A 258,012-nucleotide genomic window follows, 5' to 3' on the forward strand; every position below is an offset into this window, starting at 1 on the left:
AAGTGAGGTTCTGATGATTTTCTCTGCTGTCCTCACCGCTCTCTGCTCTGAGGCGGTGCAGCTGCCATACCAGACTGGGAGGCTGCTGGTCAGAACGCTCTCTATGGTGCCTCTATAGAACATTGTGAGGATAGGAGATGGAAGGTTTGCTCTCCTCATCCTTCGCAGGAAGTGAAGGCGCAGCTGTGCCTTTTTGATGGGGGAAGTGGTGTGTATAGTCCATGTCAGATCATCTGTAATGTGCACCCTAGAAACTTTATGCTTCTCACTAACTCTACGGCAGTACCATGGATTGTGAGTGGAGTATGTACCATGTGCTCCTGAAGTCAACAATGATTTCCTTTCTCTTGTTGACATTCAGTGACAGGTTGTTATTGTCGCACCAGATGACGAGTTGATTTACTTCCTCTTTGTATGCCGAGACGTCGTCATTGCTGATGAGGCCCACTACCGTGGTATCATCTGCAGACTTGATGATGTGATTCGAGTTGTACTTGGCACAACAGTCATGAGTCATCAGGATGAGCAAGAGCGGGCTTAGCACACAGCCCCGGGGAACTCCTGTGTTCATGATGATGGTCTCAGAGGTGTTTACTCCAACTCGTACTGTCTGTGGTCTGTCTGAGAGGAAGTCCAATAACCAGTTGCACAATGGGGTGCCAATGCCTAATTGGCTGAGTTTCTTTACCAAGTGTTGGGGTATGACAATGAAAAGCATCCGCACATAACTGTTCTTATTCTCCAGATGGGTCAGGCTTCGGGGAAGCACTGCTGATATGGCATCATTAGTGGAGCGGTTAGGGTGGTATGCAAACTGGAGCAGGTCAAGTGTTGCAGGAAGTCTTGACATTATGTGGTCTTTCACCAGTTTTTTGAAGCACTTCATCATGATAGGAGTGAGTGCCGTGGTAGTCATTGAGCGTTAATGCTAGTGACTTTTTTGGCAGTGGCACAATAGTAGTGGCCTTGAAGCACTGAGGAACAATGGCTTGGCTCAGGGAGATGTTATAGATGTCTCTGAGGATGTCTGCCAGTTGGTCAGCACACTCCTTGAACACATACCCTGGTATGTTGTCAGGACCTGCAGCTTTCCTAGGGTTGACCCTGCGTATGGTCCTCCGGACGTCAGCTGAGTCAAGACCGAGTACTTCATCATCCTTGCTGAAGGTTGCTTTTGTTATTGTGGTAGTATTTGCCTCCTCAAACCAGTTGAAGTAGATGTTGAGTATGTTGAGGAAGTCAGTGTCATCATCGCTGGGTACTGGGCATGGTTTGTAGTCCGTGATCGATTGGATGCCTTGCCACAAGCGCCTGGGGTTTTTTGAGTCAGTGAAGTGACTTTTCTGTCCATATGCACGCTTTGCTGCTCTCACACCCCAGTTCAAGTTGGCTCTAGCAGATCTCTAGAGCATCTTTGTCCCCAGACTTGAATGCAGCATTATGTGCTTTTAGAAGTGTAGGCACCTTTCTAGTGAGCCAGGGTTTTTGGTTGGCACGTGTGGTGATATTTTTGATAGCGGTTACATCTTCCACACACTTGGATATGAATCCCATCACAGACTCAGCATACTCCTCTAAAAGGATGTGCTAATTGACATTGGCAGCCTCTTTGAACACATTCCAGTCAGTGCATTCAAAACAGTCCTGTAGTGCTGAGACTGCTCCCTCTGGCCAGATCCTTATTTGCTTCCCAGCTGGCTTGCCTCTGGTTAGCAGTGACCTGTATGCTGGAATTAGCATTACAGAGAGGTGATATGAATTTCCAAGGTGGGGGTGGGGGTGCCTTGAACGCCTGCTTGATATTTGTGTAAGCCTGGTCTTTTATGTTTTCTCTCCTGGTCGCAATGTCCACATGTTGGTAATAATGTGGCAGTACTGTCCTCAGGTTGGCCTGATTAAAGTCTCCAGCAATTATATAAACAAAGTCCGGGTTGGCATTTTACATCGTGCTGACATAATTACATCATGCATGTGAATTTCTCATGCACATGAGATGGTTTAACTTTTCACTGCCACCTCATGGTAGAATATATAACCTTATAAACATTTACATTTGTACCATCAACTCATAGTTACTAGTTACATTCCAGCAAGAGGCACAAGTGACTTTTGGAAACCTAGCCAAATACCTATATCCGTAAATCACTTCATCTTGCTATTTTTAGGTGCATATATCTGCACTATTACCGAACATTTAACAAAAACTAAATAGTAGTGCATACCTGGTAGCAAACACCCAAAGAAATTACAAATATTTTTTCAAATGGGAACATGTTCTCAATGAGCACACTCATTCAGATGTAAATTAATATGAACACTGGTTTATCAGCTGATGGTCTGGTCTGACCTTGTTTGTCAGTGATTGGGTAAAGAACGTTCAAATATATTGGCTGTCAATAACCAACAAATGAAATAGCACTTTTAATGTCTTGGAGGGACACAAAACTGTAATTTACACTTCCATTAAAAAGTGTTTACAGCATAGACAAACTATAGGGCAGTGGTAGCTCAGTGGTTAAAGTAATTGACTTATAATTGGAAGGTTGCTGGTTCAAGTTGCCATTGTTGGGCCCCTGAGCAAGGCCCTTAACCCTCAATTGCTCAAGGTGTACTCACTCATAATTGTAAGTTGCTGTGGATAAAAGCGTCAGCTAAATGCCGTAAATGTAAATATAAGATGCAGAATGCTATAAAGAAAATTCGTTTGATTTGAGACGAATATTTAGACTACCTGGCTTTCCATAGTATTGTGACCCATTTGGTTTTCCATATTCGTCTGCCTATGCCTGTAGAAATAAAAGTGTAATTGGCGTTCTTTATAAAAGGACTGGAACAAAACGGCACAACAGAGACGTTTGCAGCGTTAGGTACTCCTATGTTTTAGGTTTAATGAACATATTGCCCTTTGAATACAGAACAGTTGCGCGATTTTTAAAAAAACGTTCGTGTTATTTTTATGGTTTCCTTTATTCAACAATAAAGAGTGCGATTATAAATATTTGCGATTTGAAGGTCTCTCGAGCAAGACGGCTAGTCTGTAGCACACACACACACACAGAGAGAGGGAGAGCGAGGGAACCCGTCAACCTGTTGCGCTCGTGCTTTGGTATTTTAAGTAAACGCCACGTAATCGCATGAAAAAAGCAGATGACTAAACGTTCAGTCTGTCCGAGAACGGCGAGCATATCAGCACGTCGTCTAGAGACGAGGGTCAGCCAAGTCAAACACTGCTGGGTTGCTACTTGACCATTATTGAGGGCTAACTTGAGGTTAATTTATCTGTACTGAGATATATCCAAGTTCATTTTATGTGTAACGCTTCGAATAGACTAGCGCTGTAGCAAAAGTGTTTGGAGAGAAATCTAGTCGCTTTCAGTTATTTTCTGCTTATCCAAAGTCATCAGTATAGGTTACAGATTACAGTCTATTAATTTATCGCGAAGGTATTTGGGAGAGCGGTTCGGCACGCGTCTGTAGAAGAGTGGCGGTCGGATCAACATAATAATTCGGGTGCGCTGGTCTGTCACCGAGAAGTTCAAGCATGTTTCCTTCCGAGGATGGCAACTTTTGGCCCGACACCGGGACCTTCTTGCCCAGAAAGATGTCAAATGCCAATCCAAAAAATAATCGGCCAACAAGAAGCAAAATGGAAATGCTCATACTCTACATCCCAGATATCCCGTGCGACGCGAGCGGGCAGCGGATGTGGTGGGCGTTTCTTGCCGCATCCATAATCACTTTCTTTGGAGGTCTATTCTTAATAATGTTATGGAGAACTCTCAGATATGTATGGACCGTTTGCTGCCAATGCGGCAACAAGCAGGTAAGATAATTAACACGTGTTTATAACAAGTGAAACATTTATGCTACAGCTCTTCTACCATATCCTCAAACGAATTACCGAATACTTATTTAGATGTTCCAGGGGTGGCACCTGTTGGTTCTGCACCATCAAACGTAATTCAATCAATCACTCTTCATAAAATGTATACCACCAAAACAGGAAAACGTGATCTGAATATGAGGATTTTCAACAGGCCAATCTTACTAAAACTATAATATGTATATATTGCAATTACTCAAAAATTAAGAATAGTGTGTACACATAAATTCATATATATAAATTAAGTGATTTTAGTGTTTTATTCATCCACATGAATTTGCTGTAGCCTTACAAAATATGTGGTGCAACTGTGATTTATCTTAAAATTAATTTCCTTAACATGTTGAACATTTTTACAGGTTCTCTGTAATATAAGGTGTTTTCAAACACAATACAATATAACAGTTACCTTCTTAAATGTACTCATTTTCTTTCCTGTAAATCACATATGACTAAAAATACCATAAGTAATTAACTTCAACATACTGCACCGGATTCATATTTCAGCCACACAAATGAGATATTATGTTTGGAATTTAATACAGTTACTTCTCTTATTGGTCATGCCACGATGAGTAGTTGCTCCAAATGACACACAAATCTTTAAAAATCTATTTGAAGAGACCAATAAACAATAAGTTCCCTTCAAAATTTTTTACTTGCGATTTTATTAACCTTTAACAAAATTGTCACAAATGTTTGATTTCTCTGTTGAGGACACTGGTGGGTTAAAATCATTTTGAGAGGTATATGGTAATGCCATAAATCTACAGTGTGTAGTCTTTTATTTTGGAAATGACAGCGGATGAACATGTTAATGAAAAATATATTTCCTCCAGGTAATGAAAAAATACCCAAGCAGTATGTACTTCATTTTTGTTTATTTATTTATATTTAAATATTATTACTATTCTCTTCTGCCAGCAAGATTTTCAGGTCTTGCTAGAGGTCAGAATTAACACAGCATATGGCGAATGTTTTCACCTTGCTTGGTAGTGGCATCTGGTAAAATAGATTAAAACATTTTTAAAAATGACAAAAAATGCATAATTAACAAAGTGAAATTACATGCACTAAATTTTTTTTTGCATTTTCTCATGATCTTGTCATGATAAGTTTAGAAATAAATTGTTTAGAAAGTATTAGAAAAAATGACACGATATTAGAAAAAAATGATAGATTGCATTAAAATCTATTCCAAAAATACTAAAATAAAGTACTTAATGTATTTAAATCATTGAATATAAATGTACAACAACTGCTAATCTAGGCCATATATCTACCATGGAAAACACTCTGCAATGCTCGCACCACATAATATTTTTAAGTTCTATCCAAATTTACAGGCACAGAATTGGCCACCTAAACAAAATAAGCTAGCGTCCCACAAAAGGTAATTATGAAATGTATAAACAAATATATATTTGTTGAAATAATATTAATTATTTTTTTGAGGCCATACTACATGATGTCTAAATGTGGCAACTACATACAAGCATTTAAAAAGGAATATAAAAGTCCCAAAGTTGCCATTTATTCATGTTCGCACCACATGATATTTCATAAAATGGACATTAGCAGATAAAGTTTGCTTGTATGTTATGATGGAAGTAAAAATAAATTGGTTGATATACAAGGCAGGGATTCAAACAGATTTATGTGCATTTGTCAAATGCTCAACAGGGTTGTAAACCATCCACAATTTGGGACATGTTTAATAAAGCTTGTACCATGATTTGGTGGTAAATTGTTATTTAGAAGTAATCGGGCTTTAACAATCTCTTTGTTTCTGTTGAAGGTAAGGATAGGTATACCATTAATTAGCTACATCATTGTCATTGGAATGTCCATACAAGGAAAGTAAAAAAAATTGTGTGTGTGTGTTTGAGAGAGACTATATGTGATTTTCTTCTCTAGAAAAGCACTGACCCTAACTGTCATTAGAGCTAATTAAAAAGCCACATCGTACCTTGTATGATTAGAAAGTAATTGCAACTGCTAAAACAATCATACCTTTTAAATATGTAGCTTGTTTTTGAAAAAGAGAGAGAGAGAGAATTCGTGCTTACTAGAATTGGTATCAGCTTGGCAGCGAGAGGAAGGGACTGCTCTGATAACTTCTCTAACATACTAGAGCTACTTATGTATCCCATGTTTGACATCTTGCCAAGAGCCATAAATAGGTTTGATTAGCTTAGCCATTGTGAACATTACATGCACATATGAACACTCACGCCACAGCTGATGGCTTCATTGTATGCCCTGTCATACAATGAGTGTAAATTCTCAATGTCCCATCTGAAATGTGGGCCAGGTGGGTAGGACTGAACATTCTCAGTGCAATATTGGAGGGCAGGATAGCGCATGTTCAGTATACGTGTTAGTAGTACTCTGATGGGAGTTGGCTGGTTAGTAATGGACTCTATACATTTCCTTTCTGTTCCTCTCTATTCCTTTGAATAAAAGCAAGCATGTTTTCCTTTTGTAGTTGTTAACTTCAGCAAAATGTGACATCTGCTGTCAGTCAGGTTTTGTTCAAGTGGTCTTTAAAAGTGATATCACTAGGCACTTCACTGTTTATTATGGCCACCAGTGGGGGCAATAGAGTGGCAAATGGATGTCAACCCACCAACTGGTGTGAGGTTCAAGACGTGGTGTACCATGCAAAGGCAGATTGTGTCCAGGTCCCAATGGAGTGCTGTTGTACAAAAAGGCATCTGAGGACCTGGAGTTTTTGAAGATGATGGTAGTAATCTGGAAGAAGGAGATTATTCCAAAAGAGTGGATAAGAGCAGGGGGTATCCTTATTCCAAAAGAGAAGGATTCTGTGGGTATAGAACATTTTTGGTCTGTAAGTCTTCTTAATGTACAGGGTAAGATTTTTTTAGTGTAATAGTGGGACTGGCAGCATACTAACCCTAACTCAAATGCAAATAAATTAATTGATACGTCAACACAGAAGGCAGGGATACCTGGCTTTGCAGGTGGTTTGGAGCACAGAAAGTATGATCTGTCATTAGATTCAGTCAGCAAAGAAAGAGGATAGGGACCTATATTTGGTTTTCTTAGATTTAGTTCATGTATTTGGTTCAGTACTGCATAACTTCTTATGGAAACCATTTGGATTCTTCCGGGTACCTGATCAGATGGTTAAAGCATATTGGGGATATTCAGTTTATTCAGTCCTGCTTAAATACAGAAGAGTTTGTTATCTTACCAGTAATTGGAATTGGGTATAATGGCTGGTTGAACCATTTCACTGTTAACGTTTACAGTGGTGATGGAGGTAATTTGGTTATTCTGCCTCTTTGGTTAGTAGAACACCTAATCCCATTCCTTCACCTATTAGATAAGAATTACTACAATGAGATGTACAAACTGCAAGGAGATGGCTTCATTGGGAAAGTGTAGAAAATAGAAAAATCAGGTGGATGCGTGTCATATCAGGTTTTTGCTAGGAGCAATTTTATTTGTCCTACAAACTCTGCAAACCTTGGACAGCTGGTAGGTAAAGACCCTAATTGTAAATGATGTGTGGGGGTTGGCATGCTGAAGCATATTTTATCACCGCATAAGTTTAGTTTGGTGGATGGTCGATATATGTGGAGACACAGTCAAGTGCTTGCATGAATGTTTATTTGATAGTTAGCATTTAGAGGTTAAGATGTTGCCTAGTGGTATTAGTAATAAATCAATTAGGTTTGTGTGTAAGGGACTATAAATATTGGTAGATGAGGTGCAGTGTAAGATTGGAAATTGCTGGTGGATGTGGGTAAAAAACTACAGGCCCCACAGTGTATTGCATTAACTACAGTGAGGCCAGACATGGTGTTATACTCTTAAAGTAAATGGATAGTTTATCTAATATAGTTAACAATTCCATTTGAGGATATAGTAGGATGTAGCTGAAGACTGGGTGTCTGAGGTGAGAGATTGTGAGTAGCAGGCACATATAAGAATGGGAGAGATGGGTTTTTGGGGATTGGTAGCCAAATATGTCACATCATTGCTCAGCCTTAGAGGCTATAAATTAAGGGTAGTTGTGAAAGAGTTATCAGAAGTAACTGAAAGGTGCTAGGCCTTTCAGTGGTTGTGGTTAAGGAGAACACAGACTAGTTGGGGAAATGCATTGCAAAGGTGGAATGGCTGAAGTTGTGTCATTGTGTTATGTGGTAGGTCCGGATGGAACCAATGGCACTGAATATACATTAAAGTATTCGTGGCTAGTCACCAGATAGGCCATGATCGATCTATGGTGTTGTGGAATGATTGGTCAAAAGTAAAATCCATGTGGAACTGAGTATGCATTAACGGTACCAGTGGGGCTGGGTATGGCTTTAGTCACTGGGAAGGCCAATATGGATTTCACGGGTTGTGTGGGCTAGTGGCATAATGCATTATCCCATATGGAACTGGTGGCACTGAGTATGCATTAACAATGTCAGTTGGGCTGGGTGTGGCCTTATTCATCGGGGAGGCCAGTTTGTGTTTATCACTGAGTATCACTGATTAGTTTCACTACCTTGAGTTTGACAGAATACCTGGAACATACACAATCACCCTGTCACACTTATGTCAAGAGTTCAGTAATTCAAAATGAATGAATTGTCTCAAACTACCACAGCAAGGGTGTGTGTGAGTGTGTAATTTTATTCCTGACTGTTGAAGACAATGTGGACCTTTCTAGAATGTTTTTGTTTCTCTGCTGCTGTCCACAGTGTTTGGCGTCAGATGCCCTCTTACTCCTCCAGCTTTTAGCATCTGTGTGCGTTTGTGCGCATAGATAAAATATCTGTTCTGCTCAAAGCATGCACGCACCCAATTACCCTGTCACACTTATGTCAACAGTCCAGTTAACGGAAGGCCATTTTAGCAATAGGTCAGCTCTAATACCAGGATCAGACTACACTATATTTTTGTCTTTCATGATGATGATGTCGATTATTAAGCTATCATAGTGACAAATTCTTTCTGTGTCTTAAACCAGGTTCACACAATCATTGACCTGATTTTGTTGTTGTATGCCAAATTGTGTATTGCATACAAATGTCTTTGGTTGTGAGTTAAGCTCAGTGGACATAGAACACACAATGTGACATACTTTGCATTAACTGATTTAGTGCCTTTTCAACCAAAGACGGATGACTTTTGAGTTCTGGCAGTGCCAGAAAATTTAAATGAAAAATGAAGTGTGTGACCACACCTAAAAGGCTTGTCTAAAAGCCACTAATGAGAGGGCGTCATTAGATGATGTGAAGCTCACAGAGCAACTACAAATGAAGGCCATGGCATGCTCATTGATGCCATACACTGAACATAGCCATTTGCTTTAATCGCACATCTATTGTTAGAGAATCTTTATTATACAGTTTGAATTGCATAGTAAATATAGAATTCTGCCAGGATTTTTCTGGCATCATCTGGCATTACAGTCTGTCATGTAATAGTCTTAGAAGACCACTGAAATCACAAATGGTAATCCCATGTTTTAACCTGGAGACTGGCATCAGAACCTCTAATGCTGGCATTTGTGTGTTTCAAAAAGTTAAAGAAAAGATGATTGTGGACCTATTCCTGTGTGTCACATAGAGGAGAGTGTGGACTGAGATTATTGCCACAGCTTCTATATCTGTTTCCTCTGTTGTTGTTGTTGTTCCACCTGACATCTGCAATAGCAGCATCCCTCTTTCTCTTCACCATGGTTACATATGTGCACCAGTGAGCACGCTCTCATCCTATTGGTCAACATCAAGGAACACTGTAGGAGTTGTTAAACTAAGCAGGAAAATACAAAATATTTTGACATGCCAGACTTTGTCATTGTGCTGTGTGGCCTCCCAGATGCCACATTATTGTTCATTATCTCACGCTACAAGGCCTGTTCCATGTTCACAATGCTCATATCTGGAGCGAATTATGGTAATTAGTCAGCTGATATGATGTAAGAGTTCTGAACTGTGACTTGAGAGAGCATTTGTTTGGAGGGTGAGATGATGCACCTCCATCTCTCCTGCATCGACATTTGAAATCTGCGTCACTAGCATAGCTAAGTAGTTACTGATGCCTACATTCTTACCAAGCAACCCATGAAGATGGGTTGATGTCTGGATACCCAAATGCAGACAGTTGTCTCAAAAAATCTGATTTGAGACCAAATCTGACTTATCTGCAGTCTGAACAGTCTGAGCCTTATTTGTGTAGCATGGTGAATTTATCCAGACAGGGGAGTAAACTCCAGTGCCCCAGGGGAGAGGCAGCATTAAGGTACCACTAAGGTAGGTAATTTTATGCCCTCAGATAGAAAAATAGAATAATAATGTTGGTAATGATAATCAGTGTAACTTGGCGAACACTTTAGAATGTAGATGGATGTAGGGTGTAGGATGTAGATCTTGATTGAAAATAAATGTTGTGTGTATTTAAGATTTATTATAGCATTTTAGCAAATAGTAAACTAGTAAGAAGTTTGAACTTAAAAATAATGGTCATTTATTTGTGTATTTGCATATTGTTTCTCAATTACCCTTTTGGTGAATACTAATTAGAGTGACGGGCAGTGGCTGAACTATCACTGCAGCGGTTGCAGCTCCTGTTTGTTCTGGTAGCTGTCTGCAGCCACCCAGAGGAAAATTTCATCAATGTGTTTCCTTTGTCTCATACGAAATGTATTTTTTGGTGGTGGGGAGGGGGAGATTCTTATGAGAAAATGAGCAGTGAGATTTATTAGGGGAATATTCAGAATCATAATCGTTAGTATAGTCCAGGGTCATTGAGCCAATGCAGAGAGTCTGGGAATACATAAACACAAAACAAACCACACAATGAATACAAATAGAGGCTAAGAATAACAATGACCTGCAAACTACCAGGGCACCAGACAGGGTTTAAATACATGTATAACAAGATTTAACAAGATACAGGTGATGCAAGAGAGTGAAAACCAAAACAAGACCTGGAACAGGAATTAAGAAAATGCAACAATTACATGAGACAGGGATACTAGAATGGGCCACTAAAATGCATAAAAACAAAACAAACAGAACAGACCAAGAACAGGACAAGGACGAGACACCGACAGAAACAGAGCAGGCAAGCCAAGGAGCAGGGACAGAAATGGAATGAGACACAGGAACAAACGGACCAGAAACGGGAGCAGAACATGGGACACACTGAGTAGCAGGCACATGAGAAGAAGAGAGATACTGGAGACACAACAGGAGTGGACGTGAGAGCAAACATAGGAACCGGGGAAACAACAAGACCAGACAGAACAGCAGAAGAACCAGGAAGATGCGGATGTGGGAACAGGAACAGAACACTGAACAGAAACAAACTGAGGATGACAAAAGTGCCAGGAGGGTGGACGAGGAGTCACAAAAAATATAAAAAATGAGGGATGACCGGAGGCAGAAAAGGACAAGGAAAACAAAAATGCATTATAGACCAGGCTAGGGACAATGGGACAGGAACAAAAACAGACATGGACGGGCACAGGGACAGAAACAAAGGGCGACACAGGAACTGGAACAGGCAGAGAAACAAGCAAAGGGAAAGACACAACAACAGGGGCAAAAACAACATAAGGCACAAGGGAAGGCAAAAACAAAGGAGCAGCAGAAGCAGGCAACAATGGAGACACAGGAAGCCCACAAGGAACATGAGACACAGGCTTGGGTGGGACGGGCAGGAACCATGAGCTGGAGGCAGCAGGATACACAGATGGTGCGAGACAAGCAGGGAACACGAAACAGGCGGGGAACACGAAACCTGCTCTGCAGGTCACTGCTCCCTAGAGTGTTGATCAAGACGGGCAGACTTATAGTGCTTACCTGGGATCTTGTGGCAAAATCGGCTGAAAGTGAAACTATCTGTGGAGCTTTCTGTGAACAATGAGTCACCCTTATACCCTCAGTGCCAAGGGATTTGCTGTCTCTGGTTTGGTGGCACAAAGATATGGCAGGCTTAGACTGTGTGGAAACAGTTTTGTCCTAGCGGAACAACCACATTCCAGAGTCTCACTCCCTCGCTGCGTCCTTGGTAGGCTAGTCATTCTGTATTGATGAGTGGTTGGGAGGCAGATGCATATGCTGAGAAGAGCAAGATTTATTATGGGAATCATAATCCAGAATCATAATCGTTGGAACAGTCCAGGGTCAATGAGTCAATGTGGAGAGTCAGAGAATACATAAACAACATGAAAAAAACACGATGACAAAAAGGGGATGCAGGCTATAACAAAAATACAATCAACACAAACAGGCTAAGCAGCATGGGCACAGCAAACAATAAGGGCTTAGAATACAAGCAGAGACTAGAAATAACAATGACCAGCAAACTAACAGGGAACTAGATGGGGTTTAAATACATATATAAAGAGAGTTAACAAGACACCGGTGAGACAAAAGAGAGTGAAAACCAAAACAAGAACTGGAACAGGAATGGAGAAAATGAAACAATTACATGAGACAGGGAATCCATGGAGACAGGGATGCAAGGAGGGGCCAACCGTGAGAACTGAATCTTACCTATTTTTCCTACCCCACCCCCACCCCACACACTTAGGAGAAATAAGCAGCAAATGAATAAATTAAAGACAAATTAAAATAAATTAAAATAAATTAGACAGTCCTGCTCAATTTGAGAATAGCAGGAAAAACACAAGAAAAGCAGGATTTATTGTTTTGTGCTCATAAGCATCTAATTAACCACTTTATGGAGCAATAAATAGACAAATCAGAGACAAGGACTTGCATGATTTGATCTCAAAATTGTCTAACTTTGGTATTAGGAATATCTTGTCTATGTCTGAAATTGGTAACTAACGTGAGGAGGCTAAACAGGATGCGGGGAATGAATCACATAGAACAGACACATACGTTTATTCACACAGAGCGCAAAGACTACGTAGCACATATGCTAACGTAACGTCAAACACCAACAACAGACAAATGAACAATAGCGGTTATCATACACACGTAAATGATGAGCATAATTACAAACAGGTGTGACACATGGGGGGGTGGACAAGCGGACGAACATACACACACAAACGCACACGAGGAGACGTTTGGGAGGAGGGACCATACCGTGACAGGAACAATAAGAAGCACATGAGAAAATGTGTAAAAATTAAATGTGCAGCTCACTTTAGGTGTTTTCATATATAACAACATACCAGAAAAATCTTTGAACTTGATTCATTCTATATTTCTTAATTTTTTTAATCATGGTCGTTTAATAAGCACATGTGGTTGAAGCCACCCTTATAAGGTGGATTAATAATGTTTCAGTGAGAAAGAAAGAGAACATTGTATGAAACTGCAAGTGGTTTCCACTGTTCGTACAGCATTGTTTCCTTTACATTTACTCAAATGTACATCACAACTATCATGATTAGTCCCTCCCAGCTTCCATGTTCCATCTTTTTCCTGTCTTGTGTATTTTAGTTCCATGCCATAGTTTCGTTTTCTCCGCCCCTCGTTTGATTTCTCACACCTGTTCCTCGTTTCTACATTGTTAAGGTCATGTATTTAAACCCTGTCTGATGCCCTGTGTCTTGCTGTTCATTGTGTTTGTATCTTTGAATGTTTGGATGTGTTAGAAAGCCTGTCTGTTTTTCGAAGCCTGCATTTGTTAGCCCATTTGTTATTTCCTAGTTTCTGTTGAAGCCTGCTTCCCCTGTTTGCCTTCATGTACTTGTGTTTTTGGTTCATAATGTATCCTCGTAATCTCTGTATTGGCTGAATGACCCTGGACTACTCTGACGACTACGACTCTAGATTTGCCCTTAATAAATCTCGTTCTTCCCCACACATGCGTCCTTGCCGCTCAGCTTTACTACAGCAACAACTGTATAAAAACCACCAAGTTACATATAAAACTAACAAAATGTATTTCAACTTTCACCAAGCTGCATGAACAGGCTGAGGCCCAGTTCTTAAATATTTAACCAGAATCAAATGACCTATAGAATGTGAGAGGTCCCAGGTTCAAATTCTGCATGAGCCCCCATGTTGTTATGTAGTGGGCTCCATCTGGTTTATAACAGACAACTGAGGGAGGTAATAAGAAGTAATTGCAATCATATGTTAATTTTATTTCCACATTAAGCTAGATAACACCACTTAAAATGATATAGTTGTCCCTGACAAAAAACCCGGGCAGTAGTCATCCCCTAATGGCACTGTTGTTTAAGGATCCAATTAGGTCCAACTCTGCCTCCTCACAACAATCCTTACAACAATCAAAGCAAAACAAATAAGCGAGACAGGCCATAGGATTGTCACAAAATAGACAAGTTTTAATACCTCAGTATGCACTAAAAATTCTCACATGGCAGTTTCCTAATGATCAGCCATAACATTAAAACCACTGACAGGTGAAATGAATAACATTGATTATGTCATTACAATGGCACATTGATTGTCATTACAGTAGTCAAAGGCTGGGATATATTAGCAAGTTAATAATAAGTTCTTGAGTCGTATGTGTTGGAAGCAGGAAAAATAGGCACATAAGGATCTGAGTGACACTGACGAGGGCACAATTCTGATTGCTCAACGGCTGTGACATTTATGGCATTCGGCAGACACCTCTTATCCAGAGAGACTGACAAAAGTGTTTTGTCATTTACTCGTAGAATACATCCTGGCCAGTACAGTATGTTAGAGTCCAAGAAGCCAATGAACTAGAATGCTGTTGAAAGACCAGCAAGTAGAGAGTTGCAGTAGTCTTGCTTTGAGATTGCAAAAGACTGCACAAGTAGCTGGTCAGCTTCCTGCGAGAGAAAGGGACGCATCCTTTCTCACCTGCAAAGCAGCTGTGAAACATCGACTTGTCGGGTGTTCCCACTATGCAATAGTGAGTACCTACCAAAAGTGGTCCATAAAAAACTCTGATTACCTAAGCATTAAGTTTAACTGTGTACAAACATTTTTTCCAGTGAACAGAGCACACAGGCCATTGAATAAATGTTCTCTGAATTGCTTTATCTTTGACTCTAAGATGTTAGTATGGGGACCATCCTATGCTAACCTCTTTGTTGTATTCCTTGAGAAACATTATTAAAGCAATATACCAGCCCTGTACCCTTACAATTTCTGAGATACATTGATGACTACATTGATACCATTAATACCATTTTGTCAGTCTGTAACTGAGAGTCCCACAGAATCGTAGCACGGTGATTCTCCACTCTCTTGTATTAGCCTCCATTAGTCTCTGTATTTAGACCCCATGTTTATGTTCAGTCTTTGCGAAGTCTCGTCAGCTCTGAGCTGTTTGTCATTGTGTTTGGGTTTGTTGAATCTCTGCCAGTGTTATGGATTACTCTATGCCTGTTCCCTGTTTGTTTGCATCGTGGACTGCTTTTCTGGATTACGACCTTGGTTTATGTACTTTGGACTCTGATTGTAGAATAAGCATGTTCCCTATTAAAGCTGTATTTGTCTTACTGCAAGCGACTCCATCTCTGTACATGCTCAGAACATTACAATCTCGTATTCAGAGCTTGTTCATGTGCTGCTATGATTAGTACTTCTGTGCTGTCTTTCAACCCAGCCTTTTCCAGCCATTAATAGGATTTCTCCATATTACCCAATTCCACCATTTGGTAGATACCGTGGAGGGGCTTATCCTCCCATGATGGTACCTGCTGTTCCTCATTTACATTCTCCTTGGGTTTCTGCTCCCTGAGGTACTCACTAAGCACCTCATCATTTCATTCTGGTGTACTCCTGTATCTTGGTTGTTTTATCCTGGATAGTGGCTCTAACGCTCACTAATCCTCGGCCTCCTTCCTTCCGCTTAGTGTACAGTCTCAGAGTGCTGGATTTGGGATGAAACCCTCCATGCAATGTAAGGAGTTTCCTTCTCTTGATGTCACTAGCTTCTACCTCCTACTTTGGCTATCTTATTATGTCAGCAGGGTATCTGATGACTGGCAGAGCACAGGTGTTGATAGCTCAGATCTTGTTTCTCCTGGTTTTGTTCCTTGCCTCATTCTTTTTAGGTATTTGGCCTGAGGGATTTCAAGGTACTTGTAGCTCTCCTCAACATCTGTTATATAATCTTCTGCTAGTGCGAATGACATTCCAGTCAGAATGACATTCCGATGTCGTTGCTGTATATCCTGTTGAGATGGATTAGTGAGTCAATGTCTCATTCCCTTTTGGCATACAGTTTGTGTAATGTAACTGAAATATTTTAAATTGCCATCTGGACTCATGAAAGAAAATGTTTTTTAGACCAACAAGCTCGAAACAAATGGCCCTCTAAGTAAGCTATTTTATAACAAAATCAAAAGGGGGCCTTAGAAAACATGGCCTATCCGTGTATCACTACTCAAGATATGCCAAAGTCAATTAACAGAAATAGAAATAGAAATAGAAGCATTGCAGGAATACTTATGGATAGACTGCGAAGTTGTCCTTGACTACATAAATAACAATGTTCGAAGATTTCTCAGGAGTAGATCAGCAGTTAATGTACTGGGCTAATCAAAAGGTTTCTGTTTTAAGCCCCACCATTGCCAAACTACCACTGAGCAATTTCCTTAACCCTCAATTAAACAAATTGTACATGATCACAATTGTAAGTTGCTTTGGATAAAAGTGTCTTTTAAATGCTGTAAATGTATGTGATGTCAGAAGAGAATCCATCAGATCACTCTTCCAGAGGGCTTACAGCAGAGCCGCTTATAGCTTCCACTTGGTTCATTAGACCAGAATTTCTTCGAATTAAGGAAAAGTGGAAAAGTTAAGGTGGGAGTGGTTGGGGAAAATGACCCAGAACTATGGAAGTCAATGACTCAACCAATGCCTTTACCAATTAAGATGATCTAAGATAAGGCAAATAAGTTGTTCATTTATTCATGAGCAAGGCATACTTGGGGTGGGAGGTCTCTTACCACATGCTGCTCGTCATTCACATTTGTGACATCCAGCAATCCTTCCAAAGGATATCCGCATCTCAATGTTGCATGTCAAGTACTATCATGAGCAATACAACACCAAGGACAAGGAATGACTATGAATGAACTCATGGATGTAATGGAACTTATGGCATATGGATCTATGCATGTAGCCTCTTCATACATCTACAACTGTAATAAATGCAGGAAATGTAGAAGATGCATTGAAGGAAAAAGATGACAGACCTCCTGGAAGAATACACAGAATCAACTTCTCATTATGTATTGTGGAATGGACTGCTTTGGACCATTATATGTGAAGGATGAAAAAAGAGATCTAAAGTGCTACAGGCTGTTACTAATCTGTATGTGTTCTAGAGCAGTGCATATTGAAATGTTCAAGGATCTAAGCACTGACTCCTTCATTAATGCCTTATGATGTTTCATTGCTATAATAGGTGCTGTTCGTCAGATCCAGTGTGATTGAGGTACCAAATTTGGGGATGCAAGAAATCAGTTTAATGAAGCTTCAAAGGGAATGGGTCAGGAGCAAATGAAGGCACTAGGATTTATGTTTTTCATGGGTTTCTCATACTCCATCAAGTCATATGGGTGGTATTTAGGAAAGGCAAATGCGTACCATAAGGAGTGTCCATTCTAAGTCATTCTGTAGAAAGGCTCAATAGTGCTTCTCTATGCACCTTCTTATATGAAGTAATGGTTGTTATAAATATAACCCTTGCTACTGCACATCTGAACAACCCACATCCAGAGGTCCAGAGCCTCTTAAAACAAACCACATCTTGACAATGAAGATTATTTCAGCACCACCAGGAAAGTTCATTAAGGAAGATCTTTACTTCATAAGAGATGTTGCAGCACACAGTACTTGGCCAAAGACCTCTTGTCTCAGTGGAAGAAGGACTATCCCCGAAGTCTCCAAGTTAGGTAGAAATGGAACAAGGTTTGCAGAAATTGATCAATCAATTGATCAATCAAGAACTGTTGTTGCTTGTGGTTACTGAACAGAATTATAGAAACAAACAGTGAATTGATGTAGCCTGCTTGTTTATTTCTCAGTTTTCATGTTTCTTGCCAGGAAAACATATTCACTTTGTCTAGTTTAAGGGAAAGACCTGAACAGAGTGACAACTGCACTGAATACATGCTCTGAAGGAATGCTTGCAGTACATAGTAAATTCAGGATGGTTAATTCTAAAATGTGATTGTTGTGCAAAAAAATCCAAGCACTCAACAGGAAAGGAGAATCACTGTCCAGGGTGGTAGAGAAAATCAGATGATGATCTTTACTGACATTGACAAGGTATATAACAAAGGAGTAATCTTGCAAACAACTAAAAACCTTAAGTCTTGGATCTTCTTTTATCTTTATTTTTATCTCCTAGAGAAGTGCCATCCTCCAGTCATGGCCCTATCACTTATCTTTTATTGCCCTGTGGGGGCATGGTTTCACATGGTGTTCAGAAATAGCACCCTGTCATAACGTAACTCTAACGTTTTTCTCACAGATGTAAGCAGGCTAGACCATATGTGGATATGAGAGATTCCATGCTAGTCACTTCACTGGTGTAGCTATACCATACAAGGATGAGTACCATCCTACGCCTTACAAGTATGAAAAAGATCCCACAAGATTACATATATTTCCTCACCATTGGCGGAGCAGGATGCCACTTCTTGTGCTAAAACCACAAATGTTTGCCCCAAATCTTTCTTAGTATTTAAAAACAATTTAAACTTTTGTCATTTCCCTTCAATCTCTCTGACTGGACCAGCAAATCACTTCTATTACTGGGGTAATATTGCCATCTATAGGCTGCCCTAACATTGCCATGGAGGGTTGTTTTCTTGCGTTTTGTTTTTTTTTGTTTTTTATTCAGTCTGTTAGCTAATTATTTAGCTGTTGTGAGCTAGATAATTATCACCATGTTTTTCAAGAGGAGTCAACCTCAGCTGCCATCCATAGAAAGTGGTTCAGCTTCAGCAGCATCAACATGAACAAGTGAACAATGTTTCAGGTTTGTGAATCCACAACTGCTCACAGTGCTAATAGCACTGAGTTAGGGAGGTGACAATGCCTAATGGTTTGCTGTTGACTTACTGGTAACATTAGCTGAGGTTAACTTGATAGCTAAATGTTAGTTGATTTGACTGTGTTTTAACATAGTTATATGCAGTAGAAGCTGCATTGGCACTAGTGAGATACATCTCTGCAACTGCTGTTTTCCAGAAGTATAGTGTCTAGTGTACAAGACACTATGCTCTTGTTTTGGAAGAGAACCCATTTGATAGCTAGGGGCCTTCTAACCCATCTGCCCAGCAGAGGAGGAGGACAGAGTTGTGTGGTGGAGCCGGAACTCCAAGCTCTGCAGTGTCCATCCCCTCCAGCTCAGCCCACTCACTGTCCCCAAGACCCAGGCAGCAGAAATGCTGCTCTCCCTCACCCACTCAGCTTAGCTAAAGGTGTCATTACACAGCAGCAGTTATGCTCTTTCAAACATCATCTTAGAGTTTGAAGTTCTGAAACTGTAGGTTAGCATGACTGAATATATTAAAGTTGTCATGCTTCTAATATTTGTAGTTTATGTGCGTTGTTGGTTATGATTGTAAATATATGTTTAAATATATTCTAAATGTGTTTTTTTTTTTTTGTTTTTTTTTGTTTTGTTTTTTTTGTGCGTAGGAGGCCCAGCACGTCAGTGACTCCATTGAGGCTGATGACTGTTCAGATGAGGGCAGTTGGGAGAAAAGTAGTAAGAATGTGAAGCTCACAATTGACTGGACAAACTCAGTGAAGGACTGGGCTGGGGTCATGATCTGTGCCCAGAACTTGACTGGACGCATGATGGTGAGTCCCACATCTCCTGACTTACATCAACATTTTATCTCATGACTCCTAGATGACCCCTGCATTCTCTCTCTCGCTCTCTGTTTTGGCCTTTTTCTTTTGCTTTGACAATGTGTATACTTTCTGTGGATTTGCTGGAAAACAACAATAAAAACAATACTTTTTAAATGGACAGTGTGATACAATGAAATCTGAATCCAGTAGCTGAATCCTTTTTATGGTATTGTTTAAATGTTTTACATACATGAAATTGTTAAGAATTAGAAAGTGTACAATTAGTTTTCCTTGTGGTCCTTGTAATATTCTAAGTATGGGCTGTGTGAAGATCTACGCTTACCTGATGCCAGGCATTTGAACTGTCCTTTAATGAGCATTTTGAGACGGAATCAATTAGCTAAAATATGATGATGCTACACTTTGAATTTTTGGATACCAGCCCCATAATTTTATCACTAAGTCTAGAGTAATCCTTGGCAAAACTCAGAAACAGATACATGGATAATTATCTCTCTCTCTCTCTCTGTGAGTCTGTGTGTGTGTGTGTGTGTGTGTGTGTGTGTGTGTGTTGGGAGGGTGTGACAGAAAGGTGAGGTTAGGGCATCAGGAGCTCTGAGGATGCTGTGGGCGGTATATCAGGCTTGCTTACCTCTACTGAACACGTTGAGTAATGTCTGTAGTTCTGCTTAGCACAGATTATAGTGCCTGTAGCTCTACTAAGTTAATGTGGTAGCTGTACTGAGTTAATGTGTTATGTCGATAAAGTTAATGTGGTAGCTCTACTGAGTGCATGCATCATATCATTTGATCACACCCCCTTTTTTTGGTACAGGTATTAATCCTTGCATGCTGATGAATACGCCTGTCTGGCTCAGGCTGCGCATGTACTGCAGTATGCAGCCTCCTCTTCAGTTGTAATGAATGATCTCTCATTGGCTTTCCTTCTGCTCTAGCCTCCTCTTCTCTCACCTTAATTTTTAATTTTATTAAATAAGACCGCTGGTATTTATTACACGACAACACGGTAGTCTGTGGATAAGAGTGTGAGATGAGTCTCAAGTCCCCCTTAGAATTTGTAATTTTTTTTTACATTTTTTATTTTTGGTGGCTGTGTCATTATTTATCTGTACTATAGTCTCATTTATTTATGCGATTGCTAATGTCCATTCTTTATTGCAAAGTCAGGGAACAGTGCCTGAAACCTAATGTTAAATATACCCTGGTCTGCAAACTGATATTAACAAGAAAATGGCAATAGGACAATGGAGCATGTACAAAAGCTAGAAACTCGTTACTGCTTAAAATGATATGGAGTTTACTAGTAAAAATAGCTATCGATTTAGTTGGTTAGAACACTGTTTATCCCAACTTCAGACAAACAACTTGCTGTCAATACCAACCTTTCGATGTGTTTTTATAAAATTCGAGATCAACATGCTGCATGTAGCCCTTCCACTACGTCCATGTGACTCAAAGGAGAGGGGTACACTCAGCGGAAGAGCGAGTCAAAACTCACTTAAAGCGGGGGATACGCGACTTTGACTTCCATTCTCGGTCTGGCCGACTTTGTGTCGGCTCTAGTCTGCAGATTTTGGGTCATACTGCGTCAACTGTTAAACAGAGAATTGAGTAGTTCGTGAGGCACAGACTCAGACTTTTGACCCTCGTTTGCGTTTCAGTGCATTCGAAGCATAGGAAAGTTTTTTTTTTTTAGTTTTTTTTTAAAAATTATTATTATTTTTTTAACCGACTCTGAGCGTAATCTAATATATTGGTCATACTGTATAGTGGTCAGCGATTCAAACTGAACGGGTCAACAGCCAATGAAAATTGAGCAAGAGAAATAAACACAGGAGTTAGATAAAGAATATAAAAGCGTGTTTACGCATGACATGAAGTTAACTGAGTTGTGGAAGAAGCATAGGTGTCTGTACAATATCTGTACAGCCCATGCTGACTCTTCCCACCCACGAACTCAATTCAGAGGCGTCTTTCAAGTTTCTTTCATTTTGCGTTAGCACAAATGGTGGCGCAAAAAATGACAGCAGCAAGCTGTTGTACTGCCACGTTTCGTCTACGTCTACTGGGTAACGCGAGGCAGGCGGGTTTTGGTGCATGTTCAGTTCGCTTCAGCAACAGGTATATCGCTAGTCCATCAGCGTGCGATAGAGATTTTTTAAAGATCAGTCTAGAAGTGTGCGACACCCAGTCTTTTTATAATCTGTTATGATTTTAAAAGTCGTGCAGTGTATCCAACGCTTAAGCAAAAGTCGGAATCCATTGGTGAACCTGATAAGTAAAAGTCTGAGTCTAGAGTCTTTCAGAACATGTCAGAAGTGCGATTCGAGTTCCAGTCACTGACTCCAGTCGCCATCTCTGGTATATAGCCGATGATGAAAATGTAGGCGGGAAGAGTGCAGGTGTAATGGATTTACGCCTCGTTTATTATAATTTAACAGTGATGACGCTAACACATCATCTTAAATTGGAGGGAACTTTCTTTTTTTTTCCACATAAAGGGCACGCAAGGCAAATACACAGGCTTCATTGGGCTTTTTTGCTCTCTCTCAACTGCGCCTTCTCTCACAATGACTTTTTTTCAAAGAGTATCTAATTCATCAATTATCCATAAGAAAACAAAACGATGATTAAAATACATATCAATGTTTAAGCTCCCTATTTACTGAACAGTATGAAATATGCATTCACTGCATAATTTAACATACTTGCATAAAGAGCACACATGGCAAATACACAGGCTTCATCCGGCTTTTTATTGCTCTCAGATGCGCCTATTAGACACCCGGAACTCTAATTACACAAACCAATTATACTACAAAAGCGAATAACTAAACTATCATTCTGTCATCAGTGGTTTGCGCCAACAAAACGGCTCTAGTTCATTTCAAAATAAAAGCCCGGAATCACAAATCACACTGCTACAGAGATAGAGAGAGACCAACTGATCCAGTGAAGAAACAAAGTACTACTTTAAACCACAATAGCTAACGCAGAAGCCATGCTAGAGGAGCATCTAAACAGCCTAATGATCATATACTCACAGAAATGCAACCACAAGTGATTTTAACTCATGCATGCTGGGGAAAAAAAAACCCTGCATCACATAATTTCTTTCTGTGTGCTTGTGAGCATCTCTTCCATGTATAATTCATCACAATGATCCAACAAGCAACTTAATTCAGACTTTTATATATATATATATATAATATGTTAGAATAATTATACCGTATACCACCGTTGCACTGATATTGTCTATAGTCCCATTAGTCCTGCATGTTGTATACCTGCTGCTATTTCACATTGTCACCTTCATCATGCTCCCTAACACTAGAGAGTGTATATCACTAGGGGATGGGGTAGCACTTGGGCAATTGTGTATAATATAATAATTGTCCCCATAGTTTTAATTTAAAAAAGAAATTCTACCTATAACTCTATTTATTCTGTGCTGGAGCTGATGTATCACCCGAATTTAATAAAAGGCAAACTTATCCATAATATTACCATGTCGTATCAAGGGCACATCACTGTGTCTTTGTTGTATTGCAAAGCATGCTACAGATGCACATATCTTCCTATAGCATTTTCTCACATTTCTTATGTTACATTAACATGCATTAACATGATAATCTGATAATAACCTGACTGAATATCTTAATTGGAATAGACTCAGTTGAAAAACACCATATTGCTAAAAGTATTCGCTCGTCCGCCTTCGCACACATATGAAACTGAGTGACATCCCAATCTTAATCCATATGGTTTAATATGATGTTAGCCCACCCTTTGCAGCTATAACAACTTCAACTCTTCTGGGAAGGCTTTCTACAAGGTTTAGGGGTGTGTTTAAGGGAGGTTTTGACCATTCTTCCCAAAGTGCATTTGTGAGGTCAGATATTGAAGTTGAATGAGAAGGCCTGGCACCCAGTCTCTGCTCTAATTCATCCAAAATGTGTTCTATCTCTCATAATTTATAATTTATCTCACAATGTTTGACCGTGTGTGCGTGATTGGCTTCTATGTCTGGAGCTTGTTCCAGTGTGACCTCTGTGTGAAAACTGCCCATGCCCCTGCACCCCTGGCCTGTTACCCATTGTTGCAAGTCGCGTGGGCTAACATGCAACCAAACACTCCTACCTAGATACATCACATGCATGCCTGAACATGTGTGTACACACATATACACACATACACACTCTCTCTTGCTGTGTGCCTCTAACTCACTCTTAGGCACATGCAGCTGTTTTTAAGGACTGCTTTGGCTGTGTGTGTACAAACGTGTGTGAGTTTGAACTGCATATGCCTGCTTATCTAAAACAGACAGGGTTTGCTTCAATCATTATGCATACAGTGAGCTGTCTGGGGGAAGAGGCAGGGAGGCAGCCCTTTGTGTAATATAGAAACAGGTCCAGATAAGCCAGGCCTGCCCTGCTCCTTACACGTAAAAGACCAGTTTGCAGTGCCTGTGGTATAAACATTGTCTGATCTCTCTTGTCCTCTCTGGTCTGATGTGCTTTGCCCTCCTACACTGCTTTATCCAATCTTTTCTACACTTTTCTTCTTTTTTCTTTTTTTTTAAACTTTGTTTATTGGATTTTGATGAGATGTACAATTGTGCCCTGAAGGGACTCACACAACTGGAACTGAATATTGGACAGACACAGATTAAAAGTGAATAAATAAGTAATAATAGATATATATTAAAACCAAAAACAAAACAACAACAAAAAATATCAGTCAACTAACCATAAGTAGCATAAATAATCATTTATAATCAGAATGGTTGCTTGCCACTTATGCCAGAACTATCAGTCCTATAACATCTTTTTTTGAATGTGGAAAGGGAATGCAATGAGAGAATAACCCCAAACAATGCATTATAAGGATTTGACTGTATCTGTTCTCCAATTACCTCTGACCAGGCTTTACAAATTTCTGTGCAATAATCACAGAACTCAGTCAGTCAGTCAGGCTTTAGCAGAGTAAACATGGTTGTAATTGTTAATTAATGCTTTGTCAGTTTCATTCTGAAAAGTTCAAAATGTATGCAGTGATGTGAAGCTTCTGGTTTAAGTATACTTTCCACAATGACTGGTTCAGTGACTAAATGGGAAGTTTATTTATTCAAGAAAATGTATATATTGTAAGGCAGAGTAAATGTGACAAACAGATGTGGCTTAGATACATGTGTAAGGTGAGAGGTAAGGAGGCGAATGCATGTGCAGAGAAAAGCGAGATTTATTATGGGCAAATCCAAAATCTGAGTCAGTGTAGCAGTCCAGGGTCATAGAGCCAACACGAAGAGTACGGGGATACATTACAAACAAACACACAAGAAGGCAAACAGGAAGCAGGCTATAACAAAGACTAGGGAATACTTGGGGCTAAGAAACACGAAGGATAGGATACACTGAGTACAAACAAACATTCAATACAACCAAACACAATGAACCTAACACACGCATTCAAATAAACACATAAATGCAATGACGTAAACACAATGAACAGCCAAGACCAAGGGAACAAGGCAGGGTTTAAATACATGAACTAAATGAGGGACAGGTGTGGAAAATCAAACGAGGGGTGGAAAAAACTAAACTAAGGCATGTAACTAAAATACACAGACAGGGAAAACATGGAACATGGAAGCTGGGAGGGACTAATCATGACAACATGGAACTAACTAACCAATTTAAAAAACTTTAAGGAAAATTAAGGAAAATGCCTTGAGATGGGATGCCTAAACTGGTAATTCCTAATGGGAAAATGTGGACCTAGACTTAATGGCTTTATCCATAATACTTGAGCTTAAAGGGGTGATAGATCTAATTCTGTTTTGAGAACAATTATGGGGATAACAGAAAACTATATCTAATGACCAAATTAAACTGATTGATTGATTCTATACTAGGAATAATTATAGGAATAGCATTTGGCTTCAAATGTAGAACAGGTGAATGAAAGAAAGGCCTTACTTTGTGCTAGTAGTTGTTAGCTCAGTTAGCTGTCCACCCATGCCAAGAAGGAAGGGATGCTGACTGACTCCAGGTTTCAATGAACCATTCTTAATCTTAAAGCTCTCGCTGGCACCACGAAGACCCGGCTGTACACTGAACTGTTCGGAGATACTCACAGATTAAGTATTAAGCAGGTCTGGACTGCTCTGGACTACAAGGCCTCCGACACCATCCAAAAGGTTTGCAGGTGCTCAACTGCTAACGTACGCTAACCTGATGCTGATTTTACTGCTGAATAGTTGATATTAATTGCTGCCTAAAATTTAAAGTGATGGCGTGGTGACAAACAAATTAAACGATTTTAGACAAACTAATATTAAACTGGCGAGATGACGGACAGACAAATTAAATGCAATTCTAAGTACTTATTTTCTCTAAGTAGTTAGTTTCTCTAAGTTTCTACTTGTCAACACTGCACACATAGACTAACACAATGCCGGTGTGGTTACGACCAAAGATCCTCCCACTTCACGTGGTGGGCCAAATTACAGGACTTGCTGGAGACGAGCATTCCGTGACAGAACCCCCTCCCAAGGGCATGGCTCCCAATGTGTCCGTCCAATAAATGCAAACCTCCAGGCGCCATGTATACATAAACACAAACGCAGCACGGCCATGGCCGGTGCCCACCTAGTACCAGGCGGGCCAGCTGCCACCAGCAAGGGACACCTCACGGCAAGAGGGAGAAAGGCACAGTGATGTGGCGCCCACTGTCCGCGCAGGCGCCTTGACGTGAACGTGACCCCAACGGACATGCGGGTGTGCACGTCCACCCCGGTTCCAGATGTGCCACCCTCCCCAACAGTCCTCCTTTTGCCTGCCGCTCTAGGAGTGTACCAGAGGCGGCTTGCCTCCGGGGCTTTGGGCAGACCCCTCCAGTCTCGCTGGCAAGTCCACTGGAGGAAACGCCCTCTTTCTGGTTGGTGTGGTGCCCCTCGGTCCTCCTCGGCCCAGGCTCAACAGCCCTAGGCCCCTCCCAAAAAATGCCTGGGCGTGTTCCCCTCCGCTTCTGGAGAGGACACGGACACCAGTCGTGGTTCTCTCCCCAATGTCCTGGGATCTAGGCAGCAGTGCGGGGGGTGCCTATGCAGTTTTTTTTCCGAGGGAGCTGGCGTCCTGTGGTGGTTGGTCATTGTGTAAAGTGGTACTTATTCATGATTAATCACAATTCTAAGTTGTAATGCAACAATAAAGTGTTTATAATGAGGTAACGCACAGTTTACTTATTCAGGTTGAGAATCTCATTGCAGTCACTCAATGGCACAGTAGGTCCACAGTTGAAATTGGTCAGATGTGTAATTATTGGTCTCTCGATGGTAAATAGGCAACTGTGGTCTCATTCAAATCCTTCAGGGAGGATTATAATCTGAAAGATATCCAAGAAAATAGCGTTTTATAAAGCACTGTATAGTGAAGATAGACTACAAATTATTCCCATGATGAAACTTTGACCTGGTCAGGGTAGGCTTTTTCTCACCCCTGAGCCACAGAGAGGACCCAGGACCCCACTGGTGCCTTGATGCTGAACTACAAGGCCATATATGACCTATCTTATCACACTTGCCTGGCTTTCTGACCTTTCCTCCTCTACTTATGTGTCATAAAACCCACAGATTGGAAGCTCTTACTAGCCTGAATATACTTTAAGGAACTGTGACCATAAATTCCACCAGACTCAATCCCTTACCAGGACAACTTTTTTCATTCCACAGAATTATGTTCACAGATATATATGTGTCATGCCACTCATTTCCCCAGTACACTACAAGTCCCAACATTCTGTTCATCATCCAGAGGAAAACCCAACCAATCAAATACCTTCCATGTCCACATTATCTTTGTGAAGTATTGCCACTAATGTTTTCAGTGCATACCGAGCATTATTTTTCCTGATTGTCCATTTGTTATTCTGACCTTTTTCCTATTGCTCTCTCCTGTTTTTGCCTGCCCCTTTGTCTGCCTGGATTTTTTCCTTTCTGGATTTTGACCTGGACTGTTTTTTTTGGATCTGTTTGTAATATAGCTCTGCTGATTCTGTCTTACTGGTGTTGACCCTTGCCTATGCTTTGACTAACATTTTGGATTATCCTGTTCTGATTAAATTTGTACTTCATTTTATCAGCGAGCATCTGATGTGGCTCTGCAGCGCCACAGTATATTTCTCATTCCCAAAGATTCACAAATGAACAACTTGCCATTTAACCTAGTATGATGTCAAATGATAATCAGCCAGTAATGTGTGGCTATTTTTATTTTAATAACTACACATTATTACATTATTAAACGTCACTCCAAGTAGTGACGTTTGCTCCTATTATTTGATAAGTGGCTAGTGATTAATTATTCTGTTCCTTATCTGTGCCTTAATAATTTGCATTATTCACCCAAATCACTTCATGGGTATATTGCTTACCTCATGCTTACTGTAAACAAATTGTTAATCACTCCTAGTTGTGTATACTAGAAATCTTATATGAACATTTAGGCAATATATTAAATTAGTAATTTGTAACTTCCAGAAATTACGGAAGTAATTAAGTTGATTAATGTTAATTAAGACTGGAATCCCATTATGCTACAAGCAGAGAATCCAAGCTCCTGCTTCAGAAAGGCTTGCCCGCAAAGGCCCATGACTCTGTCCAAGCCAGCTCTGAAGAGCCAATCCCTCGGACTGGAAATCCAGTCTTTTCACCGTCATTGGCCTTCATCGCTCGTACACTTTTGAACCAGCAATGCTGGGAAAGGGCGTCCTTTTTTCAGTGCCAACCCTGTGGTTTGTTGAAAGACTAACCATCTCTCTTAGTATGACAACCTGACAGCCCAAAGTTAGATGGATGCTCTCTCTTACTCTCAGCACTATCCAGATAACTCCAATGGAACACATTCTTCCCCTGTACCCCCCCACCCAGTTTTACAGAGTCAAACACCAGGGAGTCTTAAGAAATTGAATATCCCTTTTGAAATTACCAGTTGGTATCAGTAGTAACTTTATTGTTTATAAATCAATTAGATCAGTCAATCTTTCCTCTAATCTGTGATGCAGCCTCCTCAGTTCTATAATTAACTTCCCCTCTGACTGTTTTGCCATGGATTTCCCTCTTACTCCTGATTCTTCTATTATACTTTGGGCATACTTTCATCAAGAATTTTGCTTGATTAATAAGTTTCCTTTGTTGATCTTGCAGAGTCAAAACTGGTGACAGGAAAACGTCCACAGCTGAATTGACAGGTACATTGGGAAATGTGGAAAATGTATTATGGACAAAACTGAGAACCTGTAAATATCTGAGAAAAAAAAAATGTTGCTTGGGAAGTGAAAACCTGAAAGTTGCTGAAAGAATGCAAAAACATTACAAAAATACACATCCTTAAAAGTATTAATACAAAGATTTACCCATCTTAGAAAAATACCATCTACTAGGGAAAGAGAAAAAGAATGATTAGTGGCCAGAGGAGCATGGATAGAGAATGACTGCAATCTTAAATTCTAGATCATAAGAGAGGTTTTAATATTCATGTTCTTTGTATAATGCAAACTAGAAGTATGAATAGGAAAGTGTACCCAGAGGTATAGGCTTGGGAGAATTTGCTTGACCAGCAGTAGTTCTGGGTGGGGGAAGATTTGGGGCAAAGATTACATAATAAAGCCAGTATTTACAGATCCTAATATTAGCAACCCAATAATCAAACCTGAAATCTAGTAATCCCATTCCTCAAAAAGGCCTAGGCCTTTGCAAATGCTGCTTATGCAACCTGGTTTTCTTATTCCAAATAAACTCAGACCAAGCTATCTGCTTTATGAAAAAAAGATCTGAGCGTGAAGGTATAGTATTTATTGAAATAAGCAGGAGAACAGAATTAATTCAGGCAACCAATGATAGATTGAGTGCAGACCAGTATTCACAGTCCTCCAAAATTTTGGTCAAGAGGCGCAAAATTAACTTTCTAAAAGTCCTTAAATTTACGTTTGACATGTACACCAAGATAGGTAAAACTATTTTTGGCAATTGTGAAGGGTACGATGTCTAAAGTGTCATTTTAGCAGCTATATTAATAGGACAATGATTCACTAAAGTTAAATTTATACTCTGAAATTAGACCAAAACATTGCAGTGGCCAGTGCAGCAGGGGCTGATACAGACAGCTTTGATACATACAAAAGAAGATTGTTCACATAGAGGGGAACCTTCAACACTATACTATTCCTGAATATGCCTGTGATACTAGAATTAGAACTAAGCACAATGGAAAGGTGTTCAATACTAGTTGCAAAGAACATAGGACTCAAAAGGTATCCTTGCTTCGTAGATCAACAGAGGTGAAAGTACACAGACTGAATGATTTCTCCTGATGGAGGCTTGCAGAGAAGAATAGAATAACTTAATCCAAGAAATGAAACCTTCCCAAAACTCAATTTCACCAATGTATAGAAAACGTAATTCCATTTTATTCTATCAAATGCTTTTTTAGCATCCAAAGACATCAAGGTCTCATAAGTAATTAGAAGAAAAGACATTTTTGGCTATCCTAAATAAATTGTCCTGTTTCCTGTGTGTGTGAATGATTGTGTGTCTGCATGCCTAGTGATAGATGGTGCTCTGTCCTGGGTGTTGTCCTTTCTCCCCTCCCATTTCACAAAGTTTTCTGCTTCGGTTTTTTTATATCCTTTTTTTCAGACGTTTACATGGTATAGTGAAGTACAATTATAAGCATTTCATACATTTTTAAAACTTTTTATTGAGAAATACATCCAGTTTAAGCAAAGACATAATATTTACAGTGCTGACCCTTCTTTTTTAAGACTTCTGCAATTCCCCTTGGCATGCTGTATATCATCTTCGAGTCAAAATCTTGACTGATGGCAACCCACTCTTGTCTAATCAGTGCTTGGAGTTGATCACAGTTTCTGTGTTTTAGTCCATCCTCTTTTTGAGGATTGACCACAGGTTTGCAATGGGATTGAGATCTGAGGAGTTTCTTGGCCATCGACCCAAAATTTCAATGTTTTGTTCACCAAGTCACTTGGTCATCAATTTTTCCTTGTGACATGGTGCCCCGTCATGCTGGAAAAAACATTGTTCATCACCAAAATTCCCCTAGATGGCTGGGAGAAGTGGCTCTTGGAGGATGTTTTGATACCATTCCTTATTCATGGCAGTGTTCTTAGGCAAAGCTTTGAGCAAACCCACTCCTGTGGATGCGAAACAACACACATGAATGGTCTCAGGATGCATCATTGTTGGCATGACACAGGACTCATGGTAGCGCTCACCTTTTCTTCTCCAGACAATCATTTGTCCATATGTCACAAATAGTCTGAAGGGTACTTCATCAGAGAAACTTTACCCCATTCCTATGCAGTTCAATCTGCAGAATGTCAATCTGTCCTTGATGTTTTTTCTGGGAGAGAAGTGGCTTATCTGCTGCTCTTCTTGACACCTAGCCCTCGTCCAAAAGCCTTCGCCTCACTGTGCGTGCAGATTCACTCACATCTGCCTTCTGCCATTCCCGAGCAAACTCTGCACTAGTGGTGACATGATTCCGTAGCTGCATCCTCTTTAGGTGACAGTTCTGGGCACTTTCTTGACTTTCTTGGGCACCCTGAAGCCTTCTTCACTGCAATTGAACCTCTCTACTTGAAGTTCTTGATGATTTGATAAATAGTTGATTTAGGTGCTATCTTACAAGCAGCAATGTCCTTGCCTGTGAATCCCTTTTGATGCACTGGAATGATTGCACTTGTTTTCTTGGAGGCAACCATGGTTAACAGAAGAAAACTTCAAGTACCACCATCCTTTTAAAGCAACCAGTCTGCTCTTCTAATCAGCATAATCAGGGTGATATCAGCTGCCTTGTCCTTGTTAACACTTTCCTGAGCTAATGAGAAGATAACTGAAATGATGTTAGCAGGCCATTTTATGGCAAGGCTGAAATGCAGTCGCTGGAATGCAGTAATTTTTGTGATTGTTAATTTTCATGGCAAGGAATGAGTTTGCAACTCATTGCAATTCATTTGATCACTCTTCACAATCTAGAGAATACAAATTGCCACCATAAAAACTGAAGCAGCAAACTTGTGCTAGTCTCAAAACTTTTGGCCATGACTTTAGAGAGTTCCAAGATTGAGATTGGTCTCTAAAATTCCACTGCAACAGATTGTTCAATAGTGGGACTATCAAGAATATCAAATAAATCATGAATATCAAATAAATCATGGTCAAGAGGAATAGAAATTTGATCAGAGGACTAAAGAGACAATAAAAATCTCACCGACCACCCCCCCCCCCCCCCCCCCGGGAGTCCGCGACAACCAACGACAGGTGCAGAGGAAGCTGATCCAGACTGAGAAACCCCTGGAAGAGGGCGGCGAGGACGACCCCGAGGACGAGTAGCCAGCTTGTCAGGAAACCGAACGTGGAACTCTGAAAGGAGGCTGGGATCTAGAACATCATGACTAGGCACCCAGCTCTGTTCCTCAGGGCCAAACCCCTCCCAGTAGACCAGATATTGGATGGTGCCCCACGTCTCCTGGAATCCAGAATCCGGCACACTGCATATACCAGGGTACCGTAATAGTCAATGGGCTGAGGCGGGACGTTGTCCAGAGACACTTCATCCAGGGGACATGAAATGACAGGCTAGAGAAGAGACACATGGAAAGAACTGGAAATGCAGTAATGTGTAGGCAAATTGAGTTGGTAAGTAACATTGTTTACATGCTTGATGACGTCAAAGGGACCGATGTACTTGGGACCCAATTTGCAACAAGAGCTGGGTTTATGGAAATCTTGTGTAGATAGCCATACCCGGTCTCCAGGATGGTATACTGGTGTTTCTCCTCTATGTCTGTCCACCATTTCCTTATACTGTGCCAAAGCATATTCAATGCTCTGAAGAGTCTCTTCCCATACCTTCTCGCTACGTCGCATCCATTCATCCACGGCAGGGATGTCAGTAGTGACCGAAGTCCATGGGGCCATGGGGGGTTGGTAACCCAGGCAACACTCAAATGGCATAATGCCCGTGGAGGAACTCGTGAGAGAGTTCTGGGCCATCTCTGCCCAAGGAAGGAACTTGGACCAGTCAGTGAGGTTGTTCATACAAAAACAATGTAGAAACTTACTTAGTTCTTAGCACTTTCGCGTTGTCCGTTGGACTGAGGGTGATAACCTGATGTCAGACTGACAGCCACCTCTATATTTTCAAAAAAGGCTGTCCAAACACATGATGTGAACTGAGGTCCAAGGTCCAACAGAACGTCCTCAGGTACACTGAATACACGGAAAACTTGGTTGAATAAGACCTCAGCGGTTTGGAAGGTGGTGGGTCAGTCAGGAAAGACTATGAATCTTATACCATGGGAGAATCGGTCTACTACTGTCAGGATAGTGGTATTGCCATCAGAGCAAGCTAGGTCAGTGAGTCTATGTGGGACCTGGGTATTCAAGTTCAAGTTCAGGTTCAAGTTTGGTTTATTTGTCACATACATAGTCATACATGGTATAACTCACAGTGAAATGGTTTGAGAGTGCTCTGTCCAAACTGAGAAAAAAAAACAGGGGTGCATAAGGAAATATACATCTCTCTCTCTCTCTCTCTCTCTCTCTCTCTCTCTCTCTCTCTCTGTTTTATATATATATATATATATATATATATATATATATATATATATATATATATATATATATATATTTAGAATGTATGTACAATATATGTTTAATATGTATATATACACAATGTACAATGTATATATGGGGATATATGTGTATGTTCACAATGTATAATTCCATCTTACAGATTTACAGTCACATGGTGGTGGTGATGGTCCCCACAGTTTATCAGTTGCTCTGATTCAGGGCCCGAATGGCCTGTGGGAAGAAGCTCCTCTTCAGTCTCTCTGTCTTGGTCTTCAGGGAGCGAAAGCGCTTCCCTGACCTCAACGGACAGAAGAGCCTATTGTTGGGATGGGTGGAGTCCTTCACAATTCTCCTGGCCTTTGGTCTGGCACCGCTTGTAATAGATGGTCTGCAGATCAGGAAGTTCCGTATGAGTGATGCGCTCTGTTGAACACACCACCCTCTGGAGTGCTTTTCTGTCCTGCTTGGTGCTGTTCCCAAACCAGACTGTGATGTTCCCCATGAGGATGCTCTCGATAGTGCAGGTGTAGAATTTCTGCAGTACCTTGGAGGGCAGTCTGAAGTCTCTTAGGCGTCTGAAGTGGTAAAGAGGCTGACGAGCCTTCTTTGTCAGGGATTTGGTGTGGCGGGACCAGGACAGGTCCTGCGAGATGTGAACTCCAAGGTACCTGAAACTGTCTACTCTCTCCACTGTGGCTCCATTTATCCTCACAGGTTGGTAGTGCTGCTCCTGCTTCTTGCTGTAGTGCACAATCAGCTCCTTTGTCTTGCTGACGTTTAGGAGGAGATTATTTCCCTGGCACCAGTTTTCCAGGTGTTTAATCTCCTCCAGGTAGGCCCTCTCATTGTTGTCTGAGATCAGGCCCATGATAACGGTATCATCAGCAAACTTGACAATGATGGTGGAGCTGGAAGTGGCTGCGCAGTCGTAGGTGTACAGTGAGTAGAGCAGGGGGCTTAGGACACAACCCTGAGGAGCTCCAGTGCTGAGGGTGAGGGTGGATGAGACACAGTTGCCCACCCATACTGATTGTGGTCTGTCTGTTAGGAAGTTTGAGATCCAGTCGCACAGGGATGTATGCAGTCTTAGATCCTCCAACTTAGTAGTGAGTAGGGAGGGGATGATGGTGTTAAATGCTGAACTGTAGTCGACAAACAGCATTTTAACATAATTACCCCTCCCTTTGTCCAGGTGGGTCAGTGTGGTGTGGAGCAGATGTGCAATTGCATCATCAGTGGAGCAGTTGTGGCGGTATGCAAACTGCAGTGGGTCCGTGGAGGCTGGCAGTGAAGAGGCGATGAACTCTCTGACTAGCTTTTCAAAGCACTTCATCACGACTGATGTGAGGGCAACAGGGCAGTAGTCATTGAGGCTGGAGGGTCGAGGTTTCTTTGGGACAGGGACGATGGTGGATCGCTTGAAGCTGGATGGGATGGTATTGAGCGTCAGGGAGAGATTGAAGATGTCGGTGAATACCGGGGCTAGCTGGTCTGTGCAGGCTTTGAGGTCTGTCCCGCAGATACTGTCTGGTCCCGCCGCCTTCCTGGTAGTCACCCTTTTAAACACTCTCCTCACGTCACTCTCCATGATGACGAGAGGGTGCTGTTCTATGGTGGGCTCTGCGCATGCGCCGTTGGCTGCGCCGATAGCACCATTAGCGTTGTTAGCGCTAGTGTTGTTAGCGTTCGCCAGAGACTCTCGCACTCATCAGTCCGGAGGGTGATCATCTGTAGTCCGTGATCATCTGTAGTCCCTGCCACAGGGATCTGGAGCCACTCTGCTGGAACTGTGTCTCTAGTTTCCTCCCGTATCACCGCTTCGCCTCCCTCATCACCCTGCGCACTCCGTATGCCGCAGACTTGTACTTGTCCATGTTTCTGCTGATGATCCCCGCGTTGTAGGCAGCAGTGTGAGAGTTCAGAGCCTCGCGGATGGTATTGTCCACCCAGGGCTTCTTGGGAAGGTTGGGAAACTTCTTGATGGTGACTCTTGGAATTGTCGTCCACCAGTTTCCCAATAAATCCCACTACTGCCTCCGTAAACTCACTGACATCATCAGTGCTGTGCCAGAACATGTCCCAGTCTGCGTCATCCAGAGCGTCCTGCAGAGCAGCCACCGATCCAGCGCGCGACCTCCCTCTGAACTGGAGCTTCCCATTTCAGCCTTTGTTTATATTTTATTAGGAGGAAGATGGTGGCATGGTCCGACTTACCAAACGGTGGATGAGCTAGTGTCTTATAGCTGTCCTTGTATGGGGTGTAGCAGTGGTCGAGTGTCCTATTTCCCCTGGTGGGGAAGGTTACGTGCTGGAAAAGGTTGGGCACTGCACACTTGAGGTTAGCGCTGTTGAAATCCCCAACCCCGATAAGTGCAGCGTCCCGGTATTGTGCCTGAAAATGTGTGAAAGACTCATGAAGTTCACACAGTGCAGTGTCCGTGTTGGCCTGAGGTGGAATGTACACGGTGTTGACGATGACTGAAGTGAACTCCCGAGGAAGGTAGAAAGGACGAAACTTGAGGGCTAGCAGCTCCAGGTTGGGTGAGCAGGAGCGGGTGAGAGTAACAACATTAGCATTGTTGCACCAGCTGTTTTTTTACCATCACACACACTCCACTGCCTCTTGACTTTCCCGAATCTGCCATCCTGTCCATGCAATGAACCGAGAAGAACTCGGCCGGCTGGATAGCGTGGCTCGGTACTGCTGGGTTCAGCCACGACTTGGCGAAGCAGAGGAGGTTGCAGTCCCCAATGTCCCTCTGGAAACTTATCCTGGCCTAGAGGTTGTCAAGCTTGTTGTCCAGAGACTGGACATTGGCTAGCGGGATGCTAGGTAAGGGAGCTTGGTGTGCCCGAGCCCTCAGCCTGTTCCTGATGCCAGCTCGCTTCCTTCGAGGCCTTTTCCTCGCATCACGTCCTTTGTTCTCCCTCAGGATCTCCGTTGGCCATCTTGGGTCCTGGGTTAGAGATGGCTTGAGGTGAGTGCTGTGTAGATTAAGAGAAAAAAGAGCATCTCTGCTGTATGAGATGCGCGTCATGGTGTAGAGAGAAGGGCTGTGGAGATATTAGGGATAGCGGGAAGAGCGAAAAGAGCGAAGAAGATGGCGAAAAGAGCAAATAAAGTGCCAGGTGTGGATGGAGCAGTTGTGATGGCAGCCGACCTCGCTGGCGCCATCTTGAAATACTTGTGTATTTCGGGTATGGGGAGAGGCATGAGTTTACCAGCAGGCAATATTTTAGGGGTTTTACTTTGGCTGCACAAACAAGATGCAATATATGTATGTACGTCTTTAGCAAGGGTCTCCCACCAATAATGACTAGCGATAAGTTGTCAGGTACAGGTCTCACCGGGATCACCAGTCGTAAAGGACAAGTGAACCCAAGTTAACAATCGGAATGCTTTAGTAAAGGGGCAGTGGTAAAAGCCTCCTTTAACTGATTGAACGCTTGTTCAGCTTCTTGGCTCCAGCATAGCTTAGTTGAGGCTCCCTTGAGGGTTGTGAGAGAAGCTATATCACTGAAATGTCTAATAAAACGTCTGTAAAAGTTTGCGAAGCCAAGGAATCTCTGAAGTTTCCTAATAGTGGTGGGAATGGGCCAGTTGAGGATTGCCTCTATTTTCTAGTAGTCCATGGCGATCCCACCATGGCTGATGACTTAACCTACGAATGTTGTAGTAGAGAGATGAAACATACATTTTTCTCCTTTAACATATAAACCATTGTCTTGCATTTTCCGTAAAACAGAACGGATGTGTTGTACGTGGGTCTGGAGATTAGGTGAATAGATGAGGATGTCATCGATGTATGCTATAACATATTGTCCTATGTAATCCTGAAGAACATCCTTGATAAAATCTTGAAAAACAGAGGGTGCTATTTTGAGGCCATAAGGCATGACTCGATACTCATAATGACCCCTGGACCCCAGTTTTCCATTCATCCCTTTTTTTTTTTTTTAATACGTACCAAATTGTAAGCACTACGGAGGTCTAACTTGTTGAAAAATCTGGCGGTTCTGAGTTGTTCAAGGCCGACCAGGATAAGAGGTAATGGGTAGGCATATTTCTTGGTGATTTGGTTGAAGTTTCTATAGTCTATGCATGGGTGGAGACCTCCGTCCTTCTTCTTTACAAAGACGAATCCAGATGCAAGTGGGGAAGAGGATGGTTGGATGAAACCCTGATTCAGTGGTTCTTGCTAAGAGAGGAGATTTTGACAATGTGGCTCCTTCTAAGTGTTCTGTGGAGCAATCATATGTATGATGAGGTGGTAAAAAGTTGGCTTTTTGTTTGCTGAAAACCTCAGTGAGATCCTGATATTCAAAGGGAATGGAACAGGTGTGGGAATCAACAGGGCTTTCTATGGTAGTGGAACACAGGGTAACTGTGGGAAGGGTCAGGGTTCTTTTGGCATGCAGATGACCACCGAATGATCTCTTTCTGTGACCACGAGATACTAGGGTTATGTTGATCTAACCATGGGACTCCTAGTTTAATGGGGAAGGATGAGGCTTCTATAACCAAAAAGGATATGAACTCTGTGTTAAGTGCACTGGTGGACAGTTTGATGGGTGTGGTGCAGAAAGCGATGGAACCAACCCCTAACTGGGACCCGTCTAAAGCAGCCAGGCAAAGGGTTTTTGGTAGAGGCTCCACTGGAATGTTCAAGTCCTGAACTAGACTGTTATGAATGAAATTGCCCTCTGCTCCTGAATCTATTAAGGCTGTAAATAAAGAAGCTGGGGAGTGTGAGCCAACATAAACAGGTAAATGAAGGATTTAGCAACCAATCCTTAAACGGGAAAGACTACTACCTGGGCTAGTGGCTTGGTCTCCAGACTTCTCCTATGGGCTGAGGAAGCGAACTGGTTAGGTCTGAGACAGCACTCCCTCAGAACATGTCCTGCAGCACCACAGTAAAGGCACAGACCCTCCTGGAAGTGGCATCTTCTCTCTTCTATGGTCAAACTCCTGGAATGGGGTAATTGACGTGAATATTACTGGTTCTGCGCAGTCTCCATTCTTGAGTAAAATGATCCAGCTGAATGGCTAGTGCGATGCGTTGATCAAGATCCAGCTTGTCATCATGACAAGCCAGTTCGTGAAGTACTTCAGTGTTAAGACTGTTATGAAACGTGACAAGCAGAGCTGCTTAGTTCCATCCACTACCAGTGGCTATGGTGCGAAACTCGCGAGTATAGTCTGAAACTGGCAGATTGCCCTGGCAGAGTTTGGTGAGCCTTTCTCCGCATTCTCTCCCCTCATGCAGATGATCAAAAATGGCTTTAAACTGGGTGATGAAGTCATTATATGACATTGTCTGAGCAGTCTCCCAGATAGCTGTGGCCCAATCCAGCGCCTTTTCCGTTAGCCGTGCGGTAAGGGTGCACTGTAACAAGAAACCCCTACATTTGTCCAGAGAGCTGTCATATTTATCGTGTTTACTCACTGGAGTAACAGAATGAGTAACGTTGGGAGCAGTAGCGGTAGCAACAGCAGGAGGAGGGTAGATGTGCTGGGGAGACGTAGTCATGGACTGTAGTTGAGTAATAAGGTCTCTTAGACACAGTCCGAGTTCAGCCATTTGGGCCTGTTCGTCTGTTGGTTGTTTGGCAAGAGCATCCAGAGACAGTTTGACTCCTTTGAGGACATGTTGATTGACAAGCTGTCCTTGGTTGTTAACAGCCTCTGTCAGAGCCTCCGTCAAAGCCTCCGAATCCACTATCTGCATAATGGCGAAGTATTCTGTAACGCTGTAAGCAAAGTCAGATGCTTGCGGATAAAAGGCAGGAGTTTTATTGTAATCCATATCTGTAGGGGTTAAACCAGCCAGGGACAGAACCAGAGAGATGCAAGGTGATATATATTTCATATATATCAGGGGCTATGTAGACTGTCTTGTTTGATAGTTTGTGTACTGTTGTGTTTGATTTATCCTGCACTGATTTATCTTTGTCATTCCTTATCTGGTGTGGCTAATCTAATCTCTTCTGTTCTGCAATATGTAGGTTCCTTTGCCCTACACTGATCTCCATGTCTATTCTTTTCTGCCTTACAGTTTTCAAGTGCTCTCTTGTCAATCATTCCTGCCTTTCAATTTCCATTGTCCAGTATGAGTCATTGTCTCTTTTGTTTTGCATTGCCTGTTCTCTCCTTCCCTGTCTTGGCTGATTTCACCACCTGACTGTAGCCCTATCTCTGGATATATTTATTCAACTCCTTTTCTGAATCCTTTGGAGTATAATGAAGGGGTGTGAAAATATAGATAACCTGATTTTCAGTTTTCCATCAATTGGACTGCGACATTTATTAGTCACTGGGACTTTCTACCCACCCTGTACCACAGAGAGATAGAAAGAGAGAGAGAAGCATATAGAGAAAGAGTGAGTGAAATAAAGAGACAAACAGAATTACCATAAAGTAGGGGATTATTAAATTGGGGAGGGTAAAGAGAGTGATAGAGGGGAAGTCAGAGAGTTGGATTAGACATAAAGGTTTAGAGAGTGATAAAAGGAGGAGACAGGGAGATATGGGGTGGATATAGAGTGATAAAGGTGAGGAGATGGGGAGAGTTGGGGTGGGTATAGAGTGATAAAGGTGAGGAGACAGGGAGATTGGGTACATATAGAAAGTGATAAAAGGGATAAATGGAGGAGACGGGGAGATGAGGTGGATATGGAAAGTGATAAAGGGGAGAAGACAAGGATATGGTTAGGACAGTGATAAAGAGGAGGGAAGGGAGAGATGGGGTGGATAAAGCTATTTTTCATGTTTATATATATATATATATATATATATATATATATATATATATATATATATATATATATGCAATTCTGAATGTCTTGTAAGACACTAGTATTAATAAAGTACTGACTATACTGCACATAGTTACTCTAATTGCATTTTTGACAGATTTTGATTTTTGGTTTATTATAATCAGCTTAACTGATTTGTAACACCAGTTACACAATGTTTATTACATTTAGGGAGCTTTCTGTTCTGCTGTCTAGAGTGGCAGACCCAATAAGTCTCTTCCTTGTAAGTCACAATAAAAAATTATTTCATTAAACCTTCTTGACGTGCCCATTGATCTCTGGGTCGTTTACCTTTCCCTTTGAACCACAGACCTTTTTTATAAATCTCAGCATAAATTTAGCAATTAAATGTACTGACTTTAATTGCAGGTCTTTCTCACCATGTTTATTAACCCCATCCTTGAACAACTGTAGAAAAACTGATTTACTTGATCACCATAACCCCATATCCCAAATGTGTCTTGTCTAGACATTACCAGATTTCTCATCTTTCCTTTATTAGTGTCAGATATGCTTTGGAGTGTCCAATACAATTTACATGTTGATGAAAGTGTCCTCAGCTCAATAGAAGTCCAGCTTAGCAGATGCAGCCCACACTGAAATATATTATATGAGAATTTCTGCCTGATATTTATCAGTATATTACCAATGCACTAATACCTGCAGCATCTGAAGCAGTGTATCTCAGGCCTGATGAATACTGTAGTGCTTTCCAAAAAGGCACTTGTTAATTATCTTATGAGATGAGCCTGGCGCTGTAGGCAACAGAGGCCACATTGAAATGTCCTGTGCAGAGGGACCTTCTGTGCCAGGCCTGGGAAACACTGCTTTGCAATGTGTGGTGTGTATGTTAGCCAGGTAGTGTTTGAACTGCTATCTGTTTGTTATCCTGCAGGTGGTGCTAGTGTTCATCCTCAGTTTCGTGGGACTGATCATTTACTTCATTGACTCCTCAGAGTGAGTACATCGGTTATTATGTTTTGGGTGAAAGGAGGGGTGGAAAGATGCGTGGAGAGGTGGCATAGTCCTATAAGTGCCCTTTCAAATACGTCTTTTTTCTATTTTTTTTCATACTCAGCAGTACCCTAAAATTTTGTGATCAACATAAATAAACATTACAATGCATTCTTTTTAAGTGTGTGTGTGTGAGAGAGAAGTGTGAGAGAGGAAGAGAGAGAGATAAATAGTTGTCTTTGCATCATATTTGTTTGCCTCTCCCCATTTCATTAGACACCTCAGTGACCTTTACTGGCTGTTACGTAAACATGCAACTAAAGACATTTAGCATCTCCCTATTCTTGTTAAATGCCCTTTACTGGGATCAGTAGGAGCACAGTTTTCTCGAGTTGCACATGACAGCATTCTCTCTGCACTGACTCATCTTACAGCAGCTAATTTACGGGCTCATAATGAGTTTAAATTGGAGCAAAATGCATGCTGCAGTGCTATTCCTGGAGCTGATCCTGCAACACTGGACTCTCAAGATTACACTGTAATTTGATATGGATGTTTTTGTATGATGCAACACCTTAATTAAAGAGAGCACTTAGTTTCAGCTCATCCTCCATCAAAACACCATGACATGCCTCTGCTCAGGCCTTGTGTAGTATAGTGAAGTGCTTGTCTTCAGCTGTACTGAAGCTCACCTGCTGGGGCTGTACCTACAACTACTGCACTATAGAGCTTTTCCAGCAGAGATCATCCAGTGGAGCTTGTGTATTCTGTACTCACTATTCACTGTTTGCTACAGTAGATTCACTGTAGTTTAATGCAAGTTCATTGTACCTATGGCTATATGTATAGTGATAATGTTACCCAAAGATAACTTCACTTGTCTTAATCTGTAAAGAAGGCTGAAAATTCATCATAACATACCAACATAATGTGACAATAAACAGAAGACAAAAACTATATATGGACATATAAATGTTAAACACAGGATAATTACCAAACAAAAATAAATACAAATGCTGTTATATTCAGCCCAAAACCTGTGTTCATATATATACAAGTTCAAGTTCGGTTTATTCGTCACATACATAGTCATACACAGTATAATTCGCAGTGAAATGGTGGAGAGTGCTCTGTCCAAACTGAGGAAAAGAAAACAGGGGTGCATAGAGGAATTTGCCAACCGCTGGCTAAAAAGCAAAAATTGACAAATACATGATTTGATATAAATTGGTCTAAATAGTGTTATGTTCTGACACTGAATTAATTCTTAATGGGCTTTCAGCTCTGAGACTAAACAAAAAAAACAAAAAACATTCCACTGCACAGCTGACAACATATAGTGGATAACACTGAAAGCTTCCATTTTTCTCTTTATTATTCTGTTTATTATTTACAAGCTATTACCAAGTTACAGAGACAAACCACAACATGGACCACACTTCAGGACCACACTTCAGATTTAGTCCTCTTTGAAAACTAAAAAATCTCTGGAGTGTTGTCACTGCAATGTGCCACACAAAACAAACCCTTGTTGCATGCTGTGCCTGAGTTCTTGTGTCTGGGAGACAGGTGCTGACTTTGGATGATGCTGCCTGGTATTTACCATGAGTTTTTTAAACCACAGTACTCAACAATGGTTTTAATGATAATAAAAAAAATTAAATGGTAATGTGAAGAATTTTACTATGAGCCTGGTAAATGTTTCATCTCTAGTCTTTCAACATCTTATTGCCCCACCCCTGGCCATCCACTTCATTTTAGTCAGAGGAATTACAAAACCACCTGCCTTTAATTCCTCTTCTTTAAAATTAGAAATCTAATGGAGTCAGAAAATCATTTAATTAAACCTCCCCGATTGAAATGCGTGGCAACAGAGCAGGCAGCCAGGCTGTATAGCTGGATCTTTCATGGCACTGAGTGTTTTGCCTCTTGCTTTCTATAATGACTGACCTTAGCATGCCTTTGCTGCCCAGAGGAGAACAACTGGCTTTGTTTAGAATACACAGATCCACAGAGCCTGATCTCAATACACATCAACTACCACTTAAGTGCAGACAATGTGTTTTTTATAATCTAAAGTGCTGGCGAGATTGAGCTGCTGTCTGAAACGACTTTGGCCATACTCCTTACCCCATGTTCATTTTTTATGAAGGTTGCCTTCTATGGTTGGAGCTCACTCACTTAGTTTCTGTTGGCATCATCAGTGTGTGCAGTAAGACAGGGTGTGCTCTACATTCACAGGAGACCTATCGGTCACCAGTCCAAAACCAAACACTGCACCAAATGTCCTGCTTTGGACACAAGTTATTCAAGTTTCAAGTTTGGTTTATTCGTCACATACATAGTCATACACAGTATAACTCGCAGTGAAATGGTGGAGAGTGCTCTCTCCAAACTGAGGAATAGAAAACAGGGGTGCATAGAGAAATATAGATATTCTCTATACGTGAAATATATATATGCAAGATAAATATATATATTCTATGTATGTACAATATATGTATATTATGATTATATACACAATGTACAATGTATATGGTTGTGTATATATGTACACAATCTACAGAATGTACAGATCCATTTCGTATAATAACATATCTACAGTTGTTGTGTAACAAGGTAATTGAATATAAATATATATATACAGATATACAGTTATGTTACAGATATACAGTTATGTTACAGATATACAGTTATGTTACATTGTGGTGGTGGTCCCCACAGTATTATTCTTTGACTGCAATGGAACTCAGTCACTTAACAAATCATTAGCTTTCTTTTTTAATGATATTTAAACATTTCAGGATATAATGATTATTGTTACTTACTGTACTTAAATATATATTCATTTGACAAATCCTATCCATTTTTTATGGTGATTTGGGATGTTCTTAAAAATGACTCATTAAGTTCTGTCTTTTGCTGTCTTCATCAGTATGAAGATTTAAATGTGATTTATAGTGTTTAATGATGATTTTTCTATTTTGTACATTTATGTACAGGTCATATGGCGTTTCCAGCTCTGTTGTTGATCTAATTTGGGAATTAAAAAAGTGAAGTTTGCCAATGCACCATTTTACAGTGTTTGTTTTTCTTGTTTTGTCATTTAAGGAACCTTTCTCAGAAACGCATAGAGCAAGCTTGCATCAAATGGCAGAAAGGGGGTGTGCTAATTTGGAATTCAGGTGTTTTAATATTTTGATCAGCAGAACATCAGTCTCCTTTTTTATCCTGCAAAAAGATTAGACCTAAAAGAGGGGCTCTATCATCTCTCTCCTGGTCCTTTCTTCACTAAGCACAACATGGACAGTTAACAGCAAACAGCTGAAAATTGCATTTCTTAATTTCATTAATCCAAATAAAAGTGGAATCTAAACTAATGTCTGATCAATGTGACCATGGTAATAGATTTGGTAATAGATTTGCTACAGTACTTTCAAGCAAGCTTGTGGAAGTGGTCATGAGGCTGAACAAGTCCCTCTTGTTAAACTACAGATGAAACTCAAATTCCTGGACTTTAGAGACAGGAGGCAGATTCCCAGTGCACCTGAATGATGTCATATTTTATCAACAAAGAACCAGCGTTACAAATTCCCTACTATTTCAAGAGTAATTCAGCGAGGACAACAAGCTGGGATAATCACCTAAATATCAACAACATGTGAGACTTTAACTTTTGGGAATAGTTTCATTAAAGGACTTATCTGAAACACTAGTATTTTCATGTATGTGTATTCTAAACAAAGCTATCTTTGTTTAAATCTTCTTAAAATCGGTACACACTGGAAGTTCTTTCACCTCTTTGCACACAATCTCGAGCTCTCTCTCTCTCTCTCATTACTAACATTACTAATTTTGCCCTAGGCTCAGGCACAATGACTTTATTGTTAGTTAATGCAACTATGGCCATTATAATTTGTTCTATGTTCACGTTAGAACAAGCAAGCTGAGCTCATTAACATACAACCATGTTGCTCTGTTGTTTAAATTCTATGCCATTTTATTTGATTTGTTCTCCATAGGAAAACCAAGAAAGAAAGTCCCGACTCTTTCTCATACATGCAAGCTTGCGTGAACGTGTGCACACTTCCACGCACGCATTTGTTCTCCTCCCCGTTTACTTACACACACACTCACGCATGTTTTAGCTTGTTTCACTGTAAATATACTGATTGTTGATGCTGTTGTTTGTGATTTTATAGTAATTGTGTTAATAAATGTATCATTTATTCTCACCAAGTTGTCTTGATATCATTCAGATTGTTGTTGTTGCCAGTATCATCAAAGAAATCAAGTTCAAGTTTGGTTTATCATGGTTATTCAAATCCTTCAGGGATCAAATCAATAATGTTACTTTCTTTAGTTAGAAATTAAAGATTGTGATTCTGATTTGAGTTGAATATATAAGACTGATAAATTGACATTTAATGAGAATCAGTTCATAATTGATGCATAGTAAATCTTATGTATTGTAAAGAATTAGTAGATGAAACCGCTACAATAGCTACACCATATTGTTGGCTAGTGATTGTACTGAAAAGTGAATATCTTCAGGTTCAATAATGTGTTCCTGTTTTCACAGTCCTATAGAATCCTGCCCGAACTTCCGCACTGACTTCACCTTGCAGGTCGACATGGTGCTCAACGTCTTCTTCCTGCTGTACTTCGGGCTGCGTGTAAGGAGCCATGACATAAACATATGCAAAAGCTCAGTAAAAGATCCTATGAGATTCATATGAATTTATGGTTATATGCTGGACACAGTAGATTTTATTTTTACATGATTATAGCCTGTTTTCATTATCTTTCATAGTATCATGTTATGTTAAGGAGCTGTTATAATTTTAATCTGAAATGTAATTGCCAGTTCTATACCATGTTTATTTTAACATAGCCTTTTTTATAGCCTTTCCTAGCAGAATATTACACATAGATATTTATATAGGGTGTATTACAGACTTTTGGAATGCAGGTGAATATTTAATATTTAACAGTGTTTTTATTTATATATATATATATATATATATATATATATATATATATATATATATATATATATATATATATATATAAACAACACACAAATATGCTCTGTCTCTCTGTTCAGTTCATTGCAGCTAATGATAAGCTAAAGTTCTGGCTGGAGGTGAATTCAATTGTGGACTTCTTCACTGTGCCACCAGTATTTGTGTCTATGTACCTTAACAGGAGTTGGCTGGGTAAGTGCTGACCATGAGACTTTGAGTTCAGACCATCTTAACACTGGCCCAGGATCAGACTTGTTTGCCCCATAAATTTATTACAAAAGGCTAAACTGTTTATCATACATAACTGTTCCTGCCTCCTGTTTGAATATATGTGAATACATAAGTGGTATTCAGAGGAGCTCAGTATCCAGGAAGTGCTAGCCTCAATCACCACCTAGTGGCTGTGCCAGTTATGGCACATGAAATAAAGATTTTTGAACTTGTTCCTCCTCCTTTGGATGGTTTAGCACATAGAATTATGGTCTTATTTCCAATTGCAGGTTTTTAAAAAAGTTTTTTATATTTTATTTTCATATAGTCTATTGAGATTAATATGGTTAGGTATTATGGATAAGACTTCTTCTGTGACGCCTTCATGCTGTTATTGATGTATTTATATAAGTTGTTGTCATTTCCTTTAATAAGATGGTTTATCAGTTTATGTTGAACTTGGAGGAACCATCTCAGCCCTAGCTCACTTGAGTGTGTGTGGGTGTGGGTGTGGGTGTATGTGTGTATGTGGGTGAGAAAATCTGTTTATGTCTCTGTCAGTTGCTTATACATTTATTAAGTCACCATTACTGTAAATGGGCTTACTCTATAATGGGGGGATCTGCACTACTGCAGATGTTTCTGGAAGGGAATTTCAGAGAGACTCACTGGAAATGTTCCTTTCATTCCCTTAGTGCATGTCAGTCACCTCAAGTGTCTTTGCATGCTGTAGATCTCAAGATTTTCCTATATGTGTTATTCCTTAACATACAATTACCACCCTGATGGATGCGTGTGTGTGCGTGCGTGTGTGTGTGTGTGTGTGCGCGCATGTGGGCAATAATGGCAGGATGTTTTTGTCTATCTGGTGGTGTTGGTTTGTGTGTGTGTATGTACGTGTTTTATATCAGTCAGTTTTCATTGCATTGAGTGCTTCAGAATCCCTTCTGAGCGTCCAATGGGTCTAGTTAACTGTTTAAATGAAAGATAGACCATTTTCATGATGACTGATTAAACAGTGATTAATGTTTGTGTAGGCATTTCATGATTCTCTCAAATGAGTTTTTGTTTACATCTCATTGAGGTGAGCTTCTGTGTAAAGTAGAGGAGATTTGTAGTATATTCCCTGCCCTAGCTGATCAGTCAGACCTGATTATAGTCACAGAATGTGCCTGCCTTGCCCCTCCATGGGCATCATCGACTGCTGGTCATCACAGTGACATCTGTTATTTTTGTGCCCAGGCTTATTGGACCAGGGTTCTGTCAGGACAGCTGAATACAGGACATGACATAAAACTTTTAATATGGACCCTTCTTGAGAAATTTCATAGCCCATCAAAAGTTTAGTGGCAACTAGTTTTTCAAAGTGCTTTGTATAATTCAGCATGTCTGTCAGTTTGCAATATATTAATACACTGCCTGGCCAAAAAAAAGGTCACCACCTGAATTTAGCTAAGCAAATAGGTAAGAGCCGCCCATTGGATAATTACTGTATGGGTGATTGTTTTAACTGGAAACAAGTTATTTAACCCTAATTGCTGCAGTGAGTAGCTTCCCATTTATTAAACAACCATGTTGAAAGACACATCCTGTGGTTGTGGAAAAGATGTTAATCTGTTTCAGAAGGGTCAAATTATTGGCATGCATCAAGCAGAGAAAACATCTAAGGAGATTTCTGAAATTACTCAAATTGAACTGTCCAACGCATTATTAAAAAGTGGAAGGACAGTGGGGAAACATTGTCTTCGAGGAAGGAATGTGGTCAGAAAAAAATCTTGAATGATTGTGATCGGCGATCACTTAAACGTGTGGTGAAATCAGATTGTAGAAAAACAACAGTAGAACTGAGGGATATGTTTAATAGTGAAAGTAAGTGCATTTCCACATTCACAATGTGAAGGGAACTCAAGGGATTGGGACTAAACAGCCTTAAGAAAACCACTTGTCATGAGGCTAACCAGCAAAAATGGCTTCAATTTGCTAGGGAGCATAAAAATTGGACTCTGGAGCAATGGAAGAAGGTCATGTGGTCTGATGAGTCCAGATTTACCCTGTTCCAGAGTGATGGGCGCATCAGGGTAAGAAGAGAGGTGGCTGAAGTGATGCACCCATCATGCCTAGTGCCTACCATACAAGTCTGTGGGGGCAGTGCTATGAACTGGGGTTGCTGCAGTTGGTCAGGTCTAGGATCAGCGACATTATGTGCCCAAAGAATGAGGTCAGCTGACTACCTGAATATACTAAACGACCAGGTTATTCCATCAATGGATTTTTTCTTCCCTGATGGCACAGGCATATTCCAAGATGACAATGCCAGGATTCATCGGGCTCAAATTGTGAAAGAGTGTTTCAGGGAACATGAGACATCATTTTCACACATGGATTGGCCACCACAGAGTCCAGACCTGAACCCCATTGAGAATCTTTGGGATGTGCTGGAGAAGACTTTGCGCAGTTGTCCAAATTTCCCATCATCAATACAAGATCTTGGGGAAAAATTAATGCAACTCTGGACAGAAATAAATGTTGTGACATTGCAGAAGCTTGTGGAAATTATGCCGTGCTGTAATCAAAACTAAAGGCGGTTCAACAAAATATTAGAGTATGTGACCTTTTTTTTTGGCCAGGCACTGTATATTAAAGACTATATGGACCCTGACTATAAGCATACAAGTGTTTTTCGCTTGTACGTAGCCTTGTAGCTGGGGGCGATTTCTGAGTGTGTGCTTTCTCTGAGGGAGGAGCCTCACAGTTGTGGGTGAACTCTGATCTGGCACTTTCTCTGAGGGCAGAGCTTTGTAAAAGGGGAATGAGTTCTGAGTTATTGCTTTCTCTGATGGTGGAGCCTCATAGCTGTGGATGAGCTCTGAATCTGTACTTTCTCTGTGGGGAGAGCCTCAAAGCTGTGGCTGAGCTCTGACTCATCACTTACTTTGAGAGCAGACCCTCATAGCTGTTAGTGAGCTCCTTCATTTGGAATGCCCTGCAACATCACGCAGAAGGCATTATGTCTCTTGTGTTTTGATTTCTCTTGACAGCTGGGTAATTGGTTGATCCCTTTCTTTGTTAATGTGGTTAGAGTGAACTGTATTTATGTAACATTGACCCCATGTTTTGTAATGAAAATGAATATCTGGTAGATTGTTGGAGGAACATCTTGCTAAAGCCAATATTTACCTCAGGGTAACTAAAATTACTTAACTAAAGGTAAAGTTTAACAAGCTAAATTCATTTTCCTGTTGATTTGGTAACTTTTTTCAACAGGTTACTTTCACATCTTTGTTAGTTTTCATCACAAAACATTTATGAAGTATTAAAAGCTCTCACATGCCACTCTGTCAAAGAGCAGCAAATAAATGGCAATATGTCAATCAGGCAGCCAGCAGGCATAACTCACCAGAAGGTCTTGACAAGACACACAATGACTGATGGGTAAACATCTGTTTCAAATTCCTACATAGTTATTCACTACTCCACACACAGTTTGAAGTTCCCTTCAAACTGAATTTTTTCAAACCATACGGTTTGGAATGTCCTTTAAAAGGGCCTAATTCTTGGTGTAGTCCACTTCACAGGGAACTACCAGAACAAATAGAATGCACTGAGTTGAGCCTCATAGGTGTAAGTGAGCTCTGAGACTGCTCTTTCTCTGAGGGTGGAGCTGCTGAAGTTGATCTTTATTGTCATTGTTGTTGATGGCCTACTGCTGACACAGGCAAAAAATGCTTTACTTTGGAGTCCAGGGAAGCCAGCAAGAGCCACAGGCTCCTCCTCAAACAAGGTCGCCTCTCTGTGTGCCACACAGGATGGCTTGCTTGTTCCTGAGTGGCACCCCCTGGGCAGATCCTTGGGCAGTATTTTAGGTGCCAGAGGCTCGCCGCTCCTGGAGACTGCAGATTCCATGTCCTGGAGACTGCAGATTACATGTCACTGTCAGTGAGAGGCTCCCCATAGAGGACCTCCTCCATCTCCATTGGTGGATCCTCCACACAATCGAACCCCAAGTCCGACTGCAGACCAACGTCGTTGCATTTCCCTCTCCCTCCATAATCTGTATAACCCTCGTAGTAGTCCATGTAGGGGGTCGTAGGACCCAGTGGAGTCCACTTCCAAATACTAATCCCCATAGTCCAGCTGGGGTTCGTAGGACTCTGCAGAGTCCGACCCTGGATCATACCCAGGACCCCCACAAAATCCACTAGGGGCCTTCTCCTCCATTGTGGGAGTATGGAGTGAGGCCAGGATGACAGAGGGTCTCTGCGAGGCTTGTGGAAGGGCGTTTGCTTCCTTTTTTTCCTTTCCTTCTTTTGCTCCCCGTCCCAGGTATCCTTTGTCAGTCGGTGTTTCTGTAACGAGGAGGCTAAGCAGAATGCGGGAACGAGTGCGTAAAACAAAGACATAAGTTTATTAACACATAACACGGAAACATAGCATGCAGGCTATGAGGGTTAAACGGCGACAACTGCAATATGTAAATGATAGACTTTTATACATGCATACTAATGACCCACAATGAGAAGCAGGTGTGGAACACAGGGAGGCGGGCATGGCCACACAAACGAACATATTCACATAAACACACACGGGGAGACGTTTGGGAGGAGGGGCCATACCGTGACAAACCAAATCGAAATGGGAGTGTTTCTTCAGGGAGGTGGGGGCTTTACACCAATACAACAAACAAAAATGTATGAAAGCCAACTCAACCACTAACTTTCCTATTTAAGAAGCATTACAACTAACCACTTGAGGCCCTGTGCATAAAGCCTCTAAAGATCAAGTACACTCATAAGGCTCTATATAAAAACCTAGCTAGACAGCAAAGTACTCCTAAGGCCCTATTCAAAGAACCTGGGACAGAAAAAGGGGTACATTCAAACTCAACACCCTATCTCAAAGAGAGTCTACAACTGACAGTGATTTTACAAACTCAGAACCCTACAGATCTGCGTCTACCATGGCACTCATGGTTACTACTGACCAAGACACCACGGGGCACCAACACATTAGAGACACAGGTACTTAAAGAGTGGTTAATTGTCCCATTGGCCAATCAGGTCATCTGTGTTGTAACGATAAGTCATCTCTGCAGCTCACTGGTTTTGCTATGTGCATCACTGTTGTTGCAAATAACCTGTTGTTGTAAGGCTCTTTGTGCTGTCAGGTTCTAGTTAGTTTATTGTTGTTATCTTTGTGTTTCGCTTTGGGTGTTTTGTTTCATTTTTGTTCCTGTTTTCAGTATGTTTGCTTCATTGTGTCCTGGCTTGACCTTGGACTCTGTAATGGCTAAACAAAACACAGGGTTTAAATACGTGATCTAATGGACACTAAACAAAACACAGGTGCAAATCATGATGGGAGGAGAAAACAATACTAAGGAATGGAATCACAACAGGGAAGTAAAGGACATGAGAGAGAAACCATGGAAACATGGATGCCAGGAGGATGGCCAGTCAGGACAGTATCACACTAATATGTGTGTTTGTGTGTGAAGTCCTATTTAGGGCTGTAGTTTTCAATTGTGTAGTGGATTTAGTAGTTTAGGAAGTGGCACTCAGGGCATTTTACATAATCGTGTATGAACCCATTTGTCAGGCCACCTCCTGTTTTGGTTTACTCCAGATTTCATCCCTCTCCATTCTGCTCTCTCAATCTACAAATAAGAATTAATCTCTATATGGTCAATGCTGTGAGATGTATGTCCTATCTTCTCTTGTAGATGTTTTCTTTTTGTTGGGTAAGTGGTTTTGTTGTAGTTTTTATTATCCATGCGAGCAAAAAAAATCATCATTGCTCACTGTGACTTTTAAACTTGTGCACTGCATTTATGAGATACATCTGGTAGAAGCATCTAACTCCAGTTTGGAAGCTGATAGTGCTTTGTTACATGATGGCTGAGTTTGTTCTTCTTGTGTTTTTTCTTTCCATGCAGGGTTGCGTTTTTTAAGGGCCTTACGATTAATACAGATGGCAGAAATTTTACAGTTTTTAAATATTCTACAAACTAGGTAAGTGCATATTTTGCTTATCTGTGCATGTGCTAGATAAATGCATCTGGAATTAAGTGCCTATTCTGCATAGCATCTAAGCATGACAGTAGCAAAAATTATTTATAGCAAGCAGTTGCAGAGCATTTTGTTGTAAATTTATTGATGTGTTAAGTATTATAGGCTTTTACTATATAAGTAAATGTTTATTATATAATACCCATCTCTCTGCATAAAACAATCCACCATTAATCTCACTGAGGACCTTACAGATCTCTCAACCTTCTCTTTGTGTGTAACAGATTAATTTTAGGGTGCATTCACTGATCTAGCAGCATTTTGTTTTCTGCAGCAAATCCATAAAGTTGGTGAACTTGTGCTCAATCTTCCTAAGCACATGGCTAACTGCTGCAGGCTTTATACACTTGGTAAGTTCATGATCCCAAAATGTTAGTCAAAAGAAAATACTGTTGGCAGATATTCAAAATTTCCCCACAGCCCACTGATAAACTCATATATACATTCAAATGTGGTGGTGTGGAATTGACAAAGTATTTTTTCTTTCACTATAAAATAAACATGTAAATGTAGGTGAAATGAAAATAATTGTTTCAAATAACATTCATAGTGTTATTTTATGTTCCAGGTGGAAAATTCAGGGGATCCTTGGGAAAACTTTGAAAATTCCCAGGAAGTTTCCTACTGGGAATGTGTGTATATGCTCATGGTAACCATGTCCACAGTGGGATATGGCGATATCTTTGCTCAAACAGACCTTGGACGCATTTTCATGGTGTTCTTCATCCTTGGTGGTTTGGTAAAAGAACAAATCCCATAATTCTTTTTCTTTCTTGCTTTTAAGTCTCATGGTCACTGTAATCACATCCTCAGACATTGTGTGTTTGAATACCGGAGCTGGGTGCAGATTCTACTTCATGTGAATCCAGCACAAATCCAAACTCACCCTGCCTAGTGCATACCTCCTAAAACGTGCTTCCTGTGTTTTATACATTGTGTGTTATGGTGCTTAGTAACAGCTCCTCCAAAACAACATTTAATGTTTTATGTACCATCAGATTACTGTGCTTTTTTCCTTTTTGTGTATGTTAATTGGAACCATCAATATATAGATTGCCTTTTACTTCTAAATCAAGTATGCAGTTGTACATGTCCCATCCCTAGTTTTACTTTCCTAAACTCCAACAAAGTGTATCAAGCCTTGCTGCATCATAGCACAGTCCTGATTGTCATAGAAGGTAAAATAGAAAAACCACAACAGATCATAGGTTTACTTGTTAAATTGTTTATTTTTTGCATGCTTTGCTAAGACTTTAGAACTCTAATTTACTATCACCACTTATAATTGAGTTTTGGCCCAAACACATTTCTTATTTTTACCCCTACCCTTTATTTTCAAGTGTCATATTGCGACTTGGATCTGAGCTATGTTACAAGCTGCAGTGGTTGAAATCTTCCCTTTTGAAATGGGACAACCTTTCAATACATGTCAGTAGTCATAGTCAGTGGTTTTTATGTAAACAGACTGCACGGGTCTTTGCCAGATATATTCAATATGCTGTTCTCAGCTGTGTTGATTCCTATGGCCTCCTTTTGAGATTGTCTGAACATGTCATTCACAACTCCATTTTCACGCATCAGTTGGTCACCAAGTGCTCTGTAGGTATCCTTGTCAGTCTGCAATAGATAGAGGAGCAGTAAAGTTCAGCAACCTTGCTGATGGACTTCAGTTATATTTTGTATAAGCTTCAAAGGGGGGGAATGTGATATGAAAATGTCAAATTGTGAAAATATTTCAATATGTCAAAATGGAGGGGTAAGGTTAAGTGGTAGGGGCGAGGGAATTTGATGAACACATATGAATGCTTTTTTTCTTCTTGCTTTATCAAAATATTTCCTTCTACACAAAACCCACAATGTTAATGTAAATATGTTTTATCTCTTATATCCAAATTCTGCAATTAGAAAAATAACATTTTATTCTATTTTATACTTCTCTTTCTCCTGTTTTATAAATATCCTATGTGACCAAATATTTCTCAAACTTCTCTAATCTGTTTTTAGTTTCTTCCTCTCTTTTGTCCTTGTCTCAGGCCGTGTTTGCCATAAAGTTATGTTCCTGAAATAATTCAGGAGAAACTGAGAAATATGGTGGTTCTTATAGTGCAGTAAATGGGAGAAAGTAAGTATTGTGTGTGGCTGTTCTGCCCTTACTGCTACAAAACCTCACCTGCATGCCTCTGTGTCTCTCTGTGTCTTGTGCATGTAGGCCATGTTTGCTCGCTATGTGCCAGAAATCGCCTCTCTCATCTTTAATCGGCAGAAATATGGAGGGAATTATAACTTCAACCCAAGAAGAAAGTAAGTCATGCTAACTGGATAAAGTTTTTCTAGTACACTGATGCAAACAAAGCAAAGCAAAGTTTATTTAAATAGTGCTTTTTACAATAGCTGTTGTCACAAAGCAGCTTTACATATGTTCGGGTTCAAGCCCCAGTAGAGCTAGCCAAAGGGGACAGTGATGAGGAAAAGCTCCCGGACAGAAAGAAAGAAACCTCAAGAGAAACCAAGACTCAAAATGGGGAACCCCTCCTCCTCTGGATGACACTGGATAGCATGAGTACATAGATGAAATATGACGTGGAACAAAAACATGAACTAGGAATAATGATCACTGCAAGTGGGGATATTATATTTCTAATTCTGAATTGTGACATGGCAATAGTGTGTCAAGGGTCAGGTCTGGTGGAAGGCCATCTTGGGAAAGTCAAGGGTTTACTCCAGCATGCGTGCAGTAGCACCTCGTGGTAGAGGCTGGTTCAGAATTTGAGTAATATCCTCAAATTTTCTGTATTGAGTGAGAACTCTGACTGCTGCATTCTGAAACAATTGGAGCGTATTTAGTGATTTACTGGAACAGCCTTCTAGAAGAGCATTACAGTAGTCTAGCCTATAGTTTATAAAGGCATGGATGAGCATCTCAGCATCTATAAGATATAATATCTTTAAGGGAAAATATCTTTCGCAGTATGGCATTATTATGTAGGTGAAATACCTGTTCTGAGTACATTACATGTGTGTGCATCAAATGAGAGATTGAAATCAAAGATGACACGTAGTTTTTTTTTTTACATTTGTGGATGGATTAACTAAACAGCCATCCAGATTGAGTGTGGATGGAGATCTTGTATTTCCCAGATTTAGATCCAAGTAACTAGATCTCAGTCTTGTTTGGATTAAGTAGAAGTAAGTTGTTTGGTAATTTCAGAAAAAGAGTTCCCTCTGAATTCATAGATTCAGCTTCAGCTTTTGGGAGCACCATCACTCTGTGTCTGACGGTCTTGTTGAAATGACATGAGTCATTCCATTGCTTATTTTGTATTGTGTAAGCCACCATTGCTTGCAAAGGTGTATTTGACATAAAACTTGAGCTTTTGTGTGTATCTGTGGTTATTAGCAATATAAATGTGTACTTTAAAATGTTTTTTATTTGCTTTTGTAGTGTTCTATTAATGAAATTATGCACACTATTGGAATTATGCTTTATATTAAAATACAGCCATGTATAGAATTAGTGGCATCTTTGATAAGGATGAACAAGGTTATGGAGCCAAAAATGCAGCACAGAATATAAACTTTTATACAGAATACAGACTTTTATTTTATTAGCGTTATTGCAAATAAAAAAGGTAGTGATGGTGACATTTAACCTTAAGGTTATGCAACACATGAGTTTACACCAGTTTATTGCAAGCAAGAAGCTTAAGGTCATGCAACACATTAATTTACACGAGTTTATTGCAAGCAAGAAGCCTTGTGGTGGTGTGGTGTAGGATCATGATTGAAATTCAATCTTCTGAACCAGTTGCTGGTACATGTAACAGAATATGGTGGCACATAGAGACAAAATCAGTGTGCCATATTTGAATATTACATCCACCACAAGATATAGTGGTTGGCTTTTTTGTAGTTTAATGTGCTTGTTTTAGCCAATCAACGATTCTAGAAATTTGTGGTCTTGACTATACATTCCTCCCTGAAATCTTTTTCTTAGTTATATGACAATATTTGTTATCTGTTTGTGCTTGACATTTTGAGTATTATTTTTAAAATAAAACAAAGCAAACTTAAGTACTTATTGGCTACAGCAGTTAGTAATGATATATAGTAATTAGTTTTGATATGTTTTATTCATTAATTTTTATGATCTATGTGTGCATAATTATTGGGCAACTGTTAGTGTGCAGAATTATTATGCAACTAAATGAAAAATGAAAATTTTCCAATCGCACTTGTTTATTTTCATCTGATAAAGTGAGAATAATAAACAAACGAAATTTAAAAGTAAACATTTCTGACATGACATAAAAAATCAGTGACAAATATAACCTCCCTTCTTCTCAATAACAGTCATAATCCTTCAATTCATGGAGTCTGTCACTTTCTTAATCTGTTGACGATCAATTTTTGTGCAGCAGCAACCATAGCCTCCCAGACACTGTTCAGAGAGGTGTACTGTTTTACCTCACCGTAAACTTCCGATTTAAGAAGAGCCCACAAGTTCTCAATAGGGTTTAGGTCAGGTGAGGAAGGGGGCCATGTCATTATTCTTTCATCTTTAAGGCCTTTACTGGCTAGCCACACAGTGGAGTACTTCAGTGCATGCGATGGACCATTGTCCTACATAAAAATTGTGGTGGTCTTGAAAGATGCAGACTTTTTCCTGTACCACTGCTTGAAGAAATTCTGTTCTTAAAACTGGCAGTAGGTTTGGGAGTTGATTTGGAGTCCATCTTCAACCCAAAAAAGGTCGAACTAACTCATCTTTAATAATACCAGCCCATAACAGCACCCCACCTCCACCCGTTACTGATCCAGCCATGGGCCTATCCATCTGCTCCTTCAAGAGTCACTCTCATTTCATCAGTTCATAAAACCTTTGAAAAATCTGTCTTCAGATGTTTCATGGCCCAATCTTGACCTTATGGGTCTTGTTCAGTGGTGGTCAGGTTTCAGTCTTCCTTACCCTGGCCATGTCTCTGAGTACTGAACACCTTGTACTTCTGGGCACTCCAGGTAGGTTGCAGTTCTGGAATATCACAGCACTGCAGGATAATGGGTTCCTGGTAACTTCATATTTGATTCTTCTCAAATTTTTGGTAGTTAATTTGCATCTTTTTTTCTCTCATTATGTTTATTGCAACCCTGTTGATGATTTGCAACAAAATGTTTAATGCTTCTGTGATCACGCCCCAATATCTTAGCAATTTTAAGAGTGCTCCCACTGAAAGATTTTTTTACAGTTTTTTCACTTTTCAGAGTCAGTTAAATCTCATTGGCCCATTTTACCTGAGGAAAAGAAGCTGCCTAATAATTATGCACACCTTGATATAGGATGTTGATCTGATATGCTTAAATCCAATAATCATTTAAGTTTATATAGCTTGGAGTTGGAAAATATGCATAAAATTATGATATAGTCAAAATACTAATACTAATAATGTACACACAGTGTAGGCCATGCATCCTTCAGAATCCTAACTTTACAATCATGTGATATTACAATCATGTGATATTTATTGTTCAAAATGGTATATAGATTAAATTTAAATGGATTGAAAATCTACAGAAACCAAGATTACCCAAATCCAAAAATGTTTAGGGCTGCATTCCACAGTTCTCCCCCTTTGCCAAACTGTGATGAGGATCTGATGTAATGTCCCACTTGTAACAATTTTGAAGTTTAAAATTAAAATGAATTCAAATTTAGGTTCAAAATGAATCCAGATTGAAATTTTATCTAAAATGCTTTCATATTATGCTAAATGAAACCTTTAATGGATGTTCATCTTTGCACATTGCATAATTTTGCAAAAGATTTGTGAGTGACTCAAAGTCAACCTAACCTATAACATACATGTGACATGTATGTTACAACATATATGCACCTTTTCCTTAATGTGACTACCTGTGAGAGTGAAAGAAAGAAATCCCTAGGCAGCTTATTCACACCATGTCATACTGTATATAGTGTAGTGGATAATGTCTCAGCTGATTTTACAGCCCCGTAAATGTTCAGAAACAATTGGTCATGTAGGCAGTTTTAAGGTTTAGAGTTTAATAACAGTCTGTTTGTTTAAAGGCAGATGGTGTTTCATTTATTTATGAATTAAAGGTGTTTTACGTATTGGAGTAATTGAACTTTAATGACTAATGTTGCTGTTTATTTTAATATATTTTTTGAAAGCAGTTTGGTGCTGTTTACAATGGTTTGTTACATGATTGTTCATTAATTTTGTCTTCCAGGCATATTGTGGTATGTGGTCATATTACTCTGGAAAGTGTTTCCAACTTCTTGAAAGACTTCCTACATGAGGACAGAGATCCTGCTAATGTAGAAATTGTTTTTCTCCATCAGTGAGTACGGTGCAGAAGTGTAAAATTACTGGAACTTCAAAACACAAAAAACTTAGCTACAGTTTTTCATGTTAGCTACAGCTAAAGTTACATTTGTTATATCCTGTAAATTGTAAAAGTTGTAAATACGAATCCTTTTCAACATAAAACCACAGCACACACAATATATACACACAATACTTTTTGTCATTCCTGTGACCACTGTGTTTAGACCTCGACTACATTACTGTAATCAGACACATATATATTCGTATCCCTATTTGCAATACTCTGTTGTTTGTGTGTTTATAGTATTGAACCCGATCTTGAGCTGGAAGCTTTATTCAAACGCCACTTCACTCAGGTGGTGTTCTTACAGGGTTCCATCCTAAATCCCTGGGATCTCACTCGAGTCAAGGTATGAAAGTTTGCTTCTTAAAGGATAGATTTTACTGTATTGTTAGTAATTATAAATGCTATATGATTCCACAGAAAATGTTATTTATTGCAAGCAAAATCCTATAACCCTAAGCTTCTAAAACAACGAAACCTGAATATAATTTTCTTCCAATTCACTCTCTCTGTTCCCAGTGCATCAGTAAGTCTCTGTCAATTTGCATGTCACTACAGCCAGAGTGTACCTACTCCCTTGTTTACAAAGCCAATGAATGTTCAGCTATACTCATCACTTACTGTAGATTTAATCAAGGCTTTCATATGATTAGGGCAGACCACTAAGCAGTCTGATTTTGACACTCATTTAGACACATGACAGGCTAAGGGAAATAGCAGCTCATTCAGCTCTTCCAGTAAGAACACCCACAGTTATGGGTATTTGGCCATAGGCATCATCTTGCACAGCTGGAAACAAACATCAAAAGCTACTTGACAAAAACTTAATCTCTCTTTGTTGTGTACTGTTGTAGATTGAACTATCAGATGCCTGTTTCATTATAGCTAATAAATACGCTTCAGACCCTGATACAGAGGATGCCTCCAATATCATGAGGTATGCGTCCAATATCGAGATGTTTACCAATTTTAAATAATGTAGATTTGAGTTGGTATTTTGGTGTCTCATATGTCTATTAGCAGAACAAAATCAACAAAAAGATGCTGGCCCACCTCTTGTGTGACTTTTACTACTGACTTATTCTCTAGAGTGATATCCATCAAGAACTACAATTCAAGGATACGTATCATCACCCAGATGCTACAGTCTCACAATAAGGTAAGGATGTCACATACCGTGGACTCACTCAGAACACTGTGAGTCTAATGGACTGTCCCAATATTCTATTATCTTAAAACATCATTTCAAACAACAGTAAACACTGACATTGATACATGTACCGGTGTGGAAGGGTTACTACTGTGGGTTTAAATCTAATTTCACTTAATAAAGGTTTATAAAGGTAAAATTGTCTTTATACTATCCAATAAAAGGCTTGATTTGTGTCTAGAAAGTTACATTTTGAGCCTATAACTCATCTGTTTGCCAGACAGAGTTTGCTTTAGCTTTCAATTATCTTCTGACTATAGTTTGCTTGGCATATTTAGGTGGTAGGCCATTCTTAACCCATCAGTGACTTGTGGTCAAAAACAGACTAGTGATGCGTGGGATATAGGATGGCTGACAATCTGTGCATTTCAACATCTGTAACTGTACACCACCAAAACACACCTGTAAGATAATGAAGTAATAGAGTGATAATAGGTAGGTGCTCACAATTAATGTTTAACTTAGCCAGGGTTTATAAATAAGTTTCAGTTTCACAAAACACAACCATAATTAACATATTTTATGATGTTTTTTTTGTCTTTTTTGTCATCAAAGTTTTAGATACTCAGACTATAATTAAACCCACTGCATATGCATGAAAAAGCGTAACTTCTAGGCGAGGAGCCAGTAAACCTGTAAATGGCTCCTGTTAAACCTTTCAGGTCAGGTCAGGCAGCTTATGTTTCAGTGTGTGTATGTGTGTGCGAAAATCATTCTCCTTTTTTGTGTGTATATGTGTGCACACATGGTGGGGAGCTGAAGTTTGAGTGTGAGCATGAGTGTGTCTAGGAACTGAGGGCTCCTCTGTGTGGACATGGAAATACATATTTGTGCGAATGTGTACACGTTTGAGTGTGTATGTGTGCCTGCATGTGTGTAGCCAGAGCTAAGTGCATCTCTGGTTCACCAGGCTCACCTGCTGAACATCGCCAGCTGGAACTGGCAGGAGGGTGATGATGCGATCTGCCTGGCTGAGCTGAAGCTGGGCTTTATTGCCCAGAGCTGCCTGGCTCAGGGCCTTTCTAGTATGCTGGCCAACCTCTTCTCCATGAGGTCCTCCATTCAGGTATCTCCTCCTAAATGGCAAAGTGTTGCCCATTTAGAGTGTTTTTATGCTCACAGGGTGTGCTGTGTGCTGAATTGGGTGTATGGCCATTTGCATAGTCTAGGTCAGAACCAGTTACAGTAAGTGATGTGTACAATGGCTCCATTCATAGGTTCATTACATAGCTAGCTTTGGATTTGGATCTTTCAAAACTTTTTTTCAAAGCTAATCTCATCGAAGGCATGATTGGCAAACATGTAAAACAGACCCATGTGGAGTTTTGTTGTGGTCATGTTGGTATGATAGATCTTATAGGTGTACTACTGATGAGGCTTAAATGTTTACAGTGTGGACTGTTTTACTTCCTGTTACGCAAGGTGGCCCAAGTGCCACAGGGCGAGGGGCAGGACGCACAAACTCCAACGTCTAGGACGTACATTTATTAACATTTAAACATACAACACTAACGGCACTCACAAGAATTAGACACGCTTAATTCAAACAAGAAACGGTTGACATTAAACACGGACAAGAAACACCAATACGTTTAACTTTGACAAAAAGAACAGTACATCAAACATTTACCACGTTACATCCACACGTTACGTCAGCAATGACCAACGATACTGCATACCCTGACGTGGGTTTAAATAAACATAGATGAAACGAGGCGCAGGTGTGTGCAGGCGTGGTCACAAATGAAAGTCCTCCCACTGCACGTAGCTGGCCAAACCACGTGCCTCGCGGGTGGCGAGCGTTCTGTGACAATTTAGGGAAATATAAATCAATTTGGACTGTGTATTATCACAAGCTCAATATTAAATGATGTGATATTGAAACTCAGTATCAAATGACTTGAATATAAAATTTTTGTCAGATTGAAGACGATATATGGCAGAAGTATTATCTGGAAGGAGTGTCCCAAGAAATGTACACAGATTACTTGTCTAATGACTTTGTGGGTTTATCATTCCCTGAGGTTTGTGAGTAAGTATTCTATTCTGTTCTGCTGTATTCTATTCTATTCTTTACAATGTCAATCCCAGACATCACCTTCTCTTTGGTCACTGTTGTTTTGTTGCAGGCTGTGCTTTGTGAAACTAAATCTGTTGCTGATAGCCATTCAGTTCAAGCAAATAGATCACAGAAACGTCAAGTGAGTGAATTTGATATTTTTTAATGTGTGTGTGTATATTCAGTGATTATTAGCCTAGTTGTTACGTGATCTATAGTGCATATTGGCTTTGAGCTTAACATGCTGTGAATATCAGATGCATTGTGTGTAACCTGCAAAATACTCTTGAAATGAAGTATGAAATCAAGAGGTCTAGAAAAGATCTCCCTACCCACTACGCTAATCCTATAAGATGATCCTCTAAGATGATCCTGGGGATGTTGTTGCTAATATTGGCAGTAGATCATAATGCAAAGTACTAACATGTTCATATGTCAGTCAAATTTACACACATGCCAGACAAAAAGTATTCCAAATTGTTATGCAGCCCTCCAGAACCACACTACAGTTCCCAGAATGCAACAGGGAGATCATCATCATCCCTGGAGTACTAATCTCGCACACCTGTGCTTCGCTTCATCGCCTATTCATATGCTCCTCTCACGCTTCCTCATTGCGAAATATTGCCTCTGTTTACTTGAACATACAGAGTGTTATATGTTAGCCTACTGTTTATCTGTGTATTGACCTGTTTACATTTCCAGTCTTTTTACAAGTATTGCCTTGCCATTGTTATACCTGTTTACCCCTGTCCTATTGCCTTGCTATCTTCTCGACTCTGATTTTGTATTTGCCCTTTGGACGCGTTTGTCTCTTGGACTGATTCTCTGGATTTCTATCTGGACTATTTGTGAAGTATATAAACTGCTCCCTTTTTGTTATCTGCAAGCATCTGACCTGTCTTGCTACATGACATGAATCTTGCAGACATGGATGGTTTCTCTAAACTAGTATTTGTGTGTATGTCTATGTGCGTGTTGCAGTATGATGATTAATCCAGGAAAACACGTGAAGTTGCAAGAGAAAACACTGGGAATCTTCATTGCCAGTGATTCCAAAGAAGTGAAGAGGTAAAGAGAGAAAGATGGTGAATTTACATTTACATTTTTGGCATTTAGCTGACACTTTTATCCAGAGCGACTTACAATTATGACTGAGAGCAACTTGAGCAACTGAGGGTTAAGGGCCTTTCTCAGGGGCCCAACAGTGGCAACCTGGCAGTGGTGGGGCTTGAACCAGCAACCCCATGTGAATAGTACCAATGGCATTTTAAAGGGGACATTCACCTTTTGATGCACATCTAAACATAAAGGCTATATCAATTGCTCGAATAATTTGGAATTAAAATAAAGACCCCCCTCCCCATTGGTCTCCATTCTTTTGCAACATCCATATTACACATATTTTATACACACGGCTGATACAGAAAGCTGATACAGACAAGTTCCTCATAATGACTTTGTTGACATTCTAACCTTTTGGATGATTTAGTTTTATTACTTTCACGTCAAAGGCAAGATTAGACATTGGCAACCTGTGAGACCACAGCCTCTTTGGCTAATTAAACTAATTAAAATGTTGGCAATGTACAGATTCACTGAACAGTTTGGCCATCAAAATTGGCTATCATAGGTAGTCCGGGTGCCCAGAGAGGACAAGCAGTGCTCCTACTGCCACCTGGAATTGGTGGAGACAGAGCTGCCTTTCCTAACCAAGTGTCCCAAATAAGAATTAGAAACCCATAAGAATATTTCTAGCATCTCGTCTGCATGTACAGATTGCAGTAATAAAGGAAAACTATCCTGTCATGGAGAGATGTGTGCGCTGATTATGTAAGCAGCAAGAGTAATTATTTTAAGTTGGTCAATATTTTTGATTAACAATTGTAAGTAATTATTTTGCAAGTAATTTACTTTCTTTTTTTCTATTCCTATTTATTTTCCCTTTTTGTTTATGATAATTTGATTTGTTGATAATGTAACTTTTAAGATCCTTGTAAATAAAGCAGCTGAACTGAGAAAGAAACAGAGATGAAGAGAGAAAAAATAGAGAGACTTGGAGAGAGAGATGCAGAGATACAGAATGAGGTTGCTCCTGAATCATACCTCCTAAAACACTACAACTCACCAAATATTCAGCATTCCAAAAGGCTCAGTATCTCTACCCATTACTATGCATCACTTAGACACATCACAATTTTAAAACACACCATGCACTTCAACATCCTAAAACCCACACTATAGAATGCTAAATGTGTGTGTGAATGTGTGAAAATGAAAAATTAATGTATGCTAGAGTGAGGGAGGGTTCATGGAACACTGCACTGCTTAGTGTGTAGTACCTTAAACAGATGGTTGGAAAATGAATTGCAGTGAGACAATTCAGAAAATGCTGATGTTATTTTTCTTTGTTCAGGGCCACAGTGTACTGTAAAGCTTGTCATGACAACATTTCCGACCCAAAACTGATCAAGAGCTGTGGATGCAAGGAAAGTAAGTTTTCAAAAGCAGCGTGTGTTATAACAAGAACACATATTTCCCCATAATTCATTGTAAAAACTGTGTATACTTTTAAATCCTCCTGCCCTGTGGAAGACAGGATGTACAGACTCAGAGATCTTGACATACTGCTGTTTGGTACTTATTTGGCCCTGTGTTGCCCTCCTAATGGCTTTCCACTGCACCCCTGGAACTTTTCCAAATGGAGATGAATCATTTAGAAAATGATTTCCTTACGCAGCTTGAAACCATGTAGGCTGTCTGTTCTATATTTACTGACATACTAGATGGAAAATATAATGACAGAGGTGATACAGTTCTCATTTTCCTTTAAGAAGTTTCTATAAGAGCTGTGCTTTTTTCATGGTAATGCATACTCGTGTAATTAATCTTGTCTTCTTTTTTTTGTTTTGTTTTTTTTGTGGGGATTTCCTTCTGTAAGGAGTAATTGGATTTAGTGAAATCTAATGATACCCAATGTGACATCTTTTTCTCTGTTTGAGACACACAAATACGCAATAAAAATGAATCCCATGTTTTTAAGTCAATAGCATTACTGCAATAGCATTACTACAATTTTTAATAAAGCCCTTGAAGTTCACTCTTACTCCAAGGGTTTCTCTAAACCAACCACTAGAGGGTGACCACATCCCATTTTTGGTGGTGGCCATACTCCTTGAACCTCACAAACCACCAGCAGATAAATCTTTTGGCACTGCTGTCATGCATGTTCTCTATTTTACATGTGCATGATGCATTAAGGCTTGCAAACCTGAGTAGGTTATCCCCACAAGAGAGAAAATGAGCTGAGAACACTTGATATTTGTTCTTGATTAAACACATTTATATGTATGGTATTTCTCTCATGCTTTTATCCAAAGTGCCTTACAATTATGACTGAACACAACTTGAGCAATTGAGGGTTAAGGGCCTTGCTCAGAGGCCCAAAAGTGTTAACTTGGCAGTGGTGGGGATTTTACTTGCAACCTTCCGATTACTAGTTAAATACCTTAACCACTCAGCTACCACTGCACACCAGACACATCCTTACATTTTTCTTCCTGTGTTCCACCACATGTTTCATGTTGCCCTACACCAAGATAAAGAATAAAACATTAATTTCCTCTCATTAATTTGTCATTAACTGTAAGCCAACTTCCATATTGTCAATCTAGGAAAATCTTCAGTCATTATGAAGGTGTGCCTCAGGGCCTAATACTAGAACCTTTTATAGATTGTCCTACTGTCCTGTTAACCTGCTATTCTCCTTTTCTCAACTCCAGCTAGCATTCTAGCATGCTAGCATTCGCCAGGTGCACCTGATGGGCTGTTTTAGATTGCAGCAAGGGGGAGCATGGCTGTTCATATGTCTCCCATAGTGTCTGTAGAACCTGCCACACCTGTGCACAGTGTACATGATGTTGTGACTGTTGCATCTGCCGTTCTGACACATTTGTACTTTTTGGTGTCCTGTAGCTGCCATGGGCTTTGGGTCACTTGCATGTTATAACTGTTCTCTGGCTCAGACAGTCATTATAGCAAATGAATGTCACTGACTAAGCCCATCCTTATTTGCATTTTAGGGGATTAACGCAAATAGTGTCATTCAAACGTTCTTTGAAATGAAATATGTTTTCGCTGTTACAAAGAAAAAAACTTTCTTATATTCTTATTATATATAGAACTTTGAATGAATGTCTTGGCCCAAGTGTCTACTGCAATTTGAGTCATGAATGATCATTGTGCTATAAGTACAATTTCAGACAACTAGTGCTAAAATTTAAAAGTACAAATTGTTTAAAATTGATCTTAAAATTTGGAGGTGTGCATAGAGGTTAAATGTTTCTTTGTTCTGGGGAGATGCAGCCCGTACAGTGTTTTAAAAACTTTGAGGGAATTTGCTTTATTGACTTCTGCAGGTTTAATTTTTATTCCACTGTGGTGACAGTGATTGTATGCATGAACTACATCCTGCACTGTCAGTATTTTGGACATGAATTATGGCCATGTTTTAATTTTCAAAGTTACACTGTTCACATACCAGTGCTTTTTGACCTGTATTTGTAGGCAATTGAACAATATTAGCTGATATATTTTTATTAATGACATAGAAGCTTTGTTAAAAAACTTGGTCTGTCTGTAGTTTTTTTCAGAACTCTGTCTTAATTTAAAATTTATTCATAAGCTTTGGTAACCTCTACTCTGGTCTTGTTTTTTAACACACAAAGCCAAGTATACTTTGATATTATATCTCTAGAGGTCCTAAATGAATCCACCCCTTCCGGCTTTAGCTATACTAATAACTCCTGACTCAATGGTTGTGAAGGTGATATTGCCACAATATATAAAAAAGAAATAGGTGTTTCTCAAAAAAAGGTTAGACCAAAGCTTATTTTTTGGTATTGTCATAAATAATTTAGCAGTCCTCCCTCAAAGTGAGGCGATATCTGACCACTTTCTTAAAATTTCTTATAATAGTGTTTGAACTACAATATTCATCTGCCACCCTGTTATCAAATTAAGGAAATTTACATCTGTAGTGGTGACTGAAAGTTTGTGAACCCTTACAAGTTACTATATTTCTGCATCCAACAAGATCATCAGTTGCCAATAATGAATCTTGATATAATCTAAATTTTTCTTTATTTTACATTCCTTTTAGGAGTGTTTGGACATTCAGCTTTTGTTACATGGAGGCTGAATGTCATTGAGATATATTTTATACATTTTGAGGGAGGAGCTTGATTGTTGACTATTGCCAGGTATTAGACATTTGTTGAGGGAGCCTGGTGCCCCCCATGTGATATGTAGTACCCACATCTTGGACCCATCAAGGACCTAAATGGATTCCCTGTAGTAATAGAGATGGGGGAAACATGCTTTCCTGTGTTTGTGGGTGCAAACATAAATACCCACATCAGTCTTAGCTTAGAAAAAAAGAACAACAAATATAATAGATTTTACATACCTACAACCTCCCAAAACTGGCATCTTTTATGTTTGTTAGTTGGCCAAGATCATTCATGTAAATGACCTTTCAGTCAGGACTTGTGAGCATCATGTAGCTGATTATTACCATTTGCGCAATCTGCAGCTGGACAGGAAGCATGGATATAATTATAATGTGACAAATTTCTGCAATGTGTCAAACACACAGGAATTGCTTTAATAAATAATAGGTCAGGTCATGAAAGGTCATAAAAGGCAGGTTACAAAAGCATAACTGTATATTATCTCTCTCTTTCCTAAGCAAATAGCAGAATGTTAGGTAGTGTTCTAATGTTCTGTCCTTGTCGTCTCCTTTTCATGGTTTTCTCACCATTTCATTTTGATTAACAGCTGCTGCCTGTCTTCTCATGAGTTCATCCATAACCATTAGGCACTTTTAAAGACAAGCCTTCTGTTGGAGTTTTTGAGGGGTCTCATCTTTCCTGTAGTCTGATTTCAGTCATGTCTGTGACTTGCCTTATTTGTTCCACTGTTCATCGATTCATTAGCAACACATTACACCTGATAACTTTTTTGTTTGTCTTTTTTTTGCAGCTAACTCTAATGGATATGCCAAATCCAGTAAGTTCGTTTCCCTCCATTTGTTTCTTATTATTTGTATGTCATTTCCCTTCAACCCAATAGCTTCCTCCTAGAGGAAGCTTGCCCCAATTTTCCAAATTTTCCATTGGCCTTTGACACTGTCTGAAGAAGCTATATTTTTCATAAACAAAAATATGCTTCATTGTATAAGTCCATTTCTCTTAATGTAATTCAACTGTGTATATATCCAAGAGTTAATCTTCAGTTTACTGGAAGTGAATCTAATTCATTTGAATAGTAATATATAGCATATTCCTAGTAATATAGTAATAGTAATATATAATTTATTTTTTTGCCTATTATGTTTCTTCTTTCTTTCTTTCTTTATTTATGTTTATTGTTAGTTTGTTTAGATTTATGTTGTGGTGTAGTAAAAAGTAAAAACAGTGAAAAAGAACAGCATTACAGATGGAGTATGTGGGGCAAAATGTGAATGCTCTGTTGGTGTCCAAAGAGTTTAATGCCTTATCGCATTGATTAAAAAAATGACATGAATTATATTGCCAAGTTTGACCCCAGCTTCCTCCTGCATGGATTTCTTCGTCTCTGAATTACTGAAAGACACAAAGACAGATAATACAATGACTGGCAATATCTTCCAGTGTGCTGAGTGGCAAGTTTCATTTTAAAAGCTTGCAGATGGAAGATTTGATAAAACTAAAGTTGTGTCCACATATTTCATTGATCTATCTGTGATCTATCTTTGAACTATCTATCTTTCCACCAAAGCATCAGTCATCTCTCAACTCAGGTTTAGTATATAGATATGTTTAAAGCAGAGCCCAGTGCCAGCATAGAGGCATGTCCACTACAATGGTGGTCAACATACAAAGGTGCCCATAGTAAGATGGTCCATATTGCACAAAGGTACATGGCTATACCTGCATCAACAGTACCATATTTGTTTTATCTCCCCTCAAAAATACTAGTATTTTAATATTGTATGAAAAATTTGAAACTTTGCAATTAATCATTTTTAATTACAGTCTATTATTGCGATTAACTCAATTAATTTAAATTTTTTTTCTACTCGATTGACACCACCACTCAGGACATATTTCCCCACTAATCAGGATGCTAATTTCCAATCTGGTGTCAATCTAAGCTTTGATTTTCAAAAGGTCTTAAATGAATGTCTGTGTTGGGTTTTACCTTTTCGAACAAGGCTATGTAATAACTGTAGGATTGAAACACAAGAATCAGAAAAGACAGAAGCTGATATGTCCTCACTCGTTCCTTTCCCCAACCCACAAGATTCACCCTAATGGTGTATAATGGAAATGAAGGGGCATGCGACAGGTAGATGCTCTCTCTAGGGCACTTCACACAGTCCTTTGTGAAAGATTTGGAGGCAAGCTCAGTTGACTTTGACATTGTATCTAGAATCTCTGTACATCCGATCTCAGCTTAGCATTAGTTTTTGTATTCTCTATTTTTATCTCCACCACAGTGTTCTTGATGGAGACTACCTTGGATGGTTACTTGTTCTAGCTGTTCTATTGAAGCATTTGTTGTTACGATGATGGTAGCATTTGTTGCCATCTTACTGACATATGCAATTGTCAGTAATCCTCCTTGGCCTCCTTACTGTATTGGGATGAGTGGTTCTGAGAGTTATTGGCAAAAAGGTGGTTAGCAGTAGGGATCTCAGGGCCTTCCAGCTCAAAGGGTGCATTTTCAGTAAGAAATGCAAGTACTTAAAGACTTTTATCCTTGTTATGAAAAAAAGTATAAAAATGTAATTGTATGATTAACACAGTTGATTATTGTGATTATTACATCACTGAATAGCAGCAGCTTTCTAAGGCATTCCACAAGTAATGCTGGAAAGGGATATAGAGTGTACATTCAATATGATCAAAAAACTTTAATCAACAATAGTCTACGGTGGAATGTAACACTCATTATAGATTAATTTAGAATAATAATGATTGCTTTGTTGTATTGTTATTTGCTTATTTTGTTTTTAAAATGTCAGTTGTTTACTGCCTATGAATTATTGTAGCTTTAACAACACACCATCAACAGGTTAACGCTTGCACTTGCTCTACCCATGTAGACACTGTTTTGGTACTTTATCGGTGGTGATATGAGAATTATTTTTAAGCCTTAAAACTGTAGTGTTGGTATGCCACAGATATAAAAGGAGCCAAGTAACTCTTCTTCCAACCTCTTTGGTTTGTGGACATGTTTGCACACTTGTGGCATTTTCATGAAGTAGCCACCTTTTCCAACAGTCTGGAACAGGTTCCCCCTTATGCTCAGTACTTACTAGCTGAGTGGCATATATATAAATAAAAGATACTTTTGATTTTTTTAAATGACATTTTATACATTTTTACATTTTATAGTTTTTAAAAAAAATATTTTAAACAGATTAACTTAGAAACTATGTATTTAGTTTAAAAAAGATTTTGAAAAACAAACCTGCACTTTGGTATGTCCAAACTTTTAATTGGTACTATCTGTCATTCATATATGATTGAATAAAGCTGCACTGTTATAAACACTATTTCATGTATAATGTAATTTCTCAGACACTCAGAATTTATGAAAAAATATAATTTTTAAAAATGTTCATGAAAGTGGATTCAAAACTGGACACTGGACAGTGGATGTCATGTGACCATATGGATTGTCGTGATTAGTTTGCTTAATGTGTAGCATACTGATCAGAACACATCAATTATAATTCAGTGCTACACATTTTAATTCATTAACAATTACTTAATACATTTACTTCAATTGCTTTTGAAGTTCTAGAATGTGAAAACAGTTTATATTAGAAAAAGCAGATATTTAAATAAAAACATTCATCCCATGGGGTTTTAAAGTTCCTTGTGTACTTCAATAAAGCAGTAAATTATGAGAGGCCATGCCTGTGTTGTTTTTATCATAGGTAAAAGCGTGAAAGTGGAGTGCCTCACTCATTCTTACTAATGCCTTAATGCAGAAATTGCCTACTATATTACTTACAAGAGATGCAATCATCTTTAAATTGAAAAACCCAGAGAAGGCTTCCTGATCAGTTTGGTGAACATCTTTGGACCATGGGAATTAAGGATTTGTCAGTTCCAGTGCCAAGGCATAGTAATGCTAATGGACATTGCATTAATGACATCTGTTTGTATTGCCAGTTGTTGCTATGGCAGAAATGAAATTGGGAACCTCAAAGAAAAAGAACTGAACTAAACTCTTTGAACTTTAGAACCACATAACATTAATATTATAATTTAAAAATCTACTTTTCAAATTTAAACTGGTTCTGCCTCTTTTCAAGTCTTATAGAGTCTGGCAATAAACAGCTTGAAAAATGTATCATTTGCCAGATATGCTGGTGTGTTCATACTATTTCTAACTCTAGTGAGTGATATTAGAATCAAAATTTTTCATCAGACTTGTTAGCTTCTGAAAATCAGTACTGTAATGGTGACAGCATTTTCATGTTGGTTGGGCTGTGCAGGTCAAATAAGCAGGTTAGTTTGGTAACTGATGCCTGTGTTGTTGCAGTTGATGAGTGGGAATCCCCTCTGTCATCTAAGAACAAACAACAGAATAAAGAAAATAAAGAAATGAGGATGTCAGTCAACTCTTCTCCACAAAATAGAAGGTAACACTGTGTGTGTGTGTATGTGGTAACACAGCTGTAGAAAATAGAACCTTCTCTGACAAAATCATTTTTGCTCTGCCTCATCACCTATTACTTGTGGGGTACTTCAGGGTTCTATTTTGGGTCCTGTATTGTTGTGTTATACATGCTTCCTCTTGGGTTGATTTTTTTAGAAGTGCAAAATTCCATATCACTGTTATGCAGGTGATGACACACAGCTCTTCCTTCTACTTAAGCCCTATGTGCACCTCCAGTTTTTGAATGATTTGTACTTGTTCACTTTAACACTAGTTATCTGAAATTGTACACCTAGCACAATAATCATTCAGGATTCAAACTGAGGTAGATATGTGGGGCAAGACATCCATTCACATCCAAGCTTATTTTTCCATCATTTAGGCTCCATTTGAGCTCAGCTAATACAGAGGAATTTGCCAAAAAACAAAGTGCTTTTTATTTGGAGGGTGTATAATGTGTACTTGGATGCTGGATATTCATTTTCAGTCAGGCTCTACATTTCCTGATCCATCAGGGTCTTGAACAATTTTGAGCATATACAAGAAATTACTCAGGAGCTACACAGTATTTTCCACTAGACATCTCTAAAGTGTACCAAAACCTCTCCAAATGCATACAGTCATCAGTCACTTATACATCAAGTGTGCAAGATTTTTTGCTAAAACATCACAATGTTCAATGTTCAAGAACCTACTAAAAGACAATATTAGCTTCATTATAGCTTCATTGCTAAAGGCTAAACAATATTATCTTAATTGCTATTAGCTTCATTGCTATTAGGCTAAAATATTATCCTGGGGAAAATACTGTAAATGCTGTAATACTGTAAAGAAATAGTATGCTTTCTCAATTATGCTTACAGTTTGTGGTAGGATTATGAATTTTTTCGTCAGAGAATGGAAACATCCACTTATTTGCGATGCAAGCAGCATAGCTATTCTATCATAGCTAGACACTGAACCGTCTCTCAGCTTCCAGCTTATAACTACACCCAAACAACTCCACATATACTGCAGCTAAAATAAGCCTCTTCATTTTCATAATGTCCAAAGGTATTGGCGATTAAATAATTGTTGTCTTTTAGTAACTTGTTTAACAGTGTTGTGATGTTTTACCAAAATAAAATCTTGCACACTCAACATATAATGACTGATGACTGTGTGCATTTGTGTGTACTTTGGAGATGTCTAGGACTGTGTAGCTTCCAAATAATTTCATGTCTCTTAGCTTCTAGCTCATAATTGCACCCAAACAACTGCAGATAAACTTCAACTAAAATAAGCCTCTTCCTTTATATGATGTCCAAAAGTATTGGCGATCAAACTATTCAATAAAAAAACAATATCCATGACTGCATCAGTTTCCCCAAACAGGATCACACTCATGCACTACACTTTATGTGATTAGAAAGCATAAGCAACGTTTTGCTGTGCGCAAGGATCTATCGCATGTAGTGGGTAACCATATAAGGCAAGTGAGATTTCTACATTTTTGTCTAAGCCTCCTCTATTTGTGGCAACAGCTGCCAATCATGGCAATTGGACCTGGAACACTTGTGAAGTAATTTGATACCCCCCCTCCCCTTCCCCCTTAAGAAGCATTACCCCCTAACTTACTCGAGTCCATGTGAGTAAAGCCTCTAAAGATCAAGTACACTCATAAGGCTCTATCTAAGAATCTAGCTAGACAAAAAGTACTAACTCCTAAGGCCCTATTCAAAGAACCTGGGACAGGATACATTCAAACTCAACACCCAATCTCAAAGAGAGCCTACAACTGTCAATGACTGTACAAACTCAGAGCCCTTCAGAGCTGTGTCTACCATGTCGCATGTGGTGACTACTGACCAGGACACCAGACGGCACAACACATAAATGACAGAGGTATTTAAAAAGAGGTTGATTGTCCCATTGGCCAATCGGGTCATCTGTGTTAAAATAATATCGCACATTATCACTACCTAACATGATTTCGCAAATAAGCTTATTCAACTCATTTGAAGCTAGTCCTCAAACAGGTAACAAGTATAATAATAAAGTTCATAAATGCATTTCTAAACATCGGGATCCAACATCCAGTCAGGAAGAGGGTTTAAGTCTGGTTCCTCGTCCGGGTCGAAGTCATCCTGCAGCTCTAGGGCATCTATCTTCCCGTTATTTTAGGGAAATGACAACAGTTCTGGAGCGACTAGTCAGGCTACAAGCCTGGAACAACAGGACAACACACACGGAGCAAAACACAAAAGCAATAACATCACACAGATGAAAATTTGAAGTAACATCTGGCCCAATGGGCCCCACTGCTGCTGAAGTTGTGATAACCAAGATTCTACTTCTAGAGAGGGAGGTAGACCATCTCTCATGGCCGTAATTAAATCAGTTAATTAATGATGACCATCTGGAATGTGTTGGGCAACAGTCATTGCCCAACACTTTGCACACTCCCCCTTCCTTTGCTAAAATTGTGTTGAGAACAAGCCTGTGTTGAAGCACAGCGGTGCGAATGGCAGACAATTCCCTGTCTATTGTTCCTAAACCCATTTCAGTTTCATTTGCTAAAAGTTGTGTCTGCCATGCCAGCCTTTTTAATTATTGCAAGGTAGCAGCAGTGCTGCCACCAGGTAGTAGGGCCCAACCCATTGTTGCTCCCGGGGTTGTCCAGGGGTCCCACAGATGATACCCATGCCACCAGTGAGTGGTCACTTCTCATTTTGTCCTGCTTGAGCTTTTGTCCTGAATTTTCTCCGATGGAATAAGGACTCTAACGGGGGGGGGGAGCAACACCCGTCCCAATCTGGTGGGATGATATGATGGGCATGCCATCTGCATGCCCAAGCAGCCCCGGGCAGAGTTCGAAAAGTAATGTTGCATGTCCATGAAATGTTATCTGAGGTGCATTGTGTGTCATTGTTTATTATCCTGGTGAGGCAGTTGCTAACCCCCACCCTCATCCAACCTACTCTACAGATGCAGGTTTCACCCCTTTTCTGTGGTATTTCAACCCTGATTGTGGGGGGGTTTGTACAGCCCTGTTCTTGCCCTGTCTTGATAGGTGTAGCTGCTTGGGGTGGTGCCATTTTGTACTAATGCTCCGGCATGAAGGAGTCGTCTCATGCCTTGTGGAAGGGAATTCTTTCCCAGAGCGCCATTTACCACGGGAACCCATTTAAATGGTTTGCTGGCCCATTTGTATGCCATTTGCTGACATATCCAGCAGGGACCACTGGTATTCAGCTGACTATGATGCAGGAGTGCCAATGCACAGGCTATGTTTCCGTTGCATCTGGCTAGCGCGTGCTGGGCTAGTCCTGGAGTGTGGGGATGTTCGCCATCGAGGTCAGACCCCTCTGCCCCTAGGTCATCCCCGTACTCTGGTTCTATTTCCTCAGTCATAGACAGTTGCAGACTCTCCTGTGGTGGAGGAAAACTGATCAGTATGGTGAACCTTTTAACCTATCTGTCTGCCCCTGCCGTTTCTACACCACACAAGTACACGTCTGCATCCGAGAGGAGGACCGGATCGAAGGTGTAGGTCATGGGTCCATATCTCCCCCGGTCTCTGCAGTGCCTTGGTTACCTTGCACCGAGGTTCCTGACAGTTGGCAGTTACTGCCTCTTTAGCATAACCGTTACCCAGCGCTACCATCACAACATCTTTCCAGTCACATGGGTCTCTACACAAATAATTTGGCTCCCCGTTTCCTAAGGGAGTGGCACAAGTGATGAGCCCTTTGGTGCCATTAATGAGGATATATTGGGAGGTGGATGTTCCCAATATCTCTGTGCCCAAACTTGTCAGTTTCAATAGCAAGAGGAGCAGCATCCTGTTGAGGGGTGAGGGTTAACAAATCTTGATTCCCTCAGGATGAGAGGGCAGCATGTGGCCTTTTCCTTCCTTTTCCTCCCTTTTCCTTCCTTACCTTATCACCCCTCAGGATCAGGAGCTCTTTTACAATGCAATGCGTGCATCCAAGTTTTCCTTCCTTGTGTCTTAACTGCGGTGTGAGTAGTTAGGAGAACCTGCGCTGGTCCCAGCCACCGTGGTTTGTTCCACCGGCTTCTTCTAAGGTCCTTAATCACCACCCAGTCCCCAGACTTCAGGTCATGGATTGGTCCGTCTGCTTCACCTGGAGCCGGACCTGAGAAAGAGATGCATGCAGTCTAATACAATAAGAAAGCATGATGTCAGATATGGCTCCTTCCAGCTGGTTATTTGCTCCCATTCCTGTGAATCCTGCATTTGGTGGGCGTCTGAACAGAATCTCATGCAGACTAAGACCATGCTTTGCCTTTGGTTCCATCCTCATGCTCATGAGCACCAGTGGGAGTTGCCTTAGTCCATGCCAGGCCTGTCTCCTGACATGTTTTTGCTAATTTGGATTTGAGTGTGCCATTTTCCCTTTCCACTGCTCCGCCACTAGCGGGGTGGTAGGCACAATGCTGGTGCATGTCTATGCCTTAGTATTTGCTTAGCATGTCTAATGCCTGATTCACGAATGGGGTACCGTTATCGCTGGAGATTCTGTTGGGAATTCCCCACCTGGGAATAATTTCGGTCAACAAAGCTTTTGCCACCACCTACATGTCTTGCTTCCCTATAGGAAACACTTCCACCAATTTAGAAAACATACATACGATAACAAGGCAGTATTTTTTCATGGTGTTAATTCTATGAAGTCCATTTGCAGGTGTTGGAATAGTTCTCGCGGAGGAGGGTGTGCCACCTGAGGCACTGATTGTCCTCGTCCTACATTGTTCTGTGCATATATAATGCAGTGGCTACAAACATTTTTAGAGTAAGTTGTAAACCCCTTTGTATACCAATGTTTCATTATTTGTTGTGTCATCCCCCCTTTGGTAGCCATAAGGAAACATGTAGCATGGTAGGCAAGGTTTGCCATCGGGTCCACACCATATGTTATCACTGAGAGTGCATCCAGCCCTTTTCCAGGTGGCCTTTTCTTCTGCTGCATTCGGGATATTTTGAGAGTGGGAGTAATGTGAACGGACATGGCTTGCAGTGTCACTGGAAGCCTGGTGGTTCTTTTTGCTGTCAAGTCAGCACAGTGATTCCCTTTTGACACTTTGTGCCTTTAAACACAGCTATAGCAGTTGGTAAAGTGATCGCATCTAGCAGGGCCGCAACAAGGTGATGGTGCTGAATATGTTGCCCTGAACTAGTGAGGAATTTTTGCTGTTTCCAAATCATGCCAAAATCATGCACTACACCAAAGGTGTAGCGACTGCCTGTATAAATGGTGACGGTTTTATCTTTAGCAATTTTACAGGCCCCTGTTAGTATGATCAGTTTATCTTCCTTGGCTGAATAATGTGAGGGCAGTGGTTCTCCCTTAACAGTACTATGTGCAGTGACTACTGCATACCCGACCTGCAGCTTCCCTGTCTCTGGGTCTGATGACCGAATCAGGATTCTCAAGGGGCTCGTCCTGGAGGTCAACCCTAGGGGAACAGAGATGATTTGTTAGTGTCACACAATCATGTGGCTCCCCGTCCTCCGGCGTAGGGAGGAGTGATGCTGGGTTCAGCGTTGTACATCGCTGAACCATTGCATTAGGCAATTCCAGCAACGCGGTTTGATATTTTAGCCATTGCTGTGCAGTGAGGTGTGATGTCTTGTGGTTGTTAACAAGTGCATGTACAGCATGTGGCACCAGCAGGGTTAGTGGGGTGTACCCCTCGATGACTCGTGACACGGCCAAGGCCTTTTTAGCTGCCGCTACTGCCCTTAGGCATGCTGGCAGGCTTGCAGCCACAGGGTCTAGTTTACAGGAATAGTAAGCAACTGGCCTATTTCTGTCTCCATGCTTCTGCAGGAGGACTAACGTCATACACCCATTTTGTTTGTCAACTGTCTGGGTAAACGGCTTGTCCGGATTTGGTATACCTAAGGTGGGTGTGGTTTGGAGGGACTGTTTTAACCCCACAAATGCTTCCTCTGCCTCTGGGGTCTATTCCACTTTGGTTTGAGATCCCCCTGTTGGGACTATAGCTCTCAATGGGGCTTCCAATTGTGCATAATTAGGAATGAAGGTGTGGCAGTATGAGCACGTTCCTAGGAATGAAAGCAGCTGGCATTTGGTGGTGGGCCTTGGAATGCGAGTGATCACTGATGAATGGTCAGTGGCTAATGCCTTCCCTTCTCAAGAAATCATTTGACCCAAGAATTTTACTACTGGCTGTACAAATTGTAACTTCGACCTACTGGCTCAGTGGCTAGTCTCGGCCAAATGCATGAGTAAGCACAAGGAATCTCTTTCACTCTGTTCCTGCGTGGGAGCAGCCAGAAGTAAATCATCAACATACTGCAATAGCACACTGCCCTCTGATAACAGGAGTGGCGCTAGGCTGTCTCTGAGGGCATCATTATAAATAGTGGGAGATTCACAATACCCCTGACACAAGCATGTGTACATATAAGGTTTTCCCTCACATTGAAAGGCAAACCAATACTGGCTATCTTTATGCACTGGAATACTGAAAAAGGCGTTAGCTAGGTCCATGATGGGTTTGGGACATTTGGGGTCTTTGTCTAACTGCTGCATTGACTGCTTGGAGGTCCTGTACAAACCTCCATTCGTTACGACCTGGTTTTTTAACAGGGAAAATTGGTGTTCATACAGGCGAATCCGGGCATGGCACTATCACTTCCTGCTTCTCTGAATACTGGTTTAATGGCTTCTGGTTTCAGGGCAAACTGACATTGCTTGGGCCTGTAATCTGATTTAGGTGTGATTTTTTTTTTACTGGTGCTACCCCTTTAATCAACCCTACATCATTCTTCCCTCATGCCCACAACACATTGGGAACCTTTTTTAGGAGGGGGGACTCAGGAAGAGGATTGGAAGCCTGTTCCTGCCATCCCCTGTGTTCTTCTTTCACCTCTACATGTTTTGTAACCTTGAGGGTAAATTGCACCTTGTGTCTTCTTGTTCCCATGCAGCTATTTACCTCCTCTCCCTGCTCATTAATTTCCCATGTACCTTCCTGTTCTGCTCTTACCCAAGGCCCCAAATTTTCCCGTTCGAAGCCTCTCGGTTTTGTGATTGACACATGAAAATGTGAGAGTGCCACGGCAAAACACTCCTTTTTGTAAGTAGGCGGGCCTTCAGCTAGTATCACTGAGGCTGCGCACTTCCCCTTTCCCCAGTACACGTAATCGAGGCAAATTACCTCTCCTGGGAGCTCCTTGCCGAACCACTCCCTTTCATACTCATGATCAGGCCCTGCGGACACATATGTGGTACAGTGCAGGTTTTCTAGTTTTATTACTTCTACCCCTTTTTGTTCGCTTTGTTTGAGGATATCTGACGTCTGCACATAGTCAGTTCTGGTGGGTTCCTGTGCAATCAGCCACCAGTATGAGTACAGTGGTTCAATTTGATCAGAGTACATCTGTTGCGCTGTTGGCTCAATTACCTTTATGCCCTCTGGTTTGGACTCGATTACGATGCATAGCTTGTGCATCAAATCTTACCTCAACAGATTTACTGGACACACTGTGGACATTAAGAATGCATGGGTGAAATTTTGACCCCCTTCACTTTGGCAAGGGAGAGGGTGTAAATAATGTTCTAGGGTAGTGTGTCCAGGGGCCCCTACCGTAGTCAATGTTTTCCCAGATAATGGGACATTTAATTCCCTAGCCTGAATTACAGATTTAGCAGCACCTGAATCCACCAGGAATGACATACGTATACCCTGCACTGTTAGGGATAGTTGCGGCAAGCAAGAGTAAGGAGGTGTGGTATACTTAAGATAGGAGGGAGAGAGAATGCAGTGTGTGTGCTGGGAGGGTGCGGTGTGCATGATGTGTGTGTGCTCTTATCTGTAGCTGTGGTTGACCCGTCCCCGACTCTGCCCCATCAGTCTGCTTCCTCGCCACAGCCCCGCTCCTTCCGTGTTTTACAGTCTCTTGTGAAGTGCCCTTTCTTTCAACACGTGTAGCACCGTCGTCCTTTCACCGTCGTCCTGCTCTGAGCCCCCTCTTCCTCTTCCTCTTCCTCTTCCACAGCCTCGTCCTCGACCACCGCCTCTGCCTCTCTGTCCTGCGACAGCTTGATACATTGTGAGGGCTGCTTGATGTGCCTCATTCTCTTTCCTCATTTGTTTTTTATCTGATACGGTTCTCAGCTGTTTTTCAGAGTGGATGGCATATTGCTCGTTAGTGCTCATGGGGGCCGTTTCCCACCTGACGCATAGCTTGCATACCTCTTTTCTGATTTGGTCTCGCAGATTGTTCATGAAGCTATTGCGGAGGTGGGCTTCCCGTGCTGAGACCTCAGCTGGTCCCACTGCCATCTTGTCCCGTCTTTCTATTCCACAGTGGGTAGTGTGGATTTCTATGAGTCTGCCACAGTATTCTGCCACATTCTCCTCTGGCCCTTGTCTGCAGCCAGCCAGCTATGATGGCAGTGTTAACTCGTATTGAGAATGCCATGGTTGCGCGTCCGTGGCTGACTATCGAGAGCAGCCGCGTGCATAGCTGCAATGGCGCTCATATAATACAGAAGAAAATGTCAAAAAACAAAAAAACACCTTTGAATTTTGGGGTTTATACATGTGTCTATTTATGCTGGAGATTCATTTTCAGTCATGCTCCACATTTCCTAATTCACTAGGATATTGTAAAACAACATGCATAATTTGAAGCAAATATTTTCCACTAATCTATTCAGGCGTCTCCAAAGTGCCCAAAACCTCTGCAAAGTGCCCAAATAAAAAAAAAAAAGTCCCTGGTCACTATGTGAGTGTGCATTTTTATTTTTATGATAAAAACAAGTAAATTTCTTCAAAGGAATCAGAAAAAATATAAAACATAGCAAGTATTAGCAAAAACTATTTACATAAATTTATCTCTATTGGGTCTCTATTAGGTCTTTGGGTCATACCACTCAGTAGATAGCTCACACACCGGAACAGGGAAGCACCCCTGGTCTCTGCTCTGGGACATGAGGGGGAGATGAAGAGGCACTTGGTGCTTCTGCCCGTGGGGATTCCTGTGATCGCCCAACACCAGCCAGCTGTGAACACAACACCTCCCTGAAAGCACTTTTGGTTGAGGGGCTTCTGCCAGTGCCATCTCTTTCTGAATGATGCTGTTCACCACCGCAATATCTATGAAATGTAAAAACAACTTCATATACCAGCGCCTGGTCTTCTATGTCACGAAGAAGTATTTTATGAGGACATCCGACAAGTCAACTCCTCCCATAAACTTGTTGTATGCCTTCACAGTGTCTGGTACAGGGATCTGTTGGGTGGACGAGGTGCAACTTTTAGTTTTGACCTGTCGCTGCAGTTTTCCCACTGTATGCTTTGTGGACAGTGGGGCACATTGTGACATCTTGTGTGTCCCTCCACTTCACAAACAGCAGCGGGCCATCCCTGATCCATCTCATATTGCCACGGGCAGCTTGTTTTGGCAGGGCATTGGCAGATGTTTTGGGAAAACCTCTTCTATTCTCCAGGATGGTTTCACAAGCCCCAAAACCAATTCCGCACAAGTGACAGAATAGCAGCGAACTAGTGTTAAAATTGTCCACATATACTGTGCAGGTATGCACTGATGGCCTCATACTGCTTCCCAGTCATCACAGAAGGAGGAATTGGGTGACAATGCAAATTATCCTTCCTCTACAAGTCCTGAATAGCCAAAGGCTTCATTAGTCCAAAATAAATTACAGTGCTGATAAAGTGAAGCAGTTCATCAGCATTAATGTCAGTTCACTGCCTCTTCATGCCCTACTTTGTTCTCCGTGCTGTGCTATATACTTTTTGGTGTTGTTGCATAGCGTCAGGAGCATTTCTTCTCTGAAGAACAGATGGAATATGTCACAAGGGCTGTCCCTCTGAAAATCCAGCTGAAGTCCTGGGGTCCTCCTGAGACAAAACTGCAATGGAGGAGGCTGCTCGTCTTCCTCCGAGGTGTCACCCAATCAAGATCCCAATGAACTAGAATGATGTTGAAATACAGGGATCAATGCTAATGCCTAGTGCAAAATAGTGCAAAATATACATAAGCTCTATCTCCGACAACGTATATTGTGATACGCATGGCCCTCCCCCACTCTGTAGTGTATCATTCAAAGCAAATGAGGTATCAATGTTTTCGTCTGACAGAATACTATTTGCTGAAAGTGGTTTCAATCATTTTGGTTTCGATGGCCCATTACTGCAAGCTCTTTCGATAGGCCAACCATGAACAGCAACGTAATACAGAATCTTGCCATAGGTAGAAAGACAAAGCAATCAAAGAAAATAGTTATTTGATGGACCAATAACAAACACAGAATCTAAGAAAGAATGGTCTAATACTCTACTCAGGAACAATTTTAGGTTAGTAACATGCATTTTGTGGTAACTAAAGGCTTGCATATTTTGTGTTAGGGTACGAAGGAAATGAACATGTTTTCATGCATGTGAAGTGAAGAAACTAATAAAGGGTTTTACTAGCATTCTATATACTTTCTAAACATGTCACACAGTTTATTTGATAGTAATTGGTAATTGAATTTTCTGTGACAAAATCTGAAGTTGTCATATCCTGGAAGCATGTTTTAAAAGGCCATTTAAAAGGACAGGCACAATTGTTGTGGAAATTTACTAGAAAACCGCAGTGTATTCAGCGTGAGATTTCTGGTGAATGGATGCATGTAGATGGCTGAAAATCCGTAAGCAGGTACTTGCATTAGTCCTAAGAAATGTTATGTTAATAAATGTACTGTACATTAAGAATATTCAATGGTATCAAGTGATTATTTTGAGTATGCCAGTTTGGGCCCGCTGGCGGACCCACTAGGGGGCGTTACTGCATTATAAATTTAACTCCCTTTCACAAAACAGAAATACAACAAAGGCAAAAAGAACACAGCACCCACCCCTACAACTCCAAACAAAAAAATGGAAAAGAATGATACTCGCAATATGTCTGACAAACTCATCACAAGGGAGTAACACCCCAGCATAATCTTTTAGCCTAATTGCAATGAAGCTAATAGCAATGAAGCTAATATTGTTTAGCTTTTAACAATGAAGCTATAATGAAGCTAATATTGTCTTTTACTAAGTTGAACATTGTTGTGATGTTTTAGCAAAAGCAAATCTTGCACAGTCAATGTATACTGACTGATGACTTTGCATGCATTTGGAAAGATTTTTGGACACTTTAGAGATATCTAGCACACTTAGTGGAAAATATTGTGTAGTTCCTGAATAATCTCATGTTTCTCAGTTTCTAGTTCATAACTGCACCCAAAGAATTCCACATAAATTTCAGCTAAAATAAGCCTCTTCCTTTCTATGATATCTGAAATTATAGGCAATCAAATTTTTCAATAAAAACAATATTTATGACTGCATCCGTTTCGCCAAACAGTGTCACACACATACGCTACACTTTATCTGATTACAATGCATAAGTGATGTTTTGCTGTGCACATGGCTCCCTTGATGTATACTATGTAGCTACTTAGTAATTTCATGTATATGCTCAAAATTGTTCACTTCATATTGACAAGACCCTGGCGAATGAGGAAATGTTAAGCATGACTGAAAATTAATCTACAGCATCCAAATACACATTATAAACCCCCAAAATAAAAGGCACTTTTTTTTTTTCTTTTTTTTTTGACATTTTCTTATGTATTGATGAAAATGATCTTAAATTGAACCTAAATGATGGAAAAATAAGCCTGGACGTGAATGGATTTCTTTGACCAAATGAAAATACAAATGAAGTAATCTGGATGAATAATGCAAATTAATAAAGAGCAAGTAATGAAAGAATAATGCAACAACAGATAACGGGAGCAAATGTCACAGAGATTATTAAAATAATCATATGTTACTGGTTGATTATCATTTGACATCATAGTAGATTAAATGGCAAGTTGTTACTTTGTTACTTTATGAATCTGTGGGGTCTATGGGAATCACTCAGCAAAGTGAAAATAAATGAAACAACAAAGGAGACACTGAAGGTGATATGGAGAGAGAGCTCAAAACAGGGAGAAAAATAGAGAAACTATGTGTATGCGCATGCTCACACATGTGTCTTTCCTAGCAGGATCCCTACAACTTAAACAAACTGGAAAGGAGGGAATACATTTGCACCTATTCCACTGGTGGTAGTGGAGTGGTGCTCCCACCATCACCACCATCACAATGGTTTAGACTGCCTTTTTCTCCCTTTCTTCCTGACATGAACCTCTAATGGTCCCCAGACACATGACGGAGGTAATGGATGGCCATGTGAAGAGGTTTGATTCCACAGGAATGTTCCACTGGTGCCCTAGCAAAGACATAGAGGAGGCCATACTGGTGAGTAATTCTGTTGTCGGATGCACAGTGCAGGAGTCATAGTGGTCAGTACTGGTGTCCAGTATTGCTCATAACCTATGACTTACTATGACTGGACTCACATGCTGCTTGTTGTCATTGTAACATGTAAACATAGTAATGAGTGATGCTCTACTCAAGCATGTAATTTTGGATTTCTTGTAATGTGCTTGTAAACAGATTTTCTTTGGATTGTTGAGCAGAGTGTTCATATAAACAGCTCAGACTTACTCAATAATAGAAATGAATTCAATTAGAAAATCTTTGTATGCAAATACATAGTCATCTCATATGAACCATTGCAGTATGTGGTGTCTGGATTCAAATCATGATATACATAGATGAATACTCATCGCCTTTCAGTGAAATTCACCATTTTAAATATTAGATATGCCACATGAATCAGCAGATTCTAAGATTTCTTTTATGCATTATGTGTGTTAGCTCATTACTGTGCAACAGCGGATGTGCAATGGTGAGCGGTAAGAAGGCAGACGCATGTGCGGAGAAGAGTGAGATTTATTAGGGGCCATTCCAAATTCGGAGTTGTCTGAGCAGTCCAGGATCATTGAGCCAATACGTAGAGTACAGGGATACATGATAAACAAGGGAAGCAGGTTATTAGGGAGGCTAGGAAACATGATGGCTAGGATAAACGTCAAAGCACGGAGTACAAACCTACAGATATGGGCTTTCAAATACATAAATACAGTTATGCAAACATACAAACAAACATTCAAACAGTGAATAGCCAAAACAAAGGGAAGAAGACAGGGTCTAAATTCATGATCTAATGAACACTAAACAAGGCACAGGTGCAAATCATAAACAGTGGAAAACGATACCACGGAATGGAATCAAAACAAAACAAGACAGGGAAACCATGGAACATGGACGATAGGAGGGACCAACTGTGACAAGATGGCATCGCATAAACAATCTGAACATCATAAGACAATCTATTGTAGCTAGCTAACAAGTTTAACATTCCAGATAAGGGATTGTAAATGCATTTTGACAAAGTTAAGTAAATTCTCTGAAGTCCGTTTGAAGCCTCGGGGCATTTTCTCTGTTTTTGCATATTTTTTAATCAATAAAAATGAATAATAAATGAACAAATAATTCTTTTTTGCTGTTATTCTGAATACTGCTTATCTGCACAAGCTTTTCTTTTGCCATCAGTGTTGACTTCACATGAAATGTAAATACATTTACTTCAGCTAGGTCCAGTGACCACTCAAAAACAAATTTAAAATGTATGTAATGTTTATATACATTTTTATTCAAATACTATTACTAAGAATAATTTAGAGGAAGACAACTATTCGCAGATGAGTTATTGAACTCTTAAGACATAAGCCATCATCTTGTAAATTATATCTAGCAGTTGATAATTAGCCTACTAGCTATTCAGAAGTTTATTGAATTTCACTGTCAAATGTGTTTGACCGTAATTGGAATAATGGCTCAGAAATCTATTAAATATAATTCACATTTAATTTAATTGAACAATAATAAAATATGGACAATATATTAGAATATAAAAAAGTAATCAAAAAGCATTATACATTCACTGAACGTCATGAACCCCTCTGGAACCCCTGCAAACTACATGCCCCAGAACCCTCCAGGAGATTTTCCTCGATTAACTTATTAATAAACCCTAAAATGTGCAGGGCAAGTGGTACTTCAGAAACAGTGTTGGGAACTTGTGAAGTATATACAGCTACATTTACACCCATTGCTTATTTTATCTGGCCCTCTTACCATATAGGTGCATTTTGAACATCTGCGCTTTAAGGTATCGTTTATATTCATGTACTTTATTCATTCTCTTAAAATGCTATTTAGTACTTTATTTCTTTAAAATATTACATACAGAAATGTATAAGTATTAGAATATGTCCCATACTTGTTGTTTTCTGTTAATTTTAGTCTTATGTGCACTGTCTAGCACGAGGAAAACAATGTAAAAGAGACTAAATACTAGCTATGCAACAAATTTTATCCAAAGTTTTATCCAGATTTGTCCAAAGAAACTGTTTGAGATGACTACTGTTTTGTTTCTTGAAGAGAGAATCTGCTGCCTGTTATGGACTGAGAAAGAGAGAATCTTGCCAATACAACAGCGACACCAGCAGATGCACCACAGTTTTGCGTTCCCTGGTTTCCTTTATACCATCAAACATAACTCAGAGCCTCACTAGAGATCCACTGAAAGAGAAAGGGTTACAATGATTCAAGTGGATCAGATATTAGTATACACTATGTACACTTACTGTCCTATTTAGTTAGAAACCACATCTTGTCTGTTGCACAGTTTGTCTTAATCACCATCTAGTCCCTCATCTGACCACAGGACCACTCACTGTTGGCTGGGTATTTTTGGTAGGTAGGCTATTCTCAGCCCAGCAGTGCTACTGTTGCTAAAAGCAGAAACTGTAGAAAATGCACATATATGCTAAGTGGACCTGATAAAATGGATGATAAGTGTATATACAAGGTATGTGTATCTAATAAAATAGCCGCTGTGTGTTTAGATTATTTACTGACTTTATTAATTGTGATACATTTAAAATTATAGATTTTGAACTTTATAAAATGTTTAGATTGAGCCCTTAAACCATTACTGCTGTATCACCAAAGATGTCCACACCTTCTCCTTGTACTGAGATGGAGTTAGTGACCTAAGACCAGACTACAGGCTTTCCAGTCAGACAATGACAGCTTTTCTACATCCTCTCATCAAGATCATGGATGTGGTCTTGAGCTGGACTTTCTTGTTTTTCTATTTTTGTTGGCAAGCAAACTTTGTAACAGGTAGTATCCAGAGCCTTTGACATAGCCTGCTCTTCAGTGCATAACATTGTTCACAGAGTTGTAAAAAAATGTATAAATATTAGAGCACAGGTTATCTATTTCCCATCAGTAGAGGAGCTGCATGACAGCTTGGTTACATCTTGTAGGCTCCACAACCTTTAATGAAGCCATGGGCATCACTGATGGCTGCCAAGTAAGAATAAAACCTTCGAGTACAGATGCTCAGCGCTACTTGAATCACAAACTCTTTTATTATTTTAGAAGTGGCAAATAGAGCTGTTTTACATGTGGCTAACACAACTATGTTAGTTATAGCTAATATTGCTGTTTGAGTTATAGCTAACAGTTTTTTAATGTTATAACTAAAATATATTTCAGTTATAGCTGCAACTGTTGTTTTTGTTATAGATAATAGAGCAGTTTTAGTTATGGCTAACAGGGCTGTTTTAGTTATAGCCAACAGAGCTCTGTTGTTTATAACTGTTTATTTCATGACTAACCCAGCTGTTTTAGTTATAGCTGACAGAGCTGCTTTATTCAATGATAACAGCGCTATTTGAGATGTGGGTAGCAGAGCAGTTTGACTCATAACCAACACAGTTGTTTTAGTTATAGCAAACACAGCAGTTTTACTTGTGGCTAACAGAGCTGCCTTTTCTTTCCCCCCAGTCCCGCAGCGAAGCGTCTATGACACTTCTGGGCGGCCATGTGGTGGTCTGCATCTTTGGTGATAAAAAGTCAGCTCTAGTGGGCCTGAGGAACCTGGTGTTGCCTCTCAGGGCCAGTAACCTCCACTATCATGAACTGAAGACTATCGTCTTCGTGGGCTCACTGGACTACCTAAAGAGGGAGTGGGATTCACTCAGCAACTTCCCCAAAGTCTCCATCTTACCCGTGAGTCTGCTCCAACGGAGAGCATTAGATTTTATCTGAAGTGCCTTATCTTTATTAATATTTAGGAGATACAAGCAGGCTAATATATCTGAATAAAGTCCTTTCTATGCCACATCAATCTATTACTTCAGTTAAAGAAATAGCTGTATTTAGACTGAACCTCACTGATATTATTACAAAGATCAGTACTATAATTTAATTATAAATGTTAACTGAACTGACTTGTGAGAAAATTATTTCAAAGGTCAGTAAAAGAAATGAATGTGTTTACCTTGCATCAATGTTTGACTATTTTTGTACTGTTGTATATGTGGTATTTATGTGTTTGTGAAGGGCTCTTCTCTAAGCAGAGCGAATCTCAGGGCTGTGAACATCAACCTATGTGAAATGTGTGTCATCATATCAGCCAATCAGAATATTGTAGAGGATGCATCAATGCAGGATAAGGAATGCATCCTGGCCTCACTTAACATCAAATCCATGCAGTTTGATGACACCATAGGCCTTCTGCAGGCGAACTCCCATGGTACTGACACCCACCCAATAACATACACATAACCCCGCCCCCCAACAAGCTCAGGCACAGACACACATATGCACAGTCACACATGCACACTTAAAAACAAATACATGCACTATATTTACAAACAAACATGTGTGCACAACCCCCCCCCCCCCCACCCCCTTTTAATTTCACTCTCTGCAGGCTTCACTCCTCGAGGTATGGACCACTCTTCTGCTGAGAACAGCCCTGTGAACAGCCTGAAGAGACAAACAGTTATTATGGAAGGTAACATCATCATCACAGAGCTTGTTACAATGCACACACACAAACACACACACCACAACTCGCATACAAAAGGACGATATAGAATCTAAAAAGAAAGGAATAGAAAATGCATGAAGTACATAGCCAATACTACAGTACTTATAAATGTACCCTTAATTATTTTATCACACATCAGATCTCAATGAACAAAGGATCTGACCAGCTAAGAGCCAATGGGGTGAAACTGTGATCAGGACAGAATTCTAGCAAGCCAGTCAGACATTGGATAACATCAAACATAGTGAGAAGGTTCCCCTTCTGCAAAATGTTTTGGGTATTTAAGATTATTATAAACAATTAAATGTTAGCTTTTCCTATCAATAATGAACAGCTCCTTGTTGCAGAGAATGAATCCATGACACACTAGTCAATGGAAACCAATATCATCAACCCACTGAGGTCTGAATTCAAAATCACACTGAAAATCAAAGTAAAAAAAATTAAGCCTGATCTAATTTGAGTGGATTTCATCACTACCAACTCATCTGACTCAGTAGTGTGATTGGGGGATCTCTTCCCAGACCTGGATCAGGGAATCAGTAAGCTCCTGGACAGTCTATGACACTACTTGGCAGTGTTCGGTGCACTGATCTCAGAGGTTCTCTGTTAGATTCAGGTTTGGAGAAAATGAGGGCCAGTCAATGGCACCAAAGCCTTCATTATCCAGGAACTGCATACACACTCTGGTCACATGAGGCCAGGCATTGTTCTGCACAAGGAGAAACCCAGGCCCACTGCAACAATGTAAGGTCTGACAATGGCTGTGAGGATTTCATCCTGGTATCTAACATCAGTCAGAGTACTGTTGGCTATCACGTGGTGATTTATGTGACCCGCCAAGGATTTGCCTCTAAAGACCATCACTGACCCACTGCCAAACCTGTCATGCTAAATGATGCCCAGTATGAACTTGCTCAAACACAACAAACCTTCTTGTAATAGCACATATGGATGTGCCATCCTGGATGAGCTGGACTACCTGTGCAACCTGAATGGGCTACAGGTACTTCCTTATGCTACCAGTAGTGACCAGGACACTAGCAAAACACAAAACTATAGAGTACTGTAGAGTCAGGAAGGATAAGGAGAGAGTAATTGTCTTTAGCGCACACCTAGTATTTGGTTAAATGGCCTTTCTCAATTGAACCTGATGCACTTGTGCACTAAATTCTTGTTTTTATCTATGAAAGATGTATGTTGTACATTCATTCTGCCCCAGAAAAACACATAAAAACTGACATATACACACACATTGTAACATAATGACGAGCCGATATGTATAATGCAGGAGGGTATTAATGAAAATATGCATACAAACAAAACCAAAGAGTACAATTGAAAGGTGGGATGACACAAAACACGGGAGAGGTAAACTAGAAAACGTAAATGTATACCACTGCAAAATGAGTGAAAAACAAATTAAACCATGAATCGCAAATGGGAAGGTGTTGCCATGGGAACCGCAATGCTAGAGAGGGGGCAGTTGTGACATATATATTGTTCAAACACACATACAAACATATAAACATGCATATATTGTACATAAACACACAAAACATAAAATCACTCATATATATTGATATAATAGACACACTTATTTTATACAAATAAAACTGACAAATACACATAAATTGCACACAAACACACAGAAATTGACAAACACATTGTACACAAACACATACAAACTGACAAACACAGATATTGTATATGATTAACTGACAGAATACAGAAATATTGCACAGTCATACAAACCAGTGTATAAACTCACATATTGTACAAAGCACACCTACAGACTGACATATAAACATGCATATTGTATATTGTACACTCACAAAGAAACATATAAACACACATATTGTACACAAACATATTAAAAACTGACATATACACATTGTACACAAATACACAGAAACTGACTTAAAAACACGTGTGTATAAACATATTGTTTTTGCCTGCCAATTTCTGTTGAGCCCTTTTTTCCACTAGCTAAATTTAATAAATCGAGTTGCTGAACACTGAATTTGTGTATCTGTGTTTGTGTGTATATATTTTGTCACTAGCTAAAGCAGACAGTGTGAACTCATTGTGTATGATCAAGGGTAAGAGCAGTGGACTCTCAATTCCTATGATCACCGAGCTTGGTAAGACATACCTGTGTGTTTTTGGTGATATTGGTGTTTGAGTATATGCATATGGTGGTTTGTGGTATATGTGTGTATATGTAAGTGCACATGTGCACACGTTGTATGTGTTTGGGTAATATTGGTGTTGCTTTAAGTGGATGTATGTTTTGTAGTTGTTTTTGTGTTTGATTTGTTTTTATAGTATTATGTATAAATTAATGTATGTTTGTATGTGTTTGTCAGTAGTCCCTAGGTCTTTCTCCCTCCTTTCTGTTCTGGTGCCATATAGCCTGACTGATGTATCATTTGGCAGATAAAACTGTCTGATATTAAGGTTACACAGATTTATCAGCATCACTGTAAATCTCACAAAGAACTGAAAATTACTATAAATGTTAACTAATAGAACCATTTTCAAGAATGTAATGCTATTTTGAACAAGCAAATTTTGTGTGTTTGTGTGTGTTCTGTGTGTGTTTGTATTGTGTGTAATTCAATGTGTTTGTATGTGTTTGTGTTCATAGTGAATGATAGTAATGTGCAGTACCTGGACCAGGATGATGAAGATGACCCAGACACTGAGCTATACCTAACACAGCCTTTTGCCTGTGGGGCAGCATTCGCTGTCAGTGTGCTCGACTCTTTAATGAGTGCTGTGAGTGTTCACATACACACAAACACACACACACACACACAAACACACACACGTTATACACAAACACACACACACACACACACACACACACGTTATACACAGACACACACACATACACACACACACACACACACACACACACAAAAGCACACACATGCATGTATGTACACAAACAAGCACACACATACATTTGTGATGAAAGATCTTATTTTATCAAATGCTGTAAAAAGCTCATGTTCTGTTTGTTTCCCTTTCTGTTTCTCTCTCTAACAGACTTACTTCAATGATAACATTCTGACATTGATCCGGACGCTGGTCACAGGTGGATCCACCCCGGAGCTGGAGGGTTTGTTGGCAGAGGAGAACACCATGCGTGGGGGCTACAGCACCCCTGAATCACTAGCCAAGAGGGACCGGTGCCGTGTGACCCAGGTGGCCCTGTGTGAAGGGCCCTTTGCTGAACTCGGGGTGAGACAGAGAAATAGAGATGAGAAGTAAGGAGAGAGATAGAAAGTGAGAGTGTAAGAAAGAGAGAAACAGCTGGAACCAACTTACATAATAAACACCAATGAGGTTCAGTACAACTAAATACTCATCCAATCAGACCAAATAAAACTATAACCAAAGAAAAACAGAAATACATTACTTATTGCAATTAATCCCCAAAAGAAATACATTTCAGTGCTATTTGGCTATAAATTGAGACTATATATTAGCAAATTTTCTGACCACAATAAAAAACAAACAAAAAAAGAAAAGCAGTAACAATGTACAGACACAGCGAACACAGCCTGGTTATTGAACCTGGCCATCATTGGCAATGCTGGCTGTCCAGAGAGAACAGGCTGTGCTTCCACTGACACCTTGCTGTGATAGACACAGAGGTGCACTTCCTAACTTGAGTGTCTTAAATATGAATCAGTAAGAAACATTCTATAAAAACAGCATCTGCCCTGAGATTCTAGATTGCAGTAATAGAGAAAGACTGCCATGTATCTTGGGAGAGAAGAGTGGGCTTATTTTGCAACCAGCAAGGTTCACAGTATCTTGTCACAGCTTAAGAAACAACCAATAAATTGTTTTTATTCTACAGTTCATCAGTATTGTTGATTAATGATTTGTTCTATCACACTTTAATTTGCTTTGACAATAATGTAACTGTCATGGTTGGTCAGCCAGCTAGCAGGAAGGACACGCCCATTCCTGCTAGGGATCACACCCCTTACCTGCCCCGCTCACAATCTCCTGAGTACTGATTACGTTCACGTGTTCCTTAATTGCTTTCTACCCTTATTTAAACCCACAGATCCCAGGAGAGTAAAGAGCACAGTGCAGAATGTCCAGCCTCCTGGAAGCGAGGCGAGTAGCCCTGACTGGGCTATGGAGCAGCAGAAGCAGGAGATGGGGGAAATACATTCTCTGGTTCTGAATCTTGGGCAGTGTGTTAATCGCCTGGCCACAAGTCCGGAGCATCGAGCAGCCCCTCCCGTTACCCCACCTTTACCAGAAGAGATAAAATGCCTAATTGCTACCCCCGAGACGTATGGAGGAAACACAGAGCGGTATGAGGACTTCATCGTTCAGTGCAAACTTTTTTTGGATATCAACCCCAACTGCCCGACCATGCCAAGGTGTCTTTTGTAATCTCCAGGCTCACAGGGAAAACCCTTACCTGCGGAGCCACTCGCATGACTAATGCCTCCCTGCTAATGAATGATTATGCCGGTTTCATTCAGGAGCTTAAGGCGATATTTTTACATCCACGTCAGGGAAGACTATGCGGACAATCCGTGGTATATGGTATTATGCCATAGAGTTCCGGACTCTAGCTGCAGGAACCTGCTGGAATGAGCCTGCCTTAGTAGACGCTTTTATCCACGGACTGAAAGTGGATCTGCAGGCGGAATTGACATGTAACCAGGAAGCTTCTTCACTGAATGAGGTGGCACACCTAACAATCACGTATGACCATCTCCGGCAGCGATGCAGGAACGATGCCGGCAGTTCCACTGGGCTGTGGGCTGTGGGCTGCCACAGCGAGAGAATACCCCTGCGATTGGGCAGGTGAAAGCCCCAGTGGAGCCCATGCTCATGTGTGGCAGGGGTGCAAGGCAAACCAGAGAACTGAGGGAGTTGCCACAATTCAGTGAGTCGTTCCCCAACCCTTTCTATGTGTAGACTGCCAGTTAAGGTCATAAATCAGGGTCGTCGGTGCTAGTTGATTCAGGTGCAGCGGGCAACGTAATGGACTGTGGCTTCACAAGGCGGTTAGGGATAAGAGCCATCTCCCTCCCCACTCCGTTAAGTGTGCAGGCGCTTGACGGAGGACCTGTGGGGTCTGGTTTCATAACGCATGTTACTCCTCGTGTTTTCCTCGAGAATGGATGGGAGCATGTGGAGCATGTTGCCTTTTACCTCCTCCCCTCCCTTTCTCATCCGGTCGCACTAGGGCTCCCATGGCTAAGGGCACACAACCCCCAACTGCAATGGACAGAGAACTGTGTCCTCGAGTGGGCAGCCACCTACGAAGGAAAGTGCCTCCCTCTCTGGACAGTGTTTCTTCAGTCCATGTCCATGGAAAGCCCTGAAGCCGGAAACGACTTCACCATGCCCCAAAAGTATAGCGACCTGGCACAGGTATTTAGCCCCACGAAAGCCACACAGCTTCCTCCACATCGTGACCAGGACTGCTCCATTACTCTTAAGGAAGGCACTGTTCCACCCAGGTGTAGGGTTTACCCTCTCTCCCAGGAAGGGGAACGAATGATCAAGCTGTACATCAAGGAGGCACTCCAGCAAGGTTACATTCGACCCTCCACATCTCCGGCGTCCGCGAGTGTCTTTTTTGTAAAGAAAAAGGATGGAGGATTGAGACCTTGCATGGACTATAGAGGGCTCAACGAGTTGTTGGTGCAATATCCATACTCTCTCCCCCTAGTCCTGACAGCGCTCAAGCACTTAAGGGGAGCCCAGTTGTTCACGAAGTTAGACCTCCGCAGCGGGTATAACCTCATATGGATTAGGGAGGGTGATGAATGGAAAACCACTTTCAGTATATCCTCCGGACATTATGAATTTCTAGTCCTGCTGTATGGTCTAGCCACAGCCCCTTCTATTTTTCAGGCCTACATCAATGAGGTCCTATGGGAGTTCTTGGGTAGATCTGTCATCGCATATATCGACGACATCCTGATCTATTCATCCTCCTGAGGCCAACATGTGCATGACATACGGGCTGTCCTCTGCACCCTCCTGCAGAACCACCTCTGCTGCAAACTGGAAAAATGTGGGTTCCATCACAAAGAGGTGAGATTCTTGGGATATCTCATCCATGAGGGCAGCATACGCATGCAACCGTGCAAGGTGGAAGCAGTAATGGGCTGGCCTAGACTGCAGACTTGCGGGGAACTACACCGTTTACTGGGATTTGCAAATGTCTACTGTCGATTCATCAAATCCTTTAGTACTTTGGTTAGACCTCTCACCGACCTACTCTGTGGACAATCCAAGAGGATAAGATGTAGACCCGAGGTGGAGAGGTCCTTTTCGGAGCTAAAAGCTGCCTTCTCTACTGCTCTGGTACTGCAGCAACCAGACTCGGAGAAGCCGTTTGTGGTGGAGGTAGATGCGTATGTGGGGGTGTGCACGGTGTTCTCAAGACAAGGGAAAAGCAGGACAGCTAAAGCCCTTTGTCTACTTAAAAAATAACTAAACCCTGCTGAGAGGAATTGTGGCGTGGGGGATCGTGAACTCCTCGCAATGAAACTAGCGTTCGAGGAGTGGAGACACTGGTTGGAGGGAGTGCGACACCCCTTTTTGGTCATTGGAATACCTCCAAACCGCCAAGAGGCTAAATTCCAGACAAGCCCGGTGGTCGCTCTTCTTTATGAGATTCAATTTCTGTGTCACCTATAGAACAAGAGAGAAAAACGTGAGGGCAGTCGCACTCTCCTGGCAACACCACGCAGAAGCCCAGTCAACCAGCATGGAGCCAGTTCATTCACCTACCTGTTTCCTGGCAACGCTAAGATGGAACCTAGACTGAAAGATAGAGGCAGCGAATCCACACCTATATTCCCCACCAAACCGTCTCTTTGTACCACTCTGCCACCGTCGAGCCCTTATAATGTGAGCACACACCTCCGTGGGGACAGGCCATCCAGGAACAACAGCTACTGAGTGCTTGCTATTGGTGGCCTGCTGTGAACAAAGAGATTGTCAGGTATGTGGTGTCTTGCTCAGTGTGTGCCCGCAGCAAAACGCCTCGCACACCACCTGCAGGTAAGCTGCTTTCAGTACCCACACCTCTACAACCGTGCTCTCACTTGCCAATTGAATTCATCACTGACCTTCCTGTTTCTGAGGGCAACATGGTGATCTTAGTCATAGTGGATCGGTTTTCTAAGATGGTGCGATTCCTTCTACTTAAAGGTCTACCTACTGCTTGGGAGACGGCGGACCAGCTCTTCCGGCAATTTGGGCTACCAGAGGACATAGTCTCAGATAGGGGGCCACAATTTACATCCAGAGTGTGGAAGGATTTGCTTGGAAAGCTGTACATCACAGTCAGTCTGACGTCTGGGTACAACCCTCAAGCCAGCGGTCAGGTAGAGAGGGTCAACCAAGATCTAGGCAACTTTCTACAGTTGTACAGTCAAAAGCATACCGAGACCTGGAGTGCCTACCTCCCCTGGGCAGAATATGCCCAGAACTCAGTGCATCATGCAGCGGCAGGACTAACGCCATTTTAATGTGTCCTAGGATCCCAATCCCCACTTTATCTGTGGAATCCATGCTTGTCCGACCAGCCGGCAGTGGAGGTGTGGTGTCGGTGCAGTGATGAGGTGTGGGAGGAGGCCCATCAGAGATTGCACATAGCCATCACCGAATACAAGAGAAAAGCAGCTAGGAGGCGTGGGGAAACCCCCCCATTACGAACCTGGACAGAAAGTGTGGATGTCGATGAAAGACAGCCATGTAGGCTCCAACAGGAAATTAGCTGCGAGATATAAGGGTTTATACACCATCACTGGGTGAATTAATGAGGTCACCTACCATGTTGGCTTGCCTGGACACAGCTGTGCTTCTCGGGCCTTCCATGTGTCGGCCCTGAAGCCGGTTGTGGAGGGTCCCCTCTCAGAGGAGGATAGCCCCTTGAATGCTTCGCCTCCTCCTCTAGAGATAGAGGGAGGACCAGCATACAAGGTAAGGGCTGGACACCGGCTTCCCAAATGTTGGACCCCAACCTCACCGCCTCCTATCACAGGGAGCATCCTCAGAAGTTTGCTCCGCTACGGCCGGGCCGGCCACGCACCAGGAGGCTTGCAGGGTATTCGGGGGGGGGGGGAATTCTGTCACGGTTGGTTGGCCAGGTAGCAGGAAGAAGGACACACCCACTCCTGCTAGGGATCACACCCCTTACCTGCCCTGCTCACAATCTCCTGAGTACTGATTACATTCACAGATCCCAGGAGACGGGGCTGCACATTAGTGGACCTTCGACATTAATTCAAGTCTAGTAACTGCATTCACACTATGAAGAAGATTACTTCTATTTTGTGTTTTGTCAAGTGCTTCCCATCGTTGACCGTCTGATGGATAATAAAAAGCACTTTTTCGCAACCCCGCCTCTCACTTCCTCTGTGCCGCCAACATCACAGTAATTTGTTACATTCATGCCAATGTAATGGGTTCCTTGAAATGCTGGCTGTCCACCCTAAGAGGGAGGTCACGAGCTAGGAATTAATCACTGCTCATTAGTCTGATCTCCCACAGGTGGCCTCAGCCACCTCAGTGTGCAACATGTACCCTGAGCCTGCTGGTAATTGGTGGTTTCAAATACAAGATTGTTCTGTCATCTTGTTCTACAAGATTGTTCTGACAGTCTTCCCTCATGTCTGTCTCTTTCTTTCATCCCTGGACTGGGGAAGTCTAGTGGACTTCACTCCTTTTGTTTTTGTTTGTAAGTGTCTGGGGGTTTTCTCACCCATAACCCAACCCATCTGTTTGGGTGAGCCCCCAGGTCTCTTCTTCCCTTTATTTTGCCAGCAAGCACTCCCCTCACCTTTGACCTAAGTAATTTACTCCCAAGCTGCGGAAATGGTAGCATTTGGTCTTATACCATTTACAGAATAAGTATTATAAGCATTTATATTACATTAGTATATACAATTATATGTGTGTGTTATTTTATTTACAGGAAGGAGGTTTATATGGTGACTTATTCTGCAAGGCAATGAAAACGTACAACATGCTGTGTTTTGGAATATATCGACTGCTTGACGTTTCCCGGACCAGTGAGAATGCAATCCGGAGATGCAGACCGAATATACATGAAACACCCCGAGACCATGTTAAGCGGTGAGTCACCTGCAGCTGCAAATGGATGTCACATATTCATGTTAAATGTTGGTAAAGATCTTTGTCACATTTGCGTATGTACTGCTTATGCAAGAGCACTGTGTGCCATTTCTTAAAAACATCAGTGTTCAAATAAATCACACTGTTCACATCACTGTTAGCATCTTAGTGAACAGATCATACTTTTCACAACAGTGTTATCATCGCACCATAGACAATTCATTTAAATAGAAAAGATATAAGAAAAGATATAAAAGTTGAATTTACTTTAAATAAAAGTTAAACACAAAGTGCACAACATGAAGTAAAGGCTAGGAGATCAAAGTTAATGATAAAAGACTACAGTGTAGTATTATTCCTGAGAGGTTCAAGCCCCACCACTGTCAAGTTGCCAGTGTTGGGCCACTGAGCAAGGCGCTTAACCCTCAATTGCTCAAGTGGTACTCAGTCATAATTTTAAGTCACATCAGCTAAATTCCACAAATGTAAATGTAAGCAAGACTGTAGTCACAATACATACTGGGACACATCCCCCCTCCCATATTCAGAATTTCTCAAAATACATCAATAAGAGATGGGAACACGGAGGGATCTTAACATTGCACAAAGCTAGTGAGTATTTTTAATATTTTTAATTTTTTACCAAAATATATTGCCCCCCCCCCCCCCCCCCCCCCCAAAAAAAAATACAATTATTGTGGTAAAAAATTAAAAATATTAAAAATACTCACTAGCTTTGTGCAATGTTAAGATCCCTTTGTGCAATGTTAAGATCCCTGAGTACCACTTGAGCAATTGATGGTTAAGGGCCTTGCTCAGTGGCCCAACACTGGCAACTTGGTGCTGGGGATTGAACTGGTAACCTTCTATTTGCTAGTCAAGTATCTTAACCACTGTGCCAGCATTGCACAAATAAAATTCAAATTTTAGTATTCTTTTCATATAAACACATACACACTACCTCACTCACTCAATCACTCACACTCTTTCTCTCTCTCTTTCGCTCCCTCCCTCTTTTATAACCATTATTTTTTAATCATTTAAATTTTGCTACATTTTTAACAAGAATGTAATAGTCATCAATAAACAAATAAACAAACAACCACATTGGTATACAAGCAGGCAACATCAAGTGTCACATAAAAAGGCAGCTGTTTAGTCACATTCATATACTGGGCACATCCTCTATTACCCTTATGCCTGATCATCAATGTCCTTACGTAGTTGGATTCTTCACTCCAGATATATCCATAGTCTTAATCTTTCATTATCATTCTCTTGCTTTCTTCGCTGCCACAGGTTTATAATTACCAACCCTCCATATGACTTGGAGCTGAAACCTACTGACATGGTGTTCTGCATGATGCAGTTTGACCCTACTGGGGGTCATTCGGGCAACACGCTCTCACACTCCTCCCCGTCCTACAGTTCAAGCAAAAAGAACTCAGCAAGCGCAGGCCCATGCAATGGTCAGCCAAAGAGCCGTTAACCATGGAACAGGCAGAAGTATGTGCAATAAGAGCTCATTATCTGCTAACTGCACCCTCTCTTTTTGACTCTCTCTCTCTGTCACTCTCACAAGCACACACACTCATCCTTCCTTTCTTTCTCACACACACTCTTATCATCTCTGTCCCTCTCTCATTGTTTGTTTTTCTTTCACTTTCCTTTTCTCTATCCTCACTTTTTCTTTCCCTCTGTGTGTCTGGCATTGTGCTTTCAGTGATTGAATGGATCATGATCACATGACCATAAGTGTCCTCTTGAAAGTGTAACCTTACCTATTTTTTTTAACCTCAATGCAAGTTTGTATATAACCACAGTTTACATTACATTTAAATGTGGTACAATTTTAAAGCATCAAGAAACCATTTTGCACTGACACTGCACTTTAATCATGTCATCTCATAACATCACTATGAAATTACTATTTGGATTCTGTCTGTCTATTTCTTGTTGAAATCAATTTATTGTATGTTCCTTTTCTGGGTAGTAGCCCTGTGTTCCTGATGTAAATCTTTTTCTCTGGTATAGGAAAATCACATTTTATATCAAAACCTCCACTCACTCCACTGTTTACCAGCCTACTGTGTAGATCTTAGGAATAATCCCTGCACATACAATCTAGTTCATGGTCATCTTGACTGAAGAACAGGACTTGGTATTAATTTCAGTTTCCATAATTAGTTCCACTCCTCTGTTGCCATCATTATCACCGTGTACACAATTGCAGTGTTACTGAGGCCATGTGTTCTGGACTACCCATGTGTTGAACAGTGCTTTTTCTGCTCTTTAACACCTGACCCATCTATTAATTCCCAAGGCCCTTGTTAGTGGCAAGTCAGGTCTGCTGGAGCAGGGAACATCACTGGTGTGTGCACTGCTGAGAGACACCGAGGACAAACCCTGAGTATCGGAATCTTAGAAGACACAATGTGTTGTGCAATGTGAATAATTGTGTAATGTGAATATTAGGCCATAAGGTGAACTAAGAAAAGTGCATAGAATGTGATTTCTGTTCCCATGTCTGGGCACTACTTTTTAAATGCATTTTTTTGCATATTATTATTATTATTATTAGTAGTAGTAGTAGTAGTAGTTGCATTTATATAGTGTCTTTCTCGAACTCAAGGGCACTTTACAGACAGATATCAGCTTTTACACACTGTAACGTTGAGCGGTAAGTAGGCGGATGCATGTGCGGAGAGAAGTGAGATTCATTAGGGGCAAATCCAAAATCAGAGTTGTTTTTGTAGTCCAGGGTCATAGAGCCCACACGGAGAGTATGGGGAAACATGATTAAACAAAATAAACACACGAAAGCACATGGGAAAGCAGGCTATAACTAAGGCAAGGGATACACGAAGGCTAGGATAAACACAAAGGCACAGAGTACGAAGAAATAACAAAATGTGTTTGTTTCTATACTCACCTGCTGAACATGTTTCTGCCTGTGACCGATGGTGCTTTAGGCATTAGCCTGTAACAATAATGTACTTGTCCGTTTTCTTGCATATTATGTACAAAGCTGGAAGCACAGGTTCAACACAAGCTACTAGCGGGCCTGTCCTGGACCCAAGTTTCTTGGATGGGAAATCATACGTTGCAGGACTCTTTTTCCACCTGTATCTTGAGCTTCAGGACACCTTATGACCTGTTGATTATAAAATGCCTATAGCAAGTGTGATGAAACCCAGCCTCAAACTTGACTTCTATATGTTTCTGCTATCCTTTTACTCTCGTCCTTTAAGCCGATCCACCAGTTGATGCTGTCTCTGAATGTATCCCTTTGTATCTGTGTAAAATCCTTTGCCTCTTCTTTCTTTATGGACATGAGATGCATACAACATTGTTTAAAACCCTTTTTATACACTTTTGAAAGGCTTTTACCTCATTTCACTACTTGATGTTGACAAGCGTGCAAACATTTTTGACAATTTGACAATTTTTGACAATTTGACAGTTTGACAATGGCTGTTTCCATTATAACCAGTAGTTGAGAGAGCTTAGCATTTGGTTGGCAGTTTGAATACACCCCATAGTTAGAAAATGCACCAAATAAGGCTAAAACACACACTGCCTTTGGGCCTCTTTTTTTCTCTCCATAGTGCATCACTTTGCAGAAAAGGCTTGGTACACAGATGAAGCAGAGAATTGCCTCTCCAGAAAAACACCAGTCAGACCCAGCAAACCAACACACTGCTCACACAAACACAGTCTGGCCATGCAGTACAAACCTACAACCACTCATATCCCTCCAATCTGAGAGACAGAAGAGAACTGATGGCAAAATCATGTGCCTTGCTGGCACAATCCAGATGCATCAATCAAGCAACTTTGACTATGATATGCCAAACTTAAGTGGATCATAGCAGTCAACAATATTGGCAAACATATTTATATGTTTTATGTTAGCTACATTTTGCTCATGCAGTAAATAACATGGTGGTATTTGAACATGGTTAGTATATGAATATAGTCAAATTTATTATTTATCATATATTTATGGTCACACTGTAGATAAGAGCAGACAATCATAGCACTTCACTTCACTAGACCAGTTTGAGTTTTATGTGTAAACTATGGCTAAGGGGCCAGAATGTCTTAATTTAAGAGAACAGAGATAAATGCAAAAACAGGTGAGAGCTGGGAGATCTCAGAATGGGGGAAAAGGTAATCAGAGAACTTCGCCTTAAATGTAATAGAATAGAATAAAGTATAAAATAAACATAATTCCATTCAGGGGAACTAAAGTCAGTAACCATAAATGCTACCTTAAATTTGTGATATACTTCTTAATAGCATATGAACCACTTGTTTTTTAGACAAATGAACAACAATAATCACAATTTATAATTTTTAATATATTTATTTAAAATGTTAGCTTTCAAATCATTAAGTGCTTTACATAAAAATAATTTAAATTCAAGTTCCGTTTTAAAAGCCACAAGCCCTATCATGATTGAGCTGTCTGGATCAGACTGTTGTGAATTTGATGCGACATATTACAGAGTGGGCAATTGCAGGTCCTTGTTTGGTCAGAGCCTCCAGGTTGGAATGATGGCGAGATGAGCTTGGATGTTCTTCATGCCTAACCTGAGTGAACTATTTGAAAATAATCTCATCTGTCCAGGAGTTACTGACCATTATCACAGCTCAACCATTGATGTCATAAATGTGGCTTGGGTTCTTTTACAGAGATAATAATAGCTTCATCTGAAATCTGTTTTCTTACATCTTATAGCTGTATTTGATGTTGTTTTTTGTAATTTGCTTACAGTCATCAAAATTTAAATAAATACTGTGTACAGCTAAAGAAAAGTGCAGTTAAGTAATCAAATTAGTTGTTTAAAAAGCTAAACATTTCATATCCTATTAATTCACAGACATGTGTTTTGTCTAGCTTTAATTATAGGTCTCATTAAATTTGTCATGATTCTGTGCATTCCCTTGCCACTGCTGAAAGCAATATACTGCATCACTTAGTTTACTTCACAGTCAGTGTCATTATAGGCTGTTCTGAGATCAGCTGTCTGTGCTTGGCATTTCTTTGGTTTCGTGGATTACTCAGTCTCGTACCGAACACATCAATGCAGAGACAAAACGAGGATCCCCTATGCCAACTCCAGTCAGAAGTGACATCCACTAAACACTCAGTTAATAGGTCAGCTGTTGTGATTCCATACAGCTACAGCATAAGTGCAAAGTGAACAACAATCTGGCTGAGAAAATCAATTTTCTTATGTAATTCTGACAGTTTCCTGATTTTTCTTTCCATGTGTACATTATTTTAGGTTCACTAAAAACTTGAAAAAAGAAAACAAAAATTAATCAATTGACCACCAGTCAAATACATAGTTTCATGAATGCATAAATAACCTTTTTTAAAAGCTGGATAAAAAATTTATTCCACCCAGGAATTCGTTTGTTGTGTGAAATGATTGTATATTAAAACATTGTGCAATAGAGAGGTTTTACGCACAATTACAGTTTTTCATGTACAAACATTTTGCAAATATCATGTACATGATTTTAGTTTGTGTATTCTGAGAATAAAACCAGGGTGTTTTGTGTTGTAAAGTGTGTTGGTGTAATGTTTGTTAGTAATGCCTTCAAATTGCATATGGATGCCACAGCAGTAAAGCTAGTGTATATTAAAATGGACTGACAATCTAGCAACTGCAGACATTTAATATTTAATAACATTTTATATTGGAAGTGTTTTTCAAAAATTGAAAAAAAAAAACACCTAAGAAAAGCAGGCATTAAAAAGTACAAGGAAGGGGAATACACAGAACCAGGCTACTTAGCTTAGACAAATGATAACCAAGACAAAAAGAGGAAATGCAGGTAACAGGAAAACAGAGCTAAACAGAAGACTAGACAGTTACAGACAAACAAAGAAGCTAAAGAGAAAAGACAAGACAATACTTGTGTATAGGAACTGGGGAAGTGTAACCTACATGGAAGCAAAGTGACAGGAGAACACCTGAAGAAATGAAAGAACAGAACAATACTTGGAAAAAAAGGAAGAGAGTAACTTAGACGAGAGCAAAGGGAGACAGTACAACAGACAAGGCAAGAATGACCAGCAAACAAGAGACACGGGAACAAGTTTTAAATAGGACAACTAATGCCAGACAAACAAGGAACAGCTGGAGACAATGAGATAAGGAGACAGGGAACCATGGAAACAGATGAGAGCAGGAAAACAAGAAAGTGATTCAGATGGCTATGGAAATATGGGACACTCCTGTAGTTAAGTGTGACAGTAGTTCTTAACTGGAACTGGTTTCATCACACACAATACTGTTCCAGTTAGCAGTAAGCAGTAGTGCTCTTCATGTAGAAAATATTTCCTTTTTTTGTAATATCAAAAGCTAAGCAAACTTCACAACCCTGTGATTTATTGAAGGGAGCCAGACATTGCTTCATGGGACATTGCTTCATTACAAAACTCTGCTTTCCAGAGTTTTGTAATGAGAACTGTTTAAAGAAACCTAGTTTAGTCATTGCACTGATGTGGAGGCAGAGTCCTGAAAGTGCTGAAAGTTTTTCTGTCCCTGAGGAATACGAGGATCTAGCTGAAGTTTTCAATAAGGAGAAAGTAGCCTGTCTACCTCCTCATCACCCCTATGATTGTGCTATAGATCTGGTAGACGGAGGCATACCTCTTTGTCTTCATCCATATCCCCTATCTGTTGCAGACAACCAAGCAATTGAGGACTACATATCTGAGACATTGGAACAAGAGTATATATGACCTTGCAAATCTCCAGCAGCTGCAGGATTCCTTTTCATTTTAAAAAAGGATAGAGGAATACATCCATTCATCGATTATAGAGGTCTCAATGATGTTACAATCAAGTAGCTGTACCCATTGCCACTGGTACCTTCTGCCTTGGAAAAGATGAGAGGGGCCTGCTTCTTCACTAAGCTGAATTTGAGGAGTGCAATGTAAGTTAAAATGCTATAGATACCAAAACGTGCTTTATTCACAGTTTAAAGTACTTTGGGAACAAAAAGAATTGATGAAAAGATCAATAAATATTAACTAAGAGGTATAGTAATATGTTACTATAAACAGTAACAAAATTGCTATTACTTGATCAGTGAGATTTGATCCCTGATGTTTGAATTTGATGCATTCTAGATATTAATTGTATCTCAGTTATTAAGGAATCATCTACAGCTCTGATTATAATTAATCATTTCATAGTTGTAGCTTTTTTGCATGTTCTATCCAACACTGGAAATTTTGATTGGATATGCTAGAAGAATCAATCAGAAAATAAACAAATACATAAAAATTCTTTCACCTGTTACATTGTGATACTACAGGTTTTGCCACTACAATGCATCATATTCCAAACAATACCAAGCAATGTGTCATACTCATTGCATTTATTGCATTTTTGGAGGAAAGAAATCTCTTGCTATGAGCTCATAATGTGTGGTATCAGTTAATGGCATTTTGTGGTCATTTTCTACATTCATCCAGGTTCCAGTTCCATTCCATGATTACAACATGCATGTCTATTTCTCATGTACCTAGGATGGTTTAGGTTTTCACTGCCACCTCACAATAGAATAATCTATAACCCTATATATTAATGTTTGTACCATCAATCCATAGTTAATACATAGTTACATTTCAGCAAGAAGTACCAATGAATCCAACTGCTTTGGGAAACCTACCCAATTACCTATATCACATAAAACACTTTATCTTGCTATTTTGTGCCACATATCTGCAGTATTACTGAACTATAACAAAGACTAAATAGTAATTAATACCTGGTAGCAGACATCCAAAGAAATTACACTCATTTCCACAAATGCAGGAATTAATGGGAAAATATGTTATCAATGAGAACACTCATTGTAGCATAAATTAATGTGAACACTGGTTTATTATCCTTATTATCAGCAGTTGTTCTTGTCTAACCTTGCTAATGATTGGATGGACATATTTCAAATGCATTGGTTTTCCATAACCAAAATGGAGCTCATTACCTTATGGAGCTCATAAGGTGCTCAATGCTTATATAATATACTCATATAATATTACTCATGAGCTCATAAAATGGAGCTCATTACTCATATAAAATCGCTCTTTTAATGGGGCATAAAAGCACAGTTTTTTTCCATTTAAAATGTTTTATGAGGTTTTAAGCTAATATTTATATGCTGTGCAATACAGAATTTTGATGGCATTTATAGCATATTTTATGACGTAGGGAAATATGGCATATTTTTTGGTGTAAGAACTTCCAAAATGCTATAATTCACGCAGTAAAAGAAATATAATGCGCTTCATTTGAGTCGAATATTTATTTGCTTGGCTTTCCATAGCATTGTGACCCATTTGCAAATACAGAAACAACTATACATGGTGTCTTATAAAAGGCTTGAAACAAAAATGTCAATAAAGACGTTTGTAGCGTTCAGTAGTCCTTTGTTTAATCGAAATGTATCATTTTGAATATATGACAATAAGGATAGCAAAATACTTGTGCGGCATTTTTTAAATCTTATTTTTATGCTTTCTTGTATTCAACAACAACGGGGCGATCAGAAATATTTGCGATTTTATGGTTTTATTCACGGCTACAGACTCAGCCTTTCCATTGGTATAGGGCATTGCAAGTCTCTCAAGCAAAAATGCTAGCTGGCCCCAGCCAACACCGCCAGAGAGCGAGAGTACCCGTCAACCCGTTGCTCTCGTGTTTTGCTCTATTTAAGCAAACGCCGCGTACTCAAATGATAAGAGCGGATGACCGGTGACAGAGAACGACGAGTACATCATCGTATAGGTTACGGAGTAGGGTCAGCCAGGTCAAACACTCCTGTGTCGCTGCTTGACAACCATTAATTAAGTCTGACAAGTTGATTTATCTGTGCTGATGAAGAATATATAACGCTTAAAATAGGCTAGCGCTCTAGCTCAAGTGTTTGGAGAGAAATCAAGTCGTTTTCGAAGATTTACTGCTTAGCGAAAGTCATCAGTACAGGTTATAGATTACAATCTATTCATTTATCGCGAAGGGATTCGGGAAAGCGGTTCAGCACGCGACCGGAGAAGAGGCAACATAAACGGATAACCGTTTTGGGTGGGCTGGTGTGTCGCCTGAAAGATCCGACATGAAACCATCCGAGGATGGCAACTTTTGGCACGATACCGGTGAATTCTTGCCGAGACGGTTCTCAAAAGAAAATACAAAAAAGGGTCGGACATTAAGCAAAATGGAAATGCTCATACTCTACTCGCCAGATATTCCGTGCGATGAGAGCGGACAGCGGATGTGGTGGGCGTTCCTTATCGCATCCTTGGTCACTTTCTTTGGAGGTCTCTTCATCATACTGTTAGGGAGAACTCTCAGATATATATGGTCCGTTTGCTGCGAATGCGTCATGGAGCAGGTAAGATAACTAACACGTGTTTATAACCAGTGAAACATTTATTCTATGGAGCCAATAAATTATCAACTACTTATTTAGACGTTCCATTGCCTCTGGCACCCATTGGCTCTGGATGCAGTCCTCTTAGTATCTTATTTAGTATCTTACCAAGTCACTGTCCCTAAAATGTATATCACCAGAACAGAGAGACTTAATATGAACCCTCCATATACCAGTCTCCAACCCTCATCAAACACCTCCAGCCAGGAAGACTCACCAAGGTGTTCTGTTTATAAGAGTAAAATGTGTTAGCTTAGGGTTGTAGTTAAACCCTGTGGGATAACAGAAATTTTGCATTTGCCTGTTTGAAGTAGGTGTATCCTTGATGTCCAGGTGGTTTTATCTGGATTTATACAATCAGGCACCCTTACTGATGTTGGTCTTTTTTTCTAGTGAATCATAGTGAGCATTCCAATCACCCTAATAGTTCCCTGCAGAGTGAACAACACATGGGAGTCTGCTAATTTAAGTGGGATTCCTAACATTAGGGTGTGAAATTGTTCAGTTTGCAGGGAATTTCCCATTTTGTATATGTACAAAAGAATTAAGGTTTGGGTGCATAAAGCTAGCTGTTGGCAGTGCATCAGTGGAGTGATAAGTTTTTTTTCACATCAAAACTGTAAAATGAATAACATAAATATTCAACCAATCATACTGTAAGGTCGGAACTAACTGTTGTATAATTGATATTAGCCAATGCTACCCATAATTCTTATACTTCAATATGATAACACTTATTTTTGTGTTTTTTGTGTATTTTTATTACTTCTGATTATTAATGAATTTTGCTTCATTTAAAACTCTTCTGTATCTCTCTGTTCATTGATGAGTTTTGCTACTTGTCCTGCTTAAAGGTTCAGGCTGGGTCAGTTAATTGGTCCAGCTCTGACTCCAGTGACTTTCATTTATACATATCCTGCCTGTTATCTGTAACACCACCCCAGATTTTGTTAGTATTCCTAAGGTAAAGTAAACGTTATGTTATATAAATAAAGCTTACTGTGTTGGCTTGACAAAGGCTTGACCTACTTTATAAAAGTTCAGGGACCACCTAGAATACCTTTATAAAAAGTGTAGGAACTATTATATTACCAAAGCCATGAACCAGTACCATAGCTACCACCTGGGAATCACTTAATCACTTGTGTAATCAATTGCATTTGCTTCAAGAAATGTACTTTTCTAGTTCTGCTTGTAAATTTTAACAGACCACTGTAACAAACCACATGTGAAGCATATTAAGGAATAGTATGCATATTTATTTATAGACAACACCAGACTTCTGGTTTTCATGTGGCGGGCCAACAAAGTTGATAGTTTTCCATAAGGAATGAATTGCAGAATGTTCATAAAGGTAAGATTCCATGATGTCACAGTAGGCCAGAGCACACACACACTGGCCCTCTTCTCTCCCTTACTCCCTCAACCAGAGCTACATGGACAGCTAAACATCCCCACGGCCAATACCACTCCTCAGCCCAAATGACCTGACACAGTGCCTCAACCACAACCACCACAACAGCTAAATAAACCCTCAACCACAAATACTCCACAGCCAGTTACCCTTCATCCACAACTACCCCAGCAGATAAATAATCCCTCAAATATAACTACCCCATATCCCACTATTTCTCAACCAAAGATATCCGCTCAGTCTAATCCAACCACAACTGGCCCAAGACGATTTAACATCACTTAACAGTATTTATAGTGTGGTCAATGTTAAAACCAATGGCCAATGTCCAAATAGCCATTTATTCATTTTGAACTGCGTTGTCTTTCTGTTTATTATTATTATCTTTAACACTGTCTCATTTTTCCTGTCTGTCTTCTTACCACTATATAAATTATGCTGAGAGAAACAATCTCTTCCTGTTTTCTCTCACAAATACATGGTTCCAGTGTACAAAATCAGTGTAATTTTCCTATGCAATACACGAGGGTGGCGTTTTTTGCTGTAAAAAAGTTAACTATTGTTGGGTGGGTTGTTATATTGGTGGTAAATGCACAGTGAAAAGCAAAGTATTCAAGTTGCAGTAAATAAGAAATATGTTTGTTTTGATCTCCAGTCTTTGTTTCTTTGAATTGTTAAATTTATGTGAGTGTAATGTTTTAAGAATACAGGTGGCCAGGTGTGTGTGTGTGTGTGTTTTGACTTAATTAGTTATTTGGGTGTCTTGGGCCCAACATGCACAAAGGCAGAGTAACTCGGATTACTCCAGGCAATCTGTACCTTTGAAGATATCAGTATCCTGTCAAATACTTGACCTTATGCTTAGGTGTCATTACAGAAATTAGATCATGTTAAATGCGCTGCACTTTTATTGCCTGCGGCCACAGACACTGGATATAATAGGTCATGTCCTTAAAAACAGTTCAGTAAACTCAACGCTCTGTTTTACAGGGATAATGTCATCTGACAGCAGAACTATGTGCTTCTTGTTGGGCCAGTTCTGTATTATTTATTGATATTAGAAAGTAGGGCTGGGTCCATAGACATCATTATGTTGAGCCAGCATTAGGAATTGATAAATTAATGAATTAATGTAATTAATAGCATAGTCACTGAAAAAAGTGTGTAAGTATATTAAAAAATGTAGTACCTTTATATGACTACCGCAAACACCCCCACACACAAATTTTAAATGGCAAATAACTCATCTGTTTTTAAGTTTACAGCTCTTCTGGTTCAGTGAAGATTGAGGACTTAGAGATTGGAGATATGTCCCAAATATGTTTGCAGCAGATTACAATATTCAATATGTAACAATATTTTTCACTAATTATACCTAATTTACTCAAACAATACTCAAAGAGGTCATATCTTTAAACTGTCTATTAAACTGAGTTTAATTACCCATTTCAGTGTAATGACTTTAAATGAGATAAACATAACAAACATAAATACATCTTACCGATTGCAAGATGCTGCTGGTAACCAAAACACTAGTTTCCTCCACTTGTTAAATTTAGTGGCTTTAGTTACATTAGCAGCTTTGTCTGTGGTAATACAAACTTGTGCTTTTTCAAGATTCCACACTTTAAGTGCATCTCCAAGAGCCAGTGCAGTTGTTTCTGTTGTATGATATCTGGAGCATAGCTTATTTAAAGACAGGCACTCATTTACATTTATCTGACACTTTTTATCCAAAGCAACTTACAATTATGACTGAGTACAACTCAAACAATTGAGGGTTAAGAGCTTTGCTCAGGGGCGCAACAGTGGTGGAGCTTGAACCAACAACCTTTCAATTACAAATCACATACCTTGACCACTAAGATACCACTGCCCTGCATCTTCCAGTTATCAACAGAATGAACTATTAGGTTCATGTACAGTTGCATAGTACAACTAATCCATACATAGGACATGGTTGAAAAATAGCTTATATTTTTAAATTGATTCAGAAATTTCTGTCTCACCTTGTACAAAGTTGGGCAGCACTTCTTCTACAAAATATTTGACTGGGCAGGTCATAATTCAGATCCATTATTTTTGTTTTCTCCACAGAGGCAATGGGGACCAAATCCTTTACTAAACTGTACATTACAGCATCTGTTATTTCCTGTTATTTAACACTTGTGAGTACATTGATACATGGACAGCTCTAAATGTACCATGAACCGGACGATGGCCTGATTGTAAAGTTAAGAATTGGTTGACTGAAGCTTTCCTGCTAATTCTACTTGACTAAGAAACTTAAGATACTGCTGATAACAAGATACAGTGGATCTCACTTATCTTTCTTTGCAAGCCATGTTAGTTTCAAAATTAAATGACTGCCTCTCATTCACTAATCAGTTTGCACTGCGTCTCATGTTGACTGTTTACGAAAGTAATGCATCATTTAAAAAAAAAGAAAAAAATCATTTATTCCACAGGCAATGAGACAGGCAATATCCAGGGTGGCAGTGCAAACAGAAGAAAATCTTTAACACCATTAAAAGTATTACAGCACATTTGTACAGAACAACAACTGAACTACTCTGATGCCATATTTTTTATCCCTGTTACTGTCCCTTAGAGAAGAGCTAAGCGCCAATCTTCAGAAGTATTTGGGAAATATACCACTGTTTCTTTAATGGCTTTAATGTCACACATCACATTTTCTTGGCTTCTACATAGGATTGAATTATTTTGACATTTAATGGTAACATGAGTAGATTGTGAGGTGAAAAAGTCTTACTCAAATATCCAACAAACGTTAATGTGACTTTCAAGGTAAAATCAAGAACATGTCCATCAGTGACATGGTTTACAGTGCTACATCAAATTTAATATCCAAAGGTTGGAATACTTGTATTTTATAAGAAGGAAGGAAAATTGCACCAAAGTCTGGCCATTTGTAAAATTATTACTAGCATGACCAATATTACTATCTGAATAGGTTTGCATTGCTAGTCTTTGTTTGTGCTGCCCTTTTGCAAACTGTGTAGATAAGAGTTTTTTGTTATATACCACTTTCTATTTTGGGCATCAAATAATCTGACAGCACTGTACATTTCTCCCTCCTTCTCAGCCATTGTTGTTATTTGTAACGTTGTTACATGTCACTAGGTGGTTCAAGTTACAAAGGGGAGTCAGTGATGTGCAGTAAATGCACAGACAGAACAATGCATAAAAAGTGATATGATTCATTCATATTCATATTGCATGTCTGTGATATGGTTTTTAGGCCAGCATGTTTGTCCTGTTTACATCCAACTTCACTTTGTGACATGAACAAACTAGTGCCTCAGTGGTTACTCTATCATGAGTGATTGTGTGTGTGACAACTTCCCATTTACGGTTGTTTATTCACACTTCTCTCACTCTTACAAGTGCTGACCCATTACAATCACTAAACAGCTAGATATTGAAGACTAAAGACAGAAGTTTCATGCACTGCAAGCCCCCAATGGTTTGATTATTATTTCCTAATTAATGTGAAGGAAAACTTGAAAGACATGCTTATGTTAAAATAAATATATCTATACAAGTAGCTAGTCATGTCTCTCGCTGTATTGGTTTACACTCTTATGGATGCAAGAAAGAAACATATTCGAATGGTTCGAACCTAGGTGCTTTTTAAAAGAAGGAATAATTAAACATTATTTTTGGCCAAATTTTGACAGCATCATTAAAAATATTGCAAAGGCAAGTGTTACCACTACTGCTTTTACTGCTATTTTATAATTTCAGAACTAAATTGATGTTGCTTCAACTGATAAAACCATGACTGGTACCACATAATTTTACTGCTGCTGTTTCTATTACTGTTTGTACACTTATTTGCCTTTTCAGCTCTTCTTCTGCTCATTCCAGGATTTATGTTTTTTGAATGAGAAAAAAAACACTTAGTACTTCATTAAATGTCCTTCAGTCCTAAGTTGTATATTTATAGCATACATTACTGCAATTGCTTATTACGGGTATTTTACAGTCTCTTCCCAGCATTGTACAAACTGTAAATCCCAAAAATTCTATTGCAGAATTATACTCCAGAATGACCAATGGCTACAGGTTTCCAGATACCAGCAAGTGCATTTCAGTATGAAGTTGATTATCTGGCTGTCCTGGAAGGCCATTTGTTGGACATTTTTCTCTCAACACGCTTGAGAGACTAAAGGACCAGGAATCAATACCTGGCAACAGTTATGCATGGTTAAGAACCCATTTCACATCTGTGCAATTAAATGGCTGGCTCAGCTTGGACTTTTGGACATCACTGTAATGCCCTAATTTCCCCCTTCCAATGGCAATATATCCAAAACTCCAAAATTCCAAAATTGACAAAAGGGTATCAAAGAGTTATCCAGTTATTAGTTAAACCATTAAGACAAACCAGTTATTAGACAAACCATCTTTTTGCCTTTTGCAGTGGCCTTGAAATGAAACATCTGTTCTGTCAGCAGCTATAAACAAAGCAGCATATTTGTTGGATCACCATGAAATTGTATGACAGCATTCATATTGGCATGAGAGTTTGGTGACCACATGACCAGAAGGCCAACAGGGTATCCTCTCTGCTCTTGTCATTGATTAATTTTCTTCATTCTTGCTCCAGTCCTTGCTTTGGTTTTCACCTCATTTGTATGAACTGTACATTGTACACCTCATTTTCCTGTGTATGTAAACCCTGCCTTGTTGCCTGTGTGTTGGCTGGTCATTGTAATCCATGCCTTGTTCGCTATAGCATATGTTTATCCTAGCTACTGTGATTACTAGCCTCCATGTGTTATTCATAGTTCCTGTTTGTCATTGTGTGCTTATTATATATTCCTCGACTCTACGTGTTGGCTCACTAACCCTGGACAAATGACTTTGATTGTGGATTTGCACTTAATAAATCTCACTCTTCTCACCGTATGTGTCCACCTCATGATCACTCCACATTACCCCTTTAATCTGGTTGCTTTCAGGATCTGGAGCACTGAAAATTAATACTAAAATTAATACTACAAAGATCACTAGTTGTTCTGCAGGTGTTCTTTGATATATATATATATATATATATATATATATATATATATATATATATATATATATATATAATTATAAAATTTTTTTTTTTTTTTGGGGGGGGGTGTTCTGGGAAATACAAAAAGAAAAAAAAACATCAATGCATGTATATGCATTTTCCTGTGTATAAATGAGGCAGTTTGTGGTTTTGTTTATAGCTCAGTTGGTCTGATTTATAAGGTCACTTTTTTTGTTTAAGAACATGCTTCTTTGCAATTTTTTGTTTTAAAATAAAATTTTAAGACAGACCTGTAGTATAAAATCTTATATCTCTATAGAATCACTTAAATTTCTAAAAAATAAGATGTGTAAAATTGTGAAAGATCTAGGAGATCCATGAATATGGAGCTTATATGAATCTTCTTCATCTTATATTACTGGTACTGTAATCTTATATTACTGGTACCTCTTCAGGGCTGTGAGTAAGGTCACAACCAAAGCGAGCAGCTACATATAGATGTGCATATCTTAATCCAAACACAGTCAAGATTATTTGTCACTGAGCAATTCATTTGTCTGATTTGCCACTGCATCCTTATACCCAACACGCAGGGTTGAAAACAGCCTTCTAGGAATAAGCACTGCGTTACTTTGTCCTGTACCACTCTCCATGGAGTGTGGGATGGCCCAGGTGAGTGTGGAAATAGAGGCTCTTTGCCGAATCCTCCCTGAGACGGGACACTCCTAGGCTTTGGGCTACAGAGACCAGACACAGCTTGGACCTCATGACTGAGATGGACAAACTTTTCAGCCTCTCGGTTTTGGGCTGCTTCCACCCAGAACAAGGCAACACAGTGTTCTGTGAAAGTCCTCTCTTCCTAAGGGCACCTATCGCCCTCAACAAGCTTCTAATGCTACTACCAGTTTTGGATTTAGTAGCAATATGAAATGAATGCCATGAATTATATGCGTGCATCTTGTATTGAATGACAGTATGAATTTAATTCCAATTTTATATTGAATGCAAGTAAGAAGTGAATTTCAGCCTTTACTGAATGCCAATGCAGAGTTAATTCCAGTTTCCTATTCCACTTTTTTCAATTTTCAATTTTTCAAAAAATCTTTCATTTTTTTTTAAATGTAAATGTTAAATAGGGGCTGGCTTAAGCAGCAGCCCCTGTCTCACTGCATTCCTGAGAGAAGACATCTGTTCTATAATTTCCTATTTTTATGCCACATTGTTTGAAGTAAGTTATATGTTTTGTCCCTCACACAACTTTCAAGACATTTATAGAACAATCCTTTGTGTCAAATAGAATAAACAGCCTTTAATGCAAATATATTGTATATGATCTTGTTAGGGTCTAAGGACACAGTGATTAAAGCAGTTGTGGCAGTCATAAAAATTGAGAAAATAAAATCTGCAGTGCCATTAGTTAACAGAGCATTGGAACATAGAGATGTGGTAAGGCAGGAGCAAATCAGAAGAGCAGGGCTTGGGATAGGTGATTTGTGGAAAGTGTTTACTAAGGCCACATCATCAGAGAGAAGATTAATGATTACTAATTTTATTTGTGAGCAGGAAGAGGAAACAAGACACATAGCAGGAGCTTCACAGGGAAAATGTATGTAGACATAGATAGAAAACTACAGGGAACACAGTGTATTGCCTTAACTACATGGGGCCAGATATGGTGGTGTACTCTGGAAGTAAACAGATCCACCAAAGTGGATTGACGATTAAAGAGGTTTTGTATGTGGTTAGCTTAAACATTAGCTTGGACTGGCATGGGACCTCACTGATTAGCCTTCTTGAGGTGTCGTAGACTTAATTCAGTGAAATACAGATGAAAGAAGGTGCCTACCCAATGGCCCGTGTGAAGAGCTTGTGAGGTAGTGGTGTCTTAAAGGCTTATCATACTTTTCAGTTGGAGTGTGTAGGGTGTAAATAGGATTAGTGGTGAGGTAGTTCAGAACAAATCCTGTCTGACTTTAACTCAAGACATTGTGCTTTAAAAGGAAGGTATCATCAATGGTTATCAATGTCTTCCATCCAGTGGGCATGACTTTGCTTTGAAAAATGCCAATTCAGATGCACTTCAAATTTGTGCTCCCTTTATGAAATCCACAAAAATGTGCATTAACTGAAACGAATTCACTCAGACTGAAAGGAGGAGGATCATGAGTGGTTTTATGACCTTGTTGGTCAAACCTGTTCATGTGAACAATTCAAGTATCTGCTCTATGTTTAAAATATATTTGTAGTACAATTATGTTCTGTTTATTTTGTTAGGACCGTAATAATTTTTTTTTTTAACTTATACAAGCATATTAGTGCTTATAGCATATAATACAAGTATTATTTTTAATAAATGAAGCAAGGACAGTTTGTAGAAGAAACACTAATATTTTCAGAGCCATTTCAGAAAATGGTGGGTACATGTCCCCACTCTGCCCAGTGTAAATTATGCCTATGTTCCATTCTATGTTTCAAAGGCTTCAGAAGAGTCAAAGGTGAAGGGCCAGTATTATATATACACGCACAATACAAAGACATAAAAAACATAAACAGTTGAAGTTAAATTTTATTGTTAGTGCTTATAACAAATTCACCTACTCACTGGACTGCTAAAATGAAGTGTCATGCTCTGTGGGTTTATTTCTCAGCGTTTATGTTTCTTCTCAGGAAAACCAACATATTTGTCTAGTTTAAGGAAAGATCTGACACAAGTCCACACTCTGAAGGAGTGTTTGTAACACATAGTTAATTAAGGATCGTTAATTTTTGGTTTTGATTGTCGAGTAAAAAATCAAAGCACTCAGCAGGAAATGACAGCCAGCATCCAGGGTGGCAGAGAAAATCAGATGGTCTTTATTGACACTAAAAAGATATGCAATAAAGGAGTCATCTCAAAAATAACTAAAAACCTTAAGTCCGGGGTCTTGGAGTTTGTGTCAGAATGACTGAAAATATTAACTTTTAATGCTTTTAATATTTGAAGTTTTATGTATTTTCTTGATTACAGGTTTATATATATATTCTAAATATATGTATGTTTTTGTGTGTGTATGTGTAGGAACCCCAGCATGTCAGTGACCCCACTGAGGCCACTGACTGTCCAGGCGAGGGAAAGGGGGAGGAGAATGTGGAGCTCACAGTTGACTGGACGACCTCAGTGAAAGATTGGGCTGGGGTCATGATCTGCGCACAGAACACGACCGGGCGCATGCTTGTGAGTCCCACCTCTCCTGACCTCTACAGAGCCTACATAATTAATGTTTTACATAAATGACCCCTGCATACTCTCTCTATCTCTTTCTTTCTCTGTATATTTTGGCATTTTTCTTTTGCTTTGACAATGTACACAATTTCTGTAGATTTGCTGGAAAACATCAATACAAACAATACTTTTTTAAATGGACAATGTAATACAATGAAATCTGAATCCTGAAGCTCAGTCTTTTTAATGGCACTGGATAAATAATTTATATACATAAAAATGTTAAGAATGTACAATTAGATTTCCTTGTGATTCTTGTAACATCATAAGTGTGGGCTGTGTGAAGCTCCAAGCTAACCTGATGCCTGCAATGTGGCAAATCAGGCATTTGAACTGTCCTTTCAAGACCTGGCTAGGAAGACTTGCCTGACTTCAGCATTTTGAGACAGAATCAATTAGCTAAAATGTGCCACTTCGTGTTTTTGGACACCAGTCTCAAAATTTCTGTCGTGGTTGGTTCTTCCCTGGCGTCTCTGTCTGCTTAACTACCCTGTGCTGTGGTTCTGCTTGACTTCCATACTGTTTCTTTCCAGGCAAATCTTTGTTTTGTCTTTTTGTTCAGCCCCCTCGTTTGTTTTTTTCTGTCATGTATTAGTTTCAGCTGTTCCTAGTTTCATTCTCGTTTTTCTGTGTATATATAGCTTACATTTTCCTCAGTGTTTTGTTGGTCATTGTACTAAGCATCTAGGTTCTAGCCTCTGTCATGTTTCATTGGTTTGTGTTCTGTTTGTTTATTTCTCAGGGTTTTTTGCTGTTATGTATTCTGGATTTGTTCACAGACCTTTGACTCTGGACTTACTGACCCTAATTTTGCATTTCTCCCTAATAAATCTCACTCTTCTCAGCCTTTACATCCACCTGGCTATCACTCTACACTACAATTTCAACAGTTATATGCCATTACCTGTTCCAGGATGGCTTCCTCACTTGAACCAACCACACCCCATGATTAAAGTCTGTGAGAGGTTTAGTGATGATTTAGGACCGGCAAATGCATTTGGAATCTGGAGGAAGCCATCATGGAGCATTGACATCACAGATTCATGCAAAGGGCCAGTGGCATACAGGACAGTATCATCAGCATATAATTGAATGAAGGCATTGCAGTAAGGGGAATATCATTAATACACTGAAGATCAAAGTTAGAGAACAACACACAATTTCCTAAATGTCAAGGACACTGCGTAGTCCTATGTGAATTTATCCTAACAGGAGTAAAAGAGCAGTATTTTAAGCTTATTTCATGAGTTGTATATATTCTAAAGCATAGTATAAAAAACTTAAATGAGATAATTGAAAAATAACATTAATCAAACTTTCAGATACCTGCAAGTTATTGGTGTTAATTTGGCACCTGGTGCTAATTTCCTTAATTATAATTACTTATAGTCACTTTGGAACGGCTCACCATCTGACAAACCCTATTTGACTGGCAGCCTAACTTTCCAGTTTTCACTGACTTTGCAAGATGGTGAGCCGTTCCAAAGTGACTGAAACCCTCTGGCAGCAGGTTGTCCAGATGAAGGCCAATGGGGTGACCCTATCAGCCATAGCAAGAGAAGTCGGTCGTTTCAAGTCTGTGATTTCTAGAATATTGAATCTTTACAACATCACAAACTCAGTCAAGTCCCCCAAGAAGGCTGGCCGCCCATGAAAGACAGATGCAAGAGAGGACAGGATAATGTGGAGAATCTCCATGGGTAATCAGTTCAACAATGCAGCTGGAATTGCTCGCCGGTTTAGCACTGTATAGGGTAAGGATCTGTCTCGTCACACAGTGTCTCGACGTTTAATTGCATTTGGACTGAAAGCCCACTCTGCAGACCAAACCGCTCATTAGCAGAAAGAATCAAAAGGCTTGACTAACCTTTGCTGTGGAGCATGTTGTGTGGACAGAGAAGTGGTTCAGAGTTCACTTTAGTGATGAAAACAACTTTAATTTATTTGACTCTGATGGGAAACAATATGTTTATTGACAAACGGGAAAGACTGAACCCAAAGTGTGTAAAGAAGTCAGTGAAAGGTGGAGGAGGAAGTGTCATGGTTTGGGGAATGTTTTCGGCAACAGGAGTTGGACCTCTCATACAGCTACATGGCAGAGTGAATGTAAGTGTGTATCAGAACCTTCTTCAACAACACATGGTTCCTTCCTTGTATTCATCACTCAATCAGCCAGCAATTTGCATGCAGGACAATGCCCCCTGTCACACAGCAAAACAGGTAAAGCAGTTCCTGGAAACTGAAAACATTGAACAAATGAAATGGCCAGCCCAGAGTCCTGATCTAACCCCAAGGGAAAACCTCTGGAAAATCCTTGGTGACAAAGTTATGGCCAAGAAACCCACAACAGTCACCGAACTGTGGAAGAGACTGCAAGAAGAGTGGACCAAAAACACACCAGAGCAGTGTGAGAGACTAGTGATGTCCTGTGGCCACAGATGTGCTGAAGTCATTCAAAGCAATGGCCTGTACACTTCCTACTGATTGGTAAATGTTGTAACCTTCAGAAAATTTAGTTGTAATCTTTCTCTGTAGTACATTGTTGTACTCTAATTTTGATCATTGTGTTTTATGTTGAAATACCTTGGTTATTTTGTAAAGCACTGTTCTAGTGGCATGGTATACCCCTAACAAAAATCCTTCAAATGTTGACCAATGAAGATCACTTGATTTTTTCAGAAATAATGTATTCATAAATTGTTCTCTAATTTTGATCTCCAGAGTATAAATCGAGAACAAACTGGGACCCAATATTGATGCTTGTAACCAGATGGGCATGAGAGACAATTTTTCCTAGCTTGACATTTTGTGAGCGTAATGAATGGTAATTTGTGAACCATGCTAAAAGAATGATCGAGGAATCCTGTGCTGCTCAGTCTATTAATTAAAATGACATGATCCACAGAATAAAAACTTTGGCCAGACCAGTAAATATTGCAGCACAATATGAATGATTGGTAGAGAACATCAACCTTCTTAAGGGCACCTTTACAAGACAGTCTATAAACTGCATCACCATAATCAGTCACTTGAACCAGAGTAATTGTGGTGGAATGAGTAAAAGAACATTTTCTGTATAAAAAGCATATCTTTGCAAAGTAATCTAAAATGACTAATATAAATCTAAAATTAGCAATCTAAAAGTACTTTAGATTGTAATTTGTCAGTATGGTTAGAGAAAAATAAAGAACTATCTAACCATATGTCTAGATGTGTATTATATTGGTATCTGTTCCGGGTTGGCTCCCTCACTTTTATTGAATTTAAGATTAGACACAGTTGAGACACTGTTCCAACAGAACCCTATGCTTTTGAGATGTTTAGTGACAGAAAACATAAAGTTTTATTTAAACAATAGGTTAAAATCTTGTTTTTCCTCCACCCACACTTAAGTTGCACATCTTAAGTCACGAGTTGTGCATGTCTGCTGACTCACACTGTGAATTTTTGAAGCCACCAAAATGGCTGAAATGGGAGCTGCCATCTTGTGTGTAAATTCAGCCTTGTGTGTGTTGGAAGGGAGTGACAGAAAGGTCAAGTTAGGGCATCAGGAGCTCTGAGGATGCTCTGTGCGGTAATTCAGGCTTGCTTACCTCTACTGAGTATGTGGAGTATTGTCTGTAGTCCTATTGAGCACATTTGGTAGTGCCTGTAGCTCTACTGAATGGATGCAGAAATATTGTACCTGTAGCTCTACTGATGTCTGTAGCTCTGTCAATCTACTGAATATGTAGCTTTATAGCTCTATTTAGTGTATGTGGTATTGTCTGTAGTGCATGCAGTAAGGTCAGCCCCTGGCTAAAGTGATCATTGCTATGGCTGCTGACGAGGGGATGTGGGAATCATATGGTGCATTACTTCTTTAGAAAGGAAGTTCATGTTTAAATAGGTCAGAACTCAGAATGATTTTCCTTCTATCATTTGTCAGTATAAGAAGGAGTAGTATTCCACAGCAGGGTGTGATGGTGTGAAATAAGAGGTCAGAGGTCCAGAACGAGCTGTTACAGAACTTTACATATGTACAGGGATGCAAAGTGTATCGTTTGTTATTCAATATCATGATACTGGCCTCTGTGATACTGATATATAACACATCACACTGCTCCAACCAAACTTTTCCATTGATCACACTGGTGATACCAACTCAGTTGGCTGCATCAACACATGATTTGTTTACACTCCCTTTTTTTTTGGTACAGAAATTGCCCCCTTGCCTACTGATGAATAGCTTCTTTTGGCTCAGTGTGGCACCCTGCCTGTACCCTGCTTCATTTGTAGTTGGAATATGGTAACAGTCTCTGGATAGGAATCTGAGTTGAGTCCCTCTTAGAAATGTTTAGTTGTTTTGTTATTTATAATTGATTTTCTAACATGAAGTCTTGATTGCAAAGATATGGAACAGTGCTTGAAACCTAATTTTAAATTTACCCTGGTCAAGAATAAGAAAATGCTGGTTGGACAATGCAGCATGTACAAAAAGCTAAAAACTTGTTAATGCTTAAAATATTGAGCTTACAAAAAAATATATTAGCTATTGATATAGTTGACTACAGGCTGTCAAGTTGTTGTCTACACCAACCTTTTTGTGTGTGGTGTAGTTTTGCCAGATTACAACATTGCGAAAGCAACTGTTCTCCAAGCTTATGAACAAGTGCTGAAAGCAGACAGAATTTCAGACACTTAAAGGAAAACCCCAGACATTCATGGAATTTGCCAGGGAAAAAAGCTATCTTATTAGAAAAGTGGTGTGTTGCTTGTAAAATTACCACATGTGACCAATTTACAGAGCTCATTCTGGTTGAAGAATTCCTGTGCACCTCCAGTTTTAAGATAATTTTTTAACAATTTGTACTTGTTCACTTTAACTATAGTTGTCTGAAATTGTATACATAGCACAATGATCATTCAGGACACTTGGGACAAGACATCCATTCACACCCAGGCTTATTTTTCCATCATTTAGGTTCCATTTAAGCTCATCTAATACAGAAGAAAATGTAAAAAAAACCCCAAAAAAAACAAAAACCAAATTTTTTTTTTTTAAGGTTTATAATGTGTATTTTGATGCTGGAGATTGATTTTCAGTCATGCTCTACATTTACTGATTCAACAGTCTTGTCTAATAAGGTGAACACCTTTGAGCACATATATGAAATTATTTAGGAGCTACGCAGCATTTTCCACTGGTGCCCAAAAACCTCTCCAAATGCACACACAGTCATCAGTCCCTATACATCTAGTTTGCAAGATTTCTTTGCCAAAACATCACAACAATGTTCAACAACTTACTTTTTAGTAATTACAATATTAGCTTCATTATTGCTTCATTGTTAAAAGCTAAACAATATTAGCTTCATTTATATTAGGCTAAAAGGTTATGCTCTGGAAAATACTGTAATACTGTAAATGCTGTAGTATACTTTCTCATTTATATTTATAATTTGTTGCAGGATTCCAAATTTTTCCAGCATTGAATTGAAACATCCAGTGATTTGCAATACAAACATAGCAGTCCATGCTAGAAGCCAAGAAGTTGGAGAGAGAATTGAGTAGCTTTGTGTAGTGTATGATCCATACTCATTTAACTTGTGATGGAAATGTTTTCATTTACCACAAAAAATCAGCAAATATCAATTGGGGAGTGAGAGATATCCAGTATTTTTAATAATCTGCTATGACTTTAAAAGTTTTGTAGTGCACCCAAGGCTTTAGCAAAAAGTCAGTTAAGAAAAGTCTGAGTCGAGAGTCTTTCAAAATAAATCATATTTGTGACTGGAGATCAATTCACTGACTCGAGTCACCATATCTGGTATATATCTGATGATGAGAGTGCAGGTGGGATGAGAGCAGGTAGGGAGAAAATGACTGAACCAGTGAAGAAAAATGTCCTACTTTAAACCACAAAGTCTAACAGAGAACCCATGCTGGAGGGGCATTTACACAGCCTAATGATGATTATGTACTAGCATCATTTCTTCCTGTATGATTGTGAGCATCCTACCCATTAACACGCACTGTAGGTGAATATCTCTGTCTGGTTTAAATCAGTACTCTTGGTTTAATTCACAATGCTCACATGATCCAACAAGTGTAAGACATTTTAATAGAAATAATCATATTTAATATCCATATTTAATGTATTTTTATTAATAATACAAATGAGTAAATATGGATATTATAATACGTATAATATGTCATATATTTATATTTAATATCCAGAATATTTAACTATGGCACATCAAAGGCACATCAATGTGCAGATGCACATCTTTAGTGTCTTCATTTAGCCCTCTCTCACATCACATGGGCTACATTTATACATAGCCTGATAGACTGCTCCAATTGAGGCCATTCCAAATACAGTATCTATCCTATTGAACAAGGTGGGTAATCCTGTAAATAATCTGTTAAATGGATGAATAGTCATGTAAATGCCTGTAAGTGATTACATTCCAAATCTAAAACTATGAATACATTCTGCACATGTGCATGAAGTTTATGTTCAACATTGTGAGTTCTGGGAACTGGTTTACAGAAGAGGCACAATTTATGCTTCAAACTTTAAAAGATTTAAAAAAAAACAGCAAGACAGCCATGCATTTTGCAATAATGAGCTGTTTAGACAAGCAAATGAAAGACATTGGGTTTACAGAAGCTATAGTTCAAATAAAAATATATGTTGCAGAATGTTGCAGGACATGACATCAATCTCTGTGACATCAAGTACATGTACATTTTCCTTAGTCTTCAATAATTTTAAGGTAAAAACACAAGCGTGCCACCCGAAAACTCAAGTAACAATGTTTTTTTCCTTCTTCTGATTGATATGACGGCCATCTTACTATGATTGCTGAGTAGAGTGCATAGAAATGGCTCAGTCTTAATTTATAATCAGAATGAATTCAATCAGGTTAGCAAAAATCTTTGCCTGTAAACCTAGCCAATGATCTTGTATGAACTGGTCAGAGTCAAAAGTTGCAGAGTGGCTCTAAGCTGTTGCAGTGTTTGTTGTCTAGAGGTAAAATCATGATATATATACATGAAAACTTGTAGCATCTTTAAAAGTCATCTATCTTTAGAATAAAACATATCTAACTACTTCAACAACATAAATGGGACAGGAAAATTCAGGATTTTTGTTGCTATTTTCCTGAGATCAGATTATCATAGCAGCATGTGTTTCTTGATTACATTTCAACTCAGGGTATGATGAACAGAAGGTGAGCATGTTGTTCAGAGTTCAGTTTTGACTGCTGAGATGGCAGAATGTGTCTCCTAGTCCACACTGGTTGTGGTATAAATACAGAGATACATCTAGGCACTTTGCCATGTATTTGTTCAGCATACAAGCAGCTATACAATTAGCATCACTGAATGTTTGCAATTATTTGTTTGCATATCGTTTTTTCTGCATGTTAATGTCTGTATATATGTGTATGCACATGCATGTGAGCAGTATACTGCAAGATAATAGGGGAGAGTCTCTAATCTGTTGTCGCAGCCCATATCACTGACCTCTGCAATACACATGCACACACACTCCATGAATACTCACACGTGCACCTATCCTCCCATCTACCCAGTCACACACACAAACACGCATGCCAAAAGTAGGCACCACCTATAAATGTGCATGCTGAGGGGCACTTCTCTGCATATTTAATTAGTATATTCGAATAGTGTACTAAAGCTGAAAGTCACTGCAGAGCAGAAATGAATGGCTGAGGACTATTGATGTCTGCCCTGTCATTTTGTGTTATTTTGGTGTTTTGCATCTTTGAGGCATTTCTGAACACTGAAATTGAACTTGGGGATGAAGTATTAATATTAATTTCAATATTAAGTTTACCAAAACAGAACTTGCAACTGTACAAGCTGTAAATGAATTAATTACACATTATTAATAGCATTATCAAAATACTTAACAAGATTCTAATTTACAAGATTTTGTAAAAATCTAATAATAGTTTGTAATTTTATGTAATAGTATAATAGCATGTGCTGGTGGTAGGGAGAGAGGGAGACAAGTGCGAGCTAGGAATGTCTTTAATGTCCATCGCAATAAAGAGAAACATAAACAGCATGGCGGCTAACTAAAAAAAAAACAAAGGCGAAACAAACATGCTGGCAGTAACACTCAAAGCGCTTGATACAGAAAAGTTGTTTCCTCTTAGTGCTGGTGGTGCAACTGCTTCCACCTCCTGCCTCATTTTCTTCCCTTTCTGCTTGTTCTCTGCATTGGTCTGTTTCAGGATTCAAAGCTTCTACTATATATGCTTCAACTGTATCACCCAGGTTTTTACAGAAGTTTCCCTTATATTGAACATCCATGAAGCAGATGTGCAGCATTTGTTCCACTCACTGTTTGTATCTCACTTCTACCAAGTCCTTTATCATTACTTGCTTCATCTGTCTGGTGTGTATGTGGTTTTATGATTGCAAAGTGGGGATTTCACTTTTGATGTGCTTCAGTACTGGTGTGAGTGAGGACAGTGTGACGGGGTTCATCTGAGGCCAGGGCATCGGTGAGGTCAGAGAGTGGTTGAATGAGCTTGTTGACATTTTCAACATAACTGTTTTTTGTCACAAGATAACATGTACTACTGTCACTAGCCAGTAATGCACAGACAGCCTGTTGCTTCTTCAGGAACATGGAGATCATCTGGTTCATCTGATCATCTCAACCTGGTTGATCTCCACCTTATTTTCATATCATGGATTATGACATGATCAGGTAGTTCCAAGTCTGCCTGTTTTTTAGGCCTCTTTGTAGAGCTGGATTGATTCTAAGGAAATTACAAAAATATTATAATAAACAGAATTATTAACTTGATAAAAAATAGCATGTAACATAGTTTTACATAATTAAATGATGTTAGTTTCCATGTTAGCACCATTGGTGGAGCAAGTGTTCACATCCGTTTTTTTTTTTTTTGCTGCACTATAAAAATAGTCTGTTACAATTAAAAGCCTTGTATTGAAAATGTTAAGCAAAATCTATATAAGTATTATTACAAAAATGTACATAAAGTAATAAAGTTGTCACAGAACACTCCACTTCCCAATTATCATGTGGTATGGCCCGCCACGTGCATGTGGAGTCATCTTTGTTGACTGTTTCATTAGGACTGTTAGTTTCGCATTTCCTGTTCTATGCTTCTCTGTCTTGGCTGATCTCTTCACCTGAATGTATCTCTGGATATTTTGACTCAACTCCCTCTCCGAGGCCTTTGGTGTATAATTAATGGATGTGAAAAATACTGATGAACTGATTTTCAGTTTTCCAACAATTGGAATGGGAAATCGATTAGCCACTGGGGCTTTCTACTCACGCTGTCCCACAGAGATAGAAGGGGAGAAAGAGACAAGTATAGAGAAAGAGAGTGAGTAAAATAAAGAGACAAATACTAGTATAGGCTGTCTGCCCATTGTTTGTTGCCACACCCCATTGTTAGCACACATCTGCACCTTGTTATTTGTTCGATCTATGTATATATATAAACCCTTGTGTTTTGTAACTCATTGGTCATTGTATTGTGTCACAGTCAATGGTTGTGATGCAAGTGTTTAAGTTCATGGTTGCCTGTGCAAACTGTTTGTCGACTTCTTGTGTTTTTGTATCACGGAGCACAGTTTGTTTTATGTGAGTTCCATAAGTTGTAGTGTTTCACTGTGTTTAAATAGAAGTCTGTCTTCATCGAGAGAGATCTGTGTGTCCAGCTCCTTGCTCTGCGGCACTTGGGCCATCACAAAAGTAAAGTGATCAATCCAGAAATATGTTCTATTTCTACTGTACCATTATAATTCATTAGATTATTTATCCTCTGTCGCAATAAAGACAACTGAAAACCGCACTACGGCAAGTTCAAAAAGCAAAAGTAAAACAAACATCCAGGTGGTAACACTCAAAGCGCTTGATGCAAAACATTTTGCGATATAAAACCATTCTTTAAGTCCTTCAGTCTTTTCCCACAATAGGTGCTACTGACTCTTTAATTTGTACATGGCCAACAGGAAAGGAGAGGGCTACTATAATTATTTATAAGATGGATGGGTTGTGTTCTGAACGCACTTTATGCATTGCTGTTATTTAAAGTCTACTATGTTCCCTGTTTTATACAAAATGTGTAATAGAGGAGTGTGGTGAAGTGTTTGGTACCTAACAGAGCCTGCCGATGTCTTGGAGCTTCATGAAAGCTGAGGCACAAGTTTACATCTTTAGACCGGTTTTGGCTGTGTACGCGCGTGCGTGTGTGTGTGTGTCTGTGTTAAAAATTGCCCATGGGCCTGCTTCCATGCCCTGCTACCCATTGTTACAAGGTCATGATCTCGTGGGGTAACATGTAACCAAAGAATCCTGCCTAGATACACCACATGCATGCATGCACATGTGTATACACAGACATACAATCTCTCTTGCTGTGTGCCTCTTACTCACTCACACACATGCAGCTTTTCTTAAGGAGTACTTTGGCTGTGTGTGTGTGTGTGTGTGCGCGCGCGGTCTGCGTCATCCATTATGCAGGCAGTGAGCTGCCTGGGTGAAGAGGCAGGGAGGCAGCCCTTTGTGTAATAAAGAAACAAGTTCAGACAGGCCAGGCCTGCAACTGCTCCTTACATAAATTATGTATTATGGTAAAAAGACCAGCTTGCAGTGGCTGTGGTATAAACTTTGTCTGATCTCTCTTGCCTGCACTGGTTGGATCTGCTTTGCCCTCCTACACTCCTTTATCTGATCTTTCCTATATTGCCTTATCTGATCTTTCTTTCTTGTTTGATCCATCCAGCACTGTGTGTGTGTGTGTCTGTATATTTATTTATCTCTCTCTCTCGCCAAAAAAAAAGGTCACCACCTGGATTTAACTAAGCAAATAGGTAAGAGCCTCCCATTAGATAATTACTGCATGGGTGATTATGTTTCAGCTGGCAACAAGTTATTTAACCCTAACTGATGCACTGAGTAGCTTCTCATTTCTTAAACAACCATGTAGAAAGACACATCCTGTGGTCGTGGAAAAGATGTTAATCTGTTTCAGAAGGGTCAAATTATTGGCATGCATCAAGCAGAGAAAACATCTAAGGAGATTGCTGAAACTACTAAAATCGAACTGTCCAACGCATTATTAAAAAGTGGAAGGACAGTGGGGAAACATCATCTTTGAGGAAGGAATGTTGTTTGGAAAAAAATCTTGAATGATCTTGATCGGCAATCACTTAAACGTGTAGTGAAATCAAATCGTAGAAAAACAACAGTAGAACTCAAGGATATGTTTAATAGTGAAAGTAATAATATTTCCACATGCACAATGCAAAGGGAACTCAAGGGATTGGGACTAAAAAGCTGTGTAGCCTTAAGAAAACCACTCGTCAGTGAGGCTAACCGGCAAAAACGGCTTAAATTTGCTAGGGAGCATAAAGATTGGACTCCGGAGCAATGGAAGAAGGTCATGTGGTCTGATGAGTCCAGATTTACCCTGTTCCAGAGTGATGGGTGCATCAGGGTAAGAAGAGAGGCAGCTGAAATGATGCACCCATCATGCCTAGTGCTTACCGTACAAGCCTGTGGGGGCAGTGCTATGATCAAAGGTTGCTGCAGTTGATCAGGTCTAGATTCAGCAACATTATGTGCACAAAGAATGAGGTCAGCTGACTACCTGAATATACTGAACGACCAGATTATTCCATCAATGGGTTTTTTCTTCCCTGATGGCATGGGCATATTCCAAGATGACAACGCTAGGTTTCATCGGGCTCAAATTGTGAAAGCGTGGTTCAGGGAGCATGAGACATCATTTTCACACATGGATTGGCAACCACAGAGTCTAGACCTGAACCCCATTGAGAATCTTTGGGATGTGCTGGAAAAGACTTGTGTAGTGGTCCAAATTTCCTATCATCAATATAAGATCTTGTGGAGAAATGAATGCAACTCTAGACAGAAATAAATGTGACATTGCAGAAGCTTGTGGAAACGATGCCACCGCAAATGTGTGCCGTAATCAAAGATAAAGGCGGTCCAGCAAAATATTAAATATTGCCTTGGCTAGGCAGTGTGTGTATGTGTGTGTGTGTATATATATGTATATATATATACGAGAGCGATATAAGTGTTTGAACTGCTCTGTTTGTTTTCCTGTAGGTGGTACTAGTGTTCATCCTCAGCATCGGAGGACTGATCATTTACTTCATCAACTCCTCAGAGTGAGTACATCTGTTAGTATGGCATAGTACTTGCAAGTGCCCTTGAGAATTATCTTTTTTCTCTTTTTTCTCATTCTCAGCAGTCCTGTAAAACATTCAGAATTTCTGTGCTCCTGTGCATACATTCCCAGACCTCTTAAAGGTGATCAACATAAATAAACATAACAATGCAGTGTGTGTGTGTGAGTGGGTGAGTGAGAGACAGTGAGCGAGAGAGAGATTAAGTACCATGTAAATACAACATTTTTTTTTCTTGCCCCATTTCAACACACACCTCTGTGACCTTTGCTGACATACATTATTAACAAATAAAGACGATGGTCTGTTATCTTAGAAAACCTTTACTCATCCAATTTTCATCTTGAACATGTATGTCTGCCATGGACCTCTCTAGGTAAAGATGACCCCAGCTCTTTTACTGGCCCTCACCAAAAAGTAAAAGTTCAAATACAAACCCACATTCGACATAAGAAAATATAAAAACTAAAGACATTTAGCATCCCCCTATTCCTGTTTAATGGCCTGCTCTGGGATCAGTATGAGCACCGTTTCCTTGACTTACTCCTACCACTGCTCTGCACATTACTGCACTCTCCCTGCAGGGACTCATCTTACTGCAGCTAATTTACAAGCTCTTAATAAGCTTAAAGTTTATGTGTTGGAGCAAAATCATTGTCCCCTGTGGGGAAAGAATGATTTCTGTTCTGTTCCACAGCAGAGAGATGTGAGAGGCCTCACGTAGAGGTCTGAGTGTAGTGCACACTGAACACGCATGCTATCTCTCTCTCTCTTCCTGGAATTACAGTTACCTGCTCTCCCTTCCATCTTTAGTCTGGACATAATGGCCTCAGAGTGGTGTAAGGTAAAGGGAAAACAGGCCACCAAAGTTCACCCAGGCCTGCTCTATGGATCTTGCTCCGAGCAGAGAGAGATGGGGTAGATAAGGGCATGATACTGACTCCACCTCTGTTGAACTGAGGATGAAAAACACAGGATGAGCAAAATATGTTGGTTGGGTGATTAAACTACATAATGTGTTATCGTGTGCAGTAGACGAAGTGTGCGGAAACACGATACAGAAAAGATGTCGCAGAAAACAGGGTCAAAGTCATTATTATTATTACTGTTAGTAATGATAATGCTAAAGAGGGCAAATTTAATAGCAGTGATTTCCAATGTTCAGTTCCCCATGACAGCAGAGCTCATCTATTTACTGAACTTCAGACAAATACAAATAATGCTGTCACAAGGTAGTTATGCTGGAATACATACAGAATTAGGATATAAAATTGGTCTAAACAGTGGTCTGTTTCATACATAGAATTCATACTTTAATGAACTAGCTCTCAGGATGAGGCAAAAAAGTGACCACTGTCAACATGTAATGTTTTTACAAGAGTAGGTAACTTTCATTAACATCATTGACAAGCACGTTACACAGACAAACCATGACATTTTCCTCCATTTCCTCCTCTCAGAACCACACTTCAGACGTAGTCCTCTTAGAAAGCTGAAAAAACTCTGAGCGCCGTCACTGCTTTCACTGACACAGCCATGATTTCACTGACACAGAACAAAAAAATGCTGTGCCTACACTTGTGTCTGTTGGACTGCTGCTGACTTAAGTTAATGCTGCATGTTTAATGTGAGTTTTTTAAACCACGGCAATAAACAATTATTTTAATTGTAATATACACTGCCTAGCCAAAAAAAAGGTCACTCTAATGTTTTGTTGGACCACCTTTAGCTTTGATTACAGCACACATTCACTGAGGATGAACACTAGTACCACCTACAGGAAAACAAACAGAGCAGTTCAAACACTTATATCGCTATCGTATATATATATATATATATATATACACACACACACACACACACACACACACACACTGTCTAGCCAAAAAAAGGTAATATTTAATATTTCGCTGGACCGCCTTTAGCTTTGATTACGGCACGTATTCGCAGTGGCATCGTTTCCATAAGCTTCTGCAATGTCACAACATTTATTTCTGTCCAGAGTTGCATTCATTTTCCCCCCAAGATCTTATATTGATGATGGGAAATTTGGACAACTGCGCAAAGTCTTCTTCAGCACATCCCAAAGATTCTCAATGGGATTCAGGTCTGGACACCGTGGTGGTCAAACCATGTGTGAAAATGATGTCTCATGCTCCCTGAACCACTCTTTCACAATTTGAACCCGATGAATCTTGGCATTGTCATCTTGGAATATACCCGTGCCATCAGGGAAGAAAAAATCCATTGATGGAATAACCTGGTCATTCAGTATATTCAGGTAGTCAGCTGAACTCATTCTTTGGGCACATGATGTTGCTGAACCTAGACCTGACCAATGGCAGTGAGGTTACCCTCACTGACAAGTGGTTTTCTTAAGGCTACACAGCTGTTTGGTCCCAATCTCTTGAGTTCCCTTCGCATTGTGCATGTGGAAATGCTCTTACTTTCACTATTAAACATATCCCTGAGTTCTACTGTTGTTTTTCTACGATTTGATTTCACTACACGTTTAAGTGATTGCCGATCACGATTATTCAAGATTTTTTTCTGACCACATTCCTTCCTCGAAGATGATGTTTCCCCACTATCCTTCCACTTTTTAATAATGCATTGGACAGTTCGATTTTACTAGTTTCAGCAATCTCCTTAGATGTTTTCTCTGCTTGATGCATTCCAATAATTTGATCCTTCTGAAACAGATTAACATCTTTTCCATGACCACAGAATGTGTCTTTCTACATGGTTGTTTAAGAAATGAGAAGCTACTCAGTGCATCAGTTAGGGTTAAATAACTTGTTTCCAGCTGAAACATAATCACCCATGCAGTAATTATCTAATGGGAGGCTCTTACCTATTTGCTTAGTTAAATCCAGGTGGTGCCCTTTTTTTTTGGCGAGAGAGAGAGATAAATAAATATACACACACACACACACACACACACACACACACACACACACACACACACACACACATAGTGCTGGATGGATTTTTGGCCAGGCAGTGTAAATGGTAACACAAAGCATGGGGATTTTATGGAGAACTCGGTAACCATTTCAGAAGTGTGATAAAACCACCTGCATTTACTTTCGCATCATTAAAACTAGAAATGTAATTGAGTCAGAATACCTGATAATTAAACCTCCCTGATTGAACTGTGTGGTAATAGATCAGGCAGCCAGACTGTATCACTGGGTCTTTAATGTCACTGGGTGTTTTGCATCTTCCTTTCTGTAATGATTGACCTTAGCTGCTGAGGGGAGGACACCTGTCTTTGTTTACAACAGCCAGATCCACAGAGCCTGATCTTAATACACGTCAACTGCCACTCAAGTGCAGACAATGTGTTGCTGGCAAGGTTGAGATGCTGTCTGAAATGACTTTGGCCATACTCCTTAGCCCATGTTTATTTTTCATGAAGGTTGCCTTCTATGGCTGAAGCTCGCTTACAAAGTTTGTTATCATCACCAGTGTGTGCAGTAAGACAGGGTGTGCTCTCTATTCAAAGGAGACCTATCAATCCGAAACCAAGCACTGCACCAAATCTCTTGCTCTAGACACAAGTTATTATTTGAGTGCAATGGAATTCATTCACTTAACTATTTTGTATTTGTATTTCTAATATGTTCCACAGTTCCTTGGTAAACCCAACATATGTATTATATTTCTCTTGGCAAAGCAGGTAATATGATGGTTGTTACTGTCTGTGAATTTAAAATAATCTGCTTAAAGGTGCACTAAGCAATGTGTGTAGGATTCTACTGGTTTATTGCTGGTCAAATGATTAGTTTGTAAATGGGAGTAGCTTCCTGTCATTGTGGCACTTGTAGAAATTTAACCACTCTGAACCTTAACAAATAATTATTGTTTATTTTTATTGATATTTAATTTTCAGGTTTTTATGATTCATTTTACTAGAGTACTTAAGTGTATATTCATTTGACAACTCCGATCTACAAATTTTCTTTAGTACTTAATGATTTTTGTAGTGATTTGGGATGTCACCAATAAATTAGTCATGAAGAGTTTTGTCTTTGCTGTCTTGGTCAGATTGAAGATTTAAGTTGTTTGCCCTGCTGTTTTAGTGGCTGCCAGGGACCATGGAGGAGTATTACTCTTGTGACTATGCTCATAACTTTTTGATCCTTGACCTAATGTTTGCACATCCCTCTGACCATCCACCATCACTTTAACATCACTGACCTTAATACAAAAATTGTCCTTTTATCACTAATTAGCAACCTTCTCTGTAAACTGCTTTTTCAGGATTTAATATGATGAGGCTTTTAATAATTACTTTTCTCTTTTTTTTGCATATGTATGTTCATCTTATATGGCATTTCCTACTTTGTTGTTGATCTAATACATATGTGTTTTGGAATAAAAAAGGTGATGTTTGCCAATATACCATTTACGGTATTTGTTTTTCTTGTTTTTTTCATATAAGGATTAACCTTTAAAAAAATCTGTATATGAGTGCTTCTGAAATTATTGCCTTGTTAAAATGCATGCTTTCCCATTTTCCAAATAATGAATGGATTCTTTCTCTTTTCTAGTTTTCATAGTGTAATCTTCTATTTAAAGTATCATGTATTATGCCTCAGAGTTTAATAGGTATACAATATTCTTAGCTGGCGACAACAGAATATTGTTGGCTGGTATTTCTAATGAAATGTGAATATCTGCAGTTTGAATAATATGTTCCTGTTTCACAGTCCTATAGAATCCTGCCCAAACTTCAGCACTGACTACACCTTGCAGGTCGACATGGTGTTCAACATCTTCTTCCTGCTGTACTTCGGCCTGCGTGTAATGAGCCATCACATAAACATACAAAAGCTCAGTAAAAGATCATATGAGATTTGTATGAATTTATATGTTTATGTTTATATTTTGGACACAGTAATAGATGATTTACATGATTCTAGCCCCTTTTCAGTATTTTTCATTTATGCCCTTTCACATACAACTTTGTATTTGACACATATAGATTTTTAATATCAAGTATCGTGTTAGGTTAAGGAGCTGTTATAATTTTAGTAAGAAATATTCTTGCTAGTTCTATACCATGTTTATTTTTGTATATGGTACAATTATTCACATAGGGTGTGAGTGTGTATGTGTGTTTTGGCTGTGCAAACTCTCTCTCTGTGTCTTTCTGTTCAGTTCATCGCAGCTAATGATAAGCTAAAGTTCTGGCTGGAGGTGAATTCAATTGTGGACTTCTTTACTGTGCCACCAATATTTGTGTCTATGTACCTTAACAGGAGTTGGCTGGGTAAGTGCTGATCATGAGAATTCATGAGCTCAGAGCGTCCTAACGCTGGCCATAAAATTGCATTATACATAACTGTTCCTGTTTCAGCATTCTTGCTCTTAGTAGTTGAATATATGTGAATATGTAAGTGGTGTTCAATCAGACCTGGTCAGTCAGACCTGATGATAAAGCCACAGAATATGCCCACCTTTTCCCTCCATGGGCATCATCCAGTGCTGATGTCATCAGTGGCATCTGTGCTCTCTATTCAAGGGCTTATCAAACCAGAGTTTTGTCAGGACAGCTGAGTACAGGATATGACATATGCCATCTAAACCTTTTGATATGGACCTTGCTTGAGAAATTTCACAGCCCATCAAAAGTTTATTTTTTTTTACTTTAACTGGTTTGCTGAGGTAGTTTATTAAATGGTCCTTGTCTTTTGTTTTCCAGCTGGACCTGCAATATATGAAGCAGGGTTTGTTTGACCAGGAGGAAATTAGCCTACATTAGCTCTGGCAGTTTAGTTACTAGCTAATTCACATGCTTACTGCTCAATTAATCTGTGTGTCCCTTGGTTGCAGATATAATAGAAAACTTTATTGCTGTTCTTTAGAAGACAGATGTAGTGGAGATTTGGCTAGTGTTCGCCTCTTTGTCCTGTAAGTTAGTGTTCTGTGCACCTTTGATTTTTGTTTTAAAATCTAATATTGAAAAACAGGAAAATGGGTTAGTTCTCATTTTAGTTCTGTTAATGTCCATCAGGGTGAGTTCTGAGTGTGGGGCTGCTGAAGTTGATCTGTGAAGCCCTTGTTGATGGACTTCAACAAGCATCTTTACTTTTCATATCTTCTTTTCAATAAAAATACTTTCTTGTTATTGTTGCTCATTAGTATTTTGTAGAATTGTACTATTATTATTATTATTGTTATTATTATTGTTACCGACCCTTGCCAGAGCAAAGACTTCAGAATACATTTATCTGTTTCAAATGAATAGCGTGCAGTGTGGTTGGTGGAACAGGCTTTCTATGGTCCAGGTGCCTGAGACTGCAGCTCCTACAGAAACATATGTAATATCCTGTTTGGGTGCATTAGGGTGTAGAAATTCCTAATTGCTGTTGTTTTTAATTGTGCATTAGTTTTAGTAGTTTAAGAAGTAGCCCTACTGGTAGTTTACATCATTGGGTACTAACCCATTTGACAGGCCACTTCCTCTTGTTTTTGTTTAATCCAAATTTCATTCCTCTGGATTCTTCTCTCTCAGTCTTCCAATATAAATAAATCTCTGTATTGTCAGTGCTGCAACATTCATATTCCATCTTCTCTTATAGATATATTATTTCTGTTTGGTGAATGATTTAATTAAAGTTTTTTTTCATCTATGAAAGCAGAATGAACAGCATTGTTTACTGATTGTTTAGGGATTTAAACTTGTGCACCGAGTTTGTCAGATATATCTGGAATAAGCATCTACATATACACAGTAAACTGATAGTGCTTTGTTACATGATGGCTGAGTTTGTTCTTCCTGTGTTTTCTTTTTTTTGCCTTTTTATGCAGGAATGCGTTTTTTAAGGGCATTAAGATTGATACAGATCTCGGAAATCTTACAGTTTTTAAATGTTGTAAAAACTAGGTAAGGGGGTGTTTTGCTTTTCTCTGCATGTTCTAGATTAATAAGTCTTAAGTGCCCGTTTCTCATAGTATCTCAACATGACTCACTATTTGTATTAGTTAAAACTGTAAATTTATCTCTAGCAAGCGGTTACAGAGCATGTTGTAAGGTTATTGATCAACTAATTTTTTATTTTTTTTTTACTAGAAATGCCTTTACAGTTGTGGGATCAGTATTTATTTCATTCTAAATATGTAATAAACTTGAAGTTTTGCTAAGGACAGTTAGAGTATTTCATGAAACAAAGAAGCAGATGACCTTGTGTTCAGTCAGTTTTGTGTGAACACATTTGTTGTGATGACAAGTTCAAAATTTTTATTCTGTTTGATACATTTGAAATCAAATTATAATGGAACATAATCGCAATTTTTCTGGCACTTCATGTCAGGATCACAAGTTAGAAATAATACAGTTGTTGCAAAATTACTAGTTTTAATTTCACATTCATTGCATGAGTCTTAAGATCTACATGATTCTTTTTTGCTTGTTTTCATTTTTTCTCTATTTTTGCAGTTATTGTAATACTTCTGTAATTGTGCTGTTACATAAGTAGCAACTACATAATTTCCTCTAATTTCTTCAGTCTTATAGATCTGTTATTATGCTTTGTAGGTGTTTGGCACTATGTGGGCCAGGAACATACACAGAAAAATAAAGCGAATTATTATTTAATCAAGATGAATAGAGAACACTTGATATTTAAATGTAGATTTTATATATACATATTTAAATATATTTTATACAGATGCGGCTATAAAAACTTTCATGAACCTCTTCCTGTCACTCCCAGTGCTGATTTCTTTTCAGTAAATGCACATGCCCGAGGATGTAATTTCTTAAAGGGAACACATATTTGAGGGGCAGCTAAATTACAAGCAACATTCTTACATTAACATTTACATTTATCGCATTTGGCAGATGTTCTTATCAGAGCAAATTACAAAGTTCTTGTAAGTCTTGTAAGTTCTTGTCCCAACAACCTTTCAAAGCAAAGTTGGACCCATGAAAAGTACTAATTCAGTTACACTGGAATAGTGCCACTGTGAACTGTATATGGGAACAGTTATCTTATGTTAAATTTGATTTGATTATAGACAACTTTGCCATTTGGTAACTGTAAATGAACACATTGCTTTTATATTGTATTGTTGAACAGAGCACATTAATTTCTTTAATAAAATATGCTTTAATGAAGAAAGTGACAATTATTAGAAGTTCTGTTGTAGGCATATGTTGCTTTTAAAAATTGTTTGCTTGAGTCAGTTGAAAGCATTCATACAGTCAAGATGCCACCTCCTCTGTCTCATGTAAAGCCAGGAAGAACCCTTTCATGGTGATTTATTTTCAATAATAATTTGATTACAAATACATCAAACAGAATAAGAATTTGGTGCTTGCCATCACAATGTGTTGAAACAAAACTGACTGAACACTAGGTCATCTATATCTTTGTTTCAGTATACATACAAAATACAATAAAATGCACTTTTCACTGACTTCAAATGTTACTGTATAGCTTAATGTTTGATGTCTTGATGGTTTGCTTCAGTTTTGCACTGATGTTTTGAGGCTAATGTAGCTATCAAGTAATGAGAGCTTATGTATATGATTTAATATCATTCAAACTAATTATCATATTCTTATCTTTCTGACACTGTCTCAAACCTCAAAATCTGTATATGTATTGAAATGCACAATTGCTGAAAATACAAGCTTCAGATGGCTGCTAACTGCTTTTGCGGAGCCTAGTCTTGAAAATGAATGCATTTTCCATTAATGTAAACCATGCTTTCATTATGTTAGTAACCCTACACATTAGTTTAAAATATGTGCAGTAGAAGTGAAGACTTGTAACAAAATGATTAACTTCAAAATGACAAACTCCTTTACCAACAACCTCAAGTGGATGGTTTGGCCATAGTACGTTTATTTTGTTTTTTTTAAATATATTTTGATAATGCAGTTTTTTGCAATTATTATAAGTATATACATTTAATTTATTATATTTGTCTAATTAAGTGTTCCATAAATTGATGTATCAGTATTTATGGGCACACAGGTATACTATAATATTATAGTGGAATTAAACTAAAGAAAAGTAAAACATTAATTGTAATTATTTGTATTCTCATGGAGAAATACAACATTTCCAACAACATTCAATCAAGTGTATAGAAAAGATTTTTTTTTTTAAATTGCCATGAATGCTTACCAAATGTTTTTTGAGGTTTAGCTCTGGAATATTCTTTAATATCCCTAATATATTGCAATTATCAGAAAAAAATCCCAAATTCTTCATCCTGGTCATTAATACATTTAGAACATATGTTCATAGTTTTTGTAGACCCCCCACAACCAATATAAATGAAATAAATTATTAATATATATGAAGAAGATTCCAAGGACTAACTGCACTAAAGAGTGAGACAGTAGACGCAATGTGTCAAAATGTGATTGATCTATTGAGGGGGTGGGTGGGGCCATCAAAGGTCAACCCCACCCCCTCACCTCTCTTTCCCATTGGTTGATTCCAAACCTTTTAACAAAATTGATGATTATAACAGGAGTCCTCACTCCTCCCCTTTGTTAGATTCTACATTGTCTGACAAAATTGTATTAATAAACAATAGGTTTTAATTACTTTAAAGATCAAAGCTAACCCTGCCTTTTTTCCCAACCAACCAGACCCGAGCATTCGAACAAGGGGTCTTCATCCCTGCCATTTTCTCTCACTGACCAGTCCTGTGCTGGTATTTGAACTCCTCCGAAAGATCCAGGCCCTTGCACCCAATCATTTAAGTCTCAGTTGCTTCTAACGGGCCTGTGGGAAGGCCCAATCTGGCATAATCAAATGAACATCTTGATGGCATCAAATATACTTGAAATCCAATACATCTGCTTCTGGTATAAGATAACTTCAGATTTTGTCATAGAAAATTCAATTACCATCAAAGCAACTCCATGACATTTAAAAAAATCTATAGAATGTTAGTAAAGTTCTTTATTTTCTTGCTCACCTCTTTGTACAAAAACATGTGATCGTTTCCTTCATAACCTAACACAAAATATGCAAGCCTTTAAGTACCACAACTTGCACATTACTCACATAGCATTGTACTGAATAGACAGCTACACCCTTCCCTTTTAGATTCTGTGGTTGCTGTTGGGCCATAAAGAGTTATCTTTTTTGAGTGAAGATTGTTCACACATACTGAGTACAAAGGTGTTAGGGGGAAAGGGGGAGGGCTATGTCGGCATGATTGGCAACTGTTCCAACAAATAGAGGACTCGCAGACAAAAAACGTAGAGGCCTTACTTGCCATATTTGGATATCCATTGTGTGAATTAGAGCCATGTGCACAGCAAAACATTGCTTGCGCATTCTAATAAGATAAAGTGTTGCATATGCGTGTTACACTGTTTGGCAAAAATGATATCAGTCATGGATATTGTTTTTGTGAATACTTAGATTGTCAATACTTTTGGACATCATGGAAAGGAAGAGGCTTATTTTAGCTGAAGTTTATGTGGAGTTGTTTGGGTGCAGTTATGAGTTATGGAATCTGAGAAAGGGTTCAGTGGCCTCTAGCATGAACTATCTAAAATGTTGGTATCTCAAATCACTTGATGTTTCCATTCACTACTGGAAAATTTGTAATCCTGCTACAAATTGTAAGAATAAATGAGAAGGCATAATATTTCTTTACAGAACAACAGCATTTGCAGTATTACAGTATTTTCCCCAGCATAACCTTTTAGCCTAATAGCAATGAAGCTAACAGCAATGAAGCTAATATTGTTTAGCCTTTAACAACGAAGCTACAATGAAGCTAATATCTACTTTTAGTAAGTTGTTGAAAATTGTTCTGATGTTATAGCAACAACAACAAAAAACACCTGTGATTGATGTGTTCATTTAGGTTTTTGGACACTTTGGTGATGTCTAGGACTCCTGATTAATTTCTTTACAATTTCAGATAGCTAGTGCTAAAGTGAACAAGTACAAATTGTTCAAAAATGATCTTAAAACCAGAGGTGCACATAGGGTTTAAATATATTGAATTTTTTTTGGCCATAAATCAGTCTTTTACCATACATTAGACATATTTTGGAACAGTATACGCTGTAGGAAAGCATTCAACATATTGTCACACAGCCAACCTTCGCTAACCACATACCGGACCACAACTTCCATGCATCGATTCACAATATCTTCATCATTGGACTATTGAATGCAACTGTTGCTACCTGTAGTTTTGTCTGCCTGTCCTTTGTGCCTTTCTGGTTTTGACCTGGACTGCCTTTGTATTGGTACTACAGATGTCAGTGGGATTTCTTGTTTTGTATTCTATGGTTCTGACCCTCTTTCTTTTTCTCTCTATGACTATGGATTACCCTGCTAAGAATAAAGAGGCTTCAAAGGTCCGCAAGGGACTGTATTGTTCTGTCATGTCACACATAGATGTTTCTTCATGATGGCAATTTGTCTACAAAATAAAATAAGAGTTATTAGATAAGTCAATCAAGTAAAATAAAAATTTATTTATATAGCGCTTTTTACAACAGATGTCACAAAGCAGCTTTACAAATGTTCAAGTCCAAACCCCAGTCAGCAAGCCAAGGGTGACAGTGGTAAGGAAAAAACTCCCTATAGTTGGAGGAAGAAACCTTGACAGGAACCAAGACTCAAGGGGGGGGGGGGGGGGGCAGCTTCCTCTGGCCAACAATGGTCACCACAATAATAAAATGAAAAAAATAAGCAATTGATGTCTAGTACAATTTTCTAGAAGTCCTAGTCTTATCTTGATAGTGTGCATGTATAAGTAAATTACATAACTTAAAATGTATAAGAAATTACCTTGGTTGATGATAGTTATCACAGATTAAATAAATTCCTCAAAGTTGGAGCCTGAGAAAATATAAGGATCTGTAGCCTGTTTGTCCAGTGAGCAGAAAGAACACAGTGACAATATCCCTTCTACATAAAACACTTGCTGTTATGTAAACCAGCTGACATTCTATTGGTTCGGCCTATTTAAAGTAAAATACATTAATCTACTTTGAAATTATAGGTTTCTCAAGTGTTAGTTGATTACAATTTGCCTTGTTCTGTAATAGAAGATATAAACATTTATTTAATAACTAATCGAAAGTACTGCTAGATGGCTTAGTTAGGAAGAAATCAAATCAACACTGCTGCTCATGATCAATAGATTGGGTAAGATACTAAGAAATAAATTAACACCACTCTTCCTGACCATCTTCATTACTTTTCTGAAGAACCCCCCCCCAATTAATTTTGTACTTTGATGAGAAAAGAGACCTTGTAAATTTGTTGTTCAGCAAATATCATTTTAGTTAGCTAGCAAAGAGAGTAGGTATAGACAGATAATTAGCAAAATCAGAAATAGACTTAATGTACAGACATAACACACTGAATACAGACACATAATTATAGTTGCATCACTATGACAAAATGGTCAACACTAAACTGACAGCAACTTTTGCTTGTTCATCAGAATAGCTTCAGACTGTTAGCCAGCTTCTGTACTCACAATCATAGCTAGCTAAATACAAAATCGACTTTTCATGAAAGATCATGAAGAACAAATACATCAACTTGTAATGGCACCTAAATACAGACTATCTATTGATAGATTTATCACTGTATTTTATCTATTGATAATAGACTATCTACTGATAAAATACAGATAGTAAGAATAAAGAGCCTATAACTGGTTAGATACAGAGCTTAGATTATAGGTTAAGATAATCAGTCTCCCACCGTGTGATTTGTATATTCATCTGTCACTCAGGTCTTATTCATATTGCCATGTGTAATTGATTAATTTCTGTGTCAATCTGTGTGACCCATCACCCTTCACATTGGAAACATTTCTTTCCTCATTCAATTGACATCTATCTAGCCAGCTAGCTAAAATATTGTGCAACAAGTGTACAGCTGCTGAAGTTGCAGCAATTTTGGAAAGTAGTGATGAAGGTAACAGATTTAGAGTCTGAGACGTTTGATTCCTTTGAAGAAGAATCCAAAAATAAAAGAGATTGATGGATAATTGAATGTTAGTTTACAAATATCACTACAATAATGAACTTAGATAGCTAGCAAGCGTATTTTGGGTGCATTGCTAAATGCTACTTCTGTGCAAAAGTTGTGAAATTGATTGCCAATACACATTTTGTTTGACAAAATTGACTATATTAGGAAAAGATTACTTTGTTAAAGTTTTTTTGTGTGAAAGTATGCTAGTATAGTGTGTGTGTGTGTGTGTGTGTGTGTGTGTGTGTGTGTGTGTGTGTGTGTGTGTTTGTTTGTGTATGTATATACTTACATACTATACATACTACAAACTAGACACTTGACAAGACATTCATTCACATCCAGGCCTCCCCCCCCCCATAATTTAGGTTCCATTTGAGCTCATCTAGTTGTCAATCATGGTACATGAAGTGTGTGCAAGAGTTTGTTTTCCTAAAACATCACAACAATGTTTGACAACTTACTAAAATACAATATTAGCTTCATTGTTAATGGTTTAATTGATAAAAGGCCATAAGATAGTAGCTTCATTGCTGTTAGCTTAATTGGTAAAAGGCTAAAATGCTAATAGGCTAAAGGCTGAAAAATACTGTAATACTCTAAATGCTGTAATACTGTGCACATATAGTATACATTCTTATATGCACAAACATTCATTTAATATTACAAAATGTTCATTTTGTAAACATTTTTACCTTGTTACAATCACAAAAGCTCAAATGCTTCCTCTTGTGGGTCATGCTAGAAGCCACTGAACTGTCACTATCAGCTTCTAGCTCATAACTGCACCTAAACAACTCCACAAACTTTAGGTAAAATAAGCCACTTCTTTTCATGATGTCCAAAAGTATTGATGATCAAATTATTCAATAAAAACAATATCCATGACTGCATCAGTTTCACCAAGCAGCGCCACATGTATACATCTTACCTAGCTGAAGCGCACAAGCAATGTATTTTTGAGCACACTGCCCTCCATCATTGGGTGAGCATACAAGACAAATGTGGTGTATATGTTTTCATCTAAGGAAGCTTCATTTTTTAAACAGCTGCCGATCATTTGGGGTGTGTCTAGTAAACAGTTGTGACGTAATTTTATAGTCCCCCCCACTTCCCCCTTAACACCTTGGTACTCATAGGTTTGAATGAGTATCACTCAAAAGAAAATGGCCCAACAGCAACCACGGAATCTAAGAGAGGAGGGTTTTAGCTTTCTAAACAGGAATATTGCTGCATGACTAATATGCATTTTGTGGTAACTAAAGGCTTGTATATTTTGTGTTAGTTTATGAAGGAAATAAATGCATGTTTTTGTACAGAGATGTGAGTTAGCAAATAAATTTACTAAGATTCTATATATTATTTAAGCATGTCATGCAGTTGCTTTGATGGTGTTTCAGTTTTCTACGACAAAATCTGAAGTTATTTTATATCAGAAGCATTTTAAAGGCCATTTAAAAAGGACAGACCTGAACACTGTGAAAATAAACAAAATAAGCATGGTGTATTCAGCGTGCGATTTTGGTCAATTGTTGCATGTAGCTGAAAATCAGTAAGCAGGTACTTATATTAGTTCTAAGAAATTTTACATGAATGGATGGACTGTATTTTAAGAATATCGGAGGGTTAATATTGTGTGAATATTAATTCTTTTTTTTTCAGAATTTGTAGAATTCCAAAGGGGAAGGGTGCGGGAAGTGTGTGTGTGTATATCTTTCAGAAAGAATCTACTGGAGGGATGATGACCCCATGATAGAATGCTCTGGTTGGTTGGGAGAAAAGGGTGAAATAGGTAGCTTTGAACTTTAGTCATTAAAACTTGTTATTAATACAGCTTTTGCAGCAGGTATAATATTTAACAAAGGGGAGGGGTGGGACTCTTCACTAATCAGTACTTGGTTGGGGGGTAGTCAATTCAATTGACACATTGTTTCTATCTCTTTTGCAGTGTATTGTAAAAGATGTAGAGATCAAATTATATAGAGTCAAAATGTTTTTTTCAGTGCTTGTACAGCTGACTAAGGACCACTGACACATTACTCTGGATACCTTGTGTACTTCACTGAATGAAGTGTAATATTTATGTTTATTAAGCCTGGTAAAAGCCCTCAAAACCGCTTGACATAGCTGTGTTGAATTAAATGGAGTTGTTCATCTAACTTTATAAGCATTTAGGAATGTACCTGTCCCTCTGCATAAAATACAATCCACAATTAATGTCCATGGAGACCTTACATGCCAAAACACAAAACATGCTGTAAACACATCTCTCAGCCTTCTCTCTGTGAGATGAGACATGGATTTTTATGGAGAATTCACTGATCTAGCTGAATTTTGCTTTCTGCAGGGATTCCATAAAGTTGGTGAACTTGTGCTCAATCTTCATAAGCACATGGCTAACAGGGGCAGGCTTTATACACTTGGTAAGTTTATAATCCCAACATGTTAGTAAAGTGAAAATAGTGCAGCTAGTAAGTTTTTGCCAGTTATTCAAATTTTACATATTGTCCCACTGAGAAGCTCAAGTTTACACTGTTTTCACATGTATATGGTGTAAAATTGGCCAAGTATTTTTCTTGTACTATGAAACAAACATGTAACTGTAGGTGAAATGAAAATAACTTAGTGTTTCAAATAATGTTCAAAGTGTTTATGTTCCAGGTGGAAAACTCGGGGGATCCTTGGAAAAACTTCGAAAATTCCCAGTCACTTAGCTATGGGGAATGTCTGTATCTGCTCATGGTAACCATGTCCATGGTGGGATATGGCGATATTTATGCTAAAACGGACCTTGGACGCATATTCATGGTGTTTTTCATCCTCGGTGGTTTGGTAAAACAACAAATCCCATAATTCTTTTGTCTTCCTTGCTTTCAAGTATTATGGTCACAGTAATCAGATCCTCATGATTGAACACTGTTGATTGAACACTGTTGCTGGATGCAGAATTTACTTCATGTGATTCCAGCACCAATCCAAACTCACCCTGGCCAGTGCATCCCTCTGAGAGTTGCTTCCTGTGCTTTTTGCTTTGTGTGTTATGGTTTTCAGTAACAGCTCCTCCAAAACAATATTTAATATTTCATGTACCATCAGATTATTATGCTTATTTTTTGTATATGCTAATTGGAACTGTCAATTTATAGATTTGCTTTTTACTTCAAACTCAGATATACAGTTATGTAGGTATACACACCTAGTTTTTCTTTGCAAAACTCCAACAAGCTTTATCAAAGGTTGATGCATGATATGGTCCTGATTGTCATGGTGTGCACACCACAGCATGTTCAAAACCAGAAAATTTAAATAGATTGTTTACTTTTGTCTTAAAATGTTTATTTGTGAAATTGTTTTTTTTTGGTATGATTTGCTAAATCTTTAGAACTATAATTAACCATCTCTCCTTATAACTGGCCCAATCCCATTTCCTTTTTTTTAACCCCTACCCCATGTTTTTGAGTGTCAACTTGCCCATTTGAACAAGGGTTACAAGGGTTAGTGGATGAACTCCTACCCTACAAAATGGCACAACCCTTCAAGAACACTGAAGTTGTAATCGATGGCTTTTATGTAAACACACTGGACAGGTTTTTGACAGACATTTTCAATATGCTGTCCTAAGTCACTGATGGACTTCATTTATTTTGGACATACAGTGCATCCAGAAAGTATTCACAATGCTTCACTTTTTCCACATTTTGTTATGTTACAGCCTTATCCAAAATTGATTAAATTAATTTTCCCCCCTCAAAATTCTACACGCAATACCCCATAATTACAAAGTGAAAAAAAAAGTTTGTTTGGAATTTTTGCAAATTTATTAAAAATACCCCCCCCCCAAAAAAAACAAACAAACAAAAAAACAACAACAAAAAAAACCCACACCACATGAACATAAGTATTCACAGCCTTTGCTCAATACTTTGTTGAAGCACCCTTGGCAACAATTACAGGCTTAAGTATTTTTGAGTATGATACTACAAGCTTGGCACACCTATTTTTGGGCAGTTTCCCCCCTTCTTTGCAGAACCTCTCAAGCTCCATCAGGTTGGATGGGGAGCGTCAGGGCACAGCCATTTTCAGACCTCTGCAGAGATGTTCAATCAGGTTCAAGTCTGGGCTCTGGCTGGGCAACTCAAGAACATTCACAGAGTTGTCCCGAAGCCACTCCTTTGTTATCCTAGCTGTGTGCTTTGGGTCGTTGTCCTGTTGGAAGATGAACATTCGCCCCATTCTGAGGTCCAGAGCGCTCTGGAGCAGGTTTTCTTCAAGGATGTCTCTGTACATTGCTGTGTTCATCTTTCCCTTAACCCTGACTGGTTTCCCAGTTACTGCTGACGAAAAACCCCATAGCATGATGCTGCCGCTACCATGGTTCACTGTAGGGATGGTATTGACAGGCTGATGAGCAGTGCCTGGTTTCTTCCAGATGTGACTCTTGGCATTCAGGCCAAAGAGTTCAATCTTTGTTTCATCAGACCAGAAAATTTTGTTTCTCATAGTCTGAGAGTCCTTCAGGTGCCTTTTGGTAAACTCCAAGCGAGCTGTCTTGTGCCTTTTACTGAGGAGTGGTTTCCATCTGGCAACTCTACCATACAGGCCTAATTAGTGGAGTGCTGCAGAAATGGTTGTCCTTCTGGAAGGTTTTTCTTTTTCCACAGAGAAATGCTGAAGCTCTGTCAGAGTGACCCTTGGGTCCTTGATCACCTCCCTGATTTCTAGGCCCTTCTACCCCAATCAGTCAGATTGGCCAGGCAGCCAGCTCTAGGAAGAGTCCTGATGGTTCCAAACTTCTTCCATTTATGGATGATGGAGGCCACTGTGCTCATTGGGACCTTCAATGCTGCAGAAATTTTTATGTACCCTTCCCCCAATCTGTGCCTCGATAAAATTCTGTCTTTTGAGATCTACAGACAATTCCTTGGACTTCATGTCTTGGTTTGTGCTCTGACATGTACTGTCAACTATGGGACCTTATATAGACAGGTGTGTGCCTTTCCAAATCATGTCCAATCAACTGGATTTACCACAGGTGGACTCCAATCAAGTCAAAACAACTGATGGATGATCAGTGGAAACAGGATGCACCAGAGCTCAATTTTGAGTTTCATGGCAAAGGCTGTGAATACTTATGTACATGTGGTTTTTTGGGTTTTTTATTTTTAATAAATTTGCAAAAATTCCAAACAAACTTTTTTCACTCTGTCATTATGGGGTATTGTGTGTAGAATTTTGAGGGAAAAAAATGGATTTAATAAATTTTGGAATAAGGCTGAAACATAACAAAATGTGGAAAAAGTGAAGCACTGTGAATACTTCCCGGATGCACTGTATAAGCCTTCAACAAGGCAAAATCTGACATGAAAATATGTCAAAATGTAGGATTGTCATGCAAAAATCAGCAACCACAGATCAGTTAATGTTAGCTAGCTACTGAGATATCAGAATAGCCTACTAATGTTTTATGTTTGTTATGAAGAAAAGAACCATAATCTATTGAAACCATAAAACTAATATAGCCGTTTTAACATTTTTAATATATTGTCAATTACAGTTGATAAGGTTAATTGATAAAAAGAGAAAGAAAACTGTTTAAGTAACCTATAGGGATGACCATCCATTCATCACAAATTAACTTTGTGATGAAAGCATGACTAAATAATCAGAAGAAAAAGGGAAAACCATTGTGAAAAAGGCAGAGGGATAAGTAAACTGCCAAGTTGCCACTATTGGGCCCCTGAGCAAGGCCCTTAACCCTCAATTGCTCAAGTTGTACTCAGTTATAATTGTAAGTCGCTTTGGATAAAAGTGTCAGCTAAATGCTGTAAATGTAAATGTAATTATAGAACTGAGGTAGTTAGAAAAAGTTAACTGATCTAATGTGATGTGTAAACAATAAAGTTACTATTGTTACCAACTGGTAACGTAAAAAGGGAAATGCTGATTCTTACAACTCACTGGCACTCAACCATGTAGAACCATCCGGGGGGTATAGAGGGAGAATGCCCATGTTCCATTAAAGCCGTCTAGATGGCACAGAGAGAGAGAGCGTCCATCTTCCTTCGCGCTGCCAGGGTGTCACACTAAGAGAGAATGTCAGTCTTTCACCAAATAGGAGAGATGTGTGAGACTGAGAGAGATACAAAAATAGAAATATAATAAAATAGAATAGACAAATGGAAATATAAGATTTAAGTCTATTTTACTTTATACATTCTCCTGTTTTATAAATAACCTCTGTGCCTGCTTCTTTTAGTGCAGTAAATGGGAGAAAGTAAGTATTGTGTGTGGCTGTTCTTCCCTGCTACAAAACCCCACCTGCATACCTCTGTGTCTCTCTGTGTCTTGTGCATGTAGGCCATGTTTGCTCGCTACGTGCCAGAAATCGCTGCTATCCTCCTAAATCGGCAGAAATATGGAGGGACTTATAACATGACCCCAGGCAGAAAGTAAGTCATTCTAACTGGACAAAATATTTCTAGTACACTGACACAAGAAACATCTATATCTCTTTGGCAAAGGTTGATTCTGAGATGCTGGATAGGGAATTTCTTTTCAAAAGAAGAAGACAGCCTCCTCCTTCTGAACTCAGACATCCCACTTTGGCTTTTGGGAGCAGCATCACTCTGTGTTTGAGGATCTTGGTGAAATGAAACAAGTCATTCCACTGCTTATTGTGTATTGTGTAAGCCACCATAAATTGCAAAGTTGGATTTTATATGAAACTTGAGCTCTTTTTATCTTTGGCTATTAGTGCTATAAAATATATCTGCTTTAAACTGTTTTTATTTGTTTTTGTAATTTTGTATTGATAAAATTATGTTGTATGCTGTATAAGATACAACCAGGTTTACAATTAGTGGCACTCTTGATAGAGATGAAAAAGGATATGGGAGAAATTCAGGACAGAATACAATGCAAATACACTTTTCAATTAATAGAGTTATTGTAAATATAGGAGGAGGAATATGGTGATGGAAACCTGCATAAACATGTAGCATTCAGTTGCATGGTTGTTTAAGCAATAATAAGTAATAAGTAATAATGATATATATTAGTTAGTAGTGATATGGTTCATTCATTAATTTTTGTCAAACTAATTGTTAATTAAAGCCAGTAATTTTTGCTGTGTTTAAAACTGCAGAATGTATTCAATTTTTCAGTTTTTTGTATATATAAAATGACTGTGATATGACGGCATATAATTTTATTTAAATATGTGTGTGTGTGTGTGTGTGTGTGTGTGTGTGTGTGTGTGTATATATATATATATATATATATATATATATATATATATATAAAATTTATTTACTTTTTTTAAAAAGCAGGATGGTGCTGTTGACAACAATTTTTCACGACTGTTCACATGACATGAATCTCACATGACATGAATTTTGTCTCGCAGACATATTGTTGTGTGTGGTAATATAAATCTGGAAAGTGTTTCCAACTTCCTGAAAGACTTCCTTCATGAGGACAGGGATGATGTTAATGTAGAAATTGTTTTTCTCCATCAGTAAGTACTGATTACACATTCTATTGCAGGATAAGAGCTGTTGCATTTGGTATAAATTGTAAGAGTTGTAAATACTAACCATTTGCACATAAAACCACAGTAAACACAATTTAAATTCTGAAACATAACACTTTAGAGATTTGTTTTTGATACGTTACTACGGAGGTTAGAAGAAAGTAACTAGTCTTTGTCAATGTTGCTTTGACTGTGATTAGATCCCCTTTGTGTCCCTATTCACAGTACTCTGTTGTTTTGTGTGTTACAGTATTGAACCTAATCTTGAGCTGGAAGCTTTACTCAAACGCCACTTCACTCAAGTGGTATTCTTCCAGGGTTCCGTTCTAAATCCCTACGATCTCACTCGAGTCAAGGTACAGATGTCTGCTTCTTACAGAGTAGATTTTACTCTTGTTCATGTGTTATACATTGGGAATATTTAAATATTCAACAGAAACCTTTGATTTATTGCATTTTTAAGGTTTATTTTTCCAAGCAAAATCCTATAACCTGAAGTTTCTAAAAGAAAGACACTTGGCAAATATATTTTCTCCCAATTCATTGTCTCAGTTCTTAGTCCATTAGTATGTCTCTGTCTGACAATACGGCCAGTCTGTGCCTCCTCCCATGTTTATAAAGCCAACAAATGTTCCCTTAGCTCATCACTTACTGTAGATTTCTTTAAGGCTGTTTTGTGATTAGGGCAGATGTCTTTGCTCTTTCACAACCATTTAGACACATAACAGGCTAAGGGAAAGAACAAATCATTCAGCTCTTGCCATAAGAACACCCACAGTTATGAGTATTGGCCATAGCATGTGGCGCAGATGGGATGAAACACTAAACGCTGCTTGACAAAACCTTCATGTCTCTTTGTTGTGTACTGTTGTAGATTGAACTAGCAGATGCCTGTTTCATTATAGCTAATAAATACTCTTCAGACCCTGATGCAGAGGATGCGTGCAATATCATGAGGTAAGAGATGCTTACCAATTTTAAATAATGTAGATTTGAGTTGTTATTTGGGTGTCTTATATGTCTGTTAGCAGAATGAAATAAACAGATGCCGGCCAGCTTCTTGTGACTTTTATTAGTGACTTTCCATGTGTATTGCTCTAGAGTGATATCCATTAAGAACTACAATTCAAACATACGTATCATCACCCAGATGCTACAGTATCACAATAAGGTGAGGATGTCACATTACAAGTCTGTTGGATTATCCCAAGACTATCTTATCTTAAAACATGGTTTCAGACAGCACTGAACACTGACATATTGATAGATATAATGGTGTTGAAGGTTTAGTTATGTGGGTATACATCATTTCACGATAAAGGGTTAAATTGGTCTCTACATTATCCAAATTTCTAGATTTGTCTAGAAAACACATCTAGTGTATAACTTTCTGATTAACCTCCTACTTTAACCACGCCCTTTAGCTGACCTGCGGTTGGGCGCAATCAGGCATAATCAAATAAATCACTTGGTATCACTTGATAAATCACTAAAATGTTCTTAAAATACAGACCGTGTATCCACAAAACTTTTTTTAGGACTAATATAAGTACCAGCTTACAGATATTCAGCCATCTATGTGCAATTGTTCGCCAGAAATCCCACACACCGAATACACCATTTTTTAAAAACAGGCTTCCAGTATAGATCACTTCAGATTTTGTCATAGAAAAATCAATTACCACCAAAGCAACTGTGTGACATGTTTAAATAGTATATAGAATGTTAGAGTTCTTTATTTGCTTGCTCATGTCTTTATACAAAAACACACATTCCTTTCCTTCGTAACCTAACACAAAATATGCAAGCCTTTAGTTACCACAAAATGCACATTACTCACATAGCAGTGTTCCTGAATATACAGCTAACACCCTCCTATTTTAGATTCAGTGGCTGCTGTTGGGCCATAAACAGCTATTTTCTTTTAATGACGCACGTTCACACCTATGAGTACCAAGGTGTTAGGAGGGAAGGGGAAGTTGGGGGAGCTATCAAATTACTTCACAAGTGTTTTCGAGATGCAATTGGTGTGATTGGCTGTTGTTTCCAAGGATGCTTAGACGAAAACATAGACATCTCAATTGCCTTATATGGTTACCCACTGTATGAGCTAAAGCCATGCACCCAGCAAAACATCGCTTGAGCGTTTTAATCAGACGCTGTAGTGCATGCCTGTGACACTGTTTAGCTAAACTGATGCAGTCATATATATATATATATATATATATATATATATATATATATATATATATATATATATATATATATATATATATATAGTTTTTAGTGAATAATTTGATTACCAATACTTTTGGACATTTTATTTTAGCTGAAGTTTATAATGGAGATGTTTTGGTGCAATTATGAACTGGAAGCTGTGAGACGGTTCAATGGGTTCTAGCATGGAATATGATGTTTGTATAGCCAATCAGTGGATGTTTCCATTCACTGTTGTAAAATTTTCAATCCTCCTACAAATTGTAAGTATAAATGAAAAAGCATTTGGAGAGATTTTTGGGCACTTTGGAGACACCTAGTGGAAAATACTATGTAGCTCCTAATTAATTTCATGTATATGCTCAGAATTGTTCACTTTGTTTGACAAGACCCTGGTGAATCGGGAAATGTAGAGCATGACTGAAAATGAATCTCCAGCATCCGAATACACATTATAAACCCCCAAAATAAAATGCAATTTTTTTTTACATTTTCTTCTGAATAGATGAGCTCAAGTGGAACTTAAATGACGGAAAAACAATCCTGGGTGTGAATGAATGGTTTGGCCCAAGTGTCTACTTCAATTTGCATCCTAAATGATCATTGTACTATGTATACAATTTCAGATAAATAGTGTTAAAGTGAAAAAATACAAATAATTCAAAAGTGATCTTAAAACTGGAGGTGCACTTAGGTTACAGCTAGAGCCTATAGCTAATCTGTTTGCAAGGCATAGTTTGTTTTAGTTGTTTTTAATTACCTTCTATGCTCTGGACTGTGGTTGGCTGGGTGTTTTAGGTAGCAAGCTAATCTCAACCCATCAATGACCTTTTCGTGTATAAAACTGCTATGGTCAGAAACTGACTAGTGATGAGTGGGATAGAGGATGGCTGACAAATTTTGCATGGCAACAGTCTGTAACTGGAGACCAGTACCCGTAAAATATGAAGTGATAGTAAATTGATAATAGGTTTAAGGTAAATTAATGTTTACCTTAACTAGGTTTTCTGACTAAGTTTCAGTTTTACAAAAAACTGTAGTTAACATATTTTATGACTGGAGCTGACAATTGGTTTAGATACTCAGGATGTAATTAAATCCAGTGTACATGCAAGTAAAAGTGTGACTTTTATGTGAGAAGCCAATAACAGCATGAATCCTTTCAGTTCAAGCAATTTACATTTCATCAGAGAGAGAGAGAGAGAGAGAGAGAGAGAGAGAGAGAGGATAGGAGCTGATCTTTTGTGTGTGTGTGTGTGTGTGTGAGAGAGAGAGAATGTGTATGTGAGTATGTGTATGTCTAGGAACTGAGGGATCCTGAATGGTCATACATGTTTTTTCATGTGTGCACATGTGTGCACTTGTGTGCGCGCGCGCGTGTGTGTGTAGCCGGTGCTAAGTGCATCTCTGGTCCCAGGCTCACCTGCTGAACATCCCCAGCTGGAACTGGAGGGAGGGTGATGATGCGATCTGCCTGGCTGAGCTGAAGCTGGGCTTTATTGCCCAGAGCTGCCTGGCCCAAGGCCTCTCTACCATGCTGGCCAACCTCTTCTCCATGAGGTCCTCCATTCAGGTATCTCCTCCTGAGGTCTGGCAAAGTGTGGCTCATTAGGAATGTTTTTATGCTTAGAAGGTGTACTGTGTACATAGTCTATGTCAGAACCAATGGGTCCATTTATAGGTTCATCACATTGCTATCTTAGGATCTCTTGAAAGCTTTTTTTTTCTCATGTAAGGTATGATTGAAAAAAGCCTGGCCAGTCGATTCAATCACATTTTAAATTACCAATTGAAGCAGGCATGTAAAATAGACCTATGTGCAGTTTTTAAAGATCCAGTATTCGTTTTTATATAATGGATTTTATATATCTACCCCTGATGAGGCTTAAAGGTTTATAGTGTGGTCTGTTTTACTACCTTTAATACACTTGAAAAATGCACTATGCAGCAGGATTATCAGGGGGTTCTGATTTAGGGAAATAAAAATAAATGGTGACTTTATCATCACAAACTCAATATTAAATTATAGAAATTGAAGCTCACTATTAAATGTAAATTACCTGTGCTTTTTATCAGATTGAAGAGGAGATATGGCAGAAGTATTACTTGGAAGGAGTATCTCAAGAAATGTACACAGATTACTTGTCTAGTTCTTTCATGGGTTTATCATTCCCCGAGGTTTGTGAGTAAGTATTCTATTCTATTCTGTTATACAAAACATCTAGACATCATCTTCCCTTTAGAAATGCTTACTATTGTTTCCTTGCAGGCTGTGCTTTGTGAAATTAAATCTCTTGCTGATAGCCATTGAGTTCAAGTGTGATCAGAGAAATGCCAAGTGAGTGAACTTGCTTTTTAATGTGTGTGTGTATTCAGTTTATGTGTGTATTCAATTTTTAATGTGTGTGTATTCAGTTTAGTGTGTGTATTATTTATCTTAGTCATGTGATGTATAATGCATGTTTGCTTTCAGCTTTATCATGCCATACTGTGAATATCAGCTGCAATGTGTGTGACCTGCTAAATTCCCTTAAAATATTTACTGTGAAATGAAGGGATCTAGAAAAGCTCTCCCTACCCACTACGCTGATCCTCTAAGATGATCCTGGGGATGTAATTGCTAATATTGACAGTGGATGAATATGCAAAGTGCTAAAATGCACATATGGCAGTCAAATTTACACACATGCAAGACAAAAATTAATCCAGATCTTGCAGTGTGTGTGTGTGTGTGTGTGTGTGTGTGTGTGTGTGTGTGTGTGTGTGTGTGTGTGTCTGTGTTGCAGTATGATGGTCAATCCAGGGAAAAATGTTAAGTTGCAAGACAAAACATTGGGGATCTTCATTGCTGGTGATGCCAAAGAAGTGAAGAGGTACACAGACAAAGGGGAGTGGGGAGACCAAAATGGTCAGTGGTATAGATAGCATTGCAAATAAAATATTTAAAAGAACAAAACACTCACCCTAAATTAACTATAATTAACTATCCAAAACATTTTTGTTGGTTTCAAATATAGGCAATTTCCACAGTATAGAGTGAAAGGCTCATATACAGGGACATCTGGAATAAATGGGCTAGTGGAGCTAAGTCCTCGCTGTTTTCAATTAATAAAAACATCAAAAATAATGTCATATTTTTGCCATCCACAGTGTCTTATTTGCTGTAAAGAAAATAAGACTGAAGCAGCCTTGTTTAGACTTCTGTGGACCTAAGAACAAACCACCTAAAAGGTCATAAGAAAAATACAAATTGGCTAAGATGAGCTGAATTGATCTAGCCCCAATCTATAGAATCACACAGCCTATCTGTCAAATGTGTGTTGATGTCTTACACACAGTGGAATGCCCCTTGCATTAGATATCCATTTGGGTTTATTTCTCTCTTTGATTGTTTCTTTTGTTTAGCTGAATTTTAAAAACATGGTGAAATATTCATATTTATGGAAGAGAGCTGAAAGAATATAAGTGTTTAAAAAATGCAAGAGACTTAACGTGAACATTCCAATATGTTAAAATTGCATCTTTTCTGTCAGAAAAAAAACTTACTTCATGTTAATAGACCATATAAAAATTATCAGCTTTCTAATGTAAAATAATTCTCTATGCAAAAGTCAGATTTGCATCCTTCCAAATAAATCAATATCAAGATGCCATTTTCACTCCCCACACCTTCATTCACACTAAGAAAGATGTAAACAAAAAAAATGCAGAATGTTTTGTGGATTTTCAAAAAGCTTTTGACTCGAAAGAGTAGGAACAAGTTGCTCCCTAGGTTTTATGCTGTTTCACATGTACATAAACTGGATAAATGAATTATAAATCTAATGAAACATTATATGATCAAGAGCACATATATAAGCAGGAGCATGTCTATGCTCTGTGGAAATATACAGAGCGTTTCAAAGTAAGTCTTTTCCCTTAAAATCAGGTTTTAGATTCAGCCTCAGTTTCTAGATTACAGTGATAAATAAACTGCTCTGTCCTGGAGAGAAGAGTGGGGTTATTATGCAAGATTCACAGCATCTTATCTAAGGGACAAGTGCATTTTTGAAGAATAATTGATATTATTTTGTCAATATTGTACATGCTTTGGTTCCTATTTACTTTCTGTTTTTGTTCATTGTAATTTGCTTTGGCAATAATATAACTTGTAAGATACCTACCAACAAAGCATCATTATATTGAACTGAGACAAAGAGAGAGAGGGGCTGGGAGAGAGAGATGCACAGATACATAATGAGGCTACTCCTGAATCATACCTCCTAAAAGTCTACAACTCAAAATATTCAGTATTCCAAAAGGCTTAGTATTTTACACATTATTATACATCCCTTAGACACATTAAAACACACCATGCACTACAATATGACACATCCTGAAACCCACACTATAGAATTCTAAATGTCTGTGTGCATGTGTCCATGTGTGAAAGTTATTATAAACTAACGGGCCATAGAGTGAAGAAGTTTTCATGGAACACTGCACTGCTTTGTGTGTGCTACCTTAAACAGATGATCAGAAAATGAAGTGCAGTGAGACGTTTCAGCAAAATGCTGATGTTATTTCCCTCTCCTTAGGGCCTCAGTGTACTGTAAGGCTTGCCATGACAATATCCAAGACCCCAAACTGATCAAGAAGTGTGGATGCAAGAGAAGTAAGTTTCAAAAGCAGTGTCTGCTATAACAAGAGCACATATCTCATCATAATCATCATAATTTGTGGTAAAGGCTCTACATGAGATGTGATTTTAAATCTCCCCTGCCCTGTCTTGATATGCTGCTGTCTCTGGTTTAGTTTTTACTTTGTTGCCCTCCTCATGGCTTTCCACTCCACCACTGGAAATTTTACAAACACAGATGAAACGCTTAGGAAATTACTTCCTGAAGCAGCTTGAAACAATATGGACTGTCTGTTCTGTATTCACTCACAGGTGATACCAGAGGTGTTACAATTTTCATATCTCTTTATGGAATTTGTGTAAGAGCTGTCTTTTCTTCATGGTAATGCAAATTAGCATAACCGTCTTGTTTTGTGGGTGGGTTTTCTGTGATGGGTGATTGAGTTTCGTGAAATCTATTGATACCCAACGCGACATCTTCATGTTTGTTTGAGGCTTTTTTTTTTTTCTTTTAATAAATGACATTTTAAGGAATTATTGAAAAAAAAAATTATTAACACTTTTGACATGTTCCTCCTTTTCTGCTACCACGGAATCCAATGTTTTCATGTCTGAGTCTCCTGCATTACTGCGATTTTTATAAATATCATGAAGTTCCTTCTTACTCCAAGGGTTTCTTCAAAAATAGAGGGCAGCCAATTTCTTTTATTGGTGGTGACCATACAATGATGCCATGCATATGACCTTTACTTTACATGTGCATATCACATTAATGCCTTGAACAACTGTGCACCCCTGTGTAGGTTATCACCATACATGTTTGTTCTTGAGTGCAAACACATGTCCCTACATTTCACTTCCCACATTCCACCACAACTTTCACGTTGCCCTACACTAAACTGAAGAATAAAATATGAATTTACGTTCACTACTGTGTCACTGTTCAAGTAGTAACAGTAAACTGAAGTCGTGTTGTGTCAGTCTAGAAAACTCTTCAATCATTATTAAGGTGTGCCTCAGGGGCTAATACTAGACCCCTCTATATATTGTCCTGCTGTGGCATTTGGAGAAGTGAAGAAGATCCCACCCATTAACCTGCTCCTCTCCCTCTCCACTCCTTGACTCCAGCTAAGAAGGCTGGCATTCGCCCGGTGCAGCTGAAGGGCTGTTTAGATTACAGCAAAGGGGAGCATGGCTGTTCATGTGTCTCCCGCAGTGTTCGTAGAAGCGTGGAAACACCACCACAAGCATTTCCCTTCTCTCCCACCTCTCTTTCTGTAAGTCATCCTTTGTGTCCTGCTTCACCTGCTGCTCTTGTGCAGAGTATACATGATGTGGTGGCTGTGCCTCTGCTTTTTGACGCAGTTGTACTTGTCAGCATCCAGTAGCTACCATAGGCTATGGGTCTTTCCTGCATGTTTTAATTGTGCTGTGGGTTAGACAGTCATTCAGACTATGATGTATTTGTCAACTTTTTCATTTTAGGAGATTAATGCAAATATTGTCTTTCAAATTAAATGCAATAAACAGTTCACACTTGCAGTTAAAAATGATTCACATTGTACAAATAAAATACAGGACTTTTTTGTAACTAGTTAAAATTTTGATCTTTTGTGATCTTTCATGATTTGACCCATGTCATTTTATTTTATTTATCACCAGACCTCTTATGAGTTTGAAGCGGTCAAAGTCTTGGGTGGTCACCCCCCTCTCTGACATGCACAAACTCGGGAAAGCATGTTTTTTTTCAGGGAAATCTAAAATGGGAATCCACTTTTTCTGACATCCAGGACATGAGATTCCCCTTCCCCCAAACAGTATTGAATCACATGCTATTTTGCAAAAGTCAGTCTTCTCTCTGACATCCCTCTTATTGCTTCAGAGGTGGGTACCTAACACGGATTTGTCATTGATCATTATCTGACTAATAATCCATGTTCTGTGGAAATATACAGAGGGTTTCACATCTTTCCAAAATAAGTATTTTCCCTTAAAATCAGTTTTTAGATTCAGCCTGAATGATACTTCATAGAACAAATTTTAAGTAGACTGACTGCTCAGCTTTTTTATTTGAATGAAAGATGATAGATTTTTTGGAAAGTAAGGAGGGTGATTTATTGCATAGTTCAAGAACTTTTTGTAAATCATAGGAATATCAGATTTTGCAGTCATATTAATGTGTTTTATGAGAAAACATGTTTCTTATGATGGTATTTTCGTTTTGATTTGTAGAGTCCTCAAAGAAGAAGAGTTGGAAGAAATTTCTGCTTGTGAACACCACTCACACAGAAACAATTGGAATAGAAATTGGATCAAACAGGGGAAATAGGGGTGAGGATAACTAAAACATATAGCAATAAGACAGTAATAAATCTAAAACACGCTAACTCACAGTCCGGAGGACACAACTAACTGAACTGCCTGCACAACCTGGATTGTTCTTTTGAAATCAGTAGATATTGACTCAGCAAATGTGTCCTGCTCTGCTGCACTCACAGTCACAGACATGTACTTTCTGGGTCCTTAATACTATACACCATAAAAGAGGAGTTTATCTTATGACTACACAACCCCCAGAGTAAGCCAGCTTCAAAGTATGTTTATATCACAGGTCTTTATTATATGGTGTACATTGTGCCTAGAGAACACAATCATTTACTAAGGAAAGAAAGTTTTTATTGGGGGCAATAAAATTGTCATAAAAGTTCCAAAAATCTGAGTGCAATAAAACATCACTGGACAAATATTTATGACCAGGAAGTTTTTATTGGAGGCAACTGTCAAAATAGTTTGATGTGAAATCTCACCCCTACCTTCTCTCTTTCAGTGTAGTTCTGAGAATCCTGTCTGTAGTTCAGACATCCTGTCTGTCTTTCCTTTTTGAGGTAGAAATAAATGCATTGCATATCTAAAGTTAATTTTAGCAATACATTTTCCATATCAATAATATATGTGCACATTCTTATCTAATTTTCCCTCAACAACAATGTTGCTTATGAGGTACTTGCTAACAGGTACATAGCATGGTTTGCCATAAGTTATTGTGATGTTGTTAATGTATGCATATCAGATGGGAAATAAAATTATGCCCTATCTTCTGATAATCTATGATATTTCTATATAAATACAAGTAGAATCCACTGTGCATATCAATATAGCACATCAGACTCATGTAGTTCCTATAGTTTTTTGATCTCCCTGTAGTCTTTTGATCTCCCCTTGAGTATATGCTATTGTTTTGTTTTTGTTTTTTTGTTTTTTTGTGACTCGGGATTCCATAAAATATGTGGCCGAGGTGTCGTTTATAGTACTCTTATATAGTACTTGTTTTTAAGACTTCAATATTCCACAAAATGAAGTTTTCATGCTATCTTATCAATGACGATATATGAGGGTATTGAACCTCGACCAGATCTACTTCGCAGTCACTTTTCAATTTGAGGGGTATACTGAATTTTGTGTCACAGATACAAGTAAGACTCAAGTATAGGTCTAATTCAGAGATATCCATGTAGCATTATTAACACCTTTATAAATTGTTAGTCAACACTGATAAGACTAATTGGGGCACTACCCTGATTAACAGGGAAAATTCATTAGTTTTAATTATTTTTATTTTAATGATTTTATTTTAATGATTTTAACTGATAAAAGCCACAAGTTTGACAATATGATCATTTCTCATCTAACTGAAATTAGGAATACCACTCTTGAATCACAAGCCTTGAAGCTAAGGGTTTGTTTATTGAGTAATCAGAGATAAATGAAAAATGCATAAAGAAAATTGAAGAATATGTTAATAATGACCAAACGTATTTAATTCACTAAAATAAAGCAATATTAAAACCAACTTAACCAAACAAAATTAACCAGACAAGATTTGTGGTGAACCAAGTGTGGCTAAAATAAATAAAGAGGTAGGGGGAAAAGGAAATAAAAAGAGTATTATTAAAGCAACTTATGAGGAGAACTAAACAGGACAGAATAATTCTTAGCAAATGGGAAAAAATAGTTACCTAATCCAGTTCTGATGCATAGACATTACATTAACTTTACCATTACCAACTGATAACATGAAAGATGCAGGCCTTACCCTTTGATGGATTCAGAACAGGCTATTCAAGTAGTGGAGGGTCCCCTTTCTATCGCATTGTTGGATTACAAGCTTGCGCATGTGACTTTGGGCCAATGGACAAGGAAACGACCCACCTGTTCCAGTGTAGCGATTTATACTTTTAATGAATTGTCAGTTACAGTGGATACATTTAATTGGGGCACCACCCTGATTAACAAGTAAAATTGACTAATTTTAATTGGGATTCAAGCACTTTAGTGCTTAGAATCTTTTTATTTTTGTTAAGATTTTTCTTATTATTATTCTTTTGCTGCCTTAAAACTAAATTGTGCAGACCAAACTGTAAGTCCTATAGACATAAATCTTAGTCAATAAGTAGTAGTCCCTCCCGCCACTCGGGCACACGACACCAGGCCAGTTGGAGTATAGGTTGCACTGTGGCACACCCAAATGCGTTGTAGTCCATAACTTTCACAAATAAAAAGAAACAAATTTCTAGGTTCAGTGAATTCCTTGTCTCAAGTGAAACAAACAAACAAACAAAAAAAACCCCTCAAGAATTCCTTAGCTCCACCCACTTAGTTTGTTTTTGTTTGCTAATTTTCATAATATGTAAAACCTACTTTTGAGAACTAGTCCTATGTTTTTCACCCGATCACCACAATCTTGATGTCAAAACAATCAGTACAATCCCACCCTCAATAATTATCAAAAACTTTTGAAATTGATAAACAATATGGCTGCCATATGCAAATTAACCATTCTGGTTAAGTGCATATTTTGAGCCTAGTCCGTCACTGGGTGGCAGCAAATGATGGCGGCTGGATGGCGGCAAACTTCAGGCAAATGATAGCCATAACACTGGTTGGGCCTGGATGTGTCACTGCAGTGTACTATTAGTTTTTAAACCTTTTAAAATCATGCAGTTTTAAGTGTTTGAAATGTGTATTCAAATAAGAGCTAAATAAACCAAACTATCTCATAGGTTTAATAATTAAAAGCCCAAACTACTGTCATATGTCATTTAAAAAAAGAATTCATCTTATATAATTAAAAAGCATTTAACACTAAGGTTTGTAGGCCTTGTGAGCCCTTTGTGTCTCATGAGCCTATACGTGCTTGAACCCAGAATTTGAAACTAACTACTATGTATATAATCACACTCCTCATGTTTAAATCTATAGATGGACAAAAGTCAGGATAAGTAGTTCACATCTAAACAGAAATGTACAGTGCACAATTACCTACTTCCCATTTTAATGACAGGCTTTTGGATGAAATACCTAAGTGGCATTGTAAACATTTTAAAACCTTTAATGATTGGATAGTTGGCAGGGGATATCCCAATTTATATGTCTACATGTCTGTCTATACATTGTTATTAACTTTGCATGCACCTCATTCAAATTTGCACTTTCTATCAGAACACTTTATTTCATTATCACATTACTGCAACCACCTTTTTTCTTCAGGAAAAAAGGAAATTCATCTTCAGGAAAATACAAACAAAGTCATAATATCATGTATCCATGGAGGGTGGTTTCTGAGTCCATGATACTTGTCACACTTGCGAGACTGGTGCTTGACCAGGAGTTGCTGCTTGCGGCTATATTTAATTTATTAATGGCTAATAATTCAGTCTCAATTCATGAAAGTTGCCATTTCGATATGTGATTATTTCTCATCTATCAAACATAATAATATCACTCTTGGCTCACAGACGTAATTACCAAGGTATGATTATTGAATAAGAAGAGATAAGAAAAACATGCACAACAATTATTGACTAAGATTCTATTAATGACCAGGTGTGTCTAGTTCACTAGGATCATTATAATAACATATAACAATAAAGAAAAGAGTAAAGAAATAAAAAGTAAATACATTGTTTTAAGCAACCTATGGAAGTAACCAAGCGGGTAAGCTAAGCTACTTATCGATCAAAACCAAAAAGAAAACAATCAACAAATTAATATTTAAAGTTTGCCTACAGTCTTAATAGGAGGATCTGGAGAGAAACTCATTGTGAACAGTAAAGTGGGGAACTAATTAGGAGTGATGGTGATGTCATAGGTGACGGGGAAGAGTTAACTCATCTAATTTGATTAATAAACAGTTACTAAAGTTACTGTTGATACCAACTGGTAACATAGGAGGGAAATATCAGCTCTTACGACTCTCTGATGAACACAAACAAAAGATAATAAAGAAGTATATAAAATAAGACTGATTTTTGTAATTTGCTAAGTAAGAGACTATTGACTTGTTTTCTTAAGAAAAATTAGTTTCTTCTTACATAAGCTTTGTTCTTCCAAACCCAAAAACTATCAAAACCCTTTTTTATCAGGTACGTGTAAAGGGAGGGGTTGCACCTATTCAGGCTTCATGCATATCAATATCCTTGGTTTTAACAATGGGACGAAATTTCTTTAATTCAATCTAAGAGGGTTCAACACTAACAAAGTTAAAACAAAATAACCAAACACTTCTTGAACAATTCCATACCTCATTGTCTTTGAATGACATTTGCAACCAGTGAAGTAACTTTAACACATATGTAAAGCAATTAAAAAGTCACTCTCATTCCTTTCCTATTATAAGTTGAAAGGTACAAACTCCTAAGTTTGGCTAAAATATTTTGTGTAGTGGGTTGATTCCTTGAAGTAATTCGGTGAATCTGTTGCTGTGGTAATGTTGATCAAACATTAGTGTAGATTCCACTTTTACTTGAGTTAATTAAATTAAGAAGTACAGTTTTCATCTGTTTGCTGTTAACTGTCCACATGGTGATTTGTGAAGAAAGAACCTGAGAGAGAGGTGCTGGAGTCCATCTTTTAGGTCTAACTTCATAGCAAGAAAAACCAGAGAGAGAATGAAGTTCTGCTGATCAAGGTATTTAAAAATACCTGAATTCCTCATGCTTTAGACACACCCTGTTTCTTCTGTTGATGCAAGCTTCCTCTATGCGTTGCTGATGGTGCTGACAATTGCTGGATTGGCATGGTACATACACTAATAAACACAATTAGAAGTAGTTAACAATTTTGTTTATAATGAACATGAGTTAAGCAACATATAATGAATATTGGTGAATAATGAACAATTATGAACAGACAATAAAGAAAGTAAGAAAACAATGGACAAATTACCAAAATAATAGAAGCAAACACCACAATTTAAAGATGATAACCAGATTTTACTTTAGCTAATTACACCATTTGAAGTCATTATGAACACCACATTAAACTTTTATTACTTTGTAGAACTTGTACCTGTGTGAAAAGAAATATATAATCAACATTTATCCTGCCACCCTGGATCCCAGCATTCTGTTTACAACACAGAGGAACACTCAGCTAATCATTGACAATTCACAAGATCCTCATCACTGGACTATTAATTCCAGCTAATTTCCTGTCTGTTTGTACCTGCTGGTTTTCATTTCTCTATGCAAGATATTGCCACTGAATTCCATAGTGCATAAAGAACATTCCTTTCTATTGACTATACTTAATGCAGACTCTCTTCTGTTTATTTACCTTTGGTTTTGCCTTGGTACATTATGCACCAATTAGATCTGCTGCCTCATTACAGCATATCTCACGCCTTTCATGTTTCTCTGCTTAAGACAGAGGTTTCAGGCCCCCTGGATGAGGTCTTACCCCAACTCCACAGATTAAGTATGACGGTACCCTGGTAAATGCAGTGCAAAGCATTGTGGACTCCAGGAGGATGAGTGGGTCTCTTCAGTACCTGGTTGGCTGGGAGGGGTATGGCCATATGTGGAGCAGAGTTAGTTGCCCCTCACTGACATCCTGGATCCCCATCTCCTGTCCAATTTTCATGCATGTTTTCTTGACAAGCTTATTCCCCATCCTAGGAGTCGCACTTACCAGACATGTTCTGAGAGGTCCTGGAGCAGCTCAGCAGTCTACAAGGGTTGTGGTTGTCTCGTTCTTCGGCTATTCCGGACTCCTTGGGGGGAGCGCTGTCACGCCACCCATTTTCCCGGATCACTATAACTCCCAGCATTCTGATTACAACCCAGATGAACACTCAGCCAGTCATTGACAATCGTCAACAAATCTGTAGCTAATTTCCTCTGACTATACCTACCAGTTCTCATGAGTCTTTGTATTGCCACTGAATTTCATGGGGCATACCAAGCAGTCTATCTTATCATCTGTATTTAATGCTGACTCTCTTCTGTTTACTTACCTTTGGTTTTGCCATACCCCTTTTGGAATTGTCTGTCTGGATGTATGATTTTCTGGGTTTTGACCTGGACTGTTCTTTGACTCTGTTTTCCCTGGTTCTGATAATCTCAAAGAGCTGGTTCTGACCCTTGACTGTTTTTTGACTACTGCATTGGCTTGTGTTTCATAAAATAAATCTGCAACTTTTTCAATCTGCAAATGTCTGGTTGTGTCTGAAACATGACATCTCCTCACCATGTTGTACTATGAACCTATGAAAGATGAATAGATGTTTTATGCATATTGATAGCTCATGTGGAAGTGCCTTTGTCCTTGGGATGAGTATCGAAAAATTTGGTTGTCCTGATAAATTGAACTCTGATGGAATTTAGAGTCATAGTTCAAGCAATATGACGAGCTGGTAGAAGGTTCCTGCATTCCAATCTGTGAACTTATGACACGTAGGATGTCCTGGTAAAGGGAGCAGAAAGTCAAAGGGTCAGGCAGCGGTGATAAGCCCTGAGCTAGTGCTGTTTTATGGTTGTTGTTGTTGCTAGGCATCTTCAGCAACAGGGGCCTTTTCATGGGCAGGGGGAGAGACATCTCAACCTTACAAAACCAATTTTTTTATCAATTGGATAAGAAGTCATCTTTGCTACACCAAATTTGTAGTCAGACACAAGCAGGATAAAACACCAGGGAAATACATCCATACAAGCAAACAAAACAAACAGCAGGCTACAGGGGTAAATGAAATGACCGGCAGGAATAACCTCAGGAATAAAAATACCAGAGAGCCAGAGAAGCCAACAATAAGAAAAAAGAAAATCAGCCAAAACCACAAGTACAGATACAAAGAAACTCTTGGGATTGCAGTGCTAGGGCTTACAAAACTTTGCACAGATACTTAGGTGAGACAGGTTTAAAACAGTGACCTGTAATAAGGAGCTGGTGTATAACAATATTCCAGAAATGGCATCCTCAGCAGGTAAGAGGAGGACTCGCTATGGACAGACATGACAGCGTATCTTGCTTTTGGTGTTAATATCTGACGAGGCACTGCCCAGGAAATTCAAAATAATGTGATCTTTTCCATGGTCAAATCAAAATAAATAGAAAATCAGTGTGATGGCTTTTTTTTTTTTTAGGTAGATGTGATTTCAATTACATTTCTGGCAGGGAAACAGCAATTACATTTTTCAGGCTGCTCTACCTATTTCACTAAACACATCTTTTTCCTGTTTTGCATATTTTCAGCCAAGATTTTTTTTTTTTAACGCGCCAACGCCCCCTAGCGGGCCCGAAGGCGGGACCAAACGGGTATACTCAAATAAATTACTTGATTAAATCGATTATTCTTAAAGTACAGTACATTTATCAACATAACATTTCTTAGGACTAATATAAGTACCTGCTTACCGATTTTCAGCCGTTTACATGTATCCGTTCGCCAGAAATTGTACGCTGAAGTCATCGTGTTTTTCTGGTAAAATTTCCACAAAAACGTGCCTGCCCTTTTAAGTTGCCTTTTAAAACATTCTTCCGGTATAAGATAAGTTCAGATTTTGTCATAGAAAATTCAATTACCATCAAAACAACTGTGTGACATGTTTAAACGGTATACGGAGTGTTAGTAAAGTTCTTTAAAGGCTTTATCCATTTCTGATGCAGCTACTGTTAAAAAAAATCCTGTTTTCTCACCATTGTAATCTTGTAAATCTGTAACCTGGCAGAACTCTCAGCAGTTCTGAAATGGTAAAAAAAATGATCCATAGTTTTGCTCATAGCCTTTCTTAAACTTTTTAAATGTGAATTTGTAACAGTTTCACTGACTTTAAACTTAAAGCAAAGTTTCTTTGTTTTGGGAAGGAAGTAACCTGTACAGCGCTTTAAATACTTTGAAGGAATTTGCTTCATAGACTTTTGCATTTCCCCTTTGATTTGGTCTCTCTGCCATCTTTTATTGTCTCATGTTTCACTCCCTTCTCAACTCTCCCCCACTACTTCTGACACCTTCTGACATCATGTCTATTGATTTACAATTTTTATAATGTGGCTTTTAAATTATTGGCTCTCTGCATGCAACTGAGGATATATTATTACTTTCTGTTCTTGGCTCCTTTCCCTTGACCTCTCTTGCTGTTCTGTTAAATGCCTTTAATATTATCAGCCTCACTTATTCTTTGTTTCTCTTTTTGTTAATCTTTTCATGTTTTTCTGCTTCAGCTTTTTCATATACCTGCATATTACTTGACTACCTCTTATAATTTTAGTCTACTTGATCTACTTAATTTCCTCTTGTTTTCAAAATGGGGTATTACTGGCCTTCGAGCCCAATATACAGTGAAGACCCATCTATTTGCAGAATATTTAAAGGACAACTGACACTGCTCCCTTATTGACTGACTAATTTAGTACCTACTGTAGGGCATTGTTTATGTTGTTTAACAAACTCTAGCACTTATTGTTTATAGCACTTATCACTGTTTAAGACCTTATGTATTTTGCACTTCTAGGTATCAGCATTCATCCCTGTATTTCTACAGTCTTCTAGTTCATTGGTATGTTTAATTCTAACCTACTGTACTGTACTTGGATATATTCTACGTGTAAATGACAAAGCACTTTTGTAAGTCACTCTGGATAAGAGCGTCTGCTAAATGCCATAAATGTAAATGTAAAAATGTAAATACAGTGGGAGATCTTTGGAATGGCCCAATGCAGTATGGAATGAATGAGGAGAGATCACCAGAAATTATTATCTGTTCACAACATAATTCGAAGAGGTATTTGATCACCCTTTAGCGGTGAGTAGTAGGTGGAATGAGGTGGCTTTAACCATTGTATATTGAGAAGCACTTAAGACTGAGCTACTCACAGAATTGGCCAGCCAGGATGAGGCTAAATCTCTGGAGGAAATTATTGCACTTTCCATTCATCTTGATCACCTCTTGAAGGAGAGAGGAAGGGGTAAAAGACTAAGACAACCTGATCTCACTCCTCCACAATACAGAGCAGAGGAGAAGCAGATTGACAACTTGCATCTCAGCACCCAAGAGAGGACATGGAGATACCACCTCATATGTTTATAATCTGGGGAGTCAGGAAACATTGTATGAATAGAAACAGAGGGGACACTCAGAAGACGTGCTGTATCTCACATGATAAAACGGTGAGTAACTCAGCTCTTTCATTTGATCATATCCAAGACTATTCATGCAATAGTATTGAGCCACCCTGGCTTAAGGTTCTCAATCTGATGATTTCTTGGAGGAAGCCAGACATTGCAGCTTGATCAGAAATTGTCTTAAGAAACCTTGTTTAGTCATTGCCTCCACTTCAGTTGAAAGCCTGGAACCAAGTGAAGGAATTTTCCATGCCTGAGGAATATAGGGACCTCACAGAGATATTCAGTCAAGGTAAAGCAGCCAACCTACTCCTACTTCATGTTTGTGCTTTTGACCTGATAGAGGGAGGCATTCCTTCTCGACTACGTCCTTACCCCTTGTCCATAGCAGATAACCAAGCCATGGAGGATTATATAACAGAGGCTTTTAGCGCAAGGATACATAAGACCTTCCAGATCTCCTTAAGCAGCCAGATTTTTTATCTCTAAGAAAGATGGCAGTTTATGTCCTTGTATAGATTATAGAGGGCTCAGTGATGTCACAATAAAATACCCTTACCCTTTGCCACTAGTACCATCTGCATCAGAACAAATGAAAGGGGCACATTTTTTCACAAAGCTGGATTTGAGAAGTACCTATAACCTAGTGTGAATAAAGGAAGAGGATGAATGAAATACAATCCTTTGTAACCTCCTCCAGGCACTGTGAGTTATGCCTTCAGGCTTTGCTAATGCACCTTCAGTTTTCCAGGCTTTCACCATCACTTTCTGAGCATGTTGCTCATGTGAGGAGGGTGCTAAAGAATCTACTGGAGAATAACCTTTATACCAAGGGAGAGAAATACACATTACATTTACAGAAAACCTCCTTTGGTTATATTATTAGTGATACTGGGGTTACCATGGAAGATTAAAAAGTGTAAGCTGTAGTCAGTTGGCTCCTAAGGACCTTTAAAAGCTCTTAGGTTTTTCTAACATTTATAAGCAATTCATACTGAATTTCAGTTGTACTGTGGTGCCACTTACTTCCTTGTTAAAAGGAAAGCATCAAATCGACATCTAGCCAGCTAGCTAGCTAAAATGTTGTGCAACTGTCACGCTTGCAGACCGGAGCATCCCCCGTTTCACTGGCTACCTAACCACTTCCTTGTTTTCCCACTATCGTCTGTTTCTATGGTTTCCTCCCCCTGAGCTCCAGCTGTTCCTTTTTGGTCCTTCGATAGTACTTCTATTTAAACCTTGTTCCTGTTCCGTGATCGCTGGTCATTGTATAGGTATATCTCTCTCGATCTCTCTTCTCATTCCTATGCACTTTCTTTCTGTGCTCCAGGTTAAGTTACTTTCAACGTTGCTTTCGCTGTTCGTATTCGCTAGTGTTATTCTGTTCTCTATCCTCATCAGGTGTTCTCTTGTCTGTTGCACTTTCTTTCTGTGCTCTCGTCTACGTTGCTTTCCCTGTTCGCATTTGTCTTATTATTTGTGATAATCTGTTCACATTCCTTGTCAGGTGTTGCTCCGTCGCTATGGTTCAGTTTAGGTTTGTCTGGTTTTTGCTTTTAGTTCTTTTATCTGTGATTTTTTCTTGGTTATTGTTTGTCTATCTTAAGTAGCCCGTTTCAGTGTCCAGTTGTCCCAGTTTTACACCTCATTGTTGTTCTCCATTAGTCTTTCCTTTGTTTTTATTTCCTTTGTTGTAGTTCATGTAGTTCTTGCCCTCACCCTGTTAGCCTGTTATTCTTCTGTTTGTTCCATCATTCTATTCTGTATTGTGTCTCTCTGGTTAGTCTGTTTCTGTTATTAAACTTATTGTTCATTTATTCTATCCTGTCTGTCTGTTGTTCACATTATGGCTTCCCTAGTTTGTGATTCAGTTCCTTCTCACATCTGAGGCGTTGTCACTTCACAAGTGTGTTCGCTCTCTAACTCCCAAATGTTACAGCAACAAATATACAGCTGCTGAAGTTGCAGTGATTTTGAAAAGTAGTGAGGAAGGTAACTGAGATTTAGAATCTGAGGGGTTTGATTCCTTTGGTGAAGAAGAATACAAAAATAATTGACTATGTTAGTAAAAGTTTACTTTTTAAATTTTTTTTTTGTGTGAAAGTATGCTAGTATAGTGTGTGCATTATAAACACACATACTATATATACTACAAACTAGTGTGTGTGTGTGTGTGTGTGTGTGTGTGTGTGTGTGTGTGTGTGTGTGTGTGTGTGTAAATAAATACATTTAAATGTATTCATGCTACTTTATTCATATATTTCACTGCTTTGTAAAACAAACACTTTGGTAAACTTATTTCAAACACCAAAACAGTTGGTTCACATGAGTAAAGGTATGTTTTCATACGAAATATGATACATTCTAAAATTGGACCTCATATCTTCATCTTTATGGCCATATGTATTGCTCTAGTTCAAATGGTACCTCTTTACGAAGACAGCTGAGATTTGTCTGAACATTTTGATATGAAACATGGGTATCATCCTATGAGTAAGAACCTTTAAATTGAATTTAAGAAAATATTCAAAAACAGAGACAATGCCCTTAGAGTTCAGAGGGTTAAACTAGCACTAGAAGAATAGAGACAATGGCTAGAAGGGGACAAACACCCTTTTGTTGTATTGACTGATCTCTCGAGTACATTAAACACACCAAACATCTTTCCCCCCACCAGGCTAGATGGTCACTATTCTTTAACCAGTACAATTTTCAGATCACATCCAGTTGGGTTCACTCTTCACTTACCACCAGCCATCCTGGAGAGGATAAGCGAATTGCTGATTGCATGCCGATACTTGTGGGAGCCAATGAACAGGGACATACATGAGTTCATCTCTTCTTGTTTGAATTGTGCCCAGTCCAAAACACCAAGGACGTTACTTGCTTGTAAGCTGATGCCTCTTCCCATACCAGAGAGACCTTGGTCAAATATAGCTATAGACTTTGTAAGTGACCTGCCTAAATCAGAAGATAACACTACTTGTGTCCTTACTGTAGTAGACCATTTTTATAAGGCAGTGAGATTTGTGCCTTTACCTGGTCTGCCATCTGCCTTCAAGACCGTAGAGTTGTTGTACCTGCATGTATTTAGTGTTTTTGAGATATCAGAGGATATTGTATCTGAAAGAGTGAACCAAGAATTAGGACAATTGTATTGTATTGTATTGTGTTGTTGTGACCAGCAAAATGAGTGGTCAATGTACTTGGTGTGGGCAGAGATGGCCCAAAACTCTATTGTTCATTCTGCAATGGGTTTTACTCCCTTCCATTGCATCTTAGGTTATCATCCCCCATTTGTGCTTTGGAATGTTGAGCCTTCTGTTGATAAGTGGATGCAAAGGAGTGAACATGTCTGGGAAATCACTCATCAATGTATCGGACATGCCATATAGAGATTTCGATGCCATATAAACTGTCGAAGGGTATCCGTTCCTGATTTTAAGCCTGGGTGTAGAGTGTGGTTATCTATCAGGTATTTGCACATCAAAAGGAGTAGTAATTTCAAGCCATGTTACTTGGGTCCCTTCCTAATTCTAAGGAAAATCAATGATATTACGTACTGATTAACATTACCCAATACTTACTGCATATCTCTGTCATTTCATGTTTTGCTCCTCAAGCCTTATGTTTCAGGATCACTGTCTACCCATATACAAGAGGACACCACCCCTCCCTTGGAAGTGGAGGGCTAAGAAATACTGGACTCCAGAAGGAGAGGCAATTGTATCCAATCTCTGATAGATTGGGAGGGGTTTGATCCTGAGGAGAAATGTAGGGTGCCGCAGAGGGATGTGCGGGATCCCTCCCTGCTCCTTGAGTTCCACAGATCACACCCTGATAGACCTGCTCCTCATCCTAGAGGTCGTCCTAATTACTTCTCTATTTTCTCCTTATATAAGGCCATCTTACTTTGTTTAACATTGCAAAGTAATGTCTGCACATGTTTCTGAGCATTTGTATTTACTTCTGTAGTTATTTCTGGTTATGAACTTGTTATGAACTTGTTATGAACTTGTCCAAACTTCTTGTATTCTTTCTCATCTTTCATTATATGCAAAAATAAATTCAGGTACCTCTAATCTTGCCCACCTTGTCAAAGGCCACACTTTTCAGTTTGTGGCTGCTTGTTTGCCAGTGTGTAATCTCATCCAAGCCTGTATATATTCTGTTTTTCCAAAGTTGTGTATGGATACCTTGTGTATGGTGTCTTAACCTTCTCTTCATTTGCCTCTATTTACCACACCATTTTTCTAACTCTTTGGTTTCTTTGTTAGGGTTATAAAAAATACAAGTATGACCACAACCATGGAAAAGTAAGCCCAACAAAAGTGGCCAATCTGCTGTACTGGTATTACTGGTATGCCCAAAACTGATATATTTTACATTGTTTCTTATGGGGAGGGAGGTGGGCTTTGAGATACTGTGAAGCTTTTCTGTGCAAATCTTTCCAGGGATGTAGCAAAAACATTCCCTAGGTGTTTGTTCAATCAGGAAACTATGACATTTTAAAACTTGTATGTTTTTGCTCATTTACAGAATTGGGTAATAAAACCCACTGTCCCATATCCACCCATTGTCACGGCATGGCCCCTCCTCCTAGACTCCTCCCTATGTTTGTGTGATGTTTTGTGTGTATATGTGTGTGTGTGTCTTCATCTTTGTTGCTACATCCCTCCCATGTGTTACACCCGTTCCTTGTTCTCCATTGTTAACATGTATATTTAAGGTCCTGTACAGACATCAGTCTTTATCGGTGTTTAACCCATGTATGCTGTGCTTCAGCTGCCCTAGTGTATTTTTGTTATCGTTTCTAAACCAGTTTATTGCTTGTATTGTTTTGTGTTGCTCAGGTTCCATATTATTCCTTGCATTTTAGTTTCATATTGTTTGTCTTGTTTAATAAATGTTTGTTTTGTTATGGCTTGTCTTTGCATCCTGCCTCCTATGCTACAGAAACACCAATCGCCGAGGGATGCTGTGAGTCAAATTGAAGGGGAGAAAAGGAAAGAAGCAGTGTAGCCACCCAAACCAACCCATGTGGAGGAACCCTCCTTCCTGTTGGGCATATCCCTGTCATTACAATAGGGGAGAGCTCCCTTGGTAGATTTTCAGGAAGCCCTGGTGGTGGTCCAGGGTCGAACTCTATGGAGTCCTACCTTCCTTCCCTGCACTTCCAGAATGATGACCCTGCAGGGTCTTACTTTTCATGAGTGATGCATTCATGTCATCACACTTTATTCAGTACGTGATCATCCAGAGATATGTAAGGATGTTATTTAACTCATTTAATGAATATTATTTTTTTGTATTATCATGCCATTATAACTCATACACAACTATATACCAGAACACATAACAATAAACACTCTGTGGCCTTCATATGTTTGTCCTAATTTCATTCTATTTTGCCATAATTGTGTCTCACTTATCCACTTTGTCACCATTAAAATATAAACCATTACAGTTGAGAGTCTCCATAGTTACATCAACAATAAAATATGAACAATATGAAACATCAGATACAATCACACAAGAACATGTAAGTCAATTTAGACAACACTGACATGAACAGGGATCCCTTAGCTCACACACAGAAACTACCATCCTTCTCTATAAGTGTAAATACACACACATCCCAATCTAAACATAAGGTGTGTGTTGCGCATAGAGCCACTTTTTTTCAGGCAATGCCCACTCATCTTTCCAAAAACAGTGTTTGTCTGGGTTTTAAGGGTAGTTCTTGGTCAGGCCAATCTTGACAGATGTCACATGTCACTCTGAAGGCTGTCATCCCATACTCCATAGAAATGCAATGGAATACCGCTCTCCACCTTAAACCTAGAACTCACATGTTTCTACTGCCCCTAACCAGCTTGCTCTTCTGGGGTGTTGAAGTACCGCTTATATGTCAAGGGTGCTGATCCCAAATTGTTTATTTGGCATGTAGTGACTGAATGATTTTAACAATGTCTGACTGTGCTGGCACAGTGAATCATCTGTGATAAGGGACATAGATGAGATAAAAACAAGAATAAAACAGCAAGAAACACCTGCAGTAGCACAAACATGTAACACTTGGCCTTCCATCTAACTTGCAGAATTTGACAGGTTTCTGCTTACCTTTATTATGGTACTGCTTTGTCCTGGCTGAGACATTTTTAAAGTATTATTCTTATCTCTAAGAAAAGTCCTGTCCACCATACTTCAATATGCTCCTTGAATTTATTACCACTCGCTTCTTTTGGACTGTCCTGGCAGAAACACCATTGTTTATCCTTTTTCACTGAACCAAATCCAATGCCAGGCCTGGATCCTTGAGTGCATAATTTCTCTTGCAGTCTAATAGGTGTTAATTAAAAAAAAAATATATATATATATAGCCTTGCATATCTCAAACAGGGTTACATAGCTATTATTTCAGCCTTATTATTTTTCTTTCATATGAAAATAGAATCATCATACAAATGGGTATGTCAGATCTTTTTCCCCCTACATTTGTTTTTTAACCTGCAGTTATTTTCCTTCAGCCTACTAGCTTCCTCCAAGTGGAAGCTTGGTCCAATGTTTCATTGGCCTTTGACAACTACAGTTCTTTTATAAACAAAAATAAACTTCATAGTATACTTGCATTTCTTTTAATGTGATTTTTTTTATTGTCCGATATTTCTTAAATTGTAGTGTATCGAAGTAAATCTAATTAATTTCTAATTCTAAAATATTTTTTGGTAATTTATTCCTTGCCTGTTTTTTTCTTTTGTTGTTGTTGTTGTTTTCTTCATTTTAGTTCTGTTAGATTAAAAACAAGTCCATATTTTTAAAAATAGTTTGCCAACAAAGTTAGTTTAACCTTGGCAAGAAACAACTTTACTTTTGATCAAATTGTGTTTTGTGTTTACCTTTATGTTTTAGTGTAGTAAAAAAGTATAAAACAAACATTACAACAGATTGAGTATATGGGGCCAGGGCTGAATGCTCTGTTGCTGATGAGTCTGATGAGTTCTAGCAGAAGGCAGCAGAGAGCAACTCTTTCATAGTTACTCAGTTTGGTGATAATAATAGTAATATTAATAGAATGGTGATGATAATTATGATATCTCCATGTTACCTGATAGGACCGTTCCTTCAGATAATACTGAAACCATTTTTATGCAGAGCCAGTCACACCAAGGCTGGAGAGAACAGAGAGGATATTGTTGTGGTTTACTGTATCAAAGGCTGCTGAAAGTCCCAGAAGAATGAAGACAGATGACAGTTTGGCAGCTTTAGCCGCATAAAGTTTCTCCATCACTGCTATGAGAGCTGTTTCTGTTGAATGTGCCAGTTTGTAGCCAGACTGATAAGGATCATGTAGCTGGTTCTGTGTGAGGAAAAGATAATTGATTGTATATTGCTTATTCAAGGGCATTTGAGAGGAAAGAAAGAAGTGATACTGGTATGTATTTGGTTATGTTGGAGCTGTCGAGTGTGGCCTTCTTGAGGATTTGTATAACCTCGGTGGTTTTGAACACAGTTGGTACATGTCCAGAGGATAAGGAGTTGTTGATGATGACAGAGATGAAAGGAAGCCAATCTCCAGATTGTCTGGAACAGATTGGAAGGAATGGGATCCAGCGGACATGTAGTTGGATTGCTGGACATCAGGAGTTGAAGAATTTCATCTGAGGAGAGAAAAGAAAAAGAAGCCTGAGACTGAGACTGAGGACAGAAGAAAAAAATACTGAAAAGCTTGCATGGATCAGATACTGATGATTCATTTAAATTTTCCTCTGTAGTAGGATAACTTTGCCCATGTTACTTCCAGTGAGAACTTGGAAAGGAGAGACTGGTGTGAGCTGAGGTCTGAATCTAGGCAAAGTGATGGAGCGAAGATTGTGGTGGAAGGAGGAGGAACACATTGGGGAAGTATGGATGGAAAGAGAATGGAGGGAGAGAGAAGGATAGAAATTCAAAAAAGAAGGAAATAAAAAACACCTTTTATTTTGGGTGTTTATAATGTGTATTTGGATGCTGGAGATTCATTTTTAGTCATTCTCTACATTTCCTCATTCACCAGGGTCTTATCTAATAAACTGAACAATTTTGAGCATATACATGAAATCACTAAGTACCAACACAATATTTTCTACTAGATGTGCTAGACATCGCCATAGTGCCCGAAAACCTCTCTAAATGCACACAAAGTTATATCACTGTACATCGAGGGTGCAATATTATTATTTTTTTTGCTAAAACCTCAGAAAAATGTACTAAAAGACAATATTAGCTTCATTATAGCTTCATTGTTAAAGGCTGAAAATATTATGATTATGAAATATGATTATGAATTTTTCCAGCAATGAATGGAAACATCCAATGACTTGTGATGCAAAAATTGTAGCTAGTCTATGCTAGAAGCCACTAAACCATCTCTCAGATTCCAGTTCATAACTGCACCCAAACAACTTCACATAAACTTCAGCTAAAACAAGCCTTTTCCTTTCCTTGATGTCCAAATGCATTGACGATCAAAATATTCACTAAAAACAATGTCATTTTCACCAAACAGCATCACACACATGAGCTACACTTTATCTGATTCCAGTGCTCAATCGATGTATAAATCGCTTAAACAAATAAGGCAAGTGAGGCGTCTATACAATAATACTTCTACGTGAGTAATGTGGTAACTAAAGGCTTGCATATTTTGTGTTAGGTTACGAAGGAAAGGAACACATTTGTACATAAGCAAGCAAATAAAGAACTTTACTAACATACTATATACTTTTTAAACATGTCACACAGTTGATTTGATGGTAATAGAATTTTATATGACAAAATCTAAAGTTATCTCATACCAGAAGCATATTTTAAAAGGCCATTTAAACAGGGTGCCAAAAACAGGATGCATTCAGTTTGGGAGTTCTGACATACAGTTGCAGGTAGATGGCTGCAAATCCGTAAACAGATACTTATATTAGTCCTAAGAAATTTTATTATTTATTTTTATTTTGTTATTTATTATTATTTATTTTTATTATTATTTTTATTTTAAGAATATTCAATGCTATCAAGTGATTTAATTGAGTATGCCAGATCTGCTAGAGGGTACAGGTGCAGTAACTAGTTAATACCAATTTCTAATTGGAAATAATAATGAGTCAAGCATGTTCTGAAGGTTAAGAGCTTAATAATAGTATTTTGGCTCCAATCAACATCCAAGTGATAAGACAAACAGGGTTAAATAAATTGACTTTTATTATACAGAGTAGTGAACAAAGAATCAATGAACCAGCCAGATAGCATGATGCCTATATAGACTAATCTCATTTTAGGAATTGAAGTGAAACCAGAGCATGTGTTTGCATTTGTATGCATGAGTCTGTGTGTGTATATCATATATGACCAGGGGTTATGGGGAACTTGTCTGCAACATGTGTTGAGATAGAAACACAGCATGGTTAGCACATGGATAGAGTTATGGTGAAAACAAATATGTAATTTCACCAGTAGGATCTGAAATTAAAACATAGAACAATGGGTTAACTTCTAGGACATAGAGAAGTGGATATCAGCAGAAACATTTTCCTTAGACTTAGGTTTACCAGATAGAAATGAGGATCAAGAAAGTGATCTCATGCAAGAGAGATAAGACCAGAGACAACGTGGCATGCTGAAATTCTTTTGTCTGCCCAGCTGATCTAATCAGCTGAAGTAGCTGAAAGAGCCGTGGATAAGGAGAGCTGTGAATAAGAGTTGGGGTAATGCACCATAAAGGTGGCTGAGGTTTTCATGTGTTACATGATCCCTTTCATAATGTACAAACAACAATAAAGACAATACAAACACATCAATGGTGAAAGAAAAAAAGTACCATATGATTTAACAAATATAGCTTTAGGTGACCAACAAGCACAGTTCTGGAAAGTGCCAAAGGAATGAAAAGAATAAAATGCCTTACCTGCCTATCTTTCCTGGCAAACAATACAAAAGTGGCACCACCCCTAACCTACCACATCTATAGATTAAATTACCTATAGGAACTTAACCTTACCTGCCCACAGCTACAGATATGGGAGACATGACATAAAGCAAGGAGCTAAACAGTGACAAGTCTAAAACCACACCACAGGAAACATATGGAGAAGTAACCTTTTATTAGGAACATATCAGTGCTTATAACTATAACGACTACTCATATCATAACATATCAATACCATAATGACAGTAGAGTTCTAACATGATCTAAATTCTCCAAATATGCCTTAAGTGTGTGTCATGAGAACCTTTCCGATGTTCAGGAGTCATCATAAAAAATATAACAAGAACATTACTACATTACTATGGGGTATATGGGGCCAGGCCCCATCTCATTCAACTTTTTTTCAACAACATATGGTCCAGAAACCTGAGCTGCAAGAGACAAACCAGAGACAAACCAGAAACAGGCAGCAAACCCAACACACAGTCTCCTGGGTTAAAACTATGAGACACTGCCATTGAAAGTCTCCTGCATTTTTGCCTGTGCCAACTTCAGAGTTTCCTGAGCAACATCCCACACTTTATAAAACCTCTTACAAATTGCATTGATATAGCCTAAAACATTTGTGCTATATCACTACTCTTTCAAATGCTTCAAAGGTCCAAAAACCAATTCACAAGGACTTACAGAAAGGGATTCTTGAATGTCTTCTTGGGCCAAAGTTCCGCTCATGTCAAGTATTGTAAATGTTTCAGAACCATAATGAGAGCCATGATTCCTACATCCCCCTTTGGTCTAAGCGTGGAGCTGATTGTAACATTTAGAGCACAAATTTCACCTGTTCACAGTAAGTGCTGTTGTACAGAAATCCATGCCTGGTTAATGATTTACAGTTAATTATAAGATGCTGTTATTCCTTGCATCCGCAACAGGAATCTGAATGTTTTTGTCATCTTGGGCAATTTCTAATAGACTGTAAACATCTAGACAGTTTTTATTCAATATCTCAAAATGAACTCTACAATACAAAGGCTCACTTCTAATAACAATATAAAATAAAACTGAGGCGAGAAGGAGGTCATTTTATTAACTAGGAGTGGACTTTGGTGAAGAGAAAGACTTTTAAAGATCTAGAATGCTACTGAGTCTTTTCTAGTGTGTACCTGAGTAGCATCAAGCAAACATCTAAAGTAATACCCAGCCAATGAGCGGACCAAGAACAATCATGAATCAAGTGATTTTCTTACTCTGGGAATCAGTAATGTGGACTGAAGACGAGATTGGTGTAGCTTAAATTGCACGCTTTTTATAGCTTCAAGCAGTAGTTGCTGGTAGGTGTCCTCTACCTGCTGTGCAGACTAGCTGCAGACTGTGTTGCAGTCCTGTCTCATATTGTTGCACATGGCTAAAATAAGAATCAGATAGGCTATTGGTTATCTTGATGATAGGTTAACATGGATGGAGTCACAATGTATATGTGGATGTCATCTTTTCAAAATTCTGTGCTAAGGACAGACTTTAACTAAGATTAAATAAGTATATTACCATATATTACCACCACTGTGTCTTGTCCCTGGGGGAGCTGACTTCTCTGAGAATTTCCTGCAAGAATAGCTTAGCCATGTTAGGTTTTACAAGTTAAAATTCACCTGATTTTGACAATTTGCCAAAGGCATGAATATTGCAGCACTATTCATGCCACTGGCAATGCATGTCGCGCTGTCTACATATATTTGGCCAGACATATGTTGATTGCTTTTGACTCTATATCAGGACACATATCATTGAGTATAATTGTAAATTGTATATTAAGTCCATTAAGTTCATGCAAAACATCTGAACTGGAAAATTGTCCAACACAACATGTACAACACAACAAGCAATTTCACTTTACTGTCCATATATGTCCATTTCCATTTCAACAAGATATTTCGGACATAGGTCCATCATCAGATGTGCAACCTATATTTATTTATATTTATATACACTGTAACGAAGGCAAACACACACAAAGGCGAGATTCTAATTGCAAGAGGGTTTGTAAATAAATGTAAATGTAAACTACAAGAGTTTTTATTTAGTTTATGGTGTATGGGGGAACTGAAGGGAGAGGTTTTAGGGCCTTGAGCAAGTCTGGTAAGAGGTCAGGCAGGTTCAAGGTCAAAAACAAGATGCAGAGTCCGGAAGGAGTCCAGGGGTCAGGCAGGAGATGAGGTCTGTAAAATAGGCAGAGTTTGGAAACCAGGAAGACATACACATACACAGAAGGCTTGGTATGCAACATGAGAGCTGCAATACTTTGCAAAGAGAGTGCAAGGGAGGAGAGCTTAAATAGAAGGGTAGTAAGGGAGAAAATAGTCAACAGGTGCATCTAATTAATATCTAGGTGAACCAAAATAGACATCAGTGGGAAGAGGTGGGCATGGCAGTGCTGGGATGAGCATAGTTCATGGAATCCGTGACACACACACACATCCGTCTCTTTCTCTTTTTGTCTCCTCCTGTTTATCTCTGTGTGTACAGGTTTGTGTAAGACTTCCTTCATCTTCTTTCACCTTCTCTTCTACCCAGTGACTGTTGCTAGTCCTGTTTCTGTTCTGGTGCCAAACAGCATAGCAATAAACAGCATGATTGATTTATCATTTGGCAGATATTGCTGGAGTCTCTATTCAGTTGGAGACTATAAGACTTTATCAAATTTTAGTGAAGGATATTATTGGTCACCAGAATTTTTGGCTTCTGAAAACTGAGCACTAGTTGTTCTGGCTGTGCATGTCAAATAATCAGGTTAGTGTGCTGATTTTAGGTCAAACAAGTGGCTTAGTGTGGTGACATTAGGTCAAATAAGTAGGTTATTGTCGTGACTTTAGGTCAAATTGATGTCTGTGTCTTTGCAGGTGAAGCAGAGTCAGAATCTATTTTGTCATCTATGAAAAAACAGCAGAATGAAGGAATGAGGGATTCAACCTACCCTTTTCCACAAATCTCAAGGTAAAACTCTGGCCTAATAACATATGATTTCTTCCTTATCCCTACAACTGAGCGTAAACCAATGAAAAGGTGGGTCAAGTTTTGCACTTTTCCTTTTTTGGGTGGTGGAGTCATGCTCCCCCCACTACTGCCACAATGGTTTAGCCTGGTAAGTTAAGACTGCTAAGTCTTTTTCTCCATTTTGTCCTGACATAAACCTTTGCTGGCCCCCAGAACACCAATGAACATGATGGATGACAATATGAAGAAGTTTGACTTCACAGGAATGTTCCACTGGTGCCCCCCCAGAGACATTGAGAAGGCCGTACTGGTAAGTACTGCTGTAGTCTAATACACAGTGAAGAAGCCATACTGGTCAGTTCTGGTGTAGTCTAACACACTAAGAATGTCATATTGGTAAGTACTGATGCATTTCAACATACACAGTGATGAACACACTGACGGTGACTCTACTATTAGTTTAACTGGGAGGTTCAGTTTTCAAAGTTCCCCAGTCAGTCCAATAGTCTAAAAATGTAGTCTGGCTAAGGGACCCAGATTATTGGACTTGCATCCTCTGGTTGAACAGTGATAGAGAATGTAGTCCTGGTCTGCTGTGGTTAAATGTCTTATCATTCTTTATAATGTCTCTCCTTGTGAGACCATGCCAACATCCCACTAACGATGAAACAATCATTGTGTAAAAAATTACTCATAGCTAAACTGGCTGAAAGCTAGTTAAAGGTGGGAAGACAGCTCACTTTCACACAGTCGAGTGAAACTAATAATACTGATGAGATGAAGAAGAAACAAATATTAAAACGATCCGACCCTTAGCTTAGACACTTCAGCCTTTCCATATTTTCACTAGTGAGGAAATTTTTGCTCCAGTTCTCAGCGACTTCTAGAGGATGCATACTGTTATTTGGTTTCAAAACCCAGAGTAATCAGGACTACAGCACTCACTTATCTTTCTTGGTGTGTTTGGAGCTGGAACAGAATGAAAATGTGGACTGGCTGGGGGACCCTAAGGAATGGTATTGTTTTATTGACAACTTTTTCTTGGATATCGTATGAATTTGTGATTTATTTGAATTTATTTTCCATTGTATGTCTTCAATTGTGTCTGTAACCTTGTCAGTGCTGCTGCTGTAATGATGAGCAGTAAGGAGGCGGATGCATGTATGGAGTGAGATTTATTATGGGCAAATCCAAAATCAGAGTCGTTGTAGCAGTCCAGTGTCATATTACCAACACGGAGTGTACAGGGATACATGATTACAAAACAAGGGCTAGGATAAATGAAGGCAAACAGGAGTATCAGGCTATAACAAAACGCTACGAAAACTTGGGGCTAAGAAACACGAAGGCTAGGAAACACAAAGGCATGGAGTACAAACTTAATACAATGATTCAAAATTATATATACGCACAGAGTCAAGAAACATGCACAATGAACAGCAACCACACAGGGATCAAGACAGGGTTTAAATGCATGAACTAAATGAGGGACAGGTGTTGAAAATTAAACGAGGGTCGGAGAAAACGAAACTACGGAATTGAACTAAGGTACACAGACAGGAAAAAACACGGAACACAGAATCTTGAATGGATTAATCATGACAGCTGCCTAACTTGGCCATTGACATTGAGATTTTTAATCTCAATGAGAACATATCTTGGTTAAATAAAGACATAAATAATAGATAAAATGAACTGAAAACACCTGTATAACAGCTGCATTATTCTCAGCAAATGGTGCTAGAATCTGCTTAATTTTGGCAAATAGTGCTACAAAAAGTTGTATATTTACAGCTAACAGAGCCCTTTTAGAGTGGCTAACATAACTGTTTTAATCATGGCTAACAGAGCCGCTTTCTCTTTCTGCTCAGACCCGAAGTGAAGCATTGATGACGGTTGTGAGCGGCCATGTGGTGGTGTGCATCTTTGGTGATGTGAATTCGGCTGTGATGGGCCTGAGAAACTTGGTGATGCCTCTCAGAGCCAGTAACTTCCACTATCATGAGCTGAAGCCTATCATCTTCGTGGGTTCACTGGACTACATAAGGAAGGAGTGGGACACACTCAGCAACTTCCCCAAAGTCTCCATCTTACCCGTGAGTTTGCTCCAGCCGATAGTATAGGATTGGTTCTGAAGTGCCTTGGCTGTATTAACATTTGAGAGTTATGGGCAAGCTAATATATCTGTGAATAAAGTCCTTCCTGTGCCATATTAGTCTACTGCTTCAGTAAAAAAGGTTAGCTGTATTTAGGTCAAACCACTGATATTATTACAAGGGTCAATAGTAAAATTGATTTATTACAAATGTTTATAACTGAACTTATAGCAAGTCAACTGAGTAAAATTGTTTCAAATAGAATTCTGAAAGGGCTTACCTTGTGTTTGACTAATGTGTTTGACTAATTTTGTATTGTTTATTTGTTGTTTATGTGTTCGTAAAGGGCTCTCCTCTGAGCAGAGCGAATCTGAGGGCTGTGAACATCAACCTGTGTGATATGTGCGTCATCATCTCAGGCAATCAGAATCTTGAAGATGATGTGTCAATGCAGGATAAGGAAAGCATCTTGGCCTCACTCAACATCCAATCTATGCAATTTGAAGACACCATAGGCCTTTTCACCAACTCACATGGTACCAATAATCACCAACAGTACACACACACACACGGCTGTACACACTACTGAAGCCACAGAGGTCCAATCCTCAGTACATTTTCAGAAATGTACATAATAAGTGAAATAAATGGCCAGCAGATCTTGTGCTGCAAATGTATTGTATAATGCCAAGATAATCAACTGCTCTGATCACTGGCATCATGGCTTTCCTGTGGGTGGAGTGAATGATCTTGTTACTACAAATTCTTTATTCAGCATGGTAGTTCTTTGATGCTGCTCCAGAAAAAGCACAAATACAAACTGACATATACATATGAACATATTGTTGGAAGACAGAAACACTTACAAACTGGCGTATAACCATGCATATAATAAACATAAACCCACAAAAACCTTTTGTACAAAAACATAAAAACTGACATACAAACATATATTGCACATACACAAACTGACATAAGAACACATATTGTACACACATGCAAACTTATAAACATGGCTGTATTATACACAAACACATAAACAGGCACACATTTATTTATTATACAAATAAAACTGATAAACACATATATATTGTACACAAGCACATATAAACTGACATATAAACAAGGCTGTAGTGCACACAAACACATAATACACATTTATTGTACACAAACACACACACAAACTGACATATGAGACACATTTATTGTATATAAATAGAAACTGATAAACATGCATATACTGTACACAAACACAAACACATTGTACACATACACACTGACATGCACATTGTATATGATCACTCATACATGATCACTCAAGTGACAAAACACACATATATTGCACAAACCCTAGCTAAATCTAGGTTGCTGAACACTGAGTTTGTGCATCTGTGTGTGTGTGTGTGTTCTGTCCCTAGGTAAAGCAGACAGACTGCAGAACTCAATGTGTGTGATACAGGACAGGAGATGTGGAAGCTCAATCCCTATGATTACTGAGCTTGGTAAGAAACACGTGTGATTGTTTGGGTAATATTGAATATTATTTGAGTGTATGCATATGCTGGTGTGTTGTATATGTGTTTATATTGTGTATGTATGTTTTATACTGTGTTTGTATTGTGTGTAAAGGAATTTGTGTGTGCATTAGATTTCCCTCACCTTCTTTCTCCTTTTTGTTCAAGTGCCATATAGCCATTCTGGTGTGTTATTTGGCAGATAAAACTGGCTGATAGCACCAGTTTAAAACCCACAAAGAACTCATAATGTCTCTATATGTTATATGTTAGCTAATAACCACTTTCAAGAATGTACTGCTATTTTTAACAAACAAATTAGTTTTGTGTGTGTGTCTTATATGTATGTTTGGGTGATATTATGTGGCTATGCATATGTTGCGTTGTATCTGTGTTTATATTGTGTGTAATTGAATGTGTGTTTATGTTCATAGTGAATGATGGTAATGTACAGTACCTGGACCAAGATGATGAAGACGACCCAGAAAATGAGCTGTACCTCACACAGCCCTTTGCATGTGGGACAGCATTTGCTGTTAGTGTACTCGACTCTTTAATGAGTGCTGTGAGTGTGTTCACACACACACACACACACACACACACACACACACTCCATACATAAGCACACTGTAACTTTGGAGTTAGTCCAATTTAACACATGAAGCATGTGGAGGAGATGCAAGTCAGACTCAACTTAGTTTGGCAGTGTTCTTGCTGGTTTATTCACTACATGACACAGGCCTGTTCTCAAAATCTTGATGACCGTTCATACATGAACTGTAGAAAACATCTTAAGATCTTAGACACCTTACTTAGAGAAATGAAAACAAGGACAAACGAAGCGCTAGGTCCAGTAGTCTCTGTTGTGTACAGCACAAAATAAAATCAAAACCCTCTTTGCGTGGCATACCTGCACACGCATTCCACACAGACACAACTTAAAGGTACAGTACATAAATGACTGACCATTACAACACACCCATAAACAAGAACACACACAGCCATGGGTGATGAAAGATCTTATTTTATCAGATTCTGTAAAAGCTTATGTTCTGTCTCTTTCCCTTTCTGTTTCTCTCTCTAACAGACATACTTCAATGATAACATTCTGACATTGATCCGGACGCTGGTCACAGGTGGATCCACTCCGGAACTGGAGAGTTTGTTGGCGGAGGAGAACATCCTGCGGGGGGGCTACAGCACCCCTGAAACATTGGTCAAGAGGGACAGGTGCCGTGTGACCCAGATGACCCTGTGTGAAGGACCGTTTGCTGAACTCGGGGTGAGACAGAGAAATAGAGATGAAAAATAAGGAGAGAGATAAAAACTGAGTGTGAAAGAGAGAAACAGCTTAAATCCACTTACATAAACACCAAAGAACCTTATGACAACTAAATACTCTTTCAAACATTAGAAACAAAGTTATAAACAAAGAACCTGAAAAAACCCAGAATAACAGCACAAATTTCGATGCTGTTTGGCCATAAATTGACACTACAAATTGGCAGCTTATATGACCCTAATAAAACAAACAAAGTAAAAGCATTATCAATATACAGACACAGTGAGCACAGCCTGGTTATTCAACCAGGCCTTAATAGACAGAGCTGGCTTCCCAGAGAGAACAGGCTGTACTCCCTTTGTCACCTTGCAGTGATGGACACAGAGGTGCACATCCTAATTCAAGCTCTCAAAGTGTCTTATATTTGAGTATCTCAAATATGAATAAAATAGAAAGGTATTCTATAAAAACAAAATAAAGAAAAAACTGCCCTGTATATTTGGAGAGAAGACTGGCTGATTATAGATGCAGCAAGGATCATAGTATCTTGTCACAGCCTAACCAGTATTTTTTTTCTACAGTCAGTATTTTTGATTAATGGCTGTTAAATATTTAGTTTGTAGCTAATGTACTTGTTCTTTTGACACCTATTTTCCCTTTTTTATATTAATTTGTTTTGGCAATAATGTAACTTGTTGCATTCATGTCAATAAAGCAATGTTGAAATGACAATTGAATTTAGAGACAGGGAGAGAGACCAACAGAGGGAGGCAGAGAGGGCCTCAGCACAAATCTTCCTATTTAACCATCACACACTACCACGTAATAATTTCCCATCGGTGTAAATGTTCTTTGATATTTCCTGCTGTAATTCCATTAGGACATTTGCTAAAAGAAATAGGCTTTGGAACAATGACCCTACAGTCACGGTCATGGCCTGCATCCACACACCTGTAACTGTGGTTAAGTGACTCATAAGCACTATACTGAAGTACTGCTTTTGACAGAATACTTTGGTTACCAGTACTAATTACTGTCTTAAAATGGATGGCAAACAGACCTCACTGACAGATATTCCTAACAGACTTCATCTGTGCTCCAAGAGAGTGGATGCTAATTCATGCCTACAGCATGATTGTGCAAGGATTGTTGAAGAACAGTTATATTTCTCTGGTGTCATTGCTGAGACAACATTTGATGCAACAGGAACGCGATGGAGGCCTGCACAGAGGAGGGATTGATGGTCAAATTACTAGTGCATGTCAAAATGTTTTCATATGCCTCTGAGCTCTCATGCGTTGTGTAGCAGATGCATTTAATGGCTAGTATGTAGTGTCAAATTGTGCAAAAATGTCTGTATCAAAATAGCAGCTGCAGCCACAGCGTATTTCCAAGGAGCTGATAGTGTGGCATTACTGTGGTTCTGCCGTTGAATACTATTGAGTGGAACCCTAATTTTATTTTTCATGCCTATACAAATGCTACTTTTTTTGATGCCCTTTCTTATTACAGTAATGACATTCGCTCCCATCACATTATTCTGAGTTTGCTTTTTGTTATTTGACAGGCCTGAGTCCTTACTAGGGGTTGCGGGCACTGCTGTTCTATCCTTTTTCCTAAGGAAGGCATCCAAGTCATGAATAGTTTATATTTATGGCATTTAGCTGATGCTTTTATCCAAAGCAACTTAAAATTATAACTAAATACAACTTGAGCAATTGAGAGTTAAGGGCCTTGCTCAGGGGCACAACAGTAGCAACTTGGTGGTGGTGGGGTTTGAACTAGCAACCTTCCAAAATTACAGTTCAATTACCTTAGCCCCTGAACTACCAGTGCACACTTGAAGAACCACCAAGTCCAAATTCCAAGTCCAAGTGTCTTTTAACGAGCCTTCACATAGTTTGGCGACATGACATTTAACGACAGCAACCTGTTTGGGGAGCTTGTTCACGGTGGTCATAAAGAGTTTAATTATTTTTTTGTCCCCTACGTAGATGTGTGTGTTTAACATGGCGACATTGATCTAGTCACTGCGTTATGGTTTTTCTGTTATTTAATTTCTTTGGTTTTGTGAACTTGTCTTATTCTATATTAATTTTAGTCCAAATTGCTAATGCTGATTGCATATACTTCACCTTGTCCGTCCAAAGTACAAGGAGCGGCCAGCAGCATAACGCTCTGCCAAAAAAAATTACATTTCCTTCAGTACAGCCTACTATATAGTTTACATATGGCGTAGTATAAAACCCATGTTGTGACATAATAGCCATAACTGCATATGTCCATCCATGACCCGGAAGTTTCCAGAGGGTTAGGTTTTGGAATAGTTCCACCCGTAATGACAACGCAAAGAGGACACTAGTCCACGATTTAATTTTGGTCATCCAATCAAAAATATTTTAAAAGAGACTGGCCGTCGATCGCTAGGTCTCGTTTCTAAAACAAAAAGGGCATTTGGGATTGTGTCCCAAAAGCTGACAGTGGATGCGTACACACGTCCAGTGTACGTCAAATAACAAAACACAATTCGGACTCTGTCCAAAAAGCCGGCAGAGGATGCGCATACGCGCAGAAAGTACGTCAAATAACAAAACAGAGCATGCGCGTACACGCCGAACGTACGTCAAATACCGGTACAAAAGACACGGGAATAGAATTCCAACAAATACCTATACGACTGGGATTACCAGAATAGAGGTTACAGCAAAAACGAAGTAAGGAAAGACTACCCACGTCTATCTGATCATATAAGCCCAGCACCCCAGAGTTGTTAAGGTTATTGTTAGATGCGTCCAGTTTGTGCACCTGAAGAGAGCCTCTGAGCAGCAATGAGACGCATCTTGAGTATGTATGTGACAATAAAGAGGAAGAACAGGGGTCCATATAGCAATAATAGGCAGCAACTGTGATACATACTCTTGGAATCAACATTAAAGAAAATAGCTCTTCTACCCAAAACAGAATGGCATTTGTTATTATAAAGGTCAGAGATAGTTTGTGGCAGGCAGAACAGGCTTGCTGTAGATTCTAAATGAGGAAGTTACACAGTAGCAGTATGTGTGTACAGGAGACAGTATTAGTTCTCACACTTACAAAGTTGCATATAAAGAAAACAGATACAGATACATTTTTATTCTTAGTAACATGTTCAGTGTTTTATTTACAGGAAGGAGGTTTATATGGTGACTTATTCTGCAAGGCAATAAAAATGTACAACATGCTGTGTTTTGGAATATACCGACTACTGGACATGCCCCGGACCACTGAGACTGAGTGTACGAAGCGGTGAGTCACCTGCAGCTGCACATGCATGTCACATGTTTACACATTATGCACATGTTGGTTAAGATCTTTGTAACATTTGCACACATACTGCTCATGCAAGAGCACTGGGTGCCATTTCTTAAAAACATTACAGTGTTCAAATACATCACAACACACTGTTTGCATCATTGTTTGCATTAGCGTTTTCACACCATAGTGGTCGTATCACACTGTTCCCACTACAGTTTGCATTACAGTGTTCACACCATAGTGATTGTATCACACTGTTCACATCACTGTTTTGGCAACAGTGTTGGCATTACCCTGTTCACATCACCCCAAAGATACTTAATTTAAATAGAAAAGCAAAAGGTAATTAAAAATATAAAGTTCAATTGAAGTTAAATAAACAAAAAAACAAAAAACAAACAAACAAAAAAAGTGCATAACATTAAGTAAAAGCTAGGCGATCAAAGATAAAGATTACAGTGCTGTGTTGGCCCAGAGAGCTAAAACCAGAGTCTTAAGCTTGCTTAAAATCTAGATCAAATAGATTGGTTTTCAGTCTCAATATAAAAATGTCTTAAGGTCTGAGCACTTTTGATCATGGTTCCATGTAAGAGCAGCACAGAAGGTAAATGGTTCTTCTCTGAGCTGTTTCCAATACAATGTTCAACATATGACTCTTATATGAATAATGATTTTCACATCTTTTATCATAACCTTTTGTCATAATGATGATTCTTATTTCCTCATTTTCCTATAATGCTCAGGAAGTGTAAGAGTATGTGCTACTGAACTATAAGATGAGTTCTAAGGTGTCTGATGTGTGTTCTTTACAGATTAACACACACACACACACACACACACACACACACACACACACACACATGCATACACACGCACACACGCGCACACACACACACAGTCTGCCTCATTCTCTCTGTCTTTCTCCTGTGTCATAGGTTTGTAATCACCAACCCTCCTTATGAATTAGAGCTGATACCTACAGACAAGGTCTTCTGCCTGATGCAGTTTGACTCTACTGGGGGCCAGTCGTACACCACGCTGTCCCACTCCTCGAACAAAAAGAACTCGTAGGACATGCAGAAGTATGTGCTCACTGCACCCATTCTCCTTGGCTCTCTCTGTCTTACAAACACACATACACACACAAACACACACAGACACACACACACTCGCACATACACACATGCTTTTTTCCTCACTCACACTCTTTTTTCTGTTCCTCTCTCATTCTGCTTTTCTTTCACTTTCCTTCTCTCTCTCTGTCTCTGTGTGTGTGATGCCTCTTATGTGGTGCTGAATGGTTATCTGTGTGAGGTGTGCACGTGCATGTGTGTATGCACACACACATGTGTTCTGCTACAGCTATTTTGCATGTGCCATTTGCAGGTGAAGTCAAAATGTTATAGAATCTCCTTCAAGAACATGATTGGATGTGAAACTTGGTCTGTACAGGGCCATCCACACCGTACATGTCCTTTTGAAAGTGTCATCTTACCTATTCTTTTAGCCTCAATGCAATTTTATCTATGACAACAGGTTATATTAAATTTAAAAGTGGTATCTTTTTTCCTTCATTGACATTTTATCTGAACTAACACAATTTAAAATAGAAATTACTGTGATTCCAGTTTTTTTTCCCCCAAATTTTCCTTTTATTTTTTTCTTAAGTTTTGTCATTGCATTTCAGTGTTTCATACTAGAAAATAATATATAATCAGTGTATAAATAGCATATTGAATAGTGGGGTTGCTAAAGAACTATGATTCTTTAAAAAGTGACTAATGATCTTTAATCATTATATTCTGGTATCTTCTTTATTACAATATTTAAAGACCTCCTTTTGAAACATTTACATCTCCTTTAATTAATGCATTAAACCAGGATCCCATGACTGTGACTTAATAATTTAATCCTTTGTGATCTAACTAGGATAATTAAGTAATTAGTATAAAATATATATATATATATATATATATATATATATATATATATATATATATATATATATATATATATATATATACTATAAACATAACGTTATAATGATTAAAACAGCAAAAAAAAACAACAACAACAAAAAACCCTCTAGGCCCCAGATGGCTAATGCTTTCTTGTTCAATAGATATGCATGAGTGTTGTTCCAGCCCTTGTCCTGGAATACCCATGTGTTCTGTAATACCCATATGTTGTACATATCAGTGTTTTCTCTGCTGTTTAACACCTGACCAATCTGCTTAGCTAATTTCCAACACCCTGGGAATAATGGAAAGAAGTTTCAAATTAGCGTGAAGCTGTTTGTATGAGTGAAGACACTGTACATAAGATTACAATAACAATTTGCCTTTTTTCTAAAGTGCAACCAGGATAAGCAGAGTGGAAACAGGTATGATCACTCCCACGCATGAAAGTCCTGCCCTGCCCCAGTGTCTCCTAACACCAGTGGTTAGGAGTGGAAAACTGATAACCACAGCATGCAGTGCCAGCCAAATGTCATGATTCTGTTAACCCTTCGCTTTCTGCCCAAAAGCTGTTGCTTTTTGGTGTTAGTGGTTGCATCAAAAATACACTAGTGAATGTGAGTTTGAGTGCTTTTCCTACTTTTGGCTTTGCCCTTGTATTAGGGACACACCGGGTTAGAGTTTGAAAACTTTTATTTCTACTGTAACAAGCAGCTGAGATGCATTGTTTTCTCTTTAGCTTACAAGTATGATGAGAGGCTTTTATTTATAGTCTTGTTTAAACAATGGGCTGACTTCAGGTGAGATTGTGTGCTGGCGAGAGGAGTTGCTTACAGAAATGCACTGGGTGTTTTGTTTTTGTTGTTTTCTTCTCTTGTTATCTAAAATGTCTTGACAAGAAACCTATGCAAAATAACTATACTGGAAAATTTTCAAAGACCCAGAAAAAGAGTATGTGGCAGAAATAATAGCAAAAATAAGCATTTGAATGTTCTGTTGTGATTCTGCAGTAAAGTTTATTTGCAAACCAAAGTTCAAAAAGGAGCTACATAAGGCTAATACACACTGCTCTTGGGGGTTCTTTTTTCTCTCCATTGTGCATCACTTTGCAGAAAAGACTCGGTACACAGATGAAGCAGAGAATTGTCTCTCAAGAAAAACACCAATCAGACCCACCAAACCAACACACCGCTCACACAAACAGTCTGGCCATGCAGTGCAAACCTACAACCACTCCTATCCCTCCAATCAGAGAGAAAGAAGAAGGGAGCTGGGGGTAAATCATGTGCCTTGCTGGCACAGTCCAGATGCATCTATCAGGCAACTTTGACTATGATATGCCAAATGTAAGTGGATCATAGCAGTCAACAAACATATTTACATGTTTTATTTTAGCTACATTTTGCCCACGCAGTAAATAACATAGTGGTATTTGAACAGGGTTAGTATATGAATATATTAAAAATGTTTAATTTATCATATATTTGTAGTCACACTGTAGATGAGAGCAGACAATCATAGCACTTCACTTCACTAGACCAGTTTGAGTTTTATGTGTAAACTATGGCTAAGGGGCCAGAATGTCTTAATTTAAGAGAACAGAGATAAATGCAAAAACAGGTGAGAGCTGGGAGATCTCAGAATGGGGGAAAAGGTAATCAGAGAACTTGGCCTTAAATGTAATAGAATAGAATAAAATATAAAATAAACATAATTCTACTCGGAGGAACTAAAGTCAGTAACCATGAATGCTGACTTGCATCTGTGATGTACTTCTTAACAGAATATAAACCACTTGTTTTTTAGACTTATTATCAACAGCAAAAATAATCCTAATTTATCATTTTCAATATATTTTTATTTAAAACTTTAGTTTCTAAATCATAAAATGCTTTACATAAAATTATTTATATTCATTACCCTTAATGATTGAGCTCTCTGGGCTGACTGGCATGAATTTGATGCCACGTATTGCAGAGTGGGCATGTATAGGTCTTTGTTTGGTCAGAACCTCCAGGTAGACATGAGTTGAGATGAGTGAGATGAGTGAGATGAGTTTGGATGTTCTTCATGAGTGAACTATATGAAAATCATCTCATCTGTCCAGGAATTAGTGACCACAATTACAGCTCAATCATTGATGACATAAATGTGGTTTGGCAGAGTTCTTTTACAGCTTCAGGATCTTCCATGATATGTCTGATTTCATTCATTTTAAATTACATCTTTAATCTGTATTTCTTGATAAATGTCGTTTCTTTTGGTAATTTGCTTACACTCAAATGTTCAAAGCAGCTTGAATAAATATTGTTTAAAGATCAATTAATTATCCATAACCACTGTATTTAAATGATTGCTTATTGATTAAAAAGCTAACATTTTATGTCCTGTTAAGTAGCATATGTGAAGCTTTAATCATAGACCTCATATAGTTTATTGTCTGTGCCTTCCACATTATATTTGAAACATTAATTTCACTTTTAATAAAGCTGTTGACTATGCAGTATACTGCACCACTTTGTTTAATTTCCAGTGTCAGTATAGGCTGTTCTGAAATCAGCTGTCTTTGCCTAACATTTTATCTTGGAAGTGGCACCCACTAAACACTCAGTTAACAGGTCAGCCGTTGCGATCATTCCATACAGCTACAGCATACGTTTTCGAAAATAAAAGAAGTGCAAAGTGATCAACAACCTGGCTGAGAAAATCCGTATGGTTAAGTATAATTTTACCTGGCAATACATGTCATTTTGACTGCTTCATCGTGTTTTTTCCCCCCATGTGTACATTACATTAGGTTCACCCACCAGTCAAATAAATTAGTTTTACGAGTATATAAATAAATAAATACATTTTAACAGCTGGATTAAAAATGTAGTCCACCCCCCAAAAAACTATTTTGTTTGTTGTGTGAAAAGACTATATTAAAACTGCAATAGAGAGGTTGCTTAGTTGTTTTTAATCATTAGATACAATTATAATTTTTCATGTACAATTTGTTTGCAAATATTATGTACATGATTGAAGTTTGGGTTTTCTGAGAATAAACCAGGGTGTTTTGTGTTTTAAAGTGAGTCTGTGTCTTTTTCCTTAAAAGTGTCTTCAAACTGCAAATAGTTGCAACAGCAGTGAACTTCTTGGTAGTATTCAGTTGTTCATTAGCAGATCTGCTGCAGTGATATGATCCACTCTTCACCATGACCATTCAAGGTTCATTTACATTGTTTCCAATTTACACAGAAACTGCAGAAATTTTAGTTATATGTATGAGGACAAAGACTTAGACTAAGGCAGCTAAAAATAAGAACAAACACAAAAACTTTAATGAAAAATGCCATTCATATAAGAAATTCCAGAGGGTTTGTGCTCCTCCTCCTCTTTTGGTGTGTCTGACAGCTCTTGTCGAGGTCCTCTCCCCAACATCCAGGGATCTGGGCAACAGCATGGGGCGACAGGAACAGGGAGCCCTCCAGGCTATTCATGGCTACGGGAACATCCTCTGGCACCTGAGTAACATGTGTCCTCTTGACGCAAGCCTGCTCCATGCCATCTGGAACCATGATTGCACCCCCATGTGCAGTCCTTGAATTGAAAGTATCAACATCCTGTGGTGGTCGGTCATTCTGTGATGGCCCAAGTGCTGCAGGGTGCAGCGGCCACAGGATGCAGCAGAACAGAATGCAGAAGCCATTCTCATTGACGAACATTTATTAACATGAGATGTTACATGGATAAACAATAAATGTTGATGGTAATCAAACAATTTACTAGTGAAACATGAAGTGAACAATAAACAACTAACAACTACAGAAACATAAACACGAGCAAGCTCAGGAACAAGGAGCACAAGTGGTGAACCATGAGCACCAACACCAACCTGAACATGAACAATGACCGACCACTCACTCTAATAACACAGGGGTTTAAATACATACATAATTGATATGTGAAACAAGGTGCAGATATGATGAATCATAATGACAACAAGGGCCAAGGTTATATACAAGGAGGCTGTCATAGTAAGCACAGTCAACAAAGATGACTCCACCAGCACGTGTCATGCCGTACCATGTGATGTGTGGGAAGGGGAGCATACTGTTACAGTACTGGATTTATTTGTTGGTTTTATATTTAATGCATACAGGTTTATATAAATACATACAGTAACAGTCAAATGTTTGGACACTCTTGTTGTATTAACAATTGTGATTGAGTAATAACTAATACAATGTAAACTGAAATGCTATAGACACTAAATGTGGTTTATTCACAATGTAAAGTATTTTGGCAACAAAAATAATTGATTAATCATTGATCATTAAATAATACCTTACATGCTTCTGTTTATAGTAATATCTTATTATATGCAATAACAAAATTAATAACTATTTGATCAGTGAGATTTGGTCCATGCTGTTCAAATTTGAGGCATCCTGTATATTAATCATATTACAAAATAATTCACTATGCTGTGCAGCTTTCTGAGTTGTTAAGGAGTCATCTACAGCACTGTTTATCATTGAATGTTTCCTACTTTTTATAGCTTCCTAAATGATTAGAAACCTATGGAATATTGCCATCACATTAGAATGATTGTTCATTTTTGCATCTTAACTGGCCTCTATCCAATGGTAAAATTTGATTGGATATGATAACAGAATCAGAAACAATCACAAAATAAAACAAATACATATATCTTCCATATCCATTGAAATTGTGACACTGTATGTTTTACCACTACATAATCAAGCATTACATCATACTCATTACATTTACTGCATCTTTTTTTTGGAAAGTGCTAACAAAAATAATCACTTAGCCACTCTATCAGCAATATAAAAATGATCTCTATGTAGAACGTGACTGGATGTTTACTGTATTACAGTAACAGGCCTACCTAATATCGGTAATAATCTGCACTACCATTAGTTACTAACTTGAACACACCTGCTGGTTGATACTAGCTATCTAGCCTGACATTCTTAATAAAAGTCACCAATCCTTTTGCTATCACACATTATGAACTAATATCAGTTAATTTCATGTTATTGTCATTTTCCACATTCATCCAGCTTCCAGTTCCAGTCCCAGTCCATGATTACCCTGTGCATGTTAATTTGTCATGGACAACAGATGGTCTAACTTTACATTCCCACCTAATAGTAGAATAATCAATAACCTTATAATCATTGACATTTTTACCATTAGTCCATAGTTAAGACAGTTACATTCCAGCAAGTAGCATCAGTGAAACCTTTGGAATCTTTGGAAACCTAGCCAAATACCTATACCACATAAAACACTTGGTCTTTCTATTTTGGAGTACATATCTGCAGTATTCACTAACGCTTAACAAAAACTAAATAGTAATGCATAAATGTGTCATTTATTTTGCAAACACCCAAAGAAATGACACACATTTCACCAAACGTGTGAATTTAAGGGATACACATCAATGACCACACTCGTCACATAAATTAATGTGATCCCTGGTTTTTCAGCCTATAGGGTCTCTAATGAATTGGTCTATCTGGCCTTGTTTGTCAGTGATTGGCTGAATACATTTCAAACGTCACTAACCAGCAAATGGAGCTTATTACCTCATTATAAAACGGTGGTTTTAATGTCCTTGGACGGACGTTACACAGTTTCATGCCATTTAAATGATTTATGCCGTTTTAAGATAATATTTAAATCCTGAAAAATACAGCGTGTTTGATGGCAATTACAGGGTAAATCATACGCTATGCATAGCGTAAGCATAGTCAAATATGGCGTAAAAACTTGCAAAATCCTATATTTCATGCCGTAAATGAAATGAAATGCCTTTGATTTGAGCCAATTATTTACTTGTTTGGCTTTCAGTAATACTGTGACTCCTTTTTCCATATTAGTCTTGACATGCCAGTTTAGATAAAAGTATTAATGGCGTGCCTCATAAAAAGCCTGGAACCAAATGTCACATCAGATCATCACATCATTGCAGTAGTCTTTCGTTTTATGTTTTATCAAACTGTTTCCTTTTGAATAGAGGACAATTATCATAACGAGAGAGAGAGAGAGAGAGAGAGAGAGAGAGAGAGAGAGAGAGAGAGAGAGAGAGAGAGAGAGAGAGAGAACCCGTCAACCTGTCACTCTCATGCTTTGGTCTATTTAAACAAACGCCACGTAATCGAATAAAAAGAGCAGATGACCGTGGAGAATCAGTCTGTCAGAGAACGGAGACTACATCAGCTCATCGGTTAAAAACAAGGAATAGCCAGGAAAAACACTGCTGGGTCGCTACTTGACAACCAATAATGAGAGCTAACATCAATTCTCTATGCTAAAAAAAAAATCAAAGTTTATTTTACGATGAAGAATATGAAACGCTTTGAATAAGTTATCGATCTAGTACAAGTGTTTGGAGAGAAATCTAATCGCTTTCGAGGATTTCCTTCTTAGGCATAGTCATCATTACAGATTACAGGTTACAGTCTATTCATTTATCGCAAAGGTATTCGGGTCGGCACGCGTCCGGAGGAGAGTGGTGGCCGAGGCAACAAAACTGGATAACCGCTTTGGGCGCGCTAGTATGTCATCTAAAAGATCCAGCGTGTTGCCTTCCGAGGAAGGCAACTTGTGGCCCGACACCGGTGACCTCTTGCCGAGAAAGATGGGAAAAGGAAGTATAAAAAGCGGTCATAAACCAAAAAGCGAAATGGAAATCCTCATACTCTACTCGCCAGATATTCTGTGCGACGAAAGCGGGCAGCGCATGTGGTGGGCGTTTCTCGCCGCATCTTTGATCACTTTCTTTGGAGGTCTCTTCATCATACTGTTGTGGAGAAGTCTCAAATATGTGTGGACCGTTTTCTGCCAATTTGGCAACAAGGAGGTAAGATAATTAACGCGTATTTATAAGCGTTTAGGCTACAGTTCTTCTACTACTTATTTATACATTCCTTTGCCTCTGGCACCTATTGGCTCTGCAAGCAATTATCTTAGTATCATACTTAATAAATAATCAGTCGCTGTTCATAAATCTACCCTGTTAACTTTGACCTATTTACATAATATTACTTATTCTACATCCTGGTATTTGTTTATATGAAAAACACAGGGTCGATGTTATATACATCCAGTTCAGAAGTTTGCTAACTACATTAGGATCTGATTACCAAGCTGTCTAGAGCAACAAACAAACAAAATCACACACACATTGTGGTCTGTGTAATGACTTGCAGGTCAGTGAAGGAACTTTAATCAACTGCAGTGCCCTTGACCCACAACATGTGATCAGTATGTAGGGAATAAAAGGTCACTGCTTGGGGACCCTGTGGAATGGCTAAAACTACAAACTATATAGGGTGTGGTTGGCCAGTAAGGCGGGGATTCAAACAGATTTATGTCAAACGTCCAACAGTGTTGTAGAAAAACAACAGTTCTTGTAATACTAATCAGGCTTTCACTGTGATTTGGTGGTAAACAGTTGTTTCAAAATCATCAGGCTGTTTGTGTGTGCATGCGTGTTTGTATGTTTGAGAGTATATGTGATTGATTTATGTCTGCCTTGGGCAGTATTTTAAGAGCATAGTATACTTTAGATTGTTCAGTATTATACATTGCATTGTAGTTGCTGTCGCAAATAAAGATTTACTTTTTTTCTTTCTTAGTTCTTAACTACAATAAAATGTGATCTCCACTGCTGCCAGGCTATTTATAAGTTATATCATGAGTTATCTCACTGTTTATTACTAAAATAATACTTGGGCAACTGTGCAGTTCTTTTTCATGTATCAAGATTGATATTGTTCAATTGTAACTTTGGACCATGTGTAGACAGGTGTGTTCATTTTCCCACAAGGGGCCACAAGAGAAACTGGGACTGTTTACCAATATTATCACTTTATAAAATGCATTAAGAATGCAGTGTAAAAATGTTATAATAAGGCTATGAAAATGTGGAGTATGTCAAATATAGAAGTAAAAATAGTAAAAACACCAATCATTCTATCAGTATTTCATTTTATTGTTATTATAACACACTTTTACCTTCACAAAACAATACTGAAAATGTATATGTTGTGTGACATATTAAAGACCAGCAATTAATTCACTTTATACAAGAAACAATAAGTGCTTTTGATGCACTTATTCTGTGGTGGATATGCAAAGGACAGCTGACATATGTAGGTAGAGCCAAAGAGAACTAACATCTGGTTTGATTTTGGTTACGGTGGAGCCACTTGAGAGTTAACTACCCTTTTTACCTGAGTGACCGCAATCTGATGCATGACAGGAGAGACCTTATCAGTGATCGTGTATAGGAAATAAACTTTCAAGTCAGTTTCCCTGTGCATTGCTGGGATCTCCCAGTGGGTTGGACAAACATGTAATGCAACACATTATCCCCCACTTAGAGCTCGTCATGGAACACCTTTTGGTCATAAAAGGCCTTTCATCCTTCAGCATTCTTTTCCATGTGGTGTTGAGCAAAGGCAAATGTGGCTATGAGGTGTTTGTGTAGGTCAATCATATACTGATCTGTGGTGTATGCCATTGCTATGCTACCCTCACCTGGCAGGTAGAGTAGGTGCAAAGGGAGGGTAATTTGTCTATCTCACAAAATATGGAGAAAGGCAGAGTGTCTGCCTCTCTTGGGTCAGTCTGTTGCTTACTCCATGCAGTGAAGCGCCAAAAGACAAAAAAGTGCACACATACACAAACAAAAGCGCCTTCACACAAATACTTTTGGCACAGTGCTGCAGTGCCTGCAGTCAGTGCAGGTGCTGTAAACGTGTCCCCAGCCTCAACGGACACGCGGGGGTACACATCCAGTTCCAGATGTGTTCCTCCCCTGAACAATCCTCCTTATTCTTGCCGCTTTAGGAGCATCCCATTGGTGATTTGCCTCTGAGGCTTTGGGCAGACCCCTCCAGTCTTGCTGGCGAGTCCACTGACAGGAAGGGACTCTGGCTACAGCTCTGCCCTCCGGGGATCCCGCTGGCTCCACACAACCGCCCTCTTTCAGGTTGATATGGGGCACATCGGTCCCAGGCTCGATGGCTGTAGGCTTCCCCCAAGAAATTCCTGGGGGTGTTCCCCTCCACCTCCGGAGTGGACCTGGATACCAGTCGCGGTCCTCTGCTCAATCTCCTGGGATCCAGGCGGCAGTGCAGGGGGTGCCCACGCACCTCCCGCTAGGAAGTCCGTTCTTTGCCGCGGGAGCTGGCGTCCTGTGGTGGTTGGTTATTCTGTAACGAATCTGCTGGCCCGATTGCCAATGGGCGTGGAGCAGGATGCACAGACTCCCTCAATAAAATGAAACATTTATTAACAAAAGCCGCGAACAACACTGGTGGCACTTATACACAACATTAACAAAAGACATGACTTCCATAGTTAACAAAACACACTACACAATAACACTTAACAATAACTACATACATGTTTAACATATAACAGCAGACTAACAAAGACCAACACCATACACACTCTAGCGGAGATTTAAATAGCCACGACATGAAACCCCATGCAGGTGCACCCAATCACAAAAAGCGTGGCCACAAACAAGGTGAACCCCCCTGCATGCGGTAGGCCGTACCACATGACTCGTGGGCGGGAGTGTCCCATGACAAGAATAAACTGGACATGCAAGAATATGTTGTAGTTCAGCACAGTTGAGACAGGAGATCAGTAGTGTCACTAAATGACTTTTCAGTCATGTGGTGTCACTTGGAGGGTCATGAGTACGAGGCAAATTGATGTCCCAGGCTTGGTAGCTAGAAGCTACATACTTCTTCAGTATACTGATTATCACTCAATTGGCCTCCTCTCCTTTTTATCATGTGTACACTATATACAAATGTACAACAGCTGTCGTAGTTATAGGGGCAAAGTAGGCTCAGAGTCAAAAACGGAAAGCAAAGTTGTTAACTGAATCAAATGTCAAAACTAATACAAGTCATAAACAGGTCTCCTAATCTCTCTTTTACCTCCAAAACACTTTCTTATATCCATCCTGGACAGCAAACATGAAGATCTGTAGCAGAGCACCTCAACAGGGCACTTTTACACCTTTCTTTAGCACCTCAACAGGGCACTTCTACACCCTTCTTGTGGTTCAAGTTCAAGTTCAAAGTTCAAAGTTCAAAGAGGTTTTATTGTCATTTTAGCTATATACAAGTACACAACAAAAACGAGACAATGTTCCTCCAGGACCATAGTGCAACACAAAAACAACAGTGCAATAGACAACATGCTACACAAGTGCAAACACTCCAATATAGTGCAAAAATGTCATTAAATAAACATTAAATAAACAATAATAAATACAGGATGGGACAAATAGAAAATGAGTAGACAGTGCAATTATTTAGTACAGTACACAGTACTGGGCATATGTAAAGCGAGTTGTGCATAGCAATCAGTGACATGCTACCCTGAACATAGCAGTCACTGGTAGCAGCCAGAACAGTTCAGAGTACAGTGCTGGTTTAGTACAGTACTCTAGCAACAAGTAGGATAATGTGCAAGACTGCAACAGGAGTGCATAGTTTATTTGTGTGAGGTTTGACTTCAGCACTAGTCTAATGCAAAACAATGTGTGAGTGTGTGTATAGATATGTATGTATGTCCGTATGTATGTATGTGTGTGTGTGTGTGTGTGTGTGTGACTGTGTATAAGCATGTGCCATGGGTGGTTGGTATTGGGGCAGGTTACCGTAGTTTTTATAGTTTTGTAATGAGAATGCTGACTGTTTTAGCATATTTGGAGTATTGTGTTCCCAGCTGAAACTTGAGGTTTGAGGGGTGTGTTGTTAACCCAGGTGGTAGTAAAAGCAGCCATCCTCTTATGCTGTAACCAGGTATTTGCAGTCTTTTGGATCAAAGTATTGGTGATTGGTGCACACAGGTGGTGTTTCTGACTGGGACTTCAGTCTTGCACTCCAACAATCGTAATTTGTGTTTGGCCAGTTAAGATATACCCACTCATAATGTGAGGGTAGGACCTCTCCTTGATAAGCAACATTGCAATGCCCCTGAAGAGAACTTTATAGTTTATACTTTAACTATAAAGTTCTTGCATGACTTAATTTTGGCTTAGGATTCTGGTTTTGGATAGTGGTTTTCATCTTTTCAGCTGTGTAAATAGCCATGTATTTGATAGATTTTTCACTAGGTTGTCTGCTTGAATTGAGAGCAGGATAGTGTTTGCTCCAACATCATACATCACATAGGTTGCACGTACTGATTAGACACATTAGGTAAGTGGGTGGGTGCAATCCTCTATATTTTTAGACTAGCATAGTTCATTATTTAGCTTTTGTGTTTGTTAGGATTTGTCTTATTCTTCTTATTCTTTTTGTCCCTTAAAATGAATTGTGCAGACCAAACCATAACTCCTACAGACATTAAAATTTGTCAGTAGGTAGTAGTCCCTCCCGCTACTCAGGCACAAGATGCAAGCCCGAACTATAGGTGGTGCTACAGTGCACTCAAACACATTCCAGTCCATAACTCCTACACTGTATGTCACACAAACAAAATTATTTTTTCCAGTCATTACTAGTCTTCCAGTCTACAAAAATGCCTCAAGAACCCATAAGCTGCACCCACTCAGATTTTGAGATCATTTGCATAATATGCAAAATCCCACACAATTATGAGCGCAAACTAGTTCTATGGCTATGTACTGGAAAATCCTACATATCTCCTACATATCCACACAAATTTGGACTCAAATGAAGGAGTCCAAACAACTATGCAATTGCAAGTACTTTTCAAAAATGTTTAGTTTTGTCACATTCGTTAATAGTATGTGCACATTTCGAACTGGTCCTAATATTTTCATTTAATCACATTAAATCATGTCTTGCAATAATCAAACTAAATAATTATCAAAATTTTAAAAACCTTTTGACTGTATGTGGCTGCAACACTGATCAAAGAAGTACCAGTATCCCTTTTCTCAGTCAAATCACTGAAACCCTATCATACACCTGTTCTGGACTTGCTTGAGGGATGGGCTCATTATTGCTGGTTTACACAGAATTCTATATAAACCATTGATCAATTGTGCAATTTCATATGACATTTTTTAGGCACTATATTAATAAATTTACTGCTTTTTACATTGAAGTGGCAAAGAACGACGCTTTTTGGATACATGGCAGTTTGCCATGCAGGAGCACATGATAACAAGTCACTGTTCTCGTATCAGAAGGTTTTGAGTGATCCATGTCAGCATGATTCAGGATACATTTACAGTGCTCTCAGTACACTCACTCGGTTCACAAAGTTGAGTTTACTATTAGGGCTGTAGTACTCTCGTCTGGTACTACCCGAGATGCTTTTTCAAATGTCTTGAACTCAATAATAGGTATACCCAAGCTTGTGTTGAACTTGTGATTGGTGTGATTGGACCAAATTTCATTTCTGGTCCTGATCAAGACCAGATTTTTTTTAATTATAATTTTTTTTTAATTATCTCTGTTTACATAAATGTATTCAATAGAGTTTAGTGGAGATAACAGAAAACAAATTCAGCATCTTTTTATTCTATGAATGCGAGATGCATACCAGACGCATTTGTAAATGTCTTGATTTAATATGTGCATAAGCAATATGTGAATTGCTTAGCTAGCTAGTTTTGAAGTCCCTATATGTGTTTTTGCTTGTTTTGCGAACATGTTGCAAAAACGTTTACATAAACAGAAATAAGTATAAAGAGCTACAACTGCATTGAAATTTATAAGGGGATAAGCAGTAGAGATATTGTAAATGGGGAACATGAAATCATAACACAAACTCGAAGCTTTTCCTTCTCTCTTTCTTGATGCTTTCCTCTTCCTCCTTCATTCTGCAAAGGGGTTTATATGGACGGGTGGACTGGTACGAAAGTCCGGCGAGGACCATGCATCACGCAAATCGCGTGCAGAAAAAAACCTGGCACGGGACACCTATAACACAGGTGTTCTTCCTCTAGTTTGTAACAACTAAGAGTAAAAAAATAAGCAGAAAAGAAACTCAGTACTACTTACTACTTACTACTCAACTGCATCCCAGGTATTCTCCCATTCCTACACACTTTAAAAATAAATACAGAGAGAATATCTCACAAATTAACAATATAACACAAAACAAGTTTCCAAATGAATAAACAAATAAAGAAATACATAAATATTAAATTAAAAATATGTTAAAAAATGTTTTAAAATAGCATATTTATTATATTTATTTTTATAGATAAGCAATCATAGTCTTTAATATAAAAATGTATTTAGAAATATGTAGAGCCTGAATTTTTTTGTCATATTGCTGAGGTGATCTAAAAGTATTTAACTGACTAATGTTACACAAGGCGCCCCATACTGGAGGCAGGGCTTAGGTCATTTACTAGGTAGAGACGGCACTGAATGTCATACAGTATTTTATTTGTGTGTGTAAGTGTACATACATGTGTCTGTGTGTATTTTTTGTGTGCCTTTCCTGCTATGCCATCAGCATGTTCCATCTGTGTTTTGGAAGAGAACCTGTTTGATAGCTCCAAGCTGAGGAGGAGGACAGAGATATGTGTTGTAGAGCTAGAACTCCAAGTTCCTCAGTGTCCATCCCCTCCAGCACATCCCACTCACTGTCCCCCAGACTCAGGCAGCAGAAATGCTGCTCTCCCTCACCTGCACAGCTTAGCTATTCACTTTTTAGACATTATTTTAATATCTAAATATTTATGTGTTTTGTTGTTTAATAGTTTAAATATATATATTTATTTATATTGTGTGTGTGTGTGTGTGTGTGTGTGTGTGTGTGTGTGGAAGGCCCAGAGCATTGACAAACATACTGAGGGTGTCAGCAGTCTAGAAGATGAAGATGAAGTCCAGGATGTGGAGGTCCAATCTGACTTCATGACCTTGGTAAAGGACTGGGCTGAGGTCATGATCTGTGCACAGAACACGACAGGACGCATGCTGGTAAGTCCCACCTTCCATGAACTCAGACCTCTACAAAGCCTACATAATTAATGTTTTACCTCCTAGATAAGGATCTCTGAGGATGCTATGTGCAGTAATTCAGGCTCGCTTACCTCTAAAGAGTGTGTGAAGTAATGTCTATAACTTTACTGAGTGCATGCAGTAAACCACATTAATCTCAGGCCATGGTTAAAGCTTTTGCTGTTGAAGAGGTAATGTCTGTTAATGGGTTGTTTCTGTGCAGTAGTAGTAATAGAACCAGGAGACAGAATGGCCTGACCTGCACTTCCTTAGTGCTGTCAAAGAAGGCCGTCATTTCTCCTGTTACGCGTTTATACTCCTGAACGCTTAGTTAATGGAACTGACAACTCTGCTCACCATAGCCTTCATGTTTATATCTGCTGTTTGAGATGAATGATGTTCATATACATCAAAATTGCCTTTTCTTAAAGTGTCAAGTGTCCTGTGACATTTTATTATTTATTATTTTATTATTGGTAATAAAGTACCAATGCAAAACTGTATTTCCCAGCCACATTAAGTTGAATAATGCTATACACCCAAAATGAAAGAAATGCCCTGTTTTTGACTCGTCGCCTATTATAGGATATTCTCCCAGTTGTCCAAAAGCTTATATTTTGCTTCAAAATTGTATTTTCTAGAGCCATATATCCTGACTATGACAGTATCAATAAAGTGCTAGCACAAAACTGTATTTCCCAGCCACACTATTTTGAGGTTTTAGTTTACACAATTTTTTCCTACTGTTTGAAAATGGATGGTCAATATACAATTTTTTAATAACATTTGAAATGAATCATTGGAAATAAAATTTTATTTCTTCATTTGTTTTGTTTTTAATCTGTATTTTGTTTTTAAAAAAAGAACTAAAAAAAGTTTACTGGGACTTTTATTTTGACAGAATTTGATTCATTATTGTGGCCAAGTGTTGCCAGAATGCTTTCCCCCCAGTATTTTTAGACATTGGTCTGGGCTGTAAACCTGTTACAGACAGATACAATAATATTGTAAATAATTATCAGTAAAAATATCTGCTAGATTGTAATCACTGGGTGTGGACCAGAGGTGGGTAGTAACGCACTACATTTAGTCTGTTACATTTCCTTAAGTAATTTTTTCAACAAATTGTAGTTTTAAGAGTTGATGTAAAAGAGGGTACTTTATACCTTTAATCAAGTACATTTATAACGTCATAAATGTACTGGAATAAGGGTACTAGGTCTTTTTGATCATCAAATTTTTTTCTTAGTTACATTTTGACTTGTATTGTTCTCCATTAAATTATTTCTGTTTTATCTAACTCATGCTTTGCTCCTTCATCAAAATGTCACAGAATGCTAAGCTGGACTCTAGAAGCAAAGTGAGTGAGAAAACCCTGGTTGAAGCAGTTAGCCTCCAAGGCACTGATATTGGGAGGCAAATGCAAATACTCTCTTACCAGGGACAAGATCTTGGGAAATTCCATGCGAGTGTTGACAGGCTGGTCAGCTGCATGGAGGGTCTATGTGAGTCCAGCCAGTGCCACTTGTAGTGCTGCAAAGTGCATGCAAAGGTGGCTCATTGGGGGGCTAAGGTTTGGGATACCACATTCATCACCAGCCTTTTCTGCTGCTGTACACATACCACAGGTTCATCCACCAGCTTAGGGTAATGTTTCATTATTGTAAGCGGGGTAAAACATGCAGTAATACTCTCTCAAGTTCTGCGTGTTCACTACTGCCTGTTGCTGGAATGAAGTGATGTGGACGTATTTGTGGAAGGTTTGTAAGGTGTCAAAGCTGAACTCACCTGCAGGGAGAATGCCCAGACTCTCAATGAGGGGGTCGAAACCTGAAAAGTCTCCTGTAAGAGAAGCACCTCATTCTTGGTCATCATTCCTCTCAACGGTGGCAAATACTTGTGTGGAACCAGCTACCCCAAACCAAGCCCATGCAGGTAGGGGGAGCCAGCCTGTCTCCAGAGGAGAGGAACAGGTTGTCTCTACTGTGGAGGTGTGGACCACAGTCTCTCTGCCTGTCCATGTTGCACCTCTGTTTAGATAATAGACCAAGGGCTGGTGGAGGAGGTAGAGTTCTAGATGCTGCCATTTCCATTTCACCTGGATGTGTAAATGTAAGACTGAGACCCTGTGGGGACAGGCTACATCTCACAAACATCCATATTATTATTCCAGATTATCGAAATGAACAACCCTCCTTTTTTACTTTTGGATTCCCCCACACACCATATCACATTAGGTCTTCACTGGCACACACAGCCCCCTTATTTCATGGGCTGAGGAGCAAATCATCCAACGGTCCCCTTATTGCTTTTCCCAGTGCCTACAGTGCTCGGTCCTGCCCCTCAAGTCCAGTAGCATCGAGTCTCCCAACGCCGGTATAATGACAGCGACCTGCCTGAAATTTTCAACATCATTAATACTACTCAGCTTCCCCTCACACACCCATGGACTGCTCCATTCACTGGTTGGTTGAGGCTTGGTCTAAATGGTGTAAGATGTATACCCTTTCACAGGTGGAGACTACTATCATGGAGCAATACATTAGTAAGGCCCTTGCCCTGGGTTGCATATGTCTCTCCACCTTCATGGCCTCATCCAGTGTCTTTTTGTGAAGAAAAAGGATGGATGGCTGAGGCCTTGCATAGACTATTGGGGCCTAAATGCCCTTTTCAGTAGTTCCACCCAATGCCTCTAGAATAGCTCTGGGGTGCTCAGTACTTCACCAGGTTAGATCTACTCAGCATCTACAATCTCGTTAGAATTAAATAAGGTAATGATAGGAAGACTGCACTCAGCACCACGTCTGGCCACTGTGAGTACCTAGTTCTGCTGTTTGGCCTAGCAATGATGCCTTCAATCTTTCAGGTGTTCATTAATGAGGTCCTCTGTGAACCTTTTGGTAGATCTGTCATCACTTACATAGACATCTTGACCAATGCCCTCCACCAACACTTCCGTGACATACACAGAGTCTTGTGCATGCTTCTCCAGGACTAGCTGTACAACAAACTAAAGACGTATGAATTCCAGTTGCAAAAGGTTATCTTTCTGGCTACCTCATAATGGACTCCTGCATATGTATGCAGCATATTAAGGTGGAGGCCATTATCCAGTGGCCCAGACCAAGCGCACCATTGTGCGCTTATTTGGGGTAATAACAGACCAAAAGTACCTTCAGACTGCCAAGTGTCTCAACAATAGGCAGTATCACTGGTCAGTGTTCTTCTCCAGGTTAACTTTCACCATCATTGACTGACCCAGGTCCAAGAATGTTAAGGCAGACATCTTCTCGCACAAGATTGACCCCGAGGTGACAGGTACTAGCCAGGAGGCCATTCTGCCTCCTTATTGCTTTTTGGGAGCCATCAGATGGGACATTGACTGGGTAATATGGTGGGCTAACCCTCATTCAGGTTGTCCTCCTAACCGACTATTTAGGAGGAGAGACCCTAATCTACCATCTGGAAGATTGAATAACTGGGTGTCCACTGCCTTCCATGTTTGTTCAATAAAGCTCTTCACCACAGGTCCCTTGGATGAGGCTGACACAGGTTTGGCTGCTCCTCCTCTTGACATTGAAGTCAAACTGTCTTATACAGTGAGAGCACTATTGGATTCCAGAACATGTAGGGGAAGGATCCAGTACTTGGTGGACTGGGAAGGGAACAAAGAGCACAGCTAGGTTCTGGCTGCCAGATCCTAGACCTGGGCCTGGTCTGGTGGTGCCTTTCCATTGCACCGATCTGTCCAGGCCCAGAAGGGAAAGAGATATAGAAAGCCAGAAGAGAAAGAGTGAGTGAGAGAAAGTGAGAAACAATACTACATAACACAAGAGGGTTATGATCTATAAAACCTCAACAGGCACAGTGGTAGAGCCCCCATACATTAAAATACTGAAGGGCCATTAGTAAAGCCAGTGCTTCTTTCTCAAGAATCAGAAGAGCTATTACAACAGAACAGCTCCCACACAAACATTACTAGCATTGATCTTTAAAGGCTTAGTAAAATCAGACGTTTGAAAAATAGGAAAAGTACAAAACAGAGTTTTCAAAGTATTAAAAGCCTGTTGACTGACTGACAGATGAACACAGCATATTAGAAAATGGCTTGGTTATATTGACAAAATTCCTATAAATCATCTGTAATTAAAATTATTGATTAAATAATCATGAAAATGATGCAGTTCGCATTCACATATGGGTGCAGGGCATCAGATTACAGCAGCAACTTTCTCATCTAAATGTCTTACCTGTTCTTGTCCAATCTGTTTACCTAAGCAGGTAACAATGGCATATGCAAATTTGCATTTAGCCAAGTTTAGTCAAATATGCTTGTCAGTCAGGTTTAAAACAGTCCTCAAAATTTTCAAATGTTCTGTCGATTCTTTGAAGTAAACTGCATTGTCATTCAATTAATTAGTATGCTTGTGAATGTCTCCAAAAACATTAGCATTACATTTACATTATTTAGCTAATATATTTTCCAAAGCAACTTACAACTGACTACATCTTGAGCAACTGAGGGTTAAGGACATTGCTCAGGGGCCAAACAGTGTTAACTTGGCAGTTGTGGGGCTTGAAGCTTCTGATTATTCGTCAAGTACGTTTAGCACTGAGTTACCACTGCCCCATTAATATACCAATGAGCATACCTTAAATTGCATTTTTAAAATCCTTGGATAGTTGGTTTATTAGAATCAGTTTAGCTTAATTGGTCTAATGTTAAACTGCTATATTAGTTATTGCATCAATTACATGATGTTTATGTTTATTAAGGAGCAATTCTGCTTTCTAGAGTGACAGACCCAATAAATCTCTTCCTTTTACATCACATTACAAAATAGCAGATATGCATCACTGAATGTGGAAAAACTGATTTACTTGGTCTTCAACAAAACCACCTCCCATATGTCTCGTGATTTGCCTATATTAAATTAGATTCCTCAGATTTTCTTAGTCACAGTAATGTCAGAAATGTTTTGGAGGGTCCAATATGAATTATAACATTGTCCTTGGCTTACTGGGAATCCAGCTTTGCAGATGTGGCCCAGAGTGGACTGAAATGGACTAATGATAATCAGTAGTTTTTTACCAAGTATTATAACACCTGCAGAAATGGAAGCAGTGTGTTTCAGGCCTGATGAATATTTTAGTGCCTTCCCACTTCCTAACATATTGCTATTAAACTCCTTAAGGCACTTGTTAATTAGAATATGAGATAAGCCTGGTGTTGTTGGAAGCAGGGGCCACACTGAAGTTTCCTGTGCAGGGGTAACTTCAGTACCAGGGCTGAGAAACACTTTGTATTGTAGCATATCACTGGCAGCATTAGTCACGTAAAGCATTTGTTCTGCTGTCTGTTTGTTCTTCTGCAGGTGGTGTTAGTGTTCATCCTCAGTATCGGAGGACTGGTGATTTACTTCATCGACTCCTCAGAGTGAGTACATCTTTTGGTATGATGTGGGTGGAGGGAGGGATGGGGAGATGGGGGAGGGTGATATACCGCTGACAAGTGCCCTTTTGAACAGTTCTACTTCTTATCATCAGCAGTCTTGTAAAACAGTCCTAATTTCTGTGCTGATGTGCACATGTTCCTAGAGCTCTTAAAAGTGATCAGAATAAAAAAAACAACAACATCACAATGCTGTGTGTGTGTGTGTGTGTGTGTGTGTGTGTGTGTGTGTGTCTGTGTGTGTGTGTGTGCGCGTGTGTGCATGTGCATGCGTGCATGTGTTTGTATGACAGAGAAAAGGAGATAAATAGTTGCTTTCACATCACACTTATTTGTCTCTATCCATTTCATCACACGCAGCAGTGACCTTTGCTGGTTGTTACATAAACATGCCACATCCCAGGCATCCTTAGTCTGGGCGCAATAGCCTCAGAGTGGTGTACAGAAAGGGGAAGCAGGCCATCAGAGTTCGCCCAGGCCTGCTTTCTGGAAGGGGCAGATAAGGACTATTATTAGGACTATTACTGTTATTGTTACTAAATGCCCATATCTTATGTAGGCGATTAGCTAGCCTACATCAATTCTGTCTATTGAAATTAATCAGTCCACTTTTTAGATGACAATACTTTCTCAAGCTACAAAAATACTCTAAAATGAAGTCCAGATACCTTGTCCAACATTGCCTGGCATGGCTCCAGTTGATTATAATGATGTGAATTTCCAAGTGTGGACGCTAAGGATGCATTATTAATCACAAATCAAGTGCAAAGGGAAGAGTTGAGTCTGATTGTGCGTGTTGTTTTCTTAAAGTCTTGGTATAAATAAGCTAATTTGAAAGTAATTTAAGAATATAATGATAATGCTAAAGAGGGTAAATTAAATTGTGTTTTCCAATTTTCAGTTCCTCCTGACAAGGTACAATAATTAACTTGCTCAGCTAATTACTGAACTTCAGACAATACAAATAATGCTGTCGCACCATAGTTACACTGAAATTCATACAGAAGAAGGATATAAATAGGTGTAATCAGTGTTCTGTTTCTTATATGGAATTAATTCTTAATTATCTCAGAGAATGAGGGAAAACGTGCCAGCTTCACTACACCACTGACAACATGTATTGTTTTTACAAGATTGGGTAACACTGAAAGCTTCTGTTTACATTGACAAGCTATTAGAAATTTAAAACAAAGCCATGTTGCATGCTGTGGCTGAATCTGTGTATCTGAGAGACTGGTGCTGACATTGGTTGATGGACAGTATTTTACAGTTTTTCAAACCATGGTAATCAACACTGGTTTATTGATAATAAACATTTAAACTGCCCCATCCCTTGGCCAACCTCCTCGTTTACTTCCTCTTCATTAAAATGAGAAATCTCATTAAGTCAGAATATCAGATAATTAAACCTCCCTGATTGAACTGTGTGGTAATAGAGCAGGCAGCAAAGCTGTATCTCTGGGTCTTTCATGTCACTGAGTATTTTGCATCTTCTTCTCTGTAATGATTGACCTTAGCGTGCCTCTGCTGCCCAGAGGAGCACACCTGGCTTTGTTTAGAATCCACAGAGCCCAATCTCAATATACGTCAACTGCCACTCAAGTGCAGACAATGTGTTTTTTATAGTCTAAACTGCTGGTAAGATGGATGCGGTGTCTGAAATTCCACTGGTCATACTTTTTAGCCTGCATTCATTATTTAAGGGTGTCTTATATGACTGGAGCTCACTACAATGTTACTGTTGGCATCAGCAGGGTGCAGTAGACATTTTGTGATCTCTATTCATAGGAGACCTATCAGTCATCAGCCTGAAACCAAACACTGCACCAAATCTGCCCCAGACACGAGTTATTCTTTGAATGCAATGGAAATCAGGCACTTAACTGGTTTTCTGGTTTTGTATTTGCTGTATTTATAATATGTTCTAGAAAGTCTTGGTAATACCAACATGGGTATTATATTTCTCTTGGCAAAACAGGTGATATGATGGATGTTACTTCCTGTGAATTTAAAATTAAAATCTACTTAAAAGTACACTAAGTAATGTGTGTAGGATTCTACTGCTTTACTTCTGGCCAAATGACTAGCGGTGTAAATAGGGAGTAGCTTCCTGTCATCACAGCACCTGTAGAAAGGAAATGTGAAAATAAACCACTATGAACATTAACAAACCATTATTGTTCATTTTTGATATGTAATTTTTCAGGTTTTTGTTATTCATTTTATTTAGCGTACTTAAGGTTATATTATTTTAACTCTACAAATTACAATTTTTTTTTTTTACAAATGTAACAAATCTACAAATAATTTTTTTTTAGTACTTAATGATTTTTTATGGTGATTTGGGAACTCATCAAAAATGACTCATGAATAGTTTTGTCTGTGCTGTCTTGGTTAGTATGAAGAATTAATTTGTTTGCCCTACTGTTTCAGTGGCTTCCAGGGACCATGGAGGACTATGACTTCTTTGACTATGCTCTTGACCCATACCCTTGAATAATGTGGTTCTGTTTGAACAGTCCTATAGAATCCTGCCCGGACTTCAGCACTGATTTCACCTTGCAGGTCGACATGGTGTTCAACATCTTCTTCCTGCTGTACTTCGGCCTGCGTGTAAGGAGCGATCATGTTACATACGCAAAAGCTCAGTTAAAGATCGATTTATATGACTTCATATATGTTGGATACAAAGTCATAGATGTTTTTTCTACATGATTATAACCAATTTTCAGTATTTTCATTTATGCCCTTTCACATACAAATTTGTTTTTGACACATATAGATATTATACATATAAATATATTTTAATATCATGGATCATGTTAGGTTAAGGAGCTGTTATAATTGTAGAATGAAATGAACTTGCCAGGTCTATAATATATTTATTTTTTTAAGTATTGTATAAAGCATACATATATACATATAGGTTGTACTAAAGACCTTGAGGATGAACATTTAAGTTTTCACAACCAAACATCAGTGTGTGTGTGTGTGTATATATATATATATATATATATATATATATATATATATATATATATATATATATATATATATATATTCTTTTTTTTCACAAACATCAGTGTGTATATATATATATATATATATATATATATATATATATATATATATATATATATATATATATATATATATATATATATATAATCTTTGAGTGGTGTGTGTAGGTTGTCTGTATGTTAACACTCATGTTTGGTTGTGAAAACGTAAATTTATTCAAATTTATTGCTCTCTCTCTCTCTCTCTCTCTCTCTCTCTCTCTTTCTCTGTTCAGTTCATTGCAGCTAATGATAAGCTAATGTTCTGGCTGGAGGTGAATTCAATTGTGGACTTCTTCACTGTTCCACCAGTATTTGTGTCTATCTACTTGAACAGGAGTTGGCTGGGTAAGTGCTGAGCATGAGAATTTGTGAGCTTAGAACATCTTAACACTGGCCAAGGGTCAGACTTGTTAGCCCCATAAACTTGCATTCATTACAACATCAAAATTGTTTATCATACATAACTGTTCCTGGCTCAGCATTTTTGAATATATACACGATATTGCCAAAGTATTCATTCACCTATCCAAATAATTGAATTCAGGTGTTCCAATCACTTTCATGGCCACAGGTTTATAAAACCAAGCACCTAAAAACATTTCTGAAAGAATGGGTAGCTCTCAGGAGCTCAGTGAATTCCAGTGTGGTACTGTGATAGGATGCCACCTGTGCAACAAGTCCAGTTGTGAAATTTCCTCGCTACTAAATATTCCACTGTCAATAGTCAAATGATATTATAACAAAGTTATAATTCAAGTCTCATGGAAGACAAGCATCGAGATTATTTTCTGTCCTTCCTCCTAGAAGGTGGAATGAACTTCCGCTTGCTGTCCATACAGCAGAGTCTCTTGCAGTCTTCAAATGCAGACTGAAGTCCCATCTATTCATGGAATATTTAAATGACCTGCTCCTATATTGACTGACTAAATTAATACTTATTGTAGGGTATTGTTTATTACACTGATGTTGTCTAACAAACTCTAGCACTTATTGTTTATTACTTATCATTGGTAAAGTATACCTTACATATTTTGTACTTCTAGGTATCAGCAGTGATCACTGTATTTCTCCAGTATTGTAGATCATTGTTATACTGGACTCTAACCTACTATACAAGCTAGGATGTATTATATGAGTAAATGACAAAGCACTTTTGTTAGACACTCTGGATAAGAATGTCTGCTAAATGCCATAAATGTAAATGTAAAGCGGAAGCAATTGGGGACGACAGCAACTCAGCCATGAAGTGGTAGGCCATGTAAAATGACAGCTGATATTGAGGTGCATAGTGTGCAGAAGTCGCGGACTTTCTGAAGAGTCAATCGCTACAGACCTCCAAACTTCATGTGGCCTTCAGATTAGCTCAAGAACAGTGCATAGAGAGCTTCATGGAATGGTTTTCCATGGCCGAGCATCTGCATTCAAGCTTTACATCACCAAGCGCAATGCAAAGCCTCGGATGCAGTGGTGTAAAGCACGCCGCCACTGAACTCTAAAGCAGTGGAGACATGTTCTCTGGAGTGATGAATTACACTTTTCCATCTGGCAATCCATTGGATGAGTCTGGGTTTGCCGGTTGCCAGGAGAACGGTACTTGTCTGACTGCATTGTTCCAAGTGTAAAGTTTGGTGGAGGGGGGATCATGGGGTGAGGTTGTTTTTCAGGAGTTGGGCTCGGCCCCTTAGTTCCAGTGAAAGGAACTGTGAATACTTCAGCATACTAAGAGATTTTGAACAATTTCATGCTCCCAACCTTGTGGGAACAGTTTGGGGATGGCCCCTTCCTGTTCGAACATGACTGCACACCAGTGCACAAAGCAAGGTCCATAAAGACATGGATGAGAGAGTTTGGTGAGGAAGAACTTGCCTGGCCTGCACAGAGTCCTGACCTCAAACTGAAAGAACACCTTTTGATTGAATTAGTGTAGAGACTGCGAGCCAGGCCTTCTTGTCCAACATTTGTGTCTGACCTCCTCACAAATGTGCTTCTGGAAGAATGGTAAAAGACTGCCATAAACACACTCCTAAACCTTGTGGAAAGCCTTCCCAGAAGAGTTCAAGCTGTTATTGCTGCAAAGTGTGGGCCAACATCATATTAAACCCTAGGGATTAAGATAGGGATGTCACTCAAATTCATAAGTGTGCAAAGGCAAACGACTGAATACTTTGGGCAATATAGTGTAAGTGGTTTTCAGAGGTGCTCAGTATACAGGAAACCCTAGCCCCAATCACCACCTAGTGGATGTGCCAGTTATAGCACATGAAATAAAGATCTTTGAACTTGATCCTCCTACTTTGGATATCTTAATACATGGATTTATAGTCTTATTTGTAAAATTACTTTTTTATATTTTATTTTGATACAGTGTGTTGAGATTCATATGTTTCATATTTGTTTACCCCTGTAACAAGTTGGTTTATCAGTTTATGTTGAACTTACAAAATAATTGTAACAAATATCTTTGCCTTTCCTCACTTCAGTGTGTGTGTCTGTGAGTGAGAAAATCTGTTTTTGTTTCTGTCAGTTGCTCATACTTTGTGTGCATGTGTGCTGGCAATGTGTGCTGGCTGGAAATTTCTATTACCCTTCTTTGATTTAATAAATCATTTCTGGTGAGATGCACCATTAGTTCAGACTGTTGGAAAGACAGAAACACTAAAATCATAAGCCAACTCCAGGCTCCCTCCCACTCTCTCTCTCCAGTTGGTAAGGAGAAGTCTATCTGGTGGTGTTTTCTGTGTGTGGGTGTGCACACACTCACATGTGTTTTATGTTGGACAGCCCTCAGTCTATGTGCTTCAGTATTCTTTTTCAACATCCAAGGGTGTCTAGTTAGCAGTTTAACTAAAAGACAGAGCAGTCTCACGATAACTAAGATTAATGTTTTTGTTGGTGTATCATGAGGCTCTTCAGGTAAGAGTCTTCAAATGGAAACCCATCCACTAAATGAGTTTTTTGTTTCTGTTCAAGGTGAGCTTCTGTGTAATGTGGAGGAGATTTTCAGTAAATTCCCTGCCCTCACTGGTCAGTTAGACCTGTTGATACAGTCACAGAATTTGCTCACCTCGTCCCTCCATGGGCATCAGCCAGTGCTGATGTCATTACAGAACTTTAGTCCAGTAAACCTGAGAACAGAAATCACAGATGCCAAATCTGTGCTATCAAACAAGTTCAAACAATTTACCTTTTTTTTGCTATTACCCCCTTCTTCTGTAGAGGACTATTACGATTTTATTTGCAATTATGTATCGTTCATGATACACGTAACCATTAGCAAGTAAACCGATAGACTAAATAACAAGAAAGAAAGAAAAAAATAGAAGAAAAAGGAAAAGAAAGGAAAAAGGATGACTATTAATAATAATGAGAAGAACAAGAAGGATAAATTAGTAATACTAAAATTATGTATGTTAGATGTTGAATAAAAAAAAATTATACTGGAATAAAATTCAGTGTGTGTGTGTGAGGGAGAGTTTGTGAAAATGTAAGGAAGTGTCTTCTTGTGGTTTTGTATATGGTAGTATGGATTTGGGTATTGGATTTCAGTACACCTGTTTCTTTAGAGTGGTGTTAATTTGTTGGGGTGATGTTGTAGAAAGGTAATAACCAGGATCCAGACTGAGTTGAATTGAGTCGTTCTGTTTTTGATGAAAGCAGAGATCTTTTCCATTGATATATGAAACAATTGCTCACATTGTTTACTGTACAATGTGGGAAGATTTTGGAGATGTATAACATTATATAACATCTTGTGACACTGGAGAGTGTCAAGGGAGAGGGATGAGACACAGCCATGAGTCAAGGAACGAAATTGAAGTTTAATTCAAAAATCAAAGTGAATAAGACATGAATATACACAAGGCGATAGGCACAGCAGTACAGAGCATGAATAGCACAGTCAAGACAATGACTGACAATCAGGACAACTAGACATGGCGTTTATATACATATATTCAAGTTTCATGCTACATTCTGCATTCCGCATCTTGCATAAGCTATGACCCTCTTGGTGTTGCTGTAAGGAAAAATTCCCTATTTGAGGGTCACTATTTGAGCAATCAACAAAAAATTAATAGCCAAATTCAGAAAAATCTTTTCCTCTATCAAATGAGATTGACAAATTTAATTTTGCCATAATATCATGACCAAGTACAATAAACAGCGATTCAGTAATAATTACAAATCTTTGTAAAAAAAAAAAAAAAAGCAATATCTGGGTCATTTGGGCAGGTTACAGGCAGCTGATGTATTGTTGAACACAAAATTGGCACCCCACTTATTCCCAGAGAATCAATAATAGCACCTGATATGGGAACATCATATTGATTACCACTAATGTATAAAAAGGTTGCTCCTGTATAAACCAGAAAACTATATTTACGACCACCTATGCATAAGTCTAAGAGAGGAAGATTTCCTGCAACTAATGTCATTGTTTCTGACTGCATATTTGGTGCATCTTGAGGTCCATTCAGTGGGCAGCCCTAGTCGCTATCTTAGCTCCAAACAACAGGCTGACCAGTATGTGTTTTTGGTACCTCATGTTTTACACTACTGTTTTACTTTACTTGTTCATTTGGCTGTTGTGACTTATCAGACCTATTTTTCGACACTCTCTAATCCAATTTCCTTCTATTCTAGGTATCAGCAGTAATGGCATGTACCTTTTCTAACTTAAATCCCCTATGACCACATGTCTCCAAGTTTTATGACACTAAAAGTGGGATCAAAGTGAGGCCTCAAAAATGTACCCTGTATTCTTTGTTGTGTAACATTGAAACCATATTATGTACATAGAATGAATATCTGGTTGATATTTGGCAACCTTTCTGAACTTTCACATCATTCATAGTTTTCAGCACACACAAAGAATTTAAATATTAAAAGAATTCACATGCAGCTCTGACATATTGCCATTTATTTGCTGCTCATTGACAGTCAGGCTCAACTTGCCAGAAGAACTTGACAAGACATGCAATGATTGATAGGTAAACCATTTCAACTTTCTGCATAGTTATTTGCTACTCTTTGCACAGTTTGAAGTTCACTTCCAAATGAACATTTTCATACCCAACATTTTGGGATCTCCCTTAAAGTGGCCTAATTTCTTGCGTAGTCTACTTCACAGGGAACTACTAGAACGAATGGAATGCACACTGAGACTATGCTTTCTCTGAGAGTGGAGCCTTGTAAGTGTGGGTGAGCTCTGAGACTCCATTTCTCTGTGGAGATGCTGAAGTTGACCTTTAATGCCCTTGTTTATAGCTAGCTGCTGAAACAGGAAAAAGCATGCTTTACTTTGGATATTTTCTTTTCAATAAAACATTATTTCTTATTTGTGTTAATCTGCTTTTCATTATTTTAGGATCTGATTATTATTATTATTATTATTATTATTATTATTATTATTATTATTATTATTATTATTATTATTATTATTATTATTAACAGGCTTTCCATGGTCACTGTGCCTCAGATTGCAAATCCTACAGAAACATATGTTGTAATACACTGATTGGGTGCATGTGGGTGTGGAAAGTCTAATTTGCTGGTATGTAGTTTTCAGTTGTGCAGCATTTTTAGTACTTTAAAAAGTGGTACTGATGGTATTTCATATCATTGGGTATTGACCCATGTGACAGGGCACCTCCTGTTTTTGTATAATCCAAATTATATCCGTCTGCATTCTACTCTCTCAGTCTACCAATAAAAATCATTCTCTGTATGGTCAGCACTGAGACTTATATCCCAGCTTCTCTTATAGATATAGTCTTTCTGTATGGTAAGTGGTTTTGTTTGGGATTTGATCATCTGTGAGAGCAGAAAAAGTCAACATGATTGTTCACCATGGCTGAAGGATTTAAGATTGTGAACTGAATTTGGGAGATATATCTGGAATAAGGATCCTCATATATGCAGTGTGGGAGCGCACAGTGCTTTGTTATATGTTGGCTGAGTTTGTTCTTCCTGTGTTTTTAAATTTTTTTTTTCCTTTCCTTGCAGGATTGCGTTTTTTAAGAGCTTTACGATTAATACAGATGTCGGACATCTTACAGTTTTTAAATATTTTACACACTGGGTAAGTGCTTGTTTTGCTTTTCTGTGCATGTGCTAGATAAAAAAGTCTTGAATTAAGTGCTTTTCTCATAGTACCTGAGCATGACATTCACAATTTTTTTATATCAGTTAAAACTGTAAATGCATTTCTAGCAAGCAGTTACACAGCATGCTGTAAATTTTATTGATCAACTTATTATTTTTTATATTTTTACTAGAAATGCCTTTACTAATTTATAATTGTTGGTTCAGTCTTTAGTTCATTCTATATATGTAATAAACTTGGAAGTCTTGACTAATGGCAGTTAGAGCATTTCATGAAGCGACGACAAGCACCAAATTCTTATTCTATTTGATTCATTTGAAATCAAAATATAATTGAAAATAATTACAATTTCCCTGGCACTTTATGTTAAGTGTGAAAGAACTTAAATTTTTGCAAGACTGGTAGTTTTAATTACACATTTTTTTGTCAAGAGTAATAGCATGGGTCTTAAGAGTTACAAGAATAATTTTATTGCTTCTATCTTTTATTTTTTATTGCACTTATCGTAAAACTTCTATAATTCTACTGTTAAAATAAACAAGAACGAACTGCATTTTCTCTGATTTCTTTCATAACATAGGTCTGTAATTATGCTTAGTATGTGTTTGGCATTATGTGGGCTCTGAATACACACAGCCCAATAAAGCAAATGATTTTTAATTAAGATAAATAGAAAACAAAAAGGAAGGAAGAGGTTCGGGAAATTTATGAAAATATTTTATACAAATAGGCTTGATAGACACGGCAAGCCAAACTTTCCTGAACCTTTCCTTTCAGTCCCAGTGGTTTCTTTCTTGGTTTCTTTTCAGTTAATGCATGTGTCCGAATACTTAATTTCTTAAAGGGAACACACATTTGAGGGGCAGCTGAATTAAAAACAACACCCAGTCTACATTCTTACATTTACATTTATGCCATTTGACAGACACTCTTATCCAGCGCAAATTACAAAGTTATTGTAAGTCTTATAAGTTCTTGTCACATGAACCTTTCAAAGCAAAATTGCACCCATGAAAAGTAATAATTCAACTTTACTGGAAGAGGGCACTGATGAACTGTAAATGGGAACAGTATCTTAGGTTAAATTTGATTTGATTATAGACAACTTTGTCATTTGGTAACTGTAAATGAACACATTGCTTTGTATTGTATTGTTGAACAGGGCACTTTAATTTCTTAAATAAAATAGGCTTTAATGTGTTCATTGTAACTTTCTTTAATTATATCATTAATACAAGTCCTTTTGTAGACCTGTGTTTGCTTGAGTCACTTGGCAGCATGGTACCATCAAGATGGTTCCACCTCTGTCTCTTTTAAAGCCAGGAAGAGCCCTAGATATTTTCCATAATAATTTGATTTCTCATGCATCAAACAGAATAAGAATTTAGTGCTTGTCATCAAAATAAGTGTGTTGAGACAAAACTGACTGAACAGGTCATCTGCTTCTTTGTATACATAAAGGAACCTTGTCATGTTAAGTAGTCTCAAAGAGCTTGCTTATGTGGTTTATGACCTTGTATATGTATGTAAATGCACAAAAGTAGAAGCAAAATCCAGGCTTCAGATAGCTGCTGTTATTGGCAAGTCTTGAAAAGAAATTAAATTCATTTTCCATTAACATAAACCATGTTTTCATTATGTTAGGTAACCCTACGCATTAGTTTAGAGGCTGTTTAAAATATGTGAAGCAGAAGTGAAGCCGTGCAGCAAAATGTGCGGTAAAACCGATTGCTCACGATTGCTTCTGATTGTGAGCAAAAACTTCAATATCCTTAGCCAAAAAATGTTAGTGGATGTTTTGGCCATAATATGTTTGTGACTTTCTTCATCATAAGAATTGTTATAGTATTTATGAGTGTAGAGGTGTACTATTACAGTGAAATTGTATGACCTATGCTCATGAAGAAATACATTTCCCACAATGTTCAATCAAATATATAAATAAGAAAAATGTTTAAATTGCCATAAATGCTTAACAAATGTTTTTTTGAGGTTTAGCTCTGGAATATTTCTTAATATCTTTATTCAATTGTAATCACAATAATCATAATTATCAGTACACACATTTTTTCAGCACTTGAACAGTTGATGACTGAACTCTGATCTGTTTCTCTGGACATGTGTACTGCAGTTTTCACTATTTATATGTACAGAACAAAGTGTTCTGCTTGACATAGATATGTTGAACTAAATGGAATGCCATGGAGACATTATTTGCCATGACACAAAATATGCTGTAAACATCTCTCTCTGTGAGATGAGACACATTAATCTTTAGGGAGCATTCACTTATCTAGCTGAATTTTGTTTTATGCAGCAGTTCCATAAAGTTGGTGAACTTGTGCTCAATCTTCATAAGCACATGGCTAACTGGTGCAGGCTTTATACACTTGGTAAGTTCATAATCCTGACATCTTAGTTAAGAGAAAATAGTGCAGCTAGTCAGCTTTTGTGAGTTATTCAAAAATTTCACATTGTCCCACTGTGAAACTCAAATATACATTTTATCTGCATATGATGGTATATAATTGACCAATTATTTTTATTGCACTATGAAGTTTAAGATGTAAATGTAGCTGAAATTAAAATAACTCAAAGTGTTTTAAATAATGTTCAAAGTGTTTATTTTATGTTCCAGGTAGAAAACTCAGGGGATCCTTGGGAAAACTTTGAAAATTCCCAGTCGCTTAGCTACTGGGAATGTGTATATCTGCTCATGGTAACCATGTCCACAGTGGGATATGGCGATATCTTTGCTCAAACGGACCTTGGACGCATTTTCATGGTGTTTTTCATCCTCAGTGGCTTGGTAAAACAACAAATCCTATAATTCTTTTGTAATTTTTCATCCACAGTGGCTTGATAAAACATGAAACCCCATAATTATTTTGTCCATGCTTTTAAGTCCCATTGTCACTGTAATCACATCCTCCATCATTGTGTTCTCAAATACCAGAGCTAAATGCAGATTCTACTTCATGTGATTCCAGCACCAATTCAAACTCACCCTGTCTAGTATATATCTCTAAGAGCTGCTTTTCTTTGACCTATTCTACACTCATTTTGCAATTAGAAAAATAACATTTTAACCTATTTTACTTTATACTTTTTTCTCTTGTTTTATAAATAACCTCTGTGGCTGTATCCTTCTCAAACTTCTCTCATCTGTTTTTAGTTTCTTCCCCAGTCTCCTGTCCTCTTATCAGGCTATCTTTGCCCTCTACATCCATGAAATAATTCACAGGAAACCACAAGAAATATGGTGGTTCCTATAGTGCAGTAAATGGGAGAAAGTAAGTATTGTGTGTGGCTGTTCTGCCTTGACTGCTACAAAACCCCACCTACATGCCTCTGTGTCTCTCTTTGTCTTGTGCATGTAGGCCATGTTTGCTCGCTATGTGCCAGAAATCGCTGATATCATGCTTAATCGGCAGAAATATGGAGGGAGTTATGACTTAACCCCAGGCAAAAAGTAAGTCATGCTAACTGGACAAATATTTTCTAGTACACTGACGCAAGAAGTTGCTCAATTTCTTTGGCAAAGGTTGATTGTGAGATGCTGGATAGGGAACTCTGATTTCAGAAGAAGAAGACAGCCTCCTCTCTCTGAACACAGAAATTCCCCTTTAACTTTTGGCAGCAGCATCACCCTGTTGCTTATTGTGTATTGTGTAAGCCACCATCACTTGCAATGGTGTATTAGACATGAAACTTTAGATATGAGCTTTTGTGTTTATCTGTGGCTACTAGTGCTATAAAATAAATCTACTTTAAAAGTTTTGTACTGATAAAATTATGTTGCATGATTTCCATGACGATACAGCGAGGTCTAGAATTAGCAGTATCCTCGATAATGATGAACAAGGATATGGTGCCAAAAATTCAGTGCAGAATACAATACAAACTTTTATTGGAAATCTGTTAGTGAGAATTACTGTAAATATAGAATGAGGAAGATGATGATGGAAGCATGCATAACTGTCACTTTATTTATTTTATTCTTATAATGGGTTCCAGAAATTCATGGACTTAACTACACATTTCTTCCCAAAAACTCATACTTTTTCTTAGTTCTATGACAACGTTTGTTGTAAATGTAAGACAAAGCAAACTTAAATATTTATTGGTGACAGCAGTTAGTAATGATATATAGTAGAAGTGATATGTTTTATTCCTTTTTTAAATTAAATTTTTATATGATAAAGTTAAATAAAAATCAAAGCCAATATTTTCACAGATTTTTAAAACTCTGGAAAGTGTTAATAGCTTTCATGTTTTCACATATAAAACTACCGTGATGTGGTTTGGTGTGTGGAAACAAAACAAACAAAAAAAAAAAAATCTGGATTCCAGCGAATCTGAAAAATACACACACACACACGGTGTGTTGGTACAGCAGGGAAAATTATTATTTGATCCCCTGCTGATTTTGTAAGTTTACCCCCTTACAAAGGCATGAACAGATTATAATTTTCATGATAGGTTTATTTTAACAGAGAGAGACAGAATATCAACAAAGAAATCTAAAATAAAAACTTTAAATGAAGGCTATAAATTAATTTGTTTTGATTAAGTGAAATAAGTATTTGATCCTCAAGCAAAACGTGACTTAGTACTTGGTGGAGAAACTCTTGTTGGCAAGCACAGAGGTCAGACATTTATTGTAGTTGGTCACCAGATTTGTGCATGTCTCAGGGGGTATTTTGGCCCACTCCTCTTTACAGACACTCTCCAAATCCTGAAGGTTTTGAGGATGTCACTTGGCAACTCGAAGTTTGAGCTCCCTTCACAGATTTTCTATGGAATTAAGATCTGGGGATTGGCTAGGCCACTCCAGGATCTTAAATGTGCTTCTTCTTAAGCCACTGCTTTGTTGCCTTGGCCGTATGTTTTGGGTCATTGTCATGCTGGAAGACACATCCATGACCCATCTTCAGTGTTCTGGCTGAGGCCAGGAGGTTCTCATTCAAGATTCTATGATACATGACCCCGTTCATCAACCCCTCCATGTGGTGAAGTCTTCCTGTACCCTTAGCAGAGAAACAGCCCCAAAACAGAATGTTTCCATGTTTGACAGTGGGGATGGTGTTCTTGGGGTCATATCCAGCATTTCTATGCTTCCAAACACGGTGAGTCAAGTTGACGCCAAAGAGCTCAATTTTGGTCTCATCTACATGACATTCTCTGAATCATTCAGGTGTTCACTGGCAAACTTTAGACAGGCCTGTACATGAGCAGAGGGGCACTGCAGGATCTAAATCCATTACAGCAAAGTGTGTTACTAATGGTTTTCCTGGTGAAAGTGCTCCCAGCTCCCTTGAGATCATTAACAAGCTCCTCCCGTGTAATTCTGGGTGGACACCTCACCTTTCTCAGAATCATCCTTACCCCACAAGGTGAGATCTTGCATGGAGCTCCAGAGCAAGGGTGATTGATTGTTATCTTGTATTTCTTACATTTTCGCATTATCGTGCCAACAGTGGTCTCTTTCTCATCACGCTTCATGCTGATGTTCTTGTAGCCCATTCCAGCCTGCAGGTCTACAATCCTAACCCTAACCCAGGACTCGGGTGAGAGTACGTTTGGTGCATTTGTTGCTGCGGCTTCTCGTCAAATCTTTTACTCTTTTCTGTTTTCTTTCACGGTGTAACGATTCCAGCAGGAACGAGGCAAAAGGCAGAATGCAAATACAGGAGGCAGTTTATTAAACGAGGGAAAACCAAACATGAAGGGCAAACTAAACAGAGGCAAAAGGGTAACACTGAGGGTAAAATAATACACAACTGGAATAAACAGAAAATAAATGGCAGTGACAGTACTAGGAGCATAATATAAGCATAACTGAAGGCACATGACTTACCAAACTAACCAACAAACTAGAAGATAAAACCCAGGGTTTAAATAACCAGAACAATCAAGAATTAATCAGACACAGGTGAACATAACAGGGACAACCAAAACACGGACTGGAACTGAGGGACAGATGAGGGGTGGGGAAAACTAAACCCAGGAATGGAATAAGGAAAAAAGGAAAACAAAGACACGACAGGGAAATCAAGGAAACAGTGATGCCAGGAGGGTGGCCATTCGTGACACACGGATCATAATTTCATTACATTTATTTTGTTTTTTGTTCTGTGTGGGTGTATCTCGACCTAACCTGCCTTCATGCTGTGAGCCCTCTCCCTACTAAGCTTCACCTTGGCTGCTTCTTTACTGGGTGAGTTTTTAACCCCTCTTTAAAGTTGTTGGCTGCCAGCACTTGGATATGTTTGGTTGCAATGTGTGTCCTTGGTGTTCTTGGGCTGGTTGTTGATTGGTATAGCAGGATGGCTAACATAGCATCGTAAATAGGTCTGCGTCGCAGTGGCCACGGCTTTTTCTACCGATGCGAACTGGTTCTCTGTCAATAAAGATCTGCCATGATCTTTTCTGGTTGTATGCAGCATCTTTTTTTTTTTTCTATTTTTTGCCTTGGAGTGTTTGTGGCTGGCCTACCTACCTGTCAATACTGAGCTATGCTTCTAGAATACATGCTATTACAACTCCGCAGGTTCTGTTTCCACTATCGCCTGGACTCTTCCACTTACACGCTATGCCAGTCACTTGGCATTGTTCGCCACCCGTTATATTCATCACTCCTACAGACCTCTGTTCTCTACTTACCACTCATCTGACTCTGCTATTTCTGTTTTCTTGACAAATGGACAACACCAACGAACCCCCCCCCCCCCCCCGCCCGAAGAATGAACCTTGAAGTTTTTCGCCCTAACCCTCACGCCATCTCCCAGCCCGCTTGGGAAAACTCTATGACAAATAAACTTAACTTTGCTTTGATAAACTGTCGCTCCCTCACGGATAAAGCCTCCACATGCCATGATCTCATTCTGCAAAACAAATTTGACTTATTCTTTCTTACTGAGACTTGGCAGCAACCTGAGGACTACTTGCATCTCAATTTACTAACACCCAGTGACCATAATTATTTGGCTAAGACCAGAACCCAGGTGAAAGGTAGTGGTCTGGCTGCTGCCTATAGTAACACTCTTAATGTCTCTGCCTGTACCTTTCATGAGGTATCCTCATGTGGTGTTGAAGCTAACTGTTTCCTTATCAGTACTGTCTTTGTTAATCTACCGAGTACCCAGAAAATCTTCAGACTTTCTGTCAGAATTCAGTGAACTTCTGACTCTGGCCAGTGCAATGTGTTCAGCCATGGTTGTGTTAGGGGACTTTAATATCCATGTTGACACGGATTGTTCATTTTCAGTTGAATTCCTATCTCTACTCGAATATTTTCTCTGACTCAACATGTTGATTTTCCTACCCACTCTCATGGTCACACATTAGATTTAATCTGCTCTTCTTTTTTATATATTACTTCTGTTACTGGATTGCTAGTTGGTATCTGTAATCTTGAGCGGTAAGGAGGTGGATGCATGTGCGGAGAAGAGCGAGATTTATTCAGGGCAAATCCAAAATCAGATTTATTGTCATAGTCCAGGGTCAAAGAGCCAACACGGAGAGCATGGGGATACATGAGTAAACAAAATAACCACACATGAAGGCAAACGGGGAAGCAGGCTATAACTAAGGCTAGGGAAACTCAGGGCTAGGAAACACGGAATACAAACCAGCACAACCATACAAAATAAACATACAACCATTCAACATTACCACAACGAAGCCTAACACATTCAAATGAACAGACAAAACAAAGGGAACAAGGCAGGGTTTAAATACAATCAACTAAACGAGGGACAAGTGTTGAAAATCAAATGAGGGGCGGAGAAAATGAAACTATGGAACAGAGCTAAAAGACACGGAACCCAGGAGGGACTGATTGTGACCAGATGTACAGCATCTTCTCCAAAGACCTGTAGGTTTAAATAGCACAGACACTTATTAACAGGTGTAATCGATTAAAATTCCGGTCATAGGGAACGAGGTAGGGGTGTAGGACGGCCCCTATCTAAAGTAGGTGTGTCCTCTCTGGCGGATGACCGGCCAACCGTGACACTTTGGTCTTGCCCATGGTCATCACGAGGTTTGAATGGGAGAGACTGATTCTGCCTGATGACAGGTGTCTTTTATACACATAAGGAGGTGAGATTAAGAGTACTTTCATAAAGGGACAGGGCTAATTTGTATGCCTCATGGGCACATGACCAGTCTGTGGGGGTCAGATTTCTTGCTGGTTGGTAGGGGATCAAATACTTATTTCACTTAATCAAATACAAATTAATTTATAATCTTTATTTAATGTTTTTATTTTGGATTTCTTTGTTGATATCTTGTCTCTCTGTTAAAATAAACCTACCATGAAAATTATAGTTCATGTCTTTGTTAGGGAGTAAACTTACAAAATCAGCAGGGGATCAAATAATTATTTTCCCCACTGTATTTCTTAAGGTTTTTGTGTTCATGCTATCACTGTTTACAATGGTTTATTACATAACTGTTGATGAATTTTGTCCCCCAGGCATATTGTGGTGTGTGGTAACATTAATCTGGAAAGTGTTTCCAACTTCCTGAAAGACTTCCTACATGAGGACAGAGATGATATTAATGTAGAAATTGTTTTTCTCCATCAGTAAGTACTGTGTATAAGTGCAAAGTAAAATCACGGGAAATTAAATTTTAAAAAACCTAGCTACAGTGGCTACAGTTTAACTCTTTATACTAATGACAGTATAAGAGCTGTTGCATTTGTTATAAACTCATTGGCGGTTGGGCAATAGAGGGTGCTATTTTGCCACCCTCACTGATGGAAACTGTTATTCTAATTTTTAAAATGAACATTTAAAAAAATAATCAGTAACTACTTATTTTGGCCCTTGGCTATTAACTGTATGAAAAGATTCCACTGCACCATTTTTTAATAAATCTATACTGAAGTTGTTGTATTTGTAATTAATTTAAATCACAGAGGGTATGATTACCTCTTTCTTTGAATTTTCCCATAATGGTAAAACAATTATTACCACGCAATAGTGGTGTCCTTTGCCTATCACCACTGCAAATTTGGAAAGATTCTATCTTTTTTTTCCCCTTCAAATATCCATATTAAAGTCTTAATATTTTTAATGGGGCTTGTATGGTTATCAATTTCTCAGAAACTTCCCACATTGCCAAAACAATTCCACTACCACACAAGGTGCCCTTGGCTATCACCAGTGAAAGTTGTTAAGATGAGCTCATTTTAAAACTGTGAAGTTTAGGCAGTTGTATTGTATTAATAGAAGCTTGCCTTTTGATACCTAATTTATAACTAACTTATAGCTAGATGATTTAAGGCCACTGCATTAACTTTTAAAATGCAAGCTTTATATTTATTTAAAAAGGTTTTCCTTTAGTTAGCAAAGTATATAATTTTTTTTAACTAATCATTAATAAAAAAAAAGCTTCACATCTCAAAATAAAAAGATGGATAAGGTAAAATTCTTAACTTTTTTGTGTTAATAGTGTGTTTGCTTAATGTATATATTTCAGATCAAGAGTCTAATCTGATTATGCATACTGTCCCTTCTATCTTAGTTCATTAGAGCAGCTCATGATAATTGCCATTTATTATTATTCTGTTGATTTTTAATGCCAATTAAATAATTACTAGCTATTTCACAGAGCCTTAGTCATTTGTGTTAAGTTGTATTGGGATGGTTGCTGAAACTGTCACAAACATTCGCACCTAGAATATTTTTCACCAGCCACCACTGTGTCAACTGCAAATTGGAAGACTTGTGAATTCTAAGCCTTTGCAGCATAAAAATCACAGCACACACAATTTAAATAATTCCTGCCAGCACATATTTGTTCTTGATGCTTGTTGTTACTACCAAGGTTAGAAGAGGAGAATAACTACTCTGTGGTTAGACTTTGACTTCATAACTAATTAGACACATTTGTATTCTTTTGAGTCCCCATTTTCAACACTGTTGTTTTTGTGTTACAGTATTGAACCTAATCTTGAGCTGGAAGCCTTATTCAAACGACACTTCACTAAGGTGGTATTCTTTCAGGGTTCCGTCCTAGAGCCTTTTGATCTTGCTCGAGTCAAGGTACGGTCTGCTTCTTACAGAATAGGTTTTACTCTTGTTGAGGTGTTAAAAATTGGAAATGCTTTAATATTGAACAGAAAATTTTGGTTAATTGCATGTTTTAAGGTATAAGGTTGCTCTGTAAGCAAAATCCTATAGTCTAACCCGAAGCTTCTTAATAAAGAAAACCTGTCAAATATATTTTTCTCCCAAATTCACTCTCTCTGTTCTCAGTCCATTAGAAATGATCTTGCTATGTTTGAAATAGCCTACCACATACCGTATGCTGCATCAGTATATACTGTATACTGCATCCTGGTCCTATACAGTATAGTCTAACATATCCGACAAAAGCAAACCATACTACAGGGTCACATGAAGGTATGAAGGTTCCATACACTTTTGAAAGATTTTCCACCACCAGAGTTTAGTGCTTGTTTTGAAGTCCCAAAATGTCGGAATATTCAGCAGTTTTGAAAATAGACAAGGATAGAAGGCTAACAAGAAGAGCTAACATTATAGCTTTCATTAGGAGGAACATGAGTTTAATGTGAGTACAAAACTGGCTTCCTAATATCTACTTCTTTTTGTACTAATCAGACTAAGGTAGGAGTCTTGCCACTGTTGCCCTTGGGTTGCTGACTGTGGTCTTGTAAAGCTTCTTTGTGACAACATCTGTTGTAAAAAGTGCTTTATAAATAAATTAGTTAGAGGTTTGTTAGTCTATAAGTGCCTCTGTGTCATGGTCGGTCTATCAACAAACAATATTCAATAGCATAATTTTAATTAATATGTTTACAGTGTAATGCTGTTGATGTTTACAATATAATATGCTGATAATTATCCTGACAATAATATCTGGTAGGAAATTTAGCTAACAGGCTTAAAAACTATAGTTAGAGGCTGCTAAGCTAACACTAACACTAACTAAATAATGGTTCACAACTAGCTATTGCTTAGTGGATTTTCTCTTTTTATACTGAGCAGTGCATAATTTATATGGTTGCTAGCAGACTTAAATAAAATGATCTTTGCATCTATAATCTCAGTTACATTGATGTCCACTATGTATTTTTTATTTTTTAATGGATTGGAATACAAGAACTGTCTGCATTGCATGATAGGATACAGTACACCAGTAAGATAACTCAGGTGGTATTACTGGAATATCTGGATGGAGTAGGACATCATTCAGATATCTTCTGCATACTGGAAAAAAATCTATTTGGTTGCATACTGCATGCGTCATATTGATTTGGGGCACCATCAGTACGTGAGTAGTATATAGTAGGCTATTTCTAACACAGCCTCTGTCTATTTGTATGACAATGCAGCCAGTCTGTGCCTCTTAGCTCTCTGATTCTTATCTCTTCCAGTAAGAACACCCATTGTTATGAGTGTTTGGCCATAGGTAGCATGTGGCACAGCTGGGACCAAAACACTAAAAGCTACCTGACAATGTCTCTTGTGTACTGTTGTAGATTGAACTAGCAGATGCCTGCTTCATTATAGCTAATAAATACTCTCCAGACCCTGATGCAGAGGATGCATCCAATATCATGAGGTAAGAGATGGTTACCAATTTAAAATAATGTGGATTTGAATTGGTATTTCGGTGTCTCATATGTCTATTAGCAGAACAAAATCTCTAACAAAGAGATGCTGGCCAACCTCTTGTGTGACTTTTACTACTGAGTTTCTATGTGTATTTCTCTAGAGTGATATCCATCAAGAACTACCATTCACAGATACGTATCATTGCCCAGATGCTGCAGTATCATAATAAGGTGAGAATGTCGCATTATATGGGCACTCATACAGAAAAAAAACCTAAATTGTCTTTTTAGGCAGCACTAAATACTGACATATTTATACATATACTGGTGTAGAAGGGTTAGTTCTATGGGTTGAAATATAATTTCACTTAATAAATGTTTATCATTGCAAACATGTGTCTACAGAACAATTCCAAACTTCTAGTTACAGCTCTGGAATGCAGTTGGCTATTTTTTAGGACAGCTGAGCCATATTCATCCCATAAGTGACCTTTTCATGTATAAAAATGCTGTGATCAAAAACTGATCAGTGACGAGTGGGATAGAGGATCGCTGGTAAACTGTACAAGACCACAGTCTGTAACTCTAGACCAACAAAATACACCTGTAAGATCTAAGGTCTACCTAATGAAGTAGAGTAATAGGTTTAAGGTAGGTGCTCTCAGTGAATGTTTAACTTAACAAGGGATTCTGTTTCAGTGTTAACATATTTTGTCTGGAGCTGACTGTTTTTTTGTTGTTGGTTTTTTTTGGCTATAAGTAAAACCCATTGCATGTGCATGTAAAAGTGTGACTTCTATGGAAGGAGCCAGTTACACCGTGAAACCTTTCAGGACATGCAGCTTACATCATCAAAGTGTGTTTGTGTATGTATGCATGTGTATGTGAGCAAATGCACAGACAGCAGATTGTGCATGAAACAAATGTGATCTTCTTCATTCTAGACTAATAGAAAATAATTTTATGTTTACTATGTGTATGCATGTAGCTAAGTGCATCTCTGGTCCCAGGCTCACCTGCTAAACATCCCCAGCTGGAACTGGAGGGAGGGTGATGATGCAATCTGCCTGGCTGAGCTGAAGCTGGGCTTCATTGCCCAGAGCTGCATGGCTCAGGGACTCTCTACCATGCTGGCCAACCTCTTCTCCATGAGGTCCTCCATTCAGGTATCTCCTCCTGAGGTCTGGCAAATGTTGCCCATTGGGAGTGTTTTTATGTTCACAGGGTGTGCTGAATTGGGTGTATGGCCATTGACAATGTCAGAACCAGTGATTGTAAGTGATGAATACACAGGCTTCATTTGTAGTTTCTTGACATAGTTAACTTTGGATCTGCTTTCAAAACTTTTTTTCTAAACTAATCGCATCTGATTTAGAGAAAATATAAATCAGTTGAGACTCTGTATCGTCACAAGCTCAATAGTAAATGATTTGATATTGAAACTCAATTTTAAATGAATATAAACTCTGCTCTTTTTCAGATTGAAGAGGAGATATGGCAGAAGTATTATCTGGAAGGAGTATCCCAAGAAATGTACACAGATTACTTGTCTAATGCTTTTGTGGGTTTATCATTCCCTGAGGTTTGTGAGTAAGTATTCTATTCTATTCTATGACAAAGAACATCACTTCCGGACATCACATTCCCTTTAGAAATGCTCACTGTTTTTCCTTGCAGGCTGTGCTTTGTAAAACTAAATCTCTTGCTGATAGCCATTGAATTCAAGTCTGATCAGATAAATGTCAAGTGAGTGAACTTGCTCTTTTTTAATGTGTGTGATGTGTGTGTGTGTGAGTGTGTGTGTGTGTGTGTGTGTGTGTGTGTGTGTGTAACGTATGTTATACGTTATGCTGCAGCTATGCTATGTTCCATTTGCATGTGTGTGTGTGTGTGTGTGTGTGTGTGTGTGTGTGTGTATTCATTGATTTTAGCCTAATTATGTGATGTATAGTATGGTTGCTTACAGCTTGATCATGCCATGCTGTAAATATTACCTGTAGACTGTGTGACCTGCTAAATTCCCTTGAAATTTTTACTGTGAAATGAAGTGTGAAATAAATGGATCTAGAAAAGCTCTCCCTACCCACTGCACAGATTCTCTAAGCTGATCCTGGGGATGATTTTGCTAATATTAGCAGTGTATGAAAATGCAAAGTACTGAAATGTTCATGTGTCAGTCAAATTTACACACATGCAAGACAAAATGTTATCCAAATCTTGCAGTCATGGTTAAGTTCTCTAAATTAGCACTTTGTGTGTATGTATCTGTGTGTGTGTGTGTGTGTGTGTGTTGTGTGTGTGTGTGTTGTGTGTGTGTGTGTTGTGTGTGTGTGTGTGTTGCAGTATGATGCTTAATCCTGGGAAAAATGTGAAGTTGCAAGAGAAGACACTGGGTATCTTCTTTGCCAGTGATGCCAAAGAAGTGAAGAGGTACACACACACACACACACACACACACACACACACACACACACACACACACACACACACACACACACACACACACACACACAGAAAGAGAGAGAAAATGGGGAAAGAGAGAGAGAGCAATGGTCAGTGGTACAGATGTACAGATGGTATTTTAAATGTAAAAAAACACTCACCATTTTGACTTCAAGGCATAAGACAAGACTGCTGGCTAAATCCTATACCATTTAACATGGACATTAATAGACTAGTGACAGTACCACTAAATGCCTACTTTAGGTGGATGATCTAATCATCTTTACTTCTAAAATAAGGTTATACATTGGCAAACCTATCTAACCACAAAGATAAACTGGCTGCCCAGAGAAGAGAAGCTGCGCTCCCACTGTCACCTGGAAATGGTGGAGACAGAGCTGCACTTCCTAACCAAGTGTCCCAAATATGAATTAGAAACCCATTCTATAAGAACATTTGCACCATCTTCCCTCAGTTTCTAGATTGCAGTGATAAAGAAACTGACCTGTCCTGGAGAGAAGAGTGGGGTTATTATGCAAGCAGCAAGATTCATGGTATCTGTTTTTTTAAGTTAGTAATTTTGATGAATAATAGTTATTATTTTGTAAATAATGTACTCTTGCTCTATTCCTATTTATTTTCCCTTTTTGTTCATGGTAATATGTTTTAATGTAACATGTAAGATTCTTGCCAATAAATTGAATGTAGACAGAGATTGGGAGAGAAAGATTGTGAGAGAGGGAGATGCAGAGATACAGAATGAGGCTATCTGGAAAAGATACCTCCTAAAACACAAACAATTCATCAAATATTTAGCACTCCAGAAGCCTCAGTATCTCTACACATTACTGTCCATCACTTAGATACATCACTTTTTAAGAACACACTATGCACTGAAATATGACAAATTCTGAAACCCACAATATAGAATGCTAAATGTCTGTCTGCATGTGTCCATATGTGAAAGTTATTATAAACTAAGGAGCCATAGAGTGAGGGTGTGTTCATGGAACACTGCACTGCTTTGTGTGCTACCTTAAACAGATGATTGGAAAATGAAGTGCAGTGAGACAAAATGCTGATGTTATTTTCTCCTCCTCCTCAGGGCCTCAGTTTTCTGTAAGGCATGCCATGGTGATATCTCAGACCCCACACTGATCAAGAAGTGTGGATGCAAGCAAAGTAAGTTTTCAAAAGCAGCACCTGTTATAACGAGCGTATGTGTAACCATAAATTGTATTAAAAGCCCTGCATGAGATTTTAATGATTTTAATTCCCCCCTCACTATGGATGACAGGCTGTACAGTCTCAGGGATCTTGGAATGCTGCTGTCTATGGTTTATTTTATACTTTGTGCCCTGTGTTGTCCTCTTCATGGCTTTCCACTGCACCAATGGAACTTTTACAAATGCAGATGAATCACTTAAGAAAATATTTCCTCATCCATCTTGAAACCATGTGGGCTGCCTATTCTGTATTTACTCACATAATACATAAAAAGATAATGCGTCCTGATGTCAGACGTGTTACAGTTCTCATATCTCTTTAGGGAGTTTGTATAAGAGCTATGCTTTCTTCATGGTATTGCATGCTAGCATAATTAATTTTGTCTTAGTTTTTGTTGTTTTTTCTGTGAGGAGTAATTAGGTTTACTGAAATCTAATGATACCCATATATTCATGTCTGAGATTTTTTTCTTTTAACAAATGACATTTTAAGGAATTCTTAAATAGAATAAATTTATTAAAACTTTTGTCATGTTCCTCCTTTTTATTACCGTGGATTTCCATGTTTTGATGTCTGAGTCACCTGCATTAATACAGTTTTAATAAACACCATGAAGTTCATTCTTACTTCAAGGATTTCTCCAATACTAACCTCTAGAGAGCAACAAAGTTCCCTTAATGATGGAGACAACACTCCTTGAACCTCACAAACCTACAGCAGATGAATCTGTTGCACTGGTGTAATACATGTCCTCTGTGTATAATGCATTAAAGCCTTGAAAACCCCTGAGTAGGTTATCCACATAATACAGAAAGTCAGATAACTCCTGATATTTGTGCTTGACTATTAAACACACTCTTCCCACGTTCCACCACAACTTCCATATTGCCCTATACTAAACTAAAGAATAAAATATGAATTTACTCTCACTAAAGTCTCATTGTTCTAGTAGTGAGAGTAAACTGAACTCAGATAGTTTCTCTTTAGGAAACTCTTCAGTCATTATTATGGTGTGCCTCAAAGCCTAATACTAGACCCGTTTTATAAATTGTCCTGCTGTGGCATTTGGAGAAGTGAAGAATATCCCCCCATTAACCTTCTACTTTCTCTCCACTCCTCAAAGCCATATTTATTTATATGTTTGTTTAGTTATTTATTTACCTTTTGGGGCAGCTAAAACACAAAACAAAGTGACATCTGTAGTCTAACTAAAAACTAACTTTTTTTTTAGTTTTTATTAGCAATTGTATATTTGTTTTTTAATTAGTAAATTAGTTTTTAGATTCAGCCCCAGCAATATTTTCTCGAACAAATTTTAAATTAACTTCTCAGGTATAACATTTGAATGTACGCTGATAGAGTCTTTGCAAAGCTGGGACTGAGAATTATTCCATTGTTCAAAGTTTATTATCTTTTGCCATCATGATAATATGTTTCATGAACAAATTGTTTCTTATGGTGGCTTTTTCTTGCAGAGGAAGGGTCCCTGCAGAGGAAGAGTCAGAAGACATTTCTGCCTATCAACACGGCTCGCATAGAAACAGGTGGAATAGAAAGTGGATCCAATGGTGAAAATGGTGTTGGTGGTGGTGGTGGTGGTGGTGGTGGTGGTGGGGGGGGGGGGGGGGGACTAAAACACAATATTGTGTTATTCATAAAGTATTGTTTTTTCAAATTTAAACTAAAGGACATTTGTGCGGAGGTGAATGGCTTTATGAGAGTTCCAGCTGTGCTCTTTCCCATCTTCCCTGTTATTAGTAATAGTACTAGTAGTAGTAGTAGTAGTAGTAGTAGTAGTAGTAGTAGTAGTAACAGTATCTGCCGTTATATGGCATAATATTTTATTGGTTGTAAATTATAATCTAAACTAAACGTTACTGATGTTTATCACTCTTTGCTAAACAACATTTTAGCAAAATTAATAATATACTACAATACTGTCCATGCTGTCATCTATTAGCATATTTGTTATACTAAAGAATGCTCACTCTGTAACTCACCTTCCAGATATACAGGCGTCCAAAAAGATTTTTTAAAAGTTCACATTTCTAACTCTACCAGCTTCCTACTAGCTTTCAAGGTCTTTTTTTCATGGACCATTACGTAAGAAAACATTTTTTTTTAAATGGTTTTGAAAATACAACTTATAAACCCAAATGCATCAGTTAAAACAACAAATTAACCTATTGAAGTCATTTAACCACTTGCTTGAGAATCTATAAAAGTAGGTGTGCGTATTGAATGTTCACAGCATTTGTGAAGAAGAATGGAAGAAGACAAGTAATTCTGGTCAAACTTCATTATGAACTCCACCTGAGTTAAGTAATGCATTTGTAACAATGTTTAATACATCTCCTAGTTAGTTATAACTAAGTCCTGCTATTGGATAAATAAATTATGTGTGAAGGGGAATGGAAACCTTGCAAAAACTCCCTTAAGTTATGTACTGAACATATTTTTGTTGCCTATATATCTATGAATGCCAAAATACAGAACGTTTCCTGCATGTTTTTAATTAATCTATTTTTTGTTATAATAACAATAATACTAAATCTCAAAACTGGCCTTGAAGACATGGTATCATTTAAGCCAAAACTGGCTTCAGTAAGGCATTTCAAGTGTTGGGGCTGGGGTGTTTCTAAAGATGGAGAGAGAAATGGGAACAAGGACTTAAAGGGAGTGGTTGTTATGTTTGCAGAACAGAGACCAAGGCTGGAGCAAGGTGTTACAGACTGCATGTTTGTGTGAGCAACACAGACAGCAGCAGCAATGTCTTTGGTCAATTTCCTTGCAAAAAGTTTATAAATTGTGGTATACGCGATTTAGAGAAAGAGTAGGTTCTACTGGTATTTTCGAATAAAATTTGGCTGATATTTAAGGTAAAAGTAAATAAAATAGACTATTAAACATAAGTTTTACAATAAATCTCAATCTAGAAGAAACCATAAAGATGGCCATGCTGAAGTTACAAGTAGACCCATGTTTTGTAATTAACGTTTGGCAACTTCTGAATCCTGAATGTAATTGAAAATAAAAATAATTGTTTAGCATACATTTACATTTTAGTTTGGCAGATGTTCTTATTCAAGGCTATTTAAAACAAAAATACAAGCATATCACTGATAAAACATCTAATTGTGATATTATTTCTAACAGATCAGGTTTACAATATAATTGATTGGACAGCCTACAAGCACATGTAAGATAAACAGACTCTGCTGCTAAGGTTCAAAAACAGTGCTAGCAGTTATTAAAATGCTACAGAGATAGTCAAATCAAAAGGCTAAGCAACTTGTATGAATGATCATTGAACCTGAATGTCATTAGCTAACAGTTTTGGGGAAAATTAATTTCTGGTCAGATTGGTTAATGTTCTAATGTCAGGAAGCTCAATCTAGTTGGAACCCAAATGCTTGCAGATAAAATCAGGCAGGGTAGGTTTATTTAGAGAAAGAGTATCCAGAGTTGTGGTCAATAAACAGAATCAGGTCAACTGCCAGATAAAAACAGTACAAACAGGGCAGGCAATAGAGTAAATGAAAGAACAGTCCAAAACAAAAAACCCGTCAAGAGACCAATTAGCTAAACAAACCAGAGTGAGATCAGACCAAGGTGATCACCAGGAGATAAAACAGATAAAATACCAATGAGACAACCACAGGGACCCCATGGTCTGCATGATACTTCATAACAAGTGTGTGTAGACAGGTTAAATAGACAGGATGAACTAGGAACAGGTGGAAACAACTAGTAATCAATAGAGGTGGAATGCATGACCTAGTTGTGGTTGGTATAGTTGGTTGGAGTGACAGGCCAGCTGATAGTAGGTGGCTGATGGGAGCTGTAGTCTTGGCAAAAAGCATGACACTAGTAACCTAAAGATGGAACAGTCCCTTAAGTCATGATGAAAAGTTCAAACAAACATTCTTTTGCAGGTAATAACACTGAAATACTTCAAAAAGCAAGTGCTGTAATGTATGGTTGCATTTATGGAATTCTTTGTCTTCAAAACTATATTACCAGTTTTAAATATAACTGGTGTGATAATCTTAAAATAACTTAGTTATTATAACTCAACAATAAATTATAATCAAAGAACTTGATGTTTATCTTTTTATAACTCCAAAATAAATTACATTTAAATAATGCATTTAAAACGTCATAACACCATTGTTGCCATCAAAAAAAAAAACCAGCCACATGCCCATCCAGCAGATTCCAGGAATGAATCTTAATCAACACAGAAGTGTTTTTATTCTTTAACAAAGTTTTCACAGCCTTGCAGAGCTACCAGTCGTCAATGAAAATAGTGTAAGTCGTGAGCACAAGGATAGACATTCGTTATGTTGGATACTGCATCCAATTTACTTTTTAGTATTCAATTTAGAGTGTCAGCTATTTTGTAGTGCTGTCTGAATTCTAAGTGGATAATTCAGATTGCCTATATGGTTCACTATACTATTACCCATAGTGCACCATAAATGTAGTGAACAACTGATGTATAGCAGTTGTAGCTCAGTGATTAAGGTACTTGATTAGTAATCAGAAGGTTCAAGACCTGCTGCTGCCATGTTGCTACTGTTGGGCCCTGAGCCCTTTACCCTCAATTGCTCAAATTGCACTCAGTCATAATTTTAGGTTGCTTTGGATAAAATCATCAGATAAATGTACCTTTCTTATGGGAAAAAGTACCACAATGCATAGTGGTTTCCTATGGCACATCTTATTTCTGTATTTAGTAGGACTGCCAGTATAACAGATATGTTGATAGGATTGTCACCACTCTTTCAGGTGAGCCCAAAAGTAACTGTCACAGAATGTTAATATAACACAAGCCAGAATAAGTGAAGTTTGTGCTCAAGAAATAAACAGAATTTCACTTGGTAGTTTTTATTGGTAAAATAGTGTTACGACCTGGTCTAGGCTCCGGACCATAACAGAAAATAGGAGGGGCAGGGGAAAGGATATAATGAAGTAAAAGTAGTATTTATTTGTAGAGGGGTGTACTTCGGGAGATGACAATGCCAAAATAACAAACAAACAAGTCTGGAACAAAAACAGATGAAACAACTGGCCTAACAAGAATAAGAACACACATAAAGGATCAACAGAAATGTGCCCTAACTCCAAAAACTGAAACCAAAACAGAAGATAAAGAAAGTACCCAAAATAAATGGCGTCATCTCCCTATATCTCTATGACCAACATACTCTGTACAGACATAACCGAACTAAACACAAAACTCTCGCATACTCACAACCCCCCTAAAAAGTTCAGTAACAAAGGTACAAAATAGACACAATGCCAATTATGCGAAGGTAGAGATCCCGGCTCTTCTCCTTGACCAGCTAAATATTGGGTGGGGTTAGGTAGGGTAACCAATCAGGCCACACATTTCAATCACTGTCAATCATGAGCACTTGATGCGGCGATGGAAACGAGGACGACAAGACAACCTGCAACAAAATACATAGAAACAGACAAATAAAACGACCCAGCAAGGGTTGTAACACCTCCACCCATAAGAGTAAACTAAGACTGTGACAATCCATCTGCCACCACATTGTCTTTTCCCCTTCTATGTACAATTTTAAGGTTAAAATTCTGGCAAATTAAAGACCAATGCATGAGACTGCGATTGGAGTTGGACATACAATGTAAAAACATTTGAACTAATGTAAACCTTGAAATACTGAATGGCTAGCAACAGGGCGAGAGCTTCTTTCTCTATTGTGCTATAATGTAGTTGATGTCGATTAAATTTTGCAGAGAAATAAGATACAGGATGATCTATGCCAACAGCATCCTCCTGTACTAACACCGCTTCACAACCAGTGTCGCTTGCATCAACTTCACAGACCTTTGAACTTATGACAACACAGAGGACAATTTTGTGCAATATGACAACATTTCTGCCTCACATTCTCCAGTTAATTGCCTGGGAACACCATCCCTGTGTTTGGAGGTCTGCCAAAAAGGATCTTGTATAGGCTTAGTCCTGCTCTTCCCCTAACTCTGGTTCTCAAATGTAAGAGCCTTTGCGCATGAGAGTCATATGTAAACCTGCCTTTACCCATGAGAGTCCTGTCTCAGCACAGCATTTGGCCAGATTGTGTTTGAGTGTTCCATTTTCCCTCTTGACTGTTCCTCCATTAGCTGGGTGGTAGGCAAAGTGTTAGTTTAGATCAAACCCCAAATACTCTCCTACCTCTCTCAAAGCCTTATTATAAAGGGTGTGACGTTTTCACTGCCAATTAATTCTGGGATGAGCCACCTGGAAATGATCTGCTTTAGGATTGTTTTTGTTACTGCATTGGCATCTTGCTTCGCTGTTGGGAATGCCTCAACCCATTTAGAGAACGTGTCTACGATTACCAGACAATACTGCTTCTCACAGCTAGGGTTCAATTCAGTAAAATCCATCTGCAGGTGTTGGAACGGTCAGTCTGTCGGTGGATGTACGTTCTGGGGCTTCACTATTCCCTGGCCTACATTGTTTGTGGCACAAATTATGCAGTGTTCGCAATATCTTTAGGAGACTGTAGTGAATCCCCTTGAGTCCCTTTCCAGTCCACTGTGTGTGTCATGTGCATTGGTAAGACATGCTAAATACTGTGAGACAGTTTCCCCCTCCTGTTGTTTGCACATGGCTATTCTAGCCATGTTCATTCGTACAGGAAATGATATTTTAATCATGTTGCATAAACGTTGTATGAATGCTGTGTATTCATTGTCCTCATCATTAGCCCAATTTGGTTTCTTTGTATGGACATTTGCTTGAGGCCAGGCAGACTGGACCTTGTCCATGTCCACACTCAGTTTCTTGCCTAGAATTCATCTCAGTTTGTGTGATGTGGGTTAGAACTCTTCGCACAACTGTTTCAGTTTGACTGCAAATTTCTCACTGCCCACTTCTCTGGGTTCTGATATTTGTTTCATGATGTCTTCTATGTCTGATGCGGTCCAGGGATGGTGAGCGAGGATTGAGTCTCACTTTGGCAAACTGTTTGAATGTGCTGTGGCCACCCAGTTGAAAGAACGTCTTTCTTCCAATAAATTTTATTTTTTGTTTTCCAATAATAATAAGAATAATTTGGATTTAGGGTTAACCATAGTGCTAAAGCTGCCTTGGTCAAAGTTATAAACGATTTATTGGTAGCAGCTGACTCTGAATTGTTGGACATACTTGTTCTTCTGGATCTTACAGCTGCCTTGGACACAATGTCATAACAGCTGCTTTTTCAATATATGTGGGCAAGCAAGAAAGCCTAGATACAGCCTACAAAAAAAATGCATAAAGGCTACACAAACCAAATACATTAACTTGTATTTTAACCCAATAAAAACAGTAAATATCTGAGTAGTCACACAGTCAACATTGTTGCTACTTTGTAAAAAGCAGCAATGAAGGTATATCAAGCTCAAAGTGTTCACTTCATGTTGTTTATAAGCCAAAAATGTCTTTAATGTGATAACAAGTAGTTGGATGTGTTTAATATAAGATGTATTCTGATTAACTCTTGAAAATGTGCTGCATGATTCCATGGAAACATTTAGCAAAATATAGAAATGAAAATGACCAGAAATTGTGTGTAAAATTAATTATAAAAAGTATACATTTAAATACATGTAAAAAGTAACCACAGCATACATCATACATTGAAGCTCCAATATACCTGTCAACTTAATGTAAAATGAGTGACATCAGTGTTTTTTGTTTTTTTTAATCTATCTAGCGCATCACCACCATTCACTAGGGTGATTGCCATAAGATAATCCAAAACCAAACCATGAAGGCCTGCAGTGTTGTTATTTTCATTCTTGTTATACTCAATAACACAATTGATGACATTAATTTATTTTCTGGAAACAATGTTACTTGAGAAAAAAATGTTCTTGAATGTGTGGGTGCAGCGTGGTGGAGGAGTTGTATCCTCAATAAGTAATTAAAATTTTTCCACACAACCCTACAACTCGGTTTAAACGCACTCTGCAAACAACTTGTTTATCAGTATGTTTTGTTTTTTTGGTAAAGTGTTTAGTTTTTAGTGCCACAGCCTGAAGCCACTCCCACGCCAATATGAATAGATTTTATTACACTAAAATAGTAATATATATATATATATATGTATATATACACACACAAACACACAATCACATCCCCCCATCATGCTCTTTTCGTCTCCTCTTATTTGTGTGTGTGTGTGTGTGTGTGTGTGTGTGTGTGTAAGATGCCTGTGTCTTTGCAGGTGAAGCAGAGTCAGAATCTATTTTGTCATCTATGAAAAAACAGCAGAATGAAGGAATTAGGGATTCAACCTACCCTTTTCCACAAATCTCAAGGTAACACTGTGTGTGGGGGGTGGGGGGTGGGGGCACACAGCTGTGGTGATTACTCTTCCTCCTAGGCAGTACACCTAGGTTTATGGACTCTGACCAGTGAAAGAGCTGCTGCTGAATTATGCAATGTGTTAATAGCGAAGGACTGAGAATAATGAACAAATTAATGCTTTTTTAGAGAAGCTGAATCGGAAAGATTTGTGTCCTTCTCACAGAGGTAGATGAACTGTGAGGAGGATTTGACTTAGCAAAGTAGAAATAAATAACACAACAAAAGAGACACTACAGGTGATATGGAGAGATAGAGAGATCACAACAGAGAGAAGGAAAGAGAGCAACTGTATGTGTGCATGTGGCCTATTAACTTAAAATATAATCTCTTACTTAACAGAATAATACAGCTGGGGTTAAACCATCTGAAAAGGATGGAAAACATTTTCACCTCTTCCTTTAGGGGTGGTGGAGTCATGCTCCACACACAACCACAATGATTTAGCCTGTCTTTTTCTTCCCTTCTTCCTGATGTGAACCTCTGCTGGTCCCCAGACAACCAACGGAGGTGATGGATGCCAATGTGAAGAGGTATGACTCCACAGGAATGTTCCACTGGTGCCCCCAGAGAGACATTGAGAAGGCCGTACTGGTGAGTACTGCTGTAGTCTAATACACAGAAAGGAAGCAAAACTGGTCAGTCCTGGTGTAGTCTAACATGCAGAGAATGTCATACTGGTGAATAACACACAACAAGAAGGGCATTCTGGTGGAGACACTACTATAATTTAAATGGAAGGTTCAGTTCTCAAAGTTCCCCAGGCAATCAAGTAGCGTAAATATGTAGTCTGCCTAGGGGCCTGGATGATTGGATTTGCATCCTCTAGTTGTACAGAGATAGTGAATGTGGACCTGGTCTTATGTGGTTAAATGTGGCTTTACAGGCAGTGTTGTCATTCTCTATAATGTCTCTCGTAATGAAACCATACCAGCATCCCTCTAATGATAAAAGAACCATTGTGTAATGAACTAAAGGAGCTAGTTAATGGAGGGAAGATAACTCATTTTCACTCTTTCACTGACCCTTAGCTTAGACACTTAAGTTTTCATTAGTGGATAAATTTTTGGTCCAGTCTTAGTGGAAAAAACAACAGTTTTTGTTAAAGCAAGCAGAAGTAGTTTAGACTAACAAAGCTGCTTTCTCTTTCCCCTCAGACCCACAGTGAAGCATCGATGACGGTTGTAAGCGGCCACGTGGTGGTATGCATCTTTGGTGATTTGAATTCAGCTGTGATGGGCCTAAGGAACCTGGTGATGCCTCTCAGGGCCAGTAACTTGCACTATCACGAGCTGAAGCCTATCGTCTTTGTGGGCTCACTGGACTACCTAAAGAAGGAGTGGGACACACTCAGCAACTTTCCCAAAGTCTCCATATTACCCGTGAGTCTGCTCCAGCTGAGCACATTGGCTTAGTTCTGAAGTGCCTTAGCTGTATTAACATAAGGGAGTTATGAGCAGGCTAGTATCTCTGTAAATAAAGCCCATCCTGTGCCATGTCAGTTTTAAAAAAGGTTATCTAGTTAGAAAATATCTTATTGAATACTATAATTGAGTTATTCTGAATGTTAATAACTAAACTGACCTATGACAGAAGTCAGTAACTGAATTAAGTTATTTCAAAGATCAAAAATAGAATTATGAAAATGCTTACCTTGCCTCAGTGTTTGAATAATGTTTGTTCTGTTGTTTATGTGTTCGTGAAGGGCTCTCCTCTGAGCAGAGCGAATCTCAGGGCTGTGAACCTCAACCTGTGTGACATGTGCGTCATCCTCTCATCCAGTGTTAATACCAATAATGATGCATCAATGCAGGATAAGGAGAGCATCCTGGCCTCACTCAACATCCAATCCATGCGCTTTGAAGACACCATAGGCTTTCTGAAAGCGAACTCACATGGTACTGATACCCGCCCAATAGCATACACATACACACGTCCCTCAACACATGTCGTCCCAACAGGCATAGGCACACACACACACACACACACACACACACACACACACACACACATACAAACAAATGCATACATTCATGCACAATATGTAAAATCTATGCTCCGCATCCCCCCTTTTATTATGTCCTGGAGTCTTGACAGTTCTGTGTACTATTGTAATTTGTGTGTGTGTGTGTTTGTGTGTGTGTGTGTGTGTGTGTGTGTGTGTGTGTGTGTGTTCACATGTACTCAGCAGGCTTCACTCCTCCAGGTATGGACCACTCTTCTGCTGAGAACAGATCTGTTCATGGCCTGATGAGACAGCGTGTTACCATGGGAAGCAACAGCAGCATCATCACAGAGATTGGTACAATGTACATGCATACATACACGCACACACACACACACACACACACAAAGACAACAAGAAGAAGAAGAAGGAAGGCACACAAACACATACAAAATCAAATTATATATATGCATTTATTGTACACATTCACACATACAGTTAAGGTCACAAATGCGCTTACATTCATATTAGACATGAATGCAATATTGGCAATATTGGGCTTTCAATGATTTTTTTAAAAACTTTTTTTTGGTGGGGGGGTGGGCAAAGTTAATGTACAACGCATATCTTTAATAAATAAAAAAGAACCTTGTGCACACAATTTACAGTTGGTGTCTCAAATAAAAACAGGGTCAAAATTATACATGTAGTGTGAAGAAAATACATACAACACACCTAATATTTGGTTAAATGTCCTTTCTCAAGTTGCAGATTAACCTGATGTACTTGTGCACCAAATTCTTGTGTACACTCATTTTGCCCCAGAAAAGCACACATACAAAATGACTTGTACACATGCATGTATTGTTCAAAGACACATACAAACTGGCATGTAAACATAAATATAACGCTCTCATATATTGTTCAGAAATATAAAAACTGACATATAAACACATATATTGTACATACACAAACTGATATAAGCACACATATTGTACACAAATACACATGCAAACTGACATTAACATGGCTGTATTGTATACAAACACATAAACAGATACACATGTATTGTATATAAATAAAACTGATAAACACACATATATTGTATACAAGCACATACAAACTGGCACACACACATTGTACAAAATCACTCACACAAAGAGACATAACACACATATTTTGCACAATCTCATACAAACCGACACTAGCTAAATCTGCCAGGTTGCTGAACACTGAGTTTGTTTATCTGTGTGTGTTTTGTCAATAGCTAAAGCAGAAAAATTGCAGAACTCAGTGTGTGTGATACAAGATAGGAGCTGTGGAACCTCAATCCCTATGATCACTGAACTTGGTATGTCACACCTGTCCTGTGTGTGGGTAGGTGATATTGGTGATCATTTCAGTGTATGTATTTGGCGGTGTGTTATATATGTGTTTAAACTGTGTAAATTTATGTGTGTACGTGGTGTTGCTTTGAGTGTATGTATGTTGGGTAGTGTGTTTGTATTATATATACATTAATTTGTGTGTGTGTGTGTGTGTGTGTGTGTGTGTGTTTGTACATGTGTGGGTAGGTGTGTTTCAGACTTCCCTCACTATCTTTCTTCCTCCTTTCTGTTCTGGTGTCACATAACCTGCCTGATGTATCATTTTGCAGATAAAACTGTTTGATATTAAGGTTGCACAAATTTTACAGAATCAGAGTAAATTCCATAAAGAACCCATAATGCCTCTAAAATGTCAGCTAATAGGACCACTTTCATGCATGTAATGCTAATTTGAACAACATGTGTTTTATGTGTGTGTGTGTGTGTGTGTGTGTTGTATGTATGTTTGGGTGATACTGAGTGGTTATGAGTATATGTATGTTGTGTTGTATGTGTGTTTGCATTGTGTTTAAATTAATGTGTGTGTGTGTGTGTGTGCGTGTGTGTGTGTGTGTGTGTATGTGTGTGTGTTCATAGTGAATGATGATAATGTGCAGTACCTGGACCAGGATGATGATGATGACCCCGACAGTGAGCTGTACCTCACACAGCCCTTCGCATGTGGGGCAGCATTCACTGTCAGTTTGCTCGACTCTTTAATGAGTGCTGTGAGTGTTCACACACACACACACACACACACACACACACACACACACACACACACAAACAAGCGCACGAGCATGTTATGAGCATGTCTAGGCAGTGAGGCCGTAACAGGGAAAAGAGTGATTAAAACGGCGATCAAATGGATAATGGAATGAGAAATGGCAACAACAAAAAAACCACACAGTGAAACACAGGAGTGATACAAATGGAACAGTGGTGAGATTAGTTTCAACAGTGGCACAGTCCAAAATAATAAACAAAACCCACAGTGAAAAGAAAAGACCCACTAACTAATCCTGCACAAAAGAAAAATACACAATGCCTTCCTAACACATACACAGAACAAAACCCACACCCAACAAAAATGGCAGGCACTCCCTTGCTTCACCATGATCCACACCAACATACACTGTACACCATTTACACTAACAATATTTACAATAGCAGACGAAATAAAGATGGAAATGCAATCTCAAAGTCTTAACAGTAAATACAAGGTCAAACACAAGTTCTCAAAGTAATTACACATGAACCAAACACAAATGCAACACAAACTATTGCTAACAACAACCATATATCTCAGCCGCAGCATCTCCTATCCCCCTGTCCTCCCAATCTCCCAGTCTCTATGTAGAGCAGGGATCTGGTCCAGAATAGAGCAGAATCAGAGCCTTGATTAATCTTGAAGTTAATCTTTACTGGCCAATGCATGAATGGAAACCTGGCACTGGATCTGAAATCAGATGAACAGCTCCACACACACACACACACACACACACATATTTGGACACATATATGGACACCAATAGGGACATAACAGAAATGAAAGGTCTTATTTTATTAGATGCTATAAAAAGCTCATGTTCTGTCATTCTCCCTTCTCCCTCTCTCTCTCTCTCTAACAGACTTACTTCAATGATAACATTTTGACATTGATCCGGACGCTGGTCACAGGTGGATTCACCCCAGAACTGGAGAGTTTGTTGGCAGAGGAGAACACCCTACGTGGGGGCAACAACACCCCTGAAACATTGGCCAAGAGGGACAGGTGCCGTGTGACCCAGGTGGCCCTGTGTGAAGGGCCCTTTGCTGAACTCGGGGTGAGACAGAGAAATACAGAAATAAGGACAGACAGAGAAAGAAAGAGACAGAGAGACAGTTGAAACAAACAACAAAGAGCCTCTAGAGCCTCAAAATTATAACCAAGGAAAAATAAAAATACATCACCTATGGGAAAGATTCCACAAAATAACAGTAATTTTCAGTACTATTTGGCCATAAATAGCCTAAACGTGTCTATACATTGGTAGGTTGAGATTATACCAAGACTAAAAAAGGAAGTCATTATGAATGTACAAACAAAGTGAGCACAGCCTGGTTATTGAAACTGGCCATCACAGGCAGAGCTAGCTGTCCAGAGAGAACAGGGTGTACTCTTACTGCCACCTGCGAGTGGTGAACACAGAGTTGCACTTCATAACTAAGTTTTTGCCCTGAGTTTCTAAATTGCAATAATAAAGAAAAACTGCCCTGTATCTTGGGAGAGAAAAATAGTTTGATTATACAGTACAAGCATTAAGGTTAATAGTATTTTGTCACAGCCTAAGGGACTGTTAATTATTTATTTTGTAGATAATGTACTTTCTTTTGTTCTTTTCCTACCCATTTCCCCTTTTCCTTTAATTTGCTTTGGTAATAATGTAACTTGTTACATTCATGCCAATAAAATTAAAATATTGAAATGAAAATGTAATTGAGAATCAGAAAGAGAGAGAGAGAGAGAGAGAGAGAGAGAGAGAGAGAGAGAGAGAGAGAGAGAGAGAGAGAGAGAGAGAGTGGAGAGCAGGAGAGAGGAGACAGTGACAGGGAGAGAGAGAAACAGAGACAGACAGAGAGTCAGGCCAACAGAGGGAGGCAGAGAGGACCTCAGCACAAAGCATCCTGTCTAACCATCACACACTACTCTGCAATAATTTCCCATGGGAAATTATTGCTGTAATTCCATTAGAACATGGTCTGTGGAACACAAAACCCAGGTCACAGGGTCATCTTCAGACTGATCTCCCATTGCACAAATGTTTATACTACAGTTTAAGTCATGGCCTGCACCAAGTGATTTATAAGTACTGTAACAAAGTACTGCTTTTGATAGAATACCTTTGTCAGTATTACTAGTTTTGCTGCTGCCTAACAAATAAAAGTGTGGATGGCAAACTGACCTCAGTGACAGATATCGCTAACAGACCTTGCTAACAACCTGGCATACCTCCCTATCAGACCAGTCTAACAGATGTCACTAGTTCAAGACACAGCAAACAGCTCCACACAGGTCAGTGTAAGAATACTAGAACATGGATAGACAGGACAGCAGAGACACCTGCTGAGTGACAAGACTTCACTCAGCTTCTTGACAACTCCTGTATAATGCACAGACACAGCCAACGCCTGAACCCTGTTTGTTTGCTGTATTTCGGCTGGTTTGCATATAAGCAGCTCTAAAAAGTTTCCTTTGTATTTTGAAGTGTTTTAAAAAAAGACAGCACTGTAATATTATATTGATCAAATTGATAACTCCATGGCAACAGCTACTTGAGTGTGTACATGGAGATTCTGGAGACCAGCGCCTGATGTTTGGAGTGTGCTGAATGCTAGAGCAGATTATATGTGTTGCTTTATTTACAGGAAGGAGGTTTATATGGTGACTTATTCTGCAGAGCAATGAAAACTTACAACATGCTGTGTTTTGGAATATACCGACTACTGGACATGCCTCGGACCACTGAGACTGAATGCACAAAGCGGTGCGTGACCTGAAGCTGCACATGCATGTCAAATGTTTACTGTAATGAGTTAGCCCAAGTGTCACAGGGCGTGGAGCAGGATGCACAGACTCTCTCGACGGAGTGAAACATTTAATGACATAAAACATTTAGGACAATAGTGGCACTCACACATAATGGTGACATCGAACATACACACACCTAACGCTAACATAGACATACTCTATACAAACACCAACAAGGGCTACACGAACATGGACATTAACATTATATGCAGACGCTAACAAGCATATTCACTAATGTTACATTTATACATTAACTCACTAAGAACACGCTACATCAACAATGACCAACAACACTGCACAAATTGACATGGGTTTAAATACACAAAGACAAACAAGGTGCATGTGTATGCAGGCATGGTTACAAACAAAGATCCTCCCAATACACTTTTCACATCACAGTGTTCATATCACAGCTTTGACCGCATATTGTTCACATCACTGTTGCATTACACCATAGCGATCATATCACACTGTTCACATCATAGTTTGCATTAGTGCTCAGACCATAGTGATTGTATCATACAGTTCACATCAGTTTGCATTACAGTGATAACACAGTAGTGATTGTACTGTTCACTTCATAGTTTTGGCATCAGTGTTGTCATCAAACTGTTCACATCACACCAAACATTCATTTAAATTTCATTTCATAGACTTTCATTTAATAGAAAAGATAAAGGCAATTAAAAAATATAATGTTACATTGAAATTAAATAAACACAAAGTGCATAACATTAAATTTACATAATAAATACAATAATACAATAAAGGCTAGGAGATCAATGATAAAGGTAAAAGACTATAGTGCAGTATTGTCCCTGAGAGCTAAAACTACTGTCTTAAGCTTGCTTAAAAGTAAGTTCAAATAGATCAGTTTTCAGTACTGATTTTAAAATGTCTAAGGTCTGGGTACCTCTGAGGTTCTGTGATGATGGTTCCATTTAAGAGCCGCATAGTAGCTAAATGGTGTGTCTCTGTGTTGTTTACACCACAATACTGACACTGCACTGTTCACATTCCAGAGTTTAGTATTTGCATCACACTGCATAACAATTGTCATTGTAATTATTCCTATTTGAATGATATTTGAAACATCTTATTCCAGTAATTGATTTATCTTTAATAATGATTATTATTGAATATTTTCTAAACATGATTTTTATTTGACTAATGATTTTTACATCTTAATGATTCATATTTGAATGATTCTTAATTCCACATTTTCCTATAAAGCCCAGCAAGTATGTGTATTTGTGGTATTGAATTATATGACAAGGGCTTAGGTATCTGGTGTATGTTCTTTACACAGACAGACACACACACACATACACACACACACTTTCTCATTCTCTGTGCCTTTCTCTTGTGTCACAGGTTTGTAATCACCAACCCTCCATATGATTTGGAGCTTATACCTACAGACATGGTCTTCTGCCTGATGCACTTTGACCCTGCTGGGAGTCAGCCGTGCACCACACTGTCCCACTCCTCGAACAAAAAGAACTCGGCTAACACAGGCACATGTAACAGCCATCCAAAGAGCCACAAGTTGTAGGACGAGCAGAAGTATGTGCTCACTGCATCCTCTCACATTGACTTTCTGTCTGTCACACACACATACAGACACATACACTCTCATGCTCTCTTTCTCATTCATGCTCTCTTACTATCTTTTTCCTCTGTCCCTGTTATTCTGTCTCTTTCTTTCACTTTCCGTCTCTCTCTCTTTTGTGTGTCGTGTGTCTGACCTTGTACTGCTAAATGGTGATCTGTGAACATGTGTGTGTGTGTGTGTGTGTGTGTGTGTGTGTGTAACGTATGTTACACGTTATGCTGCAGCTATGCTATGTTCCATTTGCATGTGATGTCAAAATGTTATTTTATTCTTTTAGCCTATGACAGCAGTTTACATTCAATTTAAAAAGTGGTATCTTTTCATTGATGTTGTCTTATCAGAACTAGCACAATCTGCTTGTGACAATCTGCTTGAGACCCACATTCCTCCTGATGTAAATCCTTTTTTTTTTCTCCTGGCATGGCAAAATCATGTGTTAAAAGGCCTGTATAATAGAAAATTGAATTTCCCTTGCTTTCTAGAGATAACAATTTTGGAGTAATATATAAATATTGTTTCAAAACACAGCATTCAATCCCCTAGTCCATACAGTCAATATATAGAATCAAATCTGACAAAACAGCCTGCTTTCAATTCAGCCTACAGCACTGTAGCCCTGCCCACTTCCATTGCGGTTTTCAATTGTTTCAGCTCTAAGTGCTTTTGAAAGAAGCACAATACAGGGCAACTAGTCTGAAAAGAGCTAATTTAGCTTATATTCATATTAAAGGCACAGTAACAGAAAAAAAGCCTGTTGAATTCTAATGGATAAAGAGAGGTTTGAAAATTGTTGTGTAAAAATGAATTGGAACATAAAACCACACAAACATTGAAAGTGGACATCACAGGGAAATATCAAAGAAAAAAGTACAATATGGACCCTTAATTGAACACCTCCACTCACTCCACTGTTTACCAGCCTACTGTGTAGATCTCCATTCAGCACTGAGGGCTTTGCTGTGGCAGAGGGCTCTAGCATCTCCCACACATGAAGAACATTTATGATGTTTCAGTACTTCTGTACACATCACTGCCTTTTCAGCGTGTGAGAACCTTAAGAATAATCCAAGCACAGACAACCTAGTTCATGGTCACCTTGATTAACTAAATTTTACCAGCCACTCACCATATTGTCTTAATCTAACTCTATCTTAGTGTCATACATTTGTTCCTTTATTTCCTTTGCATACTTGATTCTGATCATATGATTGAAAACACACATTTATTTTTATTTTTTCCTAATTCTTCTCGATGTTCAAATATGATTTCAATATTTTGAAGGCTATTAGCCATCTTTCTTGGGTGGTACTGTCAAATATTGGAGTTCAAAAAGTCACTTAAAAGCATCTTGACTTAAATATACACAAGAACATCTGACAGAGTAAACTGTTCTGTGACGGCTAAGCAAGAAACATTTGCATTAAGTGAATTATTTGCATTATATTCATGTGTGTATCAGAATTCTTGGACCAAAGTTTCTAATTTTCCAGGTGTAAAAGAAATAATGTACAGAAAACCTTCCAGATATTACACTGAAACAGTTATACTCTATCATAATAAAAATCTCTTTTTTTCTGGAATAAAGAAATGTTTTTTTTTTCCAGCCTTTCCTACTTGTTGCAGACCACACATGATTATTGTGGTTCCTGTTCTGCTATTTACAATCACGTGAACACATGCAATTTATCAACTTTAAAATGAGCTTTGCTGACAGATTTGGCATAATGTCCAAGTTTGAACATGTGTGGAATTTCTTATCTATATCATGTTTAGTAATATTTTTGCTTGTTTGTTTGTTTTTGTTTTGCTGTTTTATGTCCTTAAACTATAACACTGAAAGATTTTACATGAATTTTCTTCCTTTAGAGTTCATTTTATTTCAGCTTTTTACATTCAAAATTATAAATAATCAGTGTATGAATGGAACAGTGAACAGTGTTTTTTTTTTTTGGTGGGGGGGAGGGGTTGCTTAAACTTGCTGAAGAGCAAGTGATCTTTAATCATAATGTTCAAATATCACCTTGATTACATTATTTAAAGACTTTCTTCTGAAACATTCAACCAATAGCAAAACATTTAGCACATTAAGCCAAACAAGAGCTCTGCAAATTGAATACTGGAAAGAAACTATTTCCAATTAGCATGCAGTTATTTGTATGAGCAAACACGTTGTTCAAAAATCACATTGACACTCTGCCTTTCTCCCCAAAGTGCAACCAGGATGAGCCGAGAGGAAACAGGTATGAACATTCACATGCGTGAAAGCCCTGTTCCAGTTTGTCTTAACACCTGTGGTTAAGGGTGGAAAAGTGGCAGTGCATTCAGTGCTAGCCAAATACCATGTTTCTATTAACCCTTAGCTTTTTGCCCAAAAGGAGTCGCTTTTTGGTATTAGTGGTTACATTAAAAACATCACAGTAATGCATGTGGGTTTGAATGATTTTCCTGCTTTTGACCTTGCACATGCATTAGGAAAAATTGTTTCCACTATAACCAGCAGTTGAGATACTTTAGCGTTTGGTTGGTAGTTTATAAATTCATAGTCTGCATGGTTTTCTGTTTAGCTTAGGAGCATGATGAGATGCTTTAATTTACACTCTTGCACTGGGCAGGCTTCAGGTGAGCTTGTTGTAATATCTCCAGCAGTATCCAGGCAAGAGGCAAATGCAGGAGGAAGTTTATTGAGTGAGGACAACAAAACACAGAAGGCTAGTAAACAGAGACATGGGAAAACATGGAGGAAAATAAACGCATGAACTAGACTAACAGCAGAACAAAGACGATGATGGAGGTAGCGACAATAACTCTGAACATGACCAAACATACCAAACTTACCAAAATAACCACTAAGCAAGGAAAACAGAAACGTCAGGGAAACCATGGAAACATGGATACCATGTGGATACCAAGCGCTAACCTCAAGCGTGCGGTGCCCAACCTTTACCAGCACGTAACCTTCCCCACCAGGGGAAATAACCACCATTTCACTGCGTGTTATACTGTGTATGACTATGTATGTGACGAATAAACCGAACTTGAACTTGAACTTGAACCAGGAGGGTGGCCAATTGTGCCACTTGTGTGCTGGTGATAGATGTTGCTTGCAGAAATACACTGCTTGCAGAAATACACTGGGCTTTTTTTCTGGGAAATTTCTGGAAAATTTAGAAAGATTTTTGGAAATTTTCTGAAGACCTATAAGGAGAGACTATCTAATTTGAATATGGCACACAGATTCTCAAAATAAGCCTTAGAATGTTCTGTTGTGATTCTGCAGTGAAATTTATTTGCAAAGTTCAAAAACACACTTCATAAGGCTAATACACAGCCCCCCCTTGCAGGGTCTTTTCTTCTCTTCATTGTGCTTCACTTTGCAGAAAGGACTTGGTACACAGAGGTAGCAGAGATTTACTTCCTCAGAAAAACACCAATCAAACCCACCAAACCAACACAATCCTGCAACCATTTCTATCCCTCCAAGCAGAGAGACAGAAGATGAGAACTGAGGGCATATCATGTGCTGACATGCTCCAGATGCATCAATCTGGCTACTTTGACTGTGATATCCCTAATTGAAAAAGGATCAGCCAACAATATTACCAAACTACAAGCATTTTACCTGCACATTAAATAATATGGTGGTATTTGAACATGGTTAGTATATGAATATATGTATTGTCAAATGTATTGTATATACTATAGAAGATCATAGTACTGCAGTTAGCTGGACTAATGTGAGTTTTATGTGTAAACTATGGCTAAGAGACCAGAATGTTCTGATTTAAGAGAACAGAGAGATATGCAAAAACAGTTGAGAGCTGGGTCATCTCAGCATGTGCAGATTTTGCTTCTTCTCAGCAAACTACCCAGGTAGCAAATGTGGGACAAGGTATTCAGAGACCTTTGCCTTAAATGCAATAAAGTATATTAAAATAGAAATAAACATAATTCCATAAAATCAGTAACCATGCATGCTGTCTTAAAACTTTCTGAAGTATTCTTTAACACTGTATTATTATTATTATTATTATTAGTATTTTAATGTTAGAATCTAAGTCTTTACATAATTTATATAAGACAGTTTCAACATTAAAATTATTAAAATAATTTAAATTCAAGTTCCCACTGAAAAGCCACAATTTTTATGATTGACCTGTCTGCGTCTGACTGCCATAAATTTGATGCAGCATATTGCAGAGTGGGCACTTGCAAGTCCTCGTTTGGTCAGAGCCTCCAGGTTGACATAAAGTCAAGATGAGCTTGGATGTTCTTCATGCCTAACCTGAGTGAGCTATATGCAATTCATATTACCTATCCAGGAATTACTGACCACAATCACAACTCAATCACTGATGACAAATGTTAACATCTTAAATTTATATTTATTGATAAATGTTACTTTTGGTAATTTGCTTACACTCAACTATTCAAAGCAGCTTAAATAAATATTGTGGACAAGTAAAGAAAATAATAATTAAGTACATAAACCACAGTATTAAAATTATTTTTTATTGTTTAAAAACATTTCATTTCCTATTAGCGTACAGTCATGGCCAAGAGTTTTGAGACTAGCACAGATTTTGGTTTTCACAAAGTTTGCTGCTTCAGTTTTTATGGTGGCAATTTGCATTAACTCTAGATTGTGAAGAGTGATGAGATGAATTGCAACTGATTGCAAAGTCATTCCTTGCCATGAAAATGTAACTAATCACAAAAATTACTGCATTCCAGCCATTGCATTTCAGCCCTGCCACAAAATGGCCTGCTAACATCATTTTAGTGACCTTTAGATCAGGAGGCAGCTGATATCATGGGTTGCCATCAGTCAAGGTTTTGTCCAGAAGCGGATATCCAGCATGCCAAGCTAAATTGCAGAAGTATTATTATTTACTGTGTTGACCCTTCTGTTTAAGTATTTGCATAAACTGGATGTATTTGTCAATAAAATTGCTTATAATTGTATGCCTATAAATGCTTATAATTGTACTTACTATGGTTCACTATACCATATAAACATCTGATAAAAGGATGAGGAGTCAGTAAACCTTGTGAAAACCAAAATTTGCATCAGTTTCAAACCTTTTGGCCACAACTGTACATGTGCTTTGTGTAGCTTTAATCACAGGCCTCATTAAATTTATGAGTCTGTGGCTTCCAAGTTCTATAAAATGAATTCATTTCACTTTCAAAAATACATTTTCTGTTCACAATGCCACTGCTGACTGTGCAGTATACTGCACCATTTTGTTTACTTTCCAGTCAGTTCATATTGGATTCTTAGCTACCCTCTTCCTTAACAGAAGTGCATCCCCATCAATACAGAGATCAAACGAGGGCCCCCACAGCCCATTCCAGTGAGAAGTGGTACCCACTAAAACACTAAACATTCAGTTAACAGGTCAGCCGCTGCGATTCCATACATTCCATACAGCTACAGCATGAGTTTTGGAAAATGGAAACAATGCAGTGATCAACAACCTGGCTGAGAAAATCAGTATGGTTAAATATAATTTTACCTTGGCAATACTTGTAATTCTGACTGCTTCCTCATGTTTTTTTTCCATGTGTACATTATTTTAGGTGCACCCACCAGTCAAATAATTAATTAGTTTCATGAGTACATAAAGAAAATATTTTAACAGCTGCATTCAAATTTTATTCCACCCAGAAATCTTTTTTCCTTTTGTTTGTTGTGTGAAAAGATTTCTGTTGTGTATATTAAAACACTGTGTAATAGAGAGGCTTCTCAGTTGTTTTTGATCATTACGCACAATTTTAATTTTTCATGATCAAATATTATGCAAATATCATGTATATGATTTCAGTTTGTGTTTTCTGAGAATAAACCAGAATGTTTTGTGTTGTAAAATGTGTTTGTATTTTGTTAGTACTCCCTTCAAACAGCACATGGTTGTCACAGCAGCAAAAATCAATGATATTGCAACTCCTAACATTATATATTTCATATTTAATAAGGGTTAATATTGGAAGTGCTTTTTCCACAATTGAAAGAATGCTTAAATGCAAAGGGGATGAAGTTGGATGCAGAAAAAAAATGAAATCAATGGCCTAAATGTACACTGGTCAAAATCATTTGCTCCTGTTACAATTAAGAGCAGCATAATCTGAAATGTAATCACCTGGTTGTATCGTTGAGTCCAGTATAATCCTCA

The 258,012-nt window shown here is 38.7% G+C and overlaps 5 protein-coding genes across 11 annotated transcripts; all 5 read left to right on the plus strand.

The window, feature by feature from the left end:
* The first annotated feature begins 3,199 nt into the window (after window positions 1-3,199).
* LOC113582898 (calcium-activated potassium channel subunit alpha-1-like) lies at window positions 3,200-106,253 on the plus strand. 6 transcript variants are annotated; one of them, XM_035533367.2, is made up of 30 exons: window positions 3,200-3,823; window positions 19,498-19,662; window positions 41,049-41,110; window positions 45,690-45,783; window positions 46,215-46,326; window positions 52,277-52,352; window positions 52,684-52,759; window positions 52,978-53,148; window positions 54,619-54,710; window positions 58,656-58,766; window positions 59,058-59,163; window positions 59,672-59,754; window positions 59,907-59,976; window positions 60,938-61,093; window positions 61,950-62,059; window positions 62,157-62,228; window positions 63,071-63,157; window positions 64,503-64,579; window positions 68,129-68,155; window positions 71,687-71,786; window positions 84,046-84,142; window positions 87,650-87,874; window positions 88,208-88,400; window positions 88,581-88,664; window positions 90,764-90,844; window positions 91,351-91,481; window positions 91,755-91,949; window positions 97,681-97,841; window positions 99,141-99,347; window positions 104,549-106,253. In XM_035533367.2, the coding sequence occupies exons 1-29, from the start codon at window positions 3,542-3,544 to the stop codon at window positions 99,328-99,330; spliced, it is 3,486 nt and encodes a 1,161-aa protein (XP_035389260.2). In that variant the 5' UTR covers window positions 3,200-3,541; the 3' UTR covers window positions 99,331-99,347; window positions 104,549-106,253. The 6 variants fall into 6 exon arrangements, with proteins under 6 accessions (XP_035389260.2, XP_081553587.1, XP_035389261.2 ...); XM_081697461.1 differs by lacking the exon at window positions 104,549-106,253 and adding an exon at window positions 100,165-103,421; XM_035533368.2 differs by lacking the exon at window positions 104,549-106,253 and adding an exon at window positions 101,450-103,421.
* Window positions 106,254-106,598: 345 nt separating this feature from the next.
* On the plus strand, window positions 106,599-154,492 carry LOC113576346 (calcium-activated potassium channel subunit alpha-1a-like). The gene is made up of 16 exons (XM_081697611.1): window positions 106,599-107,264; window positions 116,823-116,978; window positions 129,166-129,227; window positions 133,961-134,054; window positions 134,412-134,523; window positions 136,065-136,140; window positions 144,585-144,660; window positions 144,899-145,069; window positions 148,595-148,686; window positions 149,643-149,753; window positions 150,019-150,124; window positions 150,643-150,725; window positions 150,870-150,939; window positions 153,403-153,558; window positions 154,062-154,171; window positions 154,255-154,492. The coding sequence occupies exons 1-16, from the start codon at window positions 106,986-106,988 to the stop codon at window positions 154,325-154,327; spliced, it is 1,827 nt and encodes a 608-aa protein (XP_081553737.1). The 5' UTR covers window positions 106,599-106,985; the 3' UTR covers window positions 154,328-154,492.
* Window positions 154,493-154,734: 242 nt separating this feature from the next.
* On the plus strand, window positions 154,735-159,499 carry LOC145651317 (calcium-activated potassium channel subunit alpha-1-like). The gene is made up of 5 exons (XM_081697610.1): window positions 154,735-154,858; window positions 156,563-156,639; window positions 157,732-157,880; window positions 158,266-158,487; window positions 158,836-159,499. Exons 1-4 carry the CDS (start codon window positions 154,773-154,775, stop codon window positions 158,317-158,319), a joined length of 366 nt encoding a protein of 121 aa, XP_081553736.1. The 5' UTR covers window positions 154,735-154,772; the 3' UTR covers window positions 158,320-158,487; window positions 158,836-159,499.
* Window positions 159,500-180,432: 20,933 nt separating this feature from the next.
* On the plus strand, window positions 180,433-194,145 carry LOC145651316 (calcium-activated potassium channel subunit alpha-1-like). Of its 2 annotated transcripts, XM_081697608.1 has the most exons (12): window positions 180,433-180,485; window positions 180,860-180,953; window positions 181,167-181,263; window positions 182,825-183,049; window positions 183,396-183,585; window positions 184,468-184,551; window positions 184,998-185,128; window positions 185,651-185,845; window positions 189,012-189,130; window positions 190,075-190,221; window positions 191,494-191,522; window positions 192,210-194,145. In XM_081697608.1, exons 2-10 carry the CDS (start codon window positions 180,892-180,894, stop codon window positions 190,208-190,210), a joined length of 1,239 nt encoding a protein of 412 aa, XP_081553734.1. In that variant the 5' UTR covers window positions 180,433-180,485; window positions 180,860-180,891; the 3' UTR covers window positions 190,211-190,221; window positions 191,494-191,522; window positions 192,210-194,145. The 2 variants fall into 2 exon arrangements, with proteins under 2 accessions (XP_081553734.1, XP_081553735.1); XM_081697609.1 differs by lacking the exon at window positions 191,494-191,522.
* Window positions 194,146-197,320: 3,175 nt separating this feature from the next.
* On the plus strand, window positions 197,321-253,371 carry LOC113576347 (calcium-activated potassium channel subunit alpha-1-like). The gene is made up of 29 exons (XM_081697743.1): window positions 197,321-197,974; window positions 204,900-205,052; window positions 210,449-210,510; window positions 213,045-213,138; window positions 213,821-213,932; window positions 219,591-219,666; window positions 222,008-222,083; window positions 222,329-222,499; window positions 223,071-223,162; window positions 228,173-228,283; window positions 229,643-229,748; window positions 231,209-231,291; window positions 231,445-231,514; window positions 232,294-232,449; window positions 232,764-232,873; window positions 232,961-233,029; window positions 233,627-233,713; window positions 234,831-234,907; window positions 236,428-236,496; window positions 243,184-243,295; window positions 243,839-243,935; window positions 244,499-244,723; window positions 245,047-245,239; window positions 245,533-245,643; window positions 246,554-246,637; window positions 247,251-247,381; window positions 248,285-248,479; window positions 250,062-250,180; window positions 251,599-253,371. Exons 1-29 carry the CDS (start codon window positions 197,672-197,674, stop codon window positions 251,777-251,779), a joined length of 3,525 nt encoding a protein of 1,174 aa, XP_081553869.1. The 5' UTR covers window positions 197,321-197,671; the 3' UTR covers window positions 251,780-253,371.
* Window positions 253,372-258,012: the final 4,641 nt, after the last annotated feature.

Source organism: Electrophorus electricus, chromosome 15 (assembly GCF_041902795.1).
Source record: "Electrophorus electricus isolate QZ-2024a chromosome 15, ASM4190279v1, whole genome shotgun sequence".
NCBI lineage: Eukaryota > Metazoa > Chordata > Actinopteri > Gymnotiformes > Gymnotidae > Electrophorus > Electrophorus electricus.

Excerpts from the sequence above, each read along its gene's own strand:
- LOC113576347 (XM_081697743.1), top strand. The coding sequence starts at position 197,672 with ATGTCATCTAAAAGATCCAGCGTGTTGCCTTCCGAGGAAGGCAACTTG. Across the intron at positions 246,638-247,250 it reads CCCTATGATCACTGAACTTG|TGAATGATGATAATGTGCAG; the intron begins GTATGTCACACC and ends GTGTGTTCATAG. Across the intron at positions 248,480-250,061 it reads GGCCCTTTGCTGAACTCGGG|GAAGGAGGTTTATATGGTGA; the intron begins GTGAGACAGAGA and ends CTTTATTTACAG.
- LOC113576346 (XM_081697611.1), top strand. The coding sequence starts at position 106,986 with ATGAAACCATCCGAGGATGGCAACTTTTGGCACGATACCGGTGAATTC. Across the intron at positions 134,524-136,064 it reads CCTTAACAGGAGTTGGCTGG|GAATGCGTTTTTTAAGGGCA; the intron begins GTAAGTGCTGAT and ends CTTTTTATGCAG. Across the intron at positions 136,141-144,584 it reads TTAAATGTTGTAAAAACTAG|GGATTCCATAAAGTTGGTGA; the intron begins GTAAGGGGGTGT and ends TGCTTTCTGCAG.
- LOC145651317 (XM_081697610.1), top strand. The coding sequence starts at position 154,773 with ATGATGGTCAATCCAGGGAAAAATGTTAAGTTGCAAGACAAAACATTG. Across the intron at positions 156,640-157,731 it reads GAAGTGTGGATGCAAGAGAA|CTAAGAAGGCTGGCATTCGC; the intron begins GTAAGTTTCAAA and ends CCTTGACTCCAG. Across the intron at positions 157,881-158,265 it reads TCTCTCCCACCTCTCTTTCT|ACCTCTTATGAGTTTGAAGC; the intron begins GTAAGTCATCCT and ends ATTTATCACCAG.
- LOC113582898 (XM_035533367.2), top strand. The coding sequence starts at position 3,542 with ATGTTTCCTTCCGAGGATGGCAACTTTTGGCCCGACACCGGGACCTTC. Across the intron at positions 62,229-63,070 it reads ATAGATCACAGAAACGTCAA|TATGATGATTAATCCAGGAA; the intron begins GTGAGTGAATTT and ends TGCGTGTTGCAG. Across the intron at positions 87,875-88,207 it reads CCAAAGTCTCCATCTTACCC|GGCTCTTCTCTAAGCAGAGC; the intron begins GTGAGTCTGCTC and ends GTGTTTGTGAAG.
- LOC145651316 (XM_081697608.1), top strand. The coding sequence starts at position 180,892 with ATGAAAAAACAGCAGAATGAAGGAATGAGGGATTCAACCTACCCTTTT. Across the intron at positions 183,586-184,467 it reads CCTTTTCACCAACTCACATG|GTAAAGCAGACAGACTGCAG; the intron begins GTACCAATAATC and ends TTCTGTCCCTAG. Across the intron at positions 185,129-185,650 it reads TCGACTCTTTAATGAGTGCT|ACATACTTCAATGATAACAT; the intron begins GTGAGTGTGTTC and ends TCTCTCTAACAG.